Source organism: Syngnathus scovelli, chromosome 1 (genome assembly GCF_024217435.2).
Source record: "Syngnathus scovelli strain Florida chromosome 1, RoL_Ssco_1.2, whole genome shotgun sequence".
NCBI lineage: Eukaryota > Metazoa > Chordata > Actinopteri > Syngnathiformes > Syngnathidae > Syngnathus > Syngnathus scovelli.
This window is the reverse complement of record NC_090847.1, coordinates 21,490,075-21,778,432: the sequence shown is the minus strand read 5'-3', so window position 1 is coordinate 21,778,432 and position 288,358 is coordinate 21,490,075. Positions and strand designations below refer to the sequence as shown.

The 288,358-nt window shown below is 42.0% G+C and overlaps 14 protein-coding genes and 1 long non-coding RNA gene across 28 annotated transcripts in view; 9 read left to right on the top strand and 6 right to left on the bottom strand.

Moving 5' to 3' along the window:
• Positions 1-2,140, top strand: part of LOC125986536 (C-type lectin domain family 4 member F) — a 4,420-nt gene extending 2,280 nt beyond the window's left edge. The window contains exons 4-7 of the mRNA XM_049750165.2: positions 1-1,149; positions 1,225-1,367; positions 1,460-1,569; positions 1,760-2,140. The exon at positions 1-1,149 is cut by the window's left edge and continues 345 nt beyond it. Coding sequence (XP_049606122.1) covers positions 1-1,149; positions 1,225-1,367; positions 1,460-1,569; positions 1,760-1,895 — 1,538 coding nt within the window. The 3' untranslated portion in view covers positions 1,896-2,140. The remainder of the gene's footprint in view (positions 1,150-1,224; positions 1,368-1,459; positions 1,570-1,759) is intronic.
• Positions 2,141-16,013: 13,873 nt separating this feature from the next.
• Positions 16,014-43,154, top strand: ankrd50 (ankyrin repeat domain 50). The gene is made up of 4 exons (XM_049750099.2): positions 16,014-16,334; positions 18,197-19,158; positions 27,021-27,253; positions 38,345-43,154. The coding sequence occupies exons 2-4, from the start codon at positions 18,662-18,664 to the stop codon at positions 41,836-41,838; spliced, it is 4,224 nt and encodes a 1,407-aa protein (XP_049606056.1). The 5' UTR covers positions 16,014-16,334; positions 18,197-18,661; the 3' UTR covers positions 41,839-43,154.
• A 10,881-nt stretch (positions 43,155-54,035) lies between these two features.
• On the bottom strand, positions 54,036-106,908 carry LOC125986819 (galectin-4-like). 4 transcript variants are annotated; one of them, XM_068649933.1, is made up of 6 exons: positions 105,834-106,908; positions 104,264-104,362; positions 97,605-97,796; positions 54,824-55,005; positions 54,545-54,731; positions 54,036-54,456 (listed from the first exon to the last, which is right to left on the bottom strand). In XM_068649933.1, the coding sequence occupies exons 5-6, from the start codon at positions 54,632-54,634 to the stop codon at positions 54,310-54,312; spliced, it is 237 nt and encodes a 78-aa protein (XP_068506034.1). In that variant the 5' UTR covers positions 54,635-54,731; positions 54,824-55,005; positions 97,605-97,796; positions 104,264-104,362; positions 105,834-106,908; the 3' UTR covers positions 54,036-54,309. The 4 variants fall into 4 exon arrangements, 3 of the variants coding, with proteins under 3 accessions (XP_068506034.1, XP_068506029.1, XP_068506032.1); XM_068649928.1 differs by having other exon boundaries at positions 54,867-55,005; XR_007487784.2 differs by lacking the exons at positions 97,605-97,796; positions 104,264-104,362; positions 105,834-106,908 and adding an exon at positions 59,531-60,844 and having other exon boundaries at positions 54,867-55,005.
• A 133-nt stretch (positions 106,909-107,041) lies between these two features.
• spry1 (sprouty homolog 1, antagonist of FGF signaling (Drosophila)) lies at positions 107,042-111,742 on the bottom strand. The gene is made up of 2 exons (XM_049750419.2): positions 111,006-111,742; positions 107,042-109,507 (listed from the first exon to the last, which is right to left on the bottom strand). Exon 2 carries the CDS (start codon positions 109,450-109,452, stop codon positions 108,418-108,420), a length of 1,035 nt encoding a protein of 344 aa, XP_049606376.1. The 5' UTR covers positions 109,453-109,507; positions 111,006-111,742; the 3' UTR covers positions 107,042-108,417.
• A 1,205-nt stretch (positions 111,743-112,947) lies between these two features.
• On the bottom strand, positions 112,948-180,716 carry afg2a (AFG2 AAA ATPase homolog A). 3 transcript variants are annotated; one of them, XM_049750126.2, is made up of 17 exons: positions 180,496-180,716; positions 180,186-180,310; positions 179,141-179,298; positions 178,794-178,855; positions 177,771-178,382; positions 177,260-177,389; positions 177,121-177,177; positions 176,667-176,790; positions 175,617-175,718; positions 175,191-175,344; positions 169,314-169,468; positions 165,052-165,261; positions 163,471-163,524; positions 163,091-163,170; positions 159,840-159,966; positions 121,260-121,424; positions 112,948-113,357 (listed from the first exon to the last, which is right to left on the bottom strand). In XM_049750126.2, the coding sequence occupies exons 1-17, from the start codon at positions 180,635-180,637 to the stop codon at positions 113,154-113,156; spliced, it is 2,661 nt and encodes an 886-aa protein (XP_049606083.1). In that variant the 5' UTR covers positions 180,638-180,716; the 3' UTR covers positions 112,948-113,153. The 3 variants fall into 3 exon arrangements, with proteins under 3 accessions (XP_049606083.1, XP_049606106.1, XP_049606095.1); XM_049750149.2 differs by lacking the exons at positions 112,948-113,357; positions 121,260-121,424 and adding an exon at positions 128,830-129,589; XM_049750138.2 differs by lacking the exons at positions 112,948-113,357; positions 121,260-121,424 and adding an exon at positions 150,774-151,267.
• On the top strand, positions 128,694-131,917 carry LOC125986842 (uncharacterized). 2 transcript variants are annotated; one of them, XR_007487794.2, is made up of 2 exons: positions 128,694-128,831; positions 131,104-131,917. It is a non-coding gene; the product is annotated as an uncharacterized lncRNA (long non-coding RNA). The 2 variants fall into 2 exon arrangements; XR_007487792.2 differs by lacking the exon at positions 128,694-128,831 and adding an exon at positions 129,915-130,549.
• Positions 180,717-181,004: 288 nt separating the features above from the next.
• Positions 181,005-186,253, top strand: nudt6 (nudix (nucleoside diphosphate linked moiety X)-type motif 6). The gene is made up of 5 exons (XM_049750568.2): positions 181,005-181,329; positions 181,952-182,155; positions 183,525-183,580; positions 184,907-184,961; positions 185,369-186,253. Exons 1-5 carry the CDS (start codon positions 181,101-181,103, stop codon positions 185,740-185,742), a joined length of 918 nt encoding a protein of 305 aa, XP_049606525.1. The 5' UTR covers positions 181,005-181,100; the 3' UTR covers positions 185,743-186,253.
• Positions 184,061-191,865, bottom strand: fgf2 (fibroblast growth factor 2). Of its 2 annotated transcripts, XR_007487778.2 has the most exons (4): positions 189,026-191,865; positions 188,014-188,117; positions 187,083-187,320; positions 184,061-186,976 (listed from the first exon to the last, which is right to left on the bottom strand). XR_007487778.2 is itself a non-coding variant. In XM_049750664.2 (3 exons), the coding sequence occupies exons 1-3, from the start codon at positions 189,198-189,200 to the stop codon at positions 187,135-187,137; spliced, it is 465 nt and encodes a 154-aa protein (XP_049606621.1). In that variant the 5' UTR covers positions 189,201-191,864; the 3' UTR covers positions 184,061-187,134. The 2 variants fall into 2 exon arrangements, 1 of the variants encoding a protein (XP_049606621.1); XM_049750664.2 differs by having other exon boundaries at positions 184,061-187,320; positions 189,026-191,864.
• On the bottom strand, positions 191,550-194,231 carry bbs12 (Bardet-Biedl syndrome 12). Its single transcript, XM_049750179.2, has 2 exons — positions 193,961-194,231; positions 191,550-193,675 (listed from the first exon to the last, which is right to left on the bottom strand). Exon 2 carries the CDS (start codon positions 193,661-193,663, stop codon positions 191,897-191,899), a length of 1,767 nt encoding a protein of 588 aa, XP_049606136.1. The 5' UTR covers positions 193,664-193,675; positions 193,961-194,231; the 3' UTR covers positions 191,550-191,896.
• A 172-nt stretch (positions 194,232-194,403) lies between these two features.
• Positions 194,404-196,107, top strand: cetn4 (centrin 4). Of its 2 annotated transcripts, none has more exons than XM_049750629.2 (5): positions 194,404-194,674; positions 194,810-194,965; positions 195,263-195,391; positions 195,462-195,599; positions 195,926-196,107. In XM_049750629.2, the coding sequence occupies exons 1-5, from the start codon at positions 194,672-194,674 to the stop codon at positions 196,013-196,015; spliced, it is 516 nt and encodes a 171-aa protein (XP_049606586.1). In that variant the 5' UTR covers positions 194,404-194,671; the 3' UTR covers positions 196,016-196,107. The 2 variants fall into 2 exon arrangements, with proteins under 2 accessions (XP_049606586.1, XP_049606592.1); XM_049750635.2 differs by having other exon boundaries at positions 194,404-194,694.
• Positions 196,108-200,456: 4,349 nt separating this feature from the next.
• On the top strand, positions 200,457-204,084 carry il21 (interleukin 21). 2 transcript variants are annotated; one of them, XM_049750651.1, is made up of 6 exons: positions 200,457-200,690; positions 200,983-201,024; positions 202,492-202,605; positions 202,680-202,718; positions 202,818-202,898; positions 203,615-204,084. In XM_049750651.1, the coding sequence occupies exons 1-6, from the start codon at positions 200,559-200,561 to the stop codon at positions 203,639-203,641; spliced, it is 435 nt and encodes a 144-aa protein (XP_049606608.1). In that variant the 5' UTR covers positions 200,457-200,558; the 3' UTR covers positions 203,642-204,084. The 2 variants fall into 2 exon arrangements, with proteins under 2 accessions (XP_049606608.1, XP_049606602.1); XM_049750645.1 differs by having other exon boundaries at positions 202,818-204,084.
• Positions 204,085-206,614: 2,530 nt separating this feature from the next.
• Positions 206,615-208,616, top strand: il2 (interleukin 2). The gene is made up of 4 exons (XM_068650186.1): positions 206,615-207,020; positions 207,099-207,137; positions 207,379-207,522; positions 207,600-208,616. The coding sequence occupies exons 1-4, from the start codon at positions 206,907-206,909 to the stop codon at positions 207,714-207,716; spliced, it is 414 nt and encodes a 137-aa protein (XP_068506287.1). The 5' UTR covers positions 206,615-206,906; the 3' UTR covers positions 207,717-208,616.
• A 751-nt stretch (positions 208,617-209,367) lies between these two features.
• adad1 (adenosine deaminase domain containing 1 (testis-specific)) lies at positions 209,368-220,858 on the bottom strand. 2 transcript variants are annotated; one of them, XM_049750044.2, is made up of 13 exons: positions 214,125-220,858; positions 213,705-213,826; positions 213,008-213,101; positions 212,773-212,898; positions 212,443-212,610; positions 212,264-212,335; positions 212,015-212,140; positions 211,450-211,747; positions 211,301-211,376; positions 210,999-211,155; positions 210,696-210,930; positions 210,321-210,453; positions 209,368-210,071 (listed from the first exon to the last, which is right to left on the bottom strand). In XM_049750044.2, the coding sequence occupies exons 3-13, from the start codon at positions 213,051-213,053 to the stop codon at positions 209,958-209,960; spliced, it is 1,551 nt and encodes a 516-aa protein (XP_049606001.1). In that variant the 5' UTR covers positions 213,054-213,101; positions 213,705-213,826; positions 214,125-220,858; the 3' UTR covers positions 209,368-209,957. The 2 variants fall into 2 exon arrangements, with proteins under 2 accessions (XP_049606001.1, XP_068506277.1); XM_068650176.1 differs by lacking the exons at positions 212,773-212,898; positions 214,125-220,858 and having other exon boundaries at positions 213,705-214,030.
• A 34,207-nt stretch (positions 220,859-255,065) lies between these two features.
• On the top strand, positions 255,066-268,369 carry tlx2 (T cell leukemia homeobox 2). Of its 3 annotated transcripts, XM_049750048.2 has the most exons (5): positions 255,066-256,082; positions 262,733-262,957; positions 264,410-264,647; positions 267,591-267,771; positions 267,980-268,369. In XM_049750048.2, the coding sequence occupies exons 1-5, from the start codon at positions 255,554-255,556 to the stop codon at positions 267,989-267,991; spliced, it is 1,185 nt and encodes a 394-aa protein (XP_049606005.1). In that variant the 5' UTR covers positions 255,066-255,553; the 3' UTR covers positions 267,992-268,369. The 3 variants fall into 3 exon arrangements, with proteins under 3 accessions (XP_049606005.1, XP_049606004.1, XP_049606006.1); XM_049750047.2 differs by lacking the exon at positions 267,980-268,369 and having other exon boundaries at positions 267,591-267,956; XM_049750049.2 differs by lacking the exons at positions 262,733-262,957; positions 267,980-268,369 and having other exon boundaries at positions 267,591-267,956.
• A 3,972-nt stretch (positions 268,370-272,341) lies between these two features.
• Positions 272,342-288,079, top strand: npm1b (nucleophosmin 1b). Of its 2 annotated transcripts, XM_049750050.1 has the most exons (11): positions 272,342-272,443; positions 272,698-272,780; positions 273,527-273,646; positions 273,738-273,831; positions 274,198-274,289; positions 274,855-274,904; positions 274,989-275,043; positions 277,680-277,775; positions 282,410-282,505; positions 282,585-282,659; positions 285,245-288,079. In XM_049750050.1, the coding sequence occupies exons 1-11, from the start codon at positions 272,395-272,397 to the stop codon at positions 285,296-285,298; spliced, it is 864 nt and encodes a 287-aa protein (XP_049606007.1). In that variant the 5' UTR covers positions 272,342-272,394; the 3' UTR covers positions 285,299-288,079. The 2 variants fall into 2 exon arrangements, with proteins under 2 accessions (XP_049606007.1, XP_049606008.1); XM_049750051.1 differs by lacking the exon at positions 277,680-277,775.
• The last annotated feature ends 279 nt before the right edge of the window (positions 288,080-288,358 follow it).

Genomic DNA, 288,358 nt, shown 5'->3' with positions numbered 1-288,358 from the left:
TAAATAGTGCTCTAAGGACAGACAAAGACCAGTTATGGGCTAGTTACAGATCCCTCGTTCAGCAGAAAGACCAGTTACAAACCAGCTACAATTCCCTCGTTAAAGAGCAGGAAGGTTTTCGAACTACTGTGGCTGCTGAAAGGGCTGAGTTGAAGTCCCACCTCAACAAACTAGAAAAGGAGAAAGACCAGTTACAGACCACTTACGAGTCTCTTGTTAAAGAGAAAGATGAGTTACAGAACGGTTACAACTTCCTCATGACAGAGAGAGAGCTTCTGCTCACTAATAAAACAAATGTGGCTGCAGAAAGAGATGACTTCAAATCCCGCTTTGAAAATTTAAAAAATGAGAAAGACCAGTTGCAACGCAGTGAGTCTGCACTGAGGAAGGACAAATACCTGTTACAGGTCAGTTATGACTCCCTGGTTCAAGAGAAAGATCACCTTCAGGCGAGTAAAACCACCTTGTCCGCTGAAAGAGATCTGCTGGGGTCTCGCTTGGACAGTCTGAAAAATGAGAAAGATCAGTTACAACGCAATTACTCTTCAGTGAGAAGCCAGAAAGACCAGTTACAGGCCAGTTATGAATCCCTCCTAAAAGAAAAGGCGCTGTTACAAACCAGCTACAATTCACTCGGTAAAGAGAAACAGATCCTCCTGACAAGTAAAACCACATTGGCAACTGAAAGAGATCAGTGCATGTCCCGCTTTAATGATCTGAAAAGCGAGAAAGATCGGCTACAACGCAGTTACTCCTCATTGGGAAGCGAGAAAGATCAGTTACAGAACCGTTACGCATCCCTGGCTCACGAGAAACAGCTACTAATGACCAATAAGACCAGAGTGGCTGCTGAGAGAGATGTGGTAAAGTCCCTCTACAACGATATTAAAAATGACAGAGACCATTTACAGAGAAATTATACTTTGCTGGAGGCTGACAGGGACCGACTGGAAAGAAATTACACAGTGCTGAGGTTCAGTAGTAGCTTGTGTCAGTACAGGAACAGTCTGCTGCAAAGACAAACAACTCACGGTGACTGCAACACTGTACGTGTTGAAAACGAGCAGCTCCGCTTAAATCAAAGCAGCCTGGAGACACAAAAGTACGCGCTTCAGAAGACAGTGGACAAGATGACCACCAAGATGAGCAGTAAGTACTTTGGACACCAGTCCAGTGATGGCCCGATGGCGTCATTAATCTTTCTATTTTGTTTACATTCTCTAGCCATGCTCTGTGGGGTCGGTTGGAAGAAGTTTGCCAGCAACTGTTACTTTTTGTCAACTTTGAGTAAGAGCTGGGCTGAAGGCAGACAGGACTGCATCAACAGAGGAGGGGATTTGGTTGTCATCAACAACAGAGAGGAACAGGTATGATCAACAGACTCCAATGTCAATGAGGCGTTCATTCACTTAGCTCCTGTGCTACACAAAGGTGGTTTGCTTGTTGTCTTCCCAAACAGCTATTCCTTAATGGTTTATTGGGGCGTAGCCTGCACGCATGGATTGGTCTGAGTGATCATATCAAGGAGGGAACGTGGATTTGGGTGGATGGGACCAACCTCACTATAGCGTAAGTTTTAGAACATGTCAACATTTTCCAGCAAAGTTCTCACTTCCAGGTTTTACTTCACTTAGTTTGAAGAAGGTTTGGAGAAGTAAATGAGGGGAGGCAGCTGCAGTGCAATGTGATGCAACATGTATATGGCCGGATGGAAGCATTTCGTTAATGTCGGAAATTGAGGTTATGTTCTGGGTGACAGATTCTGGCAGAATGGGCAGCCTAACAACTTCCGGAACCAGGACTGTGGTGAATTCCAGGGCAAATCATCTCTCTCCTTTGGAGCCTGGAACGATGACAGCTGTTCCCTTAAACAACGATGGATTTGTGAGAACTGATGACGATACTTAGCCTTCACCTGTTAGACTTAATGGATACCTGGTGACACTGCACATCTTCAATGTTGAATTGCTTCAGACGCACTTTCTTAGCTTGTTTGATTATTTCAGTCCTATTTTAATGATTTCTATGTGAAAATGAAAAGCTGTATTTGTTTGGGCACTCTCGTCAAAGGCTTCACAGACTCGTATTCTGGTTACCATTCATGTAAATAAATATATACAAGGACTGGTTCAATTTTGAACAGCAGAAAGGGCCGTTCTTTCTTCCAGGGCGAAAGGGGACCAGTATGGTTGGATGGTGACGGTTCAAAATGTTCTCCCATGAGGGTCATTTTGGGTGCGGTGGCTGTCAACCAATAATTGGACTGAGCCTTCTCATTAAGTGCAATCCAAAGCGTCACACCCACACAACCACCTTCTATCTCCAACCTTGAGGTGAGAGTCAGTGGGTCCCTGAGGACACAGTGGAGGAGGGCTCCTTATCTTTTTTTGGGGTGGGGCACTGCTCAGTGCAAAGCGCAAAAAGGCAGCACGCCTCCTCCATATTCATCAGTGGTGATTATGTGCTGACCTCTGTCTGCCATCAATCCCGAGTTGCTGGGCAGGCAAGGCAGGCATGGAGGAGGGAACGCATACGGACCTGACACAGCAGTCAATGAGATAACACCAGTGGTGCGAAGTAACAAAATACAAATCATTTGTTACAAGCTTAAGTATATATTTTTTAGGACTTTTTGGAAGGGTGCCTAGTCCATACATTTAAAAACAGAAATCTGTACGTCTTATATTTTCGACTCCATACTTCACTGTTACTTTTTTACCTCAACGGATGAAGAACACAATGTACATACAATGAGACAAAGTCAACCCCGATGGAAATCCTGTTTGACTAATTGATTAAGAATTTATGGATTTATAACTTGTAAAAAACCCATGGAGCAATAAGAACCAGGGAATATAATTGACGATGACACAACTGAGAACGATATTTCTACTGCTTAGCCTCTGGTGGCTTGCTTGGTAGCGGTTGACGAGCACTTTCAGGGCATGGAAAGCCTAGCGACGACTATGTGGGTTATATTCCAATCACCAAAGGTTTTAAATTTATCAATTTGCACAGCTCAAACATAGATATTGGAAAGACTTGTGCTATTTGAGTGTAAGTTAAATGGGGCGTGGTTTTATCCCATTCAATGGATATACAAAAAGAAGAAAATGTGGTTTTTTTTTTCCCATTTTGATGCCTCTTTTTGTATACTCAGATTCTTTTTAATCTTTTAAATTTGACAGAATTTTTAACAACTCTCAATTCAAGATATTTTTTCCACTTTAGTATCTTTAAGGGATTGAATCAGTTTACAGACAGTTGTTTTTCTTTTTTAAAGTCAAGCATCTGCACTTCTAAGTATAGTTTGAGTACTTTAGCCACCTATGTGTGTCACAGAGGTTGAGTGAGACAGACTTTGAAAATAAAAATCCACAACGCAAAAATGCACAAACAACTATGTGGGCGTCCAATTCCTAATTTTAGAAACAGTGCTGTGTTAGCATGAGGGGGGAGGTCTCATTCGGGATTAAATTACACAATTCGGCTGCAGCGTCGATGCTGCTGCCTCGCGACGAGATCAATTATGGTGATGTGGAAGGGCGTAAATAGTGGTGTTGCTTAAGAAGGTGCCATTTAAACACGTTGCCAGTGTTCATCAGTCTGTCACTCAAAAGTGCAAACAGGTCATATCGCCAGGGATTGAAAATAGAAAGCAGATGTTCCATATTTTATATCCAGCGGTAAAAAAAAAAAAAGTAAAAGACAAGGCTGGATGAATCCCTGATGAAGTTTAGTATTTCCTTTTTTTTCTAGCCAATAGGCTCATCCACTTCCGTTGCATTCTTCCTACTGTATCTTGGTTTTCTCCCTGAAGGTTTAAAGAAGCGTCAAGAACCCAACACTCATCGAGTTAAATCTGTGATTTGGGCTCAAACACATTTGTGTAGCCATCATTTAAAAAAGTGAAAAAACAAAAACTACCAATTTGCTCAAAAACTCATGCACGGCAATGAGTATACTCAATTACATTTTTCACTAGGATTGGAGACCGTGTTGTTCCGGCACCTGACTAGGCAGTTTAGCAGTTTTGGAAAAAGCCAATCTGGGTCTCTATGCTGATGCAATCTGATCTTTGTTTAGTCAAAACAAACAAACAAACAAAATTAGCAAGAGGGTAATCAAGGTAACGTAACATAAAAATATCCACATAATTTGTTTCTGTCAATGGTACTTTGTAACTTTGAAACTGAATTCTAGCACCACCATGTTCACAAAGAGGGGATACATGTTTTGGCGGCATTTCATATTACTGCGTCTAGCGGTTTGAGAGCAGAAAAGAGCAAATAACGAGGCACCGTCTCTAACAACCAGGCAACTGACGATGATGGACGTCCGTAATTGCGCTTTGTCGCGCGGTCAAATTTTGACAGATTTTCCATCTGAGTTTGTGCCTGAGCTTTTGTAAGAGTCCTTTTCCACTGCGTGTGCTCATGTTTCACTTAAGGCTGCAGAAAATCATTCCAAAGAGCAAAGTCTTCTGCAAAGCTTTTGAGACTGAATGGTTCTTTGGCAAACAAAGTTGACTGAAAGGTTGCAGGAGCACAGCGCAAATGGATCCCTTGGAGTCTCTTCTACAGTTTTGGTATTCAATGGTCAGAGGAGACCTTCATGCATTTGATTTCCTATCCATTTCTAACTAATGTGATTTAACTTGGGTTTCCAAATAATCTAGTTTCGCCTGTATGTTCTGACATAATTGCAATATGATGCTCATCTTGTCTTTATCCTATCTCCTCTCCGCATACATTTTCCACTTGCTTTTCCTTGCTGGACTAAACCACACACATCACATTTGAAGAAATAACAGGTCTCTTAATTGTATCGCGTTGAAAAACATACAACACGTTTTCTCCATTTCAGACGTCGGGAAGAAGACTCTGGTTTTGGTTTGAAAATCGTTGCCACGTATTAAGAGGACGAGGGAGTCTGCCAGACTGGTTTCTCTTTCCTCTGACGCACATGGTGAGTTGCATGTTTCCGTTTAGTTTACGCCACCAAGTGGATTAGCGCACGGCTGTGGAATGGCTTCTAAAGCAGTGACGTAAAGATGTGTTCAAAGTCTGTGGGACGGGAAACTATTAAAACATACAAGAGGAAATGGATTGTTGCAGATTTTCATTTATCGGATCTTCACACTCGGTGGAGAAGGCCAGAGACTTTTTTATCGTGATTCTAACCGATTTGTTTGTGGCAAATATGACGCTTTCTGTGATGGCTTCATTAATAAACACAGCCTTCCGTGTCATTTAACTAAGGTTGAACATTTCACAGGCTTGAATGAGAATTTTAACCTTTTTTTTTTTTTAACACTGTAATCTGAATGTGTGACGTCAAGTTGAACAACATACGTGAGGTAAATCGCTTTCACTAAGACGAAACTAATAGAAAATATTTTTTAAAAAGGCTTGGTGAAAATTCAGGCATAGTCAGTAATCTTATGGAGACCTGAGATTACATCCCTTTCATTTGATATATTTTTACACAAACCTATGAGAAAGTAACCAACCCCTAACCCTCTAACTCCCTAGCTCTAGCAAATCATTAAAAGGTACATTTTAAAGTGTGCCTTTTGTTTATAAGTGTTGTTGGTAGCATCTGCTGTACTCCAGACAATCTTTCCAAACTACCAGATGCACTTGGAATGACCGTGTCGTGCTGAACAATCTCGTCAACATTGATTTCCACACAACAGGCCTTTTTCAGAAATATTTTGACAGCATTTTTTACTTTGCCTTTTTACTCCTCCTACACAACCATACCGGTAGCAACATAAAACAGGTTGCTCGGCAGTAGATGATGTTTTGTTACACCGCTCGAAAACTAGAACGCGGTGAGGACGAGGCCGGGAAACGAGCGGCGAGACGAATTTGCACTGCGAACGTGCCCTAGAAAACACTCAATCACACGTCCAAGAGGCATCAGCTCCAGAGTTTTTTTTTTTTTTTCAACAACCCAACTAGACACATTATGTCTGGTGTGTGAAGATGTTTGCAAAACACTGTCTCTTCCAGCCGTCCCATTTTAAATTGGCAACGTTAAGAAAGAGGCAAGTTTATTTATAAAGCCTTTAATCACAGAAATGTCTCAAAGGGCAAACATACGGAACACGTGGGCCTGCAATTTGCTTGATTTTAAAATGAGGCTATGTGGTTTATTCATTCTGAATCTAGAGCCTCTGTCACACTTACCATAAAACCCTTTTCACCCCATAAAATTTTCCGCATCACAATTCAGAGGGGGAGCTTTAATTCCAACTCTGACCTTCTCTCGTGTGGGCTTTGCATGTTCTCCTCGTGCCCGTGTGGGTTTCCTCCTACATTCCAAAAACATGCATGGTAGGCCGATTGACCACTCCGAATTATCCAAAGGTATTAGTGTGCGTTTCAATTTGTGTGTGTGTGTTTTTTTTGTTTTTTGTTTTTTTTTGTCGACATGTGCCCCGCGATTGGCTGGTGACGAGTTCAGGATGTAACCTTCCTAACCTCCTAAAAATGTCATCTGTCATCTTCATTGGTTGACGTCAAACTGATATTTTTTGTCTCCAGGTAAAATAAAGGAACTGGTTGCAGTATTTCACTACTTTTAGAGTAGATTGCGAGTATAAAACCCAGTGAAATTTTTTTGAATAAGCTGAGCTGGAAGTTTGAATTTGCTTGGCCTTGCCATCTAAAATTTCATGGTTTCCAGTAATGGAGCACAAGTCACCGCAGTAGCTCAAGAATCGCTGATAGACAGCAGAGGATGACTCACTAAATTGTGGGGGTTAATCTGATTCCATGAACGTCTTTTACACTGTATTCCCCCAAAAAATTCCCATCAGAAGATCAGGCAATACACACAACCCAGTGAAGCGGGATTTGCCACAACTTTCAATCATCAACAAAACATCCCATAATCGCTGATTAGATGACGACATTGTATGACAACCACATCGAAACATCCACGAGCAAAGCTTCCTCAAACCACAACTAACTTGGACACTTGACAACACATAAGGAGTCCCACAGGGGTCTGTGCTGGGTCCTCTATGAGTTTATCAACAACACTCCTTCATGTCTACATAATTTACACGGAGATCTGTCACTTCAAACAACTAACTTGCTTATAATAACAACAAAGCCTGTGCTGTGTTTTTTTATCGAGTTTCATCCATAAGATCACATTTATGACGCTCTATGACTAGATTTGCTACAATTTCACCACTGACTACCTCATGGCTGCATCATTTAGTGTTACCGTTAAAAAAAAAAAAAAGAAAGGACTCTCAAATTTGATGAAATTGGCATCTGATGTGACTTGTCGGACAGTGAATATTGTTTTCAACATAATAGAAAAAGGATAATTGACTGTTGAGCTTCACACGCCTGCCCTGGCATTCAAGAGTAATTCTTCCAAACGTTTTATGTTGGTGGCATTTATCCAAAACCGTGACATTAGAAGAAAGTGGAAAAACATTGCCTTGAACAGATAGTAGGAATAGTCTGCCTTTTCCAGACATCTGTTAATGTTTAAAAATGTTTGAGTTCTTTGGCTCTTATATTGGCTTTGCTTTCAACATTAAATCAAGCTTTACTTTCTCTTTTTGACATTGACATGTATCATATTTTCCAGAACCAATTCATCTCCAGTTGTTTGGTTGTAAGGCTGCAGATGACCAACAGTTTCAGTCAAGCCAAGCGCAAAATATGTCTATTATTATCGTTAAAACCACTGAACACATCGGACGTTCACGCTGACCTGTGCGGGTATAAAGGGAATTTTGATACAGCGCTATAACCAAGTAACCGAGCGCCATTTGTCTGGCCGCCGCCACGGCTCATTCATCGACTATTTGCTGCGTAAGTTTCCGCCACAAACATAATTACTCACATCGGCGGGAAATGGATACGCATCAGCAGCAGAAGATATAAAGAGGCTTTGGCAGCGCCACTGCCAGGCCTTCTGAGAAACACTGCACCTGTCGTAGGAGATCGGACAGCTTGCTGCATCCCGGTAGCAGCGGGCCAATGATACACTTGACTTCCTGTCTATGAGAAGGCTTACGCCTAGGGAAGGCTTGGTGGAGTGGCCATGGTGCTCCATTTAAAAGCTGTTGCATTGACCTTATTTGTCCTTTCTGTGACAAACAGGAAGGACTGGTGATCCTGAAAGGGGTATCCTTCCATCTGTGGTCCCTTCTCAAGGTTTCTTATTTTCCCCTGGTAGGGTTTTTTTGAGTTTTTCCTTGCCCTTTTGGGAGCTTAAGATCAGGTGATGCTTTGAGAATAAGCCCTTTGAGACTGCTTGTGATTTAGGGCTATACAAATAAACTTGACTTGACTTGACTTGACTTGACTTGACTTGACTTGACTTGACAAACTTGTTGAATCCTCGCATTCTTTGTGTACATTTTAAGGAAAAACAGCACTGTGGCCTCGTGATAATAAACACAAATTAAAGAGTATAAAAACATTATTTAATATGTATAATCAGTTTTAGTTTGCTTTTCTTTGCTACGGACAGTAATTTTACTCTATTGCTCTTATACAGTTGCTAAGATTTGTTAACACAATGTGTAAGAATATTAGTTAATATCAGTTAGATCAATCCACACATTTTCTGAAATGCTTTATCCTAACAAGGGTCGCGCTGGAGCCTATTCCAGCAGTCTTTGGGCAGTCGGCGGGCCACACCCTGAGCTGGTCGCTAGCCATGTCGGTTAAATCATTAGGCTATGAATATTAAATAAAGTGAGGTGACCCAAGTAAATTCTGTGCAGTGCAAAAAGTCAGCATAAACTGCAAAAAAATAGGGCAATCCAGGATATTGTCATGGCAACAACAAACCATAAACAACATGTCATCAAAGGAAGCAAAAGATGACGAATTTTCGGAATTTACACATTCAACACTTACAGACCCCCAACACTGCTCCCATCTTGTTCTGCGAGAAGGTTCACAGGCCATATGTCCTGCTTCTGCCTCCTCCTACACACGCATGCACGCACTCACACACTCATACACACATGCACGCACTAGCAGATGGTGTTTGGAAATGGCAGCTCTTCCGTGATTTTCATACCCGCCTTCCAACTTTTTCCACACGAGCAGATCCTCATGCACGTGTCAATCCACTCATGCTTTTATGATTACAATAATGCTAAATCTTGATTGTCCCTTTGATAGTTTTATTCAAGTCAACAAAGGTTCAACTGATGGATGTCTCAAAAAGATTATCCTGAGTGACTATTGTTTGGTGTGGGGACTCGGGTGTGTTCAGAGTCATTTTTTTTTATGTCTTGGAAAGATTACCCTCAAAGTTTATCCTTTGGTGTGGGATGTATCGATTTCAGCAAATGGTCGATTAACGGCTGGATCTCAAAGATTATCCTATGGTATGGCATGTGTTAAGAGTCATGTTTGTGGTCAAACTCAACAAAGGATGTCCCAGAAAGATTATCCTGGAAGATTATCTTTTGGTTTGAGTGTGTGAAGAGTAGTTTTTTCTGATGAAATCAGACGTATCTGAAAGATTATCCGTCTCGGAAAGATTATTCTAAGTGATTATCCCTCGGTCCGAGGTGTATTACAGTGATTTTTTTTTTAACTAAATGTCAGCAAAAGCTAGATTATCGAGTGTATTTAAAAATATTATCCTGAGTGATTATCCTTTGGAATGAATGTTAAGAATTATGTTTTTTTTTTTTTCGATCTTTACAAGCAAAACTCTGATTACCTGATGTCTTGGAAGGATTTCCCTGAGCATTTATTCTATGGTGTGGAAAGTGTTACGAGTGATTTTTCAAATCAAAGTCAGCAAAGGCAGGACTGTCAGAAAAAATAAAGGAGCTGTTTATCTAAACTATCCAATTTGGAAGAATTTGAATAGGACTATTTTGGAAACTAAAAGACATATCTGGGACCGTGTCCGATGTTAGCCCCATTGTCATGGTAACCATGGCCTAAACTGTCGTCTTTATTGAACCAACAAATGTTAGCCATCGGTTATGCTCTGCTTTGTGGCAGAGATTTTATAAAAACATCATATAAATCATCAGCAAACCATTTGATTGCTTTTCCAGTACCATTGCGTGAAACGTACAAAACACCCGAACACGCCGGTCTCTTGAGGGTCTTTCATTTGCTATAAACATTTAAAGTGCAGTGAAAAAGTACTTTCAGTCTTCCTGATTTGTTTCAAGCATATTTATTACACATAATTGTTTTCCAATCAGCTAACCAATTTCAGTCCAACTTATTTCTCGATCATGAATGTTGAACCTAACTGAAGTCAGTGAGGTTTGCAGTTGTTTGAATGTTTGTCTGTGTTCTTTTGTGGTCTCCTGCACTCTTGGACTAATTATGGCTGGCCGAATACTCCTCGGAAGTCACCCCATTGGGTTTCTCAAATAGTCAAAACTGGACCTGACTGTGGTTTCCTGAAGTCCCAAATGCTTTTTTTTTTTCTAGCTTGATAGAGTTCAATATTTGGTTTTGGATTATTTTTTTTACTTGTGGTTCAATTTTTTTGGCAAGTACTAGTTTTAAGTGAGCTGCTGATTTTAATGAATCAATCAAAAAGATTTAACTTAGTTTTCCTAAAAACTGTTGATTCAACAATGGCTATTATATTTTACATGAAGCCACATTGGTTTGGTTTATCGTCTAAAAAACATAATTACAGTTCTTCAGCAAGTAGGAAAATTCACTTTTTTTTTAAAGACAGATTGCTCTTTTTAGTTACTTCATCTTTCCAGTATTCTGTACTGTTTCCTTTTTGGAATCATTTTCAAATTGAGTGATTTAGTGTCTCCCACGAAGTTCTGGTGTTATTTGATTTTAGAAATTTACAAAATAAAATAACAAAAAATGGAAATACTTTTTCAAAAGACAGAATTACGATTAACTTTGCTTCAGCAAACATTTCTAAGGCTGAGGCTGGCACAACAGACTTTCACACTGTGTTGCTTTTGTCTGGCTTCAATGTCGTGCAAAAAGCAGCTTTATGATGCATTTTTACGGCACCTGTACGCTGAGTGCTTAGCCGTATTTTCACCCTTGCAGAGGTCGTTAAGCCACCAAATTGAAGAAAAATAAAATTAACAGCCCCAGCACAGTGTGCAGTGAACTTTGACCTCACCCCCACCCCCTATGCCAGTGCACGCTTGAGTACGTGAGTGTGTGTGCATGTGCGTGTGACAGCATGAGGGGTTAAGCAAAGAATGCATGAGCCTGCTGCTATACCTCGCATAATTGGACCATTTGTTGCAAGGTCACACAGAGCAGTAGCAACCCCCCCCCCCCCCAAGAAAAAAAAAAAACCTTGATAAACGGTTTCTGGCAAAAAGGCTTTTTTTTAAAATGCTGTGTTCATATTCTGCTTTAAAGGGGAATGAAGAAACGTATGTGGGGGGGGGGGATTGTGTTTGTGAATTTAGACAAAATCTTTACTGTGAAGAATAGTAAAACAACCACTAAATTCAGTGTTTAAAATTTATTGTAGTCACTTTTATTTTTATATTCAGTGGTTTTGTTCATGCAGACATATTAGTAACAGAATTAATATAAAATAATTTCTCTAATTTGCTCAGCATGATTTAATTCTCTGTGATTTATATCTTGCAGTGGTTACAATGGCAATGTTTTCCCCTCCTCTGGCTATTAATTCCACTGCCAGTTGAAGTTTACTGCCAAATTGCGCTTGAAACAAAGAGATATGTAATGCACAATGAAAAATGCCATTGACAGGTTAATGAAAAGAGCAGCAATAGGCACAATGTTATCTATCACCCTTTAAGCAAAAGCTCTTCAAGCACAAACGGTGCAGCAACACATGTAGACAGACAACATAACAATACTCACGGGCATATTTACGTTTTCCTATGCAAAATAATGACAAATGCTAATGTTAGGGGTCTGAGCGGCTGAAACTGATTCATGGCATTTCAATGGGGAAAGGTGTTTAATAATAATCATAACTAACATTACAGCTCCAGTTTTCGGCGAGCGACAACTTTTTTCTTCTTAATAGTCAAACACACATACACGCGCGCACACACACACACACACACACACACACACACACACACACACACACACACACACGATCACCTCATGGGACATAAATATTTCAGAGTTGTTAGTTCCAGTCTGCCGGCTTTCGACAAGCTCGCAGCTGAGCAACAAACACCTTCCGGACTAGTATGTTATAAGTTCACAACTTGTTAAGACTAAATACTTGAAACTGATCTGACTCCTCTGTTGAATCTGCAGATACATGTTTGGACCTTGTCATTCATCCTCCCAAAATATCAACATGAAGCTCCCTGGAGCAGTTTTCACGCGAAATGCACACCAGTATTTATTTTTCCATTGTAATAAACCCCCTCGCCCAAAATATGTTATAATACAGTTACATAAAATGTGAAATATGATGCTAATTTGGTAAAATTGAGTCGTAAAGAACACATAATAAAAAATGTCGTCTCTTAGAGTTGTGTAGAACATATGTTGTAGAGATTGTGCAGGCCTGTAGAGTAAATGCATCTAAAGGGTCGCCTAAGTTTTGGATGCCCATTACAACACATCACACAAAAAGTTACACAGTTGATGATGACAAACACTCAAGATGTCAACACTTTTGATTTGTTTGTTTCCACATTTCATTTAATCCGGCGTCAAGGGCTGACAAATGTTAGGAAATAATCCATTCATCAATTAGGCGTGCGAGAACAATCCATCAAGAAATATAAGAGGGCGGATGAGTTTGAAGAAAGGGAAGACAGTTCCTGTGACAGGACCATTTGTCAGAGTCATTAAAATGTCCAAAATTCAATGAAAGCATCTCTGGTCTCTTAAGTTTTTGCTCGGCATTACATTCTGCACATTGAAATTCCGCGCAGTCACTCCTTTTTTTCCTAAATTAGTGAATGTTCCTCATTTCTTCCGAGGATACCGAAGAGCGAGAGCTTGTCAAATATGACATGAGAAACAAAAGTAAAAAAAAAAAAAATTGCAGCACTTTGGGCTCTCAGCGAGGCAATTTTGGAAGTGGCACAAGTGAGGAAACAAAATAACCTCAGCTCGTGTTATGACTCGTCATTGACTTTAAAAGAAAAAAATATTCTAAAGCTGTCTTTCCCACCCTTAAAAGTCACATAGCCCCATCATCACCACAGACTTGATGTACCCCCTCATCTGTGCATGGTTTTTGACATTATACTTTATACTAATATTTATATTTCAATATATAAAAAACTCAAATCATCTTTCCCCATTAAAACAAATGATAATACCATTAATCTGTTCCAGCCATCGCAAAAACCCCCAGAAAATGTTCTAATTTTTAATAGGAAAAAGAAAAGCACACCACATTATGGTACTTAAGAGATAAACACAGCAACAATATAATTAAAAATTGTAAATAATTAATTTTTCATCATTTTTGCATTAATTCAATGGGGCTCCTGGTGTGTGCGCCTTAGCCTCAATGTTTGCAATATAATACAGACAGAGAGAATATGCGAAGATTTGCTGGAATAATACAAAAAGACCATTGCATTAATCTGAAACTACCCCTTTAAAGGAGGTTAAGAATTTTGTGAATTTTTGGAAACGAGGATGAAAATTGTGCCATTATTCCTGATCGTTGTTATTTTGACAAAAGTACATCATGTTAGACATGTTAAAGACATTTTGGTGCCCTGGTGCCACCATTTTGTAGCATTCACTGGGGAGTTTTAAAGCTTTTGCAGGAATCTCACTCACATGCAGATTTTCAGTATTCATCCCACCATGACTAAAGACTTCAGTCCATTATTTTTCAAATGGATGAAAATATACTGAGCTGCCAGATTTCATCTGTTTCCCCACAGCTTACACTTTGGAATCGGATTCTCACAAGTGACACACTCGACACACTCACAGATTCTTGAGACGTAACTCTCATGATTGCAAAAAAAAAAAAAAAAAAAACCAAACCCGTGGCGATAACGTTTTGTGATTACCAATTACACCCAGCCTGCGTTGGAGTGCAGCACCGCACTAGATCCTCATGTTTATTATTACTCCATTATCATTGTGGCTGTGGCTGGTGGCATATTGATTATTTTTCTTTTTGCTTGTCATTTTGTAAAACTCATTCTATAATGGGGCACTTTGATTCCTGTGAGACGCTGGGAAGAGCAACGTGCACCCCTCCCCATCCACATGCAACACGTACGCACACACACTTTTTTCCACCAGCCATCAATCATTTACTGGGTTCATCAAAAGAAACACTATTTAAAGCCTTGTGAAGAACTGCAATATTAGATTCATATTAAATTACAGTAATGAGGCTACAGTGGAAATCCTGTCACAAACAGTAAAAAAACACAACACCCACCAGTAGAATTGCCTTTATTTATAGTTTTGAAGATCATATATGCTCTATTTTAGGTTATTCCATAGACCTAATATAGACGTCTATTTTAGGTTATTCCATAGACCTAATATAGAAGAAATGTCTATATCAGGTTCCAGAAATAACCAAACATCACATGTACGGATCAATGGTTGTTAAAAACAAAGCAATACATCTTCTGCACATTAATTATACAACTTACAGCTGGTTGAGAGTTTAAATTTTCTATATATGATGATATTTGATGGATTTAATTTCGTCTATATTAGGTTATTCCATAGACCTAATATAGACGTCTAAATTAGGTCTACACATAGACGAGAGGTCTAATAGATGTCTATGGCTCAGTGGGTAAATATACACTCCCCAAACACAATCGACGTGAATGAAGTCTTTCGTTCACATCAAAATGCAGCTCAATGCTCTTCATTGCCCCCTGCAATGTTGTTTTGCAGTAAACTAGACCATGTCTTGCAGCCTGCACAACGGAGACAGTTGCCGTGATGAAGTGAAATGGGCAGTTGGTATTCGCACACGGCGCACTGTGTGAAAAAAGTCGTAAGAAGCAGCAATATGTGTCTCTGCGGTGTTCCCGCGGGGTGGAATGTGGTCGTAAGTAGGCTTGTGCTGACAGACGAACGGCGGGGCAGCTCGCAGAGAAGCCGCGATTTGCTGAGTGCGCTACAAATTGGCATGAGAATGCGCGTTAAAATTCAACCACCGACTGCTGGAGGGTGGGAGAATGTATTTACATGAGCATCGCGGGTGAGCACAATTGAATGAAAAATAAAGAATGCATATATTTTTACCGCTTTTTTTCCCCTCTTTGCTGTCCTTGCTCAATGCCACATGAATACTTAATTAAAAAGTGAATTTTATTTATTTGGACCTTTTTATTAGCTGATCAGGGACAGTATTTGTTTTTTGTTTGCAAAGCGCTTTATTTTTATTGCCGTGGTAATCCAAAATTTACTGTTTTGAAATATAGGGCAACTATCTTGAGAGATCAGGCCGGTGTGCTGTGATACATTAGTGTTCCGTGAAAAAAGCATCCGGTGTGCCACCTGAAATAAACCAATATCATTCATTATGAACCCCAAATTATTTGTGAATGAAAAATGTTATTTGTGTCGTTTTTTGGGTAGTTTTTTTTTTTTTGTGTAGTGTTCTGTGAGAAATCATCCGGTGTGCCACTTGAAATAAACCAATTCATGATGACCCCCAAATTATTTGTGAATGAAAATTTTTTGGTGTGTGTGTAATTGCCGACCATGAATAGGAGCAGGCAAAAATGCTCTTCCACTAGATAACAAAAGGTGAACATGAACACACTTTGTGTTTTTCAGTGGAGTGTTTTACAAAGTGCTGTGCCATGACATTTTTTTCCCTTTCTTTTTTCCCCAATGTTGTGTCCCATGCCTCTAGCCATACTGTTAAATTCTGAAGTTTATTTGACATTATGCATAAATATTCTACTCGATTGACATCCAATAATGTAAAAATTGCATTTGATGCCGCTATATGTTAAATGACCACGTGACAATGTGACGCAGCGAACGGCAAACCGACGAGACTCCAACTCCCAGCATGCCCCGAGGCTGGCGTGTGTTTTGCATGCGGCGGACTGAAAATCCACACGAGTCTTTAGGAGGCGGAGAGTCACAGTCGGAACGCCGGGAGAGCTGTGTGTGTATCGGCTGGGCAGCAGGAGGAGCCTGCAACCGATCGGAGAGAGCGAGGAAAAGACGTCGAGAAGAAAAGAGAGCAAGGGTTCGGGGGAAAAGAAAATAAGCAGACCCATTTGAAAGAAAGACGCGAATGCTGCACGGATGAAGATATTGGAGCGGCAGCGGTCGAAAGGCTTCGGTGAAGTTTGCCGCTTGGAAAATGGACAGACGGGGTGTCGACTAGGGACAAAACACGGCGGAGAGAGACGTCGGCTGGAGGTGAGCGACCGTTTCTGGGTTAAAACGGCTGTCGGTCGACGAGGAGGGAGGGGCGGGAGACGTTAACCTCACATCTGGCTTTGTCGAAGTTCGTACGATGGGTATCGAACATCTGCACCCGATGTTTTTTTTTGGGGGGGATTGTCCGCAATATGTAGGTTGCTCCTCCCAAAGCGATGGGTAAAATTGTGGATGCGAAGGGGTGAGGCTTGCTTTGAACATACAAAAGACTTTGGTCCACATCTGACCATTGACGAGTTTAAAGAACGGTAGAAAACCTAAGGCCCGTGGGCTGTATGTGGCCTGTAAGAGCATTTGAGCCACCATGCAATTCTAGATTACAATACACATGACAGTAATTTAGTTGTAATTCACGATAAATTGAGAGCAAACCTCAATTTTTTAACATATAATTTTTGTACTTTTCAAGGATTTTCAGGCTAGTGCAAGGTGTCTAAAGGTCCTAAAAGTTATAACATTTGTTTTTGTGCACACAATGCCTGAATTATGGTTAAATGCCTTTTTCCTCTTAAAATGCACAAATAATTAAATAAATATATACAAGTGTCATACACGAAAAATTGAACAAAAATTTCAACACGAAAAATTAAACAACATTTTCAGGAGTATTAAACCTTTTATCATGGAATGCAGAATCAAATTCAGACATGTCAAGTAGAATGTTGGCAGATTGCTACTAGTAAATATGTTACATCAAACCTTTTATTGGAATTTGTCAGGGTAATGCATTTTGCCCATGGGTTACTTAGTATAAAAAATACACAAAAGTGTTGTTCGGGTATAAAATGCATACTATTTTTTATTTTCTATAAAATTTAAAAAATATTGTTTTACCATTCAGCATTTTTGCATAGGTGAATGAGCAGGACCATAATGGCAATTGTAAGTAGGTATGTCATTGCAAATATCTATAATTCTTCTGAAATTTCTATTGTGAAAGGGAGAATTTACCCAGTTAAGCCAAAATAATATCAATTCTTTCTACAAAGAGGTTAAATTGAGCATGCTAGATGGTGCAGCTCCACTGAAATAAAACATTTCTTGTTATTAGGCAGAATAACCAGTAAGACAATCTCATCCCTATAAAAGCACATGTATGGGGGGGTTAAGTACACAAACAGGTTTTCCCCATTTCAGACTCAGCAGCTGAGTGCGGATGTGAGCTGTTTGGGATTTAAAGGCGCATAGGAAGGAAGGAAGGGGGGGGGGGGGGTTACAGTCGACGTGGACGAGAGAAACTGCAAAGGGGCGCTTGCCAAGAATTCAGCTTGTTGTGAGCCAGGCGTGGATGTTTGCAGTGGAACAGGGTGGAGGTGGGGTGGGGGCAGTAAAGACACTAACAGCAAGCATCACACTTAGTCATGTTTAAACTGCTGTGTTGTCTTGTGGTCATACACCATGTTGGAATCAATGCATTGAACATACAGGTCGCAAGTCGTCTCCTTTGGCGTAGACTGCTGCATATGTTGCCTTCTCTTGCTAGCCCATCGCTAGCAAGCTAGCTTGATAGGACTCTCGTCCAAAGCCAATATTGACCTGTAGGTTTTTGTGAAAATGAGACTTTGGATCTTCTGTTGCATGTCTATTTGAGTCTGTTTGTTTGTGCTGATTGACAAGGAGCACAGTCGTGAGGTTTTATGAACAAAGAACTGGTTTTGGATAATGTTTGACAATTGAATGATGATACACACTGAAATGTTAGTTTCCCGTTTGCGCTCCGAGTAGTTGGCTGTCACAGGCTGAGGGGTACATGTACGTGTGAGTAATAATTTAAAAACAAAACAAAAAAACAACGCTGTACGACATTAACAAATCATATGCTTTTTGTTTTGTTTTTCCAGAGACCACTGTACAAAATATGCCGCCAGCCCGGTCCATGTTAAAGTAATGGAAACACTACGCTTGGTGGCCACTGCCACGCATCTGTGGATATACGTGAGCGGCTCGCATGGCTAATCGTGTCGAGCCTGTCAGCCGATACGCTCAGGAGCGCCATGCGAAAGCGGCATGAGAATAACAACCAGGAGCGCTTTGTTCACGGAGAAGAAAAACATTGGAAAAAGTTGGTGGAAAATCTTGATTTTTGGCCCCGTTTTTGATCTCCAGCGTATTTTATTATTTTGACCCAGATACGTCTGCGAGGCACGAACATTTTAGCAGATCACATCTAAATTTAACCTACGTTTCTGTGAATAATAATAAAATGTGAATAATAATTCACTGCCTGACATAGTGAGGATGTGAGCGGCAGAAGGATGGGAGCTGTATGAAGAACAGGAGGACTAGCTGGAACCAGCATCAGCACAATGGCCCACACCAGTTTGCTGCAGGGGAAGCGCTTTTACTGCCGGGAATGGGTCTTTCACAAGATCCAGCATTGCCTCCAGGAGAAAAGCAGCACTCTGAGCGGGGTCACCGGCACCCCAAGTAAGCAGCCCTCCGGCGTAGGGGTGGCTAACCCGAGCAGCCTGACGTCCGGTACGGCGAAAAGCGGGAACTCCTGGGGGGTGCTGCTTGTCGGCGGACCCGGCAGTGGGAAAACAGCAGTGTGCACGGAGTTGCTGTGGCCTACGTCGACGCAGGGAGCCCAGCGAGGCCTGCACCAGCAGGGCCTTGCCTACCACTTCTGCCGGGCGGACGACTCGGACACGCTGTGCGTCGCCGGCTTCATCCGCGGCCTGGTGGCGCAGATCTGCCGCAGCAGCCTGGTGCCGGGATACGAGGAGAAGGTGCGCGACCCGGCCGTGCAAGGCGCACTGCAGCCTGGCGAGTGCGAGAGGAATCCCACCGAGGCGTTCAAGAGGTAAATACATGAAAAATGATTCCAATTATAACCACCCCCATCAATTTTGTGATTGTGATTTAAAATGTACGTGCGCACGATGAATGAATTACTTTACCAATTAATATGAAAGATTAATATTTGTAGTTGGGAACTTACCAAACATTTTGACTTGCAGTCTTTTAAGCGTTCACTATACCAAACAAGTGTGGCATAAATCATCGATTAGGCAAATTTAAGCACACAGCTTAACTCTCACTTCACTCCATTCCTTCTGCTCTGTGGGAACACTCAATACCTCAGAGACATCTCATGTGCTGCATCTCATTCTATTATGCTGCATCTCTGTCAGTTGAGCTCAGGGCTGCCTCGTTTGCTGTGGTGTGTGTCGTACTGTCGATTAGACGGCGTGCGCGCGCGCCGCGCTGAACACTCACGTTTCTCGTCTAGTCATCTGTTGACGCTTGTTGCACTCTGAACATTTCACACACAGACACGCACGGGGTGGAAAAAAAAGTAGGTCATGGCAAGGTAAATCATTTTTTAAACGCTCACCAGAGTCAACACCTTTTTTTTCCCCCCCCCTGCCCCCACCTGACACCCTTGTTCCCAGGGAAGCACTTGTCATCTGCTCATAATCATGAGGCCTCAGTTTACCCACGACTGTGACTCTAGTTTGACCTCCCACTAAACAAAAAGCAAGTTAGTGAGGGACCTAAAATCCGTAGTTTGAACCCAAGCAGGATGCACTTCAGCCAACCTTTTTGTGTTGTTTTGCACTTTACCCCTCAAGGACTAAAGGTATTTTTAATATAAAACAAAGGACATGCAATAAATGACTGAAGACGTTGTAATAAAAGGTTAGTCCTCTTGTTGAATAATCCTACTTGGCGTATAAAGAACGTACATTGCATGTTACAATATGCAAGTAGTGAAACTCCAATGGCAAACATCAGTGATGTAGAAAGTAGAAACTTTGCGAAAGTAAGTTGTAAACAATGCCCTGTTTTTACCAGTCTACTATTTTAAGCATTCACTGGCAACAAAGCTTCCACTTTGAGAACCATTGAGGGTTTTTCAAGAAATGAATGAAATGTTATTTTCATTTGAACCCATCGACTTTGTCATGTGGTTTTCCGGAAATGAGAAATACATTAACTGTTTTTATAATGCCTTTAAGGCTTCAAAATGGCATTTTTGTGGACACTGACAATTGTCTTGATTTGGAAATGAAATAAGTGTCACATTACAAGGCCCTTGCTCTTTATTGTTTTGACTACAACTACAGAGGGTCGTCGGTTTGTGACGGTCCCCACAAATGCCTTTTCAAGGTCACAAAAGAGGTGTATGTTGTCATGAGGCCCAAAAAAGTGTGCACTCATTTACTGCCCTACTTACTGTTTTGCTTGTTTTAAGAAGGTTTTTTTCATACAAATGTGAACTATCACTCTGATTTACAATAGACAACGACATGTTCCAACGTACAAATTCTCCACGGTAAGATCAGAAGTCGGCCGGAAACCGAGGCTCGACCCGAAGCGCTTTATTGGATAATATCAAATGCGAGAACAAATTGGGATCATCGTACAATAATTATCTGATCATTCTCTCTGGATTTATATTGGCTATCTGCTTTCAGGGTGCCAGAATTGTTGGCTCTATTTGATGAAAGAATAAAAAAGAAATGGATGGAAATAAAACTTTTATCAGTGGTCCAGCGTGACAAGCCTAGGAAGAAAATTCACAAGGGGCTGCACATGTTTTGACTGCACACTTCCAAGGCTACTCAGTAAAAGGTTATACAGGTTGGATTTAGTTAAGGGTGTTGTTAAACAGGTTTTTTTTTTTTTTTTTTTTAAAGGACTGTTTAGCCTTTACCGGTGCCCGTCCAGCTGTGATTCTCAGCCAGCGGGTGCATGCAAGAGGCCCTTGCCAAATTCTTTGGCCTAGTCAAAGGCAAACAAGTCGGTTTGTTGATAGTAATCGCCAGTCGTGTGTTAATGCAACGAAACCGGTTCAGACACGGGTTGACGTCGGCGGCGTACAAGCCGATCGCTGCTTTTCCCACTGTGTGCGCCTGCGGGCAAGCCAGACTTGAGGCATTTTGAGCTCAGATTTGAACCGTTTGTTTGTCCAGTCTGTACACATTTGCAAAGTACCTGCACATTTCTCTTGTAAATGTTGTATTCTAGCTATGCGTTTTGAACGAGGCACTCGCAAGAACACTCGCTCCAAAGAAGCCGGTGGTTTGATGGCTTGGCTAACATGCAGCTACAGGAGCTGGTTACTGATTCACAAGCCATCAAATACCAAAAAATAAATGTAAAATTGTCATAATCATGTCATTTTAAGGAATAAAAACTCATTGAGTGATGACAATGGAGGAAATGCGGCAGATGTGACAGGGGAATTGCTATTTGAAGGCCTTTTTATTCATCACCTTGTATCCAAATGATAAGTTGGTTCAAATGAAATTGGAATCACATTGAGTCACATTGTGGAAAAATCCTACGCTATAAAAATCAAATCAATCACTCGTTGAGGGTAAATGCTCAAGTGCTAGGATACATCAAAAGGCTTAAATTGTACTTTTTGAAAGTCCTGCCTGTATTTTCCTTAAAAATGTTACTACAGGCTAAATCTATAATTGTGCCGCTTTTGATCAATTTTAATATGTTTGCACGCAACACTGAGCCAATATCGATCATTGCTAATGCCAACTGATGAATGATGCCGTGAAATATTTTAAATGTGGCTTCTTTAAACCTGCCCCCTTTTTTGGAGTACCTTTCAAATTCAGTCTGACAGGGCTTCACATTGTTGTGCAGACGTTTGTGCAGCTGTTGTAGTGTTGCGTTGCCACAAGACCTTTCTTGCTTTTGAAGTAGTATATGACCTGATCACTTGAAGGAGTGATGACAAGAGTGTAAAGAAAAATAAAACTTCCTTAAGAGACAATTCCAATGAAAATAAAATAATAGGGATTTGATTTTAATTGATAGATATTGTTAATGTTTATTGTTTGCATGACAATAGTGTTTTGGAACCTGAAACTGACTGCTGAAAGTTTTCAGTGTAGGGGTTTTATGAGTATGTCGCCACCATGATGGTAAATAACAAGGAAGGATCGCAGCTTTGTGAGACACAAGAATGAGCTCTGGTGCTCGCGCTACATCAACAACAAGCACAGTAAACCCCTGCCATTGATTGGGGGGGGTGAGGGAGTAAACCCACCTCACCTATAACCTGAACATTTGTCAGACATTAAGCAAATAAAGTCATTCTGGGTCTGCCTGAAAATCTCGAAGAGATTTCTACAGTGTGCAACATCGCTGTTGGTATTGTACATTCCAAACAAAACAATTCCAAAACGCTGATCTGTTTGTCACAATCAAGGTGGAAATTGCAATCGATTCCCAAATCATTCACTACGATGTTTTGACTGGATTTTGGCGGTCATAATAATGCGTCCAACAGCTGCTCGACCTGTAGGCCATCTAACATGCCTTTTTTTCCCCTCAGGACAAAAGAATTGGCTTCAAACGGGGGGTAGGGGGAATTAACGCAGTCATGTGGGCCAAACGAATTCCAGCACTTTTGTTTTTTTGCTGATGGCACAAAAGTGTTTAGTTTAGTAGGTGTGACCTTATCTGGCTCCATGGCTGGGCCCAGTTCAGCTTCTGCTGCAGTCCCCACAATAAACTGCCAGATGATTACATATTGAACCAAATGTTTTTTTTTTTTTTTACCTTTTACTGCGTGAGAAATTGATGCCGCAGTTAGAATTATGGCAACTACATCAAACACTATCAAGCTGCTTTGTTCTAAAGGAGCTGTTGATATTTTGTCAATTTACTGTGGCTCAGTAGTCTCTAAATAACATTTAACAGAACCGGGAACTTTTCAGCTCATGGTAGGGACTTTAGAGTGGCAAAAAGCCAGAAATGAGGAAAAAACATTTGACATGTTTCCTCTTAGGCAATTGTGGGGAAATTGGCCATGTCACATGTTTTATGTTTTATTGCACATTCTAAACAGAATTTAAAGCTGAGCACGTTTCGGTTTCAACTATACAAAAGCAGGCCAGATTTTCATGGCCAAGCGTGGGTGAATTGTGTATTTCTTTTCCACTGGTGTGTTGACTCCTTTGACTGGGCGGCGCTACTTTTTGAGGTTTAAAGTACGCTACCCATGCCTTTAATGTGGTGCAGGGCAGCAGAAGATCAGCCGAAAATTAGGGCCTCATTTTAGCAAGCAACAACAACAATAACAAAACAGGGCTCCCACTTCCATCCATTGCTCTCTCTTGTGACACATCAAATCCAGTGGAGCAGAAATGGAGACGCGGCAGCAGAAACGGTGCAGTGATGACTCAGCAATCTGTGGCTAGCCTCTGTCTCAACATTACTTGCGGACATTATGTGAGTGTATAAAAAAAATAAAATAAAGCTCATAAATGCAGTTTACAGATTATTTAAGTCTTAGGTCATATTGTATGGATGTAAATGTCAAACTAAGTTTTAAAAATGCAACAAAAAACTAAAGGTAAAGGAGGTCAAATTGTTAGTTGTTAGTTTGTTTCATGCACACAACCTAAGACTTCTAACAAGTTCATCCGATGACTGGCCCTCATGAAATCGTTGACCTGGACTAAAGCTAAAGATAATCCAGACTTGGCAGGAAACTTTACAGGCCACTCCAGCGAGTGCGTTGGGCTTGCCGAGATTCCCACACGCCACAGTGTCGACAGGGGAACGGGCGGAGGTGTGGGGGCGGGGGGGTAGTGGAAGGGAGGGGATGAAATTTCAGATTCTGTTGGCAGCGTTGGATAGCTCATCAGGAATGTGCACCTCACTTGGACTGGGAAGAGCTTGAGGGATTTGCAGTAGTTATCCGAGGCATGCGTGCTGGTTATAAAAGTAGCATGTGTATGTGATTGAAAATCATTATTCGGTCTAATACATCGTATGACCGATATATAAAGAGAGGAAGTATCAACTTTCTACTGGAGCACTTTGTCAGTGTGTTGCATGCATCTACAGTTTGACCTACTTTTGTCAGTGAGATGCTAATTTGGGATGGACACCAATCCAGCTGCAGCCCTCGTCTCCACAGAAATAAAAACATAAACAATGCGTTCTTTCCCCATGACTGAGCGATTGAAGACATCGTGAAACTTTATCTCAGAAGATCATCAGACATTGAAAATAGATGTGATTTTCTGTTTTTATTTAGTAAGGAACAATCATAAGAAATCAAACTTAAACATGTTTCCTTCTTGACCAAGACGACTAGGACTATGCTAGGCCCAATTCGAGAATGCATGCAATCCTCCTGTAAAAATAAATAATGACTTCCTCTGGATCAAGTCAAGCATGTGTTGTGTGTATTGTATCTCCCACCCACCCTGGCTCCATAGCCTCTGTTTAGGGTCATACTTGTAATTTTATTTTTTAGCAGCCCCCTTTCCAATGAATTGTCTTGTTGCTTGATGCTGCCTTAACCTTGCAACTACCTTACTCGTCCCACATTTTTTTGCGAGTGCAACATGACAGATGGTGAGTGAATTAAATGTCTTTCACACCATGTCTTCTGTACAGCATTTGGCGTCAGTTTAAACATATGTCGAGGACTCCAGCGAGAGGCGCGCAATCGGACCTGCTCGGCAAAGTGGCTTTAACTTACTGCTGGTTCAGACTTTAAAAATTCGAAATAAGATCGTATTGTCTTTTTGTCTGCCGCTCTTGTCTTTTGACTCTTTGACAGCCTAAAAGTAGCTGAATTTGCGCAAGAACAATGGCCTTTTGTCTGGCCCACTTGCTGTCACTGTGGATTTGATTGTCTCGCTGGGCAACAGAGACACGGCTATTCACGTCCAGTCATCCCCGTGTATGGACATTCCTTTTGGCAACGCTCCCAGATGGCACTGCAGGTTCTCCGCAGGCTACAGCCATCAGGAGAGATTAGCCGAGCAAGCCTGAGTAAGACCACAATAAAGCGGGGAAAATCGTCTTAATGGTGTTTGAGGAGATTTGCAAAATACGTGCACCAAGGAGGTAGATGCTTCATTTCGACTCAAGGCTGTTTCCAGATCAATGTTATGAACCATGGCTGGACGGACGGACGGATGGATGAATGAATGAATGTGTCACACAAAAAATTAGCACCAAAGACACAGTTCTGAATGCATGTTTCTTTTCACAAAAAGCTTATTTTCTCTGCTTTTTATTCAGAAACTGATGTTTTGGGAGAATCTAACCCATGTTCTACTGCTGATGGCGCTGAAGCATGTTCTTGCTCTGCAAGTAATGTCATATCCCAAACAGAGCGTGCCTCACCTTGGAAGGTGACCGATTTTATCCGTGGCCTGTGCTCAGGGTTTAGTATTGATTCATTGATTTGCCAAATCTTATTTTTAAAAGTGTAATTAACGTAGGCCCTGATTAAAATGTCACCAACCTGAACTTCTCAAATCCTTTATCGCTGCCTATTGAGCTAGAATTTAATGAGTCTCTGAAAACAACATTTTGCCTGTCTTACGCCCACGGCGCTTAGACGGGAACAGAGGAGCTCAAAGAAGACTCCGCATAGCTCCAATGCATTTGTTGACCGCTCGGTTCACTTAGCATTCATGTGTGACATTAGCAGTGGAGCTTCCAGATTCCACGTGTGGCTTGCAGCTTGCTGTTGCTGGAACGGTTAATGTAGCATCGAAACCGACAACTTGTAATGTGACGTCTAATTCCCAACGTTGAACGTCACGTTTGCTTCATCGCGAGATGCCGTGCAGTTTGGTTTTAATTTACAATCCACATTCGGTACCGCTGTTGCAGCAAATTATATTACATATTAATAAAAGCGTCTCAAGACATTAGCTCACAGGCCGGTACAAAAAGGCCAGATGAATTATAAATGCATCTGCCGTGAGCCGAAATAATGTGCAGTGGACTCAATGGATGTGTACTTAAATGCCTACTTAGGAAGTTCTGGCCTTCATATCAGAGCGATGTCATGCCTCACACAAAAAGTTGTTGCTTTATCAACTTACCCATAAAAGGTAGGCCAGAGGTCCTCAAGCTTTTTAGATCCAGGGACTGCTAAAAGGGATGAAATAATTCATTTTATAATACTAATTCCAATTAAACATAACTATCATGTGCACCTCTCAGCGCAGAGGGAAATTATAGTCATCAACTATCTTTACCAAATGAAACGAATGTCTCGCCCCATCAATTTAATCTTTGTCCTGTTTTTCTTTTATTGAGAACAATAGCAAGATATTTTACTTTCTAAAATCACATTATAATATAATTACAAAAATAAATAGAATGTATTAATCAGTTTCTGCATGACTAATTTATTGTAGTTCCTTCCGCTGTGTATATAATGCAACTCTACGGAGACAAACTAGAGTTTCGATTGCAGTAAGTGACTGAATTTTAGTCATTTAAAGAATGAATGGCTGAGTATTGGCATGTCTGGCTGTATGTGTTGCTTCACCGCTTGTTTTCACATTGCCCTGGTTTCAAGTGTAAACTCTCCACATCGATGCTATCTATTAGCTCATCTCTGGCCTTTCCCATTGTGCTGGTGTTAGGCTAGCATATTTTGAGGCAAATTATCTGCCTTTGAAATACACCGTTTGTAACTCTCTAGATTTTGTGCAGGAAACATCATTTGGAAGTGTCATTAAGTGTCATAGTTTGAATCCTCTTTTGTGAAGAATCGTTTGCTGTATGCCAAAATGAGTTGAGTTCACTGCCATCATACAGCTTGTATCTCAAATTGTTGCTCACAAGTCAAAGCAAAAAGATTGTCCGAATGTCCCGTATCTCCATCAACTCTGTTCATCTACCATAACATTTCCCTCCATCTTGTTTCAGATGTGTGCTCTTGCCTCTCCTGAGCGCCAAGCCACCGTCGCAGGCTCTCTTTCTGCTTGTGGACTCTGTGGATGAGGGCGGCCAACTGGGCGAGGCGGATCAGAGGTCGCCGCCGGGCTCCCCCAGGACCATCGCCGAACTCCTCGCCAACCATCACGAGTTCTTGCCGCCATGGCTTCTGCTCATCTGCTCTGCACGGAGACAGAATAAGGCCATTACTAAACTCTTCACAGGTAAAAAGAAAAAAAATACACTCACACAACACTTGTTAGTCTTGCTACTTTACTTTATTTGCTGCCAAGTTGTATCTCGAGCATCTTATCGTGCCTGAATGACATCGGTGTGGCCGGTGCGGCGTTTGCCCGATGTCCTATGACATCAGATGCTGTTAATCAGCAGCCGCCGTCCCATTAATCAACACGCAACTCTACCTTTCCAAAATCCTTCCAGCGCCCAGGTCATTTCGGTACAATGAAACTAAATTAACCCCACATTTTGGCATCGTTTTGCATATTTTATTTTGGTTCACAGCCCAAAGCTGGGCATTGTGAAAATGTGTTTGCAACAATACTATGTGCATCCAAGGTGAGAATTTGCAATGTGTTGTGTCAAGACGGAACAATAGGGTGACAAGCTGTTCAAAGTTGTACAAAGGGAGGAGACATCTTGTCTTTTGTCTTGCTTCTTTCTAGCTTGATTTGGACACCGTGCTATGAGCATCCACTGGGGTTCTCGCTTTACAGCAGATTTCAGTTTCTTTAGTGGCACATATATGTTTTTTGAAAATTGTACAGTACCGTATTTTCCGCACTATAAGGCGCACCGGATTATAAGGCGCACCTTCAATGAATGGCCCATTTTAAAACTGTCCATATATAAGATATATACATTTGGCCCGTGGGCCGGACTTTGGCCACGCCTGCTGTAGCTCAATATTGGTCCATATAGAAGGCGCACCTGATTATAAGGCGCACTGTCAGCTTTTGAGAAAATTGGAGGTTTGTAGGTGTGCCTTGTAGTGTGGAAAATACGATAATAATCTTTACAGCAAACTTCGTCGTATGGGTAACAGGTGGAGCAACACAACAAATCGGACAGAAAACCCTCCTTATAAAGACATGCAAACCTCAAATCACTTCTGTAGATTTTCAATCTGTAACAATAATCTAACTAAATACTTGAATAATAATGTTGATTCAACCAAACAGCTGTAAACAAGTGGTTTAGTTGATGTGGGACGGAGTGAATCTTTAAATGTCGTTGTGTTTGACTGGCTAGCATGGACGGACAGGCGTAAGGGTCATCTTGGAGGATTTGGTCAGTGTCCACGAATTCAACCAAGGGACTGCGATGCACGCTCGTCATATAACGTTCACCAAGACTTGGCAAAGCCTCCTTTTTGTCTAACATCCAAAACGTCCCGCCATCCTTCTATGAACAGAACTGGAGGGGTCTGCACTAGATTTAATTCTGGACAGCCATCACAGCTCAAAGAATGCCTACTCTCATTTTCCAATACCGGCTGTACAGATGGTTTTGGATTGGATTTTATATTTTTAATTTGTCATTTTGTGTGACACTTTCTGGTGTGTTTGAGTACCTGTGTCAACTATTTCAAGGGTAAGGGCCATTAAACATGGCACCTACCGCAGACCTCAAGATCGCCGCCTGTCTGTTGCCATTTTGGAGGCTTTTTCATCTTAGGAAAAATGTGATAAACAGCTGTTATCTTCCTCCTCCTCCTTTCTCGACCGCCTCCTTTCACGTTTCCTTTTTGTAGTGGCTCTTTGATGGCATCCCAGGCCTCCATCAAGCGCTGCTTCAAATTGCCCAGCAAATCGAGATAGACTCCTTTGGACTCTCACTCCTCATCACGTGATTCTACCATTTTGAAAGGAACGAAGGCCATACATTTTAATATCACCCTTCTTCCCGCACGTGTTGCTATGTGAACGTTTGCTTCCAGATGTGTTGCAGCACCTCATTTACTGTATTATCGTATTGAGTTTGTGCACTGGCACGTTTCCACATAGCCTACAATGGCCTTGGCTTTCCTCCTTTGCGGATGCTTTTAGCAGCACTTTTTGTTTTGTCTGGATTCAGTCTTCCGCTCTGCGTTGACTACAGTAAAAAAAAAAAAGACTTTGCTTCTTGAAGACATACACACAAACAAAATAGCATAGCCCCATTCAGTGTGGCCCGCCTCCATTCTGTTTTTCACAACAGAGTTGCGTTCCAATGACATGAACATAACACAATTTTGTACCCAAATCTGAACAACAAATATTTTCATCAGAGGCCTTAAATGTGAAATATTAAAATAAAAGGCTAAACACCCCTGCAGTACCTTGACGTCTGTGGTTGGCTTGCACACTGAAACTCTTTCAAACTACATGTTGTAAATTGTGATGATCGTAACCCAAGCCCTCCCCCCATCCACCCTCCTGGATGGAGCTAACTCCGAGGTCATCCATAATTCATTCAATGAACTAACCGACGTTTGAGTTGGGTTACATTTATGGCATATTATCACAAAAAAAATGTTGGTCAAAATGATCCCCATTTTAAATTCTCTAAGGCATTACCCCTTTTAATGTCTTCTCCAGAAACTGTTTTAAGGAGGCCGATTATTGCCTGCTGCCGATGGTTTGGGGTTTTTGGATGAGCCTAGCATAAAACTCTTAGTCAGGGGACCATGACCGCAAGACTCCTTGTGAGGAGAAGAAGTGCAGTTGTCTCTTGGAGTCTGACACGTGCTATCAAGCATTAGTTGGAATTGACTTTTCCTGACAGATATGACACCCCACCCCCCTCACTCCCCTTGGGGAGCCCAACTCTCAATTCTTCTTCCCTTGCTCAACTGTTATTCCTTGTGTTCATCTCACGCATTGGAATGCGCTCTGGGAACTTTTTAACACCTCTGAGACCAGAGCAGGAAGGAGGCTTTTCTGAGTTCGGCAGTAGAATGCCTCATTCGCATCCGCTCGGCTTACAAACAACGATGCTTCTGTTTGTGACGATCAGGATGCGAATTTGGATCTCCGGGGCAGTTGCACGTTATGACCACTCATTTATGAGAACGCCCCAAAGTTCCCCCGTGTCGAGCTTGGAATTTTCACACTGACGAAAAGTAGTATGTTGCAAATCTATGGACAATGCTGCTTTTCCAGTACCTACCCCCCCCAACTGAGTGCAGTGCTACTGTACAGCCTTGAAAGGGGCAGCGGAGTGGAAACACTTAGGTGGCAATTTTGGTCAGGAGCTGAGTAGAGCGCAAGGCAATTTTATAAGGCCTCTGGGGCAGTAGACAGAGAAAAGAAGAGGGCGGAGACATGGAGTAGGGCTTGCAAATGAGACGGTTTTGTTTTAAATACAGATCCTTCAAACAGAGTGGGTGAGAGATTTTAAAAAGTGGCGGTGTCAGGACAATTAGTCTACTTGGGCTCCTCCCAACTTTACTTTGAGTCGCCAAGACTTTAGATACCCTTTAGACACCCTTAGTCTTCAAGACTTTAGACACCCTTAGTTGAAGTCAGGAACTTTACCTTGTCCTTTACCTTGTACATTTTCTATATTTGACAAAAGCTCACTGGTATAATTTCTACAGAATGTATCTGATTCTATTAAAAATAGGACTTGAAACCCTTGATGGCTTCTCAGCTGCCTATAAAGCATAAAGCTTTCAAGTACTGAAGAGATGGGTAGATAAAAAAGGAAACGATACAAGTTTAGTGAGGTTAATATCCCCAATCAGGACATCCATCATTTCTTTTGTCACGCCAGTTTGATCCTTCTCCAAACTTTGAACTAGCCTCACATTCATGCTCTCATTAACCCCCCCCCCCTAACCCTAAAGTAATGAATCACAGTTGTAATTAACGTGCCGATATTCCAGGCTCAGGCTGGAGAAAGCTACGCAGTGTGTGGCCGCTACTCATCACAGTTTAGGGCCGTTTGACCCAAAACTAATCTGGTGGTCTTCAACCACGTCATGTTTTACAGCTCTTTGGTCATCCCTGGGAGGAGCCATTATAAATTCCAATCTTTTGTGCAGTAGAAATTACATGTGACTCAGAGCTGGGTCTCTTCGCAGAGGAAGCTTACATAGCCCACCCTGGTAACAGCGTGAATCACAGCCTTCACCTCACAGCGCCCGCCGGCGTAAATGGCGCGTTCTTTTAGCCCAAGCTGCCAAGAGACACAACAGATTTACTGCAGACAATCACAAAGGAGAACAGACTGTTTAAAGCGCCGCTGTATCTCTCAAAGATGCCCTTTGTCATCAAGGCCTGCAGACGAATCGTAACGCAGAGCTGCCGCAAAAAGGTCAATGTCATTTTTAACATCTACCTGTATATAATATTTTTTTGTCAGCTGCCTCATTTGGAGGTCACCGCAAGAGCTTTTGGCATGCTGACAACACAAATAGTCATAAAGCAGTACGGTTGTTTTACTCCTTCCCAACTGAAGGAATGCTCCCCCAAGTGAGACAAAGATGCCTTTGAATTGTTCGTAAATCACTTGATCAATATGATTGAGACATACCAACGCAAAAGACTGACTGGAACTAAATAGATCGAGCACTTCATCAGGGGTTACACGTATTTGACGAATTAGGAGGTGGGAATATAATTACGCTGTGCTGTAAATTAATTGTTTAAAAGAAAATTCTTTTGGAAATAATCTTGTCAGGCAATGACTTTTCTATTTTCTAACATTTAAGGGGCACACAAACTGAATTTTAACATCCTAAGCATTTTTTTCAATCATGAGAGACCTAGCAGATCGAGGAGCTACTACACTTTTAAACATACCCCACAACACACGATAATTATTTTGGATGCCGTTGTAGGCACCTCAGATCATCCAGACATTTGCTCAGAATTAGAGCCAACTTATGCTAATAAATAAATTCAAAACAATTTAATGAGTTTGAACATTTTTTAACGTGCTATTATAATACACTTCCCAAAACGCCACCCTAGTAGTAAACTGTATCCCACAAGCACATTTACGTCTAACATCCACTCAGGAAGAGGGTTTTTTCAGGCTGCAAGTTGACTAGCACATGAGATGAGACCTTAATAAAGACCTTAATCCCGTCTGAATACAGTAATTTCACCAGCATGCAGTCTGACGGCTGTTTAAATTACAGGTCTCTCTCCACCAACGCCACTGCTGTGACTTGGCAGACGAATCTGTGTGATGCCCTTTGGTATGTGGCATATCTCTACCAAATACTTAGGTTGAGGGTTATCATGTTTCCAAGGCTCTAAAGCAGTTAGACAGAGGTAGACTTGTTGGATTATGCTTTAATTAACGGGTGTTATAATTGGGTCTTAATTAGACTTTAGTATGAAGAGGGAATTCCTGGCATATTCTGCTTGTTCTTGCTATCATTGCTTTTAAGTAGATCTTTTCTGCCAATGATAGCTCTGCTCTAAGGCAAAAAGCATTGCTGTTGATTTACATAGATGTTTTTTTGTCTGGATCTATTGCCCGTGAGGCATCAAAATGATTCCAGATCTTCCTGGCATTGGTTTGTTTGGATACAATGAATAAAATCCGATGTGCGCATTTGTTGTGCCGGTGATGTGACGAAACACGGTCGACGGAAAGTCATCCAGTGTATTGATGGACAAAAATGGAAAGAAATCTGATCCAGCATGGAGCTGAAACGCTTAGCAATCATAGCTTTTACACACAGTGGAATGACCATGAAATACGTGTGCACGTTCTTGGAGTGTGACAGTGCACAGAAAAATATTGAACCTTTCAGTCCGCTCTGCACGGGACAGTACACCCTAATGGACTGCCGGATTTAGGTACGTTTTTCATTTTACACGGATGCATATATAGGCCATGAACGCGTATGAGCCTGCGCCTGTCCAAGTTGGTAAAAAACCCTCCCTCCGCGAGGTCACGTCCAATCGCTGCCGTACTTGGGCCTGCACTCACGTTCTTGCGCTGCCTGTCGTAACTGTAAGCGGATCCGTGTAGCCACGATTGCCACTCATCATCGGTTACTTTAGACTTGTTTCGAAAAATCGCTTGTAAATGTTGGCAGTGACAAGTTGAGATTTGATTTGCTTATTCTAAAAGTACGGCCGCTATTTTGGACTTTATTTTTGTTTTGCACAATTTCAGCCTAAGATTTGGTGTTTAAATGGTCATGTCACAACCGACTCATTAATCGTTACAGACTGTTGTGTTGTATGAGAATACTGTCTTTATGTGGAGCAAGACTTATTGGTCTGGCAGGTTATTTGAGTACTTGTCAGCTGTGCTGTCGAAAGAAGTCGCGTGAGATACGGCGATAACTCTGCAATACGTTGGAGTGACCAGGTGCACTCGCCTTATAGATCAGTGTCTTGTTGCATTGTAACTAGCTTCTGTCACTCAAACGTCACAGGTCCAGCCACTGAACTCAATGTTGTACTTGGCGTAAACCCCCCGACACACACACACACCTTCCCTTCTCAGACCTGTTCCGTTACATCACAGCAGGTTTGACTGGAAACGGGCTGGCAATTTAGTGGGGGGCATGTTTGAACACGAGCGTCGCCTCCAGCGCCGCATAATTGATTGAGTGGAACGATTTTGACGCAGCGGCGCTAAAAATGATTTTCTTCAACAGTCTCTTCAGAAACAGCCATGGAGAGATAAACAGAGCGCTTAGCAAACAAAATAATATCGCTCTCAGAAGAACTACCCACACTTGTCTGCAGTCCCTTGTGGTCTCTGGTCCCCATACTTGTGTCGGGGAGTTTGCCGCTCTGGTGTGCACTGGAGGGGCAAGCGGCGCAGCTGTTGAGCAGGCTTTGTCGCGCATGGCTTTGCCGGAGCATTTGAGGGCAGCCAGGCTTAGGTTTCTGTTTTCTTTGCTGATCTACCGACCTAAGACGTCGTCCCACAAAGAGGAACGCGGACGATTCGAGACGCTGCACCACGGACCCATGAGGTCATGCCACCAGTTTCTCCGACGCGCATATGCCCTCTGCCTCGTTTGAAAATCTGAAAAAAAAAAATCTCCAATGCAAAACAGTCACTCCTTTGTAAGTAGGGCTGTGTCTCCTGTGGCTGGTATCCAGTTCTGTAACAAGCAGCAGCTGGCCGAGAGGCCTTTTTACTCTGGCGCTGCATCTCTCACACTGATGAATGTGGCATTTGTTGCTTGTTTCGCTGCCACTATTGTTCGAAGCTAAAACCGACCACACAACCACTACAGTCGAAGCTTTGTCGACTGAACAAGATGAAGTTTTTGGAAGGCTTATTTAGCCAAGCTACAGATTGCATTCCTGGAAACAGTTTAACTGAGATTCAGTCGAAAATGCAGTCTTGACTGGCATCATCGAGTACACCAGGGTTTCCTGCCTAAAATAGGTCACAGTTTGTTTGAGTTAAACATTGTCAGCTCGTCCAGAATTTCCGCAGGTTCTGACATAAGAGATTAGGAATAGTTTGCAAGGAATGAGGCTACCTCCACCACTTCTTATTTTGCATTTATGTTTTTCATTCAAATATTGATGGAAATTATGACTTTACTTCTGTGTTAGCATACGCATATTATAGATGAGCGATCAACCACAGCACTTTCCCACTTGAATAAACATTTGCGTAATCTCACTGCTGTAGGAATGGAACAAGGTAACCCAAAGACCACTGGTCCAGAGGAATCCTAATCTTAACCCTAGAACTAACCAAGAGATTGGTTTGCACCTGTTTTAACCAGCAGGTTTTATACACCGGTAAGAGTTACTTGGTTGGCGTATATAAACAAATTAGTCAGGATAGTTTGTGATGAGCACATGCCATAAAAAAAAAAAAATTCAATGGCCTTCATTTTTGCAATGTCCATTTATGACCTTTCCAAAGTTTTTGAACCCGAACAAGACATCATATGAGGAGGGGCACATTGCCAATTGGGGTATTGATCTGAAGAAAAAAAAATACAATCCCCAACCTTGTAAATTAAGGCAGAAGCAAAATCTCTACCAAAAAATAACATTCTGTCCGTTCGGTCTGTGACGGTCAACTTTCTGTTTACAACCTGTAATATAAATTAATGACAATGCATTTTTTTCTACTCCTACTTTTAAAATACATAGCAGCGGCTCAACTTCACAATAGTTCTAATCTCTCAGGTCCTGCCCCCTCCACTGATGGTTTCTATCCTTGCAATTTGTGCGTCAGCGACCACGGAATGTTTGCTGCATGCTGTAGAAAGGCATTTTTATATTGTTTTGCTGAGGAGATATCGCAGCTTGCAGCACAGCGTAGCTGCATAGCAGACGGTGTGCTCACACGGGATCCCTCGGCAAATAAATCCAATTAAGATCTACTTCAAGGCAAAACATTACCTTTTCATCTGAGCCCTTTAATGGCCTCTTCCCCTTGGCTCAGCTTGTGGCTTTCCCAACTGGCGCAAACCCAGAATGTCTGTAGAAGGCGTCCAGAGAGTCTGACGTCAGAGTCTCACACTCGGACTAAGTTTCCATGTGATTGCATGATCCTCAACAAAGTGCACCCACCATGAGTCCCACCTCACAGAACCTCAAAATCCTAAAATGCCTGAACAAAAGTGGGCAGATTGCGATACTCTCAACTGTTTCTGATGAAAGATAAAAAGACTAATGCCAAGTAAATGATTTCTCACTTGAGAAATCACAACATTGAAATCTGCAATTGTTTTTGGGTCATGCATCTTTCTGTACTTCTATTGTGAGACGATTGATTTGCAATTGGAGCAAAAAGTCATGCGGCTGAAGAAAATAAAGGGAGGCGGCGGCGGGAGGAAAAGGTGAATGGTGCAATGCAGTAATGAATTGAAAGTGGGTTAGGGTCATTCGGTTTTTGTTGTTTTGTTTATTGTATATAAGTGTACCAATGTAACATTACATTTATGCATACCCTCAAGCATAACTATCTTTTAAAACTCTGTCCGCAAGATGAGAAAGTCGTCGTGGATCCCTTGTCTTCAAGTTACACTACATGCATGGGAACTGCTCCTCGTGTTTGCTGTCTATCCTCCAGGTGTGGGTTCACTTGCCGCGAGGGAGTAAAATTCCACAAGCCCGCTGCTATCCCAACAGTAGTGTCAGTTTTAGCAGAAGTTGGATGCCTGGTGCAGCTTCCATCGGGGCTATATTACAAGTTAAAGGCAATCACACAAAAATATGGTAGACGTTCGTTCAGTAAACATTTGGAGGGGTCCTCGATGGTCCCACATAACCTGAAGTTGGTGGGAAATACTGATTAGTCATTTACACTAAATAATGTTATGATATTTTTATTTTTAGAACATTTCTGAGCCGTATACAGTGAGAAAGAAAGAAAGAAAGAAAGAAAGAAAGAAAGAAAGAAAGAAAGAAAGAAAGAAAGAAAGAAAGAAAGAAAGAAAGAGCAAACTGTTCACTTTTTTAGATCAAATGTATCCTTAATTTCCATTTGAATACTTGTCCATGGCTCACCGTTTTTTTACACAAAGATATGTGACAAAATCCCCCAATCGGTTCTTGTAGTCCCTCTGGCCCTGAAAACCGTGGGAATCGTAAACAAATGCTCTCCGGCGTGCACAGATCACAGATGGCTTTAACGTGCAAGAAAGTGCATCTTGGAGAATGCCATCATGGAGCTCTTATCATCCTAAAGATGTTCATTAAGCCTCGTCTCACTCAGCAGAAGGCCACGATAGAAGCGTGCCACACGCAATTAGCGAGGCGGTGGGATATTTCTCGCCCCCTCGCTCATACGTCAGCTTCTCATAACCGCAGCTCATGTCGTGCTCTTAACCTTTACGCCAATTGCGCTGGCAGATTTTAGGCTTTTGAGTCAAATGACGTGTGTTCTTTCAGCAGGGGATATGTATTTCTGCGCTTCGTACTTCATTTGACTGTGTTGCTGTTGGCATGCTTTTTGTTTTGGCCAGACGGATCCTTCACATTTTATGGCATTCTTGCGGTCATGCTTCCACTCAAGATGACATTTCAACCGTAACATATGCATGCGTTGATGTTAAAATAACCTCCACTGTAAGAGCATCCCGTGAATTCACTCGGCTCGGCTTTGTTTTTGCCTTCACTGCTCATTGCCTTAGTTCAAAGCTAACTGCTGCTTGATCGTCTCTCCTGCCAGCAGCCAGAGGGATGACACGCTCATTTCCTCCAAAAGGATGTGTTTTAGTCAGTTAGCCAGTGCCTTAGGAAATTTCGAATTAGCTCAGCCTAATTATCTGAAAATTACAAAATCAATGGATAAGTACAAGGTATGATTTTAACGTTAGTCTTAAGATACCGTAACATATTGGTATATTACGCTCAATGATTAATTAGACATACTGTATATCCATCTGTCCGTTTCCTGCAATGCTTGTCCTCATTGGGGTCACAGATCAGCTGGGGTGTATGCCATCTAATTTTGGGCAAAAGGCAGTTTACATACTGGACTAGTTGCCAGTCAGTCACCAGACTTTGATACTTCCAGTCGTTTCCAAGGTCGTTGAGAGAGGGGTTAGGGTTTCAATACTAGTTCCTTTAATTGACATCCTATGCAATTTGGTTTCAAAGTAAACCACTCCACTAAGTCAGTAATCAGTGGAGTGGTAGAGGCGAAACATAAATTGGATGGCTATACATCCCTGGTGCAGTGTTTCTTGACCTTAAAAAGGCTTTTGACAATTGTTTACCATGAAATTCTTCTTACATACCTAATAGACTTCAATTTCTCACCAGAAGCAATTCAGTGGCTTAAATCATACTTGTCGTCAATATAGTATGTGTTAAAATCGACAGTGTAAAATCATCGGTCTCTGTCGGTGTGCGGCAAGGATTAATACCTGGTCCCGTTATTCTCCCTGTACAGAAATGATCTCCCCAAAATATGTAATAATGTGAATTTTTAAATGTATGCAGATGATGCTGTAGTTTACGCTCATGCAAAGAGGGTTAAAAAGGCAGCTTCTGCTCTGAACCTCAGTCATGGAGCAAGTAAATGACTGGCTTTTTAAATCATGTTTACGTACTTCTCAATTTAAAACAAAAAACAGTCTGTTTGATGTTTTCAAAGGAAATAAACAGTTCCGGAGAAGAATCATAACTTGTCCCAGCATTCAATTACCTTGGTGTGATACTTGATGCCATTTGTCATATTAAGACTTATCAATACTGTCATACTGGAACGAAATTGTTACATTCCTATGGCTGAGAAAATCCTGAGGTAACCTGCATATTTGTTGAAGACGCAGGGGTAAAAAGTTTTCATGGTAAAATACAGTAACTCTTTGTCATTTGTCAATTATCTTAGTATCCTTTTTTTCTTCCACTCAGGATTCCGGAAAATCAGCCTGGACGACCTGCGCAAGGCCTACATCGTCAAGGATGTCCAACAGTACATCCTCCACCGCTTGGATCAGGAGGAGGCCTTGAGGCAGCATCTCACTAAGGAGACGGCAGAGATGCTCAACCAGCTCCACATCAAGAGCAGCGGGTGCTTCCTCTACCTGGAGCGAGTACTGGACGGTGTGGTGGAGAACTTCATTATGCTTCGCGAGATTCGCGACATTCCAGGCACGCTGAACGGCCTCTACCTGTGGCTCTGCCAGAGACTGTTTGTCAGGAAACAGTTCGCCAAAGTCCAGCCCATCCTCAACGTCATCCTGGCCACGTGCAGGCCGCTTACAGTCAAAGAACTGTACCACGCAGTCTGGACCAAAAACACCACGCTGACAATGGAAGAGTTTCAGAAAAAGATGGACATCCTCTCTAAATTGTTGGTTAATGGTTTTGGGAGCAGTAAAATCCTTTTCCACTACAGTTTTGCAGAGTGGCTTCTGGACGTGAAGCACTGTACGCAAAAATACTTATGCAATGCTGCAGAGGGACACCGGATGCTGGCTATGAGTTACACCTGCCGGGCGAAACAGCTCAAACCCCACGAAGTGCAGGAATTTGCACTTCACCTAGTGAACTCCAATTTGCAGATGGAGCCCTTCAATCTGGCTCTATGGATGGTCTGGAACGGTACACCTACCAAAGACTCGCTGACCACCTCTATACCAAGGGAACAGGAGGTTTTGCAGGTTCTAGTCAAAGCTGGCGCTCACGTAAACAATGAAGACGACCACGCTTCATGTATTGTACAACAGGCCCTGGAGAGAGAGGACTCCATACGAACTTTATTGGACAACGGAGCTTCTGTGAACCAGTGTGACTCTAGCGCTAGAACTCTGCTCTCCAACGCGGCGTACAGCGGTAACCTCGATGTTGTCACCTTGCTCATTTCCAGAGGGGCCAACATGGAGCTGGAGGACAACCATGGACAAACGGCGCTCACTCTAGCTGCCAGGCAGGGCCACACAAAAGTGGTCAACAGCCTCATTGGCTGCGAGGCTAACATTAACCACACAGATCACGACGGCTGGACGGCGCTGCGCTCGGCTGCATGGGGCGGACACTCGGAGGTGGTGTCCGCTTTGCTGTATGCCGGTGCCAAAGTGGACTGCACTGACGCTGACGGCAGAACAGCTTTGAGGGCAGCCGCTTGGGGCGGGCATGAGGACATAGTGCTGAACCTCCTCCAGCATGGGGCTGAAGTCAACAAGGCTGATAATGAAGGAAGAACAGCCCTCATCGCCGCTGCCTATATGGGACACAGGGAGATAGTGGAGCACCTCCTGGACCACGGGGCGGAAGTCAACCATGAGGACGTGGATGGTCGGACCGCCCTTTCGGTGGCAGCTCTCTGCATCCCTGCCAGCAAAGGCCACGCCTCTGTGGTGAGTCTTCTCATTGACAGGGGGGCAGAGGTAGACCACTGCGATAAAGACTGCATGACTCCTCTCCTGGTGGCCGGCTATGAAGGGCATGTAGATGTCGTAGATTTGCTTCTGGAAGGCGGTGCCGATGTAGACCACACAGACAACAACGGGCGCACCCCTCTCCTCGCAGCTGCATCCATGGGTCACGCATCAGTCGTCAACACGCTGCTGTTCTGGGGAGCGGCCGTGGACAGCATTGACAGCGAGGGCAGGACGGTGTTGAGCATTGCATCTGCTCAGGGCAATGTGGAGGTGGTAAGGACTCTGCTGGACAGAGGTCTAGATGAGAACCACCGGGACGATGCTGGCTGGACGCCGCTGCACATGGCATCCTTTGAAGGCCACCGGCTAGTGTGCGAAGCACTGATTGAGCAAGGCGCTCGATGCACAGAGGTGGACAATGATGGCAGGATACAGCTGATCCTGGCCGCACAGGAAGGACACTACGATTGCGTTCAAATCCTCCTAGACAACAAGTCGTGTATAGACCAGCGAGGCTACGACGGGAGGAACGCTCTTAGGGTGGCGGCGTTGGAAGGTCACCGGGATGTCGTGGAGCTTCTGTTGAGCCACGGTGCCGACATCGACCACAAGGACGCCGACGGACGCCCAACGCTCTACATACTAGCGCTGGAAAACCAATTGGCAATGTCAGAGTATTTCTTGGAGAATGGTGCCAATGTGGAAGCATGTGACACGGAGGGCAGGACAGCCCTCCACGTGTCCTGTTGGCAGGGCCACTTGGAAACGGTGCGGCTGCTCATCAACTACCACGCTGACGTCAATGCCTGTGACAATGAGAAGCGTTCCGCCCTGCAGTCAGCGGCCTGGCAAGGACACACCAAAGTTGTGCAGTTCCTGATAGAAAACGGCACACGAGTCGACCACACATGCAACCAGGGTGCAACGGCCTTGGGCATTGCCGCCCAGGAGGGTCATATTGACGTCGTCCAGATACTTCTTGAAAACGGTGCTGACCCAAACCACGCCGACCAATTTGGACGCACGGCAATGAGAGTGGCGGCCAAAGGTGGCCACTCCATCATTATCAAACTTCTAGAGAAGTACGGAGCTACATCATTAAACGGCAGTAATCCGTCACCGGTGCACACCATGGATGACAAAATGACAGGTAAAATGCAGTCGCTCACCATCAAATCCAGCAGTTCCGGCAGCACCGGTGCAGGAGATCTGCAGTCAACGGGACGCGGTCTCACCAACGGGCCCGTTCACGCGTTCAGTTCACCATCTGATTCCCCTGACTCCACGGTTGACAGACAGAAATCATCACTATCCAACAATTCGCTCAAAAGCTCCAAGAACTCGTCCCTAAGGACCACGTCGTCCACAGCCACTGCGCAGACGGTTCCTATCGACAGCTTCCACAGCATGACCTTCACCGAACAAATCCAGCAACACTCCCTGCCCCGCAGCCGCAGTAGACAGTCCATCGTCTCGCCGTCCTCTACCACAAAATCCTTTGGTCAGGTGTCGCCGTCCAACGACTTTGACTGGTCACTGCTGAAACCCGGACCCAAGTCGACAAAGGGAACCAAGATTGTAAATGGCACCGTGAACAGTAAAGGAGGGCCTGACAAGAAAAAATCTAAGAACGGGGGCTCTATGCAAGGCCAGGTACCCGAGTACGAGATGACCCAAATGGATAAGCGCCTCGCTCTCAATAAATCAATCACCAAGGACCTCCATTCCAAGGTGGTGATCAGCGGCTCAGCACAGCAAGACCAGCTTTTCATCCACAAACAAAGCTGCAGTGAGAAGAAACGTAATGGGATTATGACCAACCCCAACTACCACCTACAGGGCCACCAGGTCTACCTGGGGCGTGTGTCGGTTCCTTGCAACCCTCAGAACCGAGGCCATCACCGGGATGTCCTCGAGAGCTACCCCGTCAGAGACACTGAGCTAAGCCTTAAACAAGCTCTCAGACTGCAGATTGAAGGATCGGACCCCAGCTTCAACTACAAAAAGGAGACCCCTTTATAGTTGCCGGTGTCAAAAAGAGACAAACAGACGGCACATTCACAATTTAAGCCACAGCTGGATTGCATCCAATCAGACTTGCATGAAGAATGTTTTCTCTCTGGATTGTTTCCTCCTTGAGAAGCACGCAAATCCTTCCTGAATGCCGACGGTCACAAACGTGCCAAAGCAACTGCATTCAGAGAATCTCAAAATATTATAATTTGTAATTTTACAATTACAATTGGGGGTCAAAGGGGTGGTTTGGGTAATATCGGTTGCTGCCTCAAGGCTTTCCGTGGATTGATACTCAATGTGCCTACCTTCTGTTACAGCCTTCTCCGTGCAAAACTATCATTATAATTTAACATAATGCTATTTAATGGAAAAAAGAAGTGTATGCACTTTGGAAAGAGACAAACGATAGACGTGCTTTTGTTTTATTTACTCTGGAAGCCCATCCTTGTTTTAGCCACAGTCAGTGATGATTTGTTTTCAGAGTTTCTCGTGTCTATAGAGTATGAACACCAGGATTTATCAATAGGCTGCCTTTCTCCAAAAATTCATGTATGTTCCGTGTTAAAAATAGTCCTGGAGATTGAAGAGCATATTTATTATTTTGGAAAAAAGCCACTTTTTGTTGCTCTACCATGGTGCTGTTGCGTTCTGACAAGTTGCCTGCAGCTATTTTTGGACTCATGTTGTGTTTTAAGTGTTTCATGACAAAAAGGATAGAAAAGGTTGGGTTTTTTTTGTCCCCATGGGATTTTGTTTTTTTTTCCATTCAGTTGTGTGTTCATATATTTTTTTTGCGAGTGCATAAGAATCCACGGTGTTATTGTCCACATTAGTTTGGTGCTAAACTAAAAGCAGTTCTGTTGTGTGTGTGTGTAACGCTGTCAACGGGTCAAATGGGAGTGACACGGGAACGGCGTAAAAGAGTTTGGATTTTACTCTTGAAAGCCATAAATGGAAAAAAACTGTCAAAATGGGAAAGAACGAAAAAGAAACATCTATTTTTCAACAAGTCTGCAGTTACAGGCTGTCATATTTTTGCTTCATGGTATGCTGTTTTCGCCAAGGACTATAGTCATGGCGACCTATCGCATGTACAAACATCATCGGTCCGCTAAGAAGAAAAAAGGTTCGCAATCTTATCAGTTCAACAGTTCACTCAGTGTTTTGTCTGCCATCTTGGGTTGGCTGGAACTATAAATATCTCTCCGTATGTACATTCAATGTTCATTTATTTCCTGTATCATACAAAGTGGATTTTTTTCCCCCATGTATATTAAAAATGCTTAATAAACATACTTGCTTTCCTGCTGGAAAAACAAAAACTTATCATCTTTGTCTACCTGGTCATCTGGGAGGGTTTTTTGCCACAAGCACATTTACAAAATCAGTTCTAGTATATGACTTTAAGGCTAATGTTTTAAAATCTGTTTAAAATTATATGAGTTGTGTATGTAGTGCATTTCATGCCCAAGACAATTCAATGTCCTTCACTTTGTTCCAAAACAACAAAGGCAACATACAAATTTTTGATATCAAATCAAAGCTTTGCTCAGTTATCTTAAACTTTGCTTTTTGTGTGACAATAATAATATCTTCTGGTGCATTTTCTATATCTAATGTAGATGGTCCCAAGACATGGAGTTGTTCCCCTGAGGAGTTAATGCGTCCTTCACGTCGCACCATTTTCTCACTGATGTTCCACTTGCTGATTAGAGGGCGAGGTGAATCAGCCCCCTGCCACGCTGTCTCACAGCTGCGTTTGGGAGCACACACACATACACACACAAACATACTGATGCGTCATGCGGCACTTTTTGTTCCACCTCGGCTACCCGCTAAGAGTGGATTAAGCTCCAATGCTGCAGAACTCTGCTGCAAAATACTTAGCAACAGAGGTAGAACAAGGGGAAGTATATATTCTTGTGTTTAAAGTTAAACTGATTCAATGCACATAAGTCTAAAAAAAAGAGGCTAAATTGTACTTACTATTCAAAAGTGAAAATAATTTTTACATTGCCTACTGTGCTGGTATATTGTTTTAATGCAATGATGGTTTTTATCTAGACAACAATATCTGTGACATATTTACAGTAAAATTATATGATAATTAACACACACACCTACAATGAATGTAATTTTAGTCAATCCATTTTTATATGACTAATAAAATTGTCAGTTAATTTGAAATTATGTAATTGTAATTATAAGAGAAGTCAACGCCCAGATTTTCTTTGTAAAATCTGCAGCACAACAGTGTTCTGATTAAAGTCACTTATTTTGAATATCTCGAGGGGCAGCCAGTTTGCCACTTGCGGTCCACAAACCAATCACAACTCACCAGTTTTCTGAAGCTGAGTCGTGATTGGTTGCCACCTGAGACCTGGCGTTGTTTTCAAAGTCGTGTTTAAACATACAACAAATTGCAAATGAAATTTTCGTTTGGGTTCCTCTTAAATGAATTGAACTGGAGCATAACATGAAGTTTTGCGGAATAGCTGTCCCTGTGACTGTGAAAGCCATTCAGTGTGAATTTTCAGCACTGTGTTTTCGCATTGTGGGCTATTAATGAGTAAACCATCTGGAAGTGATGTCATGTCTTTCTTCTTTTTGGTGCCAGTGGTCACATCTGCTTCTTCTCCCCCCGATATATACTTATTGCTTGTGTTGTTGTTCTGGATACCGACTGAATGAACAACACTTTGCATACCACGGCCGCACCATTCAAGTAGCACAAAACCTGGACACAGAAATTGATGTTTGGAAAAGGGGTTTTCTTTGGCTTTTATCCACATGACATTTATTCCAAAAGTACAAACAGCCCTAGCGAGGGCTAACTAAGATTTTATTTCTGCTGAGATGTTTTCGAATCAAACCAAAATAGCCAACTCCTTTTTCAATTTCAGACCTGGGTCCTTAAGACCTTTTTGTGTGTCTTCTTAATATGGACATGGCCACTCGGTAAATAAAGAAATATTTTCTTTCTTTATTTCTGTCCAGGAGTAAAATGCTTTCTAAAACCCAATTGGCTGAATTGCTGAAAAATTCCGAACATGGGTCTATTTTTTCTCCTGGCCTTGATTGTGATGGATCTCTCTATGCTTTCTGTCCTCCTTTGCATTCTTTCATTCATCACGTCTGTCACTTTTCTGTCTTTGGTCCTTGTTCCTAATATTTTCTTTTTCATTCATGTTGCTCTCCTCGTGTTTTTGTTGTTTATGCGGATGCCTTCTCTTCCTTCCTGTCTCTGCTGCTGCCGAGAGTTTATCTCAGGATAAAACCCCTCTCCCCCCCTCTCTCCCTCTCTCCCTTTCTTTCTTTCTTTCTTTCTTTCTTTCTTTCTTTCTTTCTTTCTTTCTTTCTTTCTTTCTTTCTTTCTTTCTTTCTTTCTTTCTTTCTTTCACGCTTTCTTCTTCCCTCACACACACACACACACACACGCGTGATCATTAAATCAAAGTGAAGGTGCCCGGGGACAGATGGAGAACAGTGAAGAAGAAGGAGGAGAAGAAAAAACAGATCTTCTTTGATGCAGAAAGACAATTATCGACATGACATTTGAGGTGGATTTCTTCGGGTTTATACTTGATTTTTCTTTTGACATAGTTGAGTTCGGGCCGGAGTGCTTCAGCCTCGATAACGTTTGCAGCTAAGGTTGACGAATTTTGACATAACATCTGGTTTTGATCATCATGTAAACAATGCCGGCATTCCATGTCGACATGAGTCACAATGAGCACCGAAAAAAAATCCACAAATTAAAAAAATAAAATAAAATAACAGTCACGCACACAGTTGTATGTTATGATTAACTTGGTCACTTTGTGAGTCATGACAGCCACCATATTTCAACATTAGAACAGGACTAGAAATAATCCACAAAACCGATCCATGGCACACTTAGTTGTATACCCAAAAGGTTTTGTGCATCTGCGTATAATTGCATGTTACGCTCAGAGAGAGCTTCTATTCTTACCATTGCAGTGTGTGTGTGTGTGTGTGTGTGCGTGTGTGTGCATATGTGTGTGTGTGTCTGTCTGGTCTCAATAAGCAAGGGATATTGGGCTTTTGGCTTTTTTTTATGACGAACCTAAAAAGCTCTACAACCTTTACAGGCAAACTTTGTGACCTTTCTAAAAACTTCTGATTGCACGTGTTTAACTCAGGGGCGGAGTACGTGGTGACCGATGGCAGACACTCTCTAAATGCCTCAATCGGTGTGTAAAGCCAGGAGAGTTTATCAAGTTTAACACCTGAAATCGTTTGGGTCTGTTGTGTCAAAAGCAATTGTCACTTTCTACCAAGTATAGTATTTTACATCACACCATACACTGATGTCATCTAATTACCTGACCGCAGGATGCCGTGTCTTTCCGAGTTTTTCCAGTAGCGTCTGGAATGGAAAATGTGCTGTAATGAAAAACCGGGTTGGGTTTCAAGATGAGTCGATTATTAGCCTTCAACTTTGGGCTAGGTGTGTCTTTGAGTTGCCTTCTGGATGTGTGTTGTTACATTTCATTTACACAGCGTCGTTTAGATGACACCATTTGGAAATAGGCACTAGAAAAAAAAAAAAAAACATCCAAAAACCTAATTTTGATTTGCAGTACAAAAAAAAAAATCATAAGAAGTGGTCCTTGACATCTGGATTTTCACCTGTTTTATTCCCGCTTCTTTCCCCTGGGTGGGATTTTGTTGATGTGAACTTTAAGACTCCATTGTGATTAAGGGCTATATAAATAAATTTGCCCTTTAAGATAATTCCCACCAAAATCTCAAGCAGAAAATTCCTGAAAATTTTCCAATCAATGGGAATGTTTTGGTTGTATATCCAGAAATGAGTCATGTTCACATAAATAAATAAATGGATAAATAAATGGATAGATAAATGGGATGGATAAATAAATAAATAAATAAATAAATAAATAAATAAATAAATAAATAAATAAATAAATAAAATCCATTTGCAATGCTAATCTTTTTATTCAGTACAGGGCTTGAGCTAATACTTTTTATTTGACTATAATCTTCCATTTAGCACAAGTGTGTGTACTTCTACTGAAGTGCAATGTGCAAATACGTCTCTCTTCTGCTCTTTTGTTTGATTCGCGGCACCTTCCTCCATTGTGTCGCCCGGTGTGAGCTTGCCCACCAGTCGCAGCTCTCGGAGAATGTAGGTCAATGCGCTACAAAGAAGAAGGTTACAGCGTGTCCTTATTTAGACGGCCTGGTGTGACCCTCACAGGTCAACGCACATTAACCTCTTTTGTTTGTACAAATTTGTTTGAGACCATACCTTAAATAAAAGTTAATAATGTGGACAAGACAAGGTCATGCGCATCAACAATGAAATGGATTGTAGAATTGTGCGAGATGGAGACACTGGATAGATTATATGAAGGGTAATCTCTTTGTTTGTTTGTTTTACGTTAAGCTAAAATATTTCCAAATCTTCCTGAATGCAGCTTGAAAGCAGTGAAGTCTTTTAAATAAAAAAAAGTGTAAGGAAATTTGATGCGTTTAGACTAAAAGTGTTGTTGGTGAAAAGCAAGTAGTTGCTCGCCTAGAAAGCGGTGAATGTATTTTTCTTTGCCTTTTGACACGAATTTGTCTCAGCCATCCAGGAAGTTGGAAAGCAAGAGCCAGTATTTCATGTACGCTTTTCGACTAGCCACAAAGAATAGAACGAGATGATGATTCTTATTTTAGCTGCTTTAATGTTCTACGACTCTTTCGGGTACCCTAAAAATGTGCGGCAACGCCTCGTCAATGGCAGCCGACCAATGATGACAAACACCGAGTCATCGGAAACGACAGCTCATTAAAACTCAACACTTCCCGTTTGTTGCGTGGCTAGATACTTTGCTATCCCGAAGGAAATTCTTGGATTCTGTAGCAAAATCTGGCCAACCAATAATCTTGGCTGAAAGAGTGAAAGGCCTTTTATTTATTTTTATATATATATATATATATATATATATATATATATATATATATATATATATATATATATATATATATATATATATATATATATATATAGCTTGCTTGAACTTTACACATTTCTCTTGGACCAGTTTGTTGATATGAAACCAATGCACCGTTAAGATGAAGTATGTATGTAACCTTTGGCGTGTCCTGCATAACACCGACAACCACGCAATTAGATAAGGCAATGAAATCATTTTACAAATTGATTTTACTGACTTGCAGCAAAAAGCAGGACCTGCCAGTTTAATTATTCCTCCAGCAATCAATAACCTCTTGGTTGCTGTCCAAATATGTTTCCTCAGACATCACCCCCACTACACTACACACACAATGAATCGCTAGATTGGCCAAAATGGAAGATAATTCATCCTTTGTGTCCCCTACAGACCAATCTGTGGATTTATCAAGCTCCCTTTTGGGATCCAGGCTTAGGACAGCCGAATGAGTACAACTGAAGATGAGTCCGGAAAATAGTTTCCTTTGACCGCAAACCCGTTGTACACCTTCGTCGAACACGCATTTTTGAAAACACCTGAATTGTGTCGTGAATGTTCCTGTATAGTTGATGGGAATTTATGTGATCATGACAACAACAGTGACTAAACTTCTGGGCGTGTCGCTTTCATTCATCTCCCTCATTAACAACAATGCTTGGTTCCCAGGTGCAGCCATCATGGACCGACGTCCTGGGCTAATGGTGTTCTCTGATCAATTACCGCTCAGCCAGGGCGCGGCGTCTATACATATTTCATGACGAGTGGCGGATGCTGCCTGAACCTCTCTCTCACCTTCTTACGCTGCTGTCGACCCCCACTAATTCAAGCCGCACCCAGGCCAACCCCCCCAAGTCAGCCGCAATGGCGTGGGCCCCACCCCCATTTTTCTACCTCCAAGGCGTGGATGAAAGGGAGGCTTGACTTGTTAATATGCCAGGCACATCAAGGTGGGGCTCACCCCGAGCTGTTTTTGCTTCCTCTTTGTCTGAATGTGAGATGTATGAAGTAGGTGTGGATTTACAATTACACAGGGATGGCTGAATGCAACATTAAGTGATGCGTCAGTAAGAGTCATTTTCAGAGAGTTGCTGACATTTTACACTTACAGGGATAATTCATTTCAAACTAAATTCATCTTAAATCATGGAATGTACGTATCTGTCATTAAAAAGAGAGGCGACACCGTCCAGCATGTTCAAGTGATTTCAATCTCAGCAAACTAGACATTTGTCCATTTTGGACAGATGAAAAATTTCAAACTGAATCCCCTTTAATTTGACTTGTGACTATGTGTCAAAAAAAAAAAAAAGGCCTAACATCAGATTTTAAGTCATATTGTAGTGATATTTGTGGTCATAGTTAGGGTGAAATGTCAAAAAAAAAAAGAAACTGAATTGTGTTACGTGAACCATGTAGTGTAAACTTACCCAAGTGTATTGGAAGCGGTGCTCTGTTCTCAAAAGGGCTTTGTAGTGTCACAGCGCACAATTAATTTGGTCATAAACAATCACATTGCGTGCTAAACCACTGATTGTGTTTTTTAAATCTGAATCACTGTTGACAATGGCAACAAATAACTCTTCAAATGCACTAAACAGCAAATGTAAGTCTGTCATCAGTGCAACAATAAAAGCCAAGTGGGGACGTGTAGACAAATGTCCAGCTGTTGACATTGAGAGTGTGTGTATGTGTGTGAGTGTGTGTGTCTGTGCTTGCGTCCATGTGTGTGTACAAGTTCCAGAGAAGGAATTGGTGGGAAAATCTTGGTTATACCCCATCCAGTCAAAAAGTCACAGCAGCTGTAGTGCTCAGCATTCGCCACGGATTACATACATCCTAAACGCACACCCGCAGCTGTTTTGTGCAGCTGTGTGAAAAAAAACACAAGTACCTACCAACCCCAAAAATATGCTCAAATTTGCTGTCTGCCACCAGATGGTGCCACCACACTAAAAGAAGCTCCTCAACTCACTACAACTTAGTTCCTCAATTCAATAGCAAGTTGATGATGATGCATGAAAGTGGTTTTGGATATTGTGGATATGTTGTTGAGAATTGAGTTACATTTTTAATTTCTCTTTTAGGTTAATTTTGGATAGATCAAGAAAAACATCTGCAGGTTTATGAGAATCATGTTAAAATTCACCTGAAATGTTTTGTCATACGCTTTCCAAAGGGTAAGTCTTTATTGTATTTTAATTTGATTTCATTTAATTTGATTCCTTTATGCTTGCATGACAAATCAAATTATTTAATTGGGAAAAACATGTTTTGAAATTTGAGGCGGCTCAGTGGCGCACTGGCTAGGTCCATGAGGAAGACTGTCACGTCTTTTCTATGTAACTTATGACTGATGACATTTTTTTCCCATGCAGTTATAAGTAAACATTTGGTTACTTTTCATTCTAATTTTAATTTGGACATTTCAAGTTTTTGATAAAAAATTGTCTGTGATTGTCCTACCAGGTTCAAGGCCTGGCTGCTTCAAACCAACATGTTAAGCGTCCTGTTCAATTTGAGACCCGGATTCTTGAAAGTGTTTTTCATGATGATAGACATCTCTATCCAATTCTGACTTTACCAGTAAAACTATAGTCCCAGTACTAGGGGCTATTTTTCTCAAATGAGCAGAAACATGCAAGAATGGTTGTTTCAAAAGTTTGTAACATGGCCAAAGGATTAATTGAGTAATCAACGTAGCCGATAATACCTAAAAGTGTCATATCAGGTGATGATTTGAAAAATAAAACGCTTGATTTCTGTGAGCAGTATATATAGTAGTAGTCTGTCGATGACAAGAGGTCAGACGAGGTGCCTTCTCCTCATCCATCACGTAAGCGCTCATGTCAGTTCCTCATTATGGCGACACGCAGTTTTAGCCATACGACACAATTATCCTGCGTACACAAAAGGTTCGCCCGATTGACTGATAACAATGTTGCTTTTGTGTAATTGGTTACCCCCTTTTGACCCGCAATTAATATCCATCCATCCATCCATTTTCTGAACCGCTTAGTCCCCACGGGGGTCGCGGGCGTGCTGGAGCCTATCCCAGCCGTCATCGGGCAGTAGGCGGGGGACACCCTGAACTGGTTGCCAGCCAATCGCAGGGCACACAGAGACAGACAACCAATCGCACTCACACTCACACCTAGGGACAATTTGGAGTCTTCAATCGGCCTACCAAGCATGTTTTTGGAATGTGGGAGGAAACCGGAGTGCCCGGAGAAAACCCACGCGGGCCCGGGGAGAACATGCAAACTCCACACAGGGAGGGCCGGAGGTGGAATCGAACCCGCACCCTCCTAACTGTGAGGCGGACGTGCTACCCAGTGCGCCACCGAGCCGCCCCGCAATTAATATCACATTTGCCAAAAGATATGCAAGCGGTGCTACGAAGAGCACAACTGAAGCACCAGATGCTCATGAACATTAGCAACCGGTTGGCATTATCTCGAGTCCTGTAATATTCATTTGATGAATAGTTTTCCCCTACATGTGATGAGTTCACTTATAGTAAATAACAAAATAGACCAATGTATTTGTACACAGACACTTTTACAATAAATAATCAAATGAACTATACATAAAGTTAAAATGAAGATTGATGATTATGTTATCATAGAATTTACCTAGAAATACAAATATGTTTGTAGAATAAGGAAAAAGAAACAAATATAAATTTCATGGTTTAAATGTAATTTAATCAACTAAATGTGCATGTAAATAAAATAACAAATAAATAAAACATTTGTCAGTTTAGATTTTGGGGGTGATTGTAAGTTGATTAAGCATTAATTATTTTACTGTTAAAAAGTCACATAAATACAAATTAGTAAAACTTTTTAACATTTTCATTTATTGATTAAATAATTCAATAAATTGCACAAAATTAAATGAACAATTTACTAATGAAAATATTAGTGAAAACAATTTGAATTTTCGTATTTTATTAAAAAGTTGGCACATGTATGATTACATTAATTAAAATAACAACTTGCACATAAATTATGAATCATAAAAAATATATTAACTTTTTTTTAAATTAAATGAAAAGCAAATTTATAGATTTTGCATCTTCCAAATAATTTCTAAAAACCTACGTCCCGTTAATACTGCTCTGTGATTTCTCCCCGGGCTCCTCTTCTAAACTGTAAAGACGTCACAAAGGGCTGACGTTCATAACGTGTGAAAGCCTGCCCCCTGGTGGACATGTAGCCATTTTGCAATACTACCGCCCAACAAGTGACGACAAAACGTGCCCCGCGACTCTCGGTGCTATGAAGGGGACAATCGTGTAAAGTGAGGCTGCAGATGAAGTCTTCAAAGTAAGGCGAGAAGAACTTGGCGAGTGAGTGAGTGATTTTTCCCGTTCATCGCGAGAACGGATCAGAGGAAACGAGTCAATGAGTAAACTGCCTTCTCGTGCATCAACAGGTCAGTCAGTGAACGTGTTGCGGCTCCTTGCGTGAACAATTCAGTGAATAAATAAATAAGAAAGTGCAGCGAACGATTCGATGAACGATTCTTTTGAACAAATCTTTTGAGTGAACCGATTCTAAAGATTCAGTTCACTTAAAACTGAAATGCACATCACTAGTACAAAAAACTACAGACGGCCAAAGGCTTCCAGGTCGAAATAGCCGACTGGATAGTGACATGGGCTCTTGCTCGGTAAGAACTTGGTTCGATCCCAAATGTGAGCATATACTTAAAGCTGCTTTTAGAATTGCAGCTTTAAGTGCACTCGTTAAGTGCACCTGCGTGAAAAGTTTTAGCTCCTACAGAACGTGAAAATGACCAAAATCTTTTAATGCACGTGTTTTTAACAAGGGTAACTTGGAAAACATATTGGAGCGCGGCCCCGAGGACTAGAACTTGACACCTGTGACCTTTGCCCATGATATTTCCCTAATAAAGTGGCCTGTTATTAGGTACACTTGAAAATGGCGGTGTACCTAATGGAGTGTCCATGTGATTCCCTCGTTAAGTGCAGGTGCGTGAAAACTTTTAGCTCCTTTTGAACGTGAAAGAAGCTAAAACTTTTCACGCACCTGCGCTTAACGAGGGTCACTTGGAAAACATGTTGGAACGCGGCCCCGAGGACTAGAGCTTGAGACCTGTGACCTTTGCCCATGATATTTCCCTAATAAAGTGGCCTATTATTAGGTACACTTGAAAATGGCGGTGTACCTAATGGAGTGTCTGTGTGATTCCCTCGTTAAGTGCAGGTGCGTGAAAACTTTTAGCTCCTTTTGAACGTGAAAGAAGCTAAAACTTTTCACGCACCTGCGCTTAACGAGGGTCACTTGGAAAACATATTGGAGCGCGGCCCCGAGGACTAGAGCTTGACACCTGTGACCTTTGGCTATGATATTTTCCTAATAAAGTGGCCTGTTATTAGGTACGCTTGAAAATGGCGGTGTACCTAATGGAGTGTCCGTGTGATTCCCTCGTTAAGTGCAGGTGCGTGAAAAGTTTTAGCTCCTTTTGAACGTGAAAGTGGCTAAAACTTTTCACGCAGGTGCGCTTAACGAGGGCATGTTGGAAAACATGTTGGAACGCGGCCCAGAGGACTAGAGCTTGACACCTGTGACCTTTGACCATGATATTTCCCTAATAAAGTGGCCTGTTATTAGGTACACTTGAAAATGGCGGTGTACCTAATGGAGTGTCTGTGTGATTCCCTCGTTAAGTGCAGGTGCGTGAAAAGTTTTAGCTCTTTTTGAACGTGAAAGTGGCTAAAACTTTTCACGCAGGTGCGCTTAACGAGGGCATGTTGGAAAACATGTTGGAACGTGGCCCAGAGGACTAGAGCTTGACACCTGTGACCTTTGACCATGATATTTCCCTAATAAAGTGGCCTGTTATTAGGTACACTTGAAAATGGCGGTGTACCTAATGGAGTGTCTGTGTGATTCCCTCGTTAAGTGCAGGTGCGTGAAAACTTTTAGCTCTTTTTGAACGTGAAAGTGGCTAAAACTTTTCACGCAGGTGCGCTTAACGAGGGCATGTTGGAAAACATGTTGGAACGCGGCCCAGAGGACTAGAGCTTGACACCCGTGACCTTTGACCATGATATTTCCCTAATAAAGTGGCCTGTTATTGGTGGACTGCAAAATGGCTCCTGGAACATCATGTGTCCGGCCGCTTTAAATCTTCAGCATCCAAAGCAATGAGCTTCTAGACTGTATACGAAGCTGACAGATATAACCCAGATAAGTTTGAGAGTCAACGCCTTTATTCTGGTTGCAACACGTTTACATAGTTGAAAGAAAATCATCACTTGAATATAGTCAAAGAATTCATCAGAACATGTGTATTCAATTAAAGTGTGTTTTTATTTGTACTATATTTTCCACATAATGCGAAAATGTCGTACCGTGACATTATCTTGCACACTTAGTCTAAAGTGAACAACAGTAGGTGGCGACCGCTAAAGAAACAATAAGGAAAAAAACACGTCAAAAGCGGCGCTCCAACGGCCTCATGGTCACTTCAGCTGGACGTGGATCTGCTCCACTTGCCACACCAACAGCAAGTTGATGGCTTGCAGATCCTGAACTTGATAAGCAAAGTCCTGCTGGGGCCCGCCGTTGAAAGTCAGCTGGAAAGCGCCACTGCCACACTTGATGACAATCTAGACGGCGGAAGGCAGAGTGCCGGTTACTTTCTGCAGGTTTTGAATTTAGGTGATGATTGAACGCCGACTTAGCGACGCACGTCACCTCGAAGGAGAGTCCTGGTCCAAAGGGGTTTTGTTGGGGAAGGCTCCCGGTCAGCTTCTTGCCCAATTTGCCGCTGACTTTGGCGTTCATGGTGAAGCTCTTCGTGCCAAAGTCGATGTTCAGGTGCAGCGCATTGTTGCCCGTCTCCTTGCTGCTGCTGTCACGCACGTCCAGGTTGATCACCAGTCTGCAAGCACAAAAGTGATTATTGAGGTATTAAGTTGAGTCATCATCATCATCATTTAAAGCAACAAGCGCGCAAGACTTGAAGCAATTCACCATCTCACAAGCTTGTCACGCTTTCTCCCTTAAGGAAACTCACGAGAAGGAGAAAGGTGTTCCGTCTGTCCACTACCACACAGTGCTCCCAGGTGCCGCACATCGCAGGCCAATCCAGTTACGATATGGTTTTCACTGCTGCACCATCCACTCCTGCAACGGAAACACAGCAGCAGAGGATGCTGCCACCCACGCGCACACGCGCACACGCGCACACACACACGCACACGCACACACACACACACACACACACACACACACACACACACACACACACACACACACACACACACACACACACACGGTCACCTGCATACTGATTGTGGCTCATCTGTATATAATATCTAAGTATGCAGGTGACCAATGCTGTCCTCTAGTGGTAATACAATGAAAGTTACACTTTTATTCTTTATTCATTTAGGATTTTTTATCGTACCATGTTTATATTTGTGTTACTTAAGAAATATTAAAATACCTCAAATTTTAGTATCCAATATAGGAACCTTCCTGGGGACGGGGAATGACCAATACTTCTGACACTGGGACTACAATTTAAAGTTCTGCTTCTGTATATGCTTCCCACAATGGCCAGCAGAGGACGGTAGAGTAACAGTAAACACGTTGACTTGCATGAGGTGAACTAGAGGTGCACAAACTTTGGGTGGGACAAACGGTGCATGCAAAGTTAGTCACTGAAAATACAATTAGCTTGTGAGAAATTTGTCGAAAAGTATCTGCCAAATTCTCTCCTTTTGTATCAAAAATGTTCATTGAAGTGTTCTGAAACAAAAATAAAAAACTATAAATTTGAAGATTTCAGCATCTTAGCACATTTTTCCGTTTCTGCCTCCCAGATGAGCGGCCTAATTCGAAAAAGGCCTCATACCTTTTCCCCTGGTTCGGCTCAACATCAAAGTGCAGCGCACACTTCCACAGGAGATGACTTTTCCTTTTCCCTGGCCTGTGCTATTGCTTATGATCGATATTAAACAGATGCAACGCATAAATCACGCAGGAGGCGCGGCCCAAAAACCGCTTTCAAGTACCAACAAACTCTGAGGTCGGTAAGCAATTCGCAGGCTGTCGTTGTGTTCTCTATTTGCCAAGAGCGAGGAAGTCGGACGGCATCACACCAAACATTCTGTAAATAGATAGAGCCTTCTGCCCAACCAGCAAGCATTCAGTCCATTAATTTCACAATAGCAATCGGAAAAAGTCCAACAAGGTGCTTCCTGTGTGTGACAATTGCTGCTTTGGTTATTTCACTCTTAAACTGAGATGATGTATGAAGCTTAAATGAAAAGCCAGGCCACAAAGCGGGAGCCTCTTAGTGAGCGCCTCCTACTGGTGTTTAGTGGAGTTACAAATAGGACAGTTTAAAAATGTGCAAGTCTTATTATGTAATGGAAAGAATAAAGTAGAAAGCATTGGATAGAAAATGCACTCGACCCTTGTGAAGATTAACATTTTAGATAATGGATGGATGCATTCGTTTATAACTGCTTCTAAATGTTGTACTCTTAATGTTGTACTCTGGATAATGTGTAGTTATGTGCCCTATATGCTGAGCAAAAAACGTGTAATGACACCACCTGGTGGCCACAAATAGGGACTGATTTCACAAATCCTGCATTACCTCGCAAGGAGACACAATTGTTGTTTGGTCACTCTACAATTTGTTCGCAACATGCCCGTATATGCATATACTAAGTGCCACAAACGCTAGCAGGCTAATATCCTGATCTGATCCACGACTATATAGAGTAAGAAGAGGTAGGCTACATTATGTACCAAATTTTCATCGTTCGCTCTGTGATGAGAAGAACATCACTGAGGTGAGTAAGAAGGAGTTACAATAAAGGCAGCTAAGATTGGCTGGTCTCATGCAATCGCACCGGAAAAAGAAAATAGAAAATGTAACAACGAAAAAAAACCTTATTTTATGATAACAAATATTATTGTATATAAATGTTTAATATTATACACTTAAGGTGTGTCCTGTGACAATATTTTAGGTTTTCTATTATGGATGCCAGCCTTAATTGGAAAAACACACTTCGTTAACCTAAATCCTGACTCTGTAATCTAATTACTAATTACTTTGTGTTTTGTTCACAATCTGAGACAAAAATTAAATCAGCGAAGCAGTGGCTTGGATTTACAAAAACTCATAATCCGAGTCACCACTGGATCTTTCCTACTGATGTAGCAGCGACCATGCTGACCCATGGGTTTTTGAGGAAGCCGAGCTTTCACAATGTCTTAAGGCGTTCCAGCATTTTGATCAAGAACGCACTGGACGGAACACAGCCTTCCGAGAGGAGGAAGCGGCATTTCCACAGGACATCTCTTTGGATTCTTTCAAGGTTGCGGCAGCGTGCTGAATTGTTTGACTCGCGGAGATAAACTGCACCATTTGTTTATCTGCTCTTCCTTGCACTGTTTGGTCACAAAACTTCTTGGAACGGTGGTCCAGAACATACTCGCCCCTTTCCTCACTGACTCTGTTTGTTTGTTTTCTTTTCCAGAGCCGCTATCTTTTGTTAGCGGTGGTGGGTTTTTTTTTCAGCGCGGAGCTCTCACAGGGGAAATTTGTTGAGTTTGTATCTACAAACTGGTGTTTTTGTAAGGGCCGTCGCTTATCTGCAGCGCTCCTGAGGAACAGGTAGGAAACAGTGCCATTTCATGTGTAGTAGTCATGCGGGAGGGGTCAAAGGTCAGAAGTTAACGGAGGATGACGTGAACAACCGTCATGAACAGTTTATGAGATGCATCACATAAACACTGAGTGCTGTTTTTATGTAATACAATTGGCATTAGGTGATAGCAGGTGTGTTGCCATGCTGGTAAAACACCAAAAATTGTTTTTGTAATAATCTAGGCTTTGGTAACTAAATATTGGTAAAATGTTTTCTTTCTACCGAATATTCCATCGATGTAATTGGACAAAAAATATTTGGCATTATAAACAAATTGTACATGTGATGCATGTATATACTGTCCTGACATCGGACACCGGTATCTGAATGTGGAACCAGGTCTGGTCTGAGTCAGTGAACATGACTTGACTCTCGTAGTAAGATCAGGTTTATCGTAATTGAATTATTTATATTACTGAACTGGGTCATTTCATCTTTAGCGAAGATGTTAGTTGTGCCGATATATAATTGAACCATACCGTGGTGTACTGACCTGAACTGACCCAAGGTTCGAGAGTCCGATCCAAGGAGGAACAACACTATCTGTTTTGTACGACATTAGCTTGGAAATGCCGCAGCCTACATTGTAACACGATCACATTTTTTTCTATGCTCTGCTATTGCGAGCCAGCTTGACTGGGACAACACATTGTTGTCATGGAACAATAGTGTGCAGGAAGATGGCCTAACCCCATGTGTCCATGCAACCAGATCAACTTCAAACCACACAAACAAACAAACAAACCCATCCCGTTCTTGTTATGACAAGCCTGCAAGTCTGCCTTTTGCCAAACTATAAATATAATACTGCTTCAACTAATAAATAATGTTTTACTCTTGCAGGTGAGGGATTGTATGACAGTGCTGATTGACAGACCCTTTTGAAAACTGTGATTTTACCATATTGGTTGCAGGTTGCTGTTCTACAGAATGTCAACCATCACTATTTTTTTTTAGTTTTGTGCAAGCTCTCTGTGTAAGAGATGAAATTGGTGCAGCGTTCCAACATTGCCTGGGTTCTGCGTAAAAGGCTCATTGAGAAACCGCATGGTGAGGCTTTGATGCATCAAATTTTCCTTTACAGAATATCTGTGTGTTAAGCATTATTTACTGGGTTCCGTGTTAAAAATCAAAGGTGGTTTATTGTAGAATCTGTTGGCATTGCTCTGATGTGCATAATTTGGAAGATCTTGAAGTGAAAGAGAATTAGCTGGCTTCTGTGTAAATGACATGCGGTGTGTTGCAAAATCTTGTGAAATGGTGATGCACCTTTTTTTTATGATCTCTGTATGAAACAGGCTATCGTTTTTTTGGCAGTGGCTTATTGCAAATTTGCTGTTAGGACGCTGATGCAACTGTATTGGTGGGTTTCTGCTTCAAAAAGACCAAAATGATAATCTCTTTAAATAAGGATGTGGAAAAGAATTGGTAATCGGTGACGCGGTTAAAAGCAAGTGCTGAAGCCAAAATCTTCAACAAGGACTTAAAAAGACCAGCAGGGGGGCCGTCTTGGTCATTGTCCCAGTGGCTCCGAGAGGCACCTCCTTCTCGCAAGCTTTGAGAAGCCCACCCATAGCTCCTCTGGCTCGCAGCTGTTTGAAGTTGTGAAGTTGAATTTGGAAAAAAGAAATCCAAACAAACGCCCTCCCCCTCTCCCCCTGCCAACCTTGCCGCACGCAGGAATCTATTCCTGGAAGGAGGTAAGAGCGACGCTGGTAGATTAAAAGGTGAAGGGGGGGACAAGCAGTAGCTCTTTAATTAAAAAATACAACTTTGTCTTAACTTCCCTGCTTGGTGACAATAGCCCAGTGGAAGAAGTCACTCTTAATGCTCCTTTTGATAATACACAAGCTTTTGTGCTACACTTTGGGACTGAAGTGTTTTTCATATTACCGTATCACTACTTTCCTGTTCTTATGGGGGTTTCCGAAAAAGCATTTTGTCAGCGGATGTGCAAAGAACCTAAAATTAAACAAATACAACATTCCAGTTGTCGTTACATACGTACAGAATACAAGCCGGACAATCACCGCCTTGGCCCTTAATCCATCCAGACAGACCGAGAACGTGCACGTGTAAACACGCATTCCATCGTAGGCGCACACATGCAGCTGCAGATTTTCCGGCAAGAACGCAGTCGCCTTTGGACCACTTGAAGCACTTCCTCTATTATCTGCGGCAGCTCCAGATAACAAGCTGATGCCTTCATGCTTCCACCCTCTCCCCACGCCTGAGTGCACCAAACACGGGGGGGAAACCCGCATGTTGTGCCCCCAAGCCTTCCGTCCCAAACTTATCTCCAGCTGTGTGATGTGGGACCTGGGCTGAAGATAAAATCATTAATTACGTGGTTTTGTTCAGTGTGCGCGGCTGCGGAGTTTGACACGCTACACCGAGAGGCTTCTATGGAGCGCGATAACGACTCAGGGAAATAACGCGGCACAAGCACGCAAATGACCGACACTGTTATATCACTGTTAAAACTGTGGTTCTCAAACTGGGGGCCCTGGACCCCCAGGGGTCTGTGAGCTCTGCCGGACTTCTTGATTATCTATTGTTGACTGTTCATTTTTGCAAGTTGAAAAAAAAACATTCCTTTCAAATCAAACACACTAAAAACCGCTCCACTTTGTTTGGCTCTCGTCAAGTCGCAACGGAGTTCACGGCATACGTATACATGCCAGAACGTGTGGGGGCCTGCGGGCGGTGTGCCGTTAGCTGCCTGTTATCGAGTTCATGTCCGAGGAAAACACGATGAGGGGCTTCTTGGGGCAGTGAAGACCCCTGACTGACACAATGAAGTAATCCCTTCTCGTAATTAAAGGATGAGGAGAGATCAAAGCACAAGTTAAACAAAAAAAAAAAAAAAGGACATCCTTGTAAGATTTAACGGCGGCAAATATTATTGTCTTGTGATCTTCCCAGTCTAAAAGGAAAGGTAAGTGACAATATGATTGGCTGATACCAGAGGAGGGTAACATAAGTCCTGTGGGCCATATGCAGCCCACTTTAATCTTTTATTGGGCCCACTGTATGGAATGTCTGTTTTTTGTTGTTTTTTGTTTTACAAAAAAAAGATATGGATGGATGGATGGATGGATGGATGGATGGATGGATGGATGGATGGATGGATGGATGGATGGATGGATGGATGGATGGATGGATGGATGGATGGATGGATGGATGGATGGATGGATGGATGGATGGATGGATGGATGGATGGATGGATGGATGGATGGATGGATATGGAATTACAGATTTGACATTTTTATGATTTTCCTTTCAGAATAAAATGATAACATGCAGATAACTGGATTCCATAGACGTACATCAGAAATTGATATGCATCACTTCACCATACTTCCTCGATGCCGATTACAACTTTTGTTGTCATTAATAATATGCAGAGAACCAGTAATTGAGGATAGGTTCCAAAAAACGACAAACTACAAATAGTGGCAGTGAACATGCAAAACAAGCGGAGATTCGAGTCCCAACCCTCAGAACTGTGAGACAGACATGCTAACTGTTAAGCCAACATGCCGCCTTTTGAAAAGATCTCTTGTTTTTCTGACTTAACCTGGGGGCGAAAGCACATCGGCTTCATTTCCTCCCCCTTTGCCGTGAGCTCTGACAGTGTTGATCTGGGCCTCCATTGCCGGGTGTCAATCAAGCGCTCAGCAGGTACAGTAGATATCAGGGCGGGAGGCGGAAGCCATCTGATGTAAAATAAACATTTCAAGGCCAAGAGAAAGCACGACGGGGCTGGCGGTGGGCGTGAGTGCAGCTGCGAGCTTGGGTGGGACAGCTGCTCGCTTCCAGAATGTTCTCTTACTGCCACATGGAGGAGTTTTCTTTCAAACTTGACGCTGCTCTTTCACGGACAGCCGCCCGCAGGTCCGAAACCTTTTGTGCTCGTCTTTGTCATCTCCCAATATTGGTTTAGGAACAAAAGGAACCTGCTTAATTTAATAGAGCACCTTTGCCAAAAAAACTTGTTTTGGAAACGCTGTTTCCTATATGTAGCCACCTCGGGGGACAAAGGACAAGCTACCACAATTACTGTGAATATGACGTTTATTAGTACGCCCAATGGCAGACAATAAGGCAACAATTTCCAACCCTTATGCTATGATAGCTCATCAGGTATGGCATGGAAAATTAACTGACTTCACTACATTCACCCAAACTTTAGTTTGGTCATTAGAAAGATAGACTGGACCTTAATGCCAAAAACAATAGTAGTATACTATTTCTACTACTACTTAACCTGCGGCCACCTATAACATCATGAATTGGACTAGTAAAGGTTATTTCAAACTATTTACTACACTATGTTTCCATGAGGCACTTGTGGTTTGGTTGCTCGGTTTAGAATCTGTGAATCACCAGTTAGTTGGTTGAGTGTTAGTTATAGGAATCGAAGACTTTGGAGACCAGTGGTTTGGTGACATTGCAGCATACCTTTTTTATCTTCTCACCCCATATGTAAAAAAGGCTTCAATAATATGCAGTGGAAGCTAAAGGTCAAATAACAATCAATTGATCTCTGTTGTTTGATAGATTGAACAAGAATAACTAATTGCCACTCAACTCAGCAAAATCACACATGACAAAAAACACTTGAGTAACTTTGAAAACCTGGGCGAAACATAATTAGCTAAGAACAGTTGAAATATGTCTCCAACATGCATACGAAAAATTGCAGTCGGGCAAAATGTACTAAAATACACAGGTTTGCATTTGGGGAATAACCTTGTTGCTGTGGTCCCTTCGAGAGAGGACAAATCGAGGTTCATTTGTAGCTACTTCCTTGACACCAACTTTACCGTTACCCAGGGCACCAACATGTCATTTTTACAGCTTTGCTTTGACTTCTATAGTGTGCTTGTATGTGTGCTCACAATTGCGTGTTGGAAGATGTGCAGATATCTCTGCAGCTATCTGTCTTCAGGCATCCCCCACCACCCCCCCCCACTTCGTTCAGCTAAAGTAAAGTCGCTGGGGGCTAACGCACGTCAACGGCGGGAGCTCGTTTTGAGGGTTTTTGACACTTGCGGCGCTTTGAGGATCAGCATGACAGTTTACCCCCGACTAGAGTCTTTTATTGGCGTGGGGAGCAAAACATGAATGGGTGGGGGGGTAAAGAAGGTAAGGAAAAAAAAAAGAGAGCTGCCGGCTGTCAGGGCCTGTAAATGGTGATTTTGTTTCACTTCCTTTCCGAATCAAAGCGTCATTGAAGCCTGTCCAAAAGCAGCATGTTTGGCCCTGCCACCAGGAAAGACAGCCCCATGTTATTTATTTCGTAGCTGGAGGTTGTTCTCTCCGAGGTGTTGATGGAGCTTCGCATACCGCGCTGCCGCGACGGACATGTGCACTGTGGCAGGCCCCACTCCCGCCCACAGCCGCCTCACCCCGACTCCCAGAACCTGCTCTTTTTGGTGGGCGTTGCAAATCAATGCAGCTGGAATGCAACGGCAGCCAAGTGCATGCCCGCTGGCTTTTTATCAGCCTGTCACATTAATGAAATACAGCACATGTCGGGATTGCTCAACGTCCGCTTCAACTTTTAAACTTGTCTGGCCTAGGCTTAATGATGTAAGCGTTTAATGGAGCATTAAAGTCACCACGGGGCAAAAACCACACAGCGATAGTGTCGTCTCCAAAATATGCGCGTATAAGGTGAAGGGGGCTGCTGCAAAGATGCTTATGCTTTCAGATTTTATTTTTTAAATGCGCTCACTGTCAGGCTGCGGTACATGTGATGACCAAACTTGATGAAGTCAGTCCTTGTGCAAACCAGACCTCAAACACACAAAGAACTATGAGATAATTTTATGATTTTCTTTTATGAGGGGATCAGTGGCGATGCTCTCACATACACCGCAGCACAGTATTTAGCGTTGAATAATTCTGCAAACCACAAATGAAATGGGGCGTCTTTTGTGTCAAACAGAACTGGTACCTTGTGGTTCAAGGATTTGTGTGATATCTTGATGTTGGTAGACGAATTAGCAAGTTGGCTGGTAAGACTTTTTTTTTTTTTTTTAATTAAAAAATCATGTCAAGCATACGTTTTATACTTGATTACTTTTAACGTAATTATTAACAAAACTAGAATGGATCTGTGATTTGAATAGAATTTCTTTAGCATTTGGAGAAAAGGGTCACATAACAAACACAACAAAACATATTGCTTTAGCTGATAAGTTTCTACATTTTAACGTGGCTAAAGGATTTGTGCACGTTTCCCTCCAAAAAATGCTAATTTAATTTTGAATCGTACAATTTCAGGATTATCTGGCATTCCCGATAGAAATTCTATGCAAATTGTGTCTTTGTGCCAAAACAGCTATGCAGCTTTGGATTGAAGCGACCGTTATTATGGTTTCGGAAACTTGTTTCCAACTGTTGATCAAACCAGTCTGGCGGCTGGGAAACTGTCTCCTTGACATTGTCCAACAAAAAGGGAGAACTGGAAACCCATGGTTCCACTAAGCCATCTGCTCGAAAATCATCCCTGCAGCCTGATTTTATCACTCATTTGATAGTTTCCTCATCCAACGTGGAAAAGTAACTTTGACTTGAATAAGGATGCATATTTCATGGCATGGAAAACCTCCTCGTTAATAATTAACATTTTAAGTTGCATAATTACGTGCATGGCAGACTGTCAGTGTTAAGTCAGCAAGCAACACTTTAAGCGACAGAAATGCAACTATGCACGATCTGTTGTCATTTTTTCTTCTTGTAATGTTCCGAGCTAAAACCTGCACTTATCTGACTGCCTTTCTCGCTTTGCATGGAACACCGACAAGTCGCGTCATGCCACTCAGCCCATTATTCCTGGCGAATAAAGCAGCCAACCTATCGCTCTTGTGTTGATTTACTCGCTTGTGCCGCTCGGTCCTCGAGGGCTTCATTGCGGTCAAAGGCATTTCCTAATGTGCCGAGGCAAACGTGGCAGAGAAAACGCATGTGCAGTAACAAGTCATTCTGGTGCAAACATTCGTCACACCTCACAACACCATTTGTTGGCAAATAATAGCAAGCAAACAAACGAGTTGAGTGACTTTATAAGTTGATTGAAAGCAGGATAGACAGGTAGCCTGATGGCTTGATAGGTCAATGAATTTCCCCCTGGGGATCAATAAAGTATCCATCCATCCGTCCGTACCTCCCTCCCTCCATCCATCCACGTATCTATCTCACCTCAAAGCTCCAACGATTGTTTACTTAATTGTTTTACAGAGTAGAATTTCAAAGGCTTGACATTATTTTCTCTTCGTGGACAGACGAACAGATGCCCGCCTGCACGATGCAAAATCTTACTCTTCTGAAGTCTTAAGAGTTAGCGCTAGTCAACAGGTCGGCAGTCCAGGTTAATGGTTTGCTACTTAACGCACTTGACTCTCAAATCCAGGTAACATGCGTAGTTCGAGGCTCAGCCAGGAGCTCTAAGCAAATTGTCTAGGTTTTCTCCTGTTTTATTTTTCATGGTCAGGATGTGTTTGTATTGTAAAAAAGTCTCATATATACATAAATATATGTATAGCAACATCAACAGATCCAAGAGAGGGTATTCACCCAGGATGTTGCCCAGACTGGACTGTCGAGAGAGGCCATTGGCCGAAGGGCTGAGGATTCAAAGAAGCTGTGACAGGAGGCTTTTTGGATGGCCTCATGAACCTTGTCGACTTTCATGAATACAGAAAAGCAGAGGCAAAGCTGAGCATGCTAATAGACTAATTGTGCTGGGATTTTAACAGACTGGAGCCGGAACCCCCTAACCCCAATACAATTCCAACATAACACACCACCCTTCTTAAACTTTGCAAACCACTCTCTCCTCCACCAAACAACCGAGCCAAAATCTCGCCTAGTTATTCCAAGCAGTGGCTTGTCAATGGACAGTTCCCTCATTGGGTGCTATGAAAAGAAAGCCTTGTGCATTAACAAATTCCAAAGAGCAGACAAAACATAATCTTTGAATGCTGCGCAGCTTTCACATATTAAGAAATCTGTCCTCGGTCTGGAGGCATTTGATCGGTTCATTTCGACTCCCGGACCCCCACCCCCTCCCTTCCTGAGTGCAGCTGCTTCCATTCTGCTCATCCGTTTTTGTGGGACAGCGTCCGGTCACGGCGGCTGTTGCTTTAAAACAACGACACGTCAAGAAAGGTGACAATGCTGACACATTGTTCATTTCCAACCGTGACTGCTTTTGAATGACATCTGGTTTTCAAGCCTGAATCTATTATGCCGACGTGAGCAAATCCCACACATGCTAATAGGAAGAATTGTTAATGAATCGACCAAATGTTTTTTTCCCTCGTAGACATGCGAAAAAGGTGTGAAGAGGTTCTCAGTTTACAGTCATACCGACATACAACCAATGTTGCTATCGTTCAGTGTGCGAGCCAATCTTTCTAGACTTCTATTGTTTGATTTGTAAAATGCACGCTTGGTTAGTGGTTAGCTTGTCTGCCTCACAGAAAGGTTCCTGGTTCAACTCCAGTCAGCCCAGTTTTATACTTTCTGGGAACCACCCCAAAATGGGGTGTGTTCAGGATTCAAGAAGTTTATTCAAAAAGTACCAAGACTGGTGTCACAAAAGATATAATGGAAATCCCAACATGACACCTGCTCACAACAGCCTGAGCATCTGACAATTCCTGACACCACCATTTTGGCTTTTGATGAAGGCTTGGCAAAGAAGGCTGGGAATTGTTTTTCACATGACAAGAACCCCCTTGTCAAAAATGTCCATACTATTATTAGTTTAGGTAGTAGTATCACACTCCATTTATATCTCCAAACAGTAAAAATGTTTGGACCGGCGTCGGAAAGAACCAGAAAAGGGTTTCCTGCGTTGCCCATTGTTGGAGAAACTACCACCGGACATTTCTTTACATGCACAAACAAACATTTGGACAATGCAGATGGCGGGTCGGGGGAATGGGAAGTCACGTGCACGGCCACTATCCCCAACTGTTGACACAATCTGCGCTCTGTGCCACCTAATTCCCGGATGCCGGCTCATCCTGTCCTCCAAATCTCTCCAAATCCCACGGACAGTGGTCCCAGAGAGGCCTTGTTTATCCTGGGCCCCGGCCGGGGAGGCCTCGGACCCCCGGCTCATTCCCCGTCTCTAAAGTGCGACACAGTCACACACTCATCAGTTAATGCCGAACATCTGGAGGGATTAACAGTGTCAGGCCAATCAGAGTTGAGCTGAAAGATCCCAGTGAAATAGCATTCTGCAGCTGCACTCGGCATTCAAGTGCTTCCGGATTGCCATTCCTCATGCTCTCCCCTTTGCTCCCTTTTCTTCCTCGTCAACTTGCCGGGAATTGATGGCCTCTGTCTTTGCTCTTTTGCTTCTTCTCGCCAGCTCAAATATCCAAACAACAGGAGAGTAATATGAACTCTCTACCTACTAAATAAAATCAGTGATAACACTTCTTTGGACGTAAAAAGAAAAACTTAAAAATAATCTTTCTTAACAGGGATTGATAGTCAGTCTCTATGCTTTTGCACTTTGTTTTCAGTTCAACTATTCAAATCGGTGGAGAGTGATGTGAACGTTTTACTGACAAAAAGCAGTGACGCTGCTTTCCAGGACAAAGTCCCTTGGCACCATTTTATTCATCAAAGCATAGGTTCAGTAATCTCTTAACACCAGTGAACTGATTTCCTATTAGAAGGGGCTTTGGTACAATCTTGTGATATCTTAGAGCATTTCAAATAAGCGTGAAGGTGTGAATTGTTCTTGATCTTGCTAATATCATTGTTGGTTTCAATGTGGGTCGTCCACAGTTTGCATAAACAACCTGTGCTTTCCCACACCTATCCCGACCTGAACTATGGTGTTGGATGTTATTCAGTTTGCATTCACAGCAAATGCGGCTGTTTGTCTCTCGGGACGAACGTCTGGTCGGCCTGTAATTTCTGCTAGAGTTGGACGGAAAGCGCGTCATTGAATGGGAGGACAAGTGTGAGACGGAGACACGTTGGAGAGTGGAGAAGAATAGTGGAAGTGAAGTGGGGTCACGGCACCACCTGCTCTAAATGTTTGCCGTCGTAAATCTTGCGCCGTCGAGTTGCTCCGCACATGCAGGGCTGGAAGAACATAAAGTCACGTTTCCATCTTAAAGTGGGTTATAATAAGTGTTCTCAAGCTTTTTGGGTCCGAGGGCCCCCTACATGGGAGAAATGTTACAATCGTAATCCAAACACCAGTTGAACATTACGACTTTGTGTACCCAAGCCTGAATATCATAGGAAAGAACAAATTGCCTGTTATGAACAAAAACAATCTGTAATCTGACATTAAAGGAGCAGTTTAAAAGGCAACAAAGTCAAAATGATTGTGAGGAAAAATGCAGTTTGATTCTTGTGTGATTCATTTTTAAACCTTCTTTCTAAAAAATATATGATTTATGCGGTATATCACAATCATACGTTCAATTTAGCCATCGCTAAAGTATGGAAGGTAATTTGGTTATTATCTTTGTTAATGTCTTATCGGGCAGAAAAAAATGTTCTATGGAAAATTAAGGTCTAAATGTAAGTACATTGAGTCCTATGAAGTTCAAAGGTGAAGGATATTGCAAAGCGCGAAGGAACAACAATATGACTCCAGATGAGACCCCTCCTCCCCCGAGGTTCATGTACCCCCACCGGTGATGAAATTGTACGAGATCAAGTTGCTGGAATGCGCCGGCAGTCTTGCTTCTACTGGGACTAATCGTTGGCCTTTGCTGCATCTGATCCTAAACAGCTGCTTAGCAGACGGGGGCTGCAACTGGGAATGCCCAAGCCACTTTGGACCCTCAGATGCTCTCCAAATTTATTTTGGCATATTTGGTTGTGAAAAAAAACTTGAAAATTAAACTCAGGCAAAAGACTTGAAAAGCTGACAAATTGCCATTTTCAAAGGTACAAAGAACACGAGGACACTACGAAAAAGTAATTTGCAAAGACTCGTGCCAAGTTGATTCACAGATGGAGAGAGGGCCAGTAGCGAGAAAGATGGGTCAAGAAAGAGTTCTGTCCTATCATAGAAAATTGAATAAGAAATGATGTCCTATTTTTTAAAAGACACAAATAAACAGTAAACAGCTCATGTCTTATTCTGTTTTAATAAAGGAAAAACAAGCAGATCTTGCTCTGTCCTGTCCCATCCTCTTGTATCTTTTAGCAGGTCATTTTCCGAGAATACGTTAAACGAAAATACGTTACGTTGCTAACTGCTATCATACACAGATAATAACTTTTCATATATCTTTAAAAATTTCCAGCTTGAGACTCCAGTGCGTTTATGTCTAAGCGACAATGTCATGGATTGAGTGTGTTGATTTCCTGTCGCTGTCAAGTGGAAGCTATTTGGCGCCAAGATAATTAGAGAAATTAGCCAGTATGCGGAATGTTTTCCCTTGACAGAGTGACAAAGGAAGCCTTCCAGAAGCGCTCCTCACTTCCTGATGCAACGTTCTTCCACGCATCTTGACACACTTAATCGCTCACGTTTGCAAGCACCATCTTTCCTTTTGTGACATGAATGTGTGCACATTGTAAACTACACAAGAAAATCAAATCCTTTCAACCCAAGCCAGATGTTTTGTGTTAAAAGCAGTGAGACTCTTGCAGAAAGTGCTTCAATCAAATTCAATTTCAGTTATCCTAAGTACCTAATAATCATAAAGCAATCCAACGAAATAAATTAGATTACATCACAATGGAAGCATGACATCCGGCAGTCTGCGTGCTCTTAATTGCTGGCACAATTTGAGGTAAAAGACAATATTTTCTACAGCGGTTTGTGTTTTCATGGTGATAATTTGGATACTGTAACTTAATGTACTAAAAACACCCAGGCAGTCTAGTTTAGAAAAGCAGATCATGTCCTGTGATGTGCTATTTGGTACTAGTAGCAAAAAAATACTACTAATAATAATAATCATAAATAGTGTCCTGTCCCATACTGTCCAAAACAGAATATGATCTGTCTCATTGAAAAAAGTCAAATAAATCATGTCCTGTCCTATCGTGTCACTATCGATACTGTCCCATTAAAAAAAAGAACACAAACACATCCTGTCCTGTGCCCGTATCATGTCATGACCTATCTCAATAAATTAAAAGAGATCAATAGAACAGGAATGGCCAATGTTAATGTCCTAAAAGAAAAAAAAAATTCCTGTATTGTCTTGTCATATTAAAATAGAGAAGAATCTTTTAGAATCTTTTCCTATCTTTGTCCTGTCAAATTCAATGAAGAAGAAAAAGCAGATTAGGTTCTTGTGCATTTAATGACCTCAAAAAAATCTCACATTTCTGGAACATCATAAACCCCCCTTATATGGGGTTTAGTATATACTGCAGCATTCCTTTTCCTTTCAGTTTCTTCCACAGCTTTTGTTTCTGCAGCATTTAGTTACAAAACAGTATTACTATCTTCACTTCCATTGTTTTTAGTAATAACTCAGCACACAGAGCGTTTGTTTGGACGGTCATTGCAGTGTCTTAAGGTCATATTTTACTAGGCGCGGGGTGGTGTAACGGAGACAGGAAGTGGTTTTGAATCAGTGCCATCATCCACCTCCAGACAACCCCCACCACCCCCAACCTCCTACTCCCACATCCCCTCTGATATTTCAGCTTTGCCGTTTCACCAGTTTCATTCCTTCTAATTCATTCCTACCCTGACCACTTATCTAAATAAATAAAAAAGTTGAACACTCTCTTTCCCATAGGAAATACAATCATCCCCCACACACTTAACGGAGAAATTTAAGACATATCAGGGATTACTGTAACATAAAGTGAACTAATTCATTCTCAGCTCATAGTGTAACCATCATGAAAAAAAAAAAAAAAAAAAAAAAAAAAAAAAGATTACCTGTACGGCAGTTGTAACTTTTTTTTTTACGAGCATAAACAGGAGTTTGTCCAGGTTTGCCTTTCAAATCGTTTTATTGAATAGAGAACCACGAGGTATCAATTAACTTGTATCCCATGAATCATCGAGTTAGCTGATTCCATGAACACAAGCAGACTTACTGGATTTATCAGAAACACAGCGGACAATTCGGGTAAATCGGATAATTTATTCAAATTAGTCGAACCGCCACATTCACTGCGGACTCAGATTAATTCGGCAGCTCACATTGTCATTTAAGATTATTTGGTTTCCTGACAGAACAGACTCTGAAAACCCAACAGACCCAAACGATGTCTGTTCAACTGAGAGTCAAACTTGAGGGAGCGGACTCACCACAAATACAGCAGATGATTCTTGTGAATCAGGAGGGGTGACACGAACACTGACTCAAGTAATTTAATAACTGGATCACTTTAGCCAGTGAGTAACTCGGACTAATGTTAGTTATGAGGTACAGTATATTTTCCAGGAAACTTTGAACTTTGTTTAATTTTTTTGGCGTTTCCAGTGAGCTGCACGGCCTTGGCAGAGGTCTGTGAACTCTGGCTGCACCTCAGGCTTGTAATGGTGAGGCGATCCGTGAATTAAGACATGGAGGGATCATGGGTAAATGGACACAGAGGTGTGGAGGTTAATGGCCACCAGGGCATGGTTATGGTTAGAAATAGAAGGAGAGTGCTTTATGAGGCGCTCAGGCTCTAAATGTTACGGCTGTGTCACTTTTGCTCCAGAGACAAATTGCGCTGGAAAAATATGGCCCATAAAGTCTGTCAAAGCGCAGCGCATGTGTGGCAAAGCATGAAAAAGTGCCATAAATGAAACACCCCCACTCACACACAAGAAAAAGAAAGACAAAGTGATTGACATCTGGTCGTGTGTGTGTGCGTGTGCGCCCCATGTGTCTGCCAAATTAAATGACAAAGTCTTGTACGTGGAGGTTGGTGGTGCTCTATGTGTGTGTTTAGAATATTCCTCCAACAGAGCACTTACACACCTAAACACCCCCCCGCAAATAGCTTCAGAAATGTTGGTACCTTTCAAAAAGCATGAACAATGAATCTCATTTTGACTCTGTTGCCAACCAAAACAGCAGCCCCCACGAGGCATGTAAAGACTCATAAAGCGAGCATGCCTCGCATGCATGCGAAAGCACGTTATTAGCAAAATATGCTTCTCTCCCTCACAATTGTAAACAACTTCCATTTGGGAATTTGGACTGCAGTGTACTATTATTATCATTAGAGAAAAACACATAATTGCACTTTCAGCCGCAGTGTTTAAGATGCCTTCCATGACATTTTGTGTGAGGAGAACTTGTGTGGAGATAACATTGACGTGGTCTTAATTATAGGTGTGCTTGGCAGGTCAACGGGTAATAAGTGGAAGGCAGTGGGGTGACTTTTTTGTTTTGTGGGAATGTGAACGTAAAGCCTGACAATTGCATCAAAAGATGTCAGTGTTGGGTTTCTCCGTCCACTGCTCTAGCTAGTATAAGCCTTTCCCTTTCCAGCTCGGAGGGTCGGAGTTCACGCAACAGGCCCAGGGCCTCTGAAATGAGCTTAGGGGTGAGCAAGAAGTGCAGAAAAAGATCTCAACTCAACTTTCATTAGGAAAATAATGCATATGATAATATCTGCATACAATGTGCTGTACGTAACGTAGAAAATGCTTATATATATTCACAGTCTGTTGAACAATAAATTAATAACGTACAAACAGTGAAGAATAAACGATTAAAACAATGGGTCATGCTGAGTCAAAAGCCACAGAATCAACATATATATATATATATATATATATATATATATATATATATATATATATATATATATATATATATATATATATATATATATATTTATTTATTTATTTTTTGCTTTCTCGTGCTGAAGAGTCGGCCTTTTTTCCCTGAGTTCTGCAATGTTGGGATCGCAGTAAGACGTGCGCTTTGATTCTAAAATGTCTGGATTAGCCAATCAATGATGTCATACAAATTTTGAGGTAATTATTTGAGTAATTTATTTCAATAAGTGATAGGTCATGCTTTTGTCTTCATGTTCTATTTGCAGCCAAAGATTAGAATGGCGTTGGCGATTGCAACCATTTAGATGACTTAAGGCCAACGTCATAGGGGTATGTAACCTCTGGCAGAGGGGTTAACAAGGCATTATGATCATTACGGCTGGTGGAAGAGCAGTGAAAACAACCTTTAAATTATTGCGCTGATGCATATCAATTTTCAGAGTCTGCTAAGTAGCTTACCGAAAGGCAAGTTAGTCTCCAGTCTCGAAGATGAGACATGAGATGAGATATCTGAGTGTGTTGAAATATGACAAAAACATTCTGTTGTAGATCATGCAACATTCAAGTTGCCCAGTCAAAAAACAATTATGGAAATTTTGATCATAGATAAGTTGGGACAGAAACTGAAGCTACTTTAATTTAGAGGAATGTAGTTTTTAACGATACTGTTTTGCATCAATTCATATTAACAGATTTTTACCCTCAGAAATTTTCTGGTGGATCACAATGCACTTTGGTTAAAAAAATAAAATGGGTTGTATTTCTGGTAAGTTCAATGAAGCGCTTACAAGACTTGAGGTTGGAAGTTCTACACAATTACTAGAGTCAGTAAATTTCACCTCTTTATTTTTGTCTCCCTTAGGATGTTAAATCATGTTTTATTATGGCTTCATTTTTATTTTTTTATTTAAACAAGCCTAAATTATGCAATCTTGTTTTAGTTTGAATGAAGAACATCAAGCTAAGTCTAATAACACTTGATGTCATCTTAAATGCTTGCCTCATCAAGGCAATTACAGTATAACCACATCATACACTTTCATTTTCTTCCTCTCTTTTTTCTTTCAAAGGAAAAGCTGTCCACTGGAAATTCATCACGTGGCCCGCTCTTCCTATTTCTACACCTCAAGTTGCCATCTCCAACCCCCCAGGAGCATCATAAAGAAAACTGGAAGTCTTTTCATGCCCTTTTACTGTTGGTGTTAGCAGCCATTTATGACTCCACTGGCTCCAGTGACGTGGGATGTGGGACAAAGGGAGAATGATCCGTCTCCTCTAAAGCCATTCAACATCTCATATCCTCAACTCCTTTTTTTCTTTTAATGGGCATTTAAGAACGTCTGGAAGAAACCAACCCCCCAAGCGCGGGCCCGGCCGGTAATGAGGTTCTTTTTGCCTTGACATCAAATGGTCCCTCGGAGTCAAATGTTGCCACTTTTCTTCGTTAAAAAGTTCCTGCACACTTCCTGGCTCATTCCTAGCCAATGGCAAAGCATCGTGTTGATTGATCTACACTGTGTCACTTTGAATTAATAAACGACATCAATACATATCGGAAGAAGAACACTTCATTTCACACCGCTTGAAGTTATTCCAGAAAATTCAAAGACCCAAAGTGCGTTTGTGTGCATTCAATATGAGTTCTTAGAATCCAAGCTGCTGGACTAATGTTTAACCAGCGTTTGGCAATCATGCTGCTGCAAAGAGGTCATACGCCGAGTTGTTCATTAAAAGGCAGCAAATTGATGATTTCCTTCCTGTTGTTTGCTTGCTGCGAATTCACTTCCGAACTTGCGTTAACACAATGATCTTTATCTGGCCGAGTGATTGCTTAACCGTTGCCCTCTGGTTATCGCTGTATTGTGGCTAAAGTTGATACCCTCTTCCTTTTTGGTTTCTTCCTAGCAACCAGAAGTAGCTGGAGGCTATCCATCAGGCTAAAATTGCCTTAGACACATCTTGTTTGGGTGGTTTGTCATGCGTGTGATATAAGCTAACTTATCTCACAAACGACTGCAGGACTGTGACTTTCTGTGAGTTGTTTTTCATTTGGATAGTCCAAGCGCAAAACCCTGACTCGAAACCTTAACTTTGGCTTGGGGAAAAAAAATTGCAAAAGCCCAACGCTGGCTCAAAACCTTACTTGAGACTGCTTAGTCAGCGCATTAAAAGTTAACGAAGCGGCAAGGCTCATATTGCGTTTGAGTTGGCAAGTGCGGCCGGGCCTCGTATCTGAGAAGGGCTCCATTGAGGCATAAGCGGGTCAGTGCTGTTTGTGTTCTTCACACGTCCAAAGTGTACAGTGCAGCGGTGGCAAGTTGATGACTCACGAAACTTTCTCTGTTTATTTGGATAGCAGAAGGGAGAGGGAAAAATTGGGCAAGAAACATCAACTTCCTTCTACTTGAATGAGTCAGAAAAAGTTTGTGAATGTTACACTTGATGATTCTGCACTTACTGGAGATTTCCTCTCACACAAAATATCCCTGTTACAACATTTCCAATCATTCAAACTCTTAACCTGGTCTTGAAGCCTCATCTGAGTCCCAAACTTCACCTGAAACACTAGCCTTGGCAAATTTCAAACCCTAGCCCGAGTTTTAAACCTCAAACAAGGCTTGAAATTCTAATTCGGAAGATAAAACTAAAACTCAGATTCTGACTTCAAATCCAACTTGGAAACGCTAGCTCTTGTTTGAAAGCATAACCTGACTTAAAACCCAAACCAATTTTCAAAACATTAAAAACTGACCAAATTTGACACCGAAATCCTGAAAACCTAATTTACACCTTGGAACACTAACTCTTTAGCACCGGCATGAAACCAAAACTTAGAACCCTAATCCTATCTTAAAACCCCAATTTTACATAATACTGAGAAACCGCCACGACCCTCGTGAGGTTAAGCGGTTCGAAAGATGAACTTTAAAACCAAAACACTTTCTACAGGCCTCAACCCTAATTTGAAACTCAAACTTCAAACCATAACCCAAACAGCAGCATGCGTGTTTTCAATACAGTTGAACGTGCTGAATGGCATTTTGATTCGATTTTGTTCTCACCAAACATTCGCACAAGCTGTCTCACCCTGTAGCGTAAACTCCAGATAACAACATCCTCACTGCGTGTCCCCACAAAATCAGGTCAAGTTTCCAGTGTGTACAAGCGATTCTTGCCAACATGCCAGCGCATGACTAATGGCGAGAGTCGCGCATCAACTAGCAAATGAGCGGCTCATTAAAACGTGCATCTCAAAGCACGAGCACATCTTGCCAACAAATGCACGCACGCCGGCTAGTAAATGCCTGCCGAGGGTTACGCTAACAAATGTATCAGCGGCGATGGCTTTTTATGAGCTTGTGTGATGTAAAACCACAGCAAAAGCTGTCATTAATGACACCCCCTCTTATTCCCAACACAAAGAGGAGAACTTGAAAGTAGGCTCATTATTCAATATTTACACATGGCGCTTTGTAGTGCACATTCACACAAGCTTGCCATTCGTTGCTTGGATGTTGAGCTCAGCGTTAATAGCTAATGTTGCAACTCCGACGCGGCCTACTTGTGAACGTAACACGTATTCCAGCTCGGCATACCGTATCGGTAAATGTGTTCAATCTGTGATATTTCAAAGGAAATTAATCAGCATTCAAGATAATTTAATGCACATTAGGACCTCCAGCCATGTAACTTGGGCTACTCCAGTGATTTTTTCTCAGCTAGCTGTAATTCATTTGAAATTCCAATAAATCTGAGATCAAAACAGCTTTGTAGATTCCAATTATCAGGTTTGGATAGGAAGTAGTTTGGATTTCAGCATTGCCTCCCCAAAAGACTGAAGGAACGTTCATGCCAACCTTGGACATTCTGACTGGATCCAAATCCATGGAAACCGACAATCAATTGCACTCATTTCATTGACCTTCGTGGGAACTGGACCAACAGACAAGTGTACCACGCCACAGCCAGTTGCATGTTTTTAAATTGTATTTTTCTAAATGGTCATTGACGCCAAAAGGATTTTGACCTCAACAATTGGGAGACCACAAAACAGCTTGGGAGGTCTCACCGATTCCACTATCACGTTGGGACATGACCCAGTTTGAATTTTTTTTTTCGGTATTACCTAGCAGAAGATTTAGGGAAATTTTAATGCTTAGCTTGTTTGTTTTGGATCATCAGAGTGGACCAAAATAAAATGTTTAAAAGGTGTCTCGGGGCAGTCTCGATCAAAGGACCAGAAAAAGGGGTGGTTTCAGTCTAGACCCAACGGAAGTATTATTTTTGGATGGTTCAGACCGTCAACCGCAGAGTCCCAGAAGTAAAGTACCGGTTAAGGAAGTCCAAAAGAGTCTGTAATGCTGTTGCTGGATTGAATACATATGCTGCAGGTAAAGGCCATTAAAGCCAGCCAAGATATACATAAGAAAGAGATCATTTAGCAAACACCTCAATAATCAGAAACACCTCGTAGTTGTTTTCCTGTCCATAAAAACTGTTTTCGGGGCCACTCCGTCACGAACATTAAAAATAATGAGCGCCTTCAATCCTGTAAACGCTGCCAAGATATTTTGCACGCTGCGTGCACATCCTGCGAAAAAGGAATATTGCGTCTGGTGCTAAATTTTCATTAGCACAATAGCAACTGGCAGCGCCGCACCAATACAATAAAGTGGAGACGGGGCGACGTAAACCTGTCACCTCAGCTACAATGGATGGGTCCTGGCCGGAGGGGGGACCTAAATCAATAGCAGGGAGGAAGGTTAGGGAAGTGGACGAGGGCTCGTGGGTTGTCTTAGCAAGTACCCTCGGACTTGAGGAGAGGGAAAGGAGGGGGAGCGTGTGTCTGTCTGTTCATGTCAGTGAGGCCCAAGGAAGGCTCCAGGCTGCCTTCCTCCCTCTGTCGCTGTCCCCCCACCCCCTCGGCGGATCCTCTTCTGGCTCCAGTCGGACTCTGGCTCTGATTAATAGCCACCGGAGGTGTCCGGCGACGGGCTGATAAGGGACCCCCGCCTCCCTGAGCCCTACTCGTAACAGGCTAAGTCGCTCTCCTTCCCCTCTTCTGGCACTCAAGCAAGCCAATTAAGCACATCTTAAAACTCGGGTGCGGTGACAACTGGTCTGGGCCTCTGCTAGTGAAACTGCAGCGTTCACATGAAGGATGCCGGATCACGTTTAACCCCTTGGGCAAAAACATCAAAGGTTGGAAATTGTTCTAGCCCGGCTCTACATGGACATGTGAAATGGACAGATTTTCATGAAGATGAATCTTGTGAGTGAAGTTCAGGCTCTAATTAATACATTTGTCAAACTTCTCCAAAACACATTAGTAGCCAGGATGTTCATAAGAAAGGCTGCGCTGGACTGTTTATGTGTAGCAGTTAGACTTCAAGTCGCTTACCTAATCTGTTTTCTGTCCCATACCAAATGTTTGGTATAAAAAAAATAAAAGTATCCTAATACATCACCAGTACCACTACAGGCCTAAGTGTTAGCGTTAGCTTTCGCCATTTTGACATGATCATAGTGCCTCATTTTCTCCATTTCTTCCATTCCTGGATTCATTTAATGGCTTCTGGTTGGTTGGGTTTGGGTTGAGCTTGGTTTTTGGTTTGGTTTGGTTTGGTTTGGTTTGGTTTGTGTCGGTTTGGTTTGTGTCGGTTTGGTTTGGTTGGTTGGTTGGTTGGTTGGTTGGTTGGTTGGTTGGTTGGTTGGTTGGTTGGTTGGTTGGTTGGTTGGTTGGTTGGTTGGTTGGTTGGTTGGTTGGTTGTGACAGAAAGAAAAATGAAATATGAAATCTTTGGTGGTGCGCCATGATATTTTCCCTGTGTGAAACATGTGCCTTGGCTCAGTACAGGTTGGGAAACACAGGTTAGGGGACGTGTTCATATTGGAAAATTGGAGGTTTTATGTGAATGTGGCCAAGATACACGTTGTTTTCTTTCTGGAAGAAAAGACTAAAAATCTACCAATTCAGCTTTTGCAGCAGCCGCCCGCCCTCCTTTTGCGGAGACTCTGTTCCCATGCTCATCGAGTGCGAGCACAGACGAGAAAAAAAAAGGAACCGCTGAAAAGGCGAGGGGGGTTCCTCCTTTCCAGACAAGAACACAAGATTATCCCAGCAGCCAGTTACTCTATTTCTTAACTCGATGGCCGACGTAACAGGTGATCAAAGCGCTGAACCCTAGGAAGGAGCTTAGGGCACAGCGGTGCGGCCCAAAGGATTGCTTCCCGGTGATTTGTAAGCAGGAAAAGACTTTTGACATGAAAGACAGCTTAAACAGTAGAGGAGTACAATAAAGCAGCTGCAAGATGCTTCGGGTCACCACTGAATTGACTATTTTTCCTCTTTCTTTTTTTTTTTTTTCTTGTATATATGGGTTTCTGGCATTTCCTACCGAGCCATTTGGACAGTCACATGCACACAACAAAAGGCAACATGGTAGGGGGTGGGGAGCCCGGGGTCTTAGGGGTAAAGGGATGCTTTGTGCTGAGGAGATTGTGAAATGGGACGACTCCCATTCCTTTTCACAGAAGCTATGTTTGAAATTTGGTCGTATTCTTTTGCGTGACAAAAGTGCGCTTTCCCCTCGTTGAAGGATTAAATCCACAAATGCAAGTCTAATGGATCAGTTGATTTGGAATTAGAAGAGAAGATGCTGAAATTTGAAGGATCCTATTTGAAACGTGTTGTGTGACTTGAGGCAATTTTGGATTATATTGCACCTACATGTATATATTTTTTCCAAAGTGATCTTTGGTTAGGTTAACATGTTGAGGGTCTACTATCGATTACAGAGACGTTAGTCAGTGAAATTACGTTTACCCAAAAGAAAGTGAAACCAAAAAAAATTGTCACAGACCCAAAACTGAAACGGGTGAAGCCTGAGTTTATGATTTCATTACAAGAAAATGTAATCAGGCGGGACTGATACATGCAACGGGACTGTAAGAATTCCACCTCGCGTAAGACGGCCTGTTGAAAAGTCCTGCGCAGACTCGAGTCCGGCCTGCGGTGACACGTGTGAAACATTTGCCGCCGGCCGCATTAAATAAAAGCGCTCGTCGAGACAGAGAAAGAGAAAATGAAAATGAGTAAGAATAAACTTCCTGTGGCAAGAATGTGACTGCTACCCATCACAGCTGGAATCTGCCTGGTGGCATACCAGGGGAATTGTAAATATTTAACATTTCATTTCCTTGCTGTAAGGTAGACCGGACGCAGAGCAGATTACAATAGGCTTCAAAAACAGAAGTAAGGTAACAAGGTTACCAAAGCATTTGGAAAAGTGAGTGTGCTTGACCTACAATCTCTCCTCTAACCCTTCTAAGGGAAACAGTCAAGTCACAATAACGGAAGAGCCAGCGAGCTTCTTCGTTGCTACTATTCCCAAGATCGTGTCAACCCGCTTGATCGTGATCAACACTGCGTCTATCAATTTATATATTTAATGAACCTTTATTTATCCAGGAAAGGAAATTGAAAACAGAATCTACTCAAGAGGCGACAGAGACCCAAAGAAGGAACTTTTACCAATGGATCTTCCTCGTAGAATCTGCGGACCTGATAACTAACGTCAGCCGATGACATCATGACACCAGCTCTCTTGGACTCTTTCTTACACGTTATATTTTCCGCTTATTTTCAAGCACAATATATTAGCTGCTAGTGAACATGTTTGCAGACATACGTAACAAGTCTGTCAAGACATTATAGAAGCTCGTGACTGGCTTCAACGAAGATGACGGACGCCTGCGGCTGCAAAATTCCTTTGGCGCTTTGGTTGGTTTCTAAGACAAAACCTTTGACGATTTTTACAGAGGAGGTTAGGGAATGATGCCTTGTTGAGTCAAGATGTCTATATGGCCCCCTTATACAATGCAAAAGAGATTCACAGTATCACTCACTTGGGTGTTCTCAGTGTAAAAGAGTTCTAAAGACAACAGAGTAAAGAGCAGCTTCTCTTCACTTGCCGGGTCTCGAATTCCACCATGGTCACCAGGCGTACGTTCGCCTACTTTAGCGCTCGGGCCCTGCCTCGCCTTATGAAGAGTCTATTGTGCTGCAACCTAGTTTCCCAACAGATGATTCATAGTCTGTCAGGGCCACCATCTGAAGTGTACACAGCAGAGAAGGAGACGCTCAAATGACAGACTTGTTCACTTCGAGCAGACAAAAGGAAAGCTAAGAACCGGGCCCTGAGGCCACGGCAGTCAGACACTTGACAAGTTTTTTTTTTTTTTTTTTTTGAGGGGTGGGGGGCGTTCTTACCAGGAGTTACAACGATACGACATTGATAAAGGTGAAGCTAGATTCAGAACTTGTGTTTGTCTTGAGGTGCTTTATTTACAATGTACCTGGACTTGTTCCATTGGTAGCTCTCAAATTCGGTTCTAGACCAGGAACATTTTGTACCTTGGAAAAAGGCTTGAGATGGTGTTCACTGTCTGAATTAATGACTGTAAGGGTAGGTTTATCTGAATCTGTATCTCATACGTTACTTGAACAATAATCTCTGTCAGAATTAGGATTTTTTTCTCAAGGGATCTGCAAATTATTTTTTTTGTACAAACCCAAATAATGTTACAAAAGTACCGATGATTCATTACGTGTTGCTTATTGGGACAGGTGGAAATGTGGAAAATGATTCCAGAAAAATACCTCAAAGTCACCGGGGGTACCAGGGGGCAGCTGCGGACCCCTCTCTAGCTCCACCCACCTGTGATACAAAGCTAGTATTCTTTTGTATAAACGGCCATGGATGTAAATACATTAATTGCATCTTCAGCATTTAATTATTCTGTCATTATATGTTGCTGAATCACACATACCATTGTTGTCTTTATTTTCTTCCTTTAAAAGTGGGATGACCTTTAAATACTATATCAAATCAATGAAATGGACCTGTTCCTTTCACAATCCATGCTTTGGCCCTTCATAGTCTGCCAGTGCGGAAATTGAACAGTCTTGGAAGCGAGAGAGGTAAGAGGAATGAGAGGGTCTGGACTGCCTCACAGATATCCCGGCAGACTGTTTAGTTGACTCACGGAATGACGCAGGCTCCGACATAGTTGTGCTTACTTCCTGGAAGTTGGGGTGCAAGTGGCTGCCTTGACACTCTACTACTGTACCGTTGTTAGGGCCATCGCACTCACGGAAACTTTGAAAGCACGCGCTGACTCCTCACTGACGTCGGAATCAAAACATCTGGATCCCAGCGTGCGCGTGTGTCACTACGACTTTCCAGTTTTCAGGCAGAGAATCTTTACTGGAAAACATTATTTTGATGAGGAGAATCAAAGCGATGGTAATATTTATATTCCTGGTGAGTTGCGGCTTAAGGACGTTTTCTGGGAAATTCGCTAACATTTCATTGGCGTTTTTCCTTGGCGAATAATGTCGAGAGCAGTCGTTATTTTCCACATGAGTGAATGCCGTTAATTTGTTAACTTAACATGAGAAGGTACTACAGAAATACAGAGGACACAATCAGTTGTCCGTTGCAGGTTGATTCGCAAGATATTCTAATTCCAGGATACTTTGCAAAAGAAAATGGAAAAGGCAAAGTGAATTGCTCAAACTGTCGCTCAAAGTGTCAACCCCAACACTTTCTGTACAATATGTTGTGTGCCCTCACTCGTCTAAACATGGCATTCTGATTAATATTATGTTTGTGAAATATGAGTTGAGCAGGAAAATTCACCTGTTTGTGGGGGTGGCCATTTTGCCACTTGCTGTCGACTGAAAATGACATCATAGTTGCTCAGATCTCGGCTCACAAACACGGCTCATCACTTTTCTGAAGCTGAGCCGTGGTTGGTTGTTACCTGAGACCTGAGCAATTGTGATGTCATTAAAAGTGGCCGCTCCCTGAGGTGGATAAAAACAGGTGGAATTTGCCTGTCATTCATACTTTCAAGCCAACAATTCATTTTAGAAAATGGAGCTTGGGGGGGGTTGGCTTTGCGCTGGGATTCTTTTCCACACTTGTGCAAGTTGTACATTGGAGGCATCCTGTTTATGTGTCTGCGACTGCTCCGGAGGGGTAGGGGAGGGGAGGGGGGAATTGAAGGCCGCATCGCTGAGCTGCAGATCAACAGCTGGGAATGGACTCTCAATGGGATGAGACATGCCGTTCCTATTACAAATACCCGTAGAGCAACAGTAACATGTCCCCCCCACCTCTCCCTCCAACACCATGCACAGTGCACTTAATGAATAGCACACTTAAGGCCGCAGGCTTCTTTTTCCCCTCTTTTTTTTTTGTGTTGCCGGAACAGTGAGGTGGGGGGAGAAAATGGCCCCTTGTGACCTGGGAGGGCCATCTGAGATAATAAATCCATGACCCTGAGTTCCGGAGTGCTTTGGGCAAGGTCGGGGTGGCAAATTTCCCACTTCCACAATATCAGATGTTAACGTTAATTCCTCTTAGGCAATGTGTAATGGCCCAGGAATGTCTTCTCTCAGCGGCCTCGTCCAGGGCAGACGGAATCTCTTGAAAATGCGCGACAGCTGTGGAAGTTGGCCGGGCCCTGGATCGTAGATGCATTCAATGTAGGAGGGGGGGTCATCGGAGGATGTGAGGGGGAGCCATCATCAGCCAGTATTTTTCCGCTTTGGGGGGAATTATCAGAGCTGTAACAGAGTTGGCGGACAGTGGCAATGGCTTTCAACTCAAAGATGCGTCAGAAGTGATGGGTGTCAGTAACGCCGGGCATCTGTGAACCCGGCGATACAAAACATACCTCAAACACAGGTCACGGCACGATACGTACCTTGATATGATTTCACACAGTTTTACACCATGTGATACGGTACAATAATGTATAGTATGGCCTTACTGCGCCTTAGTTTATGTTGAACAGATCAATATACGCAACAAAATAGAAATGTCACTTTAAAACATCCTGATATAAATATATGGAAAAAAAAAATTCTTCATTTAGGTGCCTCCTTCTCATGTAAGTCACTGGAAATACTGCGCCCCCTAGCGCCAGGGAGGTGTATCAATGGTCAGAACTAGAATATCGACAATGTATCCTTTATATTATATAAAACATACCTTACCATTACACGGCATTGGTAAAAATGTAATAGTTGGGCATTTGGTGCTTTCAAGTGGGTTGAGTGAAAGTCTTTTGTCAGAATGTCACTTTCTATTGCATAAATGATTTCCCAGTTGTCGGACACTGTCCAGCTTCTCCACGGACAGCTGTGGCCGTCTGCACATTGACGCTTTGTGTTGGGGGAGGACATTCTTTTGTGGATTCTGCCTGATTGGCTGTCCCTTCTGTTTTTTTCAGGCAGATGGAGACGTTAAAGCTAGAAAATAAAAGATCTATTTATTGTGGCGGTTTGGTATTTTTTTTTAAAAAAGGAAATGAAGTAAGAGGCTCAATGATTCTGTTTTGATATGAAATCCAGGATATTTTGTCCCGTCATTAAGTATTGAAGTTTACAAGCGACACTATTATCAAATAATTACATTAATCGAAGTAAAACTGAAGTGAAAGCCTTACTGCGCCATAATTGCTGCAGATTTTTCCAATATTAAAGAAGCCATTGTGTAAAAAAAAGTAAGTAAGAACACCATTTAAAATATGTCTCCAGCGTACTTTCCTCAAATTACTCAAAGAATCAAGAATTACACACACTTTTTCCTTTTTTTCTAACCTTGCTGAGGTAAGTCAGTTTGGAGGGGGCGGTCCTGTTTTATGCAAATGAGCCAATGCTTACCCAACTCGTGTAAACTCGGGGCAGAGCTACTTGCTGACAATAATTAAAAAATGTACTATGTCCTTCGCTATTCCTTTCCAATCCATTTGAAGTCAAGTTTCCATAAAATGTGGAAAAGTGAAATGGGAATAGCAAACAGCAAATTCTCTACCGGCTAATAGTGCGGTCCGATTACTCGTATGTCAATGCAAGAAGCAGTTGTAACAGCTGCCCACTGTGGCCTGCTGTCATGGTCAGTTCAAGAAGCAGAAAAAAGGAGGGGTGCAATAGGGAGGTGGGGGCATCAGATAGTATCCCCCCCTCCTACCCAAACCCAAAACGCCTTGGCCAGACAGAGGACTCTTTGTTACCCCCAACCGTCTTGTACAGCTTTCTCTATGCAATTGTGGCGGTAATTCCAGAGCTGTGCCCCATGAGTGTGCCCCCCGCCTCGCCAAAATCGTGCCCTGCAGTCTGAAAGTCCTTTCAGCCGTGGCTCCCACTGAGGTGGTACGATAGCATCATCTGTGAATGGAAAAGCTTACCAGCATGACCATAAAGTCGTTTCAGAGGAAATGTAATTCATTACGATGTGAAATTAACACATCATATGCCCCACTGGAGGAACATACCAATTTATTGTACTCACAAAAAAGATCAACACACGGATTGGGACAGCGTTTAAAGTCAGACCTTGACAAAGTCGCTAGGGAAAGGGAAGTCTTGACTTCTCGGCTATTGCCCCAAGCCCGCACAGACGGATGGATGTCACGAAAGTAGGAGGTAAACCTTATTGGTGGAACGCAATGTGTTTTCAGAATACCCTGTGTTACCTCCTGCCACCTCCCCCCCCCCCCCCCCCCCCCCCCCCCCCCCTTTTATGCTTTCTCCTTCACATTGAGGATGCATTCTTGGCGCACCACACCCAAGATCGCCGTAACAAAAATTCCTGCACCAATGCCAAAACGGATCCGGTTGCCTGTAATCCTTTTTCAAGGAGCATCATCTGATCCAGGGATGGCGAGGGCTCGGATTGCGGCCGATGATGCAGATTGGCTTGGGAATGTGAGGGGTTCATCAGATGCCGAAAAGCCATCTGCCTAGCACAATATTTCAACGTACTTCATCTGATTAATCGAATATGGCCTCAAGGCTGGGTGCGATGGTCTCTAACTTCACATAAACAGTGGATATTATATTATGAGAATAGTTGCATTTTTAAAATTCACTTTCAAATCATTTCAAAATGAGAATTTGTTTTGATTCAAATGAATTTTTATTTTAAATTTCCAAAATATCAACCCGCCTTCTTACGGTTATTGTTTCTGTTTTGTATGTACTGTGGCATTCGATTGCGTATCCACAAAAGTAAATTTGATGATCGAGGATGATGAGAGGGTCCTCTCTGCTCTGTAAGGAGTACCTGGACCCAAAAGGCTTGAGTACATTGAGTCATATAGAGAGCATTGAGCGGCCTCAGAGAACCCATTCAACCCCCTAGTGCTCAGATCAGAAAGCGCATGTCTATTGTGGAGGCTCAAAACTGCTCTCATCTCATCTTGAACTTCTGGCCACGGACACTGGAATCCTGGAAATATATCCGATTACTGCTTACGGATCCTGATGAGCCGGAGCGCGTGTTCCAATTTTTGATTTAAAGCGAGTGCTGTCGGAGGAAGTCACTAATGAAAACTTGGCAGAGCTGTAAGCGCCTATTTATTGCCCTTGCCTGAGTGTTACATGAGCTTTTAATTTACAGCATTAAAACATGCTCGGACTGCATTACTATTTACCTTTCCATATCCAATAGCGGCCGGCCGGTTGCCATGGGGTTTGCAGCCATATCCAATCCCAGCCCCTTTGGCACACACTCTTATCTCTGTTTAAATATCCGGTTACTTCCCCCTCTGGTGCAGGCACACAGAGACATGTCATTAAGAGCAGTATCCCTCTCCAGCCCAGGCTTCCTTCCTGTACGCGTGGTGACGGATTGATTTTCTCCGCTAGGGCTCCACTGCAAGAAATATCCAACTCAACCGGTTATTTAATCCAGTGTTGAGTTTTGACATTTTTCTCCCCTCTGGCTGGGACAGAGACAAACACAGCCAGCAAAAAATATTTGGACTTTTCCTGCATTTTTGTTTCCAGAAAATGTCACTACCCAAAAAATAACTAGATCGAGTTCATCGTGGTTTATTAGCTAATGAACAAAGCGGGACTGGAAAGGCGGAATGAAGTCGTGTATGAATCCAAGCAGGAAATTGCATCAAGATAAAGCTGGAAGTGGTAGTTTTCGTCCTTCACTGGTAATTAAAACCATTCGAGATGCACTAAAACAAGTGTCATGCTCACCATATTTGGCTCTAGAATTTGCTTTTGGAAACGGAAGGTCAAAGCCACCCCTGCTTTACCCAAGCTTCACTGAATTTTACACTACTCCTGAAAATTTGGGTGAAATTCCCTAGAACCTAGAATCTCACTTGGACACATTGTCAGAAATATGCAGGCCAAGATTCATTTGGTTGTGAAATTTCACATGAGTCCAGGTTCGTATTTACCTTCATTAGCCAAATTTAGAATTCGCATTTTGACAACATTCTGAGACATTTTCGGAATCAGGCAGCCAGTTAAAAAATGCTTTGATTGTGTAATTTCACACGTGACAGGCTGACAGGCACTCCAGAGACTCGACATTATGGATACTGCCAAAGCAACACATGTCAATATTAGACAGTATAATACTATCCCTTTAAGATCTAGATATTGATGTAATCATGAGTCCTGTTCAATAAACAAAATCGGTACCTCCTTTACTTTTAGCCTAGCAGTAACTGTAAGATTTGGGTCAAAGGTTTGCGGTTGACCTGAAAATCAGTTGCAGTTTCAAACTAGAGGTGGGTATTTCTTACAGCAGGGCTTTGCGTGTTGTGGCTTGGCTTTGACTCTCCAGAGCAGCCCTTGGTGCCCACAGAGGTCAAATCTCCCCACTGCTTTTGAAAATAATCTATTGGGATAGTTAGTCCGTGTTCTTCAATTTCGGCAAGGACCGATATAGCCTTTCAATTTTTTTTTTTTTTTTTTGCGTCGCTACTTTCTGAGATTTTTGGTTATGCCCGCAAAAGCTTCCATGCTTCGAGACAAACCGCCTGCTCATGAATCTCAAAGTGAATACCTCATAAGAAGGCATTCATCTTGAGGTATAAAATTCTCTCTTTCAGCACCCCGGCTCTCCCACATGTTCCATTCCGATCGTGTTACACGGGGAAGAAGCGGGGGTCCAGGAGCTTTTTTGCACGTCTTTATCGTAAAAATGTTGGTCCATTGTACAGATGGCCGGGCGCTGAACTCTTTGGGTGCGTAAACAGTGGGGGGAACGGTTATGCAGCCCTTTCCTTCTCTTTCAGCTGCACTAATGATGTTGTGGCGGACCACAGCTGTTTCTTCATAGCAGGTGTGCAGCAGGAGCCGCGGTGGACCGACCGCGCTCGGCTCCGATTAGAGGAATGCCAAGAACAAGACGGAAGGAGAGGAGACGGAGCGTACAGCGAGGCAGGGAGATGCACGTCCACCGGCCGTGCGGCAGGATATACAATCCGATTGGGAATTTTTCCCGCAACACCTGGCCACCGACGTGACGAGGATATTGATGTGGGTCTGGCGCCAGAAACCCCACCGACGATTTATACGGGAACTCGTCAGAGTCCTTTCCGGAGACGAGGCAGAGAGCCACCACGTCCTATAAATACACACTGCTGATTCACAAGGAAAGAAAAGGCCAAAAGAGCTTTTCCTGTTTGGAATTCAACTGGGTGAGAAGAGGAAACAGGAACTACGCAAAGACTACTTGTGGCATGGACCGGAGAAGATCATATCGGAAATTGCTGCTCGGCTAATGTAAGGCCTTTGACGGTCTGATGATTCAAACTATCATCCCAGATTCTCTAGCAAGAAGCTGAATGAAAAGAAGTCCAAGCGCGATTCCTGGTCATTGACTTTCAATATCAAGTCCAAGGAGAGTGTGATTTAAAATCGCAAGCAGCTAGCAGGGAAAAATAAACTGACTGCACTGCCCTGAGTGCTATGACCTTCCGCGTCGTAAACGGCTAATTTGCAACCTAAGACATAACCTAATCACATATTTTAATTGTCCGGCCGCTGTAAAACTTTTACCACTTTCCCGTAGATATCTGTATCTCATAAAGCAGCAGCACAAATACATCTTCGGATTGCCGCATTGAACAGGAAGCGAAGGCCGAGTCAGAGACCGCTGCTCTCCCTAGCCTCGCACCTCGAGCTAGCTAATATTAAAGAGGGGCGGTAAATATTAGCTTTTCTCTGCCGTGTTGACAGTGTGTGCTTTTCCACACACATGGAACAAAGGTCTGCCATTCTGCACGCCCACCAGGCAACTGCAACAGGGCCCCGGAGTGGCGCGAGCTGATCGTTGCTCAACGGCGGTGGCTTTTCATTGTGTGACTTATGATTACGCAGTTGAAAGGTCCCCTCAGACCGGATGTGTCATGATGACAATGGGGGCAGGAGGCCACGAGCGCTCTCTTGATGGAAATATTTTCACTGCTCAATGCTGTGAATCAATTTCTGCAACTGTGGGCTTTCAGACATTGTCTAGAACCTTACAGTGCAACCTGGAGTCTGACAAATTGGTGTAACTCCGCCCAAATATTCAGGAATTCAAACATTTCCTTGGGTTGTTAGCTGGAATGCCGTTAGCATTTCCATAGCATGGAGGTGCAAACAAATTGGGGGCTGGCCAGTGTCCCGGACAAGACTGTATTCAACCTGAGTGGTTCTACTGTAGTCTTGTATATTTAGAAACCCGTCCCCCTTCTAGTCCAGCACATGCATTCTCACAAAATGCATTTGCCCATCAGCTGTTTTGCTTACCTACCTGAAACACTTTGGCTTGGAGCACTTTTTCCATCTCAAACCTGAAAGACACTTTACTCCTTTTCTAATTTCTCTTTAGCTAGACGCTCCAGGAATATGCAAGAGTGAGCATTCATTGCTCAGGTGTTAGCAAACAAACTGTCTCAGCATGCTTTTTGGCATTGACTGCCTGGAAGATCAGAAGTACTAAAATCAGACGCCTTAATCAGACTGGCATTGGCTCCCCCTTCCTAACCAAACCGCCTGCCTCGGTTCCCTCCCTCAACTTCCTCCCGACTTTCTTCTCTTCCCCAGTGCGGTTTGCCTTGGCTGACTGATAATAAGAGAGACAAAAATCCTCTTTTCTCCACGCCGAAATGAGTCACTTCCTTGCCAAGGCTTCGGTTGCTGGTGGGCCGCCAGGAGATACCCTGCTATTTATTGCCCCGTTTCCATCACCGCAAGTGGGGAGGTCTGGGAAGGAGAACTTTTAAGTGGAGGCTGAGCACGCAAAGACAACACGCATCCGTGCACATGCAACCCCCCCCAAAAAAAACAAAAAAAACCAAACAAATCGCCACTAAGAAAATCCAAGCTCGATCACGCACACAAACTGCTAGGCATGCTGTCAAGCATCCAGACAGGACCCGGAACATCGTCTCCAGGCTTGCTCTGTTTTCCGTGACATTCCACTGTGAAAATTTATGTCCTTTTCCTCAGCATTTTTGGAGAAAGAAAACAGACTTGCTTTTTTTTTTCTGACACACAAACACAGGCTCTGTGTATGCAGGCACACACAGAGTCTCTCATGATAAAAACAGATATGGCCGAGGCTACGGCCCGACATCATTTCGAACACTAATGTCGAGCAAATACAGAGGCCCTCTTACATGACTTTTACAGATACGTACTGTAAAGCTGATGATTTCACACCGATATTGTTTTTACTGCAGACGGTCTCCGTAACCTGAATTTTAAACACGTTTGAACGCAAGTCACTAACCTTTGCTAACATAGCAGCAAAGTCACAATTGTGACTTTTTTTTTTCAAATGACTCAAATTTCACAACATTCTCCTCATTAAGGACAGGAGGGAAACTATTATTGTGTTTCCATATTCACAGTTTTACTGGAATTCCGCATTTTCTTGAAAATGTCTTTTTGTAATTCTACCTGTTCTATTCTGCATTTCTCAATACACATCCCAGAAAAGTCCCAGAATGGACAGCATTAACAAGTTTTTCATAATTTTACAACAATAAGTCTAGGTGTGTGTTTAGCCCAAAAGACATCTGAGTATGGTGGCCTTAAAGGGGGAAAAAAAAAAACATTCAGGTCAGTTGAGAAATATTGTGAGAGTTTGTGGCTTGGGTCTAATTACGTGAAGATTGAGCCAGTGACACGAGCCTGAAAAATTTCATTGAATAATTAAATAAATATTGAAATAAATATGTTGCTAATTCCAATAACCACTGTAAATGACATTATGATTAAGGTTCTCACATTTGAATCTTGTATTGGCATCTCAATTCTTAGTTTACGCATAGGACTTCATTGGTGGTTTTTAGTGGGAAATAGCGACAAGGTCAGACTCTCTAGCCCCACTTGTTGGTTGGAGGTAGGAGCACCACCTGTTGCTTAGGCATGTAACTTTCAGCCTGTTGAACGGGAGATTTGAAAAGAACAAAACAGAAACCGGTCCAGGCGAGGTGATGGCATCTAAGCACGCTACTTTTATTGGAGATTAATGTCGCAAATGCACGCCGTCAGCCATGCATTTAAGCCACAGAGTCAACTAGATGGGATCCTTGTGAATCCAAAACATTCCTTTCAACACAAGTTCAGGCACATTCCCTAATGGAGGGGTTTGCACTTTTATTCATGGGCTCTACTTTGGAATATGGCTGTTTTATGACGACCAGACGACTTCTTGTTGAGCCCTTTCGCTCTCCTTTTTTTTTTTTTTTTTGCTGTTTTCCTTCTACCGCAGCACATTGTCCCTGCAGCACTGCTTTGGAATGCGACGGATTGTGATTTAAATGGCTTTTGAGAACTCCTAATCCACCAGAGGCACATAAATCACACAAAGGTAGCTCTGAAAGGCTCTGTGAATTCCAGAGAGCAAAGAGGAAGTCTTAAATCCCGTGTTTCACTTAAATGGCACCAAGGTGACTTATTAATGGAGTTATTTTTGACACGTGTCAATAGATGACCCTCGATCGATTCTTGGTCGAGGATTCAGTAACACAGTAACACGAGTAACACAGAGGATTCAGTTTTGTACTAAAATGAAAAACAAAACACTAATTCTTTGCTTTTGTGTTTTTTCCTTGCCATGCTATTTATTTTGTCTCCTAACTGAGCAAATCCAAAGTATTGTATACACAAGGAGATGTGGTAGAGGAAGGGTGTAGGTTGTGGTGAGGTTAAACTCAAGGTATGAAATGTTTTCTCTTCCCAGCTATGGAAATCATCAGAGCCAATTTCCTCTCTTCACATGATAAGATCGCCCCAATGAAAACCGGACCTGGCAGAGGAGGGGGTTAATACATAAGCTGCATGTTTTTTTAACCGTGTCTTGAGGCCCACAATCACCCACCACTGAAAAGAGCCGAGCACGTCTCCGTGGTAACCAATGGGCAGCATTAGTGAAGGCCGAGAGACAATCAACCTCAACTTTATTGATACGTTGATGACATCAATGAAGCCTGTTTTGCTTGAATTCATTAAAGTTATGAGCAATCCATCAAATGGTGTCTCAGTTTTTTTACATTTCCATCTTCATCATAGTCATCTCTTTGCATACCATCCGATTGCATAGAAAATAATAATACTCTGACGATGAGTCCATTAGACTTAACATGAACTTGTATAATGGTAATAGTACATATTTGTGATTTTAGCTCAACTTATTTACCCCAGAAGCTTTTCAAATCTCAAGTAGCAACATCCGGAAAGACCATCATCCTTGCTTTTGTAGGGGAAACTGAGCCAAAAGCTTGCTGCTTGGCCAGTCATGCAGGATCCGTTTGAATAATGGTGTGCACTTAAAATCCACAATTTTACAACCATGCTCTTCAGTCATGCTGTCCTACAAACTCCCGATCAATAATTGCCCAAAACGAAGTACACGCTAAGGAAGGAATATCTCTTAGACGCTCTCCATGTTGCAGGCCAAACTGCCGTCATTCTCAAGGCCTGCAGTGCAGAGCTAGTTAATGTTTACCCAGAAAATATGTAATTGCAGACTTCCCGCTAATAAACTGTTCCAGACCAAAATCCTCCTGTAACATTATTATTATCATAAGCCTTGCGGGACTCGGGCCGTCGATCTCAGCCTCGCTTGCACACGCTGGCATCTTGAAATAGACAGATGACACAACCAAACTTAAAAATAATAATAAATAAAACAAGTCCGCCGGGTATGAGATGAAGTCACCAACCACGACCCACATAAGAGTTAGCAGCTTCGGCTGCAACTTTGGCACTTAAGTTCAAAACATTCTGTGCGCTTGCTCTTGTAATATTACCAAAGAGATGAGAATGTTTTTCTCCATTTCAGTGGCAGGGAAACCACAAAGTGTGCCTTGATGATCAGTCTTGTCCTCAATGGCGAGTAGCTTGTTTGTTTTTAGTCGAATTCAGTGGCAAAAAAATGAGTCGGGATGAGCCTATTTCTGAATAAAGACCACAACAGCTTGGACAGCCGGTCAAACTCCGAAGGTATATCTTTAAGAGCTTAAGAGTTAGCTTATTTGTTCAATTAAGTTTGACAACATCCCCAAAGGTGCAAAGTAGGCATACGTTGTGTCTTCCATGTTCATGCCGTAAAAAGCGTTGCCACGTCAACAGCTCTGGTTCCGCCCCATCGTCTTGGAGACACAAGTGTCCCCCAGATGTCCGATTACAGAGTCAAGGACTGTACAGACTGAAGAGGTAAATTTTGAGATCCAATTTGAAGAGCGTTTAAATGCCTCCAGAAGTGCTTTGGATCTATCTCACGAATGACACAAAGAAAAGTAGTTTGTGAACATTTTCAAACAAATCTTGGTTTGCCAACCGTCAAGAGCATCCATGCAAAATGCTTGTTCGCTCATACACTGGTTTTTGCTCCCATTTTATATTCACAAAAAAAAAATGGAAAACTTCTCTTATGTTCGCAAAAGACCAGTTTTCAAAAAATCTGCCCGAGTCTATATGAGTGAGCGCTTCTCATTTGCCGGATTAAGCCAGTCGATCACAAGTGTGGCCTATCAAAATTCTAACAAGTCAGAAGGATTAAGATGCCACTCATACATGTGCAGTTTAATCTCACACCCAATATTCCATTTAGAATTGGTCCAAAACGGGATGAGATGGGATCAGCACAGGGACTAAGAAGATGGACAAGCACACGAGCAGCGCTTAAAACACGGCGCCAAAGTCAAAGTCAGTCAGTGGAACATGGGGGAAGAAGGGAGGACCAGAGGGAGGGGGAGTTTTTCCTCCACTCTTTCTGTGGGAAAAAAAAAGTAGAGATCAGGACATGCTGGCATCCAAAACACAAAAGTGGCGGTGGCGGGGTGCGTTTCTTTCTTCTCTCCCCTTCCTGACTGCACGCTGCCTCTCTACGCTCAGCTCCACCCCTGGTCAAGGAGTGTATGTGTGTGTGTGTGTGTGTGTGTGTGTGTGTGTGTGTGCGTGCGTGTGCGTGTGTGTGCGCGCGTATAAAAAGGAACTCTTATTGAGGCGCAATAAAGTAGGACTCGATTGTATTGTCTCCTCTCCCGCATGGAGCAGGGCTCCATCCCCCTGCATCTCCCGCCTCCTTTCTCCAAGGACAAAGAATGTCCTGAATGCCTGGCGTCTCCTGCAGTGTCAAATAACTGGAGGATAGGTGGAGTGAGGGGGCGAGGGCCCGAGGAGGGAACGATGGAGAGTCACATGTTGTGGTAGGACTTTTCGATTCAGTCCAATAAATCAGAAATCTTGCACATGGGATCACCAGGCAATTTTCACAGACACTGCCTTTTATTTGTGACTCTTCCAGGCTCGCTGTAGATGTGACACTCAGAGGGCACTTGTCTTTGAGAGCATGATCAATTATTGATCTACCTGATCAATTGTTAGGTGTCATTTTGGTCTCATGATGTTAAAATGCAAACAGGAAGGTGAAGAAGATCTATTTATGGATCTGTTGTGACTATTTCCATCTAGCATCTTGATAGAGAATAGTTAAAAAACTTTGAACAGTCAGTTAGGGGTCAGCATCATCATGCATAATGTTTAATTTTTTGCATGAATACATTTTCTTTCCATTGAGCACACTCTATTTTGGTACAATGGTAAACAGCTTGGTAGACATGCCTCTGAAGAGCTGTCAGAGCAAGACTGCTTTGCACATTTCAACGCACTGCTGTCGAGTAAGCAAACCAGCAAAACAATGCTTATCTAATCATTTTCAATTATAAACAAAACGGTGATGTTTCCCCTTGAGTCATAATTACTGTTTTGTTTGATGTTAAAAATTCCTCTTGGAGCTTGATGTAATTGAATGGACAATATTATTGAATTCAATCCACAACTTTGGGAGGATTTCTGTTTGATACAACAACGTCCATTTGCCATGGGATTAACCGACTAATCCTTTTAAACGTTAGAAGAATTACAAAAATTGTAATGATTAATGGCTTCTCATTGGCGTTATTCCCTTCCCAGTTTGCTATTATTTTCTGGAGAGGTGTCAATTTTCCACTGACCAAATACAAGCATGGTTTTAAACATATTGCTCAATTTGGCAGTTCTCTACGTTCTTCATCATGAAACTGTAGCACTATCAAAGAGTCAGTATGACGGGTGAATGCGTTAACATCAGCACTGAGAATGGCGAAACATCACGACCGACCGCACTGAATCATCGTGGAGTGTCTACAGAAGAACACCATCCATCAAAGTGACGTTCCAGCCTCCCTCTCTTACAAAGGTATAAGGGAAAAAAGCCTTCCCAGGCTGAATGGCTTTACTTGTCATCCACGGACCACCGCTTAGGAATCCTTCTGTCAAGAATTTGCTTTGCATCCACGCACAAAGTTTACTGCTAATTTTCTTCTCCATGATGACCAAAGATGGTCCAAATATGTTGTCATCTATGGGAAACAAGATGTAATGCTTCAACATACACCTTGACGCAATTGCTACTTTCCTAATCACCATCTCGCCCGCAAACCTTGAGTTTGACACTTTTGAACGTTGAGGGCAAGGCTGTCAAGATACGCATCAGAGGGGAAAGTGCCGTAACTATGCAACAGCGTGACTCTGCAGTGGTTCTGTTCCAGTGGCTTTCATCTCACAATCCCAAAAAAAAAACTCTGACTGCGGCTGATATTTAGGGGAGTGTCACGACAACGTTCTGCATGGTGGATGAAGTTGTTTTTCTGCCAGCTTGATTTCACTGACAAAAAAAATAACATGAGATGATTTCATCAGCCTATCACCATCCAAACCATAGTAAAAAGCCACACATGACGGACACATGGTGTTTCCATTGAGAAATAATAGGCCTGCAATTTTTTTTGTCTCCCGCTCCGACTGACATCAGAGACGACCCACAAGGAGGAAAAGGAAAAAGCGGAGTGCCAGAAATGAAAGAAACAGCATTCCCGCTCGGCTTTTACGAGGTTCAGACCCATTTTCCTGTCAGACTGGACTTGTTAAAAGCAAAAGTAGAATCCCATTTTGCCCCGTGCTCCTACCAAAAACATCAACTTGTTGTAGTAAATAGAATGACTGAACTCCTATTCAGATGCAAATGTAGAAGTTCAAAAGTATGTGTGTGTGTGTGTTTGGGCTTAAAAATTACAGATACACACCGCTGATTTGATGCAATCTGCATTTTGTTGCCTTGTGCTTGTTATGTGTAAAGTTAAATCTAAACTAATTGGGGACATAATAAAAGTGAAGTTAAAGTTAATCTAACCAAATTTAACTGTACATGTTTGTTATGTAATGATGGTTTCACTGCCTGTTTGAAAAAAACAAAACCTCTTAGAATTTTGCGCGCAACAAATTGCTATACAAAAGCCTTTGTAAACAACAACATTCCCTGGGGTTTGTCCATTTTTTAGCTTAAGTGGCTCTTGGACACAGGGCCGGGTTATTTGCGGCAGGCCTGGTCTGGCACGTCAGTCACAGTCTGCAAGCGGAGCACAGTAGCACCTTTTCCGTGTTGCCCGGCTGCCTGTCAGCGAGCGACATTAAGCCATTACGCCGGCGTGCGAGCCGCCCTCGTGACCGCCCCACGCCGACACGCATCCGCCTTGGGACGCATACCGTAATTACACACGCACACATACTCATCTCCCCTGGCAACTCCAATCACGGCGGCCAAAGAACTCGGCCTAATTCGTTGCGTTTGTTAGAGGGAAGAGGGCTGCCTTTAATGACGCCAATTGCGCTGACCTAAACGCTGTAATAGGACCTCTCAGTACACCGGCGAGGAAATGGCTGCAATTGAGGCTCTTCCACTTCCTAGCAACCCAAGCCCCAGCCTGCAATTTGAAAGGAAGGGGGGAGTGGGGGATGCCTCACATTACCTGCGCCCCGCAGCTTGAAACGCGGCCTAACGAAGGCGAAATTGTACGAATTAAGCCGAGGCAACAAACAGAAAAGTGGAAGCATGTGTGCCAAATGGGCTCGCTCGTTAATTCAGTGGCTGTCTCTTAACGGCCAGATTACAGCAGACCGGAATTTGCCGGGCCGTGCAATCAGGAAAGACCAGAGGGGAAACAAACACAGGCTGCTTGTTTGGTTCCGAGGAGGGAACGCAGGGGCTGCGGGGTGAGATGGGGGGGGGAGCGTTTGAGGTGAGTCCAATATTTAACACCAAACCGTGAGGGTTGTTTTGCAAGCAAGACTGACCTCGGGCAGATAATATTAGAAAATACTTTTAATGATGTGTTATACGCTGCTGGGCTGCCAGATGGGAGAGGGCGGTGGGGTAGGGGTTGCACACCACAGTGGCCAACATGGGCAATGAAATAAATTTCATAAAAGGATGTTTCAAAAACGGTCAAAAGCCTTCAGGGTTTGATTCAGACAAACAGGGCAGCTCCTTTCATGGCAAGTTTCATGTAACTGGCAGCATTTTCATGCACACTTCAATAAAACAACAAAAACAAAAAAGTAGATTGTCTTTTAGTACAGGTGTCAAACTGGGGGCGACCATGAGCCTAATCTGGCCCTCTGGATCATTTATGTGATTTTCCTTGTATTCTGTTCAAAATGAACCACAAAAATGAAAACAAAATGCCAAACAGTGAATCTAAACACAGCGGCCTTGTGCGCTAACCACACGCTTAGTCTCAAGAAAGACAGCGCAGCTCAGTCAACCGACAACAGACTGGTAAACATTTCCGTGTTTTGTTATAATTTCCCAATCATCACCGTCCCGCTGATAGGTAACGCTGCCTAGGATTCAACAAGTTGGACGCCCTGCTTTACAGTGACTTGTTTGCCCTTGTCCCTCCTTTGAAAGGCGACAGACATGTTGCTGCCCATCTGTACACACTAAATCCAGCAATGAAAGCTAAAGCGGGCCCGGCAGCTGCATGCACGACCCCCACCGCACACGGCATTACCTCAACCCCGCTCGACAAAACACAGGTTGCTCCCATTATGAAGCCAGGCGGCCCGCGCGCTGCAATTGGTTGGCCCGGAATAAAAGCACAAGCTCGACGTGAATTAAAAGCCTACCTTTAGGATGAGGTAGGGGATGCAGGCGCGCCAGTTGCTCAGGAGATAATGTTATCTGGATGCTCTTCAGTCGGCCGCGACCGCTCCACAGCACCGCGGGGCCAAATCAGCGTTCCGCCGGTAGACTGGTGAGCAGCTGGAGACCAGGAAGATTCTTCCTTAGCCCTATCTTCCCTAAAAATGTCTTCAAACCTGCAGGGAAAGTACATTCTTGGTTTTAATAGTCATAAATAATAAGTAAGGCTAGGGCAGGGCCAAGTGATAAAATAGTATTATTGATTAATACCAGCTCAGGAATATTAGAATTTGGTATTTTCTAACTACATTTCTGAAAAATACATATTCTTGTTGCCTGACATTTGTGATGCTCTCTAATCACTCAAAAAAGTGACAAATTAGTTCTCGATTAGAAATTGTTTCCCATATGCCATGTGGAAGGCATTTCCAAACACATAGTGCTCATTCATACGTTGCAAAAGCAGTGGTTTAGCCACATGTTGGAAATGTTTGACCCAAAATAGTAGTCGGTACTCAAAAGTCTATATACCCATGATCAAATGCATGTCTTTTTGTGAGATCAAAAATAAAGGAAGATTAATCCTTAATCCTTCAAAAACTTGCCCCACTATTAATTTAACCTAGAAATGTTTCAAGATGAACTAAAAATAACAACTAATTAAACAACCAAACAATATTGTGATTGCACAAGTGTTCATTCATTCTTTCATTCTTTCATTTTTTTATTTGTCCTTCAATTTAAGCACAGATTGGGAGTATTTCTACCCCCTGTGGTATTTTGGAAGTGGGCAGCGAGGTCTGCAAAGTTGGTCCCAGTGAGGCGAAGGAGCCCGTCGGCCACTTTGAGCCGCTTCAAGTCCCGTCACATAAACAATGGCACTTCACGGGGAGAGGCTCGTCTTCCTTCCTGCCTGGCTTCCTGTCCATCGTTCTGCCTGACTTGGCAAACTCAATGCTGAACCCCCCCCCCCCCCCCCCCCCCCCCCCCACACACACACACACACACACACACACACCCGTCCCTCCCTCACCCATTCAGACCTCCCTTCCTCGTGAATCCAGCAGAGGAGAGGAAGGAAAAGAGGCGACGACAAAGGAGAAATGATAAACGACGACTAAGCGACACGATTCTTGTGTGGAAGCTCAACGCGGTGACTCAACAAGTTGGGCCCTTTGACATGTAGATGGCGGCGGTGAAGATGACGGAAGGAGTTAAAGGTTGTGAATGTACTGACTAGCACCTACAGTGCACTAAACTTTTAAACCCGCCCACGACCTCCAGTCCTTTCTCATGCGAGCAGATTGATGATAACCAGTGCACTTCCTCCTCGGGGAGCGCGACCTCAGCTTGAAGAATGACTGACCGTTGATTAGCCCAAGTCATTACCATTCAAGGCTAGCTCCCATTATGTGGCGGCACAATGATTGAATGCTAAATTAGTATGTCAGCAAAAGGTGGCCATTTACACATAAAGGATAAGAAGATTAAGATGCAGGTTTGAGGAAGACTGATCTGAGCCAATGCCATCAATTTTAAAGTCGTTGTAAAGTTGTGCTTCCAATGCGTAGTTCATATATTGATCCTGCCTACTCCTGATTTGAAAAACGGATAACTTAGAGTTATGCAGATGATGTTTAAACAAATGACCAGCATGGATTACATCTCAACATTCTGTCCCACCTTTGCAAAGTCAAATTCAAGCATGCAGGTCATTCCATGACCTGTGATTCAAACTTATAGTGGGACTGTAAACTCTCACTCTGGGCAGACTTCCTGAGGAATACAACCCACATTTTATGAGTTTATGGGCCTAATTGGGTCAACAAAAGAGCAATCTCACCTGATCACATGACTTAATTTTACACTTATCTCTGACCTGAATGGGGGGGCATCATACAGTCGAGAGAATACCTGACATCAAATGACATCTATTTAGGAGATGCAAGGTTTTTTTTATGCAAAGAGACAGAGGGGATTTTCTTTTTTACTGCAGGTGACCAAGCGACCTTGAACGAGAGTTCTTTTAAAGTTGCACCTGTAGAGCGCAGGAGCAGGAAGTCTGGAAGCTTGATGTGGGCGCTATGTGTACTCTAGGCCCTCAGGAAAGAAAAGAATTAAGGGGGACCCTTTGTTGTCTACTGTCGCTACACTTAATATATATTTTAAAGGCTTTAATACAAGAAAGCCTCTCTCTCTGTCTCTCCCTCTCTCTTTCTCCCCCTCCCTCCCCCCTTGGCGCAACATGTCTGATGTTCCTGTAAAGGCCAATTGAGCGTTTGATTGTGGCCAAACACGGACACGGTTATGAGCACGCGTCTCGGCCTCGTCGTAAAGACGAGGTGCTGGCGGACAGCTGGTTTCATTTTTTCTTCTTTTCTTTTTGGCGCGCTCGCACTTTCCTTTGTTTGAACAGAGTGTTCCCTTTTTTTGATGCATCCTGAGTAATGGTGTGATATTCAACGGGCGGCCGCACACTTCCCTTTCAACTCCTCCGCAGCTGGCTGCATGAAACACATGCGGACCCCCCGAAAAAGTGTGTGACAATCATTGGGACTTTAACTTTAACATTAAATCAATGTTTCCTGAAGGTTTTTTCCATATAGTTAATTTTTGAAGAATATCGCGGCACACCACCAAACAAAAATGTCACAAAGTTAAATTGTGTGGATCGCATCTTAATTTATGTACCGAGTATGAATTGTGCGTTGAGTTGAATACAAAACAATTATTCTGTTGCATCAATGGCAATGGGTAAGTAGACCGGTTAATCGTACCTTCTGACATCTGATGAGAAAGCATTTCCTTGTTTTGCCTGTCACTATTTGACGCTGGCATAAATAGGTGAAGAATTGAAGTAAATCATTTAAAAGTGGATTTTTTTTTTTCCCGCAACACATCTGCTCATCTCTCACGACACCCACATGACCCCCGTTGCTGTTCCTATGTGCTCTTCCGCTTAGCTGTCCCTGCTAAAGCACCCCTCCAATGGACAAAAGACACCCACAGGTTCAAAGGACTCTAATAACAAATGAAAAGGTGAGTGGGGGGGTAGGAATGGGATGAAGCTCCAGTGATCAAATCCTGTAATTCCTTGACACATTTCTAGAAGCCCGTGCTTGAGCGTAAGTCTAAAATCAACAACAGATAAGCCCCTCTGTGTCCCTTCTCTTTGATCCGGAGGGGCGTGGAGCTGCTATAGTGGTGGTAGGGGGACTCCTCAGATTCCTGTTCTGGACCCCCCACTCCTGCTTTGGCTGTGGAGACCCTGGAGGGAGTTCTGAGGGGTACAAAGTCACCCAGCACATTATGGGGCTTTGGAGGTCGAATAAGAGATGGTAACGGAGGCAGATTCGACTTTAGACGAGGAGATAAGTAAACATCTCTACACATGGATAAAATTTAAAGAAATGCTGATAGGAGTATGAAACTTGAAACTTTCCTTTAACCTTCAGGCAATTTTCTGTGATACCAGAACCACGGTGTGAAACTACCATTGTCCAGTATGTGTATCAGGTCTGCACAAATGACACCAAAAGTTATTTCCCTTCCTTTTTCTGATGACAGTTTATTTGGTAGATTTTGGTAAAAACTTTCCAACGCGAGTCTTCTCCTTTACACACAGGTGAATAAATCTGCTTTCCGACCCATTTTTGGCATTGATGCACAGTGTGTAAACCGCTGTCTTGGATGCTACGTCTGTAGCAGAGTAACAGAAGCCCAAGTGACATGGGGTCACCTCCTTTATGCAGGTAATCAGAGTAGCCATCTTGCCTATTTTAACTCTATTTACACACAACTTAACCTCTCACAACAACAACTCACTCCCAAAACCTGATTAAAATCACGTGTCCTAAAATAAAACAAAAAAAGTCATCAAGATGGTGAGAGGTTGAAGGATGAGAAAAAGAAAGTCCCTCATGATGCCCCACCACCCACAAGCCACCACACCCTCCAACCCAACACTATCCCAAGCAAGAAGAGTCGGACAAAACTAAAGCCCCCCATTGTTGTCCCCTCATACAGGATCACCAGGCAGTGAGAGAGGGACGTAAGGGGGTTGGAGAAAAGATTGGGCCGGTGGTGTCGGGGCGACAGGGGCTGGGGGATGTATGGATGAGTGTGGAGGTAGGGAGGGGTCTGGGAGGGGGGGGGGGGTCACCCGGCCCGCTCAAACAAATCGTGTGATAGGACTTGGCCCTATCTAATCAAGGGCAGGAGGTCACTTCCGAACAACTGGGCAATAAAAGATTATTTCCAGCCACATAACAGAGGAGCCATTGGAGAGGGGGTGTGTTGGGGGGGATGCTTGGCGGGACGCAAGGAAAGGGGAATGGGATGGGGGGGAGGTGGCAAGAGGGTAGGGGGTCTGTCTGTGAGGGGAGGAAGTGAATTGAAAAAAGCCAGCAGACGGGAACCGTCTGTCTGGATGCAAAGTCTAATCCCCACTAAAAAAAAAAGCCAGAGGAAGGGAGCAAAAGCGGGTGGGGGGGGGGGGGGTATGCAGTTTAGGAATTATTCTTTTTCCTGAATGGATCCAAGGAAGACATCATACCGTTTTGTTTTTAAGGCCGCCACATACCAAAAGGCAAAACGGAACAAAAGTGGTTTGTAAGGGCCTGGAATGCTTCGAGTTACCAACAAGGAGCAGCTAGCTCGCCGTGCATGAGCAAGCATTTTGGACTAGCCAATCACAGATGAATTGAGGTGAGGCCACATGCTACAAAGTAAATCACAATAAGATGACAAAATCATGAAAACTCAGAATAATCAAAAATATCCTTGTTCTTGTCATGAGTACTGAGTCATGTACTAACCTTGGGCGGTGTGGCTCAGTCGTGGTGACCGTCTCCCAAACTAAAGATTGGAGTGTTGATCTCCATCCATTGTGATCATGTTGAAGCGTCCTTGAGCAAGACATTGAACCCAATTGCTGCTGATGGCATGTCATCAGTAGGTAAATGAGGAAGCAGTGTGAAGAGCTTTGAGTATCAAAGGTAGTTAGATACACTTTCCAACCAACCCTCCCAACCCCATCTATCCATCCAACCCGTCCGTCTATCCAGCCATCCATTCATCCCCTTGAAACCTGCTGTGATCCCATTTTGATAGATCCTCACCTTGTGATTTTCCAGACCTTGATGAACAGGAGACACTGATGAGGTACATTGATCATCCTTGCCCAAATAAGGGCAACCAAAGTAACAGGAAGGGGGCTGGGCCAACACATTGGAGAGCTTTATGTTTTGACACCTAAAACAGATCAGTGGTGAAGTGCTAAGGAGGCGGCGTGTGCAGCGGTTGGTGGTGTTTGTGGTGTGTACCCGGGAGCCTCAATGAAACACTTCCATCATCATTTAACCCTCAACACCTGCTAAAACATCGGCCTGCCCTTTATGGCTCCCGAAGAGAAAAGACGGCTCTAGGTGACAATCCAAACAGGAAGCAGTCGCAGTTTATAACTGTAAAACTCCAGTGAGATTCAGTTGGAATTAGCATTAAATGTAGTATCCTTTAACTTGATCCACATTTGAACATTACTGGTCTCCTTCTTCAAAATATCTCAAAAGTCAATTGGAATACCTTGCATTCTGATTGTTAATAAATCCTGGCGAGACTATTTCAGGATTGACACAAGTCATTTTTATCCTGCGGATGCCGAGTGGATGTTGGACGTGTTTCTGAACACATCAAAAGTTTCTTCCACAGCTTGTCCAAAACCCAAACATCTCCAGAATTAGCTTTTTTTTTTTCTTTTTTTAGCAAGGGTCACTGTGTTTGGGAGTCCAGAAGAGGCCCAAATCCTTACACTTCCTCTGATTGCTTATTTCTATTTATAAGAGTGTAGGGAGTGCAGAGGCGAGGGGAGGGGGGGGGGGGGGGGGGGGGGTAATAGAAACCATATGAGGAGTTTGAGGAAAGCTGAAGCAGCAATGTGGAGGAGGACCACTGGAAGAGAACATTGTGCTCCAGCCATGCCCCGGCTTGGAAAAAACGGGACTGCCCCCGTAGGATGTGCGGCTTGGAGGTTCCTCCGTGACTCACTTGATAATCATGTAGTTAAAAAAAATAATACTACCAAGAAGCATGACGTGGGCGTGCGCCGCTGCTAAATTTAACCTGAAACAAGCTGCGCAGTTTACACCGACAAATTACTTAATAGTGACTCAGATTTCACTTTGCAAAAGTGCCGTCATTCACCACATGAGTAGGACATTAGTGATTGATGAGGAAATGAAACCGCAGAAAATGTCTTTTTGCACATAATATATAATAATAATAATCAGAAAAATATGTTACATCATACTTTAATGTTCCCCACCACTGAACTTAAAACCATCATTAGACATCATGGAGTAACAACAGTCCAGCTCCTAAGTGGCTTAGTTGGGCAGAAATGAATGAAAACAAACATTTTAAAATAATTGAGGGAAAATACATTTACAAATTTACAATTCCAAATCTGCTTCTATGTTAAGAAAGATATCAATTTGATATATTTAAAGCCAAAATCTAAAGAAAAACTTGGAACGCAGCCAACATGTGCAACTGAAGCACCCGACCTATATAGAAGGACTCGCTGGAGTCCGAGTAAGAGGTCACCGTGCGTAAAGTGCATTGAGATTAAAATGAACTGCAAGACCTCCACTTGTGGATGATGTCAAGATGGTTAATGCAAATGGCCACTTGGAGACCTTCCACCCACCGATCGTGCGTCCGTGTTTGACCAACACCCCTCAGCCTGAAACAATCAAAATAATTTTAAGATATTTGTTTAATTAATGGATTTCCACAATGATTCAATATGAAAAAATGAAAAATATTACATAATACAGAGACATCTGTTATCATCCGCCAGAAAAAGCAGCATTTCTGGGGTTTTTTTGCAATGCTGTGACAACACTATAAGCCAAAGTTGGGCAACCTATGACCATGCAGCCCTCCCTCCCCATTCCCCGGAAATGTTGAAAAAAGCTCAAACATACTTCAAAATATGCAATATCTATCATATTCTTTGTTGACTTTGCTTTAGTTCTCGGTGGACTTATGAAACATCTAAATGGCGCCTGATGGGAAAAAGGTTCCAAAGCTATTTTTGCCTTCATGGCCAAGTTGGAGATCGGCTTCCTTATTTGGCTTAGGCTGGAAAACATCAAGTAAACACGCTGTCACTACAAGAGTATAGTGGAGGGAAAAAAAGAGGCCTCCTATTGTTTGCCGGCATGCGAGGGAGCCAAATGGCTCTCGAGTTGTGTCGCAGTGAAAGACGACAGGAAACTGACAAATCACTAATCCACTCCTATGCCAACAGAAGGTACATTCCTCCAACCCCCCCCCCCCCCCCACACACACACACACACACACACACACACACAAAGCACATTTAGGCCCATTTGGTCAAAACGAGGAACCTCCTTCAGGGGTCATTCAAACATTTTGTTATCAAGTGCAATAGAATCATCAGGCCTAAATTTTATTTAAAAAAATTATATGCATATATAGAGAACAACGAAAATTTTGAATTTGTACGTTGAATCAATATTTTGACTTCTAACTACTTTTGATACTTTTGACGTCCCTGTTTTTAATTGGATTATCACAATACAGAATGGCAAATCTACAATAGCAAATCATTTATTTCGCACAAGAATAAAAAGAGACCTTTTTCCCCCAATCTCTCTCTCTGATAATGTATTATGGCAGCTGTGAGACAAAACAAGATGTCTTTGCTTGGATGCCAGTTGCATGAGGCAGATGACAACTGTGGTGTGCTTAACAACCATTTTAATTTCAATCTTATTTTTAGTCTTCTGGATGAGAACGCTTTCTAGCCTTAGCCACATTGTAGTTATTTCAATATGTGATGGTTTTAGTTGATAAAAATGAAAAAAGATTTTAGTCCAGTTTTAGTCAACTCAATTTCTTTAGAATCAATATTGATAGTTTTGGCAATACATTCTGCAGAATTGTCTCAATTATTAACACAAACATCTTATATAATGTCAAAATAATGATAATCAACCAGCCCCAAAATGTAGGCGGACACTCTGAAAATGGCTTAAAACAATTCACCTTTCCATGGCTGACTTAAAAGAGTCTATGTTGTCTATTTACCAAGATTCGCAAACAAAAATGTGATCCGAGAGGCTTTAAGTGAGATAAAGTGTTCATAGGTCGTTATATTGAAATCTGTAAGGGTTCATTTGACTTACATTTCCCCTGAAGTCCAAGCCTATCCGAAAAGGAGGTCACATTCAGCTGAAGGGTCGGCCTCCTCGTTGGAAGTCCGCTGCTCCCAATCTTTTCAAGTCCAACTTTTTAACTTCGACAAGCCGATCTCCGGGTGCTGTCTCGGAGTTATTTATCCAAAATTGACCTACACGGGCCGGCTGACTGGCAGCACGGGGCCGGCGAAGAAGGTGCTGCAGGCCGCCGGTGTCATGGGGCGAGCTCTGGCTGCTGATTGATGGCAGGGTGTGAAATCGTTCTGCTAATATTGTCTTTAATATTTTCACAGTTTCAAGTGAACAAGAGTAGAAATGTGAATCACCATTTTAGACACTAGGTGACAACAGAACGTGACAAGCCAAGCCAGGAAACAATACAATGCTTGCCTGCTAAGATACGGGGGCGGGGGAAAAGAGCAAACCCCAAAGTTGTTGGACCAGTTTGTCTCAACTCCAAAAAGCCCTTAAATGACTACAGATAGTTTTAGTGGTGGGAATATTAGTGCTGACATAATTTTTCCGATAAAGGAGCTATCATAAAGTGCTAATGTTCACCGAGTATTGTGTCCCTTTAAACACATGACTAGCACCCATAATGGACATAAGATAGCTAACACACATTAGTTTGTAACTTTTCACTTGCCTGATGTCACAAGGCACAAAGGACCCAAGGTTTAGCTGCCCGAATGTTGCCTGCCCAAAATTACAAATCAGCATGCTTTTTGAACATTTGAAACAAGAAATATTCAGTGATCTTAGCAACAGCTGTTTTTTCTCCTTACATGAAATATTTCTTTTAATTTTATCTCTTATTTTTTCTCATAGTACCTGTGCTGTCTTTCCCCACCTAAAGTGCTAGCAAAGTCATAACACAGAGGCTGTATGTAACCTGATAGTTCCTTTTGTGCCCTTATTTACCTTCCCGGCCCTCTTATCTGCAAAACTTTTACAACGTTCCGCCAAATGCCCCCCTATGTTAACGCATCTTAGGACTTCCTAGTTTGTCCAACCGATTTTCAAAGTAATGACCTCATCCCCAGGGGGGCCCACGGTGGGGAATGAGTGTCAGCAGGCTTCCCAAGTGATAAATTCCCCTGACACACACAAAAAAGAAGAGTACGACAAATGGGTAGGAGAAAAAGGAAAGGGTGAGGGTGGGGTTGGAGTTGCCTTTAAGTGCAGGAACTACGCCGTAAAAGCACGCCATTGATGGCTGCCGGTTTTATTATCTTTGAACAGGTGGCCTGGTAATGGTCACACACACACACGCGCACAATATGGAGAGCGCCTGCAAGTTTGGGAATCTGATGGTGGGGATCTTGTGGTGACTTGTTGAGTGACTTCCTGTTGGGGCTGGGGGCGGGGGGTGATGTCAACGTCACATGCACAATGGCAAAAATTCCATCAACACATACATTCAGAGAGTAAAAAAAAAAGCCAGACAAGTGCTTGTTTGTTTTCATTAATTAATATATTTTCTGCATTAAAGTTAACATAGTTTTCTTTTGTGCCACCCTTTTAATTTTTTTCTCAGTAAGTATTTGATATTTTTGTTATATTGACATGAGTAAAATTTTAAGACTGTCTCTTGCAATAAATATCATAAAATAATAGAGCTTCACATAATAAATATTTTTGTACAACAACAAAAAAACAATTTTAACAGATTTTCTTAAACAAAATAGCCAGAATTCCTCTTTTTCTTTTGAGCATCCAATGTACACAAAATAAATGGGAGGATGAGGGGAGAGAAGCATATTCCATGTGGAGAAAAGAGAGGAAAAACAAATACTATGAGATGGATGTGCTTGTGTTAATGCAACATAAGCATAAAGGAGGTTTTTAGTGTGGTCTAGGAACTGCTCATTCAAAAACAAAAAGATACCTGGAGGTAACAGCTACATCATTGCCCTAAAAACAAGCGGGGGTTCTCAAACTGAGGGTCGGGGGCCAAGAATGGGTCCTAAATGTGAAATTTGAACTTATATTCAGGAATTTATATTTTGAATCGGGCTAGATATAATTTGAGGAGACATCACCAGGGGCTGAGTTTGAGAAACAATGTCACAACATAAGCAGGGATTTACAAACTGAATGTCAGAGGCAGAGAATGGATCCCATTTTTAGGGGATGGTCCCCAAATGTCAAATTGGAGTTGTGTTCTTTTGCATTCGTCTGATTTGAATTGTCATTACAAAGGGGGTTGAGTTAGAGAAACCCTGGTAAACATGAGGACAATGACAGTCGGGGCCATGAATGGGCTCCAACTTCTTTCTTGGGGGTCAAACCCCCTCATGTCAAATTTAGTTTGAGAAACCCTGCTCTGAGAAGACACTCCTTCACAGGAAAAAAACAGAAAGAAAAACAATACGGAAAACAGAGACTCGAGGAAGGACGTGGGAGCGGTTAAGGCAAAACACTGGTGTGTAAAAACCCGGTCCTGAACCAGAAAAAGCATTTTTCAAATCGAGTGGTTTTTCTTCAAGGGAAGACGGGTGGGAGGTGCTTGCTAGATTTTGCTGCTGTCCTTACTGTCCGCGGTGGTGCTCGTTGGGATCAGTGGGCGCGATCAGGAGGGCTTCTCCTGGTTCTGCGGGGCCCAGCTCTCCAGTTTGCAATACACAGTGTTGGAGTTCTTGCATCGGCAGCCGGGCCTCCGCACCCGGTCATAGCATCCCTGGCACGCCTTCAGGCAGCCCTTGACCGGCGGGTAGCACAGCAGGCAGGGGAAGAGTACCGACATTAATCCCATGCACAGGAAGCGTGAGCAGCAGTGCGAGTGCGATGGCGAGCAGGGGTGGTCGGCGCACGAGTCCCCCTCGTCGTCGTTGGAGCAGTGGTAGAAGATCCCCTTGACTAGGCACATGCACGTGCCGTGCTCCAGCGCGCTCTCCGCCGAGCACAGGCATTGGCCGTTGCACGCCAGGCAAGAGGGCAGGCTGCGGGGCGCCGTGCACTCGCTGCACTTGCATTTGCCGCAACGTTCGCAGATGAATTGGTGCCCGGCGGCGACGGGCGGTAGCGCCCCTTTCCCGGGGCCTGAGAAATCTGATTTGTCCTTGAGCGGCACCTGGTGGAGGTGGGAACCCGAGGTGGAGTCCACCACTGGCCCTTTGGCTTTGGGCTGAGTCCGAACGGGCCGCGAGTTGCCGGCGAGTCTGACGGGCGGCGAGCGTGCTAGGAGTCCCTGCTCGGAGGAGGCGCTGCTGTTGCTTCCCGAGCTCGCAGCGCTCCCCGTGCTGGTAGAACGGCTCAGAACCGGCACTCGGGTCCCCCCGCTGCCACCCCAGTGGTGGCCACCCGCAGCCGCCCCTCCGGACGGCCGGTGCTCGTAGTTGTTGTTCACATTGACCAGGATGACCTCATGAGTCCTCTCCTGCTTGTCGTGTGGCCGCGGCGGCATGCGGGGCACGGGCGGGCGTCGCGCCACTGACGGCCCCTCGGAGTACTCGTTGCTGGAGCGGATGGCCTTGATCTGGTCCAGGGAGAGGATGGCGGCATGCTGGAACTCCCGCTCGTAATCCGACCTCTGCCGGCTCTCGAGGGAGGGCTGCTGGATCACCACTAATGAACCGCCGGGGCCATGTTGACTTTGGAGCTCCATCTGGGGGGATCACCACTTCCGACATTCACCGTGGACTTGGCATGCATCGGAAAACCTGCGCAAACGGGAGAAATGTGTTAGCTTTCTTCACATTGTGCTGACAGACTGGAATATACATGTAGAACTCAACTCAACTTTTGATGTTGAGCACTTTAAACACAACAATAGTTGCATACAAAGTAAAAACCAGACGCATAGAAAGATCGAAGGTTAAAACAATGAGTAACCAGTGATTCATTGAATGCTCAAATACCTTTTTGCCCATCTGGCACATTATCAAATTATATAGTCTACCCTCTTCAGCATATTCTACTCACGCTGTATTACTACTACACTTTGTATGGTGTCCTTGAGGGCCCAAAAAGGTACCACTAGGACATGTCAAAAATATATAAATATTACACTTACTCACTACAATATTACATATTACACTTATTAAAACATATTCAAGAAATGCCAATGTTACATTCCATACTACATAGTGTCAACATTTTGGTCGTTCCCCCCCCCCCCCCCCCCCCCCCAAACTTTAAGACCATACTGGAATTATGGCCTATATGTTATTGAATATTAGTAGTTCAGCATGCCTACTTTTGCTTGTGTTGCTGTCATTGTAGACTACTAGAACAGCAAATTTTTCTTCTGGGAATCCATTTATCACCACAATAGTACTTTTAGTTCACCAGAAATCGACTAAGAAACAAGACGCCCCCCGCCCCAATACGCACGCATTGCAAAAACTCCAACGGGGGCCCGCTAGCAAACACTTCCCCTCGCTCATTTACATCTCTATGACTAGTTAACATTTAAATGCGAGCGCAGCCACGAAATGAGGACAGCGACTAAATGAGCCGCCTCGCTTAGTATTCTCACGCGCACCCCCACGAGAAAGTAGGGAAAAGAAGGCTTTTGAAGGAAATGGTGGAGAGAAAACAACAACAAAAAGCCTCAAGGTCAAAGCGAGTTCTGAAAAAAAACCTTTGAAAATGTCAGTGGAAACTTTAAATGCTTTTTAAACAAAGTTTTTACACAAAAGAAACCATCCAAAACACAAATAACGTATTTATTATTCGACGATCTGAGAAAGGTTTTTTTTCTCCAACAACTGTGACATTTTTAGACATGCTATCAATGGCCCACGCTCCTTATTTTCTATACCGATAAACTACACGCAGTTTTTGATGGTTTCAAACAAACTTGTGATTTTTTTACACTTGGCGTTAATATGCACGTGTCCACTCGGCATTTTTTGTCAAACAGTTGCAAAGTCAATTGGCACCTAAAGCCTGCGTTACATGCAAACAGGAAAAGTTATGAATGAAAACAAGCGCCGGAGGGTGGTGGTGGGGTAGCCAGGGAGAGACGCATACATGCACGCGTGGAACCTCCACTAAGAAAAAAAACCTCCCTTCAGCGTAATTTTCTGCGCTTTTAAATGCGTCAAAACTCAATACAAAAGTCTTAAAAGTGGTGAAAAAGCGTTTTAAAGGCGCATTAATCCCCAGAGCGCGCCGCAAAATTGCGTGGAAAAGGACTTTAAAGCGGTTATTTACCTATATGCAAGCGTCCATAGGGTCGAATCCATCAAGCCTACCGAGAGTCCATCCAGAAAGGAAGCGCGTTGTCCCCCACGCGAGTTGAACGCGGAACATTCGCAGCCTGCTAATCCAAGAGCGTGCGACGTTAATTCCTTTGTTTTTAGGTAAAGGTCCGGTGCGTAAACAACAACGCACAAAAAAGCGCGTAAATCCAAAGCCCTTCCACATATACGCACAGCTGCACAATTTTTACACGGACAAGAAGCAAGCCGATCTCCAGTTAGGACCGAGCCGAGTCGGAGTCCTTGCGTGGAAGTTGAGGAAAAGTGAGCGCAAAAGGCGACAAAAGTGAGCGCTCGGGAGTTAGATCCAAAGCTGATGCTCCTGCGGCGTACGTTCGCTTTGAGGCGTCAAGACTGGCTTTGGCCGCTTGCTTGGTGCTCTGCGGGCCTGTGAGCACTGAATGAATGAGGCCGGCGGGGGGGGCCGCGGTGTTTGCTCCAGCGCAAGACACCTCCCACTGGCCATTGAGGCCCCTGAAAAAGGATACATCGCATCCGCTCCTGATTCATTGGGCAGATGTGCTGAGGCCGTTAAGGTAGACCGGACTCGAGCGGACCAGCCATTTCCGCTCATGAGGCTTTAGTGAATAATCAAGTGACGCACTATGACGCAACACATATTTTAGGACCCTTCTCGGTGCTTTTGTCATTTTTGGTAAAACGGACTCATCAGGGGAGCTTACTGTACTAGAACACGTTGTGAAAACGTGTTGCGAAGGGGCCCCTGCAGAATCCATCATTACTCAACACTTATTAAGTTATCTTGAATTTAAACAACACCCGATTTGTCATTTAAACACAAAAGTTAAATACATAATACACAGGGCTTAATTGACATTGAAAATCCTTAAATTACATTTATTAATTTGCACAAAAACAGAATGGAGAAATCATCTCTGTCTCTATCTTTCCATCTGTCTAATCCACCCTAAAAACACTAAATAGAATTCACTACCCTTTAGTAACGTAGTGATTTATTTGAGTACCTGTAACTATGCAACACAATATTTCTATAGTTTTACGCACGTGTACAATTTGAACGGTTTCGTCTCCCTGTGGAAAGTCCACTGCTCACATCAGTTCCGGTCCACCTTAAAAAAAAGAAGCGGTGGGTGGGGGTAAGGGAGTAGGACCCCCCCCCCACCCACCCACCCACCGTTCTGCTCGGCCCCTCCCCCACTCGTGTACCCGACTGTCTGCTTTGATTGGTGTCGCGGATGCGCTACATCCGGATCCATGAGAAAAGGGGAAGTTCAATACAAAGTCAATGGGCCTGCCATTCAAATGGAACAATCCATACAGCACAGAAGAATGGGCCTCCCGTATGCTTCGCGGCCTCACACACACACACACGCGCGCGCGCGCACAGAAACATAAAAGAATACATAAAGAGTTGGTGAGTGTTTTGAGGCGCTTTAGTGGCTGATGGAGTTGGTGTTGCGGCTTTGAGCGCGCGACAGATGGCCGCCAGTGTCGCCATTAAGGCTCACTGAACGGAAATGCTCTTTGGACAAGACACAAACCGGCGTAAAGAAACACTACATTCTCGACTCCTTTAGTTGTATCAGAAATGATTGACTTCTTTAGTTTTTTAAACTCATTTAAATATTTATTTATTTAAATATTTATAAAGTTGCATGTGCAAGAATTTTAAAAATGTAAAATAGAGATGCCTAAAATTTTATTTGCATCCATTTGACCCCCCCCCCCCTCTTTTTACAGGAGCCATGTATGCATCTGATATACGTTTTTTTTTTTTTTTTTTTTTTTAAAGTACATGTATTTTGTATAAACAGGGTTGGGGTTCAATTCGTTCAATTTGGCAACCTGCGGACCCCAAAAATGCATTTTTTTTTAATGAACATTGCTTGAAAACAAAAGACAAAACTAACCCAAAAACTCAAATGCATTTATTGGAATATCCAAAATGATGATAATCTGCTTTTGTGCACTCAGTATAGTTTACTGAATGTTAAAAAACTAATCCATGATTCTGAAATGTTTACAATTAATGTTGCCTGCAATCATATTTGACTGCGGCATGATGTATTTTACATGATGGATAACGCTGAGGCACATGATGAAAAGCAATAATAAGACATCAGAGGGTGGGCAGAAAAGAGGGCGGGGTGGTGATGGCGGTGGCGTGCTGCTGCTGATAGGCGACGTAGGACTGGACCAGAGCGTCGGGGACGCGTGGCCTCACGGCGGCGAGGGCACTTTGGAAGTGCCTGGCGTCTACGTGCTCAGCCTTCATGTCCTCCTGCAGGGCCAGCAGGGCAGCCTCTCGGCATACTGCTGTTATCTGGGACAGGAAGCAGACACGCACATCGTCACACACATGCATGCACAGTCACATGGGCAGCAGTGAGAGGCCCATTAATGTTAGTGACACAATGGAAATAAAGTGTATAGCTCAGCAAGCATATAAGAAAACTGACAGGACACCTTCGTATTGTGCTAACTCTGATCCTGAGGCAATTTATCTATTTAAAACAATCTGATGAATTGATGTCAATTTTATAAAAGAGATGCTTTAAATAGTGATGACTCAGGTCATGGCACACAAAAAAATACATCGTAAATGGACTAAAAGGTTTTGTGCTCACGCCAAAGCCTTGTCTAAAGTAAAAACATTGTTTTCGCCCCATCTTGTGGCATCTTGACAAAGCAACTATGTTAAAGTGAGCGGCGGATTTGTATTTAGTCAAGCCATAGCCGTGTCTAACATAAGAAAATAGTGCTTTGCCACCCTCTTGTGGCATCAATAGGAGATTACAAACCTTTTTAGGTGGGCTTCAACTGCGAAGTTAACTAATTTGTGTCACTGAATACATTTTGAGAATAAAGTTGCGCACTTTTTAGAGAAATAAAGGTATGAGATCAAAGTTGTACTTTTCTGAGAATAAAACTGTACATTTAAAGAAAAATGTTGCAAATTTTCTAAATTAACAGCATATTTTTGTAATGAAAAATTTGTGAAGATTTGATCGAATTGATGGACAAAAGGAAGTTTGACGCTTATGTTTTCCGAGTTTTTTCTTCTTTTTTTATTTCATTGAAAAATCTTTCGGAAAGAAAGAAATGTTATGACATCGGTCACCATGTCTCTCCCGAAAACATTGATTGCTTGTATCTGACTTCTGAGCTTGGACTTGAGCTCCTCTCTCGAGCGTAGCATTCTACCGGTGTCCTCTGGAGGTGGACTTGATCTAACGGGATTACGTCTGCTTCCAAAGCAGCCCCCCGTCACTCAAATATGTGTTGAGGCAACATTTGGGATGTGGCCGTGTCTCAAGTGCAAACACAGCCTCTTTGCTTGGAATTATACGCATTTTGGACAGGGGCACTCAAACCTTTGGTGGTCCAAGAAACCCTTACATGGGAGACATCTTTCCTCGTACCCCTTCAAAATCGTACTGCCAATCAATTAACATGTGCAACCTTAAATGGTATAGGAATTTTAAAAAATGCCCTTTTGTCATAATTTCGTCAAACGAGAAGCCAGCTTTCTTTTTTTTTTTCGCCTTGTTAAGATCGCAAATACTGTTCCAGAGAGGACGTGAGCCAAGAAAAAAAAAAGCGACCGGGGTCAAGCACACCAAAAACATTGGTCAAGTGATAGTTATGAATCAACTAAAGACAGGTTGTATAGGCTTGTTGTTGAAAGCTCCAAGGGGGTTCAAATCTGTTTTGTTTGCTCCCTTGAATGCACCCGAGCCAGGCTAGCAAAGCACACGTGTTTTGGGACAGGTGCTTCGCAGATGTCAGGATGTGAGGTCTACTGCTCCCTCCCATCCCTTGGTCTTCTGTTTCCAGCGACATGATTTAGGAAGGGTAAACACACGAGGCCGGGTTCATTTCAAGCGTGAATTTCCCATCATTCCAACAATTTGGCGGTGGTGGTGGTGGTGGGGGGTGGGTCAGTAAACTGTCAGTAATAATGATTCCAAACAATGATGGCAATGCGAATGCCAGCAGGAGACCGGGACGTGTGGAACCAAGTGATCCAGTTTTTCACCGCAACATCCCTAAACAGGAAAAGATTTTCTTAACAAGTTACTCAAATTCTGAACTTAAAAGTCCATGGATAGAGCGTGTCTGTATCTCATTTGAGGGGACAAAATGTTTGATGGAGCTTCCTTGTATAAGCAAAGTCAAGACAATATCTTCTTTGCACTTCAATTAGTCCATATTATTGTAAAGAAAAAGAAGCAACTTAAAAACATAAAAAAGTAACTTGGTTACTTCACTGATATTAAAAGTAACTAGACTCCAAGTTGCTTTGATGAAATCCCCGTGTCATTGTCGGCATCCGCTTGACCACCTACTTTTAATTGAACACTTACTTGTAAGGTCAAAATCTTGTATGTTGGTACCATTGTAAACTGGCGTCATGTAAGAGATGTTTTTCTGCCAATTATTTGTCAAGCTTGTTTCCGTCTGACTGAAAGAGCCAATGGGGTTGCAAGTTGAATGCCGTCAAGAGCAAGATTCAGTGACAATCGAAGCGTCCGTCATAGGCGTTTAGTGTTTAACTCAAACCAGCACAGAGGCGCTTATTGTTCACGTGGCTCGTTTCTGCTTCGTCATTAAAAAAAACACACCGCCGTCGTCTCGCTATCGGGCCAACGTTTTGGGTCTTGAGTCAGCAAATCTCAGAACTGAGAGCCTCTTGATGATTAGCCCTGCCCCTCATTTGCTTTGCTTTTGCAAAGCCAGGAGCTGACTGGAGCACATCAGCCTGCTGCACTGCATCAAGACCTTTAAGTGATTGTCGACGTATTTCATGCCACGGGAATGAAAAATCAATCTCTATTGCAATGAAAAAAAATGGTAAAAAGCGAGACTTAGAGAGAGAATTTATTTGGCCTGTCAGTACATTAACCATTGTCAATCACACACTCGTCATGTGGATCATTATTACCATTTTTTGTTACTCTAGGATTATTTATTTGAGGAAGGCAGTAGGAAATTAAGAAGGAAGGTAGGAAGGGAAGGAAAGAAGGAAGGACAGAAGCAAGGAAGGAGGAAAGGAAGGAAGAGAGGAAGGAAGGAATAAAGAAAGGAAGGACGGACGATAGAAAGGAAAGAATGTGAAGAAGGAAAGAAGGAATGAGGTAAGAATGGAAAGAAGGAAAAAAGAATGAAGAAAGGAAGGAGAGTAGAAGCAACGAGATCTCAGTAAGTAAAAAGGTTTTTAAAATGTATACACCGTGAATATTTTCTCCCGTGTATTGTAAAGCTGCAATCTTGTCAGGTATGTTTGTGTAACCCTACTTTGTACTCATTCCTCCTTTTATAGGGTCTCGTCTTACCATTTTGATTCCTTTCCATTTCTGACCCGTGCTCACTGAAGCGTCGCTTTGTCCTATGAGGCCAACGGGACCGCCCATACATCGGCCGGCCGGCCTACTGTCGTACATAACTTCACGCACACACGCACACGCGGAGTAAGTACATAGAGCGTGCGCTCGAGCGTGGTGATTTAGGGGCACAGTGGCGGCTCAAAGCGGGAATGTGTGTACGTGCGTGCATGCCGTTGAGCAGCGGAGCAGAAAGGCTGTCGCTGTGTGTCCGGGGCAGCTCTGATGGCCGCGAGGCGCACCGGCGTCAGGGCGCGCACCCGCCCGTGCCATAACCCCGTTCAAATGTCCTCCCCTGTCACAACGTTGAAATGTTACGCCGTTCATCTGTGTCACCGCGTAGGCTTCAATTCTTCTGGTTTTGTATTTGTCACATTAGTCATATTGCACTGAACAACTTTTTTTGTAGTAGCTGTTACGCTAAACTACGATGAAGTTGCTGTCTTAGTTTTTATGGAGCTGCTGCTGCAGCTGCACCACCCCTGCAGTTTTATGCTACATTAAGATAGTCCCTGGCCTACCTGTCCCAAAATAAACCCATCCCTTGGGGCTGCTAAGAAAATAAAAAAAGTGAGCCGGCTAATCACGTCAGGCAGCACATAGTACATGAGGGCTCAAATCAGTCTGGTGTACTTTTCTGGCTTCCTCCAGCAACAAAGGCGCTCAGTGAGCGTATCAGACAGCCTTAATGAAGGGCCTGTGGGCAGCACATCCACTCTGCGCATATGAGTGTGTGTGTGTTTACTATCAATCCGCCCTTGTGTCTCCAGCCGGCGACGTCCAGTCCTCCCCCCCGCTGCCTGCCTCACCCCTCACACACAATCGCTCACATTTACAGGAGAGAGGACGGAGGAAAGTGGGAGGAAGTCGCGTATGTGCAAGTCTCAAGTCTTAACTTTTGAATTTGCAGCAAGTCCCAAGCTTTAAGGCTACAATATTGTCAGGTGTGTTTGCGTAACGCCCACTTTGGGCATGTTCTTCCTTGTTTTGGGTATCACTAGGGGTGTTGGATCAGAAATCCAGTTGAAGTCAGAACTTCTTTTTGGATGTTATTGAACCGTAACGTGAACAAAAAATATCATAAAATAACGCAACTGCTCAGCCTGTAAATCATACCAATCAAGTCATTCAATCGTGCTCAGGCACAACCTACATTTAATCACACGTTCACCACTCAGTATAGAAATCACATCCTGCAGTTATTAAATAATATCTCAACGGATAGAACTCATGGCCAGCCGGTCAAAAAAAAAAAAAAAAAAGGTTTGATCCTCCAGAAAAAGCCAAAGAGGAAGCATCTGCATGGCCTGCTGCTCCAACACAAATAGAAACCCACGGCAAAAAAAAAAAGAAAAGAAATAAAAATATACAGAGTGGAGAGAGAAGAGGCCGGCACAGTCACGCGTGCGTGACTGTGTGTGTGTGTGCGTGTGCATGATGATGAAAGTGTGACGGCATGAAGCTATGCCACCAAAGAAGAAGCCAATAAAAAGTATATTGAGTCATATAGCAAAATGAACTTGTAAGAATGGAGACAGACTAGCAGAAGATTTAGTGTAAACCTTTCAAAGCTACACCCAAAAAAGTTCAAATTGGCGATGTGATTGGTTGTATGTTTTGGAAAGACCCGTGTGGGGTAGCACCTGTGTTGGGGGTTACACAAAGTTAAGTGTGTGTGTGTGCGTGTAGGTGTGCGTATGTGTGTGTGTGTGTGTGTGTAAGGAGGTATAGGCGGGCCTCGCCTTTAAGGGCATATTTGTCCTCGCCCCTTAATCAGACGAATGAAAGCTCGGCATTCTCCGTCGAGCTGGGAATCCAGGGATGGCATATTTACCAAACACACCCACACTCAAGTGACCTGTGTGTGTGTTAATGTCTAGGTGTGTATAAGTCCACCTGTGTGATCTGCACCAGTGAAATGTGCTTTTTTTTCTCCCCTCCGCCCCTTTCACAAGAACCAAAGTGCACGTCGACACACACGGGGAATGTGAGATGACTGAACACGACATCCAGTACAAATGACATGCTTAATATCTCCGCCAAGGCCACAAGTGTTGCTTTGAATCATGGTCAGCAAAAGAAATATTACTAATTCCACTGAAATTTAGATATCGTGACGCTTTTGGCAAAGATCAGGATAAAAATTTGTACAGAGCTTGACTTAAGAATTGATTGTTTCCGTGACCAAGCTTGACAGCTGGAATTACTCAGCGAAAAATAAAAAAAAATTCTTAAAATTAACACACGCCATGCTGTGCCTTGTGTTTGCATTTTCTAATAAGAAATCAAAAATGCATACATATTTTTTTACATTTTGTGATATATTAAGGGTGTAATAAAAACTGATTTGAATAGGAAAATGTTAATGTTTTAATTAATCTATTTGTTTCTTCTGCTCTTTCTTTCTCGACATACCAAAAATGAGATTTTCATTTTAGCTGACACAAGCTGTTTTAAACCCCCAAAAAATTGAGTGTTAATTTGCAAAATTAAAGAAAAATTTAGTCCCAAACATGTTTTACTTTTATTTTTTAAAGCGATAAACTGTAGTATTTTTTTTAAACATTATTTTAATATTATTCATTATTCTAAACATTTCAAACACAACATCTCTAAACACTTAAAAAACCTGCCGAGAGAGCACAGACTTTTAGCGAGTGGCTGAGTAAAGCTCAAGTCGACATGAAGCATCGGAACATAACGATAACGAGAGACAAAAGGCTCGTTTAGGAGCGGCCGTGTGAACGACTTCCTTCTTCACGTTCTTTGTTGAGACGTTCAGCGCGTCTTTCTTTGGGGAAACGGATCTCTCCCACGTGGGACTATTGAAATCTAATTCTAATGAGCTTCGTCTTAGAAAATAATAACATTTGTCTCGAGGTTTAAAAATAAAACGGTGCCAATATTTTACAGTACGGCAACAGGGTTGTTATTTATTCATGACAAATCTCCATTAAAGTGAATATATATACATATAATAATGTGTGTGTGTGTGTGTGTATACACCTGAACTTTTGACTAGTTCCTTCTTGTGTAACTGTCCTCTTTATAGCCGTGCATTCCTCTGAAGCTGTTTATCTTTCATTGTAGTCGTTGCCCAACGGTACAATTAAATGCATACACAGCTACTGTTTGTCAAAGAGTGTCAGGGACATTCACAGATCCCTTTTTTTTAAATGATAAGAACCTTTGTAGTGACAAATACAAGCTTGTAAATCACAAGAAAGTCAGTAACTGAATAAACAGGTGTGAAGCGGAAACTATCTGTGTGGGGGTTGAACTGAATTGTGTGTGTGTCATTATAAAAGGTGCTATTGTCATTTTTAAAAGCAACACTTGTTATGTGGCATCTCAAATTGACCCACTTTGAACCTGGAGAAACATTATTGCTGTTTTTTGTTTATTAAATAGTGTACATTAGCTTTAGCATGTTAACATCCATGGAGCTTTACTTGGCTGTCAGTAGACTTTGATCTGATCCTACTGTATGAAATGAATCCCGTAGGTGTTTTCCCCCAACCGCAAACACAAAACAACTGGAGCTAAGCACCATCACACCTTTCCTTTGGGGGTTATTGCTGACAACGCGCCTTTTACACTATCAAATGTCACCCCTGTTTTGAGGAAGAGGAGCCTGTGGCCATGTTTGGGGAGGTTTCGAAGGAAAGTTAGCATAGGCAAGCAGAGGTGGCAAGTAGGGAGAAAGACAGTTTGAGAAGCCCACAAGCACTGTGATGAGAAAAACGTCCTCCCCCATGTGTTGATGGCTACATCTTTCACAACAGGATGGATGGAAAAGCAATGTCAGAAACTGAACCGGAAGACAGGGGTCATATTGCTTTGAATTGGCCATATCACTCCATAAGCTTCTGCCTAAATTTTACTGATCGACGTGAAATTGTGTTTTCAATATTAATATACAAACGTGTCTTGTCTTTGAATGTCTCTGGGGCTTCACAGGAAAATCTGCAAGTAACGACAAAGCACCCATTCCACAGATGAGACACCAGGGCAGAGACCCCTATGTCAAACACAACACTCAATAGCAGGGGGGCCGCATACCTCCTCCAGGTGTACGGCCGCTTTGGCCTTCTTCATGCAGGATATGCACTGATAAACTCTGTTTAGGTTGACTTACTACAGTCATTCTGAACCCGACTGACATTCACAGAAAGAGGATGAACGGAAAGGTTTTCAAAATGAACCCAGGTAATGCAAAACCTGGTAGATCTACGACAGACATCCACATATTAAGTTTACAAAATATAGCCTTGATTCATTCTGCCACTAGAACCCACCCCCGAAACCTGTTGGACTCACTAAATACCTCAAAAACAGACATTACTTGTCTGTTCCAAGGTAAGCAATGTATTCGCATTAGCTGTAAAATAATGCTATGCTAATGTTAACCCGGTCAACCGAATGATAACAATGGGCTACTGGCACTAGCTCCAACATTCGTAGTTTGGTGTGCCTTGAACTTTTTATCAGAACACGTCTACAGGGAGCATAGAAAACAGTGACAAGAACTACAACAACTAATTCAGACTTAGTTGCTGCAATTCTATGAAAAGGAGTCACATGGAATAGGAGGAGACCAGTCCATCGCACAATGAAGTATTTGTGCAACCTTTCGGTCACGGTCAGCAGCCAGATCATGAGACGGCCTCGCGACATTCTGGAAAGGCACAATGACACGTCACTTGAAAAGCACACCGCAGTTGACTACCGGGAACTCGCGACCGAGATACATACAATAGAAACCACCCTCATGCCGTGTATGTGAACGAAGCCGCCATTTTGGTTGCGACAGATCTGCCTCGTACATTCAACAAACTCACCTCGGCTCCAGAGTACTTGTCCGTGCAAGTCACCAGGTCATCCAGAGACACATTTTGGGCCACAGGCATGTTCACAAATTGGAGGCAAAATATTTCTCGTCGAGTCGCAGCATCTGGTAGAGGAACGTAGACGATTCGGTCGAGACGACCCGGGCGCATCAGAGCCTGCGTGACGGAAAGAGAGGGTGGGAAATATAAAGTTAGCTAGTTATTGTTTATCGCCAACTCAAAAATGTCATTCAATTCTTTGAATTCTTTCAGTCTCCAGAGCCATTTTTACAAGGCTACATGATCTTGGTAATAGAGCCACAAAAAAGTCTCGAGAAGATATGGCATTATAAGCGGACTGAAGAATGAATTACAGTCCTGGGCTAAAGCGAGCTAGTTAGCCCACTTGAGCCGTCGTCAAGACGACGTTACGTGACTGTCGCTCTACTTCCTATAGATTGCTTCTGCGTGATCCCAAAACAGTTACTAAGTCGCCGAAAGCCGCGGCTGTCTCCCTTGTCAAAGGTCGGTAAGTGGCGAGCGCCCCTCCAACGCAGACAAGCAGATGGACAGACAAGTGTGTCCCGTCTTCGACAGCTCCACTCAACCATGCACAGTGAAGCCCGGGCTTATAAAAAAACAGCCTGATAAAAAGAATTTTGGCAGACAAAGAACAAGTATTTGTTATCTTGATTGGAGATCTTGGTTCGATTTCCAAGCATGGCAAGTGTGCTCGCTCCTGATCCGCAATCTGTCCAGATTGGGAAATAAACTGTGAATTGTTTTTGTCAAACATCTTGAACTCGATGCGGACTCCACAGGAAAATAGGCATCAATTGGCGCTGACAGTTTCATTGTTGTTCTTGTACGATGGAGCCCCTCGCAGAGGCCCAGACTTGCCGGCCCACCGCAACGCTCCACTCCACGAGACACGCGGGAGGTCACGTCAGGAGTGATCAGCAAGGCCAAACCAGGATTTTTTTTTGCTCTCTCGCTGACACGCTTCATCGTCATGCATCGTGTTTGTACGGAAACAACTCGAGGTCAGCAAGTTAGGATGTTGGCTAAAAAAATAAGTTACCAAATATGTCAATTGTAAGTCATTACTCTGGGTCCATAAGTGAGTTGCATGTTTGCCCAGAGATATTTTTAGAAATGCTGTCGCTTAATGTCTTACTTGATAGCTGGACAGACACTCCAGAGACCCAAATATTTGTATAGAAAGTAAATTTAACATAATATGCCCTCTTTCAACTAAAACATCAGGCTCGGTTGTTCTCCTTGAAATTCTCCCTGCGTGCAAACCAGGCAGGGCGCAATCGGCAGCCTTTTGTCTACGGTTTCCTCATTCCCCCTCTGGATAAGCAATTTCCATTTCACAGGGCGTGATGGACACTTTTCCAGCCTTTTATCTGCCGTTTTTCCTGTATTTGCACGCGGAACACGAGAGGCTGGAACACAAGAAGTTCGCCTCAGGGAACCGCAGCGTGGCCCGGCGTTGACAAAAGGAGCAGCCTATCAGTGGAGGAAATCTTCTTGTTTTTCAGGTCTTGGGATTCTTCCACTGTGGTTGTCAGACACCAATTGTGGATAGAACATAGGTGTTGATCACAAACTCGGCAAGTTGGAGAACCTGACAATTCTGCCAAGACCGAACAATAACGAAAAATAAAGTCATTCCTTCTCTCTTAGCGGCCACAATTGTGAGGTCACAGCTCATTTACATAAGGCGGCCTCATGCTGACTTTCTTGGAAGCTAGGGAGGGGAAAGAGCCGCCATTTTCGAGTAGAGTCACATCAAAACCAAAAAGGAGGCAGAGCTATGGCGGGAAAGAAAAACCAAAAAACAATCCAGTACAGAAATCTACAAATCTCAAGTGGGGCATTTCTGCTCTAATCCTGTCGATGGCAGGAATGATCATCACCCAACACTTGAAAACGACGAAATAAACAAACCAGAAGAAGCTAGGTCTGCATAGATTCTGCAAATACTCCCGTAACTGTCACACACAACTGGCCCAAACTGAGATTCAAGGGCAGAAACTCATAACTGTGAGGCAAAACATGCTAACCGCAAACAAAATTCGCACCATAACAGGCGGGCCAAACACAACCTCTTTGTGAAGGGCAATAACAACCCCACTCTGTCTAATTTGTCACGGCTCTTCCCGCACATTAGTGAGCATTGCCGGTGTCTTTGTGTGCGGGAGGTGAGGTCGGGGGCACTTGGGGATGGTGACCAGCCGGGGGCACTTCCTCAGTCGTGCTCTCTGGCACGACGGTCAGCGTAAACCCGCTAACCTCGCTCTGGCAGATGCTCCCAGATGGAGCAAGAAACAAATGCACAATTCATTGATAGGACTTTGCTCACGTGATAAATTAATCATTTTTTATATAAGATAAATACATTTCAAACTAAATAATACTATTGTAATGTATTTATTTGTTTGCTAATACATCTAGCTAGTACAGCTTCAGAAATGTTCATTGATGTACACTGTCCCTGTTAAAAAATTGAAATTGTGCCACGGCAATCAACGGTGCACATGTGAATAAATGGTGAATTTTACCGGCCTTTTTTTTTTTTTCTTTTTTAGAAGAAGAAGAAGACTAACAGTGGCCTGATGAGAGTTGCAGTGGGGTTTTTTTCTTCATCAAAAACCAAACAATGTTTTTGGGGCGGCTCTGGAAGGGATTAAAAGCATTTCATTTATTTTCTATGTTACGTCTGGTCGTGGAACAAAATAAACCTTATCTAAGATTATTCAAGATGAGCACACAGAGACTAGGGAGTAAGAAATGAGCCAAACTCCAAAATAGTTCAAGCTTGGGACTCCATCACTGAATAGTATATTCAAATCAGGGGACCCACCAGGACCCTGTTTGGTTCTCAACAGCAAAACATCCAAGAGAAGCTTCGGAAGAAGCTTCCAGATGCCCAGCTCCAAAATCTCCATGGCGCTCTCTCTTAACTTCCAAAGTGTTTTGACTAATGACTATTTTACATATTACATCATCTGATTTTGGTAAGATGTTTGGTCATTGTGTGAAATGCCTTGCTTGCACTGGGTTCTGCGCAAAAAGGCAAAGAACAACGGTGGTCATTCCAGGCATTCCAAATAGTCCCTCATGAAAGATGACTTCCTGCCTCGGAAGACCCTCAAGACCTCATTGCACAATGCGGAATGCAGGGAATCTTCGGCTTACAATTGTTGCTGGCGAGGGAATTCTAACCCTCCCTTCAGCTACACGTGTTTACAAATACTTTTTAAGTGTCTTCCTCCTCCATGGCGCAACCAAGACCCCAGGACTTGTCATAGTTGTATGTTTCCCTCTTAAGGGTTCAGGGGTTGTCGTTAATATTTGTCAATTGTGGGCTCGTAAAGCCCTTTAAGACTCTGACGAAATTGAGGGCTATGTATATGAAAAAAACTTCACTGAGCCCCCCACAGGAATGACATAACCACCACGTGTACCCCAAAATAGGAATGAAAAAGTATTATTTTTGTTCTTCATTCATGCAAGGGAGTCAAATTCAAGTGGTGTTTCACAATCATATCAGAGCTTGTAATTGGCTCAAAGCAGAGGAGTAATTGATCTGTTTGTGCGCCTCTCCCAATATGTATATTATGCACGCAATTTGAAAACTGGTATGACATCATTTATGAGAAATATTTGGTGGACCCAAGTTTCACTGCTTTAGGAAACACTGTGCATGTTTACAGCTGCTGGCTTGTGGCCAGTGGACTTTGCCGTAGACGTAACCTGGCCGGCGGCAATCCTCTGAGGCCTCGATGAGTCACGAGAGAGAGAGAAGGGCCACCGCAAATTCTTGGCAATGGAAGCTGACCAGAACTTTACACTGAACAAGAATCGGACCCCGCGACGTACCAAATTTTCTCAACTAGATGTCATAGCCCAAAAGCAAATTTGATTCAAGTCACTCGGTTACTTTATCAAGACAGACAATGGAAAAAGATCTCTTCATTTACAATGCCAAGCTGGCCGCAGACTGAAAAGTAAAACAAAGCAAATACGAACCCTAAACATGCAATTACCTCTCTGCTATCCCGCACACGTGAAAACCCACACAGCAGAAAAAAACGGAAGAACCGAAGCTTTGATTGAAACGACTTTGACGGGATGAGCAAATTACGCTAATGACGCGTGCGTTGAACTTTCCCCGAGGCTCCCCATCATTTGATCACATTCTATAAAATGGATGACTAGTACTGACATGTTCCTTTCACATGTCAAATGGTTTTTTAGAGGTTCTTCAAGTATCATATAAACTTTCCCAAAACATTTTGACATTCAAAATGCTCAAAACAGTAAAAGAATAAAACAATAAATGTTCCAAACGGCGCGGTGTGCGTTTACAAGTTCCCATATTGTGAAAGCACCCTGAATGCACCATGTTGCCTGCTAAGCAAGCGTGTGACATGAGTGTACGGAAGCGCGGAGCTGCCAATGTTGAGCAAAAATATTTTGACTTGCAAACATTTTTGAATGTACTCACAAATTCGAAAGAACTTGCAAATATGTTTGAACGAATTTGTAGCTAAATGCTACAAATGTAATTAAATCCCCAGATGCGTCAAAGCGACTAAAGCAATAGATACGTCTAGAGAGAAAATGCATGATTATTATTACAGAAGGGTGAAGGAAAGCAGAGGAAATGAGAGTGAGGCCATGTTGAAAAGTGGAATCTTAGGAGGCCATCATCATTATATATGAAAAAAAAAAATACAGGCAGCAGCAGCAAAGTGTCTGCCATAAAACACATGTATGTTTGCTTTACAAAGAGCTGCTTCCTGAGAGCTGTCCACAGTTCTCCACTTGGTTTTCAGGGAAACTGGCCTTCAGTGTGAACGTCTCCCGGTTCGTGTGGGCACCCTGCACATTCCTGACTGGACTGGTGTGGAATCAACGCAAGGGTGCCTGGCCAACGCCGCACAAAACGCACATTCTTTATTAATTGAGCTCGAGCTAAGCCGCAAACCTTCAATGCTGGCTGTCCAATCACAGCACAGTAGGGAAGAGCAGGCTGGCCAATCACAGCAGCTAAATGGACAGGCACAACTTGGTCAACTCCAAGGTAAGCAAATGGAATTGTACAGTATTGTATGGGAAATAGAGCCCAAGCATATTTAGCCTAACAATATGCTAAATACTTAAGTTATGCTAACACTCTGCTCTCACAGTATCAAGATTTTTGTAATATTTGTTTGCAATAATTAACTTTATTTTCCTAACTTTGGGCATGATTTTGTTCAATTTAACAGAAGCATTTCACTGATTGAATATTTATTTATTTGTAAAGGATTAAAGATCGTTTCAACATATACAGCTAACATTTGAAAAATATTGTATATATTTTAAACAAAAACATTTTTGCAAAGAAAATGTTTGCCAAATATTTTAACAAACGTGTTTTTACTAAGCACATGAGTTGTTTTTAGGATTAATGTGGTGAAATTACTTAATTACTTAAAAAATTAATTAATTATTAAGTTATTTTAACTTGGGTAATTATGCTATTAGGTTAAAACATACATTAATAGGATAAAATATTTAGTTGATTAATTATGACTCCAATGAAGTTAAACAGAGCAGTTGTTTTTTTGATCATTTTAAATGCTATGTCTACACCACAGCAATCATCATTAGACCGTAAGACGTAGTGGATGTTAGTCTTAAGTGCATCTCATGCAGCATCACGTGAAAATAAAAAAAAAACTAAAGTCTCTTTGATAGCTGTCTCACGCGTGCACACACACATGCACACACCAACATAAACATCAGTGCTGCTGAGTGACACAACGACTCGGCCGGATCCGTTTCCACTTCCGTGAAATCTAAACATTGGTTTTTGTTTACTCTCATCCTCAACTGGGACCCGGCTGGGTGGGGGACGATGTGTTTATCTTTGCGTGCGTGTGTTTGTGTGTGTGTGTCAGAAAGAGGAAAACGAGATGAAAGACATGTCAACATTTTGGAACATCTTACTATCAAGAAGCACATGATATGAGCTGGATACGAGATGTGCTTCATTTTGGCCGCGGAGATATATACAAGACTCGGGACGTAAGGGTTTGAGGAGGGACAAAACAGGAAAAAAGAAAAATTCCCCACCCAGCATGTGAAAACCTGTGTCAGGTTTCTTCATAGACAAGGTCACCCTCTCTCCGTGTCGCCTCAGTGCCTCCACTGTGGTAACCCAATCTGCCGCTGCAGAAAAAAAAAAAAAGCTTTTTGTCGCAAGAGAAGACTTAAACCGTTTCCCCGTAGTCGGCGTCTATTTTTCCAATGTTGTGTTGCAAGAGGTTGCATGAAAATTCCTCACAAACTCAATTCCTTCTCGCACATTTTTGGTCCAAATCCATTCAAAGCAGCCTATCATGCATTCTGGCAAGAACTTGCCGCAAAGGAGCACGAAATGAAGACAGGAAACGGGAGAAGAGCAGAGGACTCGGGAGGCTTTCAGACAAGAGGTTGCTTTTCTACATCGCCGACGAGCGAGGCCGACACCCGAGCCGTCTGAATGGGAATCGGATCATCTGTCAACACAAGGCACGGCCCGGATCCTGCCTGCAGACTGACATGGATAGGACACTTCCTCTTACGGTCCCATGAAATGGTGGCACAAATTGTTGCTATGGTGATTGTCGGTTACGACCAGGGGCAACAGGTGGGACTGCCCTAAAGTGCAAACCAAAGCCATTTTAACACCTCCTGTTCATGTCAGCAGTTTTCAAATTTTGGGATTCGTGGATATTTTACATGATCAAATCCAAACATGCTCACAGCCTGAAAGACTGACACAACCAATCAAGCCAAACACAACAGTCGACCTTTTCCTCGGAGCCACAAATTTTACAACCAATTGCTCCTGTTTTACAATGAAATACACACAAGGGCCTCAGGAATTTGTTAAGGTGCCCTTTGAGGTGAACACAAGGTTGTAAGTCTAAACCAAAAGCTGCTTGTCATTTCCATACTTGCTCCGGCCTCCTCTTGTATTATGAAGCATCCAACCAGGAGGGGGGCAAATACACAGTAACCCCGAACTTCCCCTTTCTTCTGGAGGGGAAGCCATTTTATTGTGTTACACTGGGGAGGAGGGAGGGGGGGGGGGGTGTAATTACTTGAATGAAAGGCTTTTCTCAAAAGCTGCGGTAATTACTAGATGCACGACGAGAGGCTGGCGAGAAAAAAAAAAAAGGAGGATGAGGCCGAGGAAGGGCGGGGGTACTGAAAGAAAACATGACAGGCAGGTATTAAAAGTCAACGGGCGAGGCAGGAAGGAAGCAGCGAGCGGGATGTGTTGTAACAGAGAAAATGTTCAGCTGGGCCTGAAGGCGTGGCCTCATGGACACACAGCTCCTCCTGGGCTATCCTTTTGGTGATTTATACACCGACTTCTTTTTCTCTTTTTTTGTTCCTAGCAGAGAACGTCCCCCACCATATTCGCAGGGCTGAATAATTCTTTCAGACAGCGTAAATTACACGCCGCGCTTCCTGGCCGCTGGCTTGAGGAATGTCTCGCAGCGATGATGGAGGGATGGGCAACCGGAGCGATCAGTAAGAACCACGACAAATTTAATAACAGAGGCCTACAAAATAAAGCCAAGCTTTTTATAGAATTTAAAAAAAAATGAAAGAAAATCAAATATGAAATGAAATTTCGTTCCAATGCTCCCCTCCAAAAAATACTAATGAAAAATAGCTCAATATTTGCTAAAACAATGATAAATGAAAGGAAAAGAAATAACCTGTTTAATAAATTATAATAACGTATGTCTTATGTTGATCGTGTACCTTTTCGAAGCCTTTACGTACTTGAATTTTTTTTAAAATCGACTTCTTGGTTTCGGCCTGAACAAGCATAGAGAGAACAGATGCAGATGTGCTAACCACTATTCCACTGTTCTTCCCAGGCAAAATGTGAAGGGCCTAAAGTGAGATGTCAAAGTGGGCAGTTTAGACGAACAGTCGTCAGTCGCAGCCTTAAAGAGCATGTCCGTCTATCAAATGATCTTTTTACAGGCCATCAGGTATCATTTACACACTTTCCCCTCCTGGTAGATCCTGACCTTGGAGAATGGCCCCTTTAGATGCCCAAAGAGCCCCCCACCCCTTTACATGGCCAAGCTTGTCAAAGGCTCTCCTGTTAAGGGCCCATGTGGAAAAAAGAAAAAAAAAAAGGTGTGCTCTTAGCTTGTTATGTGACACGCCGGGGAGACGGGCTACAGGAAGGTGAGGGGAGGAGGAGGCTGGGCACACGGGGGCAACAATGGCTCCTCTCATGTCGGGAGGGCCCATCGGTTAAGTGTGTTTTCCTGCAATTTGAGAAAGTGGAATCTGGTCAAATTGGTGTCCTCTTGAGTTCCGAATACCTTAAGTTATGTGACCGGAAGGGGGTGGGCGCTTTAAGTGGGTGTGTGGACTGAGGGGAGGGGGCAGCGGTGCTAATTGATGCTTTCGGGCCAGGACTGAATGTTTCTCTGGCGACGCTCACAACGTAATTCTCTACCACATTAGTGGCATGAGAGATAGAGAAATTAAGAGAAATTTTGTCCATGATAAAGTACAAAGTATGAAGTACAGAGTAATACGGGTCAAGAAAAGCAACAAAAACAACAAGCAACAACTGTAGAAGTGCACTTCCAAATGTAATAAAAACGAAACGTAACACAATAACGGCATAAAAAAAAATACACTGAGAAAGTAATCAATGTAATACCGGCACGAGGTGCAATCCTATCTTCACAAGTCGTATTCTATATCCTCGTCTTTTTTTTTTCTTCAGTCTCCTGACCTTGGCATGGGCGCAGTGAAACCCAACACTGCCCAGCAAACAGCGGCAGCAGAAATCTATTTCTGTATTTGTGTTACAGTAAAAACGCCGGCCCCCCCGTAATTGAATCGCACTAGCCGGACGGAGACTGCCAGACGTGACCGCCTGCACGCTCCCGTCACGGCGGTTGAAGAACAAGCTGCTTAATAAGAATCATCATCTTGCGGCTAGCGCGCTTAGCACAATGTTTTTATAAGACTTTGCGCTGCCAGGCTTTCAACGCCAAGTCCACTTTGGTGTTAGGATTTTCTCAGAGCAAATTGCAGGACTAAAACAGATACAATCAATGTGTACATTTATTCAAGAAATGAAATGTAAAACTCAGCGAGATAAAAGTTTCAACGTTTCCCCCTGCTTTCACACCAAATTGCGGTTCTCTAAATGACATCAAAACGGAATGGAGGTGCAAGGTCGACGGCGGAAGTAACGATCATATTGGAAAGTGAGTTAAGGAGGGGGGGACGCTGTCCAATATTGCACTTTTTAAAAACATACAGTAATGACATCCTGACAGTAATTAGAATTGTTGCCACTTTTTGCTTCTATTCATTGGACAATGTCCTGCTCCTTCGGGTATGCACACTTTAGCCACCTGGGGGCAATATAATGAATACATACAGATATGCACCGAGATGGTTCTCAGATCCTCAGTTCAGCTGTATTAATTGTTCTTCCAAAGGATAACGAATACATGCCTATGTTGTCATATTTAATCTGCCGACAGGTATTCCGCCATCTTTATTGTTCAATGCTGCAAATAGGTGCAGTTACCATCAAAGTGCTAAGAATAGGTTCCCAAGGGCAAAAAAAAACACACAAATAGATGAATTTGTGAATTGTATAATGTGACTCAGCAGGGCGGGGGTTAACTGTAAAAAATGCTGAATTTGATTTGACTCAGATTCTTCCATTACGGCTATGACAGGACGAGTGAGCAATTGCAAAGAAAACATTGAACATTGAATTTTTTTTTGCTGCTTCTTTATCACTCCGCAGAGTCAACCTAGTGGCCTTGTAGCACGTCTTCTCTCCACCAGAACGCCACGCCTCAGGTTGTGTAACAACTCCGGATCTTGGTGATTCCCTTTTGGCACGGACACAACAAGCTTGCCTTTCTAAAGATAGATAAACAGGTCTATTCACATGCTGTCAACTGCTCCATCTCCATATCAACAAAGCGCAAAACTGAAAGTCTTTGCTTCTTCCAACAACATGCCTCGCCTTTGCCGGTTCAACAGAAGGACTTTGCAACGAGTGCAAAACAACCAAAATGTACTTCCGAAGATCACTGACCTCTGGTTAGATTTAACTTTCAAAATAATATGAAGCAACAAATGTTTCCAACCACTTTGTGGCGCTCAGCAGTGAGGGTTCGGACAAGAATACGGGTGCGGGTAGCCCCTTTCACATTGGCAGCAACAGCTGGAATTTTTTATGCCACTATTTTGGATAAGTGGCATTGAAAAATAATCAGAAATGGATTTGAACAAGTCATTTTGCACTTTATTTTTTTTATGATCTTAACATTGTTCCACTCTGTCGTACAGAAATATCAATTTGGAGAAAAACCTTTAAGAAATATTTTCTTAACTGTCTAAAGTCAACTGGCTAACTAAATCATGTTGCTCAGCAAATGGCCACCATGGGTTAACATTCAGCTAAAAATGTCCACCCTGTCAAAAAGCTCATATTTTGCTCTTTGTGGGCACACTGTCAGACTGCGGTTAATTTATTTTAAAAAAATGCGCTGCGCTTGACCAACAAGATTTCTACTTAATACAATAAAAATAAAGCTCAATGAATCTCAGAATTTTGAGTAAATTGGGAATATTCAAAGGCACCTGAGGGCGAGATTGACTGAACCTTTCGATGCCCTAAGCTTTCACGCAAACATCTGGCGTCAATCGGCTGAGGCGGTGATATCACATCCCTCTTCATCACATTTCCGTCTTCAAACGGTAAGCAATCTTCCTGTACTTTTATTATTGTTAATATCCCTCCCAGCTCATTTAAGATGAAGCCCCATACAACCGAATCTCTAAAATGGCCAACAATTGGCATTCACTCCAGAAAAACATCTGGCATCTGCTTGCAATTGGAGCTGAGAGTCTCCTCAGAGATATGAATCTTTCGGGGGTGCAAAACGCTCTCCTATGAGGGTGCCTGAGCTAATTGTCCTTTCTTATCTGGATTTACGTCCTGACTAGGGCATTTAGGAAGTTGGATTGGGGAGGTGGAAGAAAAGAAAAATGCTTTGCTAATGATATTTATAGTTATACGGGTACAATGTGTGGGGATTCCATGAATGTGCAGCTTTCGTACAGTGTGTGTGAGTGTGTGTGCGTGTGTGTAAGGCAGTTGCGATTACAACTTTGATAAGGAGTATGTTGATGTTCTGGGGAAAAGCGCTTTGTCTGTGAAGCGTAACAGCGCCCTTGAAAGTGGTGAACCTGCGCCGGGTAAATATACACACGCACATACTCAACAGGCATTCAGGCCAGTGCTTTTAAAGACTGAGAAGGAGTTTTTTTCACAATTCCCAGGAGAAGGTGGGGGCTTCAAAAATGGGTCTCAACCCAGGGTTAGGGTTTCAAGGATTTTTTTTTTTTTTTTTAAACTGTAGAATTGGGCCTGGGAAGGGTTCAAACAAGGGTTAGGGTTTAAGATATGGTTGGGATTTCAAAGAAGGGTTCAAGTTTGGGTTACAAACCAGTAAGGCTTTCAAACCTTGAATGGGGTTTCATGACAGGGTTAAAATTTCAAATTCAGGATTTAGTGTTCCAGGGTTTAGGTTATAAGAAGTAGTTAGCTTTTCAAACATGACAAAAAAGACGGTGTTCGGCATATAAAGATTTCAGGCTAGGGTTTGAAATTCAGGATTTTAATCAGATTTGGCTTTCAAACAAGAATTAGGGTTTCAAGATTGGATTATGGTTTCGAAAAAGTGGAAGGGCTTCAAATTAGGGTTTCAAATCTGGTTTAAGGTTTCGAGCAAGGCTTTCCATTTCAATTTTGGATTTCAGCATGACTGTTTCAAGACATGATTTGGTTTCACAAGAGGATTTCAAAGTAGTTTTATGACAGCGTTAAGGTTTTAAGTTCGGCTTTAGGTTTCAAGATCATGTCTACGCACCTACCGACCGACCGACCGACCGACCGACCGACCGACCGACCGACCGACCGACCGACCGACCGACCGACCGACCGACCGACCGACCGACCGACCGACCGACCGACCGACCGACCGACCGACCGACCGACCGACCGACCTACCTACCTACCTACCTACCTACCTACCTACCTACCTACCTACCTACCTACCTACCTACCTACCTACCTACCTACCTACCTACCTACCTACCTACCTACCTACCTACCTACCTACCTACCTACATACATACATACATACATACATACCGAGTTGCCCCTTTATGAGCCTTGGGGGAGGTTCATGCTGTACTGATTGACATTGTATTGTGTAAGTTATGTGTAACCATTCCATCATTGATAACAAAACAACATATGATATTTGGCACAGTGCTGTACAAACATTCAGATCATGTTTAGAGCACCTTGCCTGAGGGCAAAATGACTGTAAAAGAATGACACCTTTTTTTCTCCTCCTCACACACTACATAGACATGCATGAAAGTGCGACACACTGCAGCCTTGCTGCCAGAGTGCAAGGTGAGGATCACAAAAGGAACACCTGGCAAACGCGGATGTGCTCCTCCTCGAAAGAGGTGCACCACTCGCTTGCCCCCAATCCCCTCCACCCTCCTGACTCACCTTTCACACGGCAGGCAGGAAGTGGCATTGAGAGCAGGAGCTGCATGTACACGTCCCAACCTCAAATTCACAATTCGCGATGGTATGCGTACTTGTATCTTGTAGCAATTATTTCACTTAGGTACTGAGCGTTTAATTGTATGAATTTGTTGTATGTTTATGTATTACGTGTTTGAGTAGTAGAGATACTATATATTACAAAATAATATATTTGACAACTTATATAAATCACATTTATTTGAGGGTTTTACAATATCATAATAAAAAATAGTGATTAAATAAAACAAAATATGACACGGTATAAGGTACACTATTGTATTTTTCTGGACATGACTTGTGTTTGGAAGAAAGTCATCAAACAAACGACCCGGAATAAATAAATAAATAAATAAATAAATAAATGAATAGATGAATAAATAAATAAATAGTGCCTTTTATCATTTTACTCATATTTATTTCACCGATTAAATTGCTACAACAGGTTGTAAAGATCTTGTTGGCCCAAAGACCAACTTATGAAAATCTGGAGTGTTTTCTGGAGAGGTGCCAGCTAATGTTGGGGCATGTCCACAGGATTCTTACAAATCCTCATCTCTTAAAAAAAAAAAAAAAAAGGGGGGGGGGGGGGGGGGGGGACTTCTGCTATTTACTTTCCGCTCGCCACCTTTGAGACCTGGGAAACGCCACTCCTGTTAAAACAACACTCTGTGTGGCGACTTACATTTATAAACGGACATTTATGTAAAGTTGAGGCCTATTTGGGAAAACTCCAGGAGGGCTGACCCCCCCACGCTCCCTAGCACGGCTTTGCTGCGTTAGACACGTTTTGACGTGAAACCACAGTTTTAAAGTGGAGAATATAAACCTTCCTCAACAATCCAACAGTTCTTTTCTTTACGCTTAATGAGCGCTTGTGGCTAGTTTCACTTAACAACATGAATTTTGATAGGCGAGTCTGTCTGGAGTATACCCACTAAACAATTTATGCCTGAAAAGACACAGAATGTACTATTTGGGGTCAAATCGGAAATTTTAGACGACAATGGCTTGTCTAATGGCTAGCAAATAGTATACTTGAATTAGATGAGTGTCACTTGCCACCATGAAATTTGGTGGGCGTATCTATCATTAGGAGACCTTCAAAAATGTCTCAAGAAGCAATGACTGACAAAACACAGGAAGTCAGCTGGTTTAGTTTGAAGTGGACATTTCAGGGTAATTTTGTTCTTTTCTCTCTTGCACTTTAAAGACAAACTTGGTCAATAGACTGCACAAGGGCTAACAAAGTTTGAACAAAACCGGTAGGCCAATAATAAAAATAATAATAAAAAACATTGAGGCTTGAGAATAGTGGGAATGTTTGATGACTTGTCATAAAATAAGAAAAGCTCACTGCCGTTAAAACAACAAAAAATATAGTCAGCTTATGAAGAGAGTTTCACTGAACAGCCTGAATTTTGGTTGGCATGTCTTTCATGAGGAGACCCACCAAATGTCTTCAAAAGTCAGGGTAAAAAAACAAAACAAAAAAAAAAAAAAAACACAGGAAGTCTGTCATTTTGGTTTGTAACATATTTTTGGGCCGCTTTACCCATTTCCAGGTGTCAATGCATGGTGCAGACATGGCTATCATCAGGAGATGAGCAAAAAGGTCTCAAGAAGCCATGTTGGAAATGAGAAAGGAAGTCTGCCATTTTGCTTAGAAGTGGACGTTTGAGGGTTATTTGGGTCAAAGGTCCTTGAAATACAAACTTGTACTAGAGATTTCACCAAATGGCTACCAAATTATAACCTTGTTTACAGACAGTGACAGACAATGTGATGCTAAATCATTAAAAACCTAATTTTACTCATTGTGTGTGCAATGTTTAGCAGCAAAGTTTAATGACTCATCGTAAAATAAGAAATTAAACTGGCCATTTTGGTTCAAAGCCATCATTTTTGGGGTATTTGAAAACAAATTTGTCAGAGATTTATTTTCAAATTGCCACTAAATTTGAATTACGCATATTAGACAGATGGGCATCACTAAATTTAATGATGTAACATAAAAAAGAAAACAAACAGCAACTCAACTGTTGGGTCATTTCAGACTTTTGGGTCCCTTCGTACTGTTTGTCATTTACAGCGGCCTGTCTTGGCGGCGTTTTCATTTTTAACCACAGCTGCTGTAACTTTTTTAGTATGCAAACTGCCAGAAGTCTGATTCCACTTTAAAATGACAGTTAAAAGGAGCTTATCAGTGGAATGCACACGTCGCCCGAATAAAAAAAAAAAAAAAGGAAAAACCCTGCGACAATGGCAGCCCACCAGACATCCTTTTTGCCAACCAACTTCCTGTTTATACAGGAAGCCAACGGCTGCTTGGAGAGCAAGCAAACAGGAGGGGAGGCAGGGGGCGGGAGCCTGTGGAGGGAATTGAAGATAGCCTGGGAGCGTTCAGGAAGAGCGTTATACTGTCGCCATTGAGTATTTATAACCTACGACCTTTACAGAGCCCCTAAACCCGGAGAAGCCCTCCCTCCCCATTACTGTAACTCCCTCGTATTCTAGGCACCCGGAAAACATCTTCACCGAGAAGACTGCAGTTTATGTGCATATGTACACTGTAAAAACTAAAATATAGGCACAACAAATATTCCCAGGTGGAGAGGTGTGACTGCAGCTGGTGATTGGTTAGATAAATACCGGAGGTGCATATGGCACCTCGTGGGGAAGAAGGGGGTGTGAGGGTTAACCCCCAAAAGCATCTGCTGGTGTTTTGAGGGTGTCAATGGGAGCATGGAAGCCAAAGGCCGTAAAAGTATTATACTATCTCAATTGCACCGGCACACGTCGTGCGGCCAGTTCGCCTAAATTACACATCAACGTAAATAGTCATTTCCTGCAGAAGGGCCAAAAAACCCGACCTGACAAAAAAAAACATGCCTCCCACTGAAAATGGGATTCCTAGCTGTGAAAGTCGAGCTATTTATGGTATGCAGCACTTTCCACCCACTGAAATACCCACTCCATTCCGGAACCCCCCCCCCCCCCCCCCCCCAACTTCTTTCCTCTGTTGCTTGACAGACGGTAAAAGCCACCTCCAGTCGAACTGCGTGCCGAGATTAAGTTTGACAGACAAATAGCCACTCTGAAGACTGCGATGGGTTGTCTGTTGTCATAGCACATGTGCGCACACACCTACACACACAGACACACACATAACTACACGCACACACACCATAAGAAAAAGTAATAAAACAAGTGAAATTTATTTCAAACGAATTATCCACTATTACAAGATGAAAATGTCACTTATCATTATAGTTTTATGATTAAAAAAATAATCCCACCAATGTGTATTTATTCTACCTATTTATACTACGAAGACTTATTGTGCAATATATATTGGGCGTTGTTAGGCCAAGAAAAAAGTACTTCAATATCACACAGTCAGTCGTCTCTAACGACCTCTTTTGCCAGTTGGAGGTTCCACTGTACAAATAATTTGTTCAAAAGGTGTTTGAGTTCAGCCGTTTCACTGTCGAACACTTTTGACTTGCTGTTTTTCCTAGGTATAGCCTCCACCATATGCACAACAAACTACTTTGTACATCAGTGTGTAAAAAATGTGCCCTAAGACTGCTTTTCCAATTCCGCGTCGGGGGAGCGCTTGCAGTAATTCATCCACGATGACAGCCATATGGAATACTGCTCCGCACCGCCGCAAAATGCTACTCTCAAGTCCCGCCAACTGCGGAAAAAGAAAAAAAGCAGCGCATATCCTGCCTCTTGACTGCCAGCTCGATAAGACTGCAAATACTTTTCAGGAGGCGCATTAGCGTCGAATCCCCGGAGCTGAAATATGACTAACGTCTCCTCTACCAAAGCCGAAAGTGGCCCTTGCATCTAAACGTCGACTCTACACATATAATTTGTACCTATCGAGTAACATTTCTTCCTTCAACCACGGGTTCCCTGCGAGTTTTGGGGATACGGCGACTGTAATTGCACTGTTGCTTGAGTGACTCTTCCCGGGAATGGTGAACAACGCCATTCCTTGGGGTGGAATGCAGAGTGCATATTTGCCAGTGGAAATAACTGGAATATGGCAGAGGTGGGTCGGCGGCAGGGGGTCTTGCTCAATCAAACAAGCGACTCGTGCAGAGGTAACGCTGCTTTAATTCAAAATGGATGGCGTGCTGTTTAAGCACTGGGGCCAGACGATATGGTTTTGGACAGCTCGTGCGGAGATAACCGCAATTCCCTCCAGGGTTGTATTTCTGCTGTGGACCCATTCACATTAATGACTGCGCCTAGCCTTGATCCAAAGTCAAGTGATTTCTCTCCATAGTTTAGTCTCAAAGACGTTATGCAAAACAAATGGTTTCTTTTCAGAAATCTAATGGTACCGTACCATCACAAAACAATAAAAACATAAACACAACAATGTGGAGCAAGCATAGTATGTCTGAATCTACTGTAAAAAGAGACTTTTGTGCAAAATTTTAAAAAAGCCCTATAATGTAGTAACGTGGAACAAAGAAAAAATAGGAAATAGGAACAAGGCAAAATAGGTAAAGTTGCTGACAAAGACAAAATTACACAACATTGAGGAGCAAGCATATGACTATTGTAAAAGATTAGTTTACAAAAATGATGTGAGCAGGAACAAAAACTGGGTAGTTTTTTTTAGATGCTAACTAAAAATAAACCTGAAGCTGCATTTTTGTGTAACTGTACGTATTAGCTACGTTGTCCTGAAATGCGCTTCTATAAGTCACCACACAAAAAATCTAAAGTTCATGAAAATGTATAAATGTATGACAGCCACTCGCCACATATTGCTATTTTGGGAGTTTAATAGCAGCGTAACTCTAGGCGGCCGACACATCGCAACTTGACATGTGTCCAACCTAGACGGATGTACATAACAGAGAGCATGCATTCACTTTTTAAAATAAAATAGTTTTATTTTATATAAGTACTGAAAGCGGCCTTGTCCTAAATGGTCCGCGTACCGGTCGTTGGAGACCATTGCTCTATATCGTATGACCAGGGCACTAGTTCCTCTTGTGGGTTGTCACTGATTGATTCCTGTGACTTAACCTGGAAGTCGGGAGCCATATTGAGCAGAGCTCTGCTGTTTGTTAAGTTTTCACATTGCTGTGTTTTCATCCCGGAGGTCATGGTGGTGTCATACGTCAAGCTAAGTGCTTCCTGAGTTTGTCCATGCGCTGCGCACAGTTAGCGTTAGCTGCCACTAAAATGCCACCATGCATTTCGACATGGCGACGTGAGGGGAGGAGCAAAAATAAACCAAGGTGATGGGGCATTAGGGTTTGTTTCAATCATACGGTGGGCGCTTTTTAGCCAGCAGCGGTGCTATCAATAAAAAGTGGCAAAGTCAAGTATGTCAAAATATAGAGCAAGGGTGGACAAAGTATGGCCCTCGGGTCATATCTGGCCTTCTCCCATCTTTTATTTGTTGCACTAATTCAAATGTTTTTGCTTGGGGGCATGGGGTATCATTTATATTATTATTCGCTTAAATCAGTCTGCTCTTATGGTGTCGATTACTTTGTTTGTCGGTTCATCGATTCATTTTAACGCCTCTAATCAGAGCTTTCATTTTCTAAGCTAGAGCAGAGTCGTTGGTTCATATTTGTTCATTCCGTGCACCTGCCCTCATACGGGTTGTACTTACGACAATAATTCAATTCACATTTTCCTTGGACCCCCAATTCAGTGGACCATAGCCCAGCCTGAGACCAACGTTCAGTTATCCACACGTGTAACCACTTTCCTTCTGCATTGGAGTGTATTATGGAAATGATACAGGGTTGAGATGCAATGCTAAGGTCTAGACCCAGGAGTCCTAATTGGTACCCCCACCCTGGCGACAAGCCCGCCCCCCTCACCCACCCCCTCCATGGTGTTTATCCACTAATTGGGCCACTTCCTGAGACAGAGGCCAAACAGAGAAGGGAGGAATGCATGGCAGAGGGCCACTCAGACAAGCTAGCGTCAGGACTAGGGGGTGGTGCTGGTGCCGGTGATGGGACTGGGGTGTGTGTGTGTGTGTGCTGAGAGATCAGGTCAGGGAATGAATAACGCACATAGACAGATGGCGTCTTTATCGAATATAGGGGGGGGGAGTTCTTCCTTATGACATAACGGTTCATATTTATGTAGACTGCGGAATGCAAACCCCCGCTCATCCCTTTATCCCCCCAGTAGCTTAATAGAGATAAAGTGCATATCAGTCATTGGGGTGACAAATGGGATTTTTTTTTTTTTTTTATCCTCGCTGACCATCGACAGCGCTCCGGTTTGTTTGATGTCCTCACTCTTTGAAGTGGGCCTACAGGGTCTATACGTCAGGGTTAAAAGTTGAGCCCCCCCACACACGCACCATTTAGGACTTTATAGGGCAGCTAAGGGAAGCCAGATGAACGCCACACACCTCCTTACATTTATTTTCAGGCATGAGCGTCACAATATGGTCAACAGTATTAGGACAGTAGGCCCATTGAAAAAAAGTTGAGAGACTGACTCTGATACTGTTTGTCACTTTATTTTATCATTTGTTGCTTTGTGTGAAAGGCACAAAAAGACATGAAACGGGATGGTTGAAGTAGACTTGTGAATTACTTGGCTTCGAAAGTAACATCAGAAGCCCCTTTCACAATGCTAGTCAAAGCTGGTATTTTTGACATTTTTTTTTTGGTCGGGATGATTGGTGCTGACATCCAGAACCGCGACATGGGTTGATGTTTTTATTCCTTTCTTTCAAGACAACCTAGGTCTTTTTAATATATTGTTTTTACTTCTACGAGTTTCAACGCCATACTGCCGTGATACTGCAACATGTAATGAGTTCATCTCGACATTTTTTATATTCAATAGTTGATATTTCTTTGCTTTTGTTAAGACAATGAGGTCTTTTTTTACCTATGGATGGATAGTTCCGACATTAAACTGCCAACTTCTTCCAGACTTTAAAAAAAATATATCTTGGTCTTCCACTCAATTCAGGTGGTAATGATCTCAAAAGAAAAAAAGAAAAAGAAATCAACCCTTTAGCATAAAAGGTAGTAAATTCATTTATGATGAACTCGTATCACAAGTTTGACAAAACTAGTAGAGGTAAAGAAAAGAACCTCACTTTCTCAGGAAAGGAAAAGAACACTATTGAAAACAAAAGAGGACAAGATGAACTCATTAACTCCATGGGAAGAAGCTGTTATGTCGCTGATAAATGGAATGCCGGTCGAAATCAGAAGGTCATCAGACATCACAGGAATTTTGTTAACATTTGACGGGAACATTTTGTAGCTGTTAGCCAGATATTTCCCAGCCGTCCGTCTCAAATACAGCATTCTGGGGAAGACCTTAGACAAGATTTCGGACTGTGGGAATTTTTGTGACCTTGCCTTGCTCACTGGGAACAGAAAAGGGCCTTTCCCCAAGCTGCAGAGGTCACAACAGTGCATTTGAATGCCCAAATGGGAATTCCTACTGGTGACAAACAGGAGTTTTGTTTACATTTACTGGGACAATGTTGAAGCTCTTTTGTGAGATAAGTCCTTTTTTCCAGCAAATGCAACAAGCCATAATATTTTGGAAGCTGTCTGTGGGAATATTGATCTATCCGCCGAGAAGAACATCTGTAAACTGAGCTGGTGTTGGCTGAGACTTGAGATATGGATTCTCCCAAGCATGCCTTTGTTAGAGGATTAAAACCAAAACAGTTCATTTTCTCAAACTGCTCACACAAAGTTGGACATAAAATTACACAAAATGTCTTGATCAGATGAACAACCACCTTTGATAGCATATTGGTGATTATTTCATTTGGAAAATACCAAACCAAAAGGATGTACAAAAACATATTCCAAACTAGAGGAGCCAGAGTGTTCCCACAGACCAAAAATACCCGACAGCGATCAGGGTCAGAGAGAGACCAATCGGGTCGAGAGGGCTGAAATGCAGCTGGAGTGTTTGAGAGTGACCGTGAAAAAACACAGCAGGCCAAGAAGGAGGCGGAGGAGCAGGATGACAGAGACAGACACAAACCCTTTCCTGTTGTCCTAAATAGCAGCAACCAAAGGAGCGTAGCTACCCCTGACAAACTTCCTTTTCTATCAGCTCCCAGAGGAGGAGGAGGAGGAAGAGGAAGAGGGGAGAGGGCTCGGCTGCTCACACAGTGAACATTGTGTTACCATGGAATATTGAATAATAGTGATGGTAACATGATTGAGTGACGCAAATGACATTCTAGTACAGGGATTCCCAAACTTTTTTTTTTGGGTCAAGGCTGTCTGGTATTTCTCACCCTAAATTCTTGATTGTTTTCCCCTGCAACAAAAAAAAACCCGACTCATAAACATGATGCATTTGTTGGCTATAAACAGCTTTGTTGTGTTGCTTTTTTATTGCTTTATTTAGGGCAGTGTTTCACAGCCTTTAAAGGGGGGCCTCTAAAGGTTGAGCTGAAAAATCTCAGTAATTTAGAGTAAATAGGGGGGAAAGGACTGTCAGGATTTTAAAAGGGTTGTATGGCCTAAAAGGTTCAGGAAAAAGTTTTAATTCCAACTGAAGCCCTTTTGACATGGACTGTCAAGGCTATTTTTATTCTTTGGTCCTTCCACTGTCGCTGTAAATGGCTGTATTGGGTTATTGACAAGGATGTGCAGCTTAAAACATTTGAGAAACGTCAATTTTCTTGGCTTATATCTGTAAAACTGTGGTCACCGTTCTGTGTGACACCAAATAAGGAACTGAACTCAAGTCCCAAATTTACCGGCCTCCAAAGTATTATCAAATCAATGCTGGATATTTCCTCATGTATTGCAGTAGGAAAACAAAAACGGAATTACTGCTCCGTGTCAAAGGTTCTGTCGACGTGCAAATTCTGAAGTAGTACCACAGGCAGGACGGCGGCTCCGTGAAAGGGGGGTATCAGAAAACTGGTTGTCAGAAAGTTCCAAACAACTGCAGTTTTGCGTGAAATAGAATACTAGAAGCAAGTAGTTCCATAAATTTTCCAGCTTCCGAGGTAGTCAAAAAATGGTATGGTGTCTAGGTGGTGTGAGAAAAAACAGGATGTGTGGAACTCCCAAGGCTTGGAACTTCCTCTTCCAGAGTGCCGGTACAGCGTTCAGGCCTGCTCTCAGGCTGGAGGAAAGCATTACTGATTTGGCATCTGCAACATGCACCTCCTTCCAATCTATTCCTTGACAATTTAAATGAACAGAAATAAACCACAGACCCTTTCACCTCACTTGGTGCTTTTTCTGCTCGTTTTACGTCAGTGAGGGCACTGGGAGTGCAACCCTCTGCAGGGCTAATGAAACTGGCTCTGGTGCCAAGTCAAGTCTATGGCTGCAGTGGCCTTGACAGACATTCAGGGAGTTCACACTGAGGATATGCGTATTGGTGACATTTCTACGAGCTTCCCCCCAGAACGCACACAAATCCTTTCATCCGCGTCACAAGGTCGCCGAGGGCGTCGGCTATTATGCTCTTACAACTTCCTGTTTATCAGCTTGTGCATTTACAGAGGAAACTCAATTTTCCAATGCCTTTAATTCAGAGGTCAACCTAAATTGCTGGGAATAATAAGGCGTAAAATGTACATTACTTCTGTATCTTACGAGCAAGATGGCGGCGCGTGCACACGCAGCGGCCACTCTCTGTCCCGTTCGGTGTTTTGTGAGTGTTTACTGAGTGTTTGTCCGGCAGTTTTGTGTATGTTCGTCTCGTGTGATACGTCGTGCTACTAGTGCGGCGGGCATGTTCTGCTCAACATCGGCGGAAGTGGGTTTTATGGCGTTCTGGACTTTGGTGCGGAGAGATTAAGGGCGCTCGGACTGCTTCGTCATGGAGTGACGCCGGACTGGCCTGCTCTTCCTCCCCCGGTTGGACTGCGTCGTGAGCTCGGACTGCTCCGTCCTGGAGCATTGTTGGGATGCGTCGGCAGCGGGTCTGCGAGGCAGCGGGAGAGGGGCCAGCGCGGAGACATCGGGCCAGGCTTGCGGCCACCCCACCTCGCCCAGCCGTGCCTTCCATTCTACTGGCGTACGTTCGTTCGCGGGACGACAAGATGGGTTGCGTTCGCCTGATAAGATCCACGAACCGGACAGTGCGTGCCTGCTGTGTGCTCGTGTTCACAGTGGCCTGGTTGACTGTCATCTTTCCGGACTCTGCTGTGGATCGGGAGCGGCTAGCGTGCTATCACTCTTATTGTTCATCTTCTTGTTTTATTTTTCCTGTGTTGTTTACTTGTATGTGCGTTGTGAACTCTGTCTTGTTACCCTGGGATAGTGAGAAACGTAATTTCGATCGCTTTGTGTGTCTTGACATGCGGAGCTATTGACAATAAAGGAGACTTTGACTTTGACTTTGACTAAAGCATAACGCCGTTCCTGTTTGCTGGACCGTAAGCCAGAGAGAATGAAGACGTATTGTCAAAAGTGAACAACTTTACATTTTTCATTAGGAAATGACACCATGATTGGGAAAAAAATTTATCATCAGTATATTCTCAAACTCATGCCCTCAAAAAAATTACTTGCGTAATAATACACCTTTTGTTTAAAGAAAAATCCTCAAACATCACATATTTTAACCTAAAGTAGAAAGGAGTACCTGGTTTATTATATACGTTTCACTGGCATGCTGGTCTGCATATGTGCTTTTTAAAAATGATCCCCGGACCCCCAGGGACACAAGGAACCAGGTTTGAGAAACAATAACTGTCAGCTGGAGGCGCAGTGCATCTTCCTTATAAACCAACCATGTCTGTAATGGGATCACGGTGACTTCATTAAGGTGGCATTCATATCGTTCTCTTCTTCACCAATGTGGTTTCAATCCCATCCAAACTGTACATAAACCCCACAGGAAATGCAGCTGGGCCACAGACGATCCAAAAATATACAGGCGCAGCGTATGGACGTACGGGGTGTGTATACGTGCGGTGTGTAGGGCCCGAGGAAAATAAAACACATGTGCAGGCGGCGCAAAAAGGGGGCCGGGGCATGATTAACGACGCCGACACTTTGAAGACAGGAAGACACCTGGTGACCATCTTGTCTCGATGGGCCACGGACAGACGGGAACGCTTTAGTGTGTAGGAATTAGCCGCAATAGCACAGACACAGACCCCCCCCCCCCCACCACCACCACCCAAAAACAAAAATTCTGATGCCAGATGGGGGCTAAACCCACGGGATTGCGGAGGACTGATGGAATGAGACTCGCAACTCGGAGGTGTGTTTTCAGGGAGAATGATGAATGCGTTGGCTTCCTGTATTGACTGGCGATCTCGCTAAAAGCCTGCTCGGAGAGGCCGAGGCGTACGCCGAGAGACGGATGAAGTGAAGGAGGATGTGTGAATTTTCCGCCCAAGCCACAAACAGCCATTGTTCCACAGCAAGCAGTAAACACCCGGCACCGAAGAAGTCCATAGAAACCAGATTGATGCGTGACATGCATACTAATGACTAGTTCTGTGGTTAAAAATCAACAATCATATTGGGAAAACATGCTCAATGGATCATTAAGGAAAACATTTCCCAGCCTTTGAGTTATCGCAGAGCAGGATGAAGCAGAATTTTCCTCACCAGAAAATATTTGGCCCGCTTTACGCCACCGCTATGCAAATAGCCAACTGTACAGTTTCCAACCCATAGGTGGCTACGTATTGATGAAAAAATGGAGGTCAAGAACAAGTTCCTAAAGCAGTGTTTCCTGATGCAATGCTATCATTGTTGTGATAAAACAACTCAAACTAGCTTCTTTCACATAAAATTGTCAAAACAAGAGTTGTTGCTGAAGACTGAACAATATTTGCTGAAGCATTCGGTGAAAGCTAAAAAGAGGGCCTGAAAGATACGGTGACGACTCGTAGCACTTTATAACAGTCCACGTCCAAATAGTTTTGCACACTTTATAGTGTTCATTTTGCTTGCTGCAATTTGAGAGGCAACGTTGCACAAAGAAAATTGAGCAGCAAGCAAACGGGCTTTGTGTTGCTATTTGGGCCTCAAGGAAGCAACTGTTCTCCCGCGGGTCGGATGTGCTGTGCATGTTGAGGCGGTCCAGGCTAACGGCTGAAGGGCCGCTCTGTAATTAATGGGCAGAAGGCCTTCACTCTCTCTCTGCCGCAGCATTCGGGGCTTAGGAGCACAGCTACACACGTCGAGGTTACTCTTGCGCTTATTCTTAGTGACTTAGGGATTTGTTGTGCTCTTTCTTAACGTGCTAAGATGGCCCCTGAGCATCGGTTAATAAGAGAGTCAATTTCTGCAGTATACTTTCAGTATTGATGCATTTAATGGCAATGGCTGTCCGTTGGTTGCACCTGTCTCTATTTTCAGCCTGGCCCAACATACGGGCTCACTCTGGCCATGTTTGCTTTTCCCATCCCCCTCCCTCCTGCTGCACAATCAAGGGCGAATTATCTGTCTTCCGGAAAGCGAGAGAGCGAAAGAGCCCACTAATTTGCGATGGACTTGATTGTGCCCCGAGGCCAACGGGATGAAGCCCACATCCGGGATGCTAATTCTAACCATAACACGGGCAACATGTGTTTTGCGCTGATTTGAGATGGACTCAAAGTGGCCGCTACCTTCTTCCACTGCAAGGAGCCTTTCTTTCTTGTGGCGTGTTCTGCGGCTTTCGGGCCCACCATGTATGTATTTATAGAGTCCGGGTCACGACACATATCCATTGACTGCTTGTTCTTTCTTTTATGACAAGAGGCAGCGACAGACTTGTTTTTTTTTTTCCATTTCAGAGTTTGTAGGCGACGATGACGTGGAAAATGTACTTAATCTTAGAGCAAACTCAATTCACTCCATATAAAGCAGCAGTTTGGCAGATGCGATTGAGCAAGACTTCAAAAAAGATGTTTCAAGTCACTCTTAAATGAAACATTACACAAAGACAATTACACGGTATTTAAAACACCCACATAAGTTTCATGATTCTGAATGTCATCTTTAAGATACAACAAAACAAAACACAACTAATAAAACTCTGATACGTTTCGGCAACTGTCTCAACATTCCAAAAGTGATTTTCAGTCACTACCAAATGAGCAATTGGATGGACTGTTTTTTATCTTTTACATTCATGATGTGGAATAAAGATCGATACTGTAGTCATTTCTTCAAAGACGATACGGCTTTATGATAACTTTGCGTTACATCGCCGTCGTAGGAACGGAACATTGTCGTAAACCGAAGACCTCTTCTAATGACTGCACGGGGAAAACCAACAGCAAACTTGGCTGATGATGTCATTGAATTCCCAAGAGTTTATCTCTTGCTCTCTCAAACAAATGGAAAAAAGGGGTTGACCTAAAAAATATGTTGCGCTATCCTGTTTTGTACATTTCCCAAACTCCAAGGTGGAGGGCAGGCGGGGAACATTCACTTTGAGAAAGGTCAGACCCCCCCCCCCCCCCCTTTTTAAGCATTCGTGGCGGTCTGGAAAAAGCATTAGATGCTATGGGGGGGTTTGAGCTATTTCCCCTTGTCGCGACCATTGTGACTGGGAAGGAAGCAATGACAGGAAGATGGAGGACACACTTGTGTATTGCAAGAGAACAGGACAATAAACTTCTCATGCATCTGGTGTGTGTCACTTTTCTATACTTAGTAGGGATTTGAGGGAGAAATTTCAGGAGAGACCTGAAATGCAAAGTAAGCTTTACAGCTGACCTTTATTTGACCTCGAAAGTCCAACTAACAATTCAGTCCATTTTGCACAAAGTGCTGTTTTCTAAGAAGAAGGTGAAAGGCAAAATTCCCAACAAGTGTTTTGTCCATGTAAATTTACATGGATGCTTCCAGTCTCCAGGTTGTGTTTTTTTTTGTTTCTGTTTTTGACACTCAAAGCCATTGCTGGGCTTCAAACAGAATATTCTCAGACGGAAAGAAAACATCCAAGTGAATGTTTTATCTGTTCATTTCTGAAAATATAATTCCCAGGCCCGACTGTGACATAATTGTGAACTTAATTTGCATATTAAGATCCACCCACAAGTTTCTCTGCCCTTGATAAGATTAACTTGGCTGGATGAAAATCACGAGCCACTTTCGACAGCTGAAATACAGCCTAAAGCAATATCATGCAGAGGCACTATGACAAATCAAAGAGAATAACCGCAAAACTATTTGTCAAGCCATCGCTGACGTTTTGCATTCTTTGTTGTTCCATCTACTTCGGTCATGTAATAAAGTATTCAGACTTTACCACTGGTGAAGTGTTCTATAATTCTTCATCTTTGGGGTATTTTGACAAAAGTATGTGACTGAAATGTTGTCAAAACAACCCAAAAACTGTTTTGAATAGCGGGAATAAAAAGCAGAATATATGGTTGTATTTTTTGGGTTTGCTTTGCGCAACCTCATCTTACAGTAATGGAACAATGTCAAGCAGTCACTCTCCCAAATATACAACATTAATGTGGAAATGAGCCTTGTGGCTTCCCTCAGGTGCTCAACGTTTCCCCAAAGCAAGTCGGTTAACCACTCAAACCACTCCGGCATACCGTAGTGCAATTCCCCCACGGTCGCAATCCACAAAACGCGCTGGCTGCAATCCCACGGAAATCAATCCAGGAAGCCGAATCGTTTGTGCAAATCTTGCAGAAAACATCAATTCAACCATCTATCTTAATATCATTTGAAATATCGTAAGAACGAGGTGGAACGGGAGGGACGACGCAACAGTGCAGCTTCCCGCAAAGCAGCTGCCCTGGAATGCGGGCTGGCACAGCAAAGCCGGCTCTTCAACTATTGCTGATGAAAACAAAATGGATGCAGTCTGCTGGGCACGCAGCTTCTAATTAGTGGCTTCCGTCTTCCTAATTGCTTTCTCCGCGTCGCCCCCTCATTCGGGGATCGGACCAGTTGGCCGCGCCGCATTTAGCGCGCTTTGTTTATCTTTGACAGAAACCATACACCATAATCAAGGCGCAAAGTGAAGGTTTTCGACGCAGAGAATAGTCAAGCCGTTCCTTTTTTTAGTTTTGGACCTTTTTTCTGCTCTTAAAAAGGGAATAAATCGGTATTGGCACAGGAATTAACCACAGGAAAAGCCTGTACGCTAACTATATGTTTGAGGACATGCTGTGCGTGCTGGAGGCCAGGCTGCTTTTTTTTTCCTTAATAGGCATCTTTAAAACATCCCGAGTTGGTTCTAAAGAAGTTTTTTTTTTCATGTAGTAAATGCATGGAATTCTGCCTGCTAAAAGAATACGACCATTGACTCAAAAATGAGGTCCTCTCAGATGTTATAAACGAGTTATTTTGCCTCTGATCTCCACCAGGATGTAATTTTTTTTTAGGTTTAAAAAAAAAGATTTCCACACAACACTGCAGAGTGGCTTAAGCCCTTCAATTACAGAAAGACAGAGTTGTAAAAAGTTATAGTTTTGACAGAATGTGTTTGCGCTGATGTTGCCGAGCAGACTGGCAGGGTTATTGCTTTGAGACGTTAACAGCTTGGATTGTCGAATGAGCTTTGCCGTTTGTTGATCACAACCTAGGAAACGCTTGGAATGAGCCATATTTGTTTTACAGCAAAATTACACAAAAATCACTTGACAGACTTCTGCGCAACACGATGTTATTGACATCAAGGTGCTGGACCTAATTAGGATTGTTTGGCCTTGAATTGCTATTTCCTTATTTTCCATGGACATGTGGAAACACTATATACACCACCGACTTTGTATTTAAACAAATCTAATAATTCCGGCCGCAAATGTGTCATGCTATCTTCTTACCGCACACAAACACATGTTCTTTGCATGCTCAGGTGCTGCTACGACAACAAACAAAAACTAAGCATGCAGATGAATAAAAAAAATCTGCCAAAATAAAGTACTGCAGTAAAGTGGAGACTATGAATTGTCGAAATAGGCTCTTCTGTATTTGCTTCCAAATGGACGCAGAGGAAGTCTAACACTGCGGCACTAATGCAGTGCATTCCTGCATTCGCTTATTACAGTAGTAAGCAAATTAATTTCATCCAACCCAACAAGTGGGAAGCAAGAACACAAAGCACTGCAGGAAAGTAGAAACTATGGAGTACCAGCGTTCAGAAATGATACCCAAAAATCCTGTTACAAATCAGTTTGAAAGACAAAAGACAAAAAAATCTACTACAGCACCAAAAGATAATTGTTGCATACAAAGACTTGCCAACAAATGCATTTATCTCTCAGTGAGGATATATGGGCAGCAGGATCATTGCAGTAAAGTGGAGAATACGATTCGAATGCACAGTGGCATGGCAAGCTAACTTGACACTTTAGGGCTGACCAGCTAGTTGGATGAAAACTGTCAATTGGGGGAAAACGAAGCAAGTGCTAGAGTTCCCTAAAAAGCATCTTATTGACTAGAAGAATAAATCTTCACAAACGGAACCCAAAGGCAAGCATTTGAGTGAGTCGAGTAATTCAACGCAACGTTTGCTGCGCGGTAACTACGGAGTGATTTAGTGCGGCTAGATGAGAAGGGAGGCAGGCTCGCAAAGCAGCAACCGGATAAGCCATAAAGATGGCGCAGATATGTGCGAGGGGAGGAAATAGAGGGATTTGATCGCTCCTCCATTCTCGTTTCACTCTTTCTCTCTCTCGTTCACTCTCTCTCACTCGCTCTCTCTGTCTGTTTACAATTAGCATGCCGAGAATGAATCTTCCACGAATGACCGCTCAGCTGGCAGCCCCCCGACTAGTCGGGAACAAGGGAGCTATTAGTGGAGGAGCTGAGGAAGGAAGGAAGCGGGGAAAGCCAAAAGAGAAGGCCGGCCAGCTCCGAGGGCCGCGGAGGGAGGGGGTGGGGGGGTGGCTGTGTGTGTGTGGGGGGGTGAAGGGGTGGATCAGAGCAGGGCTTATCCACACATCTCCCCGAGGCCATCACCACAAGGAGGAGGAAGAGGAGGAAGATAAAGGAGATTAGTTTGGGGATGTGGCCTGAAGGACAGTGGTGGACTTAGGCTGCTACCTCCCCGCGGCCCTTTGACATCGGAGTATCCTCTTGACCAAGCATGAGACCCCACCCCGAATCATCCATTGGTGTTGATTCACTAAGGTGGATGTCTGCGGGCCTCTGGACCCACACCATCCGGACAAACTCGTTGACTTGGGGATGCCACACGTGGATATAGGACGAAGCATAAGCTCCAGCAAACAGCTCCCCCTCTCACACGGCCATTCATCATTGTGAAAGAGGAAATGAAGTGAGGCTTCTGCCAAGAAGCAACAGGGGGGCCTGAGAGGCCTCAAAGACCTTCGCAGTGTTTCTGTCCTGCTTTGTTGTTGCTGTTGTTTTCGCTCCACCAGGGTCGCTCTAATAAGTCTTTGAATCTGGAAAAGCGTGGAAACACAATAATGGCTTTCCTACTCGCTGTCCGCCAAGTGTTTACGTAGAAGGATCATGCAACGGATACATTATCAACGCTAAGTAGAAATTGCGAACGAGCTACTATAGATATATGTCGAGACAGCGTTCACTCCTACTAGCAAAAATATCGGGATGACCTGACTTATGAATTTAATTAGTTCCGTCACCAAGTTCATATCACTTGTATCTCAAATCATTGACCCCATCACAATTAATGCAAATAAAATTGATCCACCAGAGCCCACCCAAAACCCCTATAAAGAATTGTCTAACATAATTTTAATAAAATAGTACTCTACAGTAGGCCTACATTACTTTATTTAAAAAAACATTAGGAAAAAGTGAGTACCAATATTAGGAAAGCAAAGAGGATAAAGAACATATGCCTGTATGTGTTCTTATCATAGCCACGTGGATGGCTGCACAGTTTGTGTTGAATTCTCGAAGGGGTACGAATTAGGCACAAAGATGGAAAAGGAGACAATGTCGAAACGTTACTGGTTATAGTTGGCATACTACAATTTCAAATCCCCCCCTTCAAAGACGTAAAGCTTTTACACTTGTAAACAGCCCTTAATGTGGCGTTTGGGAAGCCTGAAGCGGAGAGAGAGACGAGCTCGGGGGGCTTCGGCAGGGGATATTGGGAAGGTACAAAGAGGGTATTATTTGTTGGCCCCGCCGGCTGCTCCCCAGCCACCTTCTATTCGGTGTGAGTGTGTCCGGATGTGGGCAAAGATGGCTCCTTGTTGTTGAAGAGGACAGACAAAGGGGTTCATGCGTACTGTTGTACGGTATACACTCTGCCCGTGTTTCTCAAACCTGGGTCTGCGAGAGTCAACTTGGAAGTCCACGAAACAATTTGAATGATGTCAAATCATGGTTTAAAAAAAAACACATGAAACCAAGTAATTCTAGCTTTGTTCCAATTAAAAGTTCTGATAGAAGTATTACATAAATTTGACATTACCCCAAATGCCTTTGCTTATCTATCTATCTATCTATCTATCTATCTATCTATCTATCTATCTATCTATCTATCTATCTATCTATCTATCTATCTATCTATCTATCTATCTATCTATCTATCTATCTATCTATCTATCTATCTATCTATCTATCTATCTATCTATCTATCCTTCCCAGAATCCCTGTGAAATTATTTGGGGGACCTTTGAAGAAACATTCTCTTATAAAGGGAGCCCCGCAAAGTTTGAGAACCCTAACCCTAACCCTACACCCGTTGTCACTTGATAGAACAGCACGCTCTACTAGCGTTCCAAAGCTAACCTGGAATAAACATTCTTGGGGGTGGAAAAATGTCATTTTTGGAGCATTATTGCAGGAGGGGAGCTGCCTTTCATGAGAATAAACGAGATTTCCTGAATGGAGAGCATTCCAAGGACGCCGGTGGTCTCGGCTTGCCAAAAGGCAAGACGACACATGCCGGAGGATTGTCTGCCAGGTAACACAAAGAGCTCTCATTTCCTCCTTTTATAACGCATGCACGCACACACACAGAAACGCAAGTACACAGCAAAAAAACAAATATGGTGAATCGTTTGAGTTGTGCATGGAAATATGTACTTTTGGAATCCCATTGGAGCACTAATATTGTCTCTTTCACGCAAAGATCTGGCAAAGTTGCAAGAAGTCACAGAAAATTCCGTCTTTACCTGTTTGTCATTTTTAAACCGGACACTTTGGCGCCAGTGACAACTGCTTTGAATACAACAGGCGTCAGGTGTAGAGCTGCAATGTTTGATAGATAACTAATCGATAACTAATCAATAATTTGATAATCGATTGGAAACCTTACTCGTCTTAAAATTGTCCAAATCAGAGTAATCCCAGCGTATCAGTAGTACAGAACACATTTACGTTCTCATCCGTGAAAGTAGACAAACTTTAGCCTTTTCTGACAGACGTTACGACCCAAACCGGTAAAAATTATAATTTGTTTATATTTGTACACTTTCACAACTGTCAGTTTGAAATCCTCTGTTTTTGAATAAAGGCACAAGAATTAAAACTTTGTTTGATCTGAATCATTAATCACAATTTAAGTTGCACCGATTCTATATAACTTAAGTCGGTGTTGATTCACTGATCCACACAATAACACACACACAAACACGCGCACGCACGCACACACCCACACATACACACACACACACAGACAGACACAAGTAAACTGATCCTAATACAGCTCTTGAAGTTTGATACTTGCCTGGGGATCCTCCATCCTGTGAGACACACAACTTCCCAGAGATCATCCATATCCAATTACTTGCTTGCAAACACACATACACACACAAACACGCACACACGCACACGCGATTTTTGGGGATCTGTTTTGCCAATGTAGATTAACTTGCGCCACAACACTTTCTTTATTGCATCCTAACAAAATGATGACTTTGGAATACTCTGTAAGAGCTCAGATGCTGGCGGTGGACATAGAGAACATTGTGTTCAGTTCGGAGCAATGCTGAAAAATGCATTGACAACCAATCTCGAGCAGGACAGCACGTTCCCTTTGAAGCCTTTACGGCAGAAGCCAACGAAGTGATACTATTAGGCCAAGAAAGCAAGTACAAAATGGCCAAGCTACGACTTGGAGACCTGACACTTGCTTATGACTTGCACATTTGGTCTCAGCTCCATAATGACTACTTGTCAGGAAAAAAAAAAAAAAGCCATCTTGCTTGAGTTACCGGACACAGTATTGTTCAAGTCGATACATTATCTGGCTATTATACACTGTTGCGTAACATCATAACCCAACTACACAGCAAAGTCATGTTTGATTAATATAACATGTAATTTATTAAAACGGTTCAACATGTCATCAAAACGTGCGCTCAAACTGACCCCCCAACCCAAAAAATTAATGATGAATGAATGAATGAATGAATTACTTTCACGTCGCATAAGCACATCATCTTTTTTCCAAAGATATTCGACCCACGACTGATGCATAATGAAATCAATGAGCTGTCTCAGCGGTTTAATATGCAAAAATTAAATCAACTGTCCATACCTTTGTATTTGACCAGTTTCTTTGACCAAGTAATTACTAACTCTCTGACCTAACAATTTTTCACCTACTATTTATAAACATCCCAACTTTCAAACTTGAGGCAACGTAATACTGCACATCTCCTCAGACTCACGAAAACACTTCACAAGCATTTGAATCATTCAGTTAGCAGATTTGCTCTCAAGTTATAAAAAATAACAACTGAGTTTATATCACGGCAATAGATATGTGACATATAATCCCACCTCTAGAAAATAGAAGGCGGCATTGAAGGCGGAGCTTTACGCCAAAATTAAATGAACGCAGCAAAATTTGGATGATTCATGTCAGACGTTTCCCGGGGCATTCCTTCCTGAAGTTAGCAATTACGCGGAGTGCACGTTACACGCATACGTTTCGCTCCGGGATATTTAACTTGAGTTTCACAGAAGACATTCCTTCGATATATGCTTGACTTGGCATGACAATAATCTTTGACTAATTGCTATTAAATTGTAATTTCAACACTGGAAGACAGCGATTACTTAACATCACCACTGGAAATTTGGTCGATTTGTTGTTTTTGTATAAAAACACGAGGACCTTGAAACATCATTAAATCACAATCGCAATAATGAAGGAATAAAAAAAAATGCAGATTGTTTATTTTGCTAAATCATTCTGCTTCATAGAAAACAGTTTTTTTTTTTGGGGGGGGGATGCTAACAGACTCTAAAAGGTCACACGAGTTTCTCCCTGGCCCCGAGGTGGGAAACGCCAGTGATGAAGAGGCAAGATGCAAACCGGCGTAGCGGCAATCACTCACGTGTGCTTTGAATGCAAAGAAGGAAGTCAAAGCGCCACTTGAGCTAATATCCGAATATTTACCAAGCTGCCCCGTAATCACACGGGGGTGCAATTGGAGCGTGATTGCAATTAGCCAACGTCCACACCAGCTCGGGGGTGGGGGCACGGTGTGGGGTGATACTGGCAGATGTTCAGGCTGCTCAGAATCAATGTGCACCTTTATGGTTGCGGGGCGCTTGTTTTCAACTCCCGGCAGCACCTGGCCAACGCTGTATCGAACTGAGCCCGCGTGCTCGGCATCAACGGGATAAACGCCGCGGGAAAAACTCCAAGAGATAGGAAAGTTCTGCTACAAATCTGAATTTAGACTCATTCATAATCAAATGGTTGGCATGTGCACAAATAACACACACATACGTGCACAGTCAAGTTCACAAAGCGGAGTCCATTAAAGAATGAGCAGTAAATTATGACAATGATACCTTGACTTTCAAATGACACAAGTTGTGAGTTTTGCAACTAATAAAATAGACAACTTTTGAATTCTTATGAAATTTAGGGGGTACATGCATGAAGATTATAAAGGGACCAAGGAAAAACTGAGACAAGGCTTGCAAGTCAGCTTTGGCGCCCTCTCCTGTGTGTAACGTACACTGCAGGGCAATGGTCCAACTCCATTTTAAAACCCTAATCCTGTCTTGAAAATACAATTTGAAACCATAACCCAGACTTGAAACTTAAAACAAGAAAACCTCACCTGGTGACAAAATCCTTCACCTTGTTTTGAAACCATTATTTGAAAATATCAAATAATCAAGCTCTAGCCCATCCTAGAAACCCTAAATTGCGAGTTTAAACCGGTCTTTAACTGTTAGCCTTACTTGAAACCTCATTATATGTTTCAGATTAAGAGATTAAGATTAAAAGTATGGTGATCAGACTGCCGCCTGGAATTACAGCCATTTGCTTGGCGTCTTATCTCGAATGCAGAGAGTTCATCTTTGAAGAGAGCGTATTCTTTGTATCAAGACCACTTGTGTGGCTTCTGTTTGTCGCCCTCCGCGATCTGAGAAATTGGTCACTTTTGGTCCAAAACAACAACAAAGGAAAAACAAAAACATCTGCGAGTAATCTGCAAAACCGTAATCGGACTTGAGCCTCCTGATAGCGAGGTTCTAAAACAAATTGCCAGATCACTGAAACAGTAAAGCAGCGGAACATTTTTTGGGGGTGGGGGGGGTCATGTATTTAAAACTGGTTAAACACTGTCTCGAAAACCTTTGAAACCCGAAGAAACATTGTCGTTTAAATGTGTAACGCTCTAATTCTCAAAAGCAACAAACAGAAAAATCAATTTCTATTCGTCATGTAACCTAGTTTGAAGTTCTCGCAAGTCGGTTTGGGGAATGCAGCCGCCTCGCACGTCTTTCCACTTCCGACCGCGGCTAAAAAGCCACCACATTCATTGGAGGGAACAAGCGGCAAAATGATTAATTGGCAGAGCGGCCTTCAATTAAAATCAAACCCCCGGGCGGAAAAGCACATGCCTGAAATTCCCGCCGATTGATTGGCTATTTATTTTTGCTTTCGCTGCCAAAGAACGCACAACGGCGCAACGCTTCCCTGCGCCTGATTTCCAGCAGATGTGGGATAAACAACATGAAACGGAACATTTTGTTTTATCTGTCAGGAAGCGAGAGAACGGGCTGTTCTCCTCAGTGTCTTTCTGTGTTTGATTCAGATGTGTTAGTCACACCGTACATGGGCCACGCTCACGTTTTCCGCTTTGTGCGTCACAGGGTCGACAAAGTTGAACCTGGGGGAATCTGCCAAGACTGTATTGATCCATTTGGATAATACAGTTGGCGCGGCCAGGGTGATAACATTCAGCACTTTGAAGGGTTGAAGAGTAAATGTAAACTCACTATTTGGCAGGCCTATTCAAAGGATTAACTTGAAACACTTAGCCAGTCCTTATTTAAAACTGTTACCCTAAATCTGTCTTTAAACTCCAGTTTATTAAAAAAAAATATATATATATATATACTATATAAAATTTGAGACCATAATGCGTGTTTGAAACCATAACATCTTTGAAACCCTGATTTGAACTTTAAATTCTGGCTTAAAACTCCAACTTAACCCTCTGAACTCCTAAACCTGTCTTTAAATCCCAACGTGAAACACTGTTTTCAAAGATCACGTGAGAACCCCAAACCTGATTGAATACCCAAACTGGAAACTCCAAGTGTGAGTAAATGGAATCTTCTTGACTAATCACATGAGCATTCATCATCATTTAAAACAGTGGACTTCACTCTTCTGCAGGGGCGCTTGAGTGATGGACAACAGATCTGGAATCACACTGGAATCAATGACTTACCCTCTACTCGTTTCCTCTTTCAGCACCCTCCCCTTCACCCCCCCCCCCCCCCCCCCCCCCCTCAAACAGCTGAGGCCCCCTAGAGCCTCCTCTTCACCACCAACAGCTGACAATGACTGCATTGACACCCCTACATCCTCCATTCATCTTCACCCCCCCCCCACCCCCCCTTTCACCCCGTCATATCCTGCCATTTGCATTGGAATGACCACCCGTGCCTGCTGTGGTGTGTGCACGCTTGTGTGTGTTGTGTGAGTGAGTGTGTGTACGCCAAGGGCTAAAATAGTGTGTTCCACATCCGCATGACTTGACATTGGATCAGTTAGCATTCATTTCATAAAGCTCTGCCTTGCGTTGACAGTTTTCCACCGCAACATAAGTGACTATGGGAGTCCATTTATGAGCAATGCACTCACTCAGATGGTGGGCAAGGGGGGGAGGGGGGGGGGGGTGATGTGATTTCTCAGCTGCCTGGGAGACCACTTCCTGAGAGGCCCACTCGTGGAGGGGAGATGCATGGGGCTTCCCATCTGTCCAAGGCAGCAACAAAAAGCCTGAGCAGCCTACCTTACCTAATAGAGTCCCCCCCCCCCACTACGTATTGGCAAATGGAAACGGGGTGTTTCTCACGTTGAAAGCTACAAAAGAAATTGGAAATGAGAGAGTGGCTGCTTGTCAAGAAGAAGGAAGCTGTTGTCACTCCGCCACTGTTGAGATGGATCCATTCCCCATAAGGGGAACCCAAAGAGGTTGGAGTGGATTTAAAGTCAATCACTACACTATTTCCATTGGGGCCAAACCAACAGTGGTCATCCCCTTATTTTGGAGCATGATGTGCATTCACTCACAGTGAACAATGAGGCACTCAAAAGTAGCGATGCCCGTGGACTGACTGACAGGACGATTTTAGGTGGGTGTTAAAGAAATGGAAAATTATGGGAGCAATTTAAGGCTACAGCGCCACAATTGAGTACTACGTAGCCCTCAGTCTTTGCTTGTTTCCCCGACTTCACTTTATTGGGTCGTCAAGACCAATAAATGCAGTCTTAAAATAGACCCCCTGCTCTTTCCCAGAAATCAAACTGGTCCGAGATTTGAACCGGGATCTCCTGACTGCGTCAACGACTACACCCAGCACGTTGCCATGTATACGGAAGGCTGTTCCATCTTCTATTTTCCGAGGAAACGCTTCCTCCTATCATCCATGCAAAAGTATTTGCGGTGGCCCAGAGCCAAAGAGACCAAAAAATAGACAAGCCGTCTGCCCTTTAAGGAGCAGCAGGACACTCTCCTTCCTGTGTGCCTTTGAAAAGGCCCAGACGCCTCCTTTGATCAGCACTCAGGAAATTTCATTAGGCCAGAGATGGGCGGATAAGAGAGCAAAGAAAGCTTTTTGTCGACGGGGAAGAGGAGGAGATAAAAGAGAGGAAGGTGGAGATGTGCTTCTCAGAGAGGCCACCAAAAAGGACAAGTCCTACTAATCATCTTCAAGTGACTCAAATCAAGATGCTGGAGTTGATTGGAACAGAGGCCGGAAACAACGTCAACGTTTAGATCATCTATCATACAGTTCATGAGTCACTTCTACACTCCCTTCTGTGTGTGAGAAAGTTGCTTCCTGGGCATTGTACAATAATGCTAAACATATAACAATGTTGGGCAGAAAACCTTGCATGACCAAATTTGGTCTATTTCATATTTTTGGTCCATCCACACATTAAATTGGTTAATAATATGTAAACATAAGTGTGTAAATGCAGCTAGAGGGGGAAAACAAATCAACTCTCTTCACTGGTTGAAGAGTTTGGAGTCTTGCCTCAAGATTAAGACTACCAATAAAAACGCAATAGGCATTTTTGAAAAATTAGTTTTTTAAAAAAAAAAACATTGGATTATGCATTGAATATTTTAAAGAATTTTTTTTAAATTTAAAATTGCAGGTACTTTTTAGGTGTGAGTTCTAAACTGTTTGAATGTTTTTTACTTTTTTACAGGTATGTATTTTTGCATTTTCACAATGGGGATTGGGTGTTAAATAGAATCTATTTTAGAATAGCAGCTGTCACAGAGTTTATGTTGAATCATTTCTCATGAGAGCCAAACAAAGTAAATGCAATGTGTTGTTGTATTTATCCGCAGCAAACAAAGCAATGACAGCGTCCCAAAGGGAGAGTGAAGAGAGGCACCTTTAACCTCATCAATCATGTATAACAGTGGCGGAGGGGGAAGCGAGGACGGACAGGGGTTGGGGTTGGGGGTGCGCGGCAGGGGGGTTGTGGGGGTCCTTATCAATCACAGACCAAAGGAGAGTCTGGCGTGTGTTTACCTTATCAATCATGTCCGGACGGTTGGTGGCGGCCAGCACAGTGACGTCGCCGAGCTGCTCGATGCCGTCCATCTCTGTCAGGAGCTGCGCCAGGACCCTGTCGCCCACGCCGCCCGATCCCGAAGAGCTGGAGAGGGGGTGATGGAGAACATGGCGGAAAATGAGAGTAAATGACAGGATGTGATGAACGATGGACGTGAGTGGAGGGAAAATAAACTGAATGTGAAGCAGTGGTGGGAAGTAACTAAGTACAAAATACTGTTATACATTTTTCAGGTATCTGTAATTTACTTGAGTAGTTATTTTTCTCAAGCCTTATAACTGTGTCAAAAAGGCTTGTCACTTTTTTCAGCCTTATTTTTTTATTACTTTTTTAACTAACTTTCCTTTTTATGTATTTCTTCAATTATATATATATATTTTTTAAATTCAAATGTCATTTTGTTTCAAGTTTGTATTTATTTGTATTATTTCTCTTTTTTTCCCTTTATGTCAGGAAAAGCCTACTCGAACATCCAAGTATTTGGAGCACTAAAAGTTGTGACAAATGTTTGCCGATTCCCATTTAACAAGAGCTTGAATGCGATTGGTTAATTCCGAAGACAGGCATATACGCAGTTCGAAAATAGTCTTCACACACTACTTCAGTTGTTCTTTTTAACTTCATCGCTTGAAAAACATGCTCACTAACAAAGTACATTTGAGACTTTGTACTTTTGCAATTTCTACTCAAAGCAGTTGACGTTGGAACTTTGAAGAGTTTTCGAGAAATATGCACCACCTTGTGGCTACTTGCCCGATCAACTGTTAAAAAACTGAATAGGTGGAAATTAAAATAATGCACAACGTTTTAAGATAGAATCATATCTGCGAGAACTTAAATGAGACAGGCGCAAACAAAAGCAATTGAATTTCCAAGTCGATTTTACACAAGTCACTCGACTTAAACACAAAGTGTGAGTACTTTTGCCTCCTCTGAAGTGAAGTGATGGAGTAGGTTAGAAGAAGTAAACAAGTGTTGAAACAACAAACGTGCCCAGAAAAGACACGCGTGATGGATGGATGGTAGAGCAGGCAAATTCCCTGCAAGAGGAAGTGACATCCATCACCTCTAATTGCTAATATTCGTCTTGAAAAACTCACACTACTCATTTGAAAGCCTTCGTTTGTGCAGTCTTAACAGCTTCTTTCATAAGAAAAGGGGGCAAATATACTCGTTGGCAGCAAAAGTTGAGCATACACAGCCAATGATGTCATCAAAAGGCACCAGAACACTACGGCCACGTTTTTATTTGTAGCATTTTGATGAGTCAAATAGATCCCAAATCGATATTTTAAATTCATTTACAAGAAAATGCATTTTTTTAATTGGGTTTAATTTTCTTTTTTGGGGGTGGAGTGGGAAGGTATTCTATTTTTTGTTGTTTATTTTTATTCCTATTTTTGTTCTATTTAAATCGTGAGAAACTTTCACATTTTGCATTTTTACCTACATTCTTATGTATCATGTTTCAATATTTGCTTCAGTTAGTTTTTTTAATTAAGATATTATTTAATATGTATCTATCTTTATATTTTTGTTCTCCGTGATTTTTTATTATACTTAATACTGTCTGCACTATTTAGATTTAGTGTATTTATTTTACACATTTTTATAAAGTAAAGATCTTTCTTTTGAAAAACACTGTTTAATGTTGACATTGCTTTTCATTTTATTTTTATTATTGTATTATTTGGTTTTAAATATTTTGATTTTTAAATGTTTTGAATTTCTATTTTCCAAAACCTTTATTTTGGTGGTTTTCCCTTACATTCATTTTTGTACACTCACGATTATCTATTATACTGTAGGTGTTTATTTTTTAAAATGTGTTTATATATATATTTTTATACTTAAAATATTTCAGAGTGAAAAAGATTGTCCTCATTACAATATTCATTGGCTATATCTGTAGAGTCTTGTGCAATGTTTGTCACCTTTGTGTGCCATTTTTTTGTGTGTTTTTACATTCCCCCTTCGCTCCATCTGGCTTGCCTTGCTCAATTCATCCCACGAGTTTGGACTCGTGGCAGGTCGGCTGACAGATTTACAGGTGCTTCTCATTTTTTTACGTGTCTGTGTAGGGAATGGACGCGCACGCGCCACGAGTCAGACAGAGGTGGTCCTCCTGTGTCAACAGTTTTGAAAGTCCCAGGGAGGGGCTGCACGAGCCACTTTATTGATTAAACATGGCAGAAAGTGCACGCGCATAAATAACCTTGGCGGATGAGGGATAAATCAATGCTCTTTAATAGTGGGTTGCTTTAGGCTGGTCAGCCGTTTTCCATTATTTACCTCCCTGTATTCATACACATCTACCCATTATCTGTCCATCCATGTATCCATCCATGTATCCATCCATGTATCCATCCATGTATCCATCCATGTATCCATGTATCCATGTATCCATGTATCCATGTATCCATCCATCCATCCATCCATCCATCCATCCATCCATCCATCCATCCATCCATCCATCCATCCATCCATCCATCCATCCATCCATCCATCCATCCATCCATCCATCCATCCATCCATCCATCCATCCATCCATCCATCCATCCATCCATCCATCCATCCATCCATCCATCCATCCATCCATCCATCCATCCATCCATCCATCCGTTTATCATTGTATCGGACTCATGTCAGGGGACAGTCTGAAATCATACCTTTGCTCACAAAACTTTGCTATGGTTTCAAATGATCTATATATATATATTTTTTTCAATACTTTAATGAAGTGTTAATATTTACTTCCTGTTTTTGCTCCCCTATGTGTTATCTGGAGACGGAATCACACATTTGGTCAAGAAAGGTGAGGTTTTTTAACCATTAAATTTGAGAAGAGATGGATGGAATATGTGGATTGATCATTTGGATGGACGGACAGACAGAAAGTCAGAAAGACAGACAAATCACACATATTTGGCCTCCCTCCGCCCCCATCTGCAAGGTACGGGGGACAATGAAACGTTTGTGTGCCTCCGGTGCATGTCGTCTGTCGAGCCAACCCCCTCAACTACCTCCGCCATCCTATTTCCTCCACACCACAGATGCGCCATCCCATTAAAGAAAGAGCGTCCACTGTGTTGGACAGGCCACAAAGAGAACGGCTAAGAGCATTTGTCACGGCCCAGACAATAAAGAAGTCTGTTGACTCAGAGGTGAACAATACTGCACGATTTATATTTATTAATAGCACAATTACCTTCCTCTTTCGCTGGCCAGGGCGTCGATCTCGTCAAAGAAGACGATAGAGGGAGCGACGGCTCTGGCCTTCCGAAACACCTGCGAGGTGGCAACAAAGACAGGAGAGGAGGAAAAGGGGACTTTAAAATAGATGCTGAATGGAGATCGTCCTCAGCTGGCAGCGACCGTAAACAGGAAATGCGTCACTTGATGGCGTCATAATGTGCGTATGAGCACATCTAACATCAAGCGCTAAAAATAATCAAATGAACAACACAGCTCACAGTTACAGTAAGAATTGTGCCAGCATCTCGTGTTTACCGAGGTGCGTCAAAGTCAGAGGCGGGAAAATGTTATTTCTTCTTACAGGTCGAATACAAAGTGAAAAATGGGACACACCTCTCTCACGGCTCTTTCAGACTCGCCAACGTACTTGCTCAACAATTCGGGACCCTGAAAAGTCAACAATGGTGGACATTAGCAAACTTTTTCATAGATATTTGAATCATCATTTTGAGACTGCCAAAAGCATTCCACTGGGTTAGAGGCACTCATTAACATGGTAATGTATCAGAATTGTGCAGCGGTTTTAGTTGACTTAGTTAGTTTGTGCTAACCCAAGAAACGAACATAATGTGACAGTCTGCATCTCCACTCTGCTCTCCTTCTCATCAACCCTCATAAATACATTGACTCCTTCCAATGTCAGCAATTCAAGTCTTAGCTGAGGTTAAACTGTTGGTCAACTTTGATATATTCAATACTAGTTCATTTTTGCTTCTCTTGCTCGGTTTATGTAGATTAAGCAGATAAACGTTCATTTAGACTGTTTTTGAGCATCTGATAATACCAGGCATTTTTTTTTTTTTTTCCCCGGAGGCCAAAGATATTTTAATGGATTCTGGGCAACTTTAGGTTGCTGAGACGCTGGGTCCAAAATGACATCAGTTTCTTTCGATTTATAGTGATATAACTACAGAAATAAAAAGGTTTTGTTTTGGGTTAAATACATTTTCATTTTCTTTTTACAAATCTTATCTTATCTCTACATGACTGAAATATGTTCCTCATGTACAAATGAAAATTAAATGCTCAACTTCAGTTTTGCCTTCACCCAAGACTTTTTTTGGGCTACTGAATTAGCGTTAGCATTTCCTCAAGCAGCTGCGACTTCCCGTCTCACATGGCAACCGCTTTGAAAGACAATCACTGATCAACAACTCGACAATTTGGTCCATCCGTCTCTGTCAGGATGCGGTGAATGAATGGCGGCAGGGAGGAAGGCTGAGGTGACAGTGGTAGGGGTGATGAATGAAAATGGACAAACACAGGGTCAAGGGTCACACAAGGGAGCTCTTGGCACAGGAAGTGAGGCAGCGAGATGCCCCTCCCGGGGTCATCAAGGGGAAACCTTTTCTCTAAGACGTTGATGGACATGTTAAGCCCGTGTAAGGATAATATTGATGGATGCATAGTGGCTTAAACACACGAACATGATTTGAAATCAATACATTAGTTAAAAACAAAAACAAACTTTTTAGGTCACGATTTACGTACCTGATTTTGTACTGCTGTGATTTATTTGAGAGTGGTCATTGATGTTTTACATTAAAAAAAAACACGTTAATGTGCCGTCTCATGAAAATAAATAATGACGGATTCAGAGAGCCTTCATCCAAGTTTTTGATTTGACACATGACACAATATTATTTGCGGCATGCACATTTTTCTTGTTAGTCGAACTTTGACCTGAATAAAAGCCTCAGGGTCAAGGTTGATCATGACCAAAAATTAATCAGCTGAGTGTTTTTCTAAATCGACTACGTGCTCATCAAGTGTGTAGACATTCAGATGAAAATTACAAACAAATTAGGAGTTTTTGTTTTTGCTGTATTTGACCTAATTTTAAGTAGAGGTGTTTGCGTGTTTGGAAGTGACCACAAACAACAATTCAATTTTTGCCAATCAAGGCAAACTCACTTTGATAGCCAGAAAGTTGAGGCCACTTTCATTGGCCAGGGCCTTGGCTATCATAGTCTTGGAGCAGCCTGGCGGCCCATACAGCAAGACCCCCTTTGGTGGCTGGATGCCCATGCGAGTGAAAGCATCGGGGTGCCTCAGGGGCCACTCCACAGCTTGCTTCAGTTTCAGCTTCACGTCCTCCATACCGCCGACATCAGCCCAGCGGACCTGTATTGGGTTTAGGGATATTGGTCTTCAGATGAATTACAACCTGGACAGACAAGTGAGCTGACTTACGAGATTTCAAAGATATGAGAGACCTTTAGGGCAAAACTTTGGTAGCTTGTGTTTGTTAAAACAATATATGGGAAGGGGACCTTGGAAGAAAAATCACACGTTAAATTGCAATTGTAATAGTGAGGGAGGGAGGGTCGTAGGTAGATTATTTGAGAAAATCGCTCAGCCCGACTTGAAATCCCTCACAAAAACATTACTGTATGCAGAAGCCAGTCTCATTGAAGACCTCTCAGACAAAGCCAATGGTGATAAATTATTCCAGACGGACAAACGCGTTTGAAGCACTGAAGGGAATATTTGGAAGGACGCGAGGAACTGATAATTCCGGTTGAATTATGAGGTGATGTTGGAGTCAGCCAACGGCTGCTTGTCTGAGCGAGGGTGGGAGGCCAGCGTCTTCCCGCACTAACGCTTCCACGCGCAATCCATTCTACTCTTCACGTCTTCAATTCCACGCCATGGTGCAACGCATTCGCCTGTTTTCATTCAAATCACCGCGCATTCTTGTGCGGTTCACATAACCTCTCACCATCTGCCTTCATTCACATTCAATGGTTGTCTGAAACTGGCCCCCTAAAAAAAAAAAAAAAAAAACTATGAACATGCTATAGTAGTGCCAAAGCTAGTTTCCACTGATGGAAAACAAAAAGAAGAATGCTCCTGGCAAAACGCTTATATCTTCCACCTGTTTCCCAGATGGGGAAAAACTTATCTGTTTCCAAAGTCATAAATGCTTGAGGGGAAAGGGATTACGAGCAAGACAGGAACAGAAAAGCAGAAGAAAATTGCAGAAAATGTGCAACGATGACCTTAACAGCGGTTGTTTGGGCAGAAACGTAGCTAAAATGGCGAATGAGAAAGGAGTATTTGGTATTCTTACAGGTTGTAAAGCTGCAACATATAAGCCAGACATTTTCCCAAACATTTACACGACATTCCAAATCAATCCATTTTGAACGATAAAGTGTTTTAGAGTGACAGTTTGGTAATATACAGGCAATTAAATGATTTTGGCGCCCATTATTCATATACTGTATGACAGTTAGAAATGTTAACACTGTTGACAGTCTCTTCTCATTATTAAGTCATCACTAGCTCCTTTTAACTATTCCTCCCTCTCTTTATCGTTTTCTCTTCTCTCTATCACACCCCTCCACCAGCAACATCCTCCATCACACAGAGGTAACACATCCCAGGCCACCGGCGCCGTCTCCGGGGAACCAAGCACCTCATGGAAATCTGGCATCTGGCCACATACTGTAAATACCAAGCAATTTATGGACAGCACCAAAAAGGGGGCGGAAGAAGGAGAGCGAGGAGATCATGAGAGAGAGAGAGAGAGATAGGCCGGAAAGACAGAATGCTTGTTTAGATAGCCCTGATTGAAAAAAAAAAAGATAAAAGCAGAAAAGCAGACATACTGCGGTGAATGCAAGCACAATATTTTCCAAAAGATACCAAGAGTATCTTGATGACGCAAATGCACGATAATAGATTTTTGGTTGGAAACGATATGACATCGTAATGAGTACTTACTTTTGGCTTTTACTGCTAGGGGTCGCCGACAAACTTTAAATCGTTTATGCCATTTGTGAGAGTTTTCCTGCCATTCCAACAGTAGTCCAATAAAGCAATTTGCTATATTTTTCCACAAGCGCCAATAGCAGCATCATACAGTAATTTGACAATAGATAATCATATCTACACAACATGGTGACAGCATGATAAATAAAAACGTTACAATGTCTAGCAAATTTTCTCAAAGATATCACGAATATGCAATATTTACAGAAAATGGCTTTGATACATAATATTTAACAATCATTTTCCAATCATTTCGATCGTTGACAATATCTTGCAAACATTTTTGGTTAATGAAATGATTTTGCCTATTTCTTCTGGTATTCAATTATATCAACCCTTTCCCTCTGCTGCCACCTACTGGGACAGAAAAGGCATCTCTTTCCACTACAGGTGCAGCATAGTTCAAGAAGCCCCACGTTGCATGTTGGTTTTTACGACATGTAGGCTGGCGTGCGTTGGCCCACAAGACGCGTTACTCAGCAAAACGCAAATCACTCCTCTCAGGGCTTTGCGTGGCATTCTTGCTCTGAAGATTTTAACGGTCGCATGGCCAGCACGCTAGAATTAATTTGTGGAATTACAAGGTTAACGCTTTGACTCACACCTCGCTCACTCGTTCTGAAGTTTGAAGACCCCTTATTACCTTTTACTGTTGTTTTCTGAACTTTACAAGAGGAGTTGGTGCTTTGATGGGCTCACAAAGGGTGAAATAAGTTCAAGAGCTGGACTGAAACAGCTTTTTTTTCTCGATTAGTTTTCAACCTATGTGAGATTCTCAGTGGACATTGTTCCCCTGCAATTGATTTTCTTTCAATCTAATTTATAAGGCCACACTTCTTAAAGGCACATAATGCGCATAAATGCTTCTCATATTTTCCATCCAATTTACGCTTACAACGGGAATTCTCATTGGTTGCCAACCGCTCAACTTTGCTGAAAGCCTCACATCCATTTTGCATTGCGCTTGTCCTGATTCGGGTCATGGAGGAAGCTATCCCAACTGATTTTGGAGGATAACTGAACCAAGAACCTCTCGCCTGCGAGCCAGATGTGCTAACCACTGTAGCGCTGCGCTGTCATTGGTCCAAAGGATGCTGATGAATTCATTATGAATTAGTAAGGCACAAGTACCTCCGTACGTGATTGGAGAGGTCTTCTGAGGAACTCGAGGCACGCATTGATTGGGGCCTTCGCTGGAAGTTTCTTATATAAAAGGGATTCGAAACAAATGTTTTCACTCATGTGGATATAATCAAGTCCGGAGCTCTGCGGCTAGCTTTTCAGCTGGGCTGCCAAGGAGGAGGGCTGGGGGTCACTTTCCAGTTCCAGGAACTCGCCGCAAGGAGTGAACATCGCTGGATGTGAACAGTGTGGCAAAAAGGCGGTGCGGTGCGCACATGATAGGACGGACATATCGTCTTCATTTTCTTTTCTGTTTTTTTTATGTTGGCGTCTGGCAGGAACCCTCGCTGAGCCCATCTGCTTTGAATTACCAACGGAGGATGATGTTAACCTTCTTCCTGTCCATTAGGTCCTACACATGCAATGTCAAAACATCCTTCGTCTCGCCACTGCAACACTCACTGGTTTTCTTTCCCTCCTTCTTTCAGGGGAGGTTATTTACACTTAGAATGGCTTTTTTAATAAGTGAAAACATTTGAGAGTTATGTGATTTAAGGTCATCTTGTGGTACATATTGATATCAATTCAAATGGTTGAGGGAAAGTCATCCCCGCATAGTCGAGTTCACGATTCTCTGATTCATTGTTTTGTTTTTGTCAATGAAAGCTAACTAGTCAATGAGAAATTCCTCCTTCAACCGGGAAGCCAAACCTCCGCACCTAACTGTTAGCACGAGCCACATTTTTTTTTAAATTAAAAAACCTAAAAAGACTCGGGTCTCAAGCTACTCTGTAAAAAAAAATAAAAAAATAGAGTGCAGCTCAGCCCTTGGCTAGTGAATATTACAGTTAGCTCGCAATGTGCTTTTGGCGCCATGACAAATTCATTAACAAATGTATTGAAATAAAAAAAATTGGAAGGGTGTAAAACGGCAATTTTTCAGCTGGTCTCAAGTTTGACACCTCTCTCCGAAAGCCTATGAAACCTTTGTACTAATCCAAAGTAATTATTTTGACTGTGGGGTGCCACATTTTGTTGTTGTTTATGGAATAAGAACAAAGTCTATTAATCCAACCGGTTTCGTCCATTTTCTGAGCTGACCTTTTATTCGGTATTGCCCCCTATTTTTGATTGAATTTGACAAAGTATCCTCACGTGACCGAACCCTGAAAGAAGCTGTATTAAAGTGCTTAACATTTCATGACACAATATTAATCAAGGCACATATTAGAACATTTTTGATTTGGGTTCCACTTGAAATCAAAGGCTTACGCTACCTTGGGAACATCGATGGAGATCTCCCTCATGGCACTGGGCTTCACCACTGACATGGCCCACTGCAAGTCGGACAAAGTGACGGTCACGTTGCCCATCAGCTGCTGGTCTGACAGGTTGTCGGATGCTCCGATTGCTCGTTTCAGTGCATTTAAACCTGGAGAAAAGACAATTAGTGTTGACCACTTTGGTTGGCAGCTTATTCCTTTGCATGCAGCATAACCGCAAAATGCTGCTTCAGCATGTTTGCTTTGAACGTTGGGCTCCACTAATTGACCCTAGTCTGAAGACCCCAGGGCTCAACTCAGTTTATTTTCCATTTCTTCAATGTAATCACACGCTACACCCTTCAGAAATTTACAAGACCAGTCGCAGAACTTTATTGGAGATATAAAAATCATCGTTAGAACTCACTGGTCAGGTCACTTTTAAAGCCCCGGAAAGAGAGGCACTGTTACTAGTTTTTAGGTGTTGTATTCATTTCATTGCCTCATAATGGAAGAGGATTCTTTAAATACCAATTTCATTAAAAGCAAAGACTGGAAAAAAAGATTTGAATTGTTGCCTTCAAATACAGTGGGCCATTAACCTGACAAAGTAAGAGCAACGGCAAGGAAGTGGGACTTGTTTACGACGTTGTGACTCGAGGCATTTCATCCCGGCTCCAACATTTAATCCAATTTAAACTCAAAAGCATTTGGGCGGCTGCGCGATGCGACCGTACACGCCGGGCAAATTCAAACCAAATGAAGGCTAATTCCCCCTTTTTGAGATAAGTGGGAAGCGCATGAGGTTTGAATAGGAGACATCAGCATTAAAGCCGGGAGGAGACAGGCAAAACATTGATGTGTCACTATCAAAACTCAGCCTTTGTTCGCCACACAAAAGAAGTCACGGGAAAGCGCTTAAGAAGAAACTAGCGAGGCGATGAGTGAGTTTTCACGCACAAAGCAGAGGATGTCGGGAAGAAAGAACGTATTTATTCGCAGGAAAAGGTTTTTATTAGCACAAAAGAGACAACTCTTGGCTGGAAAATTCCATGAAAGCAAAAGAAGTTATTTCAAACGTTCACGATGGACAGAAAGAATGCGCAGTTTGTTTCACGGTGGAACTATTTCAAGTCTCGGATAGTGCGGTATTTACCGCCCCGGCATAAACTTATATTTATGATCGTTCGCGGTTGCTATGAAGTTGACGTTGCAGATGGATTGTGAAGTTTTAAGACAATGATTTCACACTCGAAAAAAATTTCAGCAGCTTTCCATCAGTCATACGCAGTCGGGGGTCAACCAGGTCGACAGGTAGCAAGTTATGGGCATGATTAATAATTTATGACAATTTATGTGTTACTCGCAGTTTTATTTCTGTTTGTTGGCACGTTTGTCAAACTAGTTATTGGTATAACGTAAATGTCACCGTATCTGCATGGTGCAAACCAAACTTCCGGCAATATTTAAACAGTCGGTCTCAGATTTGAAGTAGATTTTTATTTATTTCATATGCTACTGGCTTTTTTGTTTGATGCAGAACCCGATGGATTTGCCAGGTTACATACCTGAGCACACGCCAAACCGGCTCAAGGTTAGCACTCTACAATTCCAAGAAAGGGTTGAAAACCAACGAGAAAAATAGTCTTTTTTTCAGCCATGACAGGATGTGGGCAAATGCGTACAGCCCAATTTATATGTGGTGTGTGTGCGTGCGCGTGTGTGTGTGTGTGTGTGTGTATGTGTGTGTGTGTGTGCGTGCATGCGCATGAATTCAACCTCGTTAAGAGTTTTGTTTGAAGGCTAGTCCTTTAATCAATCATTTTTAATTGCATCAATTTAATTGACATGGCAACAGAGGCTGAAATTCGACTGCACAAAACAAAATCTAACATGCTGAACACGTACAGGAAGGAATAGAACTGGGAGAAATGCTACAGAGTGAAAATAATTGACTATTAGGTATAAATGACGACGAGTTCATTGAACATATCCAGTATTTGGTAATAGATGTACCGTATTTTCCGGACTATAAGTCACACTAGCCATAAACTGCGTAATAAAGAAGAAAAAGACATATATAAGTCACACTGGAGTATAAGTTGCATTTTTGGGGGAAATTTATTTGATAAAACACCACACCAAGAACAGACATGTCATCTTGGCTATTTAAAATAAAAATAGAATAGAAGCAACAACAGGCTGAATAATTGTACGGTATGCTAACGTTACATTACACAAAATCAACGAACTGAGCACGTGCTTGACATAACATATTAAAAGCTATTCAGATAACTATAGCATAAGTAACATGCTAACAAGTTTATTGAACCATCCGTGTCACTCCAAATCATTAAATCCATCTTCATCCTCTGTGTCAGTTTTAAACAACTCCGCTAACTCCTGAGATTAGAAAATGCAGCACTTCCTCTTCTACGTGGTTTACGTCAGTTGCAGTTCCAATTATTCCACAGGGCTAGAGCGCCCTCATGTGGTTTAGTGTGAAAATAACTTGTGAAATGTGTAAATAATTTCACACACAAGTCGTTCCTGAATATAAGTGGTACCCCCGGCTAAACTATAAAAAAAAAACTGCGACTTATAGTCCAGAAAATACAGTGCTTCTGATCGATACAAGCAGCACAGGAGGCCTTGTTGCCCCACCACTGGTTGGTACTAAACGAACAGGAAACAACGCGAGATAAGGAAAGGAAAATTCTTAACTAAAGAAAACAGGCCCGTTTTATAACTCTGAATTAAACCCTGCACGTGGGCAATGATTAGTAGTTCCAAAGCCATCCTGCAACTGCGTTTCAACCCCACAGATGGATAACCGTATATTAGCGACAACCATTTCCAGCGCATGTGTGCGCCTTCCTGCTCAGAGGCAGCGGGGTTCTCGGTGTGGCAAATGTTGAAGTGGTACGGACGGGCCGGGAGCCAGCATGCAGTCACCGGGAGGGGAGCTGCATCCTGTTTGCAATTTCCAGCTTGAGGTGAGGGAAACGTGGCGACAAACACAATGAACGCAGGTTTGTCAACAAGTCAAGTTGGGGTCAGCGTGTTTCTTCCAATCGAGATCCCCCCCAAGGGTGCCGCATCTCATCACTCAAACAACGACAACGACGCTAACATTGCTTAGCTTGCACAAAAAACATCTGGTCTGAGTGGAAGCGAGCTGGCGAGGCAGGATGTGGAAAGAACCCGGAGTGAGGCGGGAGATGTGGCGTACCGGCTCCAACGCTCAACATGTGCGCTTAACCCCCCAAGGCGGCAGATCCCGGCGCTGAGACAGTGGCGGTAGTAGCGGTAGCGGCCTCCGCCCCAGCCAGAGGAGACGTTGCCATCACAAACAAATTTGGGAAATGTTCCCTACCATGCATGTTTTTTGGATGTGGGAGGAAACCAGAGTGCCCGGATGAAACCCATGCAGGCACGGGGAGAACATGAACTCCACACAGAGAGGCCGGAGCCAGAATCGAACCCAGAACCTCTGCACTGTGAGGCGGATGTGCTAACCAGTGCAGCACCGTGCGCCCTACTACAGCAATAGTACTAAAAAACTGAGCAGATGCAATATTTTCATTGGCTTGAATGCGATCAGATAATTACTAGGACATTTTGCTACCTGTGACCGAGAAAAATGATAATGATTAATAACCAACTCTGTACTTACAAAGTTGGACCACTTTGTAAATGTCCTTTCTTGCATATTCTGATCCCACTCAATCTCTGGAAAGAATTGGGAGTGCACATAAGGTTCAAATTAAAGCGTGTTGTGCTGTCGCTGCCCCCCCCCCCCTTCTTTTTTCCCTCCCCTCTGCCTGTCTTCCTTCCCATCGGATGTTTTCATAACCAAACCAAATGTGTGCTCTGAGTAGGCCAAAAGCACTCAGGAGAGAGAAGATCCCGAAAGCCAAAAATGTTGGAGACACATTGTTGAATTGAGTTTCCGCTGCCCTGCAGGCATCCGTCAATCTCGTCACAAGTTCTATTAGGATTGCCCAATAGTAAAAGGTGACATTATCGAGTTGTGCTTATCCACCGCTATAGACTGGAGTTCATTCACAATTTTCAGACCAATTAAGTAAGACTGGATTTGTGTTCTTCATCTAATATATTTTCTAAATTTTTACTGCTCACTAATGTTTTTTAGTACCCCCTATTTTTGCATTTTTTATTTAATATTTGATCTTTTTTTTTCTTATAATATTTCCCAGTTTTGGGCTAACATTTGTTTCTTCAGATATTTGTGAGGAATATTTTTTTATTATTTATGTAATATAAGTTTTTTTTCAATTCCCTAGTATTGATGTGCTTTTCGTTTAATATAAAAAACAATCCAAGACTTTTGTATGACTTGTCTAACGGTTGTTAAGTTATGTTCAGGGTTGAATGTGTTTCTATTTCTCAAGAGCATGTGGAGGGACAGCGTCTCTCGAGTAAATTGCAGAATATTTTGGGCGTTATGCCATCGCACAACCGCAGGAACGTATTCATGACTTGCTCGGGCTTCCGGAATACCTGTGCGGTATTTACAAAAGGCAACATCTGCTTCCTCCTGAAAAACCGGCTGTATTTAGTATTATATACAAATATTTGTGAGTTTTTCATCTAATTGTTTGACATCCCCAAGAGCACAATGTAGGCCAAATCGAGATCCTCCTGCATACATCTGCCTTTTAATTTCCTTTCCGCCGTTTAACTGTTTTAACTGAAGCATGTTAGCCAAATAATTTGGGAGGCTGGTGGGAGCAAATTACTTTTAGTTGTAAAGTTAGGGAAGTAAATCTTTCTGTTTATTATTGCTCATAATCAATTTTACGACCACCCTATTTTTTGTTTTGGTGGGCTTTCCCTATTTACAGATGCTTGTAAACAGCGGGGCCTGGATGTGGCACAAATTAAACAAGCGTGTGCACGCATGCACGCACATGCCTGAAATTGAGTCCATCCAGCTAGACACCAACAGACCACATGACGGCTTCAAATTTTCAACGCAACATCTTCTACTTTCTTATTCCTGATGCACTATCTAGAAGTAATAATTTCAAAAAAATAAAATAAAAACAGCGACTTATATCTAGGAGGGTCTGATTTGATTCAATTTTCTTCTTCTTGGCCAGTATATCATTTACGCTCTTCAATTTAGAAACTCATTTCTGTGCGAAGACAACAAGCTGTAGAGAATGCAATATGGCCAGTCCACAGTTGAATCAAGCAACACCATGACATGTCCCAAAAATGCAACCATCCACCTGCAGTCATTTCATAGCTTCCATTGATCCCAAAATAAATACCTCAACTGTATCCAGACCTGTACCTAGATCCTTGAAAACCTGCCAATCACGCCAATTTACAGCAAAAACGTGCTCTCGGACCACCCAGGACGCATACACACGTATACTAAGTCAGAATGTGTGTCATTTGGGTGTGTGTGAAGAGTTGTGGGTGAGGAGGGGGAGGATGAGGAGAAGGAAGAGGACGTGGTTTTGGTGGTTTATGTCTTTGGGATTGGAATGCCACGGAAACCCCCAACTTCCTTTTATGTCAATATCAACACACGAAATTTAAAACACAAGTCATTGTGGAAGGAGGATGCCAGCAGTGATTATGGTTTGGAGGCGTGACAGCAAAAAAAAAAAAAAGGTGAGGTCAAGAGATGGAACCATGGTCAGACCATTAGGTACACCTGCATGAAAGTCATTTAAAATGACACAGGTGACCTATATTCATTTTTCATTGGTGGGGTGGTAGTCAGTCATAATGTCGGAATAGTCGAATTGAAACTGTATTTCAATTCAATATAAAAAAATACAATATATATATATATATATATATTTTGCAATTTGCCACTACTGTTGTGCAGAAAACACTTGTGACTATCCTTACCAGCTTCTTTGCAAACAGCAGCAAGGTCAGCGCCAACATATCCGTGAGCGGCGTCAGCCAGCCGTTCCACTTCCTGCGTGGTTGCGCCACATGGGACTGAGCTTAGATGCTTGTGCAGAATGTCGGCACGTTCGGCAGGACCGGGAATTCCAACCTGTCGGTGGGTATTGCGGTAAGTCACCAGACCATTGCGTCCTTGTACCGGTACAATAGGAAGCGATATTTGCATAAATCGGGAATGTTTTGTATTTATAGATAATTTTACATTACACTTGGCATTGCAATGAGCATATTTAAAATAAAGGTGGCTAGAATATAGCCTTAAAGAACTCCAAAAAACATTGTACGTCTGTATTGATAAAAACAGAGCGAATGCAGTGGGTACAATTTGAGGAGAAATATGTATTTGAATTTTCCATCAGGTACCTCGAGCTCCTTGTCAAAACGTCCAGGTCGCCTCAATGCCGGATCAAGAGCATGGGGCCGATTAGTGGCCCCTAAAACCAGAAGCTGTCCCGAGTGGCCCTCCTAGACAGAATCAAGAATTATTCTAAATATGCAAATAGAATGATAATCAATAGTTGTGTAAATGTGGCAAAAATATACGTATGTATAATTTTAAAGCAAGGGTTTGCCCCACATAGAGGGAGAGTCTTAAAATCCTGACAACAAGCCACAGAGCAGCACTGATAGGTTCCAGTGAATTAAATTCTGCATAGCTTGAACAAAAAGTAATATAAACACTATTATTACGTAATAATAAACATTAAAATGGAATAATTCGCATTTCTCCTAAACAAAAAAGTTTTTCATATTCAATTATATGCACATACTACACTTTCTAAATCCAATTATCCATCAACACCGCTTATCCAATGTAGTCTAATTAAAATCAGTGCTTACAGAAACCTTTTTCTAAGGCGAAATTCAATTTTGATGTATAGAAAAAAACATTTCAAACAATTTCTCTTTTATAAGTGTAACTTTACAATAAAGCGCCCATGATTCTGCAAAATGTTATGAAAAAGAAAAAGTTGAACTGTTGCCTTGACTCACTGCCTTGCGTGTCTGAATGTCTTGATTGCTAAATGAGGAGGATGAGTGCTCCTCCTTTGGCTGAGATTCCACCCCAGTAAGCCGGAATGAAGGCAGGAATGAAGGAAGAGTCGGAGGGAGGAAGGGATTTGTCCAACATTTCAACCATTGATCCTCTGGACAGGAAGTCTTATAGCACCTCTGAAAACAACTACTCCTAGCTGATAATCATCCAGTCGCGGTGACCCGAGAACTCTATTGTGTGTGTGCGTGCATGCGTGCGATCGAGTCCAACAAACCGGCATGATGTCTTAAGCAGTTCAAACTACAACATGTGCCAAACAACGGCCTCACGATATATGCCTGAAAGTGTCAGTGTACATCAGTGGGAGGACAAGCTAAAAGTGCAGGGTTGGGACCCGGTCTTGAAAGGATACTTACGGATCCGATCCCATCCATGAGAGTCAGGAGGGATGCCACCACTCGTTTCTCCACCTCGTTCTGCGCGCCCTCTCGTTTGGGACAAAGAGCATCCAGCTCGTCGATGAAGATGATGGAAGGCGTCCTGTCAAACAAGGAGACAAGCTTTCGGTAACATTTTCAGAACATCTGCTGGATTCTATGCAAAAGTTACAATGCATCATAACAATATTTAAGACTACAAGAATTAGATTAGAAAATTACATAAAGAAAACTGAAATTTTAGGAAAAAGTTGTAGTTTTGAAAAAAAATTATATTTTCTATGAAAACTATAAATTGTTTGAGTAAAAAAAATGGCAATTCCACTCCAGTCCTCTAGAGGTGATAATGCCCATTACAAATTGATGCAGACAAATTGCAAAAAGTGAAAACAGTCCTGCATGTGTACCGTTAAACGCACCACCTAAAAATTACCTTTTTGCTGCCTCCGTAAATATTTGCCTCAGCTTCTCCTCAGTTTCACCATAGAACCTGAAGAAGAAAATGACCAGCCCACTCAGATGCTATGATAGTAACGACAGGGAATTTGGCATTCGCTGAGCATGAGCCTTACTTGCTCATGATTTCTGGCCCATTGATCACCGTCATGTGAGCGCCCACCTCGTTGGCGATGGCTCGTCCAATCATGGTCTTTCCCGTGCCGGGAGGTCCATAAAGAAGAACTCCTCGGGGAGCGGGGATCCCTGGTTAAGACAAAAATTTGATGTAGGAATTCAGCAAGGGCAAATAGTAAATAAAAAAATAAATAAAAAAAGTTGGAATTTTGTGAAAGAAATATATTCAAGAAAAAAATTGGGATTAAAACAGTGGCATATTTTTTTCCATGAAAATTATCAATATTACACAAGTAAAACAATAACAAAAAAAATTACAAAACCTTCAGAAAGAAACATTTAATTGTGGTAATCCCTCATTTTTCATGGTTCTTAAACTGTCTGTCTTTTATGCAATATGAGGGTTTTGTTTTATTTTCATAACTTCACAAATCTATTCCAGCAATCAGTTGTTTTGAAATCTGCTTATGAACAGAATATAATACTTTTGTTTAAATTGTCATTACATACCATAATTGGAGAAGAGTTGTGGATGTTTGAGAGGCAGCTCTATGGTCTCTCTGATGACATTCAATTGTCTGCTCAGCCCGCCGATCATGCTGTATGTCACTTTTGCTCTTTTGGCTTCGGCATCCTTCTGCTTGGCTTTGCCTGGAAAACTAATCTTGGTCGTAGAGGCGAGACTGTAGAAGGTGTCAGTACTCGAAAAACCAGCAGAGGGCACTACAGGGATTTGCGGAGTACATTCTGTGCTAAAGGAACCCTCCAAGCTGGTAGTGGTCGTCTCACTGTCAACAGGGGGGTCGATATGGTTCACAATGGGAGATGCCGGGGAGAGGGGAGGGAGGCAGGAAGTGGGTCGGTGCGGTGTGCTGGCAGCAGGGGTCCCTGGAGGACCCCTGGTATCATCTAAGGCGAGCAGACCGAGTTGGAGGGACAGGTCGGCGGCGGTGGAGTTCAGTTCTGACGGCTCCTCTGTGTCATAGGGAGGACCAGGAGGAGGGAGAGATGGCCTCTGGCAGGCACCGCCGTCTTCTCCTTGTACACTTTCCACGTAAAGACTGCACGGCCGGCCAAAGTACGTGAGGGACACAATGTTGCCGGGAAGAACAATGCCTCCAACTGGGGAGGAAAATAAGACATGAAATCTCCACATTGAAGGCTAATGCTCTTCCTTTCATTTCATAGAAAGGTTGAATATTAAGAGAAATTTAACTTGTATGTGAAATAAACATTTTGAAAGAAAAAAAACCCATTTGAAATTGTCCAAAAATTTCCATAGTTTAATACATGGAATGTATTCAATACTTGAATATTATGAGATTAAAGTCCACATTTTATGGAAAAAGGTGCAATTTTAAAGAAAACAAAACACAAAACAGATGTTCAATGAAGTCTGTGAAGGGGCCATTATACTGTTTGACACTGTGCTTAAAACTATTTTGTTGATAATTGTTCACGTTATAGATAGAATTCTCCGCAATATGAGACTAAAAGTTCAATTATGTTCAATCCTAACTGTTGCAAACTTACTTAACGAATTCAGCAAGAAGCTCCTGAACTCGTCTGTGTTTAATTTCTCATCATCAACAGACCTAAGAGGAAAAATGCATTCAATGTGACAACTGCAGTTACACAATCATGACAACAGATGGCAGTCTCTCACTTTCTCTCACGCTGTTCTGTTGTCATGGTAACATGGAAACAAAAAATAGCAATTTCAACGAGAATGTTTTTTTAATCTTTTGTCTATTTTGTCAGAATGTCTGATACCATTTAAAAAGAACACCTAGGAGCTGTTATATATTGTAAAAACAAAAAAAACAAAAAAAAAAAACATCTTTTCTCTTTGGAAGGAGTGGTCTTGAAAAGAAGCTAACCTGGCAGAGAAAATGACTTCCTGGGCTTGAAGTACGGGACCCGTCACAGGCTGAAGCATCACCACATCGCCACATTTCACTTTTAGGTTGCTCTGTGCACACTTGGGGAGGCCCACTTTGCCACTGGGGAAGGCGGCCACAGGCCATCCCACACACACCTGTCAACAAGGACAAAACACAAAATGGAAGATCAGAGAACAAAATGCAGAGGAGATGAGAACAAAGAGCAGTGATTTTAACAAGAAAAAAAAAGCAATAAATATTCAAATGAACGTCATAACTAGAAGAAAAAAGCTCTGAAATAAATTACTTTTAATGAATCATTTTATAAGAAAGAAAACTCAGAATAATCAAAGACTTTGGTTTGGAATTTATGAGAAAAGACATGTCAAGTTTGTTTATATAGCCCTAAATCACAGATAAGTTTCATATGGCTTCACATGTGCAAAATTGTCAATTGTTCTCAACATCCCCTGATCTTAAACTCCCTGGAGGGCAAGGGAAAACTCAAAAAAGCCCTACTGGGGAAAATGAGAAACCTTGAGAAGAGACCACAGATGGGAGGATCCCTCTTCTAGGATGTTTATATCTGAACGTGGACAAAAACACTAAATGCTGGCTCATTAAATTGAATATAGACTTTGATGGCAAGGGGTGCCTTAACAGAAAATATAATTTATTAATGTTATTACAAATATTACATTTCAATTTATCAGAAAGGTGTATTTTTATTCTAATTATCAGAAAAAATAGAGAGCGGTTTATATTTTACTCTACTTTAAGAGAATAAAATATTTGTAGTTGAAAAGGACATATTTTTATAAATTGGCTTAATCTTATGAGAAACAATTGTAATTTTATGATTAATAAATCAAAAAAATACCAGAATGAATTTTTAATTTGATGAAGGGAGATGTAACTTTGAGATGAGATTAAAATGTACCAAGAATTAAGGCAGAATTTTACAAGGAGTAAAGTCAACTATTGCATGAATAAAATTTAAATGTATAAGAAAAAAGGCTGCTTTGTAGGATAATAAGACCACCTCCTGTCGTCCCGTTTGACTTGTGAGGAGGACGGGTCTGCCGATGCTGACGCCGGCCGACTTCAATGAGTTGATGCTCAGTTGTGCGAGCAACCATCTGCAACTTTTGGGCGTTTTGTCATCAGCTGTAAAACGCAAGAAAACAAACACCTTGTAAAATAATTCATGTGGAAAGGATCACCATACAAGCTGCATGGTGTCTTGGTTGTTCGAGTTCTGTGGTCCTGCGTTAACATCTCTCAAATAATCCAGATTCAGACAACAAACATGCATTTTCTCTTCAAGTTTCAAGCCGGTGTGTCATTATTACCTTTGTCAACAAATTCGATGGCAGTGAAGGCGTTGTTGCTTTTACTCTCTTCGTGACCGGAAGTCTCCAAGTTGCTCGAGGAACAGGAGTCGTCTCCTTCGTTTATCTGCTTGGATTTGTTTTTATTTTTCTTCGAAGACATAATAATAAGAAAAAATCGGACACATGTGAAAGTAAATGCATGCGTAAACACCGGGCTAAGGATTGCTTCCGGGTTTAAAGTTGACTACCGCCCCTTTTACCGTAATGCAACAAAAAATGTATAGCCAAATTAGACAGCAACCATCCCTTTACTTCGTCAAGAAAAACTATTTGATATTGCAGTGAATCGAATAACGCTTAAAACTGCGTGCTTGCGAAGCATTTGAATGTTGATGGTAGGTTATTTTATCCTTTGCCAATAACTAGTTTGCGGTGGGTGAGTCACTAATAGCAACACATGATTGGCTGACTCCGATAAATGACGTCAGTTTTAAAATTGACTAATAATCGCCCTTCTTCAATGATGCTTTACGGTAATTACGCAACTCCAACAGCGGAAGTCGGCGAGTTGGCATTAAAAGGGGTTTTAAAAGCAAGTAAAAGTGACCCAACAACACGATAACATGGCTGCATCAGCCCTACTTTGCAAATTTCGAGTGGCTGGACTTTGTCAGAAGTGGTGTTCCTCCCGTGCGTTCACGTGCCGGGTAGTTGTCAATCAGCTGCAGCGAGGACAGGGTGCCGCAGGTCTGGCCGGACAAGTAGACCGGTTTGGGGGAGTAACGGTGGACCTGGCAGCCGTTGGTCTACCAGAGGACATTAGCGAAAGTGCTTTTGCTGACTTATTGACAGGTTTGTTTTTGCTCATTTAAAAATGATTGAAGTGTCGATCTGTCAATAATTGGAAAGGTGTACTGGATGTTATCCAACTTCAGAAATTGGTGTCAGAACATAATGCGCATCAGAAAGCTCAGTCAGTCTCTCATTATTTCTTTTAGGCCCTTGGCTGGTTGATAAGTCATGAGTTGCATTGACTGCTAGATGACAGACATATATTTACCTTTCACTAGGAATAATTTGGTGACAGAAGCGGGATCTGAGCACAACAGCCTAAACACTACCTTAAAACAGCAGTTATGAGTCTTAATTTCAGTACCTGTAATTTAATAATTGTGGTATCAGAAGTGAACTAAAAAAAATAGTCCTACAGTCTGACCAGTACACTCTTGTGATAGTTAGGCCATTTATTCATTAGGTTTAATCCCGTTGGCTGCTTGCCTGAAAGCACCAAATTCGAATCGGGATCAAAACATCATTGCATCTTGTATAGTTAGGCCTTTCAAGACATTTAATGTCATAGGTTACGTACGTGCATGATTAATCTGCCTTTCGCTGCAAACTGTGGGGTGCAAACATTGCACCTTAACTCACCCATTCTTTTATTTATTCCATGGTCCTGTCCTCTTGACTGCAGATTCGTTGGCCCGATGGAAATCGGAAGGTAAGGTTGCCGTGTGGCTGCGAGTCCCCATCGCGATGAGCCGATGCGCAGCCGCGGCCTCCGCCCACGGCTTCACCTTCCACCACGCGCAGGAGCGCCATGCTGTGCTCTCCCTCTGGATGGGCGTGGGAGAAAGCAGGTTGCCTCACTTTGCTACTCACCAAATTGGAGTGGCGGGTAGGCAGACGAACATCTTCGGCATTACCACACAAGGTCCAGCAGAGGGCAAATAGGAGCTGAATGCTTGACCCAACAGCATGACATCAGCATTACATGGCTTAAAAAAAAAGAGCCCCCTTTTATGATTTTATCTGGTAAAACAAAATGGAGGCATGCTTCCCAAACGGATTTTATTGAGTGTTTGGAGCGGACGGTAGAGTTTACTGCTGGGTTTTCGAGATAGAAAAGTGAAAGTAAAACGTGCTGACGAACACGAGGTATTCATTCATGTGAATAAAGATTTCGACAAAGGAGGGACGAAAGGGAGAAAGTTGACAAATAACAATTTTACACCTGGGGCAATTTGGAGTGCTCAATCGGCCTACAAAGCATGTTTTTGGGATATGGGAGGAAACCAAAGTGCCCGGAGAAAACCCACACGGGCACGGGGAGAACATGCAAACTCCACACAGGGAGGGCCGGAGTTGGAATTGAACATGCGCCCTCCTAACTGTGAGGCGGATGAGCTACCCAGTTCATCACCGCGCCGCCCAAAATGATTTATAAAATGTATTGTCATTTAAAAAAAATATTGCGACAGTTGCGAACCTAGCATCACAAATTTTTAATTATATTTTCTGATAACCTAAAAACCTTTCCCAACTTACCTGCTTTTCAATCGTTTATTTTTAAACTATAATTTTACAACAATTTTTCGTAGTTGTTCTCTTTTCCATGCATTCCATGAGTCACTTCTTAGTGACTCAAAGTTCAGCACCAGATATTCAAATCATTTTTTTACACCGTTGTGCATTCGAAAGCAGTCATCACTAACACCTACACTTTCATTTTTCACCGCTTTCACTGTTTAGTCATTTTTTCCCCCTCTGTTGAATAGCGTCTGTGACGCAATAACGAGCTTCCTAAGTCAATTTTTTGGACTCTGGAACAGCAAGTGACATCAATTTCCACACGGAAGTCCAAGTCGGGCCTTGAACACATGTCTCTTTTACGCCGCTGTCAAATACACTTTCAAAGGAGGACGTACCAGAAGGAAAAATGTCCCTTTCTCTTCCTCCTTGCTGAGTCACGACGTTGTAAAATAAACAAATAAATGTCCACTTCATTGACAAGTGCATCTGAGTCACACATGCTGTTTAGACTCCACAAAAGCCTGTTATTATTGTAACCCCGATGAACAATCTCTAAGTTAAATATTTATAACACTGAGGACCGTGTGGTTTAAAAGCGCCGGTGGTTTGGTCCAAACCACTTGACTATATATTAGGCACCCCTCAACTTTTTGGTTTTCCTTTCTGGTGTTTTCACGGACATAAAAGTTGAACGGGTTTATATGAGTCAATATATATGTTTTTATTGTATGTAGGTGCAGTGGTTGACGAGTCCAATGGAAAGGTTCTGGTGGTGCAAGACAAGAACAAGGTAATTTGCTCTGTCATGCAGATGTTTTTTTTTCTCTTCACTATCATCAATGCACAGAAATATAAATAGATTTGTTGCACGATGAAATATGAGCTACTGATGACTTGAAGAATCGTCTTTAATGAAACGTCCATCACGTCTATTTATATTTATTTCTACGCGGCGGGCCCCAAACCTCTAGTTAGTTGACCCAGCGCAAATACAGTTTATACAGGAGCCTTATGAATGCGCTGGGCCAGCATCACAGAGCTCTGACTGTACATGCCTGCTTGTAATGGGTGCACTTTCAACGGACCCTTTGGGGGAGAAGAGAAACAAAAAACGCCCCGCTTAGATTTGCTTGCTTTCGGGTTAGACAAGTATTTTGAACAGAGGTATTGAAAAGGGGCACTTTAAATGATCAGCGACAAATCAGCAAAACACCAATGGGGAAAGAAAACATTTCAATTTGCACCAAAATGAAAGAAAAGCAAATTCTGATTTGTAGTGTCACAAAATCTTGTATTTGACCATGTGTGAAACAATTCCAGCAGTAAAGCATTTGGTTAGAAACATACAAATAAAATGCAGCTTTATTTGTGCATTTTTGTGTTCCTCATATAGTCCTAATGTGTAGTTTACATTTCTGCGCTGTATACAAAATAGACCTACAAAAATAGATATATATATATATACACATACACACACACACACACACTCGCACACACACACTAACAGTATAATTTAATCAGCAGCATTCTGTTATTATTAAATATCAAGGATAAGTGGTGAGACTATTTTTTGTTGTTATTGTTGAAAGACACTTCACTGCACCACACTTCTCTAGTCAATGACACAAAAACACCTTACTGCAATTAAAAACACTTTTTAAAGCTATGTAGTGATTAAATATTTCTGGCTTGCAAGAAGCTGTGACAAGGGGAAAAAAACAGGTTGTGTGTTGATTTTGAACTAAAAATGCATTCTCACATTTCCAGTGAAATGAACGAACCTTCAAATGAGGTTCTTGTCCCCATTGAGAAGAGGAATAACAGAATGTTTGAAAACACAAAATGTTGCACTAACTAGCTAGTTAACTTTGGTTCAAGTCATTTATCAAACAGTTGGTTTCTTGCTTTTGTTATTTTTTTTCTGTCCTGAGTGACGAGAAAAATGTCAGAATTTTTGACAATTGGCTGAAATTAGATTTCCCCCCTCATCTTTAATGATAAAATGTTGCACTAAGAACTGTAACTAAAAATGCAGTTCTGCTATGAAATAGTTATTGTTAAAAATGTATTGCTATTAAGTGATGAAATGTCTATCACGTTGATTTTTTTGGGGCAGACAAAAAATGCCTGGAAGTTCCCTGGCGGGCTATCGGATCCCGGAGAGAATATCGGTGAGTGTAAAGTTAGCACCCTAGCGAGAAGCTAACAATACCATATTTTATTATCAGTGGTTCTCAAACTGGTCTTCAGGTCTTATTGGGGATCGGCAAAATAATTAGTAATCATATCATATGAATAAAGAAAAAATGCATGCCTTCAAATGTGGAATGACAGGCCAAGAAAACTCAATTCTCTCTTTGGGCTAATTAAAAGCTCTGATTATGTTAGGGATGCCATTGGGTATGGAAGGGCTCATTGGAATAACTACTCCTCTGTAAGAAGTTCCTAGACCCCAAAAAGTTTGAGAACCCATGACGTACTGTACATTTGTTTGAAGTGCACACAAAGAGAGAAAAGCAGCTTTACTATTATAGTTGTCGTAACTTTACGTTATTCTGCGACACCGAATCCTTCCCAGGAGTGACGGCGGTGCGGGAAGTTTTGGAGGAAACGGGCATCCGCTCCGAATTCCGATCCCTGCTGAGCATTCGCCAGCAGCACAACCACCCGGGGGCTTTTGGCATGTCCGACATGTACGTCATCTGCCGCCTCAGCCCGCTCAGCTACGACATCCATTTCTGCAGGCACGAGTGCGAGCGCTGCGAATGGTTTAGCCTCGCCGAGCTGGCGCGTACCGCCGACACTACGCCCATTACGTCCCGTGTGGCAAAGGTGCTGCTGCACGGGCTGAAGCACGGCTTTGAGCGCATCGACCTCAGCATGGAGGAGCTCCCCGCCGTCTACTCGGGGATGTTTTACCAGCTCTACCATCGACGGATTCCTTCACCTTAACGAACAATGCGAAGACTGTGACTGGACTTAATGTTCTCGGTACTATTTAATATAATTAATCCACCTCTACTGCGGACTACAAATACTGTTAATCCAATTTATCCGGTTTTATTTTTAAGACGATACAGACTGGGAACAGTGCATTTGACAACCAATCGTACCTCAGCTTTCTGACAAACAGCCCAATCCGACTGTCATCCCAACTCGGCAAGTACTATCACCTTCCCTGTGCATTAAGATTTTTTAAACTGAAGTCAGCTTGTTTTAGGATTAATCAAGTCTTGGATGGGATGCTGGTTGTATATGACTGCCACACCAATACGTATATGTAGAAATGTGATATTTCAATAATGCTGGAATGGGCACTGCAAACTGAGTCCTAGATTTTTTTAGGAAAAAAAGTGTTCTTAATGTTGGTGGGGAAAAATGGCCTATTTCGGCTCTAAAAATCTGATCATAAGTGCCTTCAAATTTGAGTGAGACAGTCTTAATACATTATTTCTCAACCTATCTCTTTGACCATTTGTTTTTTGTGAGCTTGGGAAACCACTTTTCCACTCAACTGACTAGTTTCAGCAAAGATATCCACCATAAAGTTCATCCATCCACTTCTGCTCACGAGGGTCGCGGGCCCATTAAGTTCATACAGGACAAAATTCTGAAAGGCTTTCCAAGTTGACGCGTCAAAATTACCGTGACGTCTCAAATGGGTTCACTTGTCCTTGAATGGCATACAGGCGCAAAATTTGGAAAGAATCCCGATAAATTTGCGGCTCCTATTGAACGCACAAATCCAACAGCAGATTCTCCCAGCTCTGATCTCCAATATTTCAGACCTACCTCCAAGAATCATATTTGCCGAGTAGGGACCAGTATGTCGTACCTCTGTGGATCAGAAGCTAAAGTCCTTAGCTTCTACTGCTGCATTATTACAAACGGGCAAACTACAGCATCTACATTGATACTTAACTGAACCATTTTCACGCCACTTGTTTTGCATAGATTTCGTTCTGCTCCAGTGAAGCACAAATGTATTAAAACGCCTCGGGAACATGCATCGAGTGTTAGAATACATGCTTAAAGTTTCATTTAAAGTGTGTGAAATGCCCTTTTTTTTTTTTTTAAATGTCCCTCTCCAAGACACCTTGTGTTGAAAGATTTAGCTTAAAAAAAAAAAACATCATATAATATGAAGGTATATTAACAAATCCTCCTCCACCTGGCACCCTGATCTCTTCATGCCAAGTTGGGATTGTTGGAAAAAAAAAAAAAAAAAACAAGGATGGATGTAACAATTGTAAAATGATCACAGCAACTTCTTTCAGACAGTGGCGACATACCTTCACCGCCATCACACCTTAAGACATGAACATGACTCTGGCTGGTCCCAAGCTAGCTCTTGCCGGACATCGGGAGGAAGAGGATGGCTTTCTGACCCGGTCCAGTTTTACTTCCAGACTTATACTGGCCGGTCCGCTTCAGTGCCACATACATGGTAGGGTACTTCCTGGAGCGGTATGTATTGTAGTTGTTGCTCTCAAGACGCTCCAAAAAATAACATTCCTCGGTCGCTCGTCTCTGAGGACGAAGACAGAGAAGAATTACAACATCCATGATCTTTCTCTGCACTTCTTACCCTGACTTCAGGCTTAGGGACTAGGGACAGTAATTCACTGGGCTAATGTATAGAAACAATCAACCCAAACGGTTTCATTTAATTTTAAGGTAATCTTATAACGTTACCTTTAAAACAAATGGATTACAGATTATTTGATTTTGGAAAGAAAAATGGATGCAAAGTGCATATGAAGATTTGCCATAACTTTCCGTCGCAACCCAGGCTAAACTTAAACTCCTTCCAGGCATAAAAAAAGATTTCTCTGGATCAGGATTTACCTCCTCAACATACACCAAATTATACTACTTTCGACAAAGCTTTACCAGCATTTTGTTGCATTTTAGGATGTTTCAGAAAGAGCACGAAATCTGAATTTTTAAGTGACTGGCTGAAGATTTGTTCAGCAAGAAAAAAAAAAAATGAGTCAAAAAACAATATGAAGAACTACTCTATTGCTATTATCGCCCCAGAGCAGTCAGTTTGATTTATTTCTTGGAAATATGATTTTCAGGTATCGCTAGCTAGCTTGTAACGGTCGTTTGTTTGAGGATCAATAAATGTGTCTTCAAAAATACTGTATCCGTGATCTAAGCAAGCCAAAGTACACACAGTAATAGAAATAACCGACAGGACAATGAACGTGGTCCACTCACAGCTCCAAAGAGTCGCCCGTCTCTGTTCATGGCCAGGTAGCGGTTGGCATAAACCCCCTTGATGACCACCTCCCCAACTGATGTGGCCTGCAGCTGAAGAGTTACTGTGGAAACAAAAATGCCAGCTGCGGTAACTTGGAACACACTTATTGTGTTTTTTTTCCCGGGTGGTGTGAACACAGGAATACAGTTTGTGGTCAGGACTCAAGGACGTGGTCTATAAGTCACTGGAGCAATTAAGTTCCGAGGTGAACGTAGTTCAACCAATGGCGTCCCACCAAAAGCTCAACGCCTCCATGACCAAGAGTTAATTTGGGGAAATCAGTAGCATCAAACGGAAAATATAGTCAGTAAATGTTATGCCAAGTAATCCCAAATTTTGGCAGGTCTGGTGTGCTTCAACAAAAGTACCATTGATGATCCCATCAATGAGGAATAGCTCTATTCATTAGCTTCCCAACATCTGTTGGACTGTACATTCTGGTTTCTATCACAAATAGATGTGACTCATTGTTATTGAGAGGTAAATTGAATTGGCTTAAGTAGCTCCTCTCTTCTAGCGTACAGTTGAAATCAAGATACTTGTTGCTGGAAATGTGATCCTGGCTGAGGAACAAATTATTTTCCAAACATTTGTTTTCCTGAGGCATTTGGTGAGCGCCTCCCTGTCTCTCCTAATAGCGAGTGTTTACAAAGTATTCACTGTTAAGGGGCCTAACAAAGTCCTCATACACCTTGTAACTCGGGACTTTGTGCTCTTAAGAAAGTGAAAGTGCCCTGATGTAACCTCAACCTTTTTTGGTCATATAGGCCTTAGTCATCAGGAAGTCGTCTGCACTGACGTTTTGTGTTGCGTTACGTTGTTGTCTTGTGTGACGTCTAAAAGTATGAGTCAGCATGGTGAATTCACGTTACTGAATACAGCCATGTTCCATTGATTACTTTTAAATGATATTTCCAGAACTTCCCATATCTGTATGAGCAAAGGAAGAAAAAGACAGCAGGGACTCACTGTGGGGATCGCTCTTTTCCCGGATTCCGTCCACGCCCCCGTCAGATTTGATCCGCAAGAAGAAGCCGCCGTTCTTACAGTATAGCCTTTTGGGTTCCTTGAAAGTTCCGGGTGGAAAGCCACTGCTACCGTCTTCAGGCGCGGAGGGAAGCGTGGTAATCTCTCCGGTGGCCATCTCCTCCTCCTCCTTTCTCAGTCAGCGACTGCTCCGACTCCTTCTGGAAGAGCCCCACGGTGGCCTCCCACCTACCTCCCACAAACCCTCCTCCCCCTCAACAGAGCTTCACACCAACTCGCTCGCAAAGACTTCGGGGGTCAGTCTATTGGCTTAAAGAGGCTGCTCGCAAGGGCCTCGAGTGCCCTTTTGACTGGTGGGATTCACAAACAGAAGGTTTCCACGGCAAGCTGAAAAAATGTCAGTACATTTGCAGTTTCCATGTGCTTGCCTTCTGTTTGGGAAGTTTTACTTTGGGTGGGTGGCAGCCTCATTCCCTACCCCCTCTTTCTTGCCGCCTTCCTGTGTAGTAGTTTAATCAAAGCAGCTGCCTTAGATCTGTGTACAAGACTTTCCCCATTCGGGCCTCAGTTCGCATGCGCCCTGAGAGCACCGACTCAGAATAAAGCTCACGCCCACTGGCGCCCTGCAATTCGCAGACGTCAGGAAAGCGGAGCTGGGGGCGGAGAAGTGATACTTTTTGGACGATTTCACTGTGACCCTTCAACCACGTGAACAGAACTAGTCTTTTCATTCAGCCAGGCTGTCCAAGCGACAAGGTGACGTCAGTGGTTTACAGTTTTCCCAAAATGTTGCCGAGTTCTTTGCGTAGGATTTAAAATAAAGTGTCTCGTTGGTCTGGGCTTTTGTCCAAATGTAACCAACCACATCTGAAACTCGCGCTGGATCAGTTTAAATGCAGCTGGGCTCATGTTGGTGATACCCCGCAATGGCCTGAAGGAAGCATTTAGTCAATTATGTGCATCTGTGATGTGGGTGTTTCTGCATGATACTGTCTCTGCATTGATTGTTTTATAATCTTGAGAATGCCTCTGAGTCTTCATCCAGGCTGGCTGCCAAGCCAGGGGTGGGTAAACTTGGGTGTGCCAGCCATTATTATGTAGTACTGTAAATGACACAAAAGTGGGGCGGAAGTGCAGATGGACAGTCACATTTTTAGAAATAGGCTAAAAACAGTCACTCGAAGACCCAACTGGTTTACAAAAAACTAAAGTTACTTTTCCATAATATATTCTCTTTAATGCAACCCTTAGTGATATATCAATTTTGAAGGAAAATCAAAGTATTATCCCAATCTCTAACGATAGTTTTCCAAGAAATCGGATAATCGAGTTTGCTGACTTTGCAATACAACACACCTTTTTACCCCTACGCCACAAAATAATCTATGAAAGATAAAAGATATAACATCAAGCTGTCTAAAAACAGACGTGAGAATACCAGACAACTCAATTAGAGACCCAACTATTGTTGAGGTGCCACATTCCAGACAACTGTGTGTGAATATCTTGAGTATCCCAATGAAGAGATTCCCGAGTTCATTTCGGATACGGCCGCACAAAGTATTCCAAATAAGATCTGTTACCCATTCATGTTCTACCCCCTATCCTCGATCCTATCCCAGCTGACAGAGTACACCTTGAACTTGATGCCAGCCAACTTACAGGGCACATAGAGACAACTATTTGCACACATGTTCATAACTATCGGCAGGTTTGAGTCTTAGAATCAGAATACCTGGATGGAGCACAGAGAGTCAAACTCCACTAAAATCTGAGATTTGAGCCCAGAACAAATGTGTAAGACACTTTTCTTACCGTTTTAGCCACAATGAGATCCATAGATGCTTCTCGGGAAAGGAACACTGCAGACTTTCCTGTTTACTGTACAAGTTCTACTACTGTACTGGGTGGCGTCAAGGATTTACGATTTGTGTAATACCCTCAGCAATCACATTAGCCAAAATGTGTCAAATGACATATTTGATTCCGGTGTTGATCAATAACCACATTACCTACATTCAATTTTAATTATTATATTTTCAGCTCCATAGCATTCGCATGTCCGCCTCACAGTTCTGGGGGTCAGGATTTAAAACATCAGCTCAGGGCTTCCTGTGAGGAATTTGCATGTTCTCCCACTACTGTGGCCTCCTCCCACATTCTAGAAACATGCACTTTAATTTTACTGAAGAAAAGATTGTTCACAAGTGTGAATGCTTGACCACCAGTCCAAGATGTGGCAATGTCAACTGAGATGGGCTCCAACATGTCTGCAAATTTCCTCGAATAACCATTTGTCTCCCCCATGTGGTAAAAGATGATAGTAGTGTTTTAGATGGGAGGAAAATTCAATTTACTTACTACAACGATTGTCAAAGTTTTGGGGTCCAGGAATTCCTTACATGAGAGACTTATTTTGACAGACCCTCTTAATTCGAACGCCGATTTAAAGTACCACCCATGTGTACCCCTAGTATGCAATATGAATTCAAAATCAGCCTCTGAATTCGATTATTTTTCTTTTATTCTGGACATGACAAAAATATGCACATTTATTTTCTATTTCTGTGATGATATGTCACAATCAGCAAAGCTTGTGAATGATAATCGGGTTTGCTGTTTGAAAAGAATAAAATTCATCTTCATCATAATTGTCCCAAACCTAAAATAGGGAGGATATGACACAAGTCATTGCAAAACATTTTGTGGACTCCCTAACTATAACTCGCAAAACCCTGGCGATCCAGAGAACCCCAGTTTGAGAATCACTTAATCACCTAATACATACTAACTGGTCCTAATGTTTTCCAGTCTACATCCCAAAGCAAAAACACACACTTCTTCTGGTAAAAATCATAAAAACATAAGACCTGCATGATTGCCATCCTTGCTTTCATCCAAACCAGTGATGATCTCAGTGTCCGTCTGTAAAACAAGCAAAACCAGATTCAAGGCTTTCCGCCATGATTCCTGTTTGACACTAAGATTGTCAAAGACTTTGGATGGGGAAAAATCCTCGTGAGAGTCCAAAACGAGTTGTGATAACTCTGCAGAAATGCTGTTAACATCCTGTAGTTTCTGATTTACCACAGTACTGGCTTTGACTCGTGACACGCCGGTGGAGTTCGCCATTACGGCAGCTATGTAATCCATAAAACTGCCCGACAAGAGGTGCAAGACAATACCAAGGTAGGGGTTAGAACCACTGGTCCCATTTCTGAGATTCTCTGCATCCGCTTTCTCCGTCAGACGATGAATACAAAACAGCTCTGTGACTCCAGCACCAGGTAGCACCGCTTTGTCTTTCAAAGCGTGATGCACGCGGTAGGCACAAGACCAAAAGCGATCCTCCAGCGTCTGCAACTTTCCGTGTACTGGGCTAGTGATTATGGCCGTGACAAACCGGGTGTTCCCATCGGCATAAATATTGATGGCGGTTAACAGCATCCCGTTGTGATTTTGGAATTCCCTCCATATGCTGACGTGGATATCCTTGCCAACGCAGTGCTTAGTCAACTGCGTGGCGTACGTCACCAGAACCGCTCCAGTTGCGATAGCCATTTCCTTTAAAATGGAGAAAGCAACTTTTCCAACTACAAGTATACGATGCTGAGAACAAAGTTGAATTACAGTCTTGTTTACAAGCCCACTGACAAGCACCAAGTTCACGTCTAGATGCAACAGGATCCCGAGGACCTTTTCCATCCAGTATTCCTCTTTGCTTAAATCAGACATATTTGACTGGTTGCCGACACATTGGATGCCCACAGGCCTGCTAAAACCAAGATGGCGGTAGGAGTGGGATAAATCCCCACTGATAAAAACGACGTTCATGGGTTGGTTCTTGAGGTGATGCGCGACAGAAGCCTGTTCTGCATTGAGAAGAACGACGCAGCCCAGACAAACGTGAGCATGATCCTCCGGGAAGCCTGGCAACACGCATGTGGTTACTTTGGTCACGTCAAACACGGAACTTTGGATGTCTTTCGACTGGATATGACTGGCTTGTATAACTAAATTCATTGCATCATTGCAACCGTGGCTCAGTCCTTCTGCCAGGTGTGCAACATCAGTAAGACCAGGTTCCGGAACTGAAATACTTTCAGGCTCTGTGTTGCAAAAATGGCGACTTAACTTTACTTGCCTTTTTCCTTTAGCGACTTTGGAGCCTGATGGTATCTCAGTGGGTTGCTTTTGTGTCGACACACAAAGAGCATCTAATGAAATGCTGCTTCTCTTACAAACGTCCACGCACAAGTCCATCCCCTCAATCATGGCTGCAATGACATGAGACGTCGGAATCCCTTGGTGCAAGCACGACAATGCTGCCCGACTCAACGCTCCAGCATAAAACAGCAGGCTTCCGGAGCCCGTGCGATAAACCTTGTGATGTGCCCGAACTGTCTCATGAACCAGCTGGCTGACAGCACAGGTGGCCAAGTCAAGGTTGTCCAGGATACGCAAACATGAGCTGACCAGAGTTGACTCCCCTGTAGCCTCATCCTGGATAAACTTGAACTTTTTACAAGGTCCCAGTGTGGAGTGTGCAACGGCAGCTAGTGCAGAAAGTTTCTGCAATCCCACGTGCTGTCGTTGATTTATTATTGTGCTTCCCAGCATTACTATTCAGGCCTGAAAAATATAATGTCACGTTAAAGCTTTACTTCTTTTTGACTGAATATTATAAAATAAAATATCATTATTGTGTAGTGGAATTAAAAACGGTGACTTTAAAGCGAGTACAGAACGTGCATTTGAGGATGATGGTGAAAGCTAGGCTAGCATACCTTTTCGAAGAATTAAAGAAACTTATTGACTGTTAGAGTTTTGCAAAATTATTCATCTGAACGCAAAATGAGCCACCGGAGACAGTCCGCATAAACCATAGAAGAACATTTCAATTATTAACGATATTACCTGATTTCGAGCGTGTATGCTTTTCCTCTCATTTTGGGCTTCAAATGTTTGGACCGTTTGCGCATGCGTCGTTTGCACCGTTGCTACGGGACACGGATGGTACGCAACGATTGGCGGACCACGTTACATCCCGCCTACTTTTGTCTATCAACCTAAGTCACAACTTCTTATTGGTTCTCGCTCTGACAACGTGAAATAGTAAAAGTTGTTGAATCGTGTAGCTACACATTTGTACGTCGTCATCACAAATATTTTTTTGCCTTTGTAGGCTTACATCCCACGACTACGCACGCGTTGTTTCCATGGTTACAACGGAGACACTGATGGGTCCGTAACAATTGGTGGATCGGCTTTCGTTTGCAATTGGCTGAAAAGCCTACGTCACGGCAATATCAGATTTCCTATTGGCTCTTGCGTCTCCAAAGGGGGAAAGATACTACTTGTTGAAACGTTTGTTGAGGGAAGTCTAACAACAAACGAGGTGGTTTACCTTGACGACAGTTATAAAAGACATCAGCAGCACGCTTCCTGGTCGCCAAACTATCGTTTGGAACAAAAAAAAGTGTCATCAGGCCTTTTGAGGATAAAAGACAGCGAGGAGAAGCGAAAAGGAGTCGTGAGCGGCAAGAAACAACGTGTCCAATTGCTTCCGGGATTCCTCGTGTTTTTAGATCTTTGTTTCACTCCATATCTTCTCGCAAAACTACTCAAATGGTATATATCGGCGTTCACGGGTATTTTACTCATTACGCTCTTCAAAATAATGTAAACTTGAGCCAATGAGCGTCGAAATGGAGGCGTGAACGTTAGCGTCTTTTTATTGCATATTTTTTTTGTTTGTAATTCCAGGCGACGGCTTACAGAAAAACAACTCCGTCTTCTACCCAAAAGAAGAAAGCCAATTCGAAAATAGAGCTGAGCGAGGAGCAGAAGCAGGAAATCAAAGAGGCTTTCGACCTCTTTGATTCTGATGGCACTGGCAAGATTGACGTTAAAGAGCTCAAGGTTATTCATTTCTTCAGATGCTTTATAAAACGCACGTTTTCTTTGAGGGTTCGGACGTCGGAGATATTGAGGGTGGTTGTCCATACAGTTTAGTCAAAATTTTATCTTTGAACGAGAGGGCGAATGTTCAATTTGTTTCCATTTCTCAAAAATGTGAAAATTCGTTTTGATAATAGTAAGCTTTTGTATTTAATTTTCAGGGTAATTCTTCCCAGAGTTTTGACAAGACCAATTTTGCTGATAAAAGAATTTAGGTCATGAGGTTAATCCTGATTATTGTTGTGGTGGTGATATCAGGTTGCTATGAGAGCGCTTGGCTTCGAACCCAAGAAGGAAGAAATCAAAAAGATGATAGCCGACATAGACAAAGAAGGTTCTGGAACCATCGACTACAGTGACTTTCTCAGCATGATGACGATGAAAATGGTGAGTACAGGAGCTGCAGGTACGCAGTTTCTATTCATTGCTTGTGCAAATATGCAAAACCTTCCACCAGAGTGAGAAGGACTCCCGAGAGGAGATCATGAAGGCGTTCAGACTGTTCGACGACGACTGCACAGGGAAAATTTCCTTCAAGAATCTGAAGAGAGTAGCCAAGGAATTGGGAGAGAACCTTACTGATGAGGAACTGCAGGTACCCAGTTCACTCAGAACCCCAAGTTTGGCCTTTTTCTTGGTAATAGTTTGTAATTGTAGTTGACTGCAATCATTACTTGAATTTGTTTTAATAGGGATTTTTTAGGCTAATGCTGATTGTAATATTTGGCAGAATAAATTTCTGGTTTGATTCTAAACAAATGATATAAAAAATAATGTCTTTTGTCTCTGTCACAACAAAGATAAGAATTGTTTGAAAGGGGCTAATTTGGGTCGGTCCCTAACACATAATAGGAATGAATAGAATGTCTAGATGGAATGAAATCTGAAAGCCGGCTACTAAGTACAGTTTTGGTTTTGCAGGAGATGATCGACGAGGCTGACCGAGATGGCGATGGTGAAGTCAACGAGCAGGAGTTCTTAAGGATAATGAAGAAAACCAACCTTTACTGATGAAATTATTTTTTATTTTTCCACTCAATACCCTCAGCCTTTTATTTTTTCTCTTTCAAGTTTGTGTGTAAATAAAGACTTCTTTTGAAACTTTGTTCTTCACATAGAATTTTAACTTTTTTAACATAGCCGTATGACCGTCTAGTCTGCAGAATTGGCTGAAAGATGAGTCATTTGGGGAAGGTTGCTGTCCTTTCAAATCAATGTCATCCCATCGGGAAAAAAAAACACTGATCAAGTAACTTTCGGCCCAAACCTCGTATCAAACAGGAAACTTTTGTAACTTCGCTTTTCAGAGCCATATGCTTTTTTTTCTCAAGGATTCCGTACATTGTGAAGGCGGATGAGAAAAAATTACTTTTATGATGCAAGTGCAGCAATAATTACTCTTGAGTTCCCTCAACAGAAAGTGATTGTTTGCGGCTCAATGAGTAACCATGGTAACTAGCACTACAAGACCAAATTAGTAAAATTTTGTGAAATCAGTGTCTAAAATGTCAAATTTTGGAAAAAAAAATCTTTTATAATTTTTAATATGTGCAGGAGACATTTAAATTACGCCTTATTTATCAAGCGAAGCTTTTTGACAGCTCGCTGTTCTTCCCCTTCTGCTGTGGTTTAGTCGCCCTTGCTGGAAATCCTCCCACTGTGCTGCCATTACAGCACGCTTTTCAAAACAAACCTTTCCGAGCCGCTAATAACGATAATCATCGATATTAGTCGTAATAGTGGCCAACGTCTTTTTACACTAAGCTTCCCTCAAATGAGTAAACCTATCTTGTGCCTTGAACAAGCCAGTCACTACAGTCAGGTATGTTACTTTTTTTTTTTTTTTTTTTAATATAAATTACTTATACCCAAAGGTGCATTGTTGAGTTTTAGTACTTTTGGCCATCTATGTGTTCTATGTTAATGATTTATTTTTGTTGTATGGTATAAAAGATTTAAGGTTGATGGGCAAGATTAATATGCTAGTTAATATATTTCTGAAATATTAAAATTAATGAAAGTTTTCATTGTTGGACAATTCTCATTAAATCCATCTTTTGCATTGGTGAACTAATTTTACACTGGCAGAATAATTACGCAAATGTAAATGTGTGACAAAAATTGCAATGGGACACAATATTAAAAATAATTAGTTCAGAAAATATATAAGCAAATAGTTGAATTTTTTTGTTAAACCAAGTTTAAAATTATAAAATTAATGAGTTAAATGTTATATCTCCTGACAATTGAAGCAAAAAAGCCAACTACAACCAATAGAGAGAAAGCATATGATGAACTTAATATATTTGAAATAGAATAGTAAAAAATAAATAAATGTTGCTTTGTATGTTAAATTAAAATATTGACGCAAGTTTAAAAATGAATGTATTAAAATTACAATGAGAGATCAAATTTGTGGAAAAGAAAAATTTGAAAAACATTTTTTGCCCTGAATAAATATATTAGATATGAAGAAAAACTTGTATTCTACTCCCTCCCGAAAGTTACTAAATGACAAGAAAATTATTTTCAAACAAAACATTTATTTCTAATTTCACAAAGAAAATTATGCTCTGACTAATTCCTATGAGAACTATGACATAAAACATCAGTTTTGAAATGTATCAACAGTATACGTAAACAATGTGCATTTGTTATTCCTAAACATGGGTGGACATCCCCCACCCCTGCCCTCGTTGACCTGCTTCCTGTGCATTTACAATAAGGTAGCGCACCCTCGCCTTTCACTGAAAACGGCTTGCCACGCGGCCTTATTATGTCACGGTCGGAGTGACGGCATCACGTGAATGGGCCCACACCTGGGTGACTCAATGGATGACCAAAAAGGCAGCTTTTGAAAGACAAGACTTAAAAAAAAAAAAAGAAAATCAAATCAATGAGAATGGGGATTTTCATGGTTTCCTCTCTGATGCTGTGGAGGCTTTCTGTGGGATGTGACTACCACAAACTCAAACAACTGAAGCTGTCTTTACCTGTTTTGTTTGGAACTACTGAACCCATTATGTTTTTTTGTTTTTTTTTAGTGCGCCTATCTGATTTACGTGCTCGCTGAGCCTGCAAATATGGTTGCACGTATCTTCAAACGCGGGCATTATTCAAATCCCCAGGAATCTTTAGCATTCCAGCATCCCGAACAACTGATGTGTGTAACATTTGACGGGGAATTTGCGCCACCGATGTGATAGACCGCTAAAACACTGAGTTCCTTAAGGTTTGAATGATGCACATTTTAAAATACAAGTTACAACCATATTTGCAGGAAAAAAAAAAAAAAATCACAAATACCTCTATCAACCATTTGATGTGTGTCATGTTCACACGTTTCACACACGAGGTGACCACAAGTGAGGTTTTTGTTTGTCACCGGCCGAAAATGCAACCTCCAGACGCCACTAAGCCATCACTTTCCACTCCAAAACTTGTAATGACATTTAAAGGTCAGAACATTTTGACTCCAAATTGTTGGAATGCATAACGCCAGCCTTGACATGTGCATCACCAAAGACAAGCGCTTGCAGTTTTCTTAAAAAAAAAAAAAAAAGTTGGAATTATTACAAGATGAATTTTGTTGTCGTAAAATTTGTAATCTGACAAGTAAACTTTTTTTATCAAGATGAAGTTGTGGTAATATGAGATTAAACTAATCGATTAACGACAAAGAACATCATATTAAGTGAGTTTCACAAATGCAACTATTTATTACGATGACTTCTTATCCCGAGAAAATTCATCTTTTTCAGTAACACCTTTTTTGCCTCAAATAAAACTTTAATCTGATAACACTACAATTTGTATTTTAACAAAAATGAATTTATTATCATGTTACAACTTTTTATCCTGGAAAAATATGCATTCTGTCAATAACAACTTATGAACAAATACTCTAGTAACATTTAAACTTTTTTTCATCAGGAAAATGACATGAGGACATTTAATCCTGACAAAGTATTTATTTGTTCTTGTAACAATTACAATTTAAAAAAATATACTCGTAAAAATAACTTTTCATGACTTAATTTTTCTTAAAATAAATAGGGCTTTATTCTCTGGAATACCCTTTTTCTATTAAATAAAAATATTGCAAGTTCGGGGGACACAAGTTCGAGAAACACTAAAAAAAGCAATTGGGTCAGTAAGTTTTCTATGATGCGCAAACGAAGGGAAAGGGGACTCCAGAGCCCTTGAGAGGAACTCCCACTCGCTTCTTTCTCTTAGTGCTGACAAAGCGAGAGCGCACATCAGAGGGCGTTTCGCTTTCTCTTCTCACTATCTCTCTCGCTTGCAACTTTCATCCTTCCCTCTCTGTGCAGTGACATTTATGCGGGCTCATCCTTTGAATTTCCAACATTAACGAGACATGTTCTTTTAATAATAGACAAATTTGATATAATGTGGCTGCTGTAGTTTTTGATGGATCGTGGTTGGCGTCCGACACCATTTTTTTTTTTTAACCTACATGTATTTTATTTTTTCATGGTCTAAACAAATTCAGTGCTTGAGAGTACAGACCACTTTCACATAGAATTTCTTTTAGCAAAAAGTTGAGTTGACTTCTTAAGAAAACCATAAGCAAGCTTCCAAACGTCGAGTGACATGAAACAAGCGTATTGAGAATAAGGCCTGGATGATTATTAGTTCTTCTAAAATGAGCAATGATTTTTGTTTTTCTACACGTTACAACCTAAGACAAAGATAATGTCATTCACCATTATACCATATATGTATGCTTTATGCTTTTTAAAATTTTATAATTAGTCTAGCATGCCACTTCCTGCGGGCTAAGTATACTCAGGATCCGTGTTTACATTTCAGCGACGTTTTAACCTACATGGCTAGTTTTTTTTATCCTACAGATACGCAAGTATTGTTTCTTGTTTACATTTGATGCATTTTCTTAAGCAGTTGCATGAATATGACAACGACGTAGACAAGTTCAAGAACTAGTCCGGCCTCCCTCTTGAACACAGTTGCCACTCTCTCATGTTCAGTTTCACAATTTTAATATTGGCACCGTTTTCCTTGTTTTCCACATTTGCCGGTAAATTCCAAATGCATTTTGACCAAATTTCAATAGTGAGCACAAACGTGAAGCACCTGCACAAGACACTTTTAGATGAGTTGTTTTTTTTGTGTATCATGTGATGGGTTATTTTCCACTACTGCAGGTATGTACGTAGCAGTGAAATGTCTTCCCCCGACATAAACGGGGATTCTCTGTATACAGCTTTGCGGTTGGCATCATCACTACAACGTGCGATGACAGCGTCAAGAATGGGAAGTGGTATCTCCCTACTTCTTCCTGCCGCGCTCGAAAACGAACGGCATCTTGACACCACGCGGCGATGTGACAGCAAGTGGAAAAGAAAGAGTCATTAGTCATACGAGTTTCTGTAGTGTTCCAACTCTCGACGGGTGGTTTTCCTGCGTCCCCTAGGATGCATATAAAAACGGCCAGCGACATGACCATAGTCACTTCCAGAAAAAAGTACAAACAACTTGCCACCTGCCAGCTGCTGCTTACTCGTGTATTAAAATGAAACTTATACTTTTGTGCCTTCTCACCGTTTGCTGTGCGTTTCTGGCCAGTGCCGATGGCACGACACTGGAGAGGAGAAAACTGCTCGAAGTCTTAAAGCAACTTGGTGATGTCAAAAACTCGCTAGAGGTAAGCATGCCATTTTGGGGGACAATTTTTTTTAATAAGCGATTTATGCACCGGTATTTAATTCATGAGCATTATTGGTTGGTTGAATTTGTTTCTCTCGTGGATTTAAAAACAAAAAAAAAAAAGATGGCCCCGCCCCTCCCATCGTTTTAATCATTAGCTAGTTTAGCATTTTGGGGCACAAACATTTGACTAGCTAGCTTTGTTGGATTTTGTAAATTGATCTACCTTAAGTACAGAGTGCGAACACTTTTGCCAAGGGCGGAAATAACACATTGTTTGTGTTTTACAGCACAAAGATCTCCTTCTGAACACGCCGCCGCAGAATATCGAGGTAAGTGTTAATATCGTGTGTAATTACATTTGTGCTGTGGCCGCTTTTAATATTTGCGGTCGGTTAGTCAGCTTTGCGTTCACCCTTATCGCCCTTGACTGAGCGTGTGGGAGAACCTCAATCGATGTGTCATGCAAATAGATATTGAAAATTACAAAAAAATTAAAGCATTAACACTTTTGAGTTCTTTTTCCTAAAAGTAGTTTAGCACAAAAAATGATCGATGTCAATGCAGCAGAATGTGATTTTTGAAATTAATATAGCTGCAAGAGTATTATTGTATTATGATTATTACTATTTTTCTATCTTACATTTCACACATGCTATTGAGGTGGGAATATAACTTCTTTTTTAATGATTTTATTTTAATTTTATCATCATTTAATATTTACTTGAGCAAATTAAAACACTGAAATAGGGTACCAATGCAATCTGTCAAATTATTGGGACAGATTTTTTCAAATAGTTTACTTTTTTACCTTTTATTAAAACTGTAGTCGTAACATACTGTAACTACTAAGATTATGACAAAAATATACTTGCTTTATTTATTAGATATTTTATCTATTTTATTTTAATTGATTTGGTGGATTTGAGTATAATTTCTTAGCGTAAACAATATTGTGTTTTAATTTGTATACATTTTATTAAGAAACTATTCCAACTAAAGAAGAACTTACTAATACAACATGACTTTATTTTTAAAAATTTTAAAGTGTGACTCGTAATGCTTGTTTGTTCTCGTCAGACATCTGCAACTCAAGTCGCTTCCTGTTGCGTGGTTTCTTTTTTACACTTCCGCGATTGAACTTCACTCGGTATCAAAATGTGATGAGTAAGCAAATGTGATTCGTTGAGATTTACCAACAGAGTAGCCAGATTAGCTGTACCCTCTAATCTAATGGATGAGCATTGAAGAATTCGGTTGGTCACTATATGTCGCTGCCATACATACATACAAGATGGGTAATAGAAAGGTTGTAGTAAATAGAGTGCCGGAGCCTATCCCAGCAGTCATTGGGCCGTGGGCAGGGGATACCCTGAACCGAGTTTCAGGCCACAGATGAACAACCGCACTCACACCTATGGGCAATTTGGAGTCAGTCTACCGTGCATGTTTTTGGGAAGTGGGAGGAAAGCGGAGTCCTCAGAGAAAACCCACGCTGGCACGGGGAGAACATGCAAACTCCACATAGGGAGGGCCAGAGGTGGAATCGAACCCACAAATTTATTATTATTATTATTTTTATTATTATTTTTGACCAGTTAATTGGCTTGGGGCACACTTGATCTCTCTGTGGTCAGTTTGAATATAAGGACTACATTATTTCTGTCAGGTTGTATTTTTGTCTGGTATACATTTCTTAAATTTGGAAGCAAAACCATAAAATCTCTAGAACAAGATTTATTTTAATTTATTACTTTTATTAGTAAGATTCTTGTGTTGTTGTTTTTTTTTTTTGATAGGACTGTTGCTGTCTGTCAGCGTTGCGATGCTTCCGGGCCAGCTTGCATGTGCACTTCAACATGACGGAAAGAAACCAAAACAAACTTTACCGGAGCCTTAAGCATCCAATCACTGTGAGTAGAGGTCAAGGAAGAAGTTAGCGTTGCAGGGCAGTGTAATTTAACTATAAAAATCAATTGTCTTTTAGGAAAGAGGTCTGGACCTTTGTAAATCAGGAAATAGCGTGGTAAGGAAGTCATTTTCTCATCTACATTTAATGATTCCTCATAATCAAGTCTGTCCTATTTGATGAAGTTAAAGCAGTCTACCTAATTGTTTCTTTTAGTCCACCTGCGAAATGTGCGATTCGTATCCGAAGGCGACCACTCGGGAGTTTGTCAGCAGACTCGAGTCTCTCGTTCAAAAGGTAAATGATCGACTTGAAAGAAAAGCAGCACCTTTTTCCCATGTTGCCATTCATCGTTTTACGTCAATTTTGCAGGATACCTGTCGAAGAGTCTGAGGGTAGAGCTAAAATGATTTTTCAAATAATTCCATTTGGGAATTAAAAGATTGATACAAATTCTCTGCAACAACAGAAAAATGTTCATGAAAGACCAAATGGCCAAAGTTTGTGATTATTTCACAACCCAAAACCAAATAAAGCACAATGTGTCTCCTCCGAAGCGGAATTGGCTTCTGAGTCATGTCAAAAGTCGCCAACAGATGCTAATGGAAAATTAATTCCAATTAATTCAATAATTGGAATGCCTGCTCATATTGTGAAGGATAGACACAGGCGTCAGTGCACTTTCAGTCGCTGCAATAAAAAAAAATACACAAACATTTACAGCTCACAACAACCAACCATCCACTCAGTTTCTGATGCACGTCACTCACAAGGTCAAGCTCCGCCTTTTAAAGCCACACACACTTTTTCACAGCTACGACACGAGAGAATGTGAAGACGGCAACCCTCAAGTGGCCAAATATCATACCTACATTTCACATGCAGTTTATTATCCCATGATGTCAAAATAACTGGCACTATTTAAGTAGCATTTTTAATTTTAAATGAATCATGTGCTTTTAATTGCAATTTTGACATGAAATTGATGAAAATGTTTCTATGTCTCCCTTTAGGCTATCAGCAGACTGAGTGCCAACTGAGCAGACAGGAAGTTCGAGTTCAGGGGGGGAAAAAAGACACTATGCTGAGGAGATGCCCAAAACAAGATGTGGCCTATTTATTTAACATATTTATTTATTATTTAAAAAAGACAATTTTAAATAGCTGCTTTATGGTGAACTTTACATTTGGTTTTCTTCATGTCAAAAGTTACATTATTTAAATGTGAGATTCTACAATGGTGTCTGATGTAATTTATACCATGTATAAAGGCAGACGGTTATTTTTTATTACTATTTAATTAACTATTTATATGAAATAAAAATTAAGATTTTTGACAATCATGCTTACAAATGTGATTATTCATTCATGATGTATTGGTTCGGAAATACAATTGACAGAATTCCTTATTGCCTTTCAATGGAAATACCTGGCTGGTTATTTATTGTTGTTTATCATAAATAACTATGGCAGAACAGCAAAACCTAAGAGATTGACTTTGTACCACAACTATTGTCAACGGGTGGTCTGCGGCCCTCTACTGGTCTGTGGTGGTATTGGAGATGGTCCGCAAAATTGGAAATGGAAAATAACATTTTTAAAAATAAAATTGAGTTATTATTTAGACATGATTGAATTTCCAGCAAAATTTGTGAATCGTTTATCCATCCAATTTTTGGCAAATTTCGCTGAGATTCCTAAAATAGACATACATACAGACGCAAATACCGTAAATTTCAGATTATAAAACGCAACTTTTTTCTCAAATTTTTAACCCTGCGGTTTATAGTCGGGTGCGGCTTATATAGGATTTTTTCCGTGTTTTTTGTGATTACTTGATCACTTTTATACACTCGTAAAAAGGCTGTGGACCGCTGTTGTGCGGCACCGCTTTGCTGGGCGGAGGGATATGTGACACGGTCACTGGGGAGAAAAGTGGTGTGTTGATCGCATGTCCATCCGCCAAGCAAATAGTGCCGTATAATTCACACAAAGAAGAGACAGAACGAGATCAAGATGGACATTACTGAAAGGAAGCTTTTATACACAAACCGCCATTATGGGGGACAGTGCGGCTCATCCAAGAAAAAAACTAAACTATACCCGAATTTTAGCTGGTGCCGGTGCTGCTTATGGTCCGAAAATTACGGTAAATAGCCTGTCTAGGTTTATCCTCCTTTGGTGCAAAATAAAATATTCCGCCAAAGCAGAGGTCCTCAAGTTGCTTCTTGGTTATAATGGTGGTCCCTTGGACAAAAGCAGTTGAAAACCCCTGTTGTAGCAAATAGCAACACGACCAGGAAAGGCAACCATATCGTGTATGTAATAACAGTACTGCTTTGGCGCCCTCAACTGGCATTTTGCTAACAATCAACAGTTGCAATGACTTCAGGAGGTTCATTTACAGAATCATTTCCTGCCATGGGTTAAGTACTTGTGGATTTTTGCTGGCCGCGGCAGGCCTCAATGCATTATACGAAAAGAACATGTATTCTTAATGTAAACCTTTTACAATGTCACTAAAACCCGTTACATGCCGATCGACCACTCCAAATTGTCCGGAAGTGCGATTGTGAGCGTGAATGGTTGTTCGTCTGTATGTGCCCTGCGATTAGCTGGCGACCACCTCAGGGTGTACTCCGTCTGCCGTGCAAAGATTGCGTGCCCGCTGCCCTCGAACATAATAGAATAGAATCTGCAAAATGCTAATATAAGATTTATGAACCGAGGGTTAGGGTCAGTAAGATTTCTTTTTCTAAAATTCCATCGCTTTAAATGAGTTTGCATTGTAAAATTTAAGTTAGCAATCAACATGTTTTGAGTCCAGCGTAAGAATGGTTCCAAAATTGCTGCAACTAAAATTTTCTGAGTGGGAAGAGACATTTAGTGGATTAACTGATCTCTTCTGACCACTGGGGTGGAGAAATTTTACATAAAAATAATGTAGGGGGAAATGAGTTGACACAACGACAGCTGCTTTTTTCCAGCAGGCAGGTGTCGCATTGGTCAGGTATCACCAGGTGACATTACCAGGGGATTTTACCACTAAGACTTTACTGAGGTTTACTTGACATCTGAGAACGCAGATGTTTTCTCACGCATTGCAAGGGTTTTACAAGCAGTTTTAGATGAGTTCTCATCGTATTTGGAGAGTAGGTGGAGCACATTTTGGTTGAGTGGACATTTTGATGAAAATGTTTGAGGAAACCCAACGCTTTGTGACCTAACATGAAACTAGCGCTTAATTATTGAAAACATTTTGGTCCAATAAGTTCAGGTAGTCACTCTTTGGTCATTACGAGATATCACCGCTGACGATTGTTCCAACTTACTTTCACTTACAAATGGGGAAATCCCTACGCTCTGCCAATGACGCAAAGCCGCCACCACCACCTTGAGAATCGCGTTCCAATAAATGGAGGATGAAAGACAATGAAGTGATTCCTGTTTTTGTTTTTTGAATCTGTTGCATGACCACGTTTGGTGTGTTATGACTATTCTCAAAAGATTACAAATGCATTTTTTGCACTGACTTCATCTGTATGTGATTTCAGCAAATATTTGACTATTGTATTATGGCAACTTTATTTTTTTAAAATTACAACTTTTGCAGTGTATTATCAATTTATTCTTTTAATATGACTTCACTTGTAAAATTACATCTTTATTCTCCTAATATTTCAACATCAGGGACTTATGACTCAATTCTTTTACAGCCTTGTATTATTATGACTTTAATCTCAAATTTAGTTGCGTTTTTTATTGTTTAACTGCTTTATACTTAGATTACGGCTTTTCTTCCGTATTTTATCTTCATTCTCATAAGATTACAATTTCTTTTCTTGTATTACATCGAATCTCATAAGGTGACAACTAGTTCTTCTTGCATTACCTTTTTGTTCTCAATACTTTTTCATTGTATCATGACCACTTTTTTGCATTACCACTTTAGGTAATTTTTGATCCCCCCCCCCTCTGGATGATCACACTTTAACTCTGATCTTCCCTGTTCAGTAAGTGGTGACAGTGATTGATAAGAGAAATGTTTGTTGACCACAAACTAAGGACAACCAACCTACTTTCACACAAAGTTTCAAGAGGCCACATGGGGTTTTTTTCCCCCCTTGTTGGTGCATCAAACAAAAAATCCCAAGACTATAGGAAAAAAACCAACATTGTATGCGGTGGGCTACCTATCAAGCCCACCCTTCCCAGCCCCACTGCTATATAAATTGAACTCAGCACAGGAGAGCCCATAACGCAACACCAAGAGCCTTTTCTCTTCAGCAATCCTTCAAGGCCACCATGGAGAACCTTCCGATGACTTTCTTCTGGATTTGCATAATCTCTGCAAACCTGCTAGCAAACTCTCTGCCTTTGCGGGACGCCAAGATTTCCTATATACGCAATGTCAAATGCGTGAGTCTTAATTCCTGGGTGCTCTTTAGACTAAGTATGACCTACAATAAATAATGGCATTTCTTTTTGTCCACGCAGCCCTCAAACTCGACATTCTACGCGCCCACAAATGTGAAGGTAAGGTTGGACTCTTGGAAATGACGCCGTCATCTGTAAAAAACTGTATGTGTGTGAAAATAAGGCTGGGAGGGATAACAAGGTCACTAGGTTCCCCCCTGTCTCAAAGTGGTTAATATATTGTAGACTTGTGTAAACCGCACTTGAGGTCGTCTCGCACAGGAAGTGAGCGCGACGAGTGCTGTCGCCTCACACTAAAAGCAAATTTAAAATGATCATTTTCTCCCGCTCGTGCACACAGAGACTTTGCATGACAACTGCACTGAACTGCTGTTTGAAAGAACTTGACGGAAAAATCCGAAAGGAGTGCGAGGGCCCTCATGATTACATTGACGATGCCGTGGAATTTCTGAACGTAACCATGGACGAGTGGAAGGAGAGTCACGTGAGTATTGCGTCGCATATTCATCGTTGTGAAAAAGACGACAGTGCTCAAACGTGCTTGTTTTTCCTTTTCGATAGCCGCTGACCAATTCCAGCCAGTGTGCCTGCGAGCGCTGGCCGAAAATGCCGTTGAGCAAATTTCTTGACAAAATGGAGTCGCTGCTTCAGCTTCTGAAAAACGTGGACGCCTTGTAAGTCAACTGCGGCCACGTCTTTAGACGGAAAGCACGGTGACACGGAAGATCGATTCCAGTGATCACAAAGCAGCCAATTTTCTTGAACGCAGTCCAAAATTTGGACCAACAGAACTTAAAGTAATGTATTCCATATCTATTTTTTAACACTGCTTTATTTATAGCCATATTATGACTACAGTTTTGAGCTATGAATGTTTTGACCACTGATTTATTTCAATTTAATGGGTGCAACTAGAGTCATTTTGTCACTACCGGGATTAAAAATTATTTTACCTGGGGGAGGGTTGAAGTACCGTATACTTGTCAATTTAACAACTTTGGCGGTAGTATCAGACTGGACTCTGTGTGAAAGAGATTGTGTCCACGCTTGATGTACACTTACGTAAAAGGAGCCCTATTTATATATTTATTGTTATTTAAAACTCTGGTTGATTGTATGTACATGAACCTGTAACTTAATAAATACAGTCTCAAAAAACTTGTGTTGAAATTATTGGAATGAGGTTTTTTTTAAAGAATTAGAAATCCAAAAGAACTAAAGATGATTGTGATAAATTTCCACACTCATTAGCAGCTATGAAAGCAATGTGGGAGAAGGACTGACACGTCGGCCCTGTAGGAGGGTGATCGCTGTCGACATTTAGAGTAGATCGACTCGTCAGGCTGCTCATTAAAACAAAGATGGAAAATGCAGTCATATCAAAGTCATTGTGAAGTCATTGCGGGATTCGGTACATTCCCATGGTTGCGTAGGGCAGGTCTGCAAGTCTCTATGACTTATGATCTCAAAAAGGACATAACATGGGATAAAAGGCTTGTATATTGCACAAATATATATATTTTTTTTTAAAATCAAGTACCAAGTACCGTATTTTTTGGACTATAAGTTGCACCAGAGTATAAAGGGGGGGGGGGGGGGGGGGGGGGGGGGGAAACATATATAAGTTGCATCGGAGTATAAGTCACACTTTTGGGGGAAATTGAATTGACAAAATCCAACGCCAAGAGACATGAACCAGCAACAACAGGCTAAACGATACGGTATGCTAACGTGACAAACACAAACGATGAGTTGAGAACGGGCCTGACGTAACATTAACAGTGATTCAAATAACTATAACATAAAGTACACGTTTATCAAACCATCTCTGTCACTCCAAATCATTAAATCCATCGAATTCTTCGTCCTTTGTGTAAACAACGCCGCGCGTGCGGCGCGCCGCTGACGTCGGACTCGTCGTTAGTTGCAGTTCACATACTTTCACATGTCCATATTATGAGAAAAGTCAAGTCAATGTCTCATACTAACAAACATACAGGAAACCAAAGTATGTTTCCTGCATGCTTCCTCAACACAAACTAAACAAATCAAAGACCGACGTGGTCGTCAGATGGGGGTTGTGTGTGTGTGTGTGTGTGTGTGTGTGTGTGTGTGTGTGTGTTTGTGTGTGTGTGTGTGTCCGTGTGTGTGTTAAGTGTGTGCACGTGCGTGTTTGCTGCTGAAGTAAACCAAATGTAAGACAACTTTTTCAGGCCTCTTTCTTGAACTCATGGGACCATGACAAGTGGGTCATATGGGATAAAAATCCAATATTTTGAAGTGTGAAAAGTATGCAGGTGGTGGAAATTATTGACATAAACAACAAAAATAAGGAGGGAAAAAAAGTTTTATCCATTTTTTTCAAGACATACTGAAAAAAGGCCTGGTGTTGAGTTCCATTTGCTGTATTCACGCATGAAACGGCAGTTTTTTTTCCCCAACTACAAAACTACATGTAGTAAACATTTTAACTGACATTTATGTTTTTCAAATTGTCTAACATTTTGGAATGAAATGAAACATAATACTGCAATTCCAACAGTTCAGCTTGCATGGTGTTTTACAGAGGTTGAAACATTTCTATGGCTCAAATCTTGAGACACCAGCCTTGCTCATATGGCAATACAAAACTTAAATAATAAAAACTTAAAAAGTACAGACCATTATTATTTCACACCTTGGAAAGAATAACTTATTTTCCCCCAGCAACAGAAATATTTAACAAGTGCATGTGCTGATTTTACAACCTAAAGAAGCCTTGCATGCAATTTGACAAACTGCAAACAACTGCTACCAATGTATTATGTGTTTGGGGTTCTTACTTTAAGGTATTTGAGCAGAAAGACCTATGCAAATAAAAGTGCTCAACAAGAAATGAGCATTTCTTCATTCTGACTCTAATCCTTTATGTATAGAGAGCTACATATTGAAGTCATCACTGACCATGTTCTTGTCGGGCCAGGAACCGAAACCTTGCTGCTTCAGGTAGGTCCTCAGAATCGTCTTGGCCTCCTGATAAGTTTTCGCCGCCCTCTGTATGGACAAAAACATAATTACTTCAGTGGAAATTGAAAGCTGAATATCCAAGTGGGGAAGAACACAGCTGTTCTAATTTTAAAGCCATCTCGTATTTAAGGTCAGCATGGATGGGTTTCTGCTCACAGGATAGAATATGAATGGATTACTTTGTACTGTGCAAAAAAAAAAAAAAAAAAAGGTTGTGCCTGTAAAACATTGTAACACTGTAATGGATGAAAAAGACTAAAGGCTGTTCAGGCGTACCTTGGCATCTCTGTATGAACTTGTGGCAAGCAAGTCCTGCCGGTTGGCCTCTTTGGCAACCAACTTGAAACGGTGCAGCATCGCTGCTTTGCACAGACGGCTTGCCAGAGCAGGTCCACTCTTGAAAGGAGACCTATTCAAATTTTTTTAGACATTGCATCACTGTTCAAACTATTTAGACATCACAGGAACAAAGCACAGTACCGCACAGGCAAATCTTTACAGAGCACAAGTTGTGCTGTGATATCCGTCACCTTCTAATTTGGAAATCATCTGTTCCCATGAATAAAATCTATTGCACGATGACATAGTCGAAGCAGCGTGTGGCAAAGCATGAGAAAAAATAAATAATGCTTAACATGATATTGCGCTTACTCGACCGTGGTCTTGCCAGTCAGACCGTCCACCACTTCGATGGAGGGATCACTTTCGCTCCAGTTGAAACTATAGGTCACCGGGCCATTGTCAGGGCTGCCGCTGGCCACGGAGGGCACGGTGCAGATGAGAGGCCTCATCATGCAGTAGAACATGGGCAGCTGCGCGGTGATGCCCTCCGTGCGGCGGTTCACTGTCATCTCCATGCCGTGGATGTTCCCGCCACCCAAGTCCCCTGGAGAGATTTGTGAGATGAGGTGATGATGGATGATGATGAGAACCTTCAATAGAGCATCCACTTGCCTATGAGGATACTCCTGACGTAGACTGGCTCGATGAAGTGGCTCAGCAAGGCTCCCTGGTAGCCCAATACTTGCCACTGAGTAATCTTGTCCATGGGAGACACAGTAACCATTTTGGTGCTGGTGGGCTCGAGGGCGGTGGAGAAAATCGAGAACACCTGAAAAAGGAAGCGTGTCAGTAGCCGTTTGGGAAAGGCTCATGTTTGTTTGAGTACAGCTGAATTTCTTAAACCAAACACTTGCGGAGTGCATTGTTAACTGATCAAATGTACACGATCATTTTCAGAGAGTGACAGTACTCACCTTGCCCTCAACCGAAACATGCAGGCCCATCTCATTACTTATCTGTAATGTGGATATGCAACGAGGGTTCAGGGACCTGCAAATACATCAAAGTACAACGCGCGCTTTAAATCCCATTCACAAGCAGCGGTTATTCAGTGACTACTTACAGTTTGGAGGGTATTTGAGCGGCGCCCGTGGGAACCTGGTTGATGTAGAGGTGGAGCATGATGCCGCTCTTCAGGCTGAGGAGGTGGTTGTTGTTATTGTTGTGCTGGAAGATGGAGTTCTCTACCAGTTGCGTGGTTTTGCTGAAGAACATCAGCAGGTGCTGGTAGAGGAATCTCATGAGGCACCTCCTGGCAGTAACAACCGCGTGCGAGTCGTGCACAACGCGTCCATCTACGGACGTGCTGCGCCCGGCGCTGCAGTTGCCAGTGCCGACGGCTACCACCTCATATCCGTCGGCTACAGAGAGAAAATGAAAAAGGCAGTAAAGAAAGTGCGGCATTACATCCTTAATTTATTTGCAAACAAGTGTATTTACTCAAATAGTGACCTCCACTTTAATTGATACAACCAAGTCGTTTTTCTTTCTCCTTTTTACCAATACAGTAACCCTCTCCTCCTTTAATTAGGCTCAAAAAGGAAAGTAGAAATAAAATTCGGCTGGCAATCTTGAACTCAAATCCTATCTGCGTAATAGCTTAGTACGTAAATGCCCACGGCACTCACAAGTCTGAATGACGAATGCCGCGACGGTGGCGGCGCAGGCGAACAACTGCGGTTGGTTGTTTATCAACTTGCTTAGTTGATTCTTGACGGCATTTGGTATCTGGAGGTTGGTGGAAGTCTTCCTCTCTGTTAAGTGATATAAATAAAAGTATGTGAAATGCCTGAGAAAATGTAATTGCCTCAATGTCAAAAGCATCCCATCATAAATTTGTGAAAAGAGAAGTGGCACATAAAAAAATGCCGGACTACCATGGATAAATGTGTAGGCTTGGATCTCTGACTGGGAAGACTCCTCTATAACTGGTAGAGATGGCGTGAAAGCTGAAAGGGGGGCAGGAGGAGAAATACTCAAAACAGGGCAGCTTCTTTTACAGCTTTGACTATTATCACTTATTTATAATAAGGCGGAAATAAAAAAATGGCCTGACTTGATATTTTGGGTAGGTCAGCCTTCTCTTCCAATGTTGGCAGCAGGTCCTCAAGAGCCAGCTCCGCCGCTTTAAGCCGAGCCACCTTCTTAGTCGTCCCCATGCCTGTCTTGTACTGGACACCGTCAACCAGGACGCAAAAGGCAAAGAGAAATCCACTTATGTTGCCTAAAAAGTCAGAAAGGTCAAGAAAGCTTGAGTTTATCGTATATTATTATTATTTCAAGTGACACATTTCCATTTTCATGATTTCAAGTGGCACTGTTGGGATTTCCAGATACACACAAAAAAATCAGCTATTCATAATACAAAAAAAATAATCTATTGCACCGGTGGTCACAGTCTCCTTGAATTCCAGGTGGAACGGAACTGTCTGGGCCAGCTGATGCAGGAAAGACACCGCGTGGGTATGACCACTTTGGTACCTGTTGATCAACTCTTTTGATCCAACAGCATCTTCGGGTGTTAGGGAGGGGGGAAGAAGGCAGATAACAGTATTTATTCTAAATTGCTAATTTGAGGATACTTCTAGTAACTCTGTGGAACTCAGAAGGATGTAACTTACTGTTTTTATAGAAATTGGCTTTTGGGTTTCTTGCAAAGAGGGCCATTTGAGACCAGCTTGTGGACCGTCAAAAGGGTGTCCAGGAGCAAAAAATCTGCAAGTTGAGTTAACAAAATAAAAATATTTATTTTTAAAAAACATCCACAGTAATAAGCACAAAAAACACAAGAACAATACATTTAGCTAAACAGGTTTCAGCATATGATGACATTTAACCACAGTCGGTTAGCCAACTAAATGTGATGTTAAGAAATTACAAAAGTTTCAAACTACTAAGTGACTTTACTTTAGTTTTAAACTACTACGTGACTCTACTTTAGTACTTTACATCTCTTCAGAATTCTAGAAGTAGTTAACGCGCATATTATGCTCACAATAATGCTAATGCTTAATGGGCGAATATGCCGACGCTAATTGATTAGCTAGCATCGTTAGCATGACGTCGACATTGCGGTAATGCTAAAAAATATTTCATGACATCCGCTGAAGCCTTTAATTCTGGTAGTTTACAGTCATACATTTATTGCGTTGAGTCAAAAAAGCCACACGGCCTAATTTAATGGCAGAAGCTTCATTCTCGGTCTCGATTAACTAAACTACCGAGGGTTCAATTACGAAACCTTGCCGAACTGTACACGTTTTATTTGTGTCTTAAAGTCTTTATATACGTATATGTTATAGATGATTTCTTCCTTACCCGTCCAGCGGTCAAGGTTGGCACGCCACAATCCAACTCAAATAGCTTGGCTCCACAGGGAAGGGCTACCGAAGTGATGAAGGGAGGGTTCACAGTCTTCCGACCAGGAAGCCGTGCCCTCCCTAACCAGAATGTGGCAAGCAAATATTTTGAATTATAGACAAAATATCACACATCTGTTATTTAGTACAACGCAGTATCGTCATACTAAAATGTACAAAAACTTCAACAACAAAAGAACAAAGTATTGAAGAGAGAGCAACAGCAACGTGTACATAACATGCAACAGTATAGTGATCCCTCGCTACTTCGCGTTTCGTTTATCGCGGCTTCACTACATCGCGGATTTCTTTTTTCCAAATTAAAAAAAAAAAAATAAAAGTCAAAATAAAACTTCTAAATTGAGGAAACGTGTCTAACCTTTAGGACAATGTAGTATTGCTCCAAATGTTCGTTTACATTCCTTCAGAAGTCCGTTTTCACGTGTTAGCACGATCGCGAGTTAGCATCTTTCCGCTAACTCGTTAGCCTGCCCAGCACTTCTCGTTGGTGACCGTACTTCACGGATTTCACTTATCGTGGGTGGTTTTTGAAACCAATTATCCGCGATAAACGATTGATTACTGTATTTAGAATTGTAGACATTTTTTTCTCACGTGGTAGACAAAGGGGGGGGGGGTCTGAAAACGCTATCAGAATGTGCTTAATTTACATGATCAAAAAAAAATTAACAATAAAGAGCAAGTCAAAAATGTGCAGAAATGAAAGCTGTATGTTTTCCATGACTGCCAATTTTGAGGAATGTCTGTAATGAAGTAAACGTGAGAGTTTTATCATTAAGATAGTGGATTTAGCACAGACCCTTGTGGTACTTCTTGTATAGGTTCTATTTAACCTAGTGGAATGAAGTAGTAAGCCAGATTACCCAAAGGGAACCCACACAAGCACCAGAAAACCTGGAAATGCTACAGCAGGCCCAAACACAGATTAAAACCTCCACTAGTGCACCTGTTTGCCAGGTGTGATCATTGCAATTTCATTTTTTTTTTTTTATCTTAATTGTTGGCCTCTCATGAGTGTTAAGTGTACAAGTTAATTGTGGTTTTGGGTGACATTGCCTGAAAAGTTGTTTCAATATTACTTTAACGTGATGTGACTGTCTGTAGGGGAAATGGCATGCATTTACACGATATTAACAGTAAATCTAGGCACAGTGCCCACAGTGAGTAAGGAAGATCGGGGTCGCTTTGTTTTTGAACAACCATCTTGAAAAGGGAACGTGAAAAGGGGATTTTTTTTTCATTAACCACATAGGCTCAAGCACAATGATGTTAGGGGTGTTAACCACAAACCATTTCCAATATATAAAACTGGATGTCAGATTACTCTCAGTTTCAGTTTTATTAGTTTTTGTTTTTGTACATTCAGATATGAAATCTAACCCAACTTAAGAAAAACAACATGAGTGTATCTTACCTTACCTGGAAGAATCTTAAACCTTCAAAGCATCATTCAAGATAATGGAATTCCCCACATATATGTGCATTATTCCATTTTCGCAAAAGATGCCATCTTTTCATCAAATTTATACAATAGATAAATACATAAACTTATCATATCTAAACATATCATCTAAGGTAACTTATTATTTAAATATATGTGTACTGACAAGTCAATATGTCAAAAGTACTTGGGTTTTTACATATGTTTATGTAAGGTTAATCAAAAAGCTTCAGTATTATACTGGAGAAAACAATATGATCATCCACTCATAACATCATCATGATATGGCAATTATTCAATTATTGATACATTGGAAGAAAACCATCAACATTACATCACAAAGCCAAAACCATCATCATTACATCACAAGAAATTACATTTGAAAAAATCGTTCTTTGAATTTTGAAGATAATTTAACCGCTATAAAATAATAGTCTGATGAAAAGATGTCCGATTGGCGTATTACAAATCGTCCATAGAAAGAAATTAAATTTGTATGAACCTGGTTTGTATCAGAAAGTGGCAATACTGTTACTTGAAGAAACATGATAAATCACAATATTTCTTTTATTGAGATAGATTACGGCGATAGTGTGACAATCAATACACTCGAAGAAAATCATTATGGTCACATAGCAAGAGCTAATTGAAACATATTTGTGCACTTTCATGTTTTTTTCCGCTAAAATCAGCTTTATTTGGATTTAAAAAAAAACGTCTAAAATTAAAACTTGCATTCCATATCTGACCTTGAGAGATACCCAAAAGACTTCCGGACCTAAATTGCCACTTAACAGTAGAGGGCAGTGTAGGAGTAGAGATCAACATCAATCTGGTGGATGGCTGCCGTTGCACATTTTTGATGTGAAAAATTAATTTATTTCAAACATTCTGCACATAAAGCCAATTTTAAAAACAATGTGAATATGCTGTGTACAGCACTCAAGCTAGCACACTTATTTTTATCAAGTATGAAATATGCAACAATGTGCTACAGTACTTTGACATCGCCCCTAAACCAGGGTTTCCCTAACTTAAGATGGATGTGGTGGGTTGACTGTCAGACTTAAATGATATATTATTGGTATTATTTCATTCTGTGTCATGACTTTGAGCCTCATTGATAAATAACAGTAGCTCAACTCCAGGCTGCTGCAAGTCGCATTCAGCCGCAGTTCTCCGCTGCGTCTCCACAGCCCGAGATTGAATCTTCCCCATTCATTAGACTAAGTGGATGAGGCTCTCTAATAGGGGCTCCCTTCCCCTCAATAATTGCCATTGATTGGCGTAAATTAGACCCTAGTTGCCAGACGAGTGATTCTCGACGACGATAATCCGATTCCCAACTCAAACTAATAGGATTTTAACTCTGGCTTTGGCCTTAATGTCCGTCTGCGAAACCTGTCCATGGCCCTTGGCCCCATCTACACCGGGTTCTCTGGATCATATCTGGTCCAGGACTGGGTGTGTGGATTCACTGGGAACAGTCAATGACCGGTTGCCCTTCGCAAGTCTTAACTGGTGGCCATTCATGTGCGCCACTACAACAGTGTGGCGAAAACCTCACAGATGTTCTATAAATACTCTCTTTCAAAAGAAATACATCGTATTAATCAAACTATAGTGTTATGAATAAAGATTCTAATATGATTTGGAGTGAATTTCCAGAGTATTTATTTTGGCGTTCATTTTGTCCAATGATACATTATCAGTGAGCGACAAACCAACAGTGACTTTACGTCCGGTCAAACCGTGTGAGAGTGTCAGAGAGATAACTAACGCATGTTGACTTTGTGTGATGAGTTTAAAAAAGCATTTACTAAGTTGCAAAACAGATTAATAAATGACTGATTGCAATGCGTCGCTCAACTTGTCTCTTTTATCAAAAACAAAGATCACCAAAGAAAATAATATAAACATTCACATTCAGCATTTCTAATATTGCACAAAAATCAAATATTAGAACTAGATGTACTTTTAAATAGGCTAAATTGCATTTTGGCCTAATAATCTTAACTCTGACCTTGCAAAAATAAACTCAATACTACCGGAAATGATTGTTTATCTGACAACACAAACACAGTGAGTGACATCCCAACCAACCAGTGGTACAGCTATGATGACCATTTGGTCCAATACTTCAGCCGAAAAGCCAACCATGCTGTAAAAAGGTGGAACGTAGTTAGAAACCCAAGTCACAGAACGAGGAAACATGACTGTCGGGTGACTGAACAGAATTGTGATTGATTTGGAAAAATAAGCAGTTCACAGGTCACATCAAGTAAACTGCATGTACTCCCGCCACTAGTTTGATGGTTAAAATCACATTTAGAGGCGCAGTGGTCCGTTTTAATAAATTTAGCACTAAAATGGTCGTCGTTGACTGATCATTACTTCCCGACTTCATTAATGAAGAGCTGCTAGCAAGTGGGAGTAAATGCTGTCATTTCAATGATGAGCTAGCGCCATTGTTTCAGGAAACTAGCCGTCGCACATCCATCGATATCCATCCATACGGCGTCCAAACAAGTCCATAACAAGAGTACAAGTGATGTTCTTTTGTTATTCTCTTGATAAGGGGGACGCCGGTGCGACGACTCAGGCCCGAGGACTAATGAATCTCCACTCCATTACTCCTGAATCGGACAGATTGCTCTCCCGGAGAAATGAATTGAGTTTTTTGTATTTGTGAGATCATTCTCCCTCCATTAACTGCTCTTTATCCCGTCTCTTCATCACAGGGAAATCAGGTTAGGCAGCCATGATTAGCCGGGGTGGCCTCCCTTTTTAAAAGGTAATTGGGTTTGGCGGCTCAGCTGATAGTGCCATTAGGACCAATAAAGGCTGGGCCCGGCTCATCGAATGAAACAGATTCTTCGGCGGCAGATGGCAGGCGGAGGGATGATGCGTTTGCGGCGAAAACAAAGTTTGTGTAACCAAAGTAGTTCAGGGGCATTCTAGCGGTGCGGTGCGCCGCCCCTCCCCGCCAGCCTGGCCTAATCGCTTTAACATTTTCATCTTTCCTCTGCTGTGACGTTTTCAAAAGGCAGAAGATGGACTTCAGTGGAATGAATTATACTTTTGTGGAAATAAATCAGATCTGCCATCAAGAGTCTTAAGCTACTTACATTGATTTGTTTTAGTTGAGTTCTTATCTATTTCAGTTTGGGTTGTAGATTTTTTTTTTGTTTAACATAAGGAGTATTTGTCGAGTGGAAGTTAAAAAAAAAATCTCACGTTGAATATTGTAAGATAGTGAAACACAATTGCCAAAGGACTGACCTTTTTTCGGAAAATCTGTACAGTAAAACCAAAGTAATTATATTTAAAATTAACCCAGAAACCTAATTGACAAAAATGAAAATGAAGGACATTTTTTGTTATAATTACAGTTTGATACAGTAGATTTAGTCACTTATCTTAAAAAAAAAAAAAGTCATTTTTATTTTATTCATTGACAAAAATGATTTTTTTTTTCAATTCCAGTAGAAATTATTTTCTTAGTTTTTGTTAACTATGATAACCTTGGTGCGGAGCGGGTGGATCAATTCTGCCAGGACGCCAACAGGCGCGTTAATGTTGCCAAACGCTGGTCTATGAAAAACATTAGCCGTAAAATCCTGCCAAGTTGCGCTGGTGGATTTTGGAAGGTGAGTGACGGAAAGAAGGGGTGGGCCAACTCTTAAAATGTCAACTGGTTGTGTGGGCTAAAAGAAAATGTTGCGCTCATGGCGGTAAATTGTATGAGAAGAAGATGGGGTGCATCACCTTTGCAGTATCAAAAGTTCGTAAACCGCCCCGGACGTTCATAGGGCTGCGTGGTGTCAAACTGTTTGCAAAGAGCCAGTCTAGAAGATGAAACATTTCGCATAAAATCCTGCCTCTGCGGTTTTGTACGGCGCTCCAAGACCATTAAGGATCTTATTTTTCTGCTAAATCACACTCTGTATATCACATCCTGCAGAGATAGCGATGAAACGATCTAAAAATATGCGCGTTTGTTCACTCCTAAACGAGCAATTAAGAAGATCATTACTTTGACGACGGGTCATTTAGGAAGACTCGGGCGTAACTTTATACGGATTTTATCGCGACGGCCGCGTAAACTGCACTCTACCTGTTTTTTCGACAGCTGAGGCCCGGCGGGGCGCTGAAAGCGAATACCTGATTGTGTTAGTGTCTCCCCTTTAAGCTGTTGTCACCTTGCTGACCGATTATGGGCAATTACCCGCTCTGTCGGAATCCTAGCCGAAGAGATTGAATTCGGATTGATTTTGGCCCGCGAAAGAGGAGGGAATTTAAAGCCTTTTTTAATTGGGTATTTGGTGTGTGCCGATCTGAACAGCGGGGCCTTCCCCAGGGATCCGTTATGGGCCAATAATGGCATCGGAGTGCGGTGGTGGCGCGGAGGGCGGGGCGGCCGCTCCGGTCTCGTCTGCCGACTCCCTCCCAAGGCCATAACCCTGCATTTGCTCTGAGTGCTTTTCTATTATGCATTGATAGTTGAGCATCAATCAATAAGTAGGGAAACAGAAAACCCAGCGAAACCAACTTCTTAAGTGTAAAATGCCTCTTAATACCCGAGGCCTCTCAAACAACTTAACCTGGACGCTTTTTACCCTCACCCTTTCCTCCCGGTCGCTCTTTGAGGGACACATCCCGGCGCCGGGCGACGCCATCTTTTATTTACAATGTGGCTGAAAATGTGCGGCTCTCGGGTGAAGAAACGCCAAATTGCTGATAAACTGCCGTCTTTGCAAAAGCCAGAGTGGTCGTCGAGCCACAGCCTTTATTTTTCCTTTCAGTTTTGCGGGAAAGTCAAGGTGGATAAGGTCACCAGAACGCCTGCGTGATCGTATTATGGATGTAGTGAAATCAAATCCAGCAAATGGTTTTAAAATGACCCAAGAAAGATGGTCTCCTTTTAACGCTTAAGCACAGAACACAGAGAGTCGCCTTTCACATTAATAATGCCGCACCGGGGCTGGATTGGGACGATTCCGGGAAAAACGTGGGCCTGAAGATAAGCGCACAGCGGTAGGAAGAGATAAGCGGAGCAGTCACAGCAACGCTCAGCCACAGAATACACAAAGTCCACCTCAGGCCTCACGAATGCGCCCCCACCGGGCTCGCCTGTCACCACTAATGCACCTTTTTTCCCCACAGTAAGGCTATCTCGCGGCTTTGCGGGATTTCTCGGAATGGCCGAGTTCACCTTTCCTCGGATCCAGATGACAGGACGTGATAGAACGCGGAAACATCGATCGCTGGCACACATCTTAAATGTCTATCGGCTGACGGTTGTGTTTGCGAATCAACAGGTTAGCGGCTCAAGGCGCACCCCTTTTTCTACAATTTTTACCAATCGCTACGTGTCACTGCTCATTTTCTCGTTTGGGTTTATCACAGTGGCCGACAAAGGACTTTTGGCTTAGTGAACAGCAACCATTTAAAGTCACGCCGCTGCTTCGACATCCTGACAAATTTGGTGCACCCCCTCTCACTCACTCACGTGCTCCAATTAATTTACATATGCGCACCCCCAGGAGGGCACACAGTTCTGGAATGCCTATTTCAGGACCAGTTCTTCACTAAAGTAACCTTGACAAATGAGTCAACATTTTAATCTTTTTGAGTTTATGTTTTTAAGTCAACAATAGCTGTTTGTTTTTTAGTTTCTTTAAAATAAAGCAAATTAAAACTTAGAAAGTTCTGATCGCCTTGGCAGGTGGTAACATGATGTCCAGAGGTCAGTGGCAGTCAAAGGGTCAACAGCAGAAGGTCATGATTAATGGATCTTTGGATGAAACTAGCGAGCTAATATTACCAATCGTCCCTCACAGAAAGCGGAGAGGGAATTCCTTTCCTTGTGAAGTTGTCACATAAAAAAAGCCGTGAGGGGCAAACAGCTTGGTTAATGAGTTCAAGTGGTCACAAGCTTTTAATTGACCAATCGGGTGGAAAAACAGGCAACTAAACTTCTCGGAAAGGCAATGAGGTTAGGGTTAGGGTTAGGGTTAATCGCTGCAGGTTGTTCAGAATGAATGATCGACATAAATACAATGTGTTCCCTTGTCTATGCATCAACATGTATAAGAATTAATAACACTATAAGAACAAATGAAACACTTTTTGTTCCTAACCTGTCTCTTGAAAAAATTCAATTGTCCTCATGAGGCTAAAGTACTGTAAAGCAGCTACTGTCCTTTAGGGGGCGCATCCCACCCTTAACACGTTGATGTCCTCTGGCTTAAAATACAGAAAAACATTGCAATGAGCCAAAATATTGACATACGTGTGTTCATCTGAAGCAGGTGGGCAGTATTTAAAACACATTTGATTGTTTAAAAACAGATAATAAGATAAATTCAATGAGATATATAAACACAAAATAAGCAAATGAAAAAAAGCCGTGAGGGGCAAACAAAATTCAATGAGATATATAAACACAAAATAAGCAAATGAATGCAGCAAATATTACTCTTACTATTCTAGACTAAAACAATCTTTTTCAAATAATGCAAAAAATATTATGTTTGTTCTTGTTTTATGATCCTATAATAATATACTGTATTCTTTAACGTGGCCCAGAAGTAATGGATACAAATATTACAGGATTCAAGAATATATATATATATACATATATATATATATATGTACACACACAGACACACTCGCACACACTTGTAGCACACATTAAAAAGTTCCGGGCCTCACTGTACAAGGTGCTACTGTCAATGTGATGCCTTTGTTATCGTCCTAACAGGATGCACCCCTATGGCTATGTTTTACCCTGTAGTACGCGAAAGCCAAAGCATATGCAGTATTGTACGAGAGCTCATTTGAAGCCCGGCAGGTTTGCTTCAAGGCCTGCGAGCCGCCGCTTGTATTGGATTTCACAGAGAGGCGCTAAACACACCGCTCTCCTCTGCGTCGCTGTTGTTCGGACACGCTCGGCTGAGACGAAGAGAGGCTCTCTAAAGTGTCAGCTCAAGGATGTGGGAACTACAGGTCGCCTTTCGCGCACACAAACTTATTTCTCTCACGTTTCAGCCCACAATATGGGTGGATATTACGCCAGGCCCCCCCTTCTGATAGAAAATCAAAACAAAGTCGAACGCAATGCCTTCAGTTCTTTCAAAATGACATCTTTTTGTCAGCCAGTGGCTGGCGTAGGAAGCTAATATAGCAAACATCCAAACGGAAGGTGTACACAGAAGGTTCATCAACACCGACTCCCGCTGAGAAGCCAATCAAGCCAATCCAAATGGGGCCTATTTCAAAGCTAACTAAGCAATCTACATATTTCCTTATTGATCCTTGATGTCAAACAACCCAACTACATGGACTTAAACGCATGGCAACAAAATAAATCCACTCTGTAATGACGGCCAAAAGTACAAGAACGCTACGAGCCTTTACTGGCTTCATTTGTTCTCACCGTCAATCCGTCGGCGTATTGTTATTTTAATCCTCTCCTGAGCCCACTCCACTTTCTACAACGTGATGCGATATCAATATGAGAGAGGACAATAAGACTCTCTTTGGGCAAATCATTCAAAAAGATGCTGGCTTTTGTCATATAGGAAACAAACGCTTGATGAATCCCCGGAGGTTGCGTTTATTAACTCCATCACGTGTCCATAGGTGCGCAGCAGCTGCCGAGACCCCGAGGACGGGAAGCCCCCAACCCACCAACCGCACCCCCCACCCTTTTCCCTTTCTCCCACACAGGCCCGAAGGCCAGCCTGTTGTCATGGACTAAATCAATGCTTGCCCATCAAGACGACGTGTCCACGCATTGATATTCCCCCTCCTCGCTCACTCTTTATTATTTTAATTAATCAGGATGGCTGCACCTGTCTGTCAGTTTATGCCGCTCGCCATTCCTCGTGCATGGAAAAAAAAAGTAATTAAAGTGGCTGGCAAAGCATTCTGGGTGTTGTTTTTTTTTTTTTTTTGGTTTGGGGCAGAGAGAAGATCAATTGGATACAGATGCCAGAGCTTTCATTAAAAATCCTCTCGCAAGCACCCCGAGCCGTCTTCTGCGCTCGGCCAGGTGAAGCCAGGGTTAATGAAGCAGCGGGCTGTGTTATGTGTAATTGTAAGCGGGAATAAAGCATGGCTCCAGGACCAAGTCCAAAATATCAGCTGTCTAACTCATAAATGATCAAGGCTTATTATGGCTTGTTGGAAATGTCATGACTGGTGTCATTATATCATTGTGTCATGTTTACTTTTCAATTAAATCTGGTGATGAGAAAATTCCTGGGCTCATACTTGGGAATGGGCTCAAATGAGCTTCAATTGAAAGTAGATATGCTCGACAGATTGCTGATAGTAAATGTGTTTTTTTTTTGAGGGGGTGGGGGGTGGGGAGGCTTATGCCATCTAATGTGGGCGGAGCATAGCATTAGCACAATTTGATGATCATTTTGAGAATTCTCTGGAAATTAGCTTCAGACAGCAGTTTGTTTGATCAACACGGCTATTATTTCAGGAAGCATGAAAATTCCTTGAGGACCCTCTCCTAAAATTGAACAGGAAGTGGAACATTTTGGTTCAAAGCAGAAATTTGGGATGAAATCCAGTGCTCATACACAAGAATTTAGTCAAATTTGCCCCTATCAGATGCAGGTATTCTTGACAGGAAGGGTGAAACAAATACGAGTACTACCTCAGTCAAAAAAAAAAAAAATACAACCCCTGTACATATATGGCTACATGTAAATTTCCAGCTCCCTTAAGTGGCCTTGGGGAGGGGTGGGGGCTTTGCTCCCTCCCACCTGCGATGGTTCTTGTTCCAGCGTTGATATCATTGCCTGTGACTTGATTGCGCTCATACATCGGTCACCCGGCGCAATCACATCCAAAGTCATATCTGGTCTCGGCTTTATGGCTCCGTCTTTCAATAAAGCTTCAACTGGTAAGCACCGCAGAGGCGGAGAAAGGGCCGTTGTCGTACGCACGATCAGCGCCTTGTGGGGCCGACTTAGTGTCAATAAGCGCCGGAGTGGCGACGGCAAGCGGGAAAGGACAATCAGGGAGTCTGCGGGGATGCATAACGCAGCGTCGGTGGCTAAGGGAGTCTCCGCACCATAAGTGGGGACGAGGGTCTCCCACAGCAGTGTGGATAATGACCTGCATTATGAAGCATCAGACCACTTTATGAGGATCCCTGAGAGGGCGGCGGCAAGTCAAAAAACGAGACGTGACGCCATGTAACCTACTAAAGCTTTCCATTTGGATCCTTCCCTCATTCCTCCCTCTTCACTTGTCATTTTCTGTGAAACTGGAGCAAAGTGCTTTAAAAGGGTGAGACGGGAATATTCGGCGGTGGCGGAGCTAAATGCGATTATTGTCGGAAAAATGCACAAAAAGTGATATTTTATTACAGCTGCAAGGCTTTCAAAAATGACCGGAAAAGGCAGGAAAATGGAGGCCGGGCGTGTTTTAACAGCGTGTAATCGCTTTAACCCTGATGTGCGCTGTCCTTTTCACGCCGATAAGATGCGTTTCTGACCCCTGATTGGATTAAGTCAAACTTCATTTTGGTGAAGAGGAAAAACCACTTTGTTGCGATTACCGCTGAATTTCCAAGATGGATGAACATAATAAATGTCTTTTTTTCTCCCCCTTCATGTTGCGCTCAGACGATGGCAAATCATTATTTGATCCCCTGCTGGATTTGTATGTTTGCTCACTTAAAAATAAATGAACAGCCTCTAATTGCCATGGTTTTTTTTTTGTATTAGTTATGGATTGGCTCCCGTTTCCTCCCACATTACTAAAAACTTGCACAGTAGGCCGATTGACCCCACCAAATTGCCCGTAGCTGTGAGTGTGGATGATTGTTCTGAGTGAAAATGTTTTGTGCATTTAACTGAATAAAATAAGTATTTGATCCTCAGCCAGAACTCTCTGTTACGTTTTGGGGTAGGAGAAGGTTGAAAAGTCCGCAATGCCATTTACTGGCGCTGTGGCCCATTGCAAACAAGTTCGAGACTAATAGAGTTTGACAACTACTGATAAAAGGGGACTTTGTTGGAGTTTGTTGGTTCCCGGTACCGTTAAAGCAGGGGTGTCAAACTCATTTTTGTCGCAGGCCACATCATAGCTTCCCTCGGAGAGCCATTGTGACTGTCAATGTCTTCTATATACATACAGTATAGGCTACACAACAAACGAGTTTTGAAATCAGAGACTAGTAAAAATTGTTTAAATATTAAAAAAGATAAATGGTAATAAAAATTGCTATGCAGTGTCTTTTTTTTTTTAAAGTGAAGACAATTTGTAATTTTAGATGCGATATTTGTCTTCGCTGGCCACATAAAATGATGTGGTGGGCCGTATCGACCTTGGCTTTAGTACCCATGCGTTTAAGTGAAGTTCCTTTGTGCTTGACTGAAAACCTGCTTTCCTCAACAAGAAATGAGTCATTCCAAAAATGAGTCATGGATAAGAATTCTAGCACGAATGATCCAAAACATGCGGTCAGGATGCAAAAGGATTGTCTCCGCAAGAAGCATAGTGTTAAAGGTCACACAGTGGCTTAGTCTGTCCCCAGACCTCCACCCAATAGAGAAGCGGCAGAGGGAGCTGAAGTTTTTGTGTTTCCAGGCAAAGGAGTTTTTGTAAACATGCAGTGGTTTGCTTCAATATCAAATACTTCCTTCACTTAATTGAATGTGAAACATTTTAGCACATTAAATTTTATATAGTGAGGTTTTTTTCTTGTCTTTTTAACTGATTCTGTCCATTATGGTAATCAATAAACAAGCATAAATATAGAGCCTGTTCATTTCTTTGTAAGTGAACTTACAAATTCAGCAGGGGGTCAAATAATTATTTCCCCCACTGTATATAAGCACGCGCCTCTTGATCCCCAAACGCATAACAGCGTGGCAGCATTATGAGCTAAAATTGTTTAGGATGAGCGTAAATTGCATTGACCATAAGTGAGCCGCATTTCCTCAGCTCATTTCGCTTCCAATTAAAAAAAGTCGAGCAGAGAAAACCTCCCGTGACCGTAAATCCCCCTTTCCGGACCGACTCTTACGACTTCATTTTGTTGTGCAATGTTATTGTAACGAGCGGCCAAAGAGCCCCCTGTTGTCTTTTAACTATTTTACTCACAATTAATAAAAAACAATCCAGCGTTAGAAGAGGGTGGTTGTAATATGTTTTCCAGGAACTATACGCATCACCGGAGCACATGTAAAAGGGAATTGTTATTTAATATGGAGGGAAAAGGCAAAATGGAATGACACCTGTCAGCAGCAAACGGGGGGGATTTTTTTTTTTTTTTGGTGCAAAATATGCAAGTTGAACAACAGTCTTCTGTCTTCATGTTTTCGAGCCTTATCACCAAGATCGAGTCACGCGTCACAGAAGTTAAGTACAAAGGAGCATTCACGCCTGTACGCTGACAAACGTCAACGTTTGATGCAAAGTGCTCCATCATACATATCAAGCTGTTCTCGTGAGAATTTCGTCCGTCGGGAAAGTTAAGCAGTGATGCGGAAAACGCAAATTTCCCCTCCATCATTTCAAAGCCGTTAGAGAGGTAAAGTAGTGTTTGGTTTCATGTGTTGGTTTAAAAAAAAAAAAAAAAAAAGAAGTTAAATGTAGGTTTTTTTTTTTTTTTTACTTTGTAAAATAGGCTCAATGGGTGGGATTAATAAAAATAATAAAAAATAAATAAAAAAAAACTCAAGGAGAATTCAGTATGGAATAATATTATACAATATTAGTGTTCTATTAAAAAATTTTGTCAAGCGAAAATAGATTTAGTTGAAACGTAGTATTTATGTTGCAATATCCTCAAGTGAAAATTTAAGCTGTTAAATGAGTTCATATTTATTTTCTATCCACAGTGTCCCACTTGACTCCTTTGTTAATTCCCTAAAATGAGGATAACGTTTAGATGTTCCACTTTCTAGAAAGAAAAGATGATAGCCTGTTGTACAGCATTAAAATCATTATTTTAATTTTTAGATGAATGCTGTTTTTCACAGTGGTCCAACTGTTCTATTTGTCCGAATTATTTCGTTCCTCAAAGAAGACAAAGCATCAACTTCACTTCACGGTAGATTACGAAAAGGTGGTCGCTAATAGATGCCGATGTTCTGGGAAGCTACCCAATTTTACATCAATTCAGTCTGCTTGCCATTTTCTTTCTCTCCCTCCCCTAAATAGCCACGCAATCATTCACTGAGTATTATGACTCACTTAATGACAAAGTGAATAGTATTTGACACCGACACGTCACAGCGTGTAATCCGATTGGGACATGAAGCTCATTCCTCCTTTCACACCCGCACCCGTCGGACAAATCTCCATCCCAGCTTTCCCTTTTTTTTTGCGGCGCTCTAATCGGTAACATTATCCCCAATGAATGGAGGGCTGGAGAGATGGATGGATGGCGCTGGCGGCTATAGGGCCCGCGAGCAGCTGAGCTCTGACGGGTGACTACGGCCCAGCGGGGTGAGACGGCCGCATCATTAAGCGTAATTACCTCCAGCTAATCCACTTCCACGCCGTGCAAAATAAACAGCCAGGCCCATTAGAGGAGCTGACTGTCAGGCTGCAAGTGGCCTGTGGCTCCTTTGGCACTGATCCCCAGCCACATGGGAATAAGAGAAGAGGGATAGGGGGGAGGTGGCTATATTGTGTGGAGGTGCTGGCTACATGCTGGCAGAGCTGGTGTTTTTGTTTTGCCGCTTAACCCCACCGCCATCAAACCCCCCCCTTTCCCCTTCCCATGTACCCAGATGGTGTTCATTGTGACCACCACCATTTGCGCTTTGCCTGCAGGCACGCCGCCTTTACCCGTATCACGGTGTCACGACACCCACCAACCTCGTTACACGCTGCACTTTTGGGAGGCGCTGATTTATTTGCCCAACCATTTATTAGTCATCCTGCACCACACTATTTTTCCTCAGAAGGGGGGAAAACGTTCAATGATGGCAATGAAATGACGGTTCAGCACGCGAGGCATTTGTCTTAAATGCGAAAAATAAATGGTGAGAATCGGGAAGTATCTACGTGCAAATCATTTTTGTCTGAGTAAATTGCAAAGAAACGTCTTCTTAACTTGATACATCACAGACAAGAATCCTCTCTTATATTTCTCTGCCCAAAGGGAAGATGTGTATTCAGGCTATGGTCAAAATTGGATCAATTTCATTTTCTTCTCATGACTTAATTTCACTTTGTGAGGTGATTAAATCTGTGTTGGCCCTACATTTGTAAAAAAGGTGTCAAGTCTGATCTGCACTTGAGAAAATAAATGCCCTCCCCAATTCCTATTTGTGGTATTCCAAATGTGGTTTGGGTTAACATGAAGGCTTTTAGGGGGATAAAAAGCCGCAAACACAAGCTGCACTACGTTCGCGATATATTTGGTAGTTGAGTAACTTCTTCGTCATGATAATTAATTATGTTAAGTTTTATATGGTAGGAAGCGGAACTTAACTGAACGTGAGGCAAGGTGACCTTGGTTACTGCTTTTGAAAATCAAATCTACTTCAAACTAATTCCGTCAAGGTCAGTTTCTTGTTGGGAATTAAAGTTGCGAGTTGAAAGTCATAACGGGTTCAGACAGTTTTCAAAGTCAAGAAATTAAAACGGTGCTTTTGCCTCTCTCTTTTTGCATCCACGTTGTAGTCTCCCCCCCACCCCCCCCACCCCAAAAAAAGAATCATTAAAATCGAGTAATCGCCCAGTTTTAGAAGCCACAATTAGAAGCGCGTGAGCACGAGCGTTTACCGACAACATCTGCTGGCCAGCTGTAGAAAAACAAGCCAGGCCCAAAGTGAGCCGTAAATCACGTGGTCAGACAGCCAAACGGCCGACGTCCAGTTCACTTGATCCTTCCGCCGACAGGTGTCTTTGACCCCCGACCCCCTCCGCCCGGAATAACACCTGCTCCTGGAAACTTCCGAGATCCTGTATCCCCCCCCCCCCTCCTCGCCCGGCGACCCAGCCAAGCCGCCCCAAAGCCAAAGAACAAGCGGGAAGAAGCATTAACCGGCCGCTCGCCCGGCTAGCCGCTAATGGATGGGAGCCATTTCATCAGCAATCTGACATTTAATGAATATATATTTTATCTGCCCGTGCCGGTTATCGGAACGTCCTGCCTGTTCCGAGAAATGGTCGCCGTGGGACTCTTTGGAGTTTCCCCCTCTCTGACTGGCACCTGCACGCCAATCGGCACTCCCGCCTTCAGCCCTTGGCCCCTCTCTCCAATATGGTACGCCGATTAATAATTCATGGGCGGTTATTAGGGCCGGTTCAATAGGAGATGTGCTGATGGAGGGTCGGGGCTTGGGCGAGTGCGCCCCGCAGGGATGCTGCATGTTGTTGTGTCAGCCCCCCATCTGCCAGAATGCAATAAGGCAAACAATGGAGGCCTTGATTTCCACCAGCAGGCCCATAATCTTTAAATGGCTATTAGCTGAAGAGTGCAACCAGTCAATAACCGACAAAATCCTTTTAAAAGCTTCTCTCGCTCGCTCACTCACTCTCTTTCACCTCTTCTCTCCTTTTTCTTCCCCCCTCCCGCGGTTCTTCCCGGCCTGATTCTGATCAGACCGGAACGCAGACGGAGCTGCTTTTTACGATCGAGAATAGAGTAGTCAAAAATGACACTCCTAGTTCACAATGTTTCCAGTAAAAGTAAAAAGTAAGTAGTCCTTGATAGTAATTACATATGAAGTGAAACAAACTAACGAGTTTCTATTGAGTAAATTCTGATTAGTGTTTTTTTTTTTTTTTTTTTAAATCGCATTTTTTTTTAATGATTATTTTACAATCCGTCTCTATAAAAGATGAGGCACATTCAAAGTACAGGCTGAAATGTGGCTTGACATTCCTTCCTTCTTTTTCATGGGTCAACATAACTTGAGGTGGGGTTAGCCAGAAAGTTTACTCAAGTAAGTACTGTTGGTTTAAAATAATATCACTCAAGTAAAAATAGAGTCCTCCAAAACTTAGGATGCAGTAAAAAAGAGTAAAAGCCACCCGGTGGGTAACTTCTGATTTGTTTCACTTTGTTGCCAGTTTTAAACATGCACGATAGGTCTGGAAGAGGCGAGGTCACGCGTCAGCAGTGCAGTTTTGACTAGCCGCCGTGACCCTTGTGTTGCACCATCACATGATCATCCAGTCAGGTCAAAGGGCAACGCTCATGGAGGATGAAGCAAGGGAAGGAAGTGCAGAGTGATGTCATGTCATTAAAGCATTAGCATACAATGTTTCCGTATTTTTTTCCCTTAGTAATTAAACTCACTTGTCTCATATTTACATTTGTTTGAGGACTCTAAAGTGGGGGAAAAGAAAAAGAACTTGAGAAGAGTGCAAACACTTTTTCACGGCACGAAAGCGTAGCTATTTTTTCCTGGTAGTCATAATAATAATAATAATTTTTTGATATTTCAAAGGCAGTATAAGATTGTTGAAGTGCAAACAAGGGAGATTGGTTAAAATTGATAACCATTCATTTTTGTAGACTTCCTGTTTCCTGTGTAGAAAGCGGCCCTTTAGGGATTCTATGAAAACAACAGATTTCATTTCCATTTTTATGCGCTCCACAGGAAAGCGAACCTTTTAAGTGGACACAGGAAAGCCCTGAAATGCTGTCACAAGCTTCTCACTTCCTCCCGTCTCCTCCTCATCTTCTTCTTCTTCCCCCTCACTCGCTAACTTGCTCCCCTTTTCCTTCTTCATCTTCCACCCGTGATTGTTCTCCGTCTCTTCCGCCTCCTCCTCCTCCGCCGCCGCCGCATCCAGCAAAGAGCAATCCGTCTTCATTGTGGAGACACATGTACTGTTTTGACACTGAAGCCTCAGACGGAACGGAGGGGAGGAAGGAAAGCAGAAAGCTCCTGACAGCCACGCTACGTCAAAAAACATCAACAAACATTACTGGAAGCGCATCCATCACCAACAACGTAAAACCACTACAAATTTGCATGGCGGTTTCAAGTCAAAATTGGAGGACAATAAAGCCGTAAACAAGCTTGTAGTCGTCATTTTGGGAACATTTGGTGGGAATTTCACAAGTGAGAACAAAAAGACGAAACATAATTGAACGATAATCTTAAATTAAAAGGAAAAAAATCTTGTTTCTGCAAATCGATTATTTTTTGAGTCATATTTATAAATTTGATGAGCTTTAACTGTGATTTTATGAGAAAACAATACACATTTTACTGAATAAATTCTGAACTTTACAAGAATGAGGTCAGAATTTTACAGGACCACATTCAAAAAAAGCTTGGAAATTAAGTCATCATTTTTAGGAAAAATAAGTTGTAATTACGACAATACAAGTTTACCAGGACAAAGACACAATTTTAGGAAAGTAGTCATTTCACGAGCGCTGGGGCTAGAATTTTGTTTAAACTCTGTGAGAATGAATGAATTATGTTATGACAATAAATTTGCACTTTTGTGAGAACAAAGTTTTATGTTTGAGTAAACTTGTACTTTCATTTGCATAAATGAAATCAAAATCTAGTCATAATCTTCTGACAATAAAGTAAGAATTTTATGAAACTGGTCATATTGATAAGAATGACATCATAATTTTACAATGAAGTTATAATTCTATAAGAAAAACTTTTATCATGATTAAAGTTGTGATTACAAGATTAAAGTACAAGTTTAATGAAATAATTAAAATATTTAGGTGCATAAAGTCATAGTTTTATGCAAAAAAAAGTTAATTTTGCAACAATAAAAATATAATTTTGAGATAGTTCCGTGAGATTAAAGTGTTCAATTTTGCGAGAATATAAAGTTGGAAGTCCTAGTTTTAACACATTTAATTTGTAATGTAAAAAAAGATGATTTACAAAAATAAAGTTGCAATTTTGTGACTCTTAATTTTAACACAATTCTTTTGCAAGAAATTAATCTGTAATTTACAAAACTGTTCCACATGGTTGTCCATATTCCCGCAACGAACTCACAAAGTCAATCGTAGCAGGTTTGACCTGATTTAAGTTGACCGGCGCTCATCCGTCCACATTGGCACACAGTCTATTTGCAAAGTACATGATCGTATTTTTCAAGTCGTACGATCCATCGCGAGCCGACAGTGGCGGCATTAAGTGCATCACGGAGCTTTGCTAATGCAGTTGAAGAGCAGATGAATCTCATTTGAAAATGTCTGCGCTGCATTAGCCGCAGTGCTCACCACGACAAGCATGCTGACTTCCACATTATGTCAGCAAGTCCACCAAAAAGGACAAGAAAAATAAAACCAAGTGAACTTTCACTGTTATTCTGTCATTGTACTCCTTCCAAATTTCTCAGTCAATTTGCAATGAAAAAAAAATCCAAAATGTTCATCTCAGTCAGGAACTATATGATCATGTTCCTCAAATTCCTGCATTTTCTTGTCATTTCACGTGACAGGATTCCCAAACAAATGTAGACATTTTACAAAACTTATCACAAACTTAAAAACATAACTATTTGAAATACCTAGAAAATTCTCACATTGGGAGAAAAGAAAACCCAAATGGAAGATTTTACGTATTCCCCACCTTCTTCTATTCTGAAGCATTCCAACTTCAAGTTGCACATTGTACATTTCAACAGTTCAATTAATTACAAAGCATTTCACTTCAGCGTCAGCTCTTCAGACATCACACACAATTGCTACAGAAATTGCATTCTCTACTTGACGTATTGACTTTTTTTTCTCTCTCTCTCTCTCTTTGGTTTCACATTCAGCCATCAGAGTGACACTTTGACAGAGAGCCACGTCGTTGTTATTACCCTCACGGCGACTGTCCATACATCACGTCCCCGCCGTAACATCCACTTTAATTGAAGTGTCATCTTCTCTTGGCCAAAGTGAATGGCGTCAAATCCACTTTGACAGACATTACAAATGACGCCAGTGCCACAAAAAATTCCGACATGGGCCAAATTGTTTCTCATTAGTCTTATCCTATCAGGGGCCATTTTGCTGTTCATTTAAAGGGTACCTACCGTATATCATGCATCCAGAAAGTATCCCGTTGTGAAAACATGGGAATTATTATCATTATAATTATCGTTAAAGAATTTTAAAATGTATATGTTGGTGAATCAAGACGGCACTAGTGCTATCCTATCATAGCATGGAAACATTTCTGTTGCTATAGCTTTGGTGCTGCTATTTTGGTTAGCAACGGCATTTCAACGGAATCAAACTATTTCATGACACAAACTACTTAGCATTACGCAATACGACTAGCATTGTAGTGTACATATAATTTAGAAATTTCAAAAGCACTCATTTATACCAAGAAGCACAGAAATTTACATCATGTGTGTGTGACATTTATCCCCACACAACTCTACACGCACACTGACAGAAACACACACACACACACACACACACACACACACACAGTGGCTATGTGCCATCTCCACACAGCAATAAGAGTATGATTTACTATGAAAATGATGGCGCGTGAGCATGTTTGGAGCCTAATGTTGTTTTTAAACTTATCACATCAATCACGTCAATTCATGAGGAAGAGGAAGGGGGGGGGTTGTCCCTGCCTCCTTCCCTCCCCCCATGAGAATGAGCTCATCCTTCCACAGCAGACGCGCCGGCCTGGCGCTGGCGCTGGCTTCCCGTCTCGACGCGAGACAACAACAACAACGCTGCTCTTCCTCTTGACGAGCCTCCGAGGTACGCTTGATGTCAACACCGACGCCTCCTCCCCAGCATCCTCTCGTATCTGCCATGCCAAATCGATGCTTTTGATGGGCTTGTTCTTTCACATCAAATTCAGACAAACGTGGCTGTCACCTCATGTGTTGGAACATGATTTTTCTACTTAGACGACACAGTCTACATTTTTTTTAAACGAATGAGCAGTTATGTATTACATTAGCTTCCAATAAAAAAGCCATCTGGGACAGTGACTGAACTGATATGATGAAATGATTTGGGGATTTATCCGAGTATCATGCATACAAAGGGACAATACAAAGAAAGCGTCTTTTTTTTTTTTTTTATCAAGATTAGAAACAGGGATTGGGCATTTTAAGCTATGATGGGGGCCACGAATTTTCATCTGTGCTACTTCACGACACTTCCGAACAAACGTATGACAAAAATGGCATTTTAAATATGCACTGGCCCGCAATTAGCATATTATAATTTGCATGTAATGTAGGCTCATTTAAATGCAAGTGGAAAATTGAAGATTTGTTTTTGTAGAATTTAGAATTTTTCAAGAAAACAGGGTTGGTTGGCTCCTACCCCCATAAATAACCCCCTGCCAAAAAAATGCAAGTAGCTCAATCTGTGAGTCCCAAACCAGTACTATTGAGTCACTTCAGCCGAGAAAACTTGTTCATGATTTTCCCTCTCATTTATTTTTTTTCTTGGGGGGATTTGGGGTGGGGCATTACTAAAAAGTGCTCAACAGCCTAAAACTGCAAATTTGATTGAATCAGCCTCCCCCAAATCAAGCTTTCCGAGTTCACTCTCACCCAGCGCAAAGAGGAAAAAGTTGATGAGCTCATGCCATGAGCACTTAAGCGGCTCAGGTAGGAATGCGCCTCATTCGTCAAGATCAGACACAAGCGCGCATCCATTAAGACGTGAAGACAAGTCCCCACTTAAGTGTTGCTTCCCCTTGCCAGAATATTACAAGAAGCCCATTTGTTTTCTCTCTGACACGTGATTGACTTTCATGTAAACGGCGAAAGGGACACCCGAATGATTCATAGCTTTGCTACAATGTTGAGTTAAAGAGGATTTTTATCTTCCTGCTGGAAGTCAAACGAGACGTCAACAAATAAGGACTTTGGTTTCAAATTTTGGCACAAGCGCATCATCGATTATGAAAGGACCCAACTGAGTTCAACAAAAAATCTAATTGGAATAACATTTACTGGGTTAGTTTTTGTGTAATTATTTTTATGAAGCAAATATTGGATTTAAATATATATGTTGCCGTTTTTATTATTCGAAATAATTTAAGTCCATCCATTTTCCGAGCCTTTTATCATGGCATCCATCCCTGTTTTAGGGCAGTAGGTGGCGAACACCTTGAACCCATCGCAATTCATTTATTTCAAAGTCATTAGGTGTTTTACCTGAACTTTCGTTGATTGAAGGCGTTCATATTTTGGATGAACGTGAACGTAGCGCGTTTTTGCTTGGTGAACATTTTTGTGAACGTCAACTAGTCGGCGTCAAAAAGCAGAACATGGAAATCCCCTTTTTCCGACATTTTCCTACTTCTCATATCCTCGCTCACTATCGACCATTAAAGTTGTTCACTTTATCATTCTTAATAGCTCCCCCTCCCCCCAACATTTTCATGTACTGGGGCTTTCCTCCCCCTCTGCCTGTAATTCATCATCCTTTATAGAGACTAATAGGTTGCTCGTGACGCCAGGGAGTATCCGCCCCCCAATTTTTCTTCGCAAAACTCAGCAAATTCTTGTGAGAGCCTCTTCAGGGGGGGGGGGGGGGGGGGGGGGGGGGGGGGGGAAGTGCTGCATCAAATCCCATTAGTCCAAATTATTTGCTCTTACGATACATACGGCGGCTCGGTGCCGCACTGGTTAGTACGTCCGCCTCATAGTTAGGAGGGTGCAAGTTTGATTCCACAAGTTTGCATGTTCTCCCTGTGCCCGCGTGGGTAGTCTCTATGCACTCCGGTTTCCTACCACGTCCCAAAAACATGCTTGGTAGGACAATTGAGCATTCCAAATTGCTCGTAGGTGTGAGTGCGCATGGTTGTTCGTCTGTGTGTGCCCTGCGATTCGTTGGCAACCAGTTCAGGATGTCCCCCGCCTACTGACCCCGATGACTGCTGGGATAGGCTCCAGTACGCCCGCAACCCCCGTGGGGACAAGCGGTATTGAAGATGGATGGATGGATGTTTCAGTCATAATGTAAACCCCAAAAAATCAAAACAAAAGGTCTAGTCAATTTACGTCATCAATATTAAAACTAGGGTTAAGGTTTCAAACTCGTGTTAGGGTTTCAAACTAGGGTTAGGGTTTCAAACAAAGGTTTCAAACTAGGGTTTGGGTTTCAAACTCGGGTTAGGATTTAAAATTAGGGTTTCAAACTAGGGTTAGGATTTCAAACTAGGATTGGGGTTTTGAAGTAGGGTTTCAAACTAGGGTGAGGGTTTCAAACTAGGGTTAGGGTTTCAAACTAGGGTTAGGGATTTGAACTAGAGTTTATAACTAGGGTTAGGGTTTCAAACTTGTGTTTAAAAGGAGGGTTAGGGTTTCAAACTAAGATTTCAAACTAGGGTTTCAAACTTGGGTTTTCTAACTAGGGTTTCAAACTAGGGTTTCAAACTAGGGTTTCATGCTAGGGTTAGGGTTTTAAACTAGGAAGTATTCTCCTAGCTAACAAATGAATGCAAATACAAGGTCACAATGTTTAAATAATGCTGCTTGTCGCGGAATAAAAAATGGCACAGTCCTCTCATTGTTTACGTCATTATCCGTGTAACAAGAAGTAGCCACTGGTTAACACACAACTGTTGTTACCTTTATCAAAAGTAACTTACATTAAGAAATTAAGAAACCGAAAAGTCCAAAAAAATAAGTTCATGAAAGAAACATTTAGTTCAGAATACTACTCAAGTCTACTTTTATGCAAAGACGAAAAGATGTAGGCAGATAAATGACGCTAAAGCTAACTTGACTTCTCTTCAAAGCCCTGGGTGTAAAAACACCTTTGAAAGAAAAATATAGGTGCAGCGTAATAAATATGGCTTAACAGGGGAGAGAAGAAAAAAGGCCTGAAGCAGGGTTGTATTTCCTCAAGTCTTTAATACAACAGCGATTACAAATGAGGAATTATTAGGTGAATTAAAATGGCCATGCTAACGTCATTTAGACGTGGGAAGAAGATCCTCAAGTGCTCGCTCCTCTCACTAAACGCTTAATAGGATTTACTAGCAAGCATAATAACGCTTGATTAACCGGCCGCTGTCTTTTGATTTTTGTTAGCGCCAAGCAATAATACTGTATTATTATTATCACGATCATGAAGGTGAGAAATGTTTACATTTTCACACTGAATAAAGTCGCACATTTAGTTTTTGCACTAAGTATATTGCGATTAAGTAAATCACAACTGCAGTATTTGTGTGCGTCCATATTTATGCTTCTTGGAATTTTGATTGGTTCCACCCAGGTCTGCCGCAATTCTTGCCGTCAAAATTCTCCATAATAGTGAATTCCTATTGTGAAACTATCGCTGCATATTGTGACTTTGGGGCAATGCTGCAAATACTAATATGTTGAAACTGTACTGTACTGACAGATGATTTTATTTTTCATCTCTCTGTAGTTTTGTGGCAGTTATCATATCCATATGAAAAGAGGCCATCGTGTGAATGATTCGCCACAGCAAAAAAAAAAAAAAAAAAAACAGCCTCATCCCCAGGGAACCTTCCTCCCTATCTGTTGCAGGGGCCTCCCTCCGTGGTAACGTTATACACTCATCATATTGGCCGCATTGATGTTAGGCCAAATGTCCCCTAAGAACAGTTATGTTAGGCTGGGGGGCAGCCAGGCGTGAAAGTGACCAATCATCTGCTTTGAAATGTTAGAGACCCCAGGAAGGGACAGCGAGGCGTTTAATAACCTACCAATCCAATTAATTTGATTGTGTGGTGGCAATATTTTTTTTATATTACGTTAATAAACTCAGGAAGAGAAGTGATTGCATCAAGCAAACACCGAATGTGGAACGCAACGTCACTCATAAAAAAGGTGATCCTAATCATTTAATTATGCATTAATTGAATGAATTCTAATCCTGTATCTTTTTTAAAGTGAACTCTACTCACAGCATGTGTTTGGTCTCTGTGGTTCAGCAGGCTGCTGTTTTGGTTAGCAAAAGAGTTGAAATGGGCTCAGCAATTAACTCTTTGAGATAATTTAGCCGTTTGTCTTTCTGATGGAGAAAAAAAAATGAGGCGTGTGCTGGAGGCAGGCGTTTATTTGCCTTAAGTGTAATTTTATGTAATACATGTCGAATTGTTATTGAGTTAGCCGAGCCAGGTCAGTTAAAGGACACATTCAACAAAATCATTAGACGTGAATAGATTAGGGGGGAGCGTTAATGGCCAACTATTTCCTCATTGACATGCTGGCTCTATCTTTAGAATGAAGCTTGTGAATGACCCGGTCCACACGCCCTTCACCCAGCGCAAGCGTGCGACATATGTGGGTGGGGGTGTCTCCAAAGACCCCTGCATAGCAAGATGGGAGCGCGGTAACCCGATCAAGCACCCCTCACCCTAAACTTAAAATACCAGCACAGATCAATAAGTGCACCATGTTGTTTGATGTTCCATGGGAGGAGAACGTACAATGTTCCCGGGCAGCCAGCCGCACACATCAATGCCATCATTGCAGCGACAAATAATATCACTACGCATGAATCGGCAACAATTTGTTTTAGACAATCTACCCATAAATATATACCCATATATAAATATACCCATATAAAAGTGTTTATTTATGCTTTGATTTAATCTAAATTAGATGAATTCTTTAAATCTTATTGAAATGAATAATTATTAATATATTCTTTTAATTTGGATGATTTCTGTACTGAAATTTTAATTATTTTTCAAAATTTGTTTTTACCTAAAATTATTAAATTCAACTAAATGTGGTGTATATAGAGCAAGCAAAGCAGAGCAAGCATGAGAGCCTTTTTTTTTTTTTGCAGGGTATGGTGTTGGACGTATGCTTTTAAGGGGTGTGGCCTAGCGTAATGGCTAAAAGTCTCTCCTTGCCCAAATGCCAAGGCAGTACAGTACCTTAATTCCTCTGTGTTTCATTTTTAGGTTTTCTTTTTTTTTTTTCACTTGAGCAGCAACATATCTCAAATTTGTTCATAAGGAAATAAAACACCAACCAGGTAGTAGCGGATAACTTTTAAGATGGAACACCAGCAAGTCAATGTATCACTGTGTGTATAAATTACGAGGTTTGTTACTTGCCCTTGCTTAATACTCACAGTCCCTAATAAAATGAATTCTATATTAACGCCTCCCAGATGAGAAAAATGCAAATAATTTAATAAGCGTCCTGTCTGCCTTGTTTTAATAAAACAATAAGCGAGTAACACAATTAGTCATTTTGTTGGCTTGTTTTTAAATAAATCAAAATAAAACTTTTTTTTTTTTCTGTCCCGGTGTAATTAAAAGCCGGCCCGCAGCCCTGCGGCCGTGCTTCTGCTCGGCAAAGATGAAAAACAGATCCTGCCTCATCAGCAGCCAGAAGCCAGCCGGAGAAAGCCAAGCACCTGAGTGGAATAATGCATTGTGGGGAAACAGCGTTCCACTCTTTTAAAAGAAGAGCGGGAGGCATGTTGATGTCTCCCTCCATCGGCCTCAACGCAAGTGGGCAATCTCGGTGATGAATTGAGGAATTCTCATGTCATGTTGGGTGTGTTGACTTAAGGGGGGAGGGCGAGTCAGTGGAGATGCCTGGAGGCAGTGGGGGTCAAGTTTAGCTACTTTTGGGGCAGATGGTGTTAAGAGTTCAGTCTGTCACTCGGGAAGAACAGACAACGAAGAGGAGAAAGACACTTTACGCCTTTTATTGACCTGTGTGCGTCTCAATATTGACCTGACTTAGCCCCCAAATCATTCCCACAACCTCCTCCAAAAGCAGACACTTAAGGTCAGCAAAAGACTCCTTAAATAGCACTTATTCACCGCTCACTTTAATATTGATGAACATAAGCTCATTGATTTTTTTAAAACTGAGATTAAGGTGACTTCTATAGTTTAATATTGATGAACATGAGCTCAAATCAGGGATTTTCTTTTTTTTTTTTTAGATGAAGGTGACTCATATTTTTTCATTTTTTAAAGAGCTACTGGCTGGATGGATGGACAGGGATGGACGGGCGAATGGAAAGACAGACAGATAGACAGCTCTGCTGTGGAGTGACAGCCCAATTTGCATTTCCACGATTCATCAAAGTAAAAAAAAGGCGCATGTCATCTTCTTCTTCTCATCTAAAGACATGATTATTGTCATGTTGGTGAAAATGCTTGGATTAATTATCCAAGGCATGGCTGTTTATGACAGGAAGGGAAGGGTGGAGAAATAAAACAACTTCCTGTCAGGACGGATGGCCCCTCACAGTCATTTTAGACAAGTGACAACAGAGCGGGAAATCATTCCATATCTCGTGGACCGATTCACCGAGACGTGATTATCCTGACACAATATACATTTTCATTGATTTTTTTTTTTGTCAGTGAATGAGTCAAACTTGACCTGAAGAGAATGTAATGATCAAGTTCAGAATGTGAGTATTTTTTCTGCCTTGAAAAACATATTGGCTGGAACTCACCTTAGATTCGGGTTACCGTACTCCATACGGATACTTGGCCGCACGTCCCCCACGGACCTCCACCGCATCTCGTTGCCCTTGAGGGGGACACGAGACATCAGAACCAAGTGCAGAGCGTCTGCGCCATTGTTTAAATAATACAGAGGTGATGCTAAAGTTCAACAAGAATGCACCATTTGGATTTCCATCACAACTGGAGTAAAAACATAAAACATCTGCAAATGTATGGAAAGTCACAATTTGATTTGACATGTAGACAGCTATCGTATAGTTTTATATTCATATCGGGGGGAAAAAAGAACAAAATGAGCATATCTGAACATATTTTTTCCAAGGTAAAGGATGCCTGTGATAGTCAAGCTAATAATATTAAAAGGATCCAAACAATGTGAGATGTGTCTTATGCATTTGTGATGCAAGCAGGACAACCAGCTGGGTGTAATCTTATTGAAAAATATGGCCCAGTTACGGTCTTGAAGCAGTGGAATTTAGCTCCGTAATGAAGCGGGGGGAAAGTGCATTACATGGCGCTCTTATTGCACAACAATCCATGCAGGACTCATTATGCGCGGCGTCTCTCTCTGCAGGTGACACTAAATTGTCTTGGCCGGCAACAATTACGCCAACATTAGCCGACGGAAGACTGCGGGGGTCAAATATCAATCTCCGAAGCTCGGTGTGAACATCGGCAGATATCGACAGGGATACATACGGCCAGGTGGGCACGCCATTGTGTGTAACTGGGGCTTAATGGTGGAAGGCAAAAGCGACCAGCATGGCCAGCCGGACGGAGCCTCTTTCATCTCCACCCAGCACAGCATGAACAGTGTCTTTTATGTGTCCGCAGAGTAACTGCTATGACTGAGCCTTTTCTCATAGATTACAATCTGACACCTTCAAATGGAGGACAACATTATAATTTAATTTATAATTTAATTTATTATAATGGTCTGTGGTTAAGGTTTTGATTGATGTCCAACAGTAATTTTATCATCATTGTACAACAAAAAGCACATTTTCAATTTCCTCCAAATTTTATGATTTTTTTTCATTGTTTTTCATATTTTTTTAAAAAATCACTGACTTTTGTAGCGGTTAAAACCACGTCAAATTGAAATTTCACTTTGGGGTTTCCCAACCCCCCCTGATGATTTAAAAACTCGGCTTCAGTTTTTTTAATATAAAGAGCATTTTTTACATTTTAATAAACTCACAATTTTCAAGTTCTTGTTATAATGACCTCCCTGGTGAAACGGAGTTAATGATTTCTTATTTTTCTGCTTATATTTTTTAATTTAAATCATCATTTCATGTTTATTATTTGTATATTTGTTTGATTTAATCTCAATGAGACATTTATATTTCTTAATGTTTTTCAGTCGTTTCCTGTGTTATCTGCCAACAACACGTTACACTTTAGACAGGAAACGGTACGCGTTACACAAACTAATGCAAGTCAAAAGCTGTTAAACTTCTGTCAGAATGTTGATCGATGTACAAATCGCGAAAATCATTCATCTACCACGACCCAGGAAGTGGCCTGTCCCAAAGCGTCCAATTTCCAGCGAGGTATGAAAACATGCCAAGTGGCCCACGGGTGTTGGTGTTGCATGAATCTTTTGGATTGGAGGCGGTTGAAAGGCTCGCCAGCGAGCCTTGAAGAATATGAATGATGGCACTTAGTGAGAAACGAGCGTCCACAGACCATTACGCGCCGTCCGTCACGCTCCAGATCGCCCAGATTAGCGCATGTCATAAAGTCAAACGCGCCGTCCTCCCTGCGGCCCCTATCTGCTCCCCGGCTGCAGGAGATTCTGCCGGCGGCCGGACCGACCGGGGCCTCCGCCATCCCCCATGGGGGCGCTTCCTCCCGACGCTTTTGTTTTCCTCGTCTTATCGGGATTGTTCACAAAAGCCAATCTGCAGCGGATCGCTAAGGTGTCGCGGCAGACTAAACGGATGTCTGTACGTGTCGTAAACATGTCATAACAATCCGGTAAAAGTGGCAATATGTGGCAGTTTGAAAAAGCATTCTGAGATGGGGGGAGTATTATTATTATTGTTTTTTGTCCATATATACAAAAAAACCCAACTGTAAATTGTGTTTTTTCGTAAAAACCTTTTTTTTTTCAATAACTTGCATTTTAATATTTCATCAACTCCAGATTAAGTGCACTTGCGAGATTATTATTTCCACTATGTATACTTTTTGTGACATTTTACTTTGATAGTGTGTTTTGAGATTATTCTGAAGTCAAATATGTGCTTTGGCTCACGAAAGATTAGGCAACAGCGCATTAGCCCCCGCGAAGGCCCAAAGTGGGCGTGCCCGGACAGTGTGGCGACAAAACTCTTTCAGGGGAGGTGGGAGACGCTATCCAGACGCCCTTCAAAGTTCATTCCATGAGTCAGTGCGTCGATCAGCGCTCACGAGCGAGAAAAAAGTGCTGGGTGTGTATGCCAAGTTCTCAAGATGTGATCCTCAGGCTTCAGACAATGGCGGATGGGAATGCGTCAATATAAGCAAGAGGCGCTCGGCGTGCACAGACACGTTCACCACAAACTCACAATCTTGCCAATGGTTTTCACCAGTCGGCCATTCTACCATGAGGGGAGGACCTCCAAATAAAACCGGCTAAACACAAAACGGATGATGTACTTGTTTTTGGTTTAGTAATTTTATTGCTGCTGACGTATAACAATGAAATATGTTTTTGTTGTTTTACGAGAAGAAAAAAGTTTTGAAAATGTTAAGAGATGTTTTTTTTATTATTATTTTTGCATTTTGGAGTTTTTATGCTTCTGTATTTGTTTTAACTAAAACAAATCTCAAAATTTGGGCGTGAATAATTTGGTATTGTTTTGTGGACAAAAAAAGGAGATACGTGCATTGTGTTCATGATATTATTTATTTATTATATATTTATTATATTTATTGAATGTAAATAGAATTACTTAGATTTATTGGATTAATTCTATTGTGTTTCTGGTAGTTTTTTTTAAAGACCTCTCAGCTTTTAGTGATAAAATTGATGAAGTTGGAAAAAAAAACTTGACCTCCATGTTTTGGTTTTGTCTTGCCGTTTTGACTCAGCTAAAAATACACTCAAATTGTACTAAATCAAGTTTGAAGGCTATTGGAAAAAAAAAATTGAGCCGCTGCTATAATGATTTCATCCACTCTTTCATCCAATAAAATCCAATCCAGATATATGTATTTTACTTTTTGTTCTTTTACTTTGTGGCAGTGATTCATATTTGGAAATACGCAGGTGTGACACCTGTTTTGCTCTAAACATTATAAGCACCGACAGACTACTTTTAATCTGCCACATAAATGTACTTTTTTTTAAGTGCCCTATCCTGTTTCTGGCCCATCAGCGGTGGGGACTTTGATGCCTTTACCTCCTGTCGGTAGCCATCGAACATCCTAATCCCGATCCTGGCACTTTTACGGAGGGACCATCCAACCTATAAGAAAACAAAGGTTACAGTAGCTCAGCCTGCGGCAGATCTCATTTCACACCAACAACAACAAGCCCTGACTGGCAACTTTATCTACTTGGCTTTTTTCGTAAATGGAAGGTTGCGTGACGGGGCAGCTGACAGAGTGGAGAGGCCTGGCAGGTCCGTTTGTCGTGTTTTGTGTTAGCCGCCCGTCGCCCGCGCCACTCACATCTCGTCACCGGCAAACGGATTGACCTCGCTTTGTAACCCGAGAGCCAGACAGCAAAAGAGTGAGCGAGCGCTCCATTGGAATTTGGAAAAACTTTCATCTCGCCAGTCAAAACCTTTCAAACGGCTCCACGTCTTTGTCACGTCGCACTTCACGGCCCAGAAACGTAAACACGGAGGGGGAAAAGAAAATAAAGGAAGCCGGGGCGACTTAATTATAAGACGAGCGTGGACGTCCATCACGCTCAAGTGCAGTCCAGACAATTATGGGGGAGTATCTCATGAATGGGACTGAAGGATACTTGCATTATCTACTTTATTCACTTTAAACTAATTGTCATTGGTTCTTGTGAAGGGGGAAAAAAAGGAAGGAAAAAAATGAACTTTTTACATTTCAAAGGCATTGTTTAAATGTATTTTTTGCGTACAGTTTTATACTTTTTCGTTCTGCCTTTTGTTTATTTGGCTGCAATTCCACTGTCAAACACTAGATGGTGGCACATTATTTTATATATATAGTATGTAAGATCAGAATCAGAATCAGCTTTATTGGCCAAGTTTGTGCATGCCAAACAAGGAATTTGACTCCGGTTGATCTCAGCCTCTGACGTGCTAACCAGTGTGCCATATGTGATATCTTGCTGTTTTCTTTGCCAAAGCTTTTTGACTACATTGACATGAAGAGTTGGATGCAGCGGAAGCACATTTCATCTGCTGTTGATAAGCGTGACATTTGTGAGCAGACGAGAGTGGAAGTGGATTCTATCAACGTGTTTAATAACGGCAGCAGAAATGAAAAGATCCTGAAGGTACCTTCGCCTCCTCAATGGCTATCTGGAGGAAGAAACAAGATTGCAATGTCATTTATAGCGGGCCCGCAGGCTCGCGGGGAAAGAGAAGCTCTCTGAAGCTAACAAGTAGGAAATAAAGGAATTTCTCCTCTTAATCGTTGGCAGCTTGAGGCGGAAAGAACTGGAAAGTCCAAGTCGGACGGCATGGTCACTCTTTGGATAACTTCATCAGTCGCGGCCGACGCAATCAGACGTTGCCCTCTGGGAGGCAGCGCGGGCGCAGAGAAACGTTCATTTTGGCGAGGAGTGCCTCCCTTTTGTAATTAAGAGAACCCCAACCAACGTTAGCCCGGGAGTGGAACGTCTGGAAACAAATAAAAGCCTAATGAAGAAATGATTGCTCTCATCGACAAAGAGTAAAAGAGGAAAGAAGGTGCTCCGAAGCAACGCTAACAAACTCCACCGAGTAAGATGCTGTCTTTCCTCAAACCGTGGCCCACTACGGCCGGGTTACACACGATTGTCACGATTCTGCCCATTCCCGACCACAGACGTTAAACAGCAGACTATCTCATGTCTTATAAAAGACGGTCCTGTAAAGATGATCCTCTGAGGTCTGTTAGGAAGTAGATTTGTCTGGATAATAGTGTCAGGTTAGGCTGACAATCTAAAATATTAATCATAAAAGTAGGTCTATACATTGACATATATGCTGCAAGATATTTTTTGTGCGGCCCGGTACCAAATGGCCCACAAACTGGTGGCAGCGAACCCCTGGCTTAAAGGCCTTTACCACCGTAAAATCGATGTTAGTTTGGTGAGCCCATCTATGGGATTTTTCATTGGGTGTTAGCACTAAGCTAGCAATCATTCATGAGTGGTTTGGCTCAATACACATGTAATTTAATTTGTATTATCTTCAGATTTGCAGTAAATTTCAAGTGGCAATATGATTTTTTTTTCTTCCAAAGTTCCCCCTCGGTTTACTGAATAGGCCGGGGGCTAATCTTTATTTTCAAATTGGCACCGTCAGACACCATGTGCAGTTATCTTGAGCAACATTTTACAGAAACACTGGGGAAAAACGTTACCGCTGTGGATCAGGATGAAATACAATGACTCATACAAAACAGTAAACTCGTCTTTGCGTAGCTTTGGTCTCTCACATTGTCTTCTCATTCACAACTTATGTTTCTCTACTGGAGTTCATTTGTCAAACGTTTCAGGGAGAACAAATTTTCCCCTGCTACTTCTTAGCCCAAAATGTGACATTGTCATAATAAATTTCATAGAGATTATAACAAGAGTATGATTTTGTTTCCAAAACTATTGATTTTGGCAATTATAAACATATTCAAGAGGACACGTCAATTACTTGTGTGGCCCTCCCCCATAAAGTACAACTAGACAATTGTAATAGAGCTGGCTGTAGAATAAGCGCCGAGTAACAAGATTTATCTTCCAGTTCCGACTGTTTGATTGAGTAATGCACGCAGAGCACATAAACACCTCCGGCGCTCTCTCTGACAACTAATGTTATCGATGGTCGTCCATGGAAAATCATGCATTGTGCAGCTAAAAGGCCCTAAATCTCATCCGCAATTGATTACGGGCATCTGACTCTGTGTACATTAATTCAGTTTGGGGCCATTAAAAGAAGAATGCTTGGCCTCGCAAATGGCAAACGATGACTGTCAACGGCATGATGAATGGCAGCTTATTATATTCCCTCTCATTATGATTAATAACATAGGAAGGGATGCTCCATTCTTGTCAGGGTGGAAAATGTAATTAGCCGCATTGGCCGGCGCTGCAGCCAGGCCTCCTCTCGGCCCTGAAACAAAAACACGCGCAATTCGGATCTAACGCCATTCTAGTTCCAACTTCCTGTTCCTCTGTTTGTGCTGATGACCTCATTTTTACATATATATATATATATATACACACACACACACACACACGCACACACACACACATATATATATATATATATATATATATATATATATATATATATATATATATATATATATATATATATATATATATATATATATATATATATATATATACAGTATATATATATATATATATATATATATATATATATATATATATATATACAGTATATATATAAACATATATACATACATATATATGTATGTATAAATGTATATATATATATATATATATATATATATATATATATATATATATATATATATATATATATACATATATATATATACACACACACACGTATATGTTATTTATTTATTTAATTTTTATTTATTTATTTATTTATTTATTAGTTGGGCATTGATTACATGTTTTTTTTTCTTGGTCGCACGGGCTACATACTTTTTGAGGGACAACTGTCCTGTAGATCCAGAGATCTCCCCAGCGCTGTACAATAAAAAAGGTTTATTTTCTTTGATTTCATTTTCTGAATGGGTGACGCCCACTACAGGGTGAAAGTAAGCAAGCCGGGGCTAACAATGGGGTGAGGAGGGGGCAGCGCTGTCGGGGTCAACGGCAGGGCGTTCTCATGATTGCACCTGCAATCAGCACCTGTGAGACCGCTCTTGCGCTAAACATCAATTAATGCACAAATATCCTAGCGGGCTCCTGGCGGACTCACTACAGCTGCCTTATGATTATTAAATTATTAAATTACGACTGAGACGCGCTGATGGAACGCGAAGCAATTTATGCAGTCGTCATCAGATTTTTTTTTTCCAACGGCTAAACTGTGTTCTGTTACAATGGATGATCAGTGATGAAAACATGGGTGGCAGTCTTCCTAATTGTTCAAGACTGTGTTAAATGTACTTTGCCGTACTGTCAACATGACACAGGGAAAAATTGTTTCCTAAACTCGTGTTTCAACCTTTGACTACTCCGCTACTTGTTGGTCTGTCCATTTAGTTGTTCATCATTACTTTTTTTTATTAAACTTTTTCTGCTGTACCACTTCTCACTTCTGTGTCCGTTTCATTTTATCGTAACAACACCTCAAATGTGTCATATATTCTTGTCCAGTTACTGTCAACAAGGAGCACAAAAATGACCAATTCTTAGTGCTCTGCATGTCACAGTTTCATTCATTTTTAGGCCAGTTACTTTATTGATATAAATCCCCTTTTTAACATTCAACTGCCCGAATACCACCAGCTCGGTTCATTTTATGGCAGTTGCTTTCTCTTCATAAATCAGCTGTGGAATGTGCTTGTATAAGTAACCAAATATTTACATTTTATGTTTTGAACGTTATTTTGTCTCCTTGTTACTTACTTTTATTAAACCAAGTATTGAATAAAACTTTTTCCTTCATCATTTACTTATACATTGTGGTTTTCTTGCTTTATATTGACTGTTGTGCAGCAATTAATTCATAATAGCAATATTAGCAGGTTCCATTGCACTTCCCAATGTTAATGGCTAATTTGCGCCACTTTTTTGGGTGTATTGGTTGCCTGTGCCAGCGTAGCGCAACCAAAGACGGCGCACATCCCTCTCGATGCGCGTCGGCGGATGGCGAACACAAACAAGCAATCAATTGTTGGGCGCCCGGCTTGGGGCCTCCTAATAGAGCGCATTCATCTGATGGAGCAACGCAAACGCCGGCGATACTTTAATTTGCGAGGCATTACGTTGAGTTAGAGCCGAACGTAGCCGCTCCACCTGGGGAGGGGGGGGGGGGGGAGTATTGGAGGAGAGTGAGACGCATTTGGCGGTGTTGTTTTAAAAAAAAAAAAAAAAAAACATGTGTTGTGTAGCGGGACTGCCGCCATGTAAATGATCCCACCCGCTGCAGCTTTAATGGGCCGCCCAATGGATTTATGTGGGAATAGCCGGCAAGGAATATTGCATTGTATCATGGCGTAATTAGGGGGAAGCTTCGCCGTTTGTCCTTCGACCGCTCGCTCTGATTGGATGGAAAAGGGGTGGGGGGGTGTAAGGGGGTTTAGTGTCTCTGTAATAATGATACACCCTCAGGCCTAATGTGTTCGCTCTCTTCTTTTCTTTCTCGTTCTGCTTTTTATTCCTCCTCCTGCTTTTTATTCCTCCTCCTGATGACAATAATAAAGAGTTTATGTGGGGGGTGGTCTCATTTTTGCAGATTAACTTCACATGCTCTACACTTCATTGTTATTTTGTTATGTTTTTGGACTCATGTTGTGTGTTTTTATGACTTTTTTTCCATTGACCCCTTCACTTTCAGCTCGCCTGTTTTGTTTTTTTTTTTTGTTCGTGACTGCCATTCATTTTCTGTCTGTCAGCCAATCAGCTTCTTTTCTACCCTCCCGAAGTTCTCTTCTTACTTCTCATTGATGTTTTTAGTGCATTGTTATTTCACTTTTAAAAAATAAGAATTAGAGTTTTATTAATTTATTTGATTCATCACATCATTACTTTGTTTATTTTATTTTATAGGTCTTTAATTTTCTATAATACATTCCAATCAATAAAAGTATTGTTGTAATACAGTCAATTATAGTATATTGTCTCAAATTTCCCTGGGGATCAGGTATTGTAATACTGTATTTGTACATACAGCAAGACATGTTTCTGTAGTTGTTTAAAATAAATGCAAACACATACAAAAAAATAAAGTGCCTTACAGAAAACGTCATTCAACCTTGCATGTTTTTGTATTTAATTGACTTATATTCATTATAACCGCTTCTATGATTATTTTTATTGGTCCAATGAATATCCAAAGCGCTGCTATCGTCTTGTGTATGCCGTAAAAAAAACACGAGACTTCCACTTGATCAGACAGATGTCCCCCTTCCTCCCCCTTCTTCCTCCAGTCTTGCCCCGGGCCAGCCTGCTGCTCGCTGCCGGGCTTGGGCATCCCGAAGCCGGTGGTATTAAAGGTGGCCCCTTCAATGCCGGCGGAGGAAATTCAATTAGCGCTTTTGTAAACAAGACAAAAGCCAATGATACGGCCAATTACGCTGGGCCATGCACATGCGCAGTACACCGCCAATTCAAAAGCATTGCCAAAGACAGCACAGCAGGTATTTGTGTGTGTTTCTAAACGCGCCCTTGTTAAACACTGTCCTGATTAAGGACCTTTTATTTTGTTGTAAAGATACTTGTAATCTGTATCTTCACCCTGCGCGCCCGTTAAAAATGCGAGATGAAAATAGCGAGGAGAGTAAATGATAGAGAAACACTTACTAAATGACATTCACGTAAACGCCTCACAGCGGCGGCTGTAATTCACTTGAAGCTGCAGCAACTTACTCAATAAAAAGAAGCTCGCCCGTGCAAGATCGATATAAACGCGCCGTGCAACTCAACTGAAATGCCCGAGACCACGACGAACAACACCTGAAGAGAAAATTTAGGAGAGCGGGAAAAAAAAAAAAAAAAAAAAATGAGTCGGTTCATTTTGACGTTTTGGGAATAAATGGGGATAAAAAAAAAAACATTAAATCACAGTAATCTTCCGCTTGCTTTGTGACATCTTTGTGACAATTGTGTAATGATGTACACTTTCTTACTGTAAAATTAGCACTTGAAAAAAATGAATGTAATAAATCAGCTGCTCGCTTTGAGCTCGTAAATTAATAAAATAACATTACAATAAAATAATACATTTATCGTTTGCCCAGTGTAATAATGCTATACATTTTAAGTGTGTTTATTTTGAACATGTCTAAAAACAAATAAAAAATACATTACTGTATCACCTACTTAGAAAAGTATACGTGAAAGAGAAAACCTGTAGTTAAAATATAAAAGTAAAAAAAGGAAATAATAATAATATTGATAACTTCCTTTCTCTGTAATGTTAAAAATAATAAAGTAACAGATACTTGACCTTTTTTCTTTGTTACCTTGGATTTGCTTTATTCTTTGGGTTGAGATTGTTCGTGTGTTTGTAAAATCGGAATATCAGTAACATTTTCTTGTAAATATATTATTGGAAAGGAGGTGGGTGTTTACAGGCATTACATTTCAGCCAACTTTTTTGAGCATTATTATTAGTATATCAGTTTTCAATTGTGTGTTTTGCATTTTGTGAAATGTATTTGCTGATTAAAATGATGATGATGATGTTTTTCTTACCATGCTTGTTTGTCAGTGTAATATTTGCTATAACTAATGTAAATCATTACCAAATAGCAATAACCAGTTTGGCCTGAGCTTTACCCCCCAAATTTAACTAATATAATTTGCACCCTGTCCTCAGCTCTTGATTGTAATGATAAAACAACAAATGACTTGATTGCCAACAATATAAATCAACGACCTGTTTGCCAATAACAATATTAAGAATACTAAAACATGAGCATGTAGCCTTGAGCTTGTCAGCATAACAAAATGATCCCATCATAATAATCATAATAATAATAACAATGTTGACGATGATGATACTGCTGAACTAAATGACCTCGTTGCTTTGAGTTTGTCAGTGCAAGCAGCAATATGACATCCATCAATCGTCCCCAGCCTGCATTTCACTTCGAGTCCCCCCCCCCCTCATCCCCTCCCTCCTTCCTCTTCCACTCTGGCCACGCAGCTTCGCGTCTGCTCCAAACAGGAGGCGCCAGATTTCTCCCCGGGGGGCGTTGAGGACCCCGCAAATGCACCCTAATGTAATACAACTCTCCACATACAACCTGCATTCATACATGTGAACTAACAGAAATGAGGTCAGTGAGTGTAATAGAGGTTATAGTAATAGAGTATATATAGTAAGCATGTATGTATGTATGTGTGTGTATATGTGTGTATATGTACTATATACGTATACTTGACTAAAAGCAAAATGCACATAGCACTCTAAGTGAGCGCTTTAATCATTTTGCAGCTCTCCCCTTAAATGCACCTTTGCACCTCTCCTATTGTCTTATGTGACGGACAGCTAAATGACAAACACACACTCACGCACACGCACATAGTTGACCTTAAGTTCACAAGTGGACGTCTTTCTCCAGACTAAAAATGTGCTGCATGAGGGTGGGAAGTGTATGTGTGTGTGTGTGTGTGTGTGTGTGTGTGTGTGTGTGTGTGTCTGTCTGTCTGTCTGTCTGTCTGTCTGTCTGTCTGTCTGTCTGTCTGTCTGTCTGTCTGTCTGTCTGTGTGTGTGTGTGTGTGTGTGTGTGTGTGTGTGTGTGTGTGTGTGTGTGTGTGTGCGTGCGTGTTTGTGTGTCAAAAGAAAGTTAGGAAGTGAGAAAAGAATAATACTAAATTATGACATATTTCTCATGAAAAAAAGATTTGATCATTGATTTCAATATTTTTATTTTGGGGGGGATCAAATGGTTTTACTCATTTTCCAAATAAATTTGACTACACGTGCATACCAGTTTAATGTGACAGCTCATTTTGCATGATCCAAACTTATTGCGTGGATTTTCCCACCTGCACTCTGTGACAAATTCTTTTAAAGCCTGCATTGTGGCTGTTTTGGTGATGGACATTATTAAGCACACAAACTGCATTGCCTGCAGGCGATATTCATCACTTACATTCAGCAAAAGTGCTGGCGTGTGTGTGTGTGTGTGTGTGTGTGTGTGTGTGTGTGTGTGTGTGCATGCGCATGTGTGTATGTGCTTGAATCTTAATTGAAGTTTTTCTTTTATTGCATCAATAGTATAATGCATCAACCTGCAACTATAATATCAGTGAAGGTATTAAAAAGCTGTTTTTCAACTGTAGATAATCTGACAAAAAAGTAACACATTTTATTTGTAACCTTTATAATGTATTAGAATGACCTTAACTGGAAAATATATGCTAAAAAAATCACCAGTTTAAAAAAATGATCTATTTGAATGACAACTCATGTGTGACTTTAAATATGATCAGTATAACTGATGTGCTATTTTAATTAGGAAACTCGCCATGTGGGCTGTTACAGGTTGAGAGTGAAGAGTCCCTGCAGTGCACACATCAGCACAAGGCTTAATTATAAATATAGGCTACATTACATCTACTGTTACATATCTGACGGTGTCAATTAAAAGTAAGCATTCGTAAAATTGCTTTTGCACTGAGCTTCCTTGATAGCGTTGTCCCTGCTCGATGAAAAAAAAAAAAAAAGTCTAAGCGCTACTACATCATTTGATGGCTGTAAAGCTCGTGTGGAAACTGCACGAAGAGCTTCAATATATTCCACATGTGCCTTGTTTGTCATGCCGGTCAAATTGTGTTTAGGTTGAAATACGTTTGCATTGAACTCATTTGCAGCATGTAAACAGCCCATCCTCCTCCTTCCCCTCGTCATCATCTTCATCATCGTCGTCATGATCATAACAGTAAGCATCTCAGCCACCAGCGTTATGGATATGGTCCGCCCAGCATGCACACAATTGATTTTTATGCTTCCCCTGCAGCCACCTCTTGCAGCAGAGACATATCTCCATTCGCGCCCAAAGTGAAATAAGTGCGTAATAAAACGCTGATATATTAAATTTGTTTTTTTCCCCGCACCCTACCCACCCGCTGCTCCTTCTCCTTCCTCATAGAGCATGTCGTGCTTTTATTATCATTCATTTTTCATGTTTATTGAATTGAGGCCTGCAAAAGGAGCTGAGGTGCATGGCTATCTATCTATCTATCTATCTATCTATCTATCTATCTATCTATCTATCTATCTATCTATCTATCTATCTATCTATCTATCTATCTATCTATCTATCTATCATCCACCCACCCACCCACCCATCCATCCATCCATCCATCCATCCATCCATCCATCCATCCATCCATCCATGTAAACACTGGAGTTCGTTTCATTGACTGACAGGGTTGACAATTTCCCCGCATAGATGACGTCAGAGGGAAGTTGAAACTAATTGAATAAAGTAATACATTTGTCACAGTTCCTTCTGTTTTGGCGTTTAATCATTTTCTTGGATGGTTTGAAATATATTTGAAATTCAACGTTTCAACAAGAAATATAAAGTAAATGGTTTTTGCTGCAGGAAGCCATCAGGCTAGCGAGGCCACTCTCTGTATAGCTTTAAAACAAGTCAAATATAATTTTGCCCATAACAGTTATGATCATGAAATGGTACAAATAAAATATCAAACTCAATTTTGATATTGCTAGATTGCTATTTGACACAAGCTCATCTGTTAGCCATCTAACTGTCACTTCTCGCCGTCTCGACGTCAGAATTCGCCTCAGCAGTTTGCTGTGGTTTGTTTTTATTTGATGCTTAAATGATTTTTGGAAAATGTTTTTTTTAAAAGTAACTAAAATACACAATTTTGAGTAAACTACACAGCATACATTTTTATTTCATTTTCATATTTTCATATTAATCGAGCATGGTCGACTTCCAAGCATGAGACGTCATGACCTTTCTCCATATTAGAATTTGGCTGGGTCTTGGAATCCATTTTTAAAAGTTGTTTGTAATATGTTTTAAATATATATATCAATAATATGACATTACTTACTGCATAATCGCTGCTTAAAATATTTTTTTCTACAGTTTTTTACTGGTTAAATATCTACTTAAATTTATGAATTTGGCAGACGGATACTTAATTTTCAATTGTAAGTGAATGACGTCACACATGAATGAAAACGAATTTTTGGGCTTTGGTTCAGAATGAGAGTGACTTGCATGATTCACTTTTGCAAAAAGCAGTACTTTTATTTATGACGCCACTATTTTGCGTTTATTATTTATATTCTTATTTGTGAGGTTCAAACTTGAATGCCTGTAAGCCAAAAGTAGCACCTTTGACTGAAAATACTCAAGAGAGAAAAATGGAAAAACGCACTACATCCGATTATACGATTGATTTTTCCTTTCCCTATTTCCTTTGTTTTTTTTACGTAACCCTCGCGGATTCCCAATAAAATTCCTAAAAGGACAAATTGGAGCTTCGTGGCTTCGGGCATCATTTAAAGACACAATCGCTCCAGTTAGCTTTTGAACGCCGGAAAAATTGCTGCCTCTTTAAGAGCACCGAGCACGTCCATTATGGATGAAGAAGAGGAGGAAGAGGAGGCGGAGGAAAGAGGAGGAAGAGGAGGAGGAGGAGGAGGAGGAGGGGGAGGAGGAAGAGGGCTCGGCCGAATGGCAGCTTTTACGCATAGGCTCATCTCACCTGCACTTGAACGCAACACAAGTCGCCCCTCTCGCTCCGCGAGCCTGCAAAGTCAAAGGTTCCCTCAATCCGGTCGGGGTTTTGCTCAGTTTTGACGCGCATGGATCCCCACCAGCAGCATCCCCACCCGTGGGCCCTCGCAGGCTCTCCGGGGGCCCAACGCGCGGATTTGTGTCAGTAAGTGATTTGTCACCCTCGTGCCGGGTACGCGTAAAATGGAATACGCTGTCTCTTAGCCCCTTTGGACGCAAACGATGGCACCATTTGGGTCGTTTTACGCACTGGATCTATTGTTATTATCATCATTGTGGGCCATCATGGATGCTTGAAAGCAAGCAGACTGCAACGAATATAGAGAGAGGACGAGAAAAAAAAAACACTTTTGTGCTTGGTATTAAGATAAGAATAAAACAATGGAGCACACTGGCATTGAGGAGGTGAACCAAACTCACCAGCAGCAACAGCAGCAGCAGCACGAACCCATCAGTTTCGGCATCGACCAGATCCTCAACAGTTCGGAGCAGTCCCAGGGCGGATGCATGCTGCCCAACCGGACCGGAGAGCCCGAGTACGCCGCGCTGGCCGCCGCCTCCAACGCCGTCTACGGCAACGGCTACGGTGGTGTTTACAACCCGGCGTGCTCCATGGGCTTGGCCGGCTCCTACAATGTCAACATGAACATGAACGTCAGTATGAACATGAACGTCAACGTCAACTCGGCGGCGGGGGCGACAGGGGCGGGGGCCGGCGGGGTGATCCGGGTGCCGGCGCACAGGCCCATGCCGCCGCCACCGCCCCCGCCGCCCAACTCGGCTGCCGGCGGAGCCCACCAGACACCGCCCGGCCTCGGCCCGGTGCCCGGCATGGGGCCCATGGGTAATACCAATTTTACCTTCCCCTGGATGGAAAACAGTAGGAGGTTTGCCAAGGACAGACTAACAGGTAAATTACTTTCAAAATTATTTCTGTGCAACGATATGATCGTAAAATGTGCGTTTACGTAATCATTTTTTTACACAAATTTTGCATGTAAAAAAAACAACAAGCAAAACTCAAAAGGAAGTTTTTAAAATGATGTTTCAGGTGGTTAAAAGACCCAAATTACAAACAAAAGTGTTCTCAAAAAGCTTGCGTCGTGTTTTCCGAAAAGGCGCATTCTGCAAACCCCAAGAGAAATGTTTAAAATAAAACCCATATTTATGCATAGAAAATATTTCCCAAAAATGCTCATAAAATATATATGTAAAAAGGCACCATCATTTTGCACTAGTTTAGCAAAATGTAACGAGGTAATAACCAAAAAAGTGGTTCAAGGGCCCCAAATGCTCATGAAATGTCTTCTTCATATTTTTAGTATGGCCCTCAATAACAATAAACATCGCATGTGTCACCATGTGTATATTGTATATATTTTTCAGCGTCATAAAAGTGCATCTGTTCATATTTGAGGCCTTGTATTATTTAAAACAATACAAACATCTTCAAATTAGTATCCAGTTGGCAACTGATGTCAACATCACACTCACGTCTTACTTTTTACAAAATTGAGAGCAGCATTGCAAACAAAAGATTTGCAAAAGCAAAACAATTCCTAAATCTATTTTAATTACAAAATAAAAGTAAGCACATTTTATTGTATACAGTACTTCATTTTTAAAATTCTTGCATGAAAATCCAAAGCCTCAAAAACACTGTCCCACTATAAAAACATATTTTGATACAAAAAGAAGCCAATTATCATATTTGTCACAATTATGAATCATTTTCATTCTTGAACATAAATCATATCAATTGCTTTTCGACTATAGAGGCCCATTCCTACATGATACTTTGATTACACTTTGCATACATTATTTAGTCATATTCTAATCAAGCTGGGGCTGAGTCAGACCGTTTTCTTATACATTAAAAAACATATTTAATAGAGTGTGTAATGTTGGGGGAAAAAATATCATTCATATTTTGAAGGTTTTTAAATGATGCTATTAATTAGTCCAGTGTGCATGCGTGCATGTGTGTGCCACATGATCCCACGGTTATGAAGATGAAAAAGCCCCCCCCCACCGCCTTCTATTAAATATTGACCATTCCGTTCATTCGATGTGATGAATTATTAATCTAGAGGGATGAGGGGTTGTCAAATGGCTCCACTCGTGTAAAGACTCACTGATGAGCTCTCCTTTTAATTCCTCCATTTTGTCGCTGCAATCATGACGTAGGCCGCCCTATTGATCAGAAAATGGCGTCCAATTAAAAAGATGATTCTTTGTGTAAAGGTGGGGGGTGCAGAAATGCATGATTTGGTCTGGGCTAATTTAATTTCCATCACGCGTGACGTATTTTCATATAAAGTGCTCGATAAATAAGACTTTATTGTTGACTTTTTAATGTTGAAGCAATTTGTCATTTCTTTTTAAACAAACACACTGGTAAGGTGTTTTTTGTTTGCGATGCAGATCAAATGGGTTAGACCAGACATTTGCTTGCATTTTTAAGACACAAAGACATTTTTTTAAATATAAAACAGAGTGGTAAGATGTTTTAAGGTTAATTAGTGATAAAAGTATGAGTTTGGCTTCTGCAGACGTATAGCAATGAAAAAATGATTTTTAATTTCACGTTTTAGTATACAGATTTTTTTTCCTTTTTACACTTAAAAAAACGTTTCATCTTCGTATTCCTATGTTGATTATTCCATTAATTTTTTTGATAACACGCAAGGCTTTTTTAAAAGCCATCAATTACGTACAAAATATTAGAAACAATGCCGAAATTGAGACGCATTTCACTTTTGTTGGGTAAGTTTTGTTAAATGCTTTTAATGTATAGTATCTTTTTTTTTTTTTTTTTTACAGTACTAAAAAGATTATGCCACGTATTTATAACACAACACAAATATGTACAGATGCATTTCCCATCCCCCTTGAACGCTCTTTTCCTCGCTGGTCCCATGCCATGCTGTCCAAGCAAGACTCGTCATCATAATATGACAAGCGACAATAAACAGAGCAGCCATCACGTCCACTTTCCTCGCCATAAATTAAAGAAGAAGAAGAAGCAGCCTCCTTCTGCCTTGCGTTTCGCGCCTGAACGCCGCACGGTAATAAATAGCACTGTATGTTCATGTTCTATTTCAATATCCCCGTTAGAATCCTTCACGGATTTATTTATTAGATTGCCGGAGAAAAGGTAATATCCGCAGTGGGGGTGGTTGGGGGTGGGGTGACTTTGTCACCGCCAAGTGTTATTAAGTACGCCGCACACACGCGCGCATGCTTTTATTATATACGCCACATTCATATTCTCTGTGGCGGCGTTTTGCTTTTGGTGAAATTGGGTTAGGGTCTCCCCCGCCCCCTGAAAAAAATGCACGTTTTATCTAACTGGAAGAACAAGACTTTTTCCCCCTTTTTTGGTGGCTTGCATTTATCGGCAGGGAAATTCATTCACATTATATACAGTCCACTTGGAGTGTGTAAGCGCAGCGTATGTTTAAAGAGTCATAAATTGCCTATTGATTACATGGTAGTTTTTACTGTATGCTGCGTGAGTGCTTCAGTGGTGCAGATAATATTTCAGAGGGTGCAAAAAACGAATTCAGCAATATGTGAAATCTGGTATGACTGTGTGTGCCAAAAAGTGAATTAGTTGAATTTTGAATTTTTATATTTGGCTGAAAATGACTAAAAATGTACTGTTTACTTGCAATACCATGGTAGTTTTGATTATTATTTTTTGTAGCATGACCAAAACATCTTTTAAAAACTGGGATAAACAGATGTATTTGATGAAAAACAGGGTTGGCGGAAAAAAAAAAATTGGGGGGGAAAAATCTGCAAATAAAGGGTAATCATCGGGTGCGGATGTGGATTCATTTTCAGCCCAATATAATACAACTGAAATTTGCCAACTCCAAACCTCCAGATTTATACCAAATCTATACCAACGCTTTCAATGTTGTTTTTCTCCATCTTCTTAACGTTTTCTTAACGCATTCACAACTAGAAAAGTTAAGGACGTAATTTTTTTTTTTTTGTATGTTTTGGACTCCACATTGATTCTAGTACAAGGAAATAAAAAAATAAAAAATAGGCAGTGCAGGAACAAAATGTTTTTGAGGGTCCGGCACGCAAAAAATAAAAAAAGTATTTCTTTGAGAATGTAAAAACTGCTAAAAACATAGTGCCATGAGCGAGTGGCAATACTTTCATTGTTGCTTGGAAGGTTGGCATTGAGCTACAATTTAAACACTGGGACGATTATGTTTTACATGTAAAACGATGAACGATGCATTTATCTGCATGGCTGTATTTAAATTTCAGTTGTCCATTCATTCTTTTCCAGCAGCGAATCGAATGATCCTCTTTACGCAGATGGCCCAAAATAGCATCTAATGTGAAGCATTATGTAGCCAGATGCTTGTGAGCACCAACAGACCTACAAAGTCAGACATCAACCTTGAAGGCCTCAAAAATAATACCATCAAAACAAAATATACAATGGACTCAAATGGTCATATAGACTTAGACTTAGACTTAGACTCAACTTTATTAATCCCTTGGGATTACTCCTTCAGGGAAATTCTGTGTCCAGTAGCAGTAAAATACAAGATACACAAGAAAAACACAAGAGATCAAGATATACAGAAGATGCCGAAATACACACAGTGCAAGAGATAGCAATGAAATGTGAAAGAGGCCAAAAGATAAACTAGGCAAGAAAATCGAGGGAGGTAAAAACACTACACAGTAGTTGCCATAATATTGCGCATTGTATATTGACGTGAAGAATGTGTACAGTTATGTCCCTGTTCATGTCCATGTCACCTCCTCCCCAGTGAGGAGTTGAATAGCTTGATGGCTTGGGGGACAAAGGAGTTCTTCAGTCTGCTTGTCCTACAATTGGGGAGGAGCAGTCTCCCACTGATCCGGCTCCTCCGATTAGTGATGACAGAGTGCAGAGGGTGACTGACATTGCCTATAATGTCCAACAGTTTTTTCAGTGTCCTTGCCTCTGCCACCGTCTCCAAAGAGTCCAGCTTCTTGCCGATCAGAGAGCCGGCTCGCCTGACCAGTTTGTCCAGTCTGGAGGTGTCCTTCTTGGATGTGCTGCTGCCCCAGCACACCACGGTGTAAAACAGGACACTGGCAACCACGGACTGGTAGAACATATGTAATGGAACATCCTTGGAACACTCCATAATGACCAATCTGGGGTTCCAACAATATTTTTGAGCCAAACAACTATACAGAAAACAATACTGAAATACTCAGATCTTTGTATATGGGCAGCCTGGCACACTCTGAACTAGTGGCCAGCCAATTACATGGTACTCATAGACAAACAATCATCCACACTCACAGTCATACCTACGGGCAATTTGGAGTGCTCAATTGTCAGGTTTGTAAAGAGCGGTAATGACTAACAGATCCCTAATGCAGCACTGCATCACTTTGGACTTGAGATCAGCGCAGCTTTTCGGTATTATAAAGATTAGGCATTGAATCTCAGTTTGCCAATTATGAGCGAGAGAAAACGTCAGCCTGTTGTAAGTTGTTTGCGCACCAGAAACTCAGCCTGAGTATGTGTGGTATAAACACAGTACCGTAAAAACCCGTGAATAATATGCAATTTTTTTTTTTTTAAGTGTAAAAAAATAAATAAATAAATAAATAAATGAAATCCAGAAGGAGTATTGCACAAGGGTCCAGCAAATGTTACCAATGTTAAAATGTGGCTTAAAACACCAAAATAGGTCATGGGTGAGCTTCTTTAGGCAGCATTAAGGGGTTTCAAACTAATGATAAAAATCCCACCCACGTCATGCCCTGAAGAAATCTTTTAGCGGGGGATACGATTACCATTCTCACAATTACGGCCCGTGAAACCTGATGATGTTCATATTAAAAAAAAAAAAAAAAAAAGGGTAGGCGATTAGGGAGCATCATTACAAAGTAATATGCGCCTAAATGCGCTTGTCATACTCACAACAACGTTCACATTGCAGCAATCTGTTTTGAAATCACAAAAATCAGGAGAGCCTCGAACAGCCCGTGCTGTTGCCAAATAGCATCAGCGACCTCAGGGGACGCCCAAACAGATGTTTATTTGGGTTCCTGGTGAGATTTTCTTTTTAGATGGCCAAACAGAAGGAAAGAAAAAACAAATTAGCAGATTTTTTCAGGTTCTATTGCGCTCAATCACAATCAGAGTGTGGCTGGTTGGTTGATCGGGCAAGTGGATCTATGGCCTAAAACGATCCCCTTACACACGTATTGATTGTGTGTTTATCCCACGCCTGACAAAATAGACAGGATTCATAGATATTTTATGATGCACATGATGTGGTTATTAATACTTGGACAGTGAAAATGAGCCAAGCAAGCAGGCAGGAAGGAAGGAAGGAAGGAAGGAAGGAAGGCCAATATGACAAGCTTTCCTATTTGAAGAAAAATATGACAGTAAAATGAGTTAAATTCTCATAGATTTTTTTTTGTGTTGGTTTGAGAAACATTGTTTACCTGTAAAGTTTGATGCAAACAGTAAAAAAAATACACTGAAATGCTTGGATTATTATTACTATATTATTGACGGATCTCATGGAGGATTAACACATTTTAAATCAATCAAAGACTGCATGATATATTTCTTAACTATATTATTTCTGAATTCAAAATCAGGATTTGCATCATTTGGCAGTACACCAAGTAAGAATCGAAAAAACTTGACCGTAGCAAATTTTACATAAATCTGGGAGGGGGCAACATTTTGGTTAGGCAATTTTAAAATGTATTGTAATCTAGATTATAGCAAAGTTTATTAGGGCTATTTTCTTCAGATTTCAAATGAAACTCAATCCACATTTTCATCTTTTGGACATTTCAAGTAATTGGTAAGGGGTGCACATTTTTTGGTTGATTTATATTTTATTTGACAATTAGACTACTTTTTTTTTTAGATATGTTAAGTGTTTTTTTTTATTAAAGTTGATACACATTTTATGAATTAGATGCTACAAACAGGGTAGTGTGTATCAAAATTGAGCCTTTGGGGTTTTTTGCGTAAATTTGAGAGGTATAAAAAATTGGTTGTAGCAGTTTTAAACTACATGATGATTTACAACTTTGGATCCTACCAATCTGCAGTGGGTGCGAAAATTCGGTTCTGGCAGTCTTATCTTATATTTTTGCAACATATTTTTACGGTTTTTAATTACAATCAGTACCCAGTTTCATGGTTTGGACCCAACTCTATATTTTGCTGAATAATTGTCAACCCCATTTATGTTTAAGGTTGTTTTCTTAACCTGCTTTTATCATATAAATCTTTTATGATGATGTTTAGTCATTTAACACACACACACACGCAAACATTGTGTTGATGCTGATTGGCTGCTTTGGTTGATCATCCACAGGAACGCTATGTCACTTGTATACGTCACATGTTTAAAATTTAAAGTGTAAATGTCAGTCAAGAAGCCGTTGATCATTCAGGCTTCTCCCTTGTGATTCGCCACCCGGGGGCTGCCTATGGCCAAAGGCAGGCTGCTGTGCTCCAGATGCGGGACCTTACTTTGTCTCCCTTTCCTTTAGGGGAGCAGGCAGAGGAGAGCCGAGCACGAGAGGCCGCGGGGGGGCCGGGAAACGGGGCTGCAGCGGCCGGGCCCCTCTGCCCTCTCCCCAAGGGGGACATCGGCAGGGTCCCTGTCTGGAGCACGGTGGAGACCTTAGCTAAATGCTATTACCCAGAGCTCGCTCACCTGCGAGACGGCAATGGCCTCCTTGCAGACTATTCTTTCCCAAAGGGGGCTTGCCCAGGTGAGTTACCATCTCGCCTGACTGCACAACAAATGGCTCAGCCCTCTTCTGCCATACACATCATGAAAAAGGCTAGAAAAAAAAAAAAAAAAAAATTAAACTGTATTTTATTTAATTATATCACAATTTAAATAGGCGGCGCAATCTTGGAAAACAATAAAAAACGAAAAAACAAACAGCAATTAAAAGGCATTCAATGTCATGTACTGATAATACTGAAATAATATAAACACTCACTCTTATACACAACCTATTGACTTTAGAGATCAATGTTTAATCACGTCAACATGATCAAAACTTGACAATATAATTGATAAAAATACTAGCAACCACACGCAAGAAGGCACGTAGATGGCGCACCCCTCTCAATCTGATAAGAAATATAACCAAAAAGAAAAAAAAATAGAATAGTAACAGCGTGATAAAAATAAAAACACGATCAAAATATAATCCCCATAAAAACAATAGAAGCAACCACAAGCTAGATGGTGCACCCCCCATGTACTTGTATACAACCTAAAAACCAACAACCATTTAAAGGCAACACGTGATTTAAAAAAACATATATATATATATCAAGGTAACCGTATTTATGGCTACACTAATTAACACATCAAACAAGGAGCATGACTGCTCTCCTGTGCACAGCCTTGACAAAAAGGCCCATTTAAAAGGCATTATTTAATCAGGTAAATTTGATAGAGCTAGATGGCGCACCCCTCTCCCACATACTCAACCTAATAAAAAGACACTGCAAGTGTGTACTTGGTCGACCAGATATTGTATAGCATTACACTTTGCGCACCACAGTTAGTTTGGGCATCCTTGATGCAGTTGATATTAGATCATATTGATATGAGATCATATCATGCCAAAAATTAGGGATGGACTATTTGACTACATTTTCATGATCAACTAAAGAGAAAATGAAAATTTTTAGATAATGATTTTTAAATTATAAAGTTCATGAGATAACAGAAGCTTTTTTGTGAACGGAAATGTTTTTGTTTTGTTTTTTTACAGGACAGCTGTTTCCGTACTACAATTTTTCCTTTGGAGAAATGTAACTTTATTGATTTACGGACAATTGTAATCACAATCGTCCTCCTCAACTGGCAGCTTCTGGGCCTTCGCTTAGAGGCCCGGAATACACCACCACAAAATTGGCAATCATTTCATCCAGCTAAAGACTGAAAAGAAAACCAAATCTCCAGGGAAATCTTTTCGTTCTGAGTTTTGATGGTAATAACTGATGGGGCACATCTATCACCAGAAGCTAGCAAAAGTAGAGTCTTTCATAAGTTTTAGCCAAGCAAGATCCCAGTCATAACATGTCTAAGACGTTAAGTCATGTGACCCATCTCTGTCCATCCATTTAATGATTGGTCATTTCTGCTTTTCCGATGACTACTACAACAAAAATGCCCATTCCAGTGTTTCTAAATTTTCTAGCTGCCCTGTCGCCCTTCTCCGTGACCCGTCGCATCGGCCACCCGTACCAGAACCGCACGCCACCCAAGAGGAAAAAGCCCCGCACGTCCTTCAGCCGGGTACAAATCTGCGAGCTGGAGAAACGCTTCCACCGGCAGAAGTACCTGGCGTCGGCCGAACGCGCCACCCTGGCCAAGGCACTCAAGATGACGGACGCTCAAGTCAAGACGTGGTTTCAGAACAGGCGGACAAAATGGCGGTAAGTCTCTACGCTGCTGAGCGCATACAAGACGCAAGCGTTGCCAAAATCTTGCCGTGACCAAATGGTTGAAGGAAATTGCTGTTTCAAACGTTCTATTCCTTTTCAAATGAGTAAAATTCCGAGACTAAAAATGGAAGAAATTCAATTCACAGCTTAAACTTTGTCATGTTCAAAATGGTTGACCATTGAGAGCTCATTGAAAACTGAAAGAATCTGCATTACCGCACTTCATGCTGTTGGATGGTCTCTTGATGACTGGCAGTCTAATAAGTTTGTTAAGCACTCTAGATAATTAGAACCCATGAAAGGTGATCCATCAAAACAGCATGTGCACTTTTATCCAGTCCTAAATGGACACTCTGTTTTGCCCTCAAATCCAAAGTAGCTTCTGATGTTGCACAAAATGGCCGTCGCGGTTTAAGCGTCGGAGGCGCCTCGCGACACGGCGTGCGCCTTTTTATTTTGCTTAGCTGGGTGGGCGGCGGAGGCCAGTTCACTTGACCAAGCACAATTACCGGAGCCTCCTAAAAGGCCTTTTAGAGAATTGCTGCCCGCAGCAATACTCAAAGCCTCTCACCGGAGACACGTGCATTCCCTGTACTTCATTCTTGCCGCTGTTTGCAATCGTTTGGAGGTGAACGTGTGATAAATCCAATTACCCCGTGCCCTTAAAGTGACAGCACCTTTTAAAAGCTTATTTGAAGCCACATGGCGTTGGGACAAAAATTCTCATTTTTGTTTTGGTTGTCAAGTCAGCAAAGAAGAAAGCTGTTTACAGCGCAATACTGTCACTTATATAATACGTGTTTTATAGGTATCGGGAAATATTTTCCAAAAATTGAAGAACAAATAAACAAGCTGTGAATGAGAGTATGCGGGTATATCAGCTTGGACTGTTGCCGTACTTGATGGCTATACATAACGTGGTTAACTGATGTTTTTTTTATGATTTTGCTGTGTTTTTACTCCACAATGTTTACTGTGATCTTGTTAATCACTCCGTATTAAAAAAAAAAAAATACTAAAACTAATACAAACTATACTAAAACAAAGCACCCCCACAAATAAATACAGCTAATAAAAACTAGGGATGTTTGATACCATATTTTTCAGACCGAGAGCAGTACGAGTATTCACTCGGAGTACTCAGATATTGACTACCGATAACGCTATCACTTTTAATATCAAATTAATTTGACACAATGACAAAAATTTGTCAACAGGGATATTTCCAATGCAGATTACTTCACTAACTTGGCAACGTATATCATAGCGCCAATGACAGCAGAGGATGACTTACTCTCATTTTTTTTGGCCTAAAGTCTCAGCTGTAGTATTCTATGAGTACCCTAAAATAAGGCTGGTATTGGCCGTTGGCATCAAGTACTCGCCAGTCCCTAATAAAACCAAATCCAAAATGACAGTCTAAGTACGAATCAAAACTAACTGAATTTGAAAAATATCCCCTCCCCCAAATATACAATAAAAGATTACAAAACTGTAATGTCATCTCAAAGCACTACTCTACTGTATGCACTATTTAGTGTTTTTATTAGCATGCGCTTGGCAAAATTCATTTGTGCAAGTAATTATAATCAAACCCCTTTGCTCTCAAATTGGTCATGAGTTATTGAATATTAAAAACAAAAAAGGGAATGCTGAACTCTAGTGACCCTATACAGCAAAAGTCAGTTTCAATGCCTAAAACTAAAATGAGCATGAACAAAATGGCGTGTCACAACGAATAAGCGCCCAGGCCTTAACCCACTTCCTCGTTTGACCAAGATTGATACCGCCGTGGTGGTGGCAGTGAGCACCTGCTAGCCTCAACATGAGGGATGCGCTTGCGTGACGAGCACGCTAACTAACAAGATGGTGATCGAATCAGCAAGCAGCCAACCACATTATGGTAATGCTGTTAGCAATAACACGTGGCTAATGGCCGCAGCTTGCTGCGAGCGCCTGCGTGAGGGCCCTACCTGCCCTAATCATTTTCTTCTTCTTGCTATTGGCACAGAATTTCATGCCAGCCCGGTTATTGATTTTTGATATGAATGTTGACCAAACCATACTATAGACTCAGGGTGCACTACTCACTTGACATCAGTAGAGGCGCTGTTGAGTCAATCTTAACTATTTTGCGGGCTAAAGAAGATGTTTGGGAAGTTGAGCTTCCAAAAAACACATGAAATTTACTAATAACGTAAAAAATAAACACTTCACCCTTTAATGATGAAAACAGCAATCCACAATGTGAATAACTTTCCCATCAATAAAAGTATGCTTGCTTGAAATATTATACAATATTACAATTTCTAACACAAGGGGAGTGAATAGAATAAAAAGGATGATTCAATGTGCCATCAAGTTTATTTATTATGAATGTATTAATCACCTTTTTTTATGGAAATCTCATAATGCTGCGCAGGCACAACACGCAAGTTAAAACCACGCAAGTTGAATCCATGTGCTGCTGTTTTGGTTAGCAACCAACACATTCTGCAGTTCAGTCTTTTGTCTCAAGCTGCTCTTGGGCAGCATCCGAGTGTCATGGGTGATTGCAGCTCCTCCCGACACGTCTTACAGGATGCGCCTCTCTATGTTAACACGTGTAACGCAGAGTCGCCCACCTGCCTGCCCGCCAGTCACGTTCCCTCCTCACTAACACGTCACTCATCCAGATCAGCTGTCATCTCACCCCTGAATCCCCCCGACACAGGTGGCGAGGAAATAAAAATGCTAATGTGCAGCTTTGTCGCGTCAACCACCAAACAATACTTTTCATGTCAACATGGCTAACAGTCATTTCGATTTACACCAGTTGTCTGCTCTTTGATTATGTACACCTAACTAATGGTATCTTTGGTGTCACCCAGTACTGTACTACTACCAACATAAAATGCTAAAATCCTGCCTGTCTGGTCTTTCGTACCCAACCAGGAGACAGACGGCGGAGGAACGGGAGGCCGAGAGGCAGCAGGCCAACCGGCTGATGCTTCAGCTCCAGCAGGAAGCCTTCCAGAAGACCCTGAGCCAGCCCCTGCAGCCCGATCCGCTCTGCCTGCACAACTCTTCCCTATACGCCTTGCAGAACCTGCAGCCCTGGGCGGATGACAATAAGGTGACGTCCGTCACCTCCGTGGCATCTGTCGTGTGAATGTGTGCGCACGCGAGTGTGTCTGGGTAGGGATTCTACGACTCACGACTGACAAAGAGTTCAGGATATTGGGCTTTTCAGTAATGGCCTTTATATATTCCTAACTTTTTGTGAGTAGTCTATGTGTTGAGTCGTTTTCCTGCCTTACACCACATTTCCGCTTTCCCTTCAGCTGACGGTCTAAAAAGGCAGGAGGGACCCCCTAACTAATGGACACCTGTGTACATGCCCACCTATCAAGACTGACCCCCCCACCCCTCACCCCTCGTTCTATGTTCCCTTTTTACCGCTGGAACCTTCAAGAGGATGCAGAGACTTGTCTGACCATGTCTGCAAAAAAAACAAAAAAAACAACACCAACTCAAAAAACACCTGGATTCTCCCTTTGACTTTGTACAATGTAGTAATAAAAGAAAATGCATGTTTGAAATCCTTTTCTGTATGCGCTGGCTGGGAGTTCTGCTGATTAGCAGTGCCCCTAATGGACATGGACTTTCTCATGACGGTCCATTTAAAAATAGTGTTTTATATTAAATGATATTGTGACTTTTTTTTGAAATGATGAGAACGTTTCTTGCTTTTCTTGTCTCATTGTATTATGGATCCGAGCCTTATTATAATCGAAAAAGCACTTCAACAAAACAACTGTAGCTGAACAAAGTGTTAGACGACATGAATATAAATCAAACAGAAAACCACAAAATTTAACATAATTCTAAAAAATACATAAGTAAGATTAGAGATTATGATTTGAGAAAACACTCAAATAAGGGCTCAAGTACCATGCTGTGTGGAACACCAAGAAAGGGTTTTAAATCTGGTTTTCAAAATGGAAAGCAAAAGAACTCGTGTAATTTTTACTGGAAGGTCTTCCACTTGGACTTTTTATCTTCAGGAGCGGCTTGTCAGATCACCTACAGTGTAGCTCAAAAGGGTCAAATCCAAAGATTGAGGGATTGGTTTTTGGATGACTCTTATTATTAGCCTTCTGTTGTCGTTAAGGTGACCGAGGGGGAGACAGCAAGCAGCCATAAACATTCCGTTATCAGACGATCCATCCTATCAGACAAATGTTTTTTCAGACAAGTCATAACAAAAGATTAGTAATCTGGAAGGTGCAGTAAACACCTCATTCAGGTTCCTTGCTCGTAAATGAGCTTCCGCTCTTGTGACATCACGCCAAACGGTCATGCCTTTGCCTCTTCTTCACCCAAAAAATAATCAAATAGCTTTCTTGTTTATCTTAGCAGATGAGCATTTTCTAACGGCAAATAAATTGCTATAGCTTTTATATATAAATTGCTATATCTTTTTGATGATATATACGTAAAAATAAATTGGGGTGGGGGGGGGGGGGGGGACATCAAGGGGAAAAAAAAGTCAACCTCACAAGACTAAATGACACACTAAAGCTTTCCCAATAAATGTCTAGTAGGTTTGGAAAAGACGTCAACGTTTATCCATCAGCTGGCTTCTTGCTGCTGCGGAAAGGCCGAAGAAGTGCTCACCACCTGTCTAGAACGGCAGCCATCCCCGAAAACCCCCGTGCGGCGCTGGGCCCGGCGTTCCATCGTTATTTTGGGCGTCTCGCTCGGTCGGGATCCTGTCAGCAGAGGCCCGGTCTCCAGGTGACGCCTCCCTCTGCCCCCATTTCCTCTGCTGCTTTCATCCGCCTGTCTCGGCCGCCTTGGAAGACGTGACTTGGCTCAATTTGGAAAAATTCCTACCTTGGCTGTTTTCATAAGACTGCATTGTATTTTACTGCAGGTGCTTAAAGTTTTTTTTTTTTTTTAATCCTTCGTCGTGGCGCTCTCACCCCCCCCCTGTCTTCTTTATGAACAAACAGTCAAGCCCCAGCCTCGTATCAGACTTCCTATCTTGTTATTGCGGGACAACCGGACAACTGTTTCGGAACAGACCGTGTGTCACGCTCGGTCTGCGGCCGTCACTTGTCGCCATTTTTTGGAGACGTTTAACTCTTAATCAGGCAGGCCATTGAAGAGGCCACGGTTGACTTCGCAGAGCTCAGAGGGGACGCAGACAGCCTGACTGTAAACACTGATGCAAGCTGCCGGTATTGAATATTTAAGTAAGCACAGACTCTCTGGGAGAAGGCTTAACCAAACATTTTTAGCCATCCACCCAGATGGCCTATCATATCGGGCCAATATTGACCTGAAACCTATTTGTACCGGCTAATAAAATTACTGTACCAATGTTTTTTTTTTTTTCTTTAACTTAGTTGAATGCACAGAAAATGATTTAAAAATGATTTGCAAACTCAGTCTCACAATTGACATAATAAATAACTGTGACCTTGTGTTGAATCTTCCAATCCAAATGTTTATTCATAATCAACTTAGTCATGCAAGCCAATATTTATTTAATTCAAATGACAATTCAGCTACATGATGCTCATGTTTGTTTGTTGTTGCTTTTTTGCTAAATTAAGACTTATTTACATAACAAAGCCAAACAAGAAATCACCCTCGGCGTAACTGTTTATCCCTTTATAATCCACATGTAAAATTCTGGATTAGGTGTTGCTCCCAGTGCAACATTTGCTACTTCACAGACAATGCAGAGCTTCATCAGGCTGTCTAAATAAAGACGTAGCTTATCTAACATGTTTATTTAACTGTGTCTCAACCCGGCCCGTTGCTTCACCGCACCAAGCCATTCCCAGCTGTTGTGCGCAGCAACTGCCGTTTGGTCACGTATTAAAACTTTGGCCGAATGTCTCTTTTTTTTTTAATGCAATACATACGAGTTGGTGCACATCAGCACCTCTGTGGGTTTGATGAGGTTCCTAAAAGCCGTACTAAATGTACATCGAGCATTTTGGCATTTCTAGCTGACCTATGCCAAACGTTACAATGCTGGTTGTCATGATTGGTCTGATTTCTGATCTTAATTCATTTACCTCCTTATCTTACATAAAAAGCAAATTACGATTGACATTATTCAAAACTAATTTGTTTTTTCTCCTTCAGGAGTTTAAAGTTGACTTTTCTGCTGATAATCATCCTGTGCTTTTCTGAAAAACAGATTTAAAGAGTCATACAACATAGCAACCAAAGTATTGGTGGAATTAGCTTCATGCTATTTTCATTAGCGTATGCTTGAGGCTGGGGCTTCTGCCATCATAAATCTATTAAGTACACAGGCCATATTTTAAGTCATGTTTTAGGATTCCTATTAGTCAGCCAGTTGTAAAGAACCTAAAGTTGCCATCTGTTGGCAAGCCTCTTTGATAATTTTTTCACGTTTTTGACGTGAGCACCACGTTTGTTAAAATTCACTCACAACTTCCTCTGAAATGTTTGGTGATGCTTTGAGTAATTATTGAGGCCATTTTTTATTCTGTAAAATTCCGTTTTTTATTCTTGAACAGCGAGTCTCTCAGCCAAGACGTACCACTTTAGGACACCTCCTTGACACCAATTACTACTTACATGTTAGCTTTATCACCATCTTGTGGAATCTTAGAGAATTACAGAAAGAGCAAAATACAGAAATATCGTGATCTTTTTTTAAGCAAATACCCAAGGTTAGGTTCCACAAAAGATGCAAATAGGTGAATAACAAACAGCAAACAGGAAATTGTTCATTGTACATTTTATATGTATGTATATCAATTTCAGCCGTTGTTTAAAAAAAAAAAAAAAGGCGTTGAGTGAACCGCCGACGTGCAGATGTGCCTTGCCTTCAAAGCGATCGGCCATGCGTAAAGACAAGTCATTCCTGACAGGTCAAAATCTGCACTTTTAGCCCCCGCATGTGACTCAACACCTGCTGTGCAAACGCGGTGACATGAGGCAAGAAAGGCAACTGACAAGCCATTCAGCTGGCTGCCGTGTCACATTTGCACTTGGAGAGGACACGGTTCGGTGGCAATTAAAACATAGGAGAGGTCAAAGTGATCTTCACACGCTCGATTTAAGAAGAGAAATTTAAAAATGTGCAGTATGAGGCTATTTTGAAAATGCACAGGTCATTTCAACAGGTAGATGGGATCGTAGGTGTTCATTACGGTAAGACAATGATGCAACAAATTTGGAGAAAGATAAGAGATTTTAATGATGTCAGCTACCAGAGTGATTAAAGGTGGATGCTTTTTCTTCTGCCATCTTAACAAGCACCAACCAAACATAAAGGGGTATTTTAAAGTTTTTCTGTTGTTTAGGTTTGCTGATGGATGACAGGTTGTCATTTAAGTCGGAAGAATTGTCACAAACAATTCTCAGTCCAGGGATTTTTTTGGAGAGATGTGTGCTAATTAATTTTGCCGAGGCACCACTGTACATATTACAGATTGTACTTTTACTTGTACGAAAGGAGTTCAAATAGTAGGCCTCCTTTTGTTTTCACGTGTTTTTTTATTTTTTATTAATCACTTTACGACAGCGCTCTCTAGCGTTCAACCACAGTAGATTTCAAATGTTGTTTGTCCCGCCTCCACTTTGACTCTATTGGCTCAAACCATTGGCGCCGTGACGCGTACTCTTCTGCATCTCCCATTGGCGCAGTGACGCGTCGGTCAAAGCGACGTACGGAAGTAAAACCCCCACACAGCACACAATAAAGATGGAGGGCGATATTTCAGATATGAACAGACCTCAAATGTATTTATTTGGTAAGCTCTAGCCTTCATAAAACGAATTGGTTTTGTATTTTCACCTGACGCACATAATAGGTTTACCTAAAAGACGCAGCTAGTGTAACACGCACATTTACCTTAACCTCAATTGTGATCTTTTGTTAGCTAGCCGGAGGATAAAGGACATAATATGGCAAGCAGGCTTACCTCAAGTTACTCCACGTTTTTGCAGAGCTGCAGTGTGCACGCACGTAGTATTCGGTAATGTCCCGTCGCATGTCTTTCTCCAGGTTGTACCCTCAAATCGGACAAACGGGAGTACAAAGTTGACGTCGACGACGATGAAACGGAGCAACAATTGTCCCTCAAAGCGGTAAGGCGTCCTTCGAACGTGTAAATTGGCCTCGCAACGTGTCAAAAAAACAACGGAAAGACAAAAACAACAACTTTTTCGTTCGTTCACAATTCCTGACCTGGAGCTTAATACACACACATGAATCCGCGTCAGTTTCGACTGGCGCCAATCTGGCATCTTTCTGTTAGGGTCACGTGATCATAGTTGGCTCACCTGGTCTTCAATTGCATGGGTAAATCAAATTACTACATTTTAAAAGGAAACATGTTATGCTTCATTTCATCCTTCTCCTACACTGCCAAAAATTTTTGAGTGAGCTGTATGTTCCAGCTGACTTAGGTTGAGACGCAACATAGCCATATTTCACCCCAACCCGAACCCTAACCTATTGTTAACACATAATGGAAACGCCATAGACAGTGGCCAGGACAAGCCACAATTATTATTAATTTTTTCACAAAAATTCATTAATATTCTTAGTGTGTAAGTAATCCCTCGTTTATTGCGGATAATTGGTTCCAAAAACCACCCGCGATAAGCGAAATCCGCGAAGTACAGTCACCAACAAGAAGTACTGGGCAGGCTAACGAGTTAGCGGAAAGATGCTAATTTGCGATCGTGTGATGTAGTGAATCCGCGATAAACGAAACGCGAAGTAGCGAGGGATCACTGTATTTTCATGATGAACACAATTATAGAGTGCACAGTGAGGTTGTGTATGCGCACTAAATTGTGTTGTACGCTGAAACCTGCCACTGCATCAGGCTTGCCTGGGAGCTGAGGCTGAGGACAAGTTCCACATGGTGGAAGTGGAGGCCCTAACCTACGATGGAAAGGCCACAAAAGTACCGCTCGTTGTGCTGAAGCCATCCGTCTTGCCGTCTGTGAGTCAAAACTCCCCAAATCTGTGCTTGCCTGTGTGTGTGTTGTGTCCTGTTACCGAAATTTAATAGGAATATCATCTGATTTTCCTAGATGGGTTTAGGCGGATTTGAGATCACGCCGCCAGTTACATTACGCCTCCTGTCAGGTTCCGGACCAGTACACATTAGTGGGCAGCATTTTGTCAGTGAGTATTAACGCGTCATTATTCTTCACAGAATTTTAAAAAATGTATGTAACTTGAAGTGCTAAAGTTCAACATCTTCTTACTTAATTTCCTTTGTTCCGGACTGACAGAATAGTGTGTTTCTATTATTATTAAGGTTGTGGCTCATTATTCTGTATTTGAGAAAAAAAATAAACACTTAACATGTCATGAACTTTGTAAAAGAAAACCAACAGTCCAGGGTGTACCCTGCCTCTCACAGTCATCCAGGTTAGGCTCCAAGCACACCTATGAGAACAGGCGCTAGAGAAAATGGATGAGAAGATAGCTAGCTGAGCGTGCTAAATCTGAATATAAACTAATTTGGCATTTTTGTTGTTTTGTAAGGTGTGAGGGATTCAGACAATGAAGAGGAAGAACATAACACGTCGCCGGTGAAGCGCCCCGCTGGGTTGATGATGGAGAAAAGGGTTTCACAGGTGGATGTCGCAGTTAATATGTTTCAGTGGATGCTCATGAAATGTTCCAATTGTTTTTCTACTGACTTATGCATGCTACTCGCATCCTGCCATTTCACTTCTGAACCCGGTGATTTCAAAACAATGAGGTGTGTAGGCAAAAATGATCCAATTATACTGAGTTCCATTTCATTTTCATGAAAGCTATTTATCTATTTCGTACTAAAAATGTAACCTGGTTTCTCTATCTGTACCAGCAACATATGGTGACAGGCAGAATGATTAAATGCTCTTCAACAAGTTGGCAGAAGGTACAATTAACCTGTGTATCCACTTTTTGCCACTTGTGTAGCAGAATAATATCTTTGGGTCTCGCTGAACGACCTAAATGTCACACGGAGTCAGCAAATTGAAAACAAAATTATCTCGGCCAAACTCTATATTGATTTGCCATAGTAAATATTGAACAGGTTTTACATTTACGATTGTGGTTGTCTCAAAATCAATTCAATCATTGCTGTGTCTACCCTGCTTAAACACTTTATGGTTTGAATGTGAAAACTCAATTCGCTCGTTTGTTTTGCAGAAAAAGCTCAAAATGGACTCTGATGAAGACAGCGATGATGATGATGATGAGTATGTTTGTCTCCCTACTGTTGATAATCTGGTCAGCCAAGTTTATCAGCCTCAAGCATTACATTACCTTTTGCTATGTTCTAGTGATGATGAAGACGACGACAGTGATGACGTCATGCCCCAGAAGAGCGTAAAAAAAGTAAGACTGAACGATTTGGCTCTGCTATTTAGATGAATAATTATTTCTCTCATCACCAAATGGAAGAAAATGAGGCTGCATGTGTCAAAAGGACTTGTTAGTCCTTGGTTGTCCACTTGGTGTCAGCATAGGCAGAAGCTTCTACCTCAAGTCCTTTTGCAACATTTCATTTGCCTCCTGCCCCGCCCACCACGTCTGCAACCATTGACCGTCCATCTTGCCCCCCCCCCCTCCATCTACGAGTTTTTCTATCCTGTTCCCGCTCTTGCCCACCTGTTTTTGAAGACTAAAACACAGGGTTCGCGTGGCGTAATGATCGGATTTCTCCTCTGTAATCTACGCGCGGGAATTCTCACCGTCTCACCAGCAGGACGGCACTATTTCATGACTACGCTCACACCCATGTGCACACCGTGTATGCATTAGGTTTTTTTTACCTTTGCAGTAAGCACATCAATCCATACAACCAATGTGCAGTGGAACCTCCAAAGCTGAACACTGATTTACTTCGAGGGTAGTAATTTATAACTCGTATTAGGAAAATGATTTTTTATATTTCAATCATGCACTTGTTTCCTTCAGAATTTTTCTCCAAAAGCTTGTTTTTGTGTCATATGGTCGGATTTTACCTCACTTGAAAAAAATATTTTTAAGACACACACCTAAATATGGCCAAAAGCTTGATTTTGAGTGAAATAGTTTTTACAAGTTTTATTATAAGTCACAACAACTTTTCCCAACCTTTTAAGCAGGTACTATTTTTAAAAAATATCTTTTAGGCATGTCTAACCTTTTTGCGTTAATTTTCAATGAAACCACACTTAGGGAAACAATAACAAAAGTTGTAGATGTTAGCCTTTCCCATGTTTTAAAAGCCACACCCCCCTCCAAGATCAGCACACACTTTCTCCCTTGCAAGCTTTAATATAACATTTTTATGGACAATTTGGTTGTATTTAACCTTTCTACTTATCTTTCTTAGACAGTGGAAGCAATGCACCCCCTTCACAATGCAGACTCACTTGACGCACCCTCCTCACTCTCCCACGCACACGCCATAAATAAAGGCGTGTAATGAAAAATAAAAAGCGTGTAACTGAGAAATTTATTAGATCAGATTGTCATTCCACTTGTGACGTCGCAAATCTTGTAGGGTGCTTGCACAAGCACACTAGCTCACTACCTTCTGAGCTGGAGTCTTGCAGGTTTTGCTGCCGTCACACACAATGCTGCTTTGAAGTTTGGACTTTTGCTTTTCCGGAACTTCAAATTGTTGCACTTTGCAGGTTCCACTGTAGAGTTCAGTCTTAACACATGTACAATTTCTTTGCACAACTTTATTTCTGCAAGCCTGCATATCTTTGGTCTTCTGTCATCCCACTGTTAATATAATTGCTTCTTTTTTTTTTAAATCGTCTCTTGTGCTATTTCAGCCCCGCACCTGGCCCTCGCCTTTGAACACGTTTTGCGTGTCTCCGCAATCGCTTTCAAGTGCGTGTGTGTGTGTGTGTCTGTGCAATCGGCCCAATTTCGGCAGGTGATTCCTCCTGGCTTTGACAAAACCACGCGGGTCCAAAAAGAAACGGTGCCAGGGCGAGAGATCAAAGCGGGGCAGATGCGCATACCTGCGACATGAGCGCCGATCCTCGCCTTGGGGTCGGATGACAGCTGAGCGTGTCTGTCACCTGTTGATTTATTCTGTTGTCTTCACCCTCCTACGTGACCCGAGCCCATGGCTTCACGCTCCTTGATAAGCAAATAAAGCAGATAGCTTGATGATGGGTGAAACTGCATGTAAATAATCTTAGACAATCAGCAAGTTGCTTGATATTTTTGATTTTCAATTTTTCGTTCCACTTTCACAATGAATAAAATTGTGAAATTGTCTTTGAAGCCCGTTTGACGGATTTGCTTGATTTTAATGATCAGATTTAGTGACTGAGAAGTCTTCAATTTGATTGGGCTCAAATCTGCAGAATCCTTGAGTCAGTTTTTACATTAGGTTAGCGGATTGCTGTTAATTGGCTAACTGTTAGCTCATCTCCGTGTTAAGTGCTTGGGTGTTAGTCATAGAAAGTTGTTTATGAATGTTTCTGCATTTTGTTATTGAAGAAAGCTTCTGGCATCCAAACACTTGAAGGTCTTTTGGAAAGGTTTAAGGTAGTTGTCGAATATAGCGGCAATCCCAAACATGTAGCGCATTATGAGCACAGTGTTCCACCTTTAGCATGTTGGCTGTGTTACAATCTTTTTGACTGTACCGCAGCTCATTTTCCAGCATGCATTGTTCCCTCGTCAATATTGAAACATGACAGGTGTGTTGTCATGACCGAAGCGTTCTCCGCTGTTCAAAACGTCTCGTAAATGCCGTCACTTGATCTTTCCAGAAGTATCGCTTCAGGAAATGACACGCATAATGGTGTTGTAGTCGTTATGTCAACACGGGCAATTACACTTGCAACCCGCTCCAAGGCGAGGAAAGCATTGGCGTTCGGGAAATGTGAGTTAGTAGATAATCGTGCAGGTAAATTCTATCAATAGAAACTTAAATGGAAGACCTGCGGTGCTTATTTTATTAGTTGCGCTCATTTATGTTTTCTTTCCCCTTATGATTTTTGTCCCCACCACCACCATAGGGCCCGGAAATATCAAAGAAGGCTAACAAAAGTTGGATGAAACAAAATGGCCCTGCGCAGAAACCATCAGGATCCGGCGCTAAACCACAGACTAAGGTACCTAGTCTTAATGACCATCTCCTTTCATTAACTAAATCTAATGAATGAAAATCAGTTTTACCCTACTTGTGCTCTGGAATGTGATAAGCGCATTGTAATTAGCGCAACCTGATGGTAAATTTCCAAGGGGGAATGTTTTGGGCGGTTGCCTCTCAAAGCCCAAATCTTGAACCCTGTCTCTTTCTTAAGCAAACACACCTGACCTCTAAAATGGTTTCCTGGGGCAAGGTTTAAACCCGTGACCCCCTGTCCCGACCCCTGCGTCTTGGGTTGCAGCCACCTTTTGATGCCCCCCGCCAGCCCACACGGCAACACGCAACACCAGGGGAATACAAATTGGCCGCCTTCCTCACACGTTTTGCATAGCATTTGATCAAACGGCTTTGACAGGAACAAAGATAAGGCGGTTCACCACAAAGACAAAACACCCAGGCCAATTGCTGCTTATCTGACCCCGAGTAAGGTTGTGATTTGTGTGAAACACCAAGAACGTAACTCCCAAGGTGAGGAAAAGGGGGCTTTTGCACCTCAGGAACTTTACCCCAGAACTGCAGTGGCAAGAGACTTTGCCCTTTGGCTACCAAATTTTAACGGCATATACCAGAAACCTTGATAAAAATTAAGCAATTCCAATTTGGCCTTGTCCTTGGTTTGGTCTTCATTGCAGTGTGGAATCCATCGCCCTCTCTCCTCACGCGCTCTCTCGTCACGGTGAAAATGGTTGTTTGGTAGAGGTTGCTGTCGGGAAGCCCCAGATTCTTTTGGAAATCCATCCCGTGATTCCAAATTTTGAATCGAGCCACAGTAATGTCTCAAGAGCCCATGGCCAAAGGAAGTCTGTCACTTTGGTTTGAAATAGCAATGAGTTATGAGACAAACATCTGCTCAAGTTCTTTTCCAATTGCTTCCAAATTTCAACTATGTATATCAGAAAGATGGGTGACACTAAATTGCACAAAAAAAAAAAGAATTGCCCGTGGATGGAACATGATGACAGTTTTATGATCGGCAATAAAACAACCAACTCCACATCACTCAATTTTTGCACAAAGGCGCAAGGGTCTGTTCATGGCACGCGATTTAAAATGATGTTCTCGATGATATTCGGGCACCACACATTTTAGGTCTCTCTTCTGGGGATTATCCAAAAGTTGCCAAGACCGTCCGACCGGTTTGAGTCTTTGGCCCGCGGAGCTTCGCCTGTTTCTGTCGCTTCTCTTGTACCGACCGAACAACTGTTCGTTCTTGACAACCTCTTCACACCCCTCGCTTCCTGGACACACCTTCTCCCAATTGCTCTCATTACCAGCGTTTGATGTCTGGTGCAGCTTGCGCTTCCAGATGCCCCCGAGGAGCGAGGAAGAGGGCGTGAATGTCTGTTTTTTCTCTCCTAAACGCAGGTGACTGGTCATTAGATTGCCTCGTCAGATCCGCTGCCAGCACTGCAGTTCTCACCTCTCGCGGCCCAGCGTGTCGCTGCACCTTCTTGCGTAACTGGGCTTGTCATAAGAATCAACAAAGTCGCAGAGATCCAAAGTCCGTTTTTCTTCCAGCTGGTTTTCTTTAGATTGATGAGTTTGGAGAAGTTATGCCTTAAAGCAGACGTCAGAGTTGTAAAGTCGTTAACCACTTTGCTCAGGCTTATCCCAGAGGGTGACTCATTGTTTTTAGCAGCTGATTGACATGTGTTAAAACAGGTGCCTATCTGGATAGCATTAAGTGTAAAGATTTTTTTTTTTATGTGGGTATGACTCGTCAGATTGGAACTAACGCGCATGAGAACCTTCAAACAGACCAACCCACTGAATGACATACATGACCCCCGTATCCAGAAACATTACATGACATCATTATGACAAAAGGACGAGTCGCCGCCTGCACTCCCAAGCAGCATTTGGAAGTGGTAACTTCTTCCTGGGACCACTAAGTTGCTTTAGTGCGACATTTAAATTGTGGATTTAAGAAAGCGCCACTAACTGACATAGGTACGACACTGATGAGATCACGAACCCAAACATACGTGTCTTTTGTAGATTTTCAGCCATGTTGTCCATGCCAAGTTGAAGCATAAATCATTTAATGCTCATAATTTATTTGCTCCCACCGGCGTTTTCTTTGACTGATGTAGGCCTGCAGTAATTAATTGAATACATCAATTATAAAGGTTGAAGCAAAAGTCTTGCCTTAAATCTCTGTATTTTCCCCACACTTGGTCAAAATAATGTGCAGCCTCAAAGAACATATGCAGGTTGTTCAATTAATCACAGTTAAGAGCAGAAATTGCTTGTGTGCTTGATTTGAAGTTTTAATCTACGTTCATTCCCAGGGGGGAAATTTGTTTGGCAATCAGAACAACCAGTACAGCTATTGAATACCAGACATGCTTTGCCTCTTGCTTTGGTTGCTTTTAGCCTCCTATTTGTAAAGGATTGCGGGCTGTTCTGGTTGATTGAGGTCTGTTAACATGCGCACAGCTTGATGAACCAGGGTTGATTTAACACACAATTTAGCAGTGATTGCGCTTACTTGCTCTTGTTGAGCCACATCTCCTCAGGACTACGTGGGTTTGCGGAGCTCTCATCGTCAAGCTAACCCCCCCAGGGCAAACTTGATGAGCAAAGGTGTTGCAAAAACATGTGTTTGCTTTGGATTGAAGGCGACACATTGCGTCAAATGAGTGTGCTTGTGATTAAGTTCCATGTCTTGTGGCATCTGTAATCAGCGTCTGGACCAGATGATAAAGCTCGTGTGTTTATCAGCTGTTTTAGGTCTACAGCTGGCCTTTGGTGCTGGCTTATGTGGAGAGCTGCCTGTAAATAATAAATGTAGTGGATTTGGCTGGCCAGCAGCCAGCGGCATATGTGCTCTTTGTCTGTAGCGGGGCACTTGTGCGCCAAGTTTTTCTTTTCATTTCGACCTTTTGATGTAGGCTGTAAAATACAGGTCTCGCGGAGAAAGCGACAGATGACAATATTTTTTAAACATTGACTAATCTTCCAAATCTGATGTCTTATCATATTCCTGAGATTAGTCCATGTTTTCAACTGTGTAGAATGACTTTATTCTCAAAGAGAGACAACGCTGTCTTGCACAAATGACGTGGCGGTTTTTCCAGCCAGAAAAAATCCGGAGAACTGAACTGAGGTCTAACGCCGTAGCTCCCCTTTAAGCACCAGTTTCTATCTGCACGGTTTGATCAAATTCAACATATTTCTCCATACAGTGCTGTCAAGTTGGATGAGAGAAAAATCAGGTGTTTGCACTCGCAGCTCTGGCTCTAACAGTGACAGAAAAATGTCTTGGACCGGAGCAAGACCGCACCATTAAAGCCAATCATGGGGAGTTTTCTTCTCAAGCAAAGCCCATTTGCGGTTGAAAACAGACTCTCTAACCTAATGGAAGAGTTACTTTACAATTAAAGTCACGTCTTAAACAATCGTCCGGCATACTCCGTCTTCTTACACTCCATCTGCATGGGTCCAAGAACACAAAACTTAAGACTGTTGTGGATGAGAATAAGTGTCAGCATCGCTAGCTTCAGCTGTTCAGGTTTGACACGAGTCTTTAAATATTCGCGGGAAACAAGGAGAGCGGCAAAGTGAAGATCCATCTTTATCGTCAAAATGCTATGGCCAATACTCACAAGCAACAACATGTGAGTAATATTAAAAACTTGTTTCATATCGCAAAATGGAACATTATGACACTTTGCCTTGACTACCAAAAAATCTTGAGGCATTAAATATTGAGCATCAGGTGACCATGATCTCAATGATGCTTTTTCTCCTGCCTATTGCAGACTGATCCACAGAAATGAAAACCAAAGCTCGACATGACTGGCCTGGACCGTGCCTGTCCCCTTCCATGAGTATCTTCTCGCTTCCTCCAAACATGTCTCTGGCTAGCGACGAAACCCTGCAATTTCTTGGGATTCCACGCTGCCTTGGCGTGCAGGGACAAGCTCGTTGGCTTGTGTAACATCCATTCGTATCCAGTATGCTGCTTGCGTGCGTGCGTGTGTTCAGACACTGGACGCACTTGTTAGACTGTGAAAGCTGCAGTCTTCATTCCTTGTCATAGTGTCTATGAGCTCAGCGAAGACTCAAGGTATTGAACGGAAAGGCATGTCCTAAAAAAAAGGACGTACTTAAACACACATGTTGCTCGTTGGCACGTGTCTTTCATTTCTGCGGATTTGCCATTGAAGGAAACTTCAACAACTGAAACGACAGGGCTCGCCCTCCCCGACTCGCAAGTAATAATTTGTACCTGATGTATTAAAATTTAAAAAAAATAAAAAGACGCTGTAATTAGGGTACATTTTGTCGTCCCTTGTCATTCTTTTATCTCCGTCCAGCTGCTTACTCATGCCAAGGCTATAAACACAGGCCAGACGAAATAGGTCACGATTGGGGCTGAAGCGCAAGCTGTTCTGCGATGCTCATAATATCAATCCATCACCGCTCAATCCTCTATTTTATACACCATAAGCAGCTCAGATGGCATCCAAATCGTATAGAAATAAAGAAAAAATAGTGCTCTTATATGTAATCTTTTGAATCTCCAGCTCTGTAAATCTCCATCTGACATCCCAATCAGCCTGTGTTATCTGGACAATATATTTCTTCCAGACACCTGTTCCAGGAAAAGACAAAGCGCAGGCCGGCCCGTCTAAAGCTCTGTCTTTGGCCGAGATAAAGAGCAAATTGTCGACGGCAGCCAAAGAGGTACCGCCCGCAAATCGCCGCTCTTAATTGAGTGTCTGCCGCATGGCCGACTCGCTGATTTACTGTCTTCTCGCATCAGGGGAGACCGCTGCCTAAGACGGAGCAGAAGTTTGAGAACTTTGTCAAGAGTTCCTTCAAAGTCTCAGACAAACAAGTAAGTAGCTGTGACACATTTGATGTATTTTTATGGGTGATATATTTCCTGACTGCACATGGGTTTAGATTCCACAGCCAACTGAGAGTGCTCTTCAATTTTTTTTTTTTTTTGTACAATTTTAGCCTCAGACCATGTGTTGTGTAATTTTTTTTTTGTTCCTCTGATTGATGCATAGCCACAAGAGTTGTTTACTGACCGGTACCGACGAATATATCAAGTCTGCCTTTCATAGCCATCCGATGAAGATGTCAGTACTGTAATCTGAATGTACAATAGATTTAAATAGTCTACACCTCTGCCCTTTCCTTGCTGATAGCTCGGTGAAATCTCCCATTCCAAATGTCAGGAAAAGCATACCAGAACATCTGAACTTTATTTGGGTTTAATCAAAGGCTCTTTAAATTGTGGTATATGTGCAGTTATTAGAAGGTGTGCAAACTTGGGCAACCACATTATTTTATGAATTTTTTTTGTTTTTGCTATTGGGTTGTACAGGTATAGGTCACATTGATGGTGGGAAAAGTCTGGAATTGTTCATCTTGGTCTTTTTTCCACAAGGAAGAAGAAAGCTTGACCCCAAACTATTTGCCGCTACTCTAAGTAATGGGCCGGTGTTGATACAAGCTATCAGTGCTGAGCCAATAGAATTTTGTAATTTAATGGTATCGGGTTCTCGCGGAGGCTTCTGATAACAAACATCAATACTTAAGGCAAAAAGATATTGTATAAGTCCTTTTTTTGGCAGTAGCTGGTGCTATATTGCTGCATCTGTGAATCATCTGAGTCAGACGGAAGTATCTTGGTACATTTTTTTTTATCATTCTGTAAAATGAAATTTTATAAATCAAATGTACCAGCCGTATCAGTACACTGTAACGATAAGCACTCAAAGTTCCTTGGTAAGAAATTATAATTTACTATGTGTGGGGTCCCTACAGCCAAAAAGTTTGAGATTTGCTTGTACTAAATCTTGAGCTATCTACTGAAGTCTTGCATTTCATCAAGCATGGCAGTGGTCGGAAGTTGTATTTTTTTCCAGGAAATGTTGTGAATCGTGTGACCTTGGTGCCGTTCAAGAGCTCGCTGCCTCAACATTGGTAGCTGGCCGGTTTGCTCGGGCTCTTGGCAGTTGCGGGGTCAAGAGCCCTTTGGCTTCATTTTAAGCCTGAAGAGCTCTTGGCCATGATGGAGTCACAGGAATGCGCCATTGTTCTTCACACGGTTGACATCCATTATGCTCTTCAGTCGGCTTCACACACACACGCAGACATCTCTTCAAGACTCCACGTTCTCTTTGAATTATATCCATTTTGTATCAGTGGGCCCAGTCCGAGTTGAGGCGGAATGGGAGTACACCTGCCAAGACCGACTCTTTCCCAGTGATTTAATGGAGTGCGTGTCTTTTGTAGCCTTAATGAAGGCACTGGTGGTATGCAGATGGTACCAGTCTCACGTTCATATTCAAGGCCTTTGACCAGCCCAGTGAAGAATCTAAATCTTCTCCACTGCTTTCTTGTCATTTTAGTGGCAAAACAACAGTCCATTGCCTTTGATTTGGCAGTGTGCAAATGAATCACTCAGAGAAGCTTCTAAGACTTCTGCAAAGTGTCAGATAGCAGTAATGTTTTCAAGAGTATTTGGACATTTATTATTTACGGCCTTGAAATTGGTTCTTTTCATCATTGTTTTTCTGAAGAAAACTGAATTGCATTTTGAGGCCTTTCCCATTCTTAAAGGCACCCATGTTTCAAATCATCTATTCCCATCAAAATTAGTGGAAATGCAATTAATTTGTTCGGGCCCCCGACCAAAAACATCTGAATTCATTGTTTTCTTTTTCCTTTCGTAAAAAAAATGCACTCACATCATGGTCCTTTCTTCTTCTTCTTCTACTTTTTTCTTCTTCTTCTTTCTTCTTCTCACATACATATATGTATATATAAAATACCTAGTGAGGATAAACAATTCAGAAAATGAATGGATGGTGGAATAATAACTTGCATGGGCAATAACATCAAACATGAGACAAACACCGTAACGCGGCTTTTTTTTTTTTTTTAACTGCCATTTTGGTTAACTTCCAGGGCTCCTTCAAAAGCAAACTTGTCCAAAAGATTTTCTCCGATTGCAACCAAGTTTCAACCACGTATACGAGACAGATGAGCAACACTACACGTAGACTTCGCCATTGCGTGTGTGTAGAGTTAAGCTGGAAAACGTTGGCCATGTAGTGTCGAGAGCAGGTGAAAAGCCCTTTCAAGTAGCGAGGGCCCGGCTGGTGCCAGTGCTGGTCTGGGGTGGGATAGGGTGGAGTTGGTGGGGAGAGCTCTTGTTGATCCCGAGAAACATCTGTGCAAATGCTTTGGTTTCATCAGCTCGGGCTGAGATTTGTCAGACCTGAAGCACCTACTCATATACTCTGGTATGTACTACTGCCCCCACCCAAACCCCGGTCGCTCCTCAACAGCCACGAGCTGAAGTCCCACTGCCGAGACGCACAAAAACATGTTAGGAAAAGTGAGTCATGTCTCTCACGCTTGTCTTTCTCTGCGTTTTTCCCCTGTCTTGCCTGTCAACCACAGGTGGTCAAGGACCTGTGGGGTTTCCTGAAGACCCTGAAGATGGAGAAGAAGTAGACGACTTCGCCACTTGAAACGCATTTCTCCGTTTTTGCATCCGTCGGGCAATTTTAAAGGCACAGTCTGCAAGCTTTCCGACTTGGCCTCGTCGTAATAGCGTACGACTCGGACGCGTGGCAGCATTATTTTGCTCGGAACACATTTAGCAGAAGCGTGCTTTCGCCATATGCGGAAGCCGCCCATCTCGTCAGTCTGCACCACCTGTAGCGGAGCAAAGTGACAGCGCGGCCAGTTCAGACCTGCAGACGTGCCGCTTCCCGCATTAAATAAACAGCTACGCTAGCACGCGAGACACCTGCCGAGTTTACCCTTGCAGCGAGTATATTCAGTAGTAGGTTATCAAGAGAATTGACGTGGTAAAGGCTGGTTCTTGACTTGATTTTCTGTTCATAACTTTTCATCCCTTATTTCAATCAACACAGTAAATACTCAAATCGCCACCACGTATAATATCCACAAATAGTGTCTCTGTAGGTGCCGCTGTTTCGGTTAGCAACAGAGCCACACCAGCGGCTCCCCTACTCGTTTCAGCTTCAGGGAGGTTCCTACCTGGCAATCTTTCTGATTTGGAATCGTAAATATCGAACATGATTAGACTGACAGCCCCTCTGTTTGCTGAGCAGATCAGTGATGAAAGAAATCACTCCTCAAATAACCCACCCCACAGAATAATCAAATATATGAGGAATTCCAGTTGTGACTCCTCATCTGAAACTAATATGGTATCAATGTGTACATTTTGCACTGATTTGTAGTTTTCTTTTTTTTTTTCCAACCACGAACTGAAACTCATCTTTTTTTGACACATTTTTTAAGACAAAAAATCTATAAAGAGTTTGAAGTTAACACAAAAGGGTGTAAATCCTACAACAGTAGCTATAAAAAGGCAAAGCACCTGCAGATGTCACATTTATTGCATGCAGGTGCTCTGAGATATTTAATTATGTGCATGCTGAGATTGGCATCTCGCTTTACTCGCGTGTTACGCCGAAGACTGACTGCGGAAGCTCCGCACTTCGGCAGCGCCGCGCGTCCCTGCCAGACGCAATCATGATAATGCAATAGGAAAGAAATATTGCAGAATGTGCCTTTAAATGTCTTTGCTCCAAACTGAACTACGTCCCATTTTTCTGTGAATGACATATTTTTGTTGCTTTACATTTTTATACATGCTTGTACAGTTTTTGTGTATTTTAGCTATGTCAGGCCCCGAAGTCACGGTTTAGACCCCCGAAGTTCTAAAATCTATTAACTGGCCAAAAAGGATTTTAAATTGTCAGGCCCCGAAGGCACGCTTTAGACCCCTGAAGTTCTAAAATCTATTAACTGGCCAAAAAGGATTTTAAATAGAAACAAACATATTCTGCAAATACCCTTGCATATCTTTCTTTTTCTTTTTCACATGTGTGAACCCATTTTTTTTTCATATTTGATGTTCTTCCAGGAAAACACCTGGTGCTCATAGAGCTTGTTTTTTTTTTCTGTACTTTTTCTCAACATATTTGATACATACACCATTTAGCTTTTATGTCAGATAGCTTCATACAGCAGAATCGTCTGATGTTCCAATAGCTTGACTGTCGAGAACATCCACACACACTTCTTACAGGATCAAAAGAAAATCGCCATTTGTGTCCTTACTGCGCTTGTGTTGTTAAACACATATCTGCCCTAGTACAAAAAGGGTATCTCAACTGCTGGAAAAAAAACCCACATAGGACTAGCTAGAGGTAGGCTAACTGTTAGCTTGTCTCATAACTACATTGGTTTCAAAATCTGGCTTGCAATCTTGAATACTGAACAGATTTAACGTCTACGATTATTAACCGTCGACCATTTTCTGAGCAACGGCAGTCTGATTATCTTTGTGTGGTATATAATTCATGAGAAACGTTATGTAATCATTTATGTCTAGCAACAGCACGAATTCCCGGTCTAATTAGATTACTTACCGAACTGATCGTGGAGGAAAAAGGTCAATCTTCGCATATCCCGCACCGTTTGATAAAGTCGCTCAGGATAATCTTTCAGACTTTCAGAATCAGGCATTTGGTTACTTTGATCACAAGAGAGAAAATGCTCGATGGCCCCCATCGTCATTATGCATGTATCCCGCTTAAGAAATAATATCAATATGAGCTCTATAAAACCAACACAGATGTGTTTACTTAAAAAAAAAAAAAAACACCACATCATTAGTCGCAGCGGTACATTTACAAGTTAGCCATTGTATATTTTAATGTACCTGCTAATGGGAGAATCCTATGATTAAACGAGATTGTCCTCTTTACTACCGCACGATCATGAGGGATTCATCAGTATGACATGAGTCAAAAATGATGTCACCCCGACTGAAAGTACACAAGGCGCTGTAATTGTTTGCACTCTTGAATGTCTCGACGGCTAAAAGCGTGCTCTCAATCTGCGCTTATTATGTGTTTACGGCGCCGTATAATACCTTTTTACGAGCCAAGTGTTGGCACCGGGATGCCATCTTTTAACGATTCGCGTCAATCCCTTAATCATTACGTATTTTGTCTGATCAAATAGTTATTGCAGCCTTCTTAATTATCGAATTCTAAATAGATTGCAGCCCTCTTAATTATCGAATTCTAAATAGATATAGTAGCCAAGTCTCACTTTAGGCCATTTTTGGTAGAGTTGACTGAAAGAATTACGTAGTTGCTTTTATCAATTTAATTACCTGCTTTTCTAAAAGTAGTGATTGTGTGTGTACGGCAGCTCAATAAAATGTGTTTGATGATAATACTCAACCCACATTTGTGTTAATTGTTCTTTTATATCGTTGCTAGCTTTTTTAATACTTGCAGTAGATTTCCTTATTCTTAATCTTCTTAATGAAACCTGCTCCATCAAATTAAATTGATAATTTAGTAACATTTAACATCATGTCATGTCTACTTTTATTCCATCCATACAGCTTTCAATAAAAACATCAGAATCGTCCTTTGGGGAATATTGCGAAATATTGCGGAATAAAAGGGCAATACTGAGAAGCCCTTCCTTAGTGACAACACCCCTGGCACTGTTGCCGCA

Coding starts and splice junctions, on each gene's coding strand:
- ankrd50 (XM_049750099.2), top strand. CDS start 18,662: ATGGCCCACACCAGTTTGCTGCAGGGGAAGCGCTTTTACTGCCGGGAA. Junction 19,159..27,020: donor CCCACCGAGGCGTTCAAGAG/GTAAATACATGA, acceptor ATCTTGTTTCAG/ATGTGTGCTCTTGCCTCTCC. Junction 27,254..38,344: donor CATTACTAAACTCTTCACAG/GTAAAAAGAAAA, acceptor TCTTCCACTCAG/GATTCCGGAAAATCAGCCTG.
- LOC125986819 (XM_068649933.1), bottom strand. CDS start 54,634: ATGAACGCCAAAGTCAGCGGCAAATTGGGCAAGAAGCTGACCGGGAGC. Junction 54,457..54,544: donor GACCAGGACTCTCCTTCGAG/GTGACGTGCGTC, acceptor TCCGCCGTCTAG/ATTGTCATCAAGTGTGGCAG.
- spry1 (XM_049750419.2), bottom strand. CDS start 109,452: ATGGAGCTCCAAAGTCAACATGGCCCCGGCGGTTCATTAGTGGTGATC.
- afg2a (XM_049750126.2), bottom strand. CDS start 180,637: ATGTCTTCGAAGAAAAATAAAAACAAATCCAAGCAGATAAACGAAGGA. Junction 163,525..165,051: donor TCAACTTTCTGGCTATCAAA/GTGAGTTTGCCT, acceptor TTGACTTTTCAG/GGTCCCGAATTGTTGAGCAA. Junction 113,358..121,259: donor ACAAGTACTCTGGAGCCGAG/GTGAGTTTGTTG, acceptor TTCCTGTCCCAG/ATAACAGCAGTATGCCGAGA.
- nudt6 (XM_049750568.2), top strand. CDS start 181,101: ATGGCTGCATCAGCCCTACTTTGCAAATTTCGAGTGGCTGGACTTTGT. Junction 181,330..181,951: donor TTTTGCTGACTTATTGACAG/GTTTGTTTTTGC, acceptor TCTTGACTGCAG/ATTCGTTGGCCCGATGGAAA. Junction 184,962..185,368: donor GGATCCCGGAGAGAATATCG/GTGAGTGTAAAG, acceptor AATCCTTCCCAG/GAGTGACGGCGGTGCGGGAA.
- fgf2 (XM_049750664.2), bottom strand. CDS start 189,200: ATGGCCACCGGAGAGATTACCACGCTTCCCTCCGCGCCTGAAGACGGT. Junction 188,118..189,025: donor GGAAAAGAGCGATCCCCACA/GTGAGTCCCTGC, acceptor TTGTTTCCACAG/TAACTCTTCAGCTGCAGGCC. Junction 187,321..188,013: donor ACGGGCGACTCTTTGGAGCT/GTGAGTGGACCA, acceptor CTTCGTCCTCAG/AGACGAGCGACCGAGGAATG.
- bbs12 (XM_049750179.2), bottom strand. CDS start 193,663: ATGCTGGGAAGCACAATAATAAATCAACGACAGCACGTGGGATTGCAG.
- cetn4 (XM_049750629.2), top strand. Junction 195,392..195,461: donor GCATGATGACGATGAAAATG/GTGAGTACAGGA, acceptor ACCTTCCACCAG/AGTGAGAAGGACTCCCGAGA. Junction 195,600..195,925: donor TTACTGATGAGGAACTGCAG/GTACCCAGTTCA, acceptor TTGGTTTTGCAG/GAGATGATCGACGAGGCTGA.
- il21 (XM_049750645.1), top strand. CDS start 200,559: ATGAAACTTATACTTTTGTGCCTTCTCACCGTTTGCTGTGCGTTTCTG. Junction 200,691..200,982: donor ATGTCAAAAACTCGCTAGAG/GTAAGCATGCCA, acceptor TGTGTTTTACAG/CACAAAGATCTCCTTCTGAA. Junction 201,025..202,491: donor CGCCGCCGCAGAATATCGAG/GTAAGTGTTAAT, acceptor TTTTTTTGATAG/GACTGTTGCTGTCTGTCAGC.
- il2 (XM_068650186.1), top strand. CDS start 206,907: ATGGAGAACCTTCCGATGACTTTCTTCTGGATTTGCATAATCTCTGCA. Junction 207,021..207,098: donor ATATACGCAATGTCAAATGC/GTGAGTCTTAAT, acceptor TTGTCCACGCAG/CCCTCAAACTCGACATTCTA. Junction 207,523..207,599: donor ACGAGTGGAAGGAGAGTCAC/GTGAGTATTGCG, acceptor CCTTTTCGATAG/CCGCTGACCAATTCCAGCCA.
- adad1 (XM_049750044.2), bottom strand. CDS start 213,053: ATGGCCCTCTTTGCAAGAAACCCAAAAGCCAATTTCTATAAAAACA. Junction 211,377..211,449: donor GCTCAAATACCCTCCAAACT/GTAAGTAGTCAC, acceptor ATGTATTTGCAG/GTCCCTGAACCCTCGTTGCA. Junction 211,156..211,300: donor ATGTTTCGGTTGAGGGCAAG/GTGAGTACTGTC, acceptor TTCCTTTTTCAG/GTGTTCTCGATTTTCTCCAC.
- tlx2 (XM_049750047.2), top strand. CDS start 255,554: ATGGAGCACACTGGCATTGAGGAGGTGAACCAAACTCACCAGCAGCAA. Junction 256,083..262,732: donor TGCCAAGGACAGACTAACAG/GTAAATTACTTT, acceptor CCTTTCCTTTAG/GGGAGCAGGCAGAGGAGAGC. Junction 262,958..264,409: donor CCCAAAGGGGGCTTGCCCAG/GTGAGTTACCAT, acceptor TAAATTTTCTAG/CTGCCCTGTCGCCCTTCTCC.
- npm1b (XM_049750050.1), top strand. CDS start 272,395: ATGGAGGGCGATATTTCAGATATGAACAGACCTCAAATGTATTTATTT. Junction 274,290..274,854: donor TGGAGAAAAGGGTTTCACAG/GTGGATGTCGCA, acceptor TTTGTTTTGCAG/AAAAAGCTCAAAATGGACTC. Junction 275,044..277,679: donor CCCAGAAGAGCGTAAAAAAA/GTAAGACTGAAC, acceptor CCACCACCATAG/GGCCCGGAAATATCAAAGAA.